A 266,919-nucleotide genomic window follows, 5' to 3' on the forward strand; every position below is an offset into this window, starting at 1 on the left:
AAGATAGTCACCCTCTGGGACCTGGCACCCGCCGGTTCCCCTGCGACCATCACCTACCCCCCCCCCCCCCCCCACCTACACCGAACACCGCCCCCGCCCCTACATGGCCAACACCCCCCCCCTCCCCCATCGCAGATCTACAGGGATGAAGCTCCAGAAGACACGCTCCCGGAGTCAACACCTGTGCCCGCAGCGACGAGTTCAACACCCGTGCCCGCAGCGAAACCAGAGCTCAGGCGATCGCAGTGAACAATCAAGGCGCCGGACAGACTCAACCTGTGAGCCCACTTCACCCCCGCTGGACTTCAATTTTTAACAGGGGGTAAATGTGGTGAATGTATTACTGCTACCATTCACCATTGTATTACATTACATTACATTGTATTATGTTGGTGCCCTTGTGGGCTCCGCCCCCTCGGGGGAGGTATATAGATCTGCAGCCTGTAGGCGGCACTCAGTACAGAGCAGTCGCAGGCAGGCACAGTTCTAGCTGATTAAAAGCACTGTTCACTTCAACTCTCCGTCTCGTGTGAATTGATGGTTGCATCACCCTCCCTCTGGCCATCACCTTCTTCACTGGCGGGGTTTTACCTGCCCACACAAAACTGTATTTTCCCGCTTGAAAAAGGCCTTTAGCACGGTAGGGATTCGATAATTCAATACCGCTTAAATAACCAAGTCTGGGAAAACATCCTCTTCCTGGTTCAGCGAAGGCACAAAATTGTGTCTTTTAGCCTTTTAGAGGAGAATATCTGCAATCCATTGTGGCTCTAAATGTTGGCTGGAACAGTCCTCCATGTATCGGATCACAGATGGAACTGGCTTGCCTGGCTGTTGGATGGGGAACTAGCCTGTTTCCCCAATGAGGGTAGTAGCAGTTATACTGATCAGTCTCTTTGATATTCCCCTCTGTGGATTCTGTTGTCCACCTCTCTCAAATTCCTTGCCTTTAGAAGTTACCATTTGTATAGCCCCACTGATCTCTGGTAAATAATGTTTCTGATATGGCCATTCACACCTCAATATCTAGAGCTAATCTAGTTACTTTTCTGTTATTTTCTTTTCATCTCAAATTCACTGTTAGTCTCTTTAACTTCCTACATTCCTGACAGTACCAATACTTATTCCAAAACAAGTCCGTCCGAAAACTAGTTTGAATCCAAGTCAGAGTCAGACAGATAAGTTTGATAAAGTGAAAAATTCAATTGCATGTCAAGGTCAAAATCAAGCCTTACTGGAGGAAACAGAGAACATGGAACATTACAGCGCAGTACAGGCCCTTCGGCCCTCGATGTTGCGCCGACCTGTGAAACCACTCTAAAGCCCATCTACACTATTCCCTTATCGTCCATATGTCTATCCAATGACCATTTGAATGCCCTTAATGTTGGCGAGTCCACTACTGTTGCAGGCAGGGCATTCCACGCCCTTACTACTCTCTGAGAAAAGAACCTACCTCTGGCATCTGTCCTATATCTATCTCCCCTCAATTTAAAGCTACATCCCCTCGTGCTAAACATCACCATCTGAGGAAAAAGGCTCTCACTGTCCACCCTATCCAATCCTCTGACCATCTTGTATGCCTCAATTAAGTCACCTCTTAACCTTCTTCTCTCTAACGAAAACAGCCTCAAGTCCCTCAGCCTTTATCATAAGATCTTCCCTCCATACCAAGCAACATTATGGTAAATCTCCTCTGCACCCTTTCCAATGCTTCCACATCCTTCCGATAATGCGGCGACCAGAATTGCACGCAATACTCCAAATGCGGCCGCACCAGAGTTTTGTACAGCTGCAACATGACCTCATGGCTCCAAAACTCAATCCCTCTACCAATAAAAGCTAACACACTGGACGCCTACTTAACAACCCTCTCAACCTGGGTGGCAACTTTCAGGGATCTATGTATATGGGCACCGAGATCTCTCTGCTCATCCACACTGCCAAGAATCTTACCATTAGTCCAGTACTCGGTCTTCCTGTTATTCCTTCCAAAATGAATCACCTCACACTTTTCTGCATTAAACTCCATTTGCCACCTCTCAGCCCAGCGCTGCAGCTTATCTATGTCCCTCTGTAACTTGTAACATCCTTCTGCACTGTCCACAACTCCACCGACTTTAGTGTCATCTGCAAATTTACTTACCCATCCTTCTACACCCTCCTCCAGGTCATTTATAAAAATGACAAACAGCAGTGGCCCCAAAACAGATCCTTGTGGTACACCACTAGTAACTGGACTCCAGTCTGAACATTTCCCATCAACCAAAACCCTTTGTCTTCTTCCAGCTAGCCAATTTCTGATCCAAACTGCTAAATCACCTTGAATCCCATGCCTCTGTACTTTCTGCAGTAGCCTACCGTGGGGAACCTTATCAAACGCTTTACTGAAATCCATATACACACCAACTGCTTTACCCTCATCCACCTGTTTGGTCACCTTCTCAAAGAACTCAATAAGGTTTGTGAGGCACGACCTACCCTTCACAAAACCGTGTTGACCATCTGTAATCTGTAATATCTGAAACGTCTTTCTCCTCAGTCTCAGTTCAAGATGGAGCGGGATCTTTTCACCAAGTTCTGAAGGAATCTTAAGATTAGCAAACCTGTGGTTAAGTCTGACTTTTGAATGAAGGAACAAAGAAAGGTATTAAGATTGTTTGGAAATCAAACATCTTGTATCTTTTTCATGAAGGAGGGAGTGCAATCATAGAAGCCACTCATCCCTTCACATCTGCATAGACCTCCGAAAGAGCACCCCACCTAGGCCCAATCCCCTGCCCTATCCCTGTAACCCCATAGCCCCACCTAGCTTTTGAACACTAAGGGGCAATTTACCACGGCCAATCCATCTAACCTGCACTCTTTGGACTGTGGGAGGAAACCGGAGCACCCGGAGAAAATCCACACAAATCTACACCCTCTTGTCACCATTGTGTGTTTTCATATAAACGAAAAACCAGAACAAACAACTCCTTGTTACCCAACTCCATGTTGCACACAGGAGTGATTGTGTCGGGAAAGCTACGCCGAAGACCTCTCTTAACCCTGTGGTCACATCTGACCTAATATCTCTCCATATGGCTCAGCGTCACATCCTGGATGAGGACTGCTCCTTGGCACTTGTTTCCCAACTAGGGCGAGGGCGCTATATAAATGCAAGTGTCGGAATGTGCTCGTTTCCATGACAAAGATTTCGCCTCCTCCCCCTCACGCGGCGGAAGTGAGATCTATTCACGATGACGTAATTTCCGGGGACTGGGCGCACGCGCGCGTGTTTGTGTGAGAGAGAGAGAGAGAGAGAGAGAGAGAAGGAAGGAAGGAAGGAAGGGGGCGGGGAGGGAAGGGAAGCGAAGCTGATGATGTGGGAGAAGCCGGTTCAGGATTGAAGCCGAACCCTCCTCGCCGAGCGGCCTGGAAAGTAATTCAGCAGCGAGTACCGGGAAGACGGACGGTGTCGCTATGTCTCTCTCCCACCGCCGCTGGCGGCCTACGGGAACCACCATGATCCGCTGGATACGGCAGCAGTTGGTAGGTGAAATGCCGCCGGTGTTTAGTGAAGCTGCGGGGAGGGCGGCTGCAGGTTCGCGGGTTAAGCTGCTCGCTCTGTGTGGGGTGGGTGGGGGTATATGTGTGGTCGTTGTTGGGGGGGGGGGGGTGTATGGGGATTGGGGGGGGGTTGTATGGGGATTGGGGGGGGGTTGTATGGGGATTGGGGGGGGGAGGGGGAGGTGTGTATGGGGATTGGGGGGGGGAGGGGGAGGTGTGTATGGGGATGTGGGGGGAGGGGAAGGTGTGTATGGCGATTGGGGGGAGGGGAAGGTGTGTATGGGGATGTGGGGGGGGGAGGTGTGTATGGGGATGTGGGGGGGAGGAAGTGTGTATGGGGATGTGGGGGGGGGAGGAGGTGTGTATGGGGATGTGGGGGGGGAGGAGGTGTGTATGGGGATGTGGGGGGGGAGGAGGTGTGTATGGGGATGTGGGGGGGAGGAGGTGTGTATGGGGATGTGGGGGGGAGGAGGTGTGTATGGGGATGTGGGGGGGAGGAGGTGTGTATGGGGATGTGGGGGGGGGAGGAGGTGTGTATGGGGATGTGGGGGGGGGAGGAGGTGTGTATGGGGATGTGGGGGGGGGAGGAGGTGTGTATGGGGATGTGGGGGGGGAGGAGGTGTGTATGGGGATGAGGGGAGGAGGTGTGTATGGGGAGGGGGGAGGTGTGTATGGGGAGCGGGGAGGAGGTGTGTATGGGGGGGGAGGAGGTGTGTATGGGGGGGAAGAGGTGTGTATGGGGGGGCGGAGGAGGTGTGTATGGGGGGGGCGGAGGAGGTGTGTATGGGGATGGGGGAGGAGGTGTGTGGGGGGGATGGGGGATGGGGTGTGGATGGGGGGGTGTGTGGATGGGGATGAGGTACGGGGGTGGTGGTGTATGGAGGGGGCGGTGGTGTATGGATGGGGATGGAGTTGGGGGTGTATGGAGGGGGGGCGGTGTATGGATGGGGATGGAGGGGGGTGTATGGAGGGCGTGGGGGAGGGGGTGTAGGAAAGGTGGAGGATAGGGGGGTGTATGGAGAGTGGGGGTGTATGGAGGGTGAGGGGGGAATGTCTATGGAGGAGGATGGGGGGCTGTGAATGTCTGTGTGGGCGTGGCCGGGAAGTTGGTAGAGCAGCTGTTTTGTCAAGGCGGTGTGGTGGGTGGCACTGGAATGGCTTCTGAGCCCCCGGTGTCGGCAGTTTCAGCAACAACCGGTGTGGTTTTAAAAAAAAAAAAATTATTAACTTGGAATAGGAAATAAATCCCGATCTGATGTGGGAATTGTTTGAGCCCTATCACCACCGTCGCGACTCGACTTGGTTTTCCACTCTCCTAAGTTAGCTGCCGATAACACCTGTTGATCGGTCCGTCACTGGGGTTATTTTTTCTTTTAAGGGATTGGGGAAAAGACACGTTTCACGGGGGCTCTTGATTAGTTTCAGTAAGTCCCCTCGGTACCATTGTCTTGTACACACCATCCTCACCAGTTCACACTCGGACACTGCTGCTGTCACTTCAGTGTCGCAGGCTCAGCACTTGAATATATCAAAGCCGCGCCCAGCAGACATGGAATGAACACGGTGCACGTGACCCTATAAGTGATTCATTAGGTGTGGGAATCAAAATGACTTCGCTGGTGTGTTGTAACTTTCCAAGTAACTAGATGTTGCATCTCCTGCAGGAAGTCGCCCAAGAAACTTCCCAGCTAATGCATGTTTTTTGAAGACTCGTCAGTAAGTAAAAGCAGCAAATACTACACCGGGCAAGATCTCCAGAAGGTGCAATGAAGCCCCCCCCCAAAAAAAACAGGAAAAGACTCTTGAGACCATTCATTTAGATCATAGCTGATCTATATCTCCACTCCATTTATTTGCCTAACTTGATCTTGTATCTTTTAATATCGTAAAATGACAAAAATCGTTTCCATCTAAGTTTTGCAATTGTCAGTTGGCCCATCTCAACAGTACTTTTAGGGAGCATTCTGCATTTCCACTCCCCTTTTTGTGCTTCCTGATAGCACCCCTGAATGTGAATTTTAAGGTTATGCTTCCTTGTTCGGGACTTGCACAACAGATGCAATAGCTATTCTCAGCCCTCTTAAAATCTTTAATCACCTAAAAGCACCTTCATTCAATCACCACTAAATCTTCCATACTCTGGGGAATACAAATCAATCCTCTCATGTTTAACCCTTTTGGCCCATGTATCTTTCTGACTAATGAGATAAGTGACTAATCTGTGATATTTATGCTGGTACTTGAAATAAATGTTGTCTAGGACCCTGATCTTTAAGTAGTAGCATGGGATCTATTATGTCTCTTCAACAAGCTGATAACCTTAGTTTAATATGTCTTCTGAAAATTAGCATCTTGGGTAATGTAACACTACTTCAGTACAGCACTGAAGCACCATCTTAGATTATGTGCTCAAATGATTGAAGTGGGACTTGAATTCATGACAACCTGATGCAGAGGTCCGAATGCTGCCACTGGACTGTGCTGGCACCAGGAAGTGTGGTTATTTTATCCATGCTAGTGCATGCTCTTAATTTTAATCTTTCACCACAAATCATTTAGAAATATTTGTAAGAAAATTGAACAACTTGCTGTTGTGTAACATATTTAATTAAGGAAACATCTAGAGATACTCCACAAGAGCATAATCAGACTGGATACTGAACCAAAGAAGAAGTTGGGGTGTATGATGAAAAGCTTGGTTAAGGAAGCAGATTGTAAGAAGGGTGAAATGAGTAGAGTGGTTTAGGGAAAGAATTTGTGCTGAAGACCTAGAGTGGCTGAAGTCCCAGCTGTTAATTGTGGGGTGAAGGGAGTGAGTTGAAGTGGTTAGAGTTCTTGAGAGTTGTAGGGTTGGTGAAAGTTACAGATCTAAAAGGCAGAGTCATGGGGTGATTTGACCATGAGGATTTAAAAAAATCAATGCATTGGTAAAAAGGGGGTTGATGTAGGTCAGCATGCACAAGGTTGATGGCTAAGTGGGACTTGGTGTGGCTTAAGAATTGGGCAGCAGACATTTGCATGAGTTCACATTTGTGGACGGATGAAGACGAATAGCCAGCTGTGTCAACAACAGAATAGTTGAGTTTGAAGGTACCAAAATCGTGGTATATTCCGACAGCAGACTGAAGCAGGACTGCTGGTGGGTGATAGAATGGAAGGAGTGGCCTTTGTGATTCTGGAGAGAATGAGATTGGAAGCTTGGCTCACAGTTAAATAGATGTCAAGTTTGAAGCAGGTATTGAAAACTATGGTTTTGGACTTGATGTCTAGTTAGTGGAAATTGTGGTTATTCAGAACCGGATATCAAACAAGCAACCTGCGAAAGGGCAGTGAAAAGATTGAGAGAGATGGTGCTTAAGTAAGTTATCTGCATGCTTGTGGAATCTGGCATTCATATTGGAGAAGAAATGTTAGCAATTCCATAATTAAAGGTAAATTAGATCAAGATTGAGTAGTCTGCTTATTAGATATTGTATAAATGTGCAAAATACTAGAGCTAAAGTATGTACTTTGAAATATTCTGATTCGAAAGGATGCAACGTCCTATTAAGGCAATCATTCTTGTGCTACTTAAAGGTCATGGCTTCATGGGTTGTGGTTGTAGTTTGTATTTGGGCTGTTTTTCTCTATTTAAATGTGCCAAATACGTGCAAGTTATAGTAGTAAAGCAAGAAGCAATGAGAAGCATGATCATTTACAGCACAAGAGGCCAATCGGCCCATTGAGTCTATGCTAGTTCTAAATGGAACAATCCATTCCGTTTCATCCCCCCACTTTATCCCCAAAGCCCTACACGTTTATTTATTTCCTATCCAATTTCCTTGAAACCACTGATCATCTCTACTTCCACTCTTTATAGGCCATTATCACTCACTAGGTAAGAAAAGTATTTCACATTCCCCTTGTATTTATTACTAAAACCTTAAATTTGTGCCCCCATGTCATACAGACCAGGAGCGAGAGTAGACTATTTGGCCCCTTGAGCCTGCTTTGCCATTCAATATGATCATGGCTGATTTGATTGTAATCCCAACTCCACATTCCAGCCTACCCCCAATAATCTTTCACCCCCTTGCTTATCAAGAGTCTATTCACCTCTACCTTAAAAATATTGAAAGACTCTGCTTCCACAACCTTTTGTGGCAGTTTTCTGAGAGAAAAAATTCTCATCCACTTGAGTTGACCCCTTAATTTTAAACAGTGACAGTTTGTTCCTCATTCTCCTGCAAGAGAAAATATAATTTCGACATCCATCCTGTTAATACCGCTCAGGATCTTATAATAATAATCTTTATTGTCACATGTAGGCTTAAAATGTTTTTTTTCTTTATAAATTTAGAGTGCCCAATTAATTTTTCCAATTAAGGGGCAATTCAGCGTGTTCAATTGAAAATGAAATGAAAATCGCTTATTGTCACAAGTAGGCTTCAATGAAGTTACTGTGAAAAGCCCCTAGTCGCCACATTCCAGCGCCTGTTCGGGGAGGCTGGTACGGGAATTGAAACGTGCTGCTGGCCTGCTTGGTCTGCTTTAAAAGCCAGCGATTTAGCCCAGTGTGCTAAACCAGCCCCTACCTTGCACATCTTTGGGTTGTGGGGGCGAAACTCACGCAAACACGGGGAGAATGTGCAAACTCCACACGGACAGTGACCCAGAGCCGGGATCGAACCTGGGACGTCAGCACCGTGAGACTGCAGTGCTACCACTGCGCCACCATGCTGCCCCTTGTAGGCTTAAATTAACACTACAATGAAGCTACTGTGAAAAGCCCCGAGTCGCCACATTCCGCGTCTGTTCAGGTACACAGAGGGAGAGTTCAGAATGTCCAATTCGCCTGACCAGCACGTCTTTCGGGACTTGTGGGAGGAAACAGGAGCACTCGGAGGAAACCCACGTAGACACGGAGATAACATGCAGAGTCCGCATCGACAAGTGACCCAAGCCAGAATCGAACCTGGTACCCTGGCGCTGTGGAGCAATAGTGCTAACCACTGTGCTAATATGCCACACTTGTATATTTCAATAAGTTGCCTCTTACTCTTCTAATCTCCAGTAGATGCAAGCCTAGCCTGTCCAACTGTTCCTCATAAGATAGCTTGCCCCTTCATAGTATTAGTTGAGTAAATTTTCCGTGCAGTGTTTCCAGTGCATTTTGTAATAAGGAGACTACTTTTATATTCAATTCCCCTCACAATAAACAATAACATTCAATAGCTTTCCTAATTACTTGCTTAACCTGCATACTAACCTTTTCCAATTCATGAACTAGGACACCCAGATCCCTCTGCTCCTCTGAGCACTGCAATCTCTCACCATCTAGATGATGAACTTTTTTTATTCTTCCTGCCAAAATGGACAAATTCACATTTTTCCTCATACTCCAGATCTTTGGCCACTCACTAAAGCTACCTATATTCTTTGTAGTTTTCATATGTCCTTTTCACAACCTACTTTCCCACCTATCTTTGTGTCATTGACAAATTTAGCAACATACCTTTGGTCCCTTCATCTGAGTCATTTATGTAAATTGTAAAAGATTAAGGCCCCAGCACTGATCCCTGTGGTGCACTACCCATTTGCATCCTGCCAACCAGAAAGTGACTTGACTTATGCCTGCTCTTTGTTTCCTGTTAACTTACCAGTCTTCAATCCATGCCAATATATTACCTTCTATGCCATGAGCTTTTATTTTCCGCAATAACCTTTATGGCACCTTATTAAATGCCTTCTGGAAACCTAAATAGTGTTCATCCACCGGTTCCCCTTTGTCCACAGCACATGTTACTTTAAAGAACTGCGGTAAATTGGGTAAGCATGATTTCCTTTTTGCAAAGCCATGTTGATTCAGCCTGGTTAACTTGTAGTACCCTACTATAATGCCTTTCGTAATAGCTACTAACATTTTCCCTGACATGTTAAGCTAACTGGCCTGTAGTTCCCTGCTTTTTGTGAACTTTTTCAGAATAAATAGTCCTTGTACCATTTTCTAATGAGAACAGTTTGTCGATCTTATCTAATCCTATCATAACCCTATACACCTTTATCAAATCTCCCCTTCACCTTGTTTGCTGCAAGGAGAAAAACCTACACTTTCTCCCCTGTCCCTGCAACCGTTCCCCTGCAGCCTCACAAGAGCCTTCACATCCTTCCTAATGCGTGGTGAGCAGAACAGGATCTGATACTCTAGTTATGGCCTAACCAGAGATTTATAAAGGTTCAGCTTAACTTCCGTGCTTTTTGAATTCAAAGCCTCTGTTTTTAAAGCCCAAGATCCCACACCACTCGCATATGCAGCCCCAGGTTCTCTGTTCCTGCATGCTTTTGATATTGTTAAGTCCATTAAGTCTATATTGCCTCTCTGCATCGATTCTGTCAAAATGCATCAACTCTCTCTTTTGTTTCATGCATTCTATCTGCCATTTAATCTGCCCATGTTGCTGGCACAGGCACAAATGCAATCATGATTAAGTAGATTTCAGTCTGCCGTAAATATTTGCATTGAGTTATTAAAAGCATTCAACTCTCCATATACTAATTTTGTGTTTGTTTGACTATTATAAAGTGTAATTTATGACCTGGCCATCAGTTAGAATTTTAAAATTCTGTACTGCCTCAATTAAGCTAAGCTTCGTTTATTGTGCATAAATTATTTTCTTCAAGTTTATGTAGCTGAAATCTGCCCAAAACTCCTGTAGCTCAGAGGGTTCACCTTTCTTGCAGGCCATATAATTGGGGGCAAAACTTGCCAGATTCTGTAACATATCTGCCACATTTCCCCTCTATCTCTGTACCAGCAGTGACTGTGCCTCTATACTTTGTCTCTCCTGAGTTCTAAAATATACCATCATGCATGATCTTTCTTCTCCCTGTATTTACATTGTTGCTAATAGTCATGATTTGTTTTATAATGCTGCATTTATATAGGAAACATAAATGTATAAAAGACTACATCTCAAGATCCCATTTGAATCTTGAGCATTAAAGCACACTTCTGTTGATCTTCAGAGCATTACTGTGGAACTTCTCACTTTGTGTTTCATTTCTTCTCCATTCGAAAGACTATTAAACAGTGATAGCAATTTTAGGCTTTGACACTGTGATCACTAGTTATTTTGTATTGGTAAAGTTCTGTCTTACTACTTAACCTTTTATGCTGCTTCTGAAATGTAATAATTAAGTTGACCTAACCACCACACTTTTCACTGACCACCTGAGCTCAATCCTACCACAACTCAAAATCTGCTATCTGCTTACCTATGTACTGTCCCACTCATCCATCCAGTTGTATATACACTTGTTGACCTTCGTTGGCTCTTCCAATTTTGCTCTACCAAGCATTCTCCTTTTTGCACTTGAACCATCTCAACCTCACACTTGTGCTGCAACTTAAATACCTCTACCCTTGCTCTAGATCTCCCCAACTTCAAAATGTGCCCTATCAACAGGATCTTGGAGCCACCTGCTCTATTCTTCCATCCTACTCAGGATATCTTATTGAATCTGTTTTGTTGTTTCAGCTGCAATATTACACACTTTAGATGTGGTCAGCTGTTTCCACTTGCTTTTATTCTAAGATTCTAACCTTTTATCAGGTATGGTTTGCTATTTTTCCTACAATTTTAAAGTGCCCTAGGTCAGGAAGATTTGGTTGCGAATACTATATATTCAGTAAAACATGGTGAAATTTCTAGTTCTTATTGACAGATAAAATCCATCTAGCAACAAATTTCTTTTCTTTTACAGGGATTTGACCCACCTCATCAGAGTCCCACGAGGACAATTTATGTTGCCAATCATTTTCCCCCTCATAGTGATTATATTCAACAGAAGTTTCCAGACAATAGGATGATATCATCTAAGGTATGGAGGGATTTAATGCAGCTGATTTGTTTCATAATGTCTGCTTTTTCAAATACCTATCTGCATTGTGATAGTAACCCTTGAAATTTACCTTGTGATTAACTTGGAGAAGATTACAGCAGCAGTCAGACTTTTGCTGTTATTACTTATTCAGTGTTACAAAGCCAGAGCTCAGTGTGGACAGGGGCGAACCCCTAATCCAGCTCCTTGCCTGCTTCAAAAAACAATTCAAATTGAATCCAATTCATGGTCCCCACAAGAGAGACAGATGTATTCTGTTGCAGCTTTGCTGTGGTAATTAAGCAATTTACGTTTATACAGTGCCCTTTAACATCGTAAAACATCCCAAGGCAATTCACAGGACTAATTATCAAACAGTAAAACACTGGGCAGGTGCCAAAAGTTAAATGCAAAGTTTAAAGAGTATCTGGGAGAAAGGTGGGGTGGTTTAGAAAGTCAAGCCAAGAGCTTTGGAACCTAGGCAGCTGAAGGTACAGCCACCAGTCCTGGAGCAATAAACATTCAGATTGTGCGATAGACCAGATTTATAGTAGCACAGAGACCTCGGAAGGTTGTAGGAGTACAGGAGCTTGCCGAAATGGCGGGTGTGGGATGCGGTAGGAACGAGGCCATGAACAGATTGGAAAACAACGATGGAGATTTGAAAATCAAGACGCTGCTGGACCAGGATTGGAGGAGATCACAGCGGTAGGGAGGAACAAGGTTACGGTAATTATGTTGTAAAAATGATTAAACATACAGAAAGTGAGGATATATGCAGGGCTACTTCAGTTAATCTCTGACCCATGACACAAGTACAGCATTTACAGGGTTAAAGTGGTGAGCAGTAGGTTTCTCTTCTGCTTTCCCTATTCGCCTGGTTTCTTTTCTTCGTCCTCATCTCCTAAAGTGCATAAGTACTATTTTTGTCATTGTTGCTGAATAAGTTGATTGGTTTCTTTTAAAATTAGGTATATGGTCACCTGGCCAAAGGAAATATGCTACATGAAAGCTACTATAAAACCAAATGATAAATACGTTTTTAAAATAGATTGTAATTTTTGATAGTTTAAATCTTTTGTTGATTGATTTCGGACATCAATGGTGATGCGGATTTTGTGTTTTCTCTTGGAAAATTTTACCAGAGATGATTATCTCCCATTATAAGATTAAATAGGGCAGAATCCACGATAACACAAAATTGCATGTAGTTTCTTCTAAAGAGGCATTTTATGCCCATACTGGCATTAATAATAAGGTTGTTGCCTTTTTTGTTACCCAGTTGGTGGATAGGTTCCCAATTTCTTCTTTTGATCCCGCCGGGGGCATCTCCACCGCTGCAAAACATAGCACGGGAGGTGGTGGGGGTGCGGAATCCCACTCTTAATGCATCTACTTCAAAAAAAGTTCAGAAGTAATGGGGAAGCAAAGGTTGACCAATGCAGGTCGAGTAAGAGTATTGGAGAAATTAGTGGGCTGAGGTGGCAACAAAGCCTATGGACCTGATGTCTTACATCCTCGGATTTTAAAATAGGTAGCTGGGCAGATTGTGGATGTACATGGTTTGATCTTCCAGGATTCCATAGATTCTAGACCAGTTCCCTCGGATTCAGATGGTCGCAACCCTGTTATTTAAAAAAGGGAGAGAGGAAACTGGGAATTAAAGGCCAGTTAGCTGAACATCCGTTGTAGGCAAAGTGATAGAATCTATTATTAAGGATCGAGTAACAAGGCACTTAATCGATCATGATCTGGTTCACCACCAGCGTGGTTTTATGCAAAAATAATGATAAATCTGTTAGAGCTTTTTGAGGATGACTTTTTAACCATTTACCATAACCAGGTAGCCACTTTAAGACCATAAGACATAGGAGCAGAATTAGGCCACTCGGCCCATCGAGTCTGCTCCGCCATTCAATCATGGCTGATATTTTTCTCATCCCCATTCTCCTGCCTTCTCCCCATAACCCCTGACCCCCTTAATAATCAAAAACCTATCTATCTCTGTCTTAAAGACACTCAGTGCTTTGGCCTCCAGAGCCTTCTGTGGCATAGAGTTCCACAGATTCACCACCCTCTGGCTGAAGAAATTCCACCTCATCTCTGTTTTAAAGGATCATCCCTTTGGTCTGAGATGGTGTCCTCTGGTTCCAGTTTTTCCTCCAAGTGGAAACATCCTCTTCACGTCCACTCTACCCAGGCCTAGCAGTATCCTGTAAGTTTCAATAATATCCCCCCTCATCCTTCTAAACTCCCAACGAGTACAGACCCAGAGTCCTCAACCGTTCCTCATACGACAAGCTGTTCGTTCCAGGCATCATTCTTGTCCACCTCTTCTGGACCCTCTCCAAGGCCAGCACATCCTTCTTTAGATACGGGGCCCAAAATTGTTCACAATACTCCACATGGGGTCTGACCAGAGCCTTGTACAGCCTCAGAAGTACATCCCTGGTCTTGTATTCTAGCCCTCTTGACATTAATGCTAACATTGCATTTGCCGCCTTATATGCCGACTGAACCTGCACGTTAACCTGAAGAGAATCGTGAACAAGGACTCCCAAGTCCCTTTGTCCTTCTGATTTCCTGAGCATTTCCCATTTAGAAAATGATCTATGCCTATATTCATCCTTCCAAAGTGCATAATCTCACACTTTTCCACATTGTATTTCATTTGCCACTTCATTGCCATCATGTCCTATCATATCCACTTCATTTGCCACTTCATTGCCATCATGTCCAAACCCTCTGCAGCCCCCTTGCTTCCTCAATACTACCTGCCCCTCTACAGATCTTTGTATCATCTGCAAACTTAGCAACAGTGCCTTCTTCCTTCTTCCAGATCATTAATGTATATTGTGGAGGGCAGCACAGTGGGTTAGCCCTGCTGCCTCACGGCGCTGAGGTCCCAGGTTCAATCCCGGCTCTGGGTCACTGTCCGTGTGGAGTTTGCACGTTCTCCCTGTGTTTGCGTGCGTTTCACCCCCACAACCCAAAGATGTGCAGACTAGGTGGATTAGCTACGCTAAATTGTCCCTTAATTGGAAAAAATGAATTGGATACACTTTTAAAAATTAATAAATAAAAAGATTAATGTATATTGTGAAAAGTTGTGGTCCCAGCACAGACCCCTGAGGCACACCACTAGTCACCGGCTGCTATCCTGAAAAAGACCACTTTATCCCCACACTCTGCCTTCTGCCAGTCAGCCAATCCTCCATCCATGCCAGGATCTTACCCTTATCACCATGGTCTCTTAATCTATTTAACAATCACCTAGGCAGCACCTTGTCATAGGCCTTCTGGAAATCTAAATAAATCATGTCCACTGTTGCTCCTTTGTCTAACTTCCTTGTTACTTCCTCAAAGAACTCTTAACAGATTTGTCAGATATGACCTCTCTTTGACAAAGCCGTGTTGACTCAGTCCTATTTTACCATGCACTTCCAAGTTCTCCGCAATCTCTTCTTTAATAACAGACTCCAAAATCTTACCAATGACCAAAGTCAGGCTAACTAGCCTATAATTTCCCGTCTTCTGCCTCTCTCCCTTCTTAAATAGTTTTGTTACATTAGCCACTTTCCAGTCCTCTGGGACCCTTCCTGCCTCCAGTGAATCCTGAAAGATCACCACCAATGCCTCCATAATCTCCTCAGCTATCTCTTTTAGGACCTTGGGGTGTAGTCCATCAGGTCCAGGTGATTTATCCACCTTCCGACCTTTCAGTTTCCCCAGAACCTTCTCCTTAATGATGGCCACTGCACTCACCTCTGCCCCCTGATTCTCCTGGAACACTGGCATCCCACTGGTGTCTTCCACCATGAAGACTGATGCAAAGTAACTATTCAGTTTGTCTGCCATTTCTTTGTTTCCTGTTATTACTTCTCCAGCCACGTTTTCCAGTGGTCCAATGTCTATTTTTGCCTCTCTCTTTGAAAGAAACTCTTCCTATCTTTTATATTACTAGCTAGCTTGCACTCATAGTTCATTTTCTCTCCCCTTATTGCTTTTTTAGTTGTCCTCTGCTCGCTTTTAAAGGATTCCCAATCCTCTGGCTTCCCACTAATTCTTGCCACTTTGTATGCTTTTTCTTTTTCTTTTATGCTGTCCTTGATTTCCTTCGTCAACCATGGATGCCTTGTCCTACCCTTAGCATGTTTCCTCCTCCTTGGGCTGAGTTTCTGCTGTGCCTCTCAAATAATCCCCCAAAACTCCTGCCATTGCTGTTCCACTGTCTTCCCTGCTAGTCTCCACATCATGGCTTCCCTGCTAGTGTCCTTTCCCAGTCAACTCTGGCTAACTCCTCCCTCATGTCTTTGTAGTTAATACTTTGCTCATTTTAAAGGAACCAATCAAATATTTTGAGGATATAATCAGTAGAATGCATGCAGGGGCAGTGTATATGGAGGTATTGGGATTTTCAAGAGGCTTTCGATAGGATGCCACTTGAGATTGTGCAATGAAATTAGGACTGGTGGAATTCAACATTTTCATTGATTATGAAAACCGAGAATAGGCATAAACAGGACCCTTTCAGTGGCAGGCTTTTAATTATTTCAAGATCAGTGCTTGGCCATTTAGCTATTTATGGTCTTTATTTAATGACTTGGACATAAGCATAACTTATCTAAGTTTGCAGATGATACAAGTTTCGATGGGAAAATAGGCAGAGAGGAGGACACTAAGAGATTATGTAAAGATAAAGACAGGTTTGACAAGAGTATGGCAGATGGAATACATTGATATGGACTGGGTGTCCTTGTACATGAATCACAAAGTTAAAATGCAGGTACAGCCAACAATCAGTAAGGGTATGTTAACCTTGTTGCAAAAGGATTGACACAAGTGTACTGAAGTCTTATCACCATTATACAGGGCATTTTTGAGGCCACATGTGAGTAGTGTGAATAGTTTTTATTTTATTTTCTAAGGAGGAATATACTTGTCCTAAGGGGAGGTGCAACAAAGGTTCACTTGACAAAGATTTGGAAGAATGAGAAATTATCTTATAGAATCACATAAAATTGGAAGAGGTTTGATCGAGTAGATGCTGAGAAAATATTTTCTCTGGTTGGGAATCTAGAATTTGGGGGTCACAGCCTCTGGGACAGAGGTCACAGCCTCTGGGCCAGGGGATCCTAGAAACATAGAAAAATAGGAGCAGGTCATTTGGTCCATGGAGTCTGCTCCACCATTCGATATGATCATGGCTGGTCATCCAACTCATTAACCTAGTCCTGCTTTCTCTCCCATATCTTTTGATCCCGTTAGCCCCAAGAGCTATTTGTAATTCCTCTTGAAAACATACACTGTTTTGGCCTCAACTGATTGTGGCACATACTTTCACTCTCTGGGTGAAAGAAAGTCCTAAAAGGTTTCCCCGGTATCCTTTGACTATGACCCCCTATGTGTGGACACCCCCACCATCAGGAACCCTTCTTGCATATACCCTGTCTAGTCCAGTTAGAATTTTCTAGATATTATGCGATTCCCACCTCGTTCTTCTAAACTCCAGTGAGTATAATCCTAACCGACTCAATCTCTCCTCAAAAGTCAGTCCAGCCATCCCAGAAATCAGGCTGCTAAACCTTCTCTGCACTCCCTTTATAACAAGAAAATCCTTCCTCCGATAAGGAAAACAAAACTGCACACAATATTCCGGGTGTGGCCTCACCAAGGCCCTGTATAATTGCAGCAAGACATCCCTGCCCTTGTTCTTGAATCCTCTAGTCATGAAGGCCAACATACCATTAGCTTTCCTTGCTGCATGCTGCACCTGCATGTTTACCGTCAGTAGACGAGGACACCCAGGTCTCACTGCACATTCCCCTCTTAATTTATAATCATTCAGATAATCTGCCATCCTGTTTTTGCTATCAATGTGGATAACTTCGCATTTATTCATATTATACTGCATCTGCCATGCATTTGCCCATCCACTCAGCCTGTCCAAATCATACTGAAGCATTCCTACATTCTCCTCACAGCTCACCCTTCCACCCAGCTTTGTGTCACCTGCAAATTTGGAGATCTAATGTTTAGTTCCCTCATCTAAATCATTAATATATATTGGTAATAGCTGGGATCTTAGCACCGATCCCTGCCATCTCCCAATAATTACCCATTCGGGAAAAGACCGTTTATTCCTACTCTTTGTTTCCTGCCTGCCAACCAGTTTTCTATCCATCTCAATACACTACGCCCAATCCCATGCACATTATGTGGGACTTTGTCGAAAGTCCAAATAAAGCAATTCCACTGGGTCCCCTTCATCAACTCTACTAGTTACATCCTCGTTGAATTCCAGTAGATTTGTCAGGCATGATTTTCCTTTTGTGAATCCATGCTGATTCTGCCTGATTATACCACTGTTTTCAAGTGCTGTGCTATAAAATCTTTGATAATAGATTCTAGAATTTTCCCCACTACTGACGTCAGGCTGACTCGTTTATAATTTTCTTTTTGCCTCCCTCCCTTATTAAATAATGGGGGTACATCAACTACCTATCAATCTGTAGGAGCTAGACTCTCTAGAATTCTGGAGAATGACCACCAATGCATTCACTATTTTTCTGACCACTTCCTTAAGTACTCTGGGATGTAGATTATCAGGCCCTGCAGATTTATCGGCCTTCAATCCATCAATTTCCCCAACACCATTTCTCTACTAATACTGATTTACTTCAGTTCCTCCCTTTCACTAAACCCAGCCTCGGGACTATGGTTCAGCCATTTAGAAATGAGATGAGAAATTTCTTCATTGTGATGTGAATCTTTAAAATTCTCTTGTTGTTGTCAGTTGTTGAGAAGACAGGTTGATATATTTTCTTTTGGAACAAAGGGAATTAAGGAATATGGGAATAGTGCGGAAAAGTAGAGTTGAGGTCGAAGATTAGCCATGATTTTGTTGAATTGCTTACTCTATTTTCTATTTCTTTGTTTCCAGGCCTAGGTCTCACAGTTAAAACATTTAGAATTTTAGTTGCTTTTTGAGTGACATGTAATGATAGATTATAATTTAAACCAAAATAAATGTGTCTTGTATTTAAGGCTGCGATAGATAAGATTCTGGATCAGTAAGGGAATCCAGGGTTACAAGAAAAGGCAGGAAAGTGGATGTGAAGAATGTCTGATCAGCCATGATCTTATTGAATGACGGAGCAGGCTCGAGGGGCCGAGCGGCCTACTCCTGTTTCTATTTATAATGATCTCATAAGCAAGACTCAACAGGCCTCCTAATTTGGTTCAACCAATGAATTTTGCATTTGAAACCACTTGTAATGCACTTTTTTTATAATGAATGTATAAATACTTTCCTTTACAGTACACAATATGGAATTTTATCCCAAAGAATTTATTTGAACAATTCCGAAGAATAGCCAACTTCTACTTTCTTGTAATATTTCTTGTACAAGTAAGTGTGCTTAGTAACTAATGAAAATTATTGTTATCACTGGTTGAACATGCCCCCCCCCACCTCCCCATTCAATTATGATTCTCGATTCAGACTTGGGACCCTAAGGTCATGTGTTATAACCATCACATTACTCCAAATAGCTTTGTGACTATTTGGTTTCTCTGTAGGTGATGTAGCTCTCCACCTGAAAAGCACATTCCTTTTTTGCATATAAATGAAGTCAAATAACACATTAGTCAGCTTTTGGTTTCAGCTTACAAACAATATTATGATAAGAGGACATTTTAGGCTGTTGGAATATATTGATGTTGCTGTTCTTTCTACAGATTGTTTCTTTGTCCTAAGTGCTGAGCGCAAAATTCACAAACCATTGATAATGGGCGTCACAGTGGTTAACACTGTTACCTCACAGCCGCAGAGACCCAGTCTCAATTACAATCTTGGGTGACCGTCTGTGTGAAGTTTGCATGTTCTCCCCATGTCTGCGTGGGTTTCCTCCTAGTGCTCCAATTTCTTCCCATAGTCCAAAGATGTGCAGATTGGCATGATAAAATGCCCCCTGGAGTCCAAAGGTTAGTTGGGGTTCCCGGTTGCAGGAATAGGGTGTGGGAGTGGGCATAGGTAGGGTGTTCTTTCAGAGGGTTGATGGGCTGAAATATATTCTGCACTATAGGGATTCTGTGATAAATTCTGCAAAGATACCAAATGTGTACATTGTTGCATCCATAGTAGTTATGAAATTTTAAGTAGAGTTCATATTGGTTACTTTCATCTTTTCCAGCTGATGATAGATACTCCTACCAGCCCTTACACCAGTGGACTGCCATTGTTTTTTGTAATTATAGTAACAGCAATCAAACAGGTGAGATACGAAACTAATATTCATTATTAACCCTGAAATCCTTACATATTTTGAACTTTTTTTTTTTTACTTTGGTTGAATCTATTACTGAAACCATTTCGGACTAGAAAGCGGATGGACATCTTGCTATGAAATTAGCCTTTGAGATATTTCTGAGAAACTGAGGTTGATTTTGGTTAATTTTATTCTTCCTTGTGATAAACTAGCGAAGGATAAAGTGTACCCTTTAATTTGTGGAGGGAAATCCATACCGCAACGTCTCTGGAATAACACCCAAGGCTGGGGCAGTTGGCGAGAAATACCAAATATTTCCAGCTTTTTGAGGACATTATTCCTGAATGAAGATATCTTGGGCTCATAAATAATTGTTAGATTTCCTTTTGATGTGGCACATTTGAATCCTGACATCATAGGCTGTTGTGTTTAACAAAGCATTTGCCACTGCCTCAAATACCTAAATGCACTGTTGTCAGCAACTCCATTAAGTGGTTAATTTGCCTAACTTTTTATAGAGGTTGACTCCCAAAGCTCCATTTCTGCTACCATGATAGCAGGATTACAGTAACTTCCTTGTGATCCGGATCATGGGCGGGATTCGCCATAGCCCGATGCCAAAATAGTGATCGGCAATTGGGTGAAGAATGGATTTCCTCGCCGAAATCGGGGCCGGTGCTGGTTTGACGCCGGTCCGCCATGTTGTATGGCGCGACTGGTGCAGATCATCAGCTGTGCACATGCGTGGCCTGGAACCTGGGCATTCTCTGGCCGTTTTCGGCCCAGACATTGGGAGTTTCAGTCGGCGCCGGTGCTAGCCCCTCACCGGAATCGGTAAGGGTTTCACGCCGATTTTCTGGTCGTGAAAGACCACACATGCTCCGCTGGCATCAGCACTTCGTCTCCAAAACGGAGAATCCAGCTCCATATCTTTGTTCTTTTTTTAAAATAACTTTATTGAGGCATTTTGGCATAGTAAACAACAGCAATACAAAACAGTGTGCGAAGAACAATCAACATAGTGCAAACACTAGCTCCCTCCTACAAAGACCCGCCTAACTACCCACCTAACCTACGTTGCCCTAAACCCCCCCCCCGCTGACGGTTAATTTTCCGCGAAGAAGTCGATAAATGGTTGCCATCTCTGGGCGAACCTTGACAGTGACCCTCTCAAAGCGAACTTAATTTTCTCCATCCCGAGAAAGCTCGCCATATCCGATAGCCAGGCCACTGACTTCGAGGGCTTTGAGTCCCTCCATGCCAGCAGAATTCGTCACCGGGCTACCAGGGAAGCAAAGGCCAAAACGTCAGTCTCTCTCCTCCTGGTCTCCCGGGTCCTCCGAAACCCCAAAAATTGCCACCTCTGGACTCATCACCATCCTTGTTTTCAGTACCCGGGACATTCCATCCACGAGTCACTGCCAGTACCCCCTGAGTTTTGGACATGCCCAGAACATGTGGACATGGCTAGCTGGTCCTTCCGGACATCTGGTGCACCTGTCCTCTAATCCAAAGAATTTACTCTTCCGGGCCACTGTCATGTTAAATTGAATCAGGCTGAGCCTGGCGCATGTTGCGGTCGCGTTTACCCTGCTCAACACCTCCGCACATAAGCCGTCTTCTATCTCCCCTCCGAGCTTCTCTTCCCACTTAAGCTTCAGCTCCTCGGTCTGCGACTCCTCTGCCCCCATAAGTTCTTTGTATATATTTGAGACCCTCCCCTCCCCTACCCATCCACTGGACACTACCCTGTCCTTGATCCCCCTAAGTGGCAGACTTGGGAAGGATGGAATCTGTCTGCGTAGAAAGTCCCGCACCTGCAAGTACCTGAAATCCTTCCCTCTCGCCAGCCCAAATTTCTCCTCTAACGTCCTCATGCTCGGGATGCTCCCTTCCAAGAACAGATCCCCATCCTCTCAATCCCAGCCCTCCGCAATACTCGGAAACCACTGTCCATATTCCCTGGAGCAAACCGGTGATTGCTGCAAATTGGGGACCAAACTGATGCTCTCACTTCCCCCACATGCCATCTCCATTGGCCCCAAATCCGCAAGGTCGCCACCACTATAGGGCTGGTGGAGTACCGTGCCAGCGGCAGGGGCGCCGTAACCAGGGCTGCCAAACTGTTGCCCCTGCACGAAGCGGCCTCCATCCGCCCCCAAACTGACCCCGCACCCACCATCCACTTCCTTAGCATAGCTATGTTGGCCGCCCAGTAGTAATTACTAAAGTTTGGCAGCGCTTCCCCTCGGTTCCTCTCGAGCATCAATCTCCTCCCCCGCGGGGACGTTCCGCCCACACAAATCCCATAATCATTTTATTGACCTTCTTGAAAAAAGACCGCGGAATGAAAATGGAGAGACACTGGAATACGAACAGGAATCTCGGGAGGATCATCATTTAAACAGTCTACACTCTCCCCGCTAGTGTCAGTGGGAATGCATCCCACCTCCGGAACTCGACCCTCATTTGCTCCACCAACCGAGATAGGTTCAACTTGTGCAACTGGCCCCAGTCCCGCGCTACCTGTATCCTTAAGTATCTAAAACTGTCCCCTACTAACCTAAACGGCAGCCCCCTCAGCCGACCCTCCTGGCCCCTTGTCTGGACTGCAAACAACTCACTTTTTGCCATGTTCAGTTTATACCCTGAGAACCGGCTGAATTCCCTCAGCATTCCCATGATTTCATCCATCCCAGCCAATGGATCCGTGATGTATAAGAGCAGGTCATCGGTGTACAACGAAACTCTGCGTGTTCTCCCCCTCCCCCTCTCCCTCTCCCTCTTTCCCCCCCCCCCCGGTACCAGCCCCTTCCAAGCCCTAGAAGCTCTCAGGGCAATTGCCTGCAGCTCTATTGCTAGCGCAAACAGCAGTGGGGAGAGAGGGCACCCCTGCCTCGTCCCTCGGTACAGTCTAAAATAATCCAGACGTCGTCCTAACACTAGCCTCCGGAGCCTGGTACAGCAGTCTAATCCAGTCGGTAAAGCCCTCCCCGAATCCAAATCGTCCCAGCACCTCCCATTAGTAGTCCCACTCAACCCGGTCAAAAGCCTTCTCGGCATCAATTGCCACAACTACCTCTGCCTCCCTACTCTCCGGGGCATCAAGATCACATTCAGCAGCCTTCTTGGGTTGGCCACCAGCTGCCTGCCCTTGACGAACCCGGTTTGATCTTCCATAATAACATCCGGCACACAGTCCTCAATCCTAGACGCCAAAAGCTTGGCCAGAATTTTAGCATCTACATTGAGCAGAGCGATCGTCCTATAGGACCCACATGCCTCCGGGTCTTTGTCCCGTTTCAATATCCGGGAGATGGTGGCCTGTGACATCGTCAGGGATAAAACCTCTCTGTCTCTTGCCTCGTTAAAACCCCTAACCAGCACCGGGTCCACTATCTCGGAGAACTTTTTATAAAACTCCACTGGATACCCATCTGGCCCCGGGGCTTTACCCGATTGCATGGCCCTCAAGCCCCCCAATATTTCTTCGGTCGTAATCGGGGCCCCCAGCCCGTCCACCAACCCCCTACCCACTTTTGGGAAGGTCAGTCCATCCAGAAAGCGCCTCATCCCCTTCGCCCCCACAGGGGGCTCCGAGGTGTAAAGCTTGCTATAGAAGTCCCTGAACACCTTGTTCAGCCCTGCCGGATCTCCTACCAGGTTCCCCCCGTTCTCTCCTCTTTCCCCCCCCCCCCCCCCCCCCGATTACCTTCCCTATTTCCCTGCCCGTCTCCCTCTTCCTCAGTTGCTGTGCCAGCATTCTGCTGCCTTTCTCCCCATGCTCCTGGATCGCACCCCTCTCCTTCCTCAGCTGCTCCACAGCCTTACCTGTGGACAACACCCCAAACTCAGCCTGTAGCCTTCGTCGTTCCCTTAATAGCTCTGCCACTGGGTCTCTGCATATCTCCTGTCCACCTGTAAGATCTCCTTTACCAGTCAGTCCGTTTCTGCCCTGTCCGTCGATTCCCTATGTGCTCGAATCGAGATCAGCTCCCCTCTCACCACTGCCTTCAGTGCCCCCCAGTGCTCCGCAGCTGAGACTTCCCCTGTGTCATTGACCTGCAGGTAGTTTTGCATACATTTCCTCACCCTCTCACACACCGCTTCGTCTGCCAACAAACCGACCTCTGGCCTCCATTGAGGGTGCTAAAAACTTTCCTTGCAGACCTGCAGATCAGCCCAGTGTGGAGCGCGGTCCAAAATAGCGATCAGCGATCGCCGAATATTCTATGTCTGTCACCCCTGCCAGCAAATCCCTGCTCATGATGAAAAAAATCGATTCAGGAATACACCTTATGAACATGTGAATAGAACGAAAACTCCTTTCCCGTTGGCCGACCAGCCCTCCATGGATCAGCCCCCCCCCCCATTTGCTCCTTAAACCCCCTCAGTTCTTTTGCCATTGCCTGCACCTTACCCGTTTTTGAACATGACCGGTCTAGGCCGCGGTCAACGACTGTGTTAAAATCACCTCCCATAATCTGCCTGTGCGAGTCCAGGTCAGATATCTTCCCCAGCAGCCTCTTAATAAAATCCACAGCATCCCAATTTGGGGCATATACATTGACCAAAACTACCCTCATTCCCTCGAGCTTACCACTCACCATGACAAATCTGCCTCCCCCATCTGAGATTGTACTATCCACCTCGAATTGCACCCGTTGGTTAACCAAAATCGCAACCCCACTGGTTTTAGTGTCCAGCCCTGAATGGAAGACCTGACTAATCCAGCCCTTCCTTAATCTGACCTAGTCCGCTACCTTCAGATGAGTCTCCTGAAGCATTATTACGTCCACCTTCAGCGCCCTCAGATGCGCAAACACACGTGCCCTTTTTACCGGCCCGTTCAACCCTCTAACGTTCCAGGTGATCAGCCTGATTGAGGGGCACCGTGCCCCCCCCCTCGCCGATCAGCCATCTCCTTGGGGCCTCCCCTAGCCTGTGTGTCGCACTTCCCCTGGCAGTCACCACCTCCAACCTCCTCCATATTAACAAACCCAAAACCCTCCCTCATCAGCAGATCAACCCCCCCCCCCCCCCAAAGCAACAGCACCCTGTAACCTAACCCCTGCCACAAACTAGCTATATACACACTCCCTACCTGGCTTCCGTAGACCAACTCACCCAGCTAGCCTGGCGACTCTCTACTCCGGCGCCAACAAGTCTCCCACCTATTGTTCCCTTTGACCCATCCCCCTGCCCATCAACGCCATTTCCCAAAACCAGCCATCCTCGGGCAAATGCTCTGAAGAAAAAAACACCCAAGGAACAAAGAAAACCCAGACGCTAGTTCAAATTGAATAAAACAAAATAAATAATAAGCACTTCCAACCACCCCAATCAGAACGCCAAAAGCCCCCAGCACCAAATACCTTTATTACCCTCTTTTTCCAGTGCAAACTCGAGTACAGAAGAGAAAAGAAACACAACACAAGAAAAACGTGTAAACATCGCTTAGTAACTTTTTAACTTAAGTCCAAAAAGTCCTCAGTTCAGCACCAGCCCTTCTCTCTTGGCGAAGTCCATCGCGTCCTCGGGCTCCTCAAAGTAATGGTGCCGTCCCTCGTTCGTGACCCAAAGGCGCGCTGGGTACAGCAGCCCAAGCTTCACCTTCTTAAACAGAATCTCTTTGACTTGCCTGTAGCTTGCCCTCCTTCTGGCCACCTCCACGCTCAGGTCCTGGTAGATGCGCAAGACACTATTGTTCCAATGGCAGCACAGTGTGCGCTTGGCCGACTGTAGCACCCGCTCCTTGTCCAGGAACCTGTGGAACCTCACCACCATCGCTCGGGGGGGGGGGGCAGCTCGCGGCTGCCTCGCCAGCGCTCTGTGTGCCCTGTCCACCTCCAACGGGTGAGGGAAGACATCATTTCCCACCTGCTTCTGGAACATGTCTGCCACATACGCTGCGGCATCCTCTCCCTCAGCCCCCTCCGGGAGACCAACGATTCTCAAATTCTGCCGACGGGACCTATTTTCCAGGTCCTCCATCTTTTCCAGAAGCCTTTTTTGCCGGTCTTTCAGCCTCTCCATCTCCACCACCACCATTTGGTGATCCTCCTGCTCCTCCAGTGCCTTTTCCAGCTTCTGGATCGTCCGATCCTGGGCATCCAGCCTGTACTCCAGGCGCTCGATTGATTTCTGAATCGGGTCTAAACTGTCCCGTTTCAGCGCGGTGAAGCCTTCGTGGATGACCTTCAACAAATGCTCCGTTGTTGGCTGTGCTGTCTGCACCGAGGTCCGGACATCGGCCATATTGTCTTCAGCAGCAGCTTCTACACTGCCCTTGTTTGCCCACTTCCATATCTTTGTTCTTGAGCATGTTATACACCTTTAATCACTCCAAAGACAAATCAAGTTAACATGAGGCAAAGTATTGTTTGGTTTTTAAATTGCTCTAATCCATATTAGGTAAAACTTGTAGAACACTGCTAGGTGACTTATCATAACCAGTTCAACCTCTGTTCATTTACTGTTACAAAACTCTAACTCACATTATTAGACTGTTTTGATGATGTGAAAATAGAAGGATTTTTTTATGTCTCAAGCTTTTCAAAATTCACATAAACCATGTCACTATTTACACGCCTTAATTTATCCTGTTATTTTGTCAGATAATTAACTCAAGCACAGTAGAAATTATGTGCCGATAGTTGAGATTAATCATTTCTTCAAACTTATAGATGGTTCACTCCATATTCTAAACTTTAAAAGTTTACCAACCATTGTATATGACTTATTTCATCCCTTTTTTTGTTGGAGCATCACATTTGTCACCTTCCAGTTCTAAAACGTAGGAAATGAGAGCATAAGCTCATCAAAACATTCCATTAAGCTTGCTCTACCATCAGATGTCTGATCTTGGGCTTCAACTCCATGTTCCTGCCCACTCCCCACATCAGTTAATTGACTAAGAGGCCAAAAGTCTTTCCATCACAGCCTTAATATATTCACTGATGCTGCATTTACAACCCTCTGGGTTAGAGAATTCCAAATTCAAACCCTTTGAATTGAGACATTTCTTCTCATTTCAGTCCCTTATCCTGGAAATTAGCCTTCAAAAGAACAAAGAACAAAGAAATGTACAGCCCGGGAACAGGCCCTTCGGCCCTCCAAGCCCGTGCCGACCATGCTGCCCGACTAAACTACAATCTTCTACACTTCCTGGGTCCGTATCCCTCTATTTCCATCCTACTCATGTATTTGTCAAGATGCCCCTTAAATGTCACTATCGTCCCTGCTTCCACCACCTCCTCTGGTAACGAGTTCCAGGCACCCACTACCCTCTGTGTATTAAAAAAAAAACCTGCCTCGTACATCTACTCTAAACCTTGCCCCTCTCACCTTAAACCTATGCCCCCTAGTATTTGACTCCTCTACCCCGGGGAAAAGCCTCTGACTATCCACTCTGTCTATGCCCCTCATAATTTTGTAGACCTCTATCAGGTCGCCCCTCAACCTCCTTCGTTCCAGTGAGAACAAACCCGAGTTTATTCAACCGCTCCTCATAGCTAATGCCCTCCATACCAGTCAACATTCTGGTAAATCTCTTCTGCACCCTCTCTAAAGCCTCCACATCCTTCTGGTAGTGTGGCGACCAGAATTGAACACTATACTCCAAGTGTGGCCTAACTAAGGTTCTATACAGCTGCAACATGACTTGCCAATACTTATACTCAATGCCCCGGCCAATGAAGGCAAGCATGCCGTATGCCTTCTTGACTACCTTCTCCACCTGTGTTGCCCCTTTCAGTGACCTGTGGACATGTACTCCTAGATCTCTTTGACTTTCAATACTCTTGAGGGTTCTACCATTCACTGTATATTCCCTACCTGCATTAGACCTTCCAAAATGCATTACCTCAACATTTGTCCGGATTAAACTCCATCTGCCATCTCTCCGCCCAAGTCTCCAAACAATCTAAATCCTGCTGTATCCTCTGACAGTCCTCATCGCTATCCGCAATTCCACCAACCTTTGTGTCGTCTGCAAACTTACTAATCAGACCAGTTACATTTTCCTCAATCATTTATATATACTACAAACAGCAAAGGTCCCAGCACTGATCCCTGTGGAACACCACTGGTCTACTCTCTGCCTTCTATGACCTAGCCAGTTCTGTATCCACCTTGCCAGCTCACCCCTGATCCTGTGTGACTGCACCTTTTGTACTAGTCTACCATGAGGGACCTTGTCAAAGGCCTTACTGAAGTCCATATAGACAACATCCACTGCCCTACCTGCATCAATCATCTTAGTGACCTCCTCGAAAAATTCTATCAAGTTAGTGAGACACGACCTCCCCTTCACAAAACCATGCTGCCCCTCTCAAATACGTCCATTTGCTTCCAAATGGGAGTAGATCCTGTCTCGAAGAATTCTCTCCAGTAATTTCCCTACCACTGAAGTAAGGCTCACCGGCCTGTAGTTCCCTGGATTATCCTTGCTACCCTTCTTAAACAGAGGAACAACATTGGCTATTCTCCAGTCCTCCGGGACATCACCTGAAGACAGTGAGGATCCAAAGATTTCTGTCAAGGCCTCAGCAATTTCCTCTCCAGCCTCCTTCAGTTTCTGGGGTAGATCCCATCAGGCCCTGGGGACTTATCTACCTTAATATTTTTTTAAGACACCCAACACCTCGTCTTTTTGGATCTCAATGTGACCCAGGCTATCTACACACCCTTCTCCAGACTCAACATCTCCCAATTTCTTCTCTTTGGTGAATACTGATGCAAAGTATTCATTTAGTACCTCGCCCATTTCCTCTGGCTCCACACATAGATTCCCTTGCCTATCCTTCAGTGGGCCAACCCTTTCCCTGGCTACCCTCTTGCTTTTTATGTACGTGTAAAAAGCCTTGGGATTTTCCTTAACCCTATTTGCCAATGACTTTTCGTGACCCCTTCTAGCCCTCCTGACTCCTTGCTTAAGTTCCTTCCTACTTTCCTTATATTCCACACAGGCTTCGTCTGTTCCCAGCCTTTTAGCCCTGACAAATGCATCCGTTTTCTTTTTGACGAGACCTACAATATCTCTCGTTATCCAAGGTTGCCGAAAATTGCCGTATTTATCCTTCTTCCTGACAGGAACATGCCGGTCCTGAATTCCTTTCAACTGACACTTGAAAGCCTCCCACATGTCAGATGTTGATTTGCCCTCAAACATCCGCCCCCAATCTAGGTTCTTCAGTTCCCGCCTAATATTGTTATAATTAGCCTTCCCCCAATTTAGCACATTCATCCTAGGACCACTCTTATCCTTGTCCACCAGCACTTAAAAACTTACTGAATTCTGGTCACTGTTCCCAAAATGCTCCCCTACTGAAACATCTACCACCTGGCCGGGCTCATTCTCCAATACCAGGTCCAGTACCGCCCCTTCCCTAGTTGGACTGTCCACATATTGTTTTAAGAAGCCCTCCTGGATGCTCCTTACAAACTCCGTCCCGTCTAAGCCCCTGGCACTAAGTGAGTCCCAGTCAATATTGGGGAAGTTGAAGTCTCCCATCACCACAACCCTGTTGTTTTTACTCTTTTCCAAAATCTGTCTACCTATCTGCTCCTCTATCTCCCGCTGGCTGTTGGGAGGCCTGTAGTAAACCCCCAACATTGTGACTGCACCCTTCTTATTCCTGATCTCTACCCATATAGCCTCACTGCCCTCTGAGATGTCCTCCCGCAGTGCAGCTGTGATATTCTCCCTAACCAGTAGCGCAACTCCGCCACCCCTTTTACATCCCCCTCTATCCCACCTGAAACATCTAAATCCTGGAACGTTTAGCTGCCAATCCTGCCCTTCCCTCAACCAGGTCTCTGTAATGGCAACAACATCATAGTTCCAAGTACTAATCCAAGCTCTAAGTTCATCTGCCTTACCCGTAATACTTCTTGCATTAAAACATATGCACTTCAGGCCACCAGACCTGCTGTGTCAGCAACTTCTCCCTGTCTGCTCTGCCTCAGAGCCCCACTGTCCCTATTCCCTAGTTCTCCCTCAATGCTCTCACCTTCTGACCTATTGCTCCCGTGCCCACCCCCCTGTTCCAGATTCCCCAGCCAGTCATAACAACCTCTTAGTTCCTACCATGTCAAGCCCCTCATCCAGGAAATGAACCTTCCTGTTCCAGATTCCCCAGCCAGGCTTAACAACCACTTAGTTCCTACCCTGTCAAGCCCCTTCAGAATCCTGACTGTTTCAATGAGATCACCTTTCATTATTCAGAGCTCCAGAGAATATAGACCCAATTTCCTCAGCCTCTCGTGGAATAACCCTCATCCCTGAGACCAATCTAGTGTGCCTTCACCGTACTACTTCCAATGCAAGTATATCCATCCTTAAATATGGAGCCTGAAATTGTATTCTACAAGTGTGGTCTCCCCAAAGACTTCTTAATTCTTGTGCTCCAATCCCCCTGCAAGAAAAGCCTACAAGTCATTTGCTTTGATAATTGCCCGTTGTACCTGCATGCTAACTTTTTGTGATTCTTGTATGGGACACCCAAGTCGTTCTGAACATCAACATTTAAATGTTTCTCTCCTTTATAAAAAAAAAAAAAAAAATTGTCTTGGGGGGGGGGGGGGGGGGGGGGTTACCTGATGTGAGCACGGGAATGGTTGTGTTTTCATGAGCTCTGACTCAGCTCATCTTTTAATCCTTTATTTTATCCTAGCACCCCTGCTTTCTCTTGGTTACATTTGGGTTTTCTCTTGAGGTGGCATGGTGGCATAATGGTTAGCACTGCTGCCTCATAGCGGCAGGCACCCGGGTTCGATTCTGAACTTGGGCGACTGTCTGTGTGGAGTTTGCACAGGTTAGGTGGATTGGCCATGCTAAATTGTCCCCAAGTGGGTAGGGTGGGCAATTGGGCCTAGGTAGGGTGCTCTTTCAGAAGGTTGGTGCAGACTCTGGGTGGGCTGAAAGGCCTCCTGCATGTAGGAATTGCATGATTTTCTATAGCTTGTGCTTTGTGCCTAGAGGTTCCTGTTTGGTATTTTGCGAAGAAGAGCTGAGATAACTTGTCAAAATCCTTGTTTGTTTGTAGCGGCCGGAGTGTGCTGGGGTGGGGACAAGCCTTCAGTGCGGTACTTACTGTTGAGTGAGCTCTCTTCGGCGGTGTGCGGTGCTGTGTGCATCTGGATAATGGCTGCATTGAAAATGTTGTCCTGGTTGAAGGTCTATGATTTATGGTGTGGTTATTAGAGATAACTTTGGAAGAATTGTGGGCTACCTTTGGGAGAATAGTGGATGCGCATGAGAGAGTTGGTGAGGGCCTGAATTTGTGTTGGCAAGTGACATGTTTGGGAGTTACGTGGCCAGGCATGTGCCCATGGGCCCAGTCCCTGGTGATTATTGGGAGGCGAGTTCCGACTGAGTTCAAAAATTGACATGTTTTGCTAATCTTGTTTTGGAGGCTGGGTGCATCAGATTTGATGGAGAACAAAAATCTGATCTTCGAAGCCAGAGATCGGTTGATGCCACTGATGGTTGGTCCTAAATCGTCCTATTCTCAATGCTTGTTGTGAGGATTTGGAGGTGTGGCCGAGCGGGTTGAGTAGTCCAGAACTCAATTTTGGGCAGGATAAGAACACGTGATGACCCCCTTCGGCAACGTTTGCACCTATCCTCCATCCCGGGGAAGAACCCGCTCATGCATGCCCTAGTCAGATGCCCCCTATGTAACACCTTAAGTTGTATCAGGCTCAACCTGATGCAAGAAGAGGTGGAATTCACTCTTTACAAAATCTCACTCCAGAGCTCTCCCTCAAACTGGAGTCCTAATTTCACCCACTTCCTCTTTCTTTCATCCAACAGGGCCCTTACCGTATCCAGCAACCACCAATTATATTTGATATCCTCCCTGCTCCCAATTCATCCTGAGAACATCTCGTCCAGTATTGTAGGTTTCTGCAGCCGGGGGAAACGCAGAGAGCCCCCCTGCGAAGGAACTCCCGTGTCTGCAGGTATCTGAATGCTCTCCCTCTCGGGAATTGAAATTTCTCCATCAATTCCTCCAGCCCCGCAAACCTACTGCCCACATACAGGTTCCTGAGCCCCTCGACGGATGCCATATAGGTTCCTGAACCTCTCGTCTGCCCACATGCAGGTTCCTGAGCCCCTCGACGGACGCCATATAGGTTCCTGAACCTCTCGCCGGTCCACATACAGGTTCGTGAACCCCTCGACGGACCACATACAGGTTCCTGAACCCCTCGACGGACCACATACAGGTTCCTGAACCCCTCGACGGACCACATATAGGTTCCTGAACCGCTCGACGGCCCACATACAGGTTCCTGAACCGCTCAACGGCCCACATACAGGTTTCTTAACCGCTCAACGGCCCACATACAGGTTTCTGAACCGCTCGACGGCCCACATATAGGTTCCTGAACCGCTCGACGGCCCACATACAGGTTTCTGAACCGCTCGACGGCCCACATACAGGTTTCTGAACCGCTCGACGGCCCACATACAGGTTCCTGAACCGCTCGACGGCCCACATGCAGGTTTCTGAACCGCTCGACGGCCCACATGCAGGTTTCTGAACCGCTCGACGGCCCACATGCAGGTTTCTGAACCGCTCGACGGCCCACATACAGGTTTCTGAACCGCTCAACGGCCCACATACAGGTTTCTGAACCGCTCGATGGCCCACATACAGGTTTCTGAACCGCTCGACGGCCCGCATGCAGGTTTCTGAACCGCTCGACGGCCCACATGCAGGTTTCTGAACCGCACAACGGCCCACATACAGGTTTCTGAACCACTCGACGGCCCACATACAGGTTTCGGAACCCCTCGACCTCCTTCCTCATCCACTATTTGTATGTTATATCCATCCCCAACGGAATGAATTATGATTACTGCACATTGGCTGCAATATGGACATGCCTCCAATTTTGAAATCTAACTTGAATTGGTTCCACATTCTCAGTGATGCCATCACCACTCGGCTCATCGTGAACGTGCCAGCGAGAACAGAAGAGGGGCAGTTGCCAGGGCCTGCAAGGCGACCCTACACATGAGGCGCCCTCCATCTGAACCCACTCCGACCCTGGTTCCCCAAGCTTTCCCCACACCATTTCCATGTTCACCGCCCAGTCGTGCTAGACTTCCCAATTACCGTCATCTCTGCAGGATCCTCTCTGAATCCTGGGTGTCTTCTCTGTCTATACAAAGGCCGAAATTAATTTGGCCACTTTAGCGAAGAAGGACCTGAGGAGGTAGATCAGAAGCAATCAAAACACAAATCTTGGCAAGATATTCATTTTGATCGTCTGCACTCTCACAAGGGAGAGCGGGAGTCCATCCCATCTCCTTGGGTCATCCCTCACCCCCTCCACCAAGCTGGCCAAGTTCAATTTGTGTACCTGGGCCCAGACATGTGCAACCCGATCCCTAGGTATCTAAACTGTTTGTGCCAGCATGAATGGCAGTGCCCCTAACTCTGCCTCCCTCCCCTTGGGGTTTACCGGGAGTACCTCACTCTTGCTGAGGTTCAGCTTGTAACCTGAAGTTTCCAAACTCCCTCAGAAGTTGGATTATCTTTCCCATGCTTGCTAGGGGTCAGACATGTAGAGCAACAGATCATCTGCATTCTCTATGCTCTCTGCTTCCCCTTTTAATGTCTCTCTACCCCTTTGATGATCTAAGTGCGATGGTCAGAGGTTTAATTGTCAGTGTGAACAGCAATGGGCTCCAGGGGCATCACTGCCTAGTGCCCCTGTGCAGCCAGAAGTAGTGTGAGCTCACCACATTTGTCTGGACATTTGCCATGGGAATATTGCATAGCAATTTCACCCATGAGTGGAACACTGGCCATAACCCAAATCTTTCCAGGACCTCTAAGCGGTATCTCCGTCCCCACCCGATCAAAGGCCTTCTCTGCGTCCATGGATATGACCACTTTGGAGATCTCCCTGGATGGGGCCATGACCACAAATAACAGCTGCCTGATATTGGCTGACAGGTGCCTGGTCCTCTAGAATCGCCTTTAGCAAGGAGCCTTCCAGCTGCTTCGCCAGAACCTTGGTCAGCACTTTCGCATCGGTGTTCGGTGGGGAGATGGACCTGTATGACCACACGGCACCGGGTATTTGTCTTTTTTTAGGATCAGTGAAATTGATGCATATGCCAACATGGGCGAAAAATCCCCCGGCACAGTGAGTCTTTGACAGTAAATGAGGCGCTAACACTGCTGTAAATTGCTTGTGGAAGTCTACCGGGAAATCATTCGGACCTACATGTTCACTAGCACCACTGGCACATCCTCCAGAACCCCATTCTCCATTCCATATCGTCTCCCTGGGTTTGTTACCATGTTGGCCTCGTCTGATCCCTGGTCCTCAAATGTTTTTCTTGTAGAAAGACTACTTCAGCTTTCAAGTGGGCAAACATCTGGGATCTCTTGACCGGCCCATTTAGACCCCTCAACGTTCCAGGTGATTTTTACAGGGAGTCTCTGAACCCCCCCTCCATTAGGGTCAGCTATATCCACCTCGTGGATAGGCCTCCGCTTGCCCAGGCCTGTCTCTTTTCCTGGCCCATCTAAGAAGGCCACCACCCTTATTCAGCTCCTTAAATGCAAATACCTGTATGGCCAGCATTCTTCCCCATCTCCCTTCCTCTTCTCCTGCCCCCTTTGATGCGTCCACAGACCCCCACCCATCCCCCAACAGCAACATGTGCCCAGCAAACTTTGACATGTTGCCGTACCACCCCAACCCAGCCAATCCAACCCTGCCAGATGCTGCCTCCACCTCGGGCAGCCTATCGCGGCCCCTCCCTTCGCTTGACCTCCGTTTACCAGCATAGCTGCTGGTACGGTAGCCCTCACTTGAAAGAAAAATGCCAAGAAATGAACCTGAAAGGGCCCTAACAGCTCCTACCCCTGTACTCCCTGCCTAACGTGACCGGTACTGGAGGGGACAAGCAGGGGAGAAAGGAATAAAAGAAAAGGTCCAAAATGAATCCGCACCCCCCTTGAACCAGATGAATTATCCCAGGCACCTCTATGGTTCAACCCTGGAACCAGAAACAGCAAAACCTTCAAGCACTGTATCTAACAACAAAATCTACATGTAACAGTACACCGTCACAGAATTTCCATAACTTTTTGTGCACCCGCACTCAACTCGCTCCCAGCCCATTGTTATGTATTTGCCTCTAGAGTTCTCCTGCAATGAAGGCCATTAGCTTCTCTGGAGGACAGGATGGGCATCGTTTACTCAGCAAGGTCCGCCGTTTATTTTTCCGTGTTGCCACGTGGCTCCTCCGACAACGGAGCGGGATTTTCTTGGGGTTTTTGTCTTTTGCTTTTTACTGCCAGCTGGCATTCGAAAGCGGCAGAGCTGTTGAAGAGATTCGATTTAATCTACCTCTTTCCAGCAACAGTGCCCGTGGGGGAGAAAAAAAGGCGGCTGAAATTGGATTTTTAAGTCACCCTGTGTGCAACTGCTTAGTCCATGACCACCACCGGAAGTCCAGGAGGTCAGGTTTTGCTTCTTCAGTGCACAGAGGCCTGGGAATGAGCCGAGTCCAATGTTTGGTGGGTATCCTGTCACCCCCTAGATGGCGGGGCATCTTTTTGGTTGACTGAGCAGCCTGTTCTCCTCTTCATTGGTGGCTGCTTGGCGTGCACTAGGGAAATACGGGCCCTGGGTCGGGTCTTGATCCCTTGTTATCCTGTGGGTTAGTTCTGGTAATTTTAGCTTTTCCTTTTTTGCAAGGCTCTGAAGGTTTGATCATAATCCGAACATGTTGCTCCCAGTCCTCTGCATAATAGTATGGAATGTTGTTGGTTCTGCACCGTGCTTTTGTTTGGGGTTAAGTTGAGTTGTGTGTTATATATGCAACTCCCCTTAGAACTGGGGTTTTGTGTATTTTATTTGCTTTTGTAAGGGTGAGTATGAAGAATCAGCACTTGACTCCTGACCCCGCCACAATAGTGTTGGGAGCATTTTACTTAACAGTATGGACCTAGTTTTCTCCATACTAAAATGGCTGTTTATAATTGGGCATGGCAAGAAGTGAAAATTCTTGTTTACATTAGATTATAAATGAAAATGTTGTTTATATATTTAGGGTTATGAAGATTGGTTGCGGCACAAAGCAGACAATGAAGTAAATAACACTGCTGTGTATGTGATCCGAAGTGGTGGTCTTGTCCAAACAAGATCACAAAACATAAGAGTAAGTCTTTTTTTTTTCTCCAGTTTTTGTAGCACATTAATTGTTTTATTCATTCTTAAAATGAGTGCATTGCTGGTAGGACCAGCATTTATTGCCCATCCCTAATTGTCCTCGAGTTGCCATTGACTCATTGGAGCACAGAACAAATCCATGCTGACTCTGCAGAGCAATTCATTCGGTTTCATTTCCCTGTTTTATTGTTGTAGCCCATGCAAGTTTAGTTTCTTTAAGTGTTCTTCCAATTTCTTTTTCAATCATTGTCTCCATTCCCACTGCCCTTCGAAGCAGCAAGTTCCCAGCCTTTAACATTCAGTGTTTTAAAAAAAAAAAAACATTTCTTCCTTCAATCCCCCATTTTCCCCAGACCCAGCTTCTCCAACACAACCTTGTAGCTAAAATTCCCAATCCCTGGAATCATTCTGGTAAATCTCATTTGCACCCTGACAAGGACCCTCCTGTCCTTCCTAACGTGTGCTGACCAGAATCCTAGTTGTGACCTAACCGGAGCCTTCTAAAGATTCAGTGTAACTTAGCTGCTTTTGTACCCTGCCCCTGCATTTATGAAGCCCAGGGCCCCATATACTTTGCTCCACTCTCTCGATATGTCTTGCCAATTCAAAAGATCAGTGTCTTTGTCCCTTCACCTTCGTCAGAAACGTGCCATTCAGTCTATTTTGCCTCTCCCTATCCTTTCTATCAAAATGCATCCCTTCACAATGCTCTATTAAATTCCACTTGCCTGCCTATTCTACTGGCCCATCTAGGTCCCAGTGCATCAATTTGTATTATTCTCTGTTTATAATCAGAAAATTTTGAAATTTTACAAATGTAACATTCTGCGCATGTTGGAAGTCTGAAATTAAAACAGAAAATGCTGGGAACACTCAGCAGGTCAGGTAGCATCTGTGGAGAGAGGGACAAGAGTTAATGTTTCTGGTCAATAACCTTTCATGATCACCTGATAAAAAGGTTAAGTTTGAAATGTTACTGTCTTCCAATGTGCAAGACGTATCGATTTTTTAAAAAGCAGCGATCCCAGCACACCCATGGCAAACATCAATGTCTGTCATCCAGCAGTCTGAAAAGCAACTATTTACCATAACTCGTTGATTTCTGTCTTTACGCCAAACTTTGCTCCAATTGACCCTCCTGTTTTGTGAATCATCTTTCTTGATAGTTTGTCAACCGTTTCTTAAAATCCACATAGAAAGCATATGTTTTATTCCCTTCAAAGGCCTACTTTATTACTTCAGCAAATTTCCGGTTAGATCAGGCTTATACAATTTGTCATTCACAAATTCTCTCCTTCCAATGCCTGTTGATTGATTTTTCCTAAGTCATGTTCAGTCTGACTGTGCAACAGTCCATCAAGTGCAACTTGATTATTACAGCCACATGTATCCTGATAGTTGAGGTTTACTGTCACTCTCGACCACAAGCAAGAATTGGTAGACTCCCCCATGACATTAACAGATGTGAGCCAAGCCTGATGTGATTAGTCAACCAGATGAAATTAATAGTTGAAATTCACTCGTGTTAGTTCTTGAGTATGAAGCTATGCCAACATTTGTCTTTCCTGCAGGTGGCCCAGTGACCCTCACATGCGTTGCTTCCCTTCCTTTTAAAAAAAAAAAAATATATATATAATTCAGACTACCCATTTCTTTTCTTTTTTCTCCAATTAAGGGGCAATTTAGCATGGCCAATTCACCTGCCCTGCACATTTTTTTGGGTTGTGGGGGTGAGACGCACACAGACACAGGGAGAATGTGCAAACTCTACATAGACAGTGACGCGGGGCCGGGATCGAATCCAAGTCCCTGGCACCAAGAGGCAGCAGTACTAACCACTGCGCCAATGTACTGCCCCGCTGCTTCCCTTCCTGACCCTCCCTCTTGCCACCTCACTTCCTCCCACTCACTACCTCTCTCCTGACCCCATGTTCACAGCCAGCTTTTGGGTGAGGTAAAATGTCAATCAGGAGGGACGAGAGGTGACCAGTGGAAGGGAGGTGGCAAGCTGAGAGAGATGGGGTGATCAGGAAGAGATGGCGAGTTGGTTGTGGAGGGGTAGGTTTCTCTCTCTACTTGGAGGCCTGAAGGATGTCTCCAGTAAAGTGATCATACCCTGTTTGCTTCTCCACTCTAACCAAATGGATCATGCCTCTGTCTCATCAATGACACCCTCTCTTTTTCCAACACTTCAATGTCTTCCCGAACTAACATTGCCGTCCCGTCTCTTTTCTACTGCCCTATCTTATCTGAACACTTGAATATTAAAACACCATTATTGAAGTATAAAGTCACAATTCTGTTATAGCAGCATATCATATTCCCAATAGGCTATTTATGCATGTAGCTCACCAACCTTATTCGCCACACTTGAGTTCACATGCATGCATTCTGAACCTGTCTTTTGTGTTCTTTGTTGTCCTTAAAATGCTCCTATCTAATATGGTATTATAGAATCGTAGAATTTACAGTGCAGAAGGAGGCCATTTGGCCCATTGAGTCTGCACCAGCCCTTGGAAAGAGCACTGTATTTAAGTCCACGCTTCCACCCTATCCCCGTACCATGGGCAGCACCGTAGCATAGAGGTTAGCACAGTTGTTTCACAGCTCTAGGGTCCCAGGTTCGGTTACCAGCTTGGGTCACTGTCTGTGCCATGACTGCGTAGATTTCCTCCGGGTGCTCCGGTTTCCTCCCACAGTCCAAAGATGTGCAAGTTAGGTGGATTGGCCATGCTAAATTGCCCTTGGTGTCCAAAGAAAAAGGCTAGGTGGGGTTACTGAGTTACGGGGATATGGTAGAGACCTGGGCTTGAGTAGGGTGCTCTTTGTAAGGGCCAGTGCAGACTCGATGGGCCGAATGGCCTCCTTCTGCACTGTAAAGTCTATGATTCTATGAACCCAGTAACCCAACCTAACCTTTTGGACACGTAAGGGGCAATTTAGTGTAGCCAATCCACCTAACCTGCACATCTTTGGACTGTGGAAGGAAACCGGAGCTCCCGGAGGGAACCCATGCAGACACGGAGGAAGTGCAAGCTCCACAGACAGTGACCCGAGGCCAGAATTAAACCTAGGAGCCTGGAGCTGTTGCCGCCCACTGCAACCATGCTGTCTAGAACTATGCAACACCCTCATTTCCTTATGTACCTTATTCCTCTTTTCTACTTCTACACCTTCCGTGCCAATTTTGGTTTATAGCCTCTCCATTCACACTTGCAAACCTTTAGAACCATAGAAAAGTTACAGGACAGAAGGCCATTTGGCCCATCTTGTCCATACCAGCCTGGGTACACCCAGGTGCCCTTTCTAATCCCATCGTATTGCACCCAGTCCATAGCCCTGTAGCTTACAGCACTTGCAATGCAGATACAGGTACTTTTTCAAAGAGTTTAGGGTCTCTGCTTCCACCACCAACTCGGGCGGCGAATTTCAGACTCCCACTGCCCTCTGCGTAAAAAAAGTTCTTCCAGTCTCCTCGACTTCTGCCACTTATCTTGAATATATGTCCCCCGGTTCTAGAATTCCCCACCAAGGGAAACCATTTTATCCTGTCACTATTTCTTCTCCTTTATAATTTTGTACACCTCAATTAAGTCACCGCTTGGCCGTCTTTGTTCCAAGGAAAATAACCCCAACCTATCCAATCTCTCCTCGTAGCTACAATTTTCTATCCCTGGCAGCATTCTTGTAAACCTCTTCTGCACTGTCTCCAGAGCAATTACGTCCATCCTGTAATGTGTTGACCAGAACTGCGCACACTACTTCAGCTGTGGCCTCACCAGTGTTTTATACAATTCCTACATTATATCCTTACTTTTATATTCTATACCTTTGCCAATGAAGGAGAGCATTCCATATGCTTCCTTTACAACCGTGTCTACTTGAACCTCTGCCTATAGGGACCTGTGTACTTGTACACCAAGATCTCTCACTTCATCTACCCCTCTTAATATATTCCCATTTATTGTGCAGTCCCTGTAACTATTCGTCCTTCTTAAATGCATGACATCACACTTCTGTGTTAAATTCCATCTGTCACTTTATCACCCACTCCACCATATCATTTTGGAGATTATAGCTATCCTCTACACTGTCCACCACTCGGCCAATCTTTGTGTCATCTGCAAATTTCCCATCATGCTCCCACGTTCACATCCAAATCGTTAATATATAACAAACAGTAAGGGTCCCAACACTGAGCCCTGTGGAACACCACTTGAAGCAACTTTCCATTTGCAAGGGCAGCCATCGACCATTACCTTTTGTTTCCTGTTACTAAGCCAACCGTTTATCCAGTTTTACACATTGCCTTGTATCCCATGGGCTTTTACTTTTTTGTCCAATCTGCCACATGAGACCTTGTCAAATGCCTTGCTAAAATTTCTGTGTTCAACATCCACTGCACTACCTTCATCAACCCTTCTTGTCACTTCTTCAAATAATTCAATCAAATTTGTGAGGCAAGATCTTCCTTTAACAAATCCATGCTGACTATCCCTGACCAGTCCATGCCTTTCTATATGACAGTTAATCCTATCTCTCAGGATAGATTCTACTAATTTGCCCACCAATGACTTGAGACTAACTGGCTTATAATTGTTTGACATTTCCTTTGATCCCTTTTCAAACGATGGAACTGTGTTTGCATTTCTCCAGTCCTCCGGTACCTCCCCTGTATCTAGTAAGGATAGGAAACCCGAGAATCTGTTATCTCCTCCCTGACCTCCTTCAGTAGCCTCAGAAACAATCCATCTAGCTCTGGCAACTTATCAACTTTCAAGGATCCTGACTTCCGGTGGCGGCTATGAAGGAGTAAGTCGCACATTTGGTGGCTCCCGCTCGGGTCAGACTTTTGGACCTTTCCCCCTGATTTTCTACCTGACTTGAATTGTAAAACTGGTGACAGAGGCAATTGTGTACTGAATTCCCACATTGGTGCATGGAGAGAAGGACTAGAAGTGCTTGTAAAGGCAGAAACAGAAAGACAGAGAAGGCTTGGGCAGAAGCTGCAGCAGGAGACAGCATGGCGGAGGACCAGACCTCTGGTTTGACGACCCAGTGGTCAATGGAGCAGCTGATGCAAGTTATTCAGGAAGGCTTTGCTAAGCAGAAACGGGACTGCTTGGACCCGATTAAAATAGTCAGTTGAGCGGCTGGAGGATTTGGGTGGGGCTTCATTGACTGGGTCAGGTTGCTGTATCAGGCTCCTGTGGCAAGCATACAGATGAATAGGACAACATCGGACTATTTTAGACTGCACCGGGGACGAGACAGAGATACCGCCTCTCCCCACTGTTGTTCGCGCTAGCTATAGAGCCGTTGGCAATTGCTCTGAGAGCCTCAAGGGGCTGATCCGGGGGTGGGGTGGAGCGCAGAGTCTCGCTCTATGCAGACGTCCTGCTTCTGTACATATCGGACCCAATAGAGGGGATGGAAGAAATCATGAGGATTCTAGGGGAATTTGGCCGGTTTTCGGGGTATAAGCTAAATATGGGGAAAAGTGAGATGTTTGCGGTCCAGGCGAGGGGACAGGAGAGGCAATTGGTGGAGCTGCCGTTTAGATTAGTAGAGGGAAGCTTTAGGTACCTAGGCATTCAAGTAGTGCGGGAATGGGACCGGCTGCATAATTTAAACCTGGCCTGACTAGTAGACCAAATGAAGGACTATTTTCGGCGGTGGGACGCGCTTCCATTGTCACTGGCTGGGAGGGTGCAGACGGTGAAGATGACTGTTCTCCCAAGATTCCTGTTCGTGTTTCAATGTCTCCCCATCTTTATTCCGCGGTCCTTTTTCAAACGGGGCAACAAAGTGATCACTGGTTTTGTTTGGACGGGCGAGTAAGCAATGTGATGCTTGAGCAGAGTCGGGGAGAGGGCGGGCTGGCGCTGCCAAATTTTAGTAACTTACTGGGCAGCGAATATAGCCATGATCAGGAAGTGGGTGATGGGGGAGGGGTCGGCATGGGAGCGTATGGAGGCGGCTTCATGCAAGGGCACCAGTCTGGGGGAGTTGGTAACTGCGCCTCTGCCTTTCCTGGCGGCATGGTACTCCACCAGCCCCGTGGTGGTGGCGGCCCTGAGAGTTTGGGGGCAATGGAGGAGACATGTGGGAGCAGGGGGAGCATCGGTCTGGTCCCCAATCTGTAATAATCACAGGTTTGCCCCGGGAAGTATGGAATGGGGGTTCCGGATATGGCTGAGAGCAGGGATTGAGGAGATGGGGGATATGTTTATAGAGGGGAGCTTTCAGAGTATGAGGGCGCTGGAGGAGATGTTTGGGTTGGCGAGGGGAAACAAATTCAGGTATCTGCAGGTGCGGGACTTCCTACGTAAACAGATGTCAACCTTCCTGCCCCTATCGCTAAGGGGGATTCAGGACAGGGTAGTTTTCAGAGGGTGGGTAGGAGAAGGGAGCATCTCTTATATTTCCAAAGAATTTATGGGGTCAGAGGAGACGCAGACTTAGGAGCTGAAGCGCAAGTGGGAGCAGGAGCTGGGAGAAGAGGTAAAGGATGGTCTATGGGCAGACGCGTTGAGTAGAGTCAACGCGTCCGCAACATGTGCCAGGCTCAGCCTGATACAATTCAAGGTCGTTCATCGGGCTCGCATGACAGTGGCCCAGATGAGCAGATTATTTGGGGTGGAAGCCGGGTGTGCAAAATGTGCGGGAGGACCAGCGAACCATGTCCACATGTTTTGGACATGCCCAAAACCCAGGGGATTCTGGCAGGGGTTTGCAGATGTCATGTCCACGGTGTTAAAAACAAGGGTGGCACTGAGTCCAGAAGTGGCGATTTTCGGGGTGTCGGAAGACCCGGGAATTCAGGAGGAGAAAGAAGCAGATGTTCTGGCCTTTGCTTCCCTGGTAGCCCGGAGACGGATACTATTAGCTTGGAGGGATTCCCCCGAAGTCGGAGACCTGGCTATCGGACATGGCTAGCTTTCTCTGTTTGGAGAAAATCAAGTTCGCCGTTAGGGTTCGCCCGGAGGTGGCAACCGTTCGTCGACTTCTTCGCGGAAAATTTATCGTCAGCAGAAGGGTGGGGGGGGTAGTTTAGCTTGGAGTAGGGGGTTAATAAAGGTGGGACCTGTAAGAGAGGGAGATGGCTTTTGCATTATGTTTATAGTTTCATGTACATTGTTTATTTTGTTGTTATAATCGCTCAATGCCTCAAAAATGCCTCAATGAAATGTGTATTTAAAAAAAAAAACTTTCAAGGATCCTTCAAGTATGCCTCTCTCTTTATGATTAGCCCATCCAATATATCCATGTTCCCCCTGAACTACTACATCTGCATCACCCATTTCCTTTGTAAACAGAGACCAAATATAATTTTAAACCGTTCCCACAGCCGAAGTTCCCTTTATTTCTGATTGGTCTAACTTTTTCCTTAACTAACCTTTTACTATTAATATATTGGTAAAACGGCTTACGCGAATCTTCCTGCGAGTTCATTGGTACCAGTCCTGTTGGAAGTGCAATTTGCCCGTTTTGAATAGTTGTCAATGCCCTAAGGATCTCGAGCCTTCCTTCCTGCTTCAAGCCAAGCATTCATCTTGCTATTTCCACTATCACTAACGAGTGGCACTGACAGTAATCCAGATATTAATGTCTTCGAGATTCTCCTTGCTAATTTCCTCCCTAGCTCCTAAACGTTTGATCATAGTATTATGGGCCAGAGTTTAGAGAACACCAAAGTATATTGTGGCGTTCACCTGACCCACAACTTTGAATTGATTTTGGTTATGGGGAGCACAAGGGCCCACTTTACAGGTGTGATGCAACAGAGATCTAAAAGTATTTTTAAAAACAAAACAATGTTTATCCTATGAATCCAGTTAACATTTTATAAATGCACAGTAAACATCGTACCGTACCAACACTGATAATCCAGATACAATAGTCTATAGGTAACCCTTAATAACATTCCTTACAACATCCATAAGTCAAAAAAACCTTTTTAACAAAGACAGTAGGTTTGCATTCCTTACAGAAACAAGTATTACTTTGAAATCATCAAGTGATCTGGAGACATTCCTTTTCATGCAGAGAGAGAGAGATCAAACTTACATCTGCTTGGTTGAAATGCAGCTCTTCAACTGAAAGCGAAGCTAAACATCGAGCCAAAACAGCTTTCAGCACAAAACGAAAGTAAAAAGCAGAGCCCAGCTCCACCCACACAATGACATCACTGCAGCCATTTGATAAAGCACACTTTTCTTAAAGGGACATTCACATGACACATAGGATCTCAATACCAATATGTCATTGGTACTTGTACCACGGGTCCTTGCAGAATATTCCCCCTGATACCTGTTATCCTAGCACCAGCGAGGCAGCTCACCATGCCAAATTAATGATGATGGTTACAGGAATGCCAGTCCGTCCCTTTAATGAAGGAATCTTATTGAACCACTGAAGTTAATGTATAGGTACTGTTGGGGAGGGTGTTCCAGGATTTTGATCCGGTGAAATTGAAGGAGTGCTGATTACCATTGTTCTAAGTGATGGAGGTCTTAGATTTGAAAAGTGCGCAGTGCATTTTGTTGATGATAAACATAGATTTTCTTTTGTTTGAGATGGTCATCATCTGACACTTGTGTGACAAGAATGTCATTTCCACTTGCCAGGGGAAATGGTGGCATAGTGGTAATGTTGTTGGGACTTATGATGGTCTAGGGACATGGGTTCAGATCCCGCCAGGGCATGGAATTTAAATTCAACCAATAAATCTGGAATATAAAGCTAATCTCCGTAACAGTGACCATGAAACTATTATTTTTGTTTTGATAAACAATTTTATTAAGACATTTTGGCACAATAAACAACAATAATATAAAACAGTGTGCAAAAAACAATCGTTATAGTGCAAGAAACCCAGCTCCCCTCCCACAAGGATCAGGGAAGTAAAGGACGAAACGTCCGCCTCTCCCTCCCCCTGGACTCCCGGGTTCTCCGAAATCCCCAAAATAGCCACCTCTGCACTCATCACCACCCCTCTTTTCAGTACCTGGGAGATAACATCCGCGAACCCCTGCCAGTACCCCCTGAGTTTTGGGCATGCCCAAAACATGTGGACATGATTCGCCGGCCCTCCCGAATATCTGGCGCACCTGTCCTCCAATCCGAAAAATTTACTCATCCGGGCCACTATCATGTGGGCCCGGTGGACGACCTTAAATTGAATCGGGCAGAGCCCGGCGCATGTTGCGGTCGCGTTTACCCTGCTCAATGCCTCCACCCACAAGCCCTCTTCTATCTCGCCTCCGAGCTCCTCTTCCCACTTAAGCTTCAGCTCCTCTGACTGTTACACCTCCGCTCCCATCAGTTCTTTATGTATATCCGAGACACTCCCCTCCCCCACCCATCCACTGGTCACTACCCTGTCCAGGATTCCCTTAATTGGCAGGCGTGGGAAGGATGGAATCTGTCTGCGTAGAAAGTCCCGCACCTGCAGGTACCTGAACTCATTCCCTCTCGCCAGCCCAAATTTCTCCTCTAACGCCCTCATGCTCGGGAAGCTCCCTTCCAAGAACAAATTCCCCATCCTCTCAATCTCTGCCATGCTCGGAACCCACCGTCCATGTTCCCCGGGGCAAACCGGTGATTGTAATTATTAAAGTTTGGCAGCACCAGCCCCTCTTCCCCTCGGCTCCTCTCGAGCATCACCCTCTTCACCCGTGGGGACTTTTCCGCCCACACAAATCCCATAATCATTTTATTAACCTTCTTGAAAAAAGACCACGGAATGAAAATGGGGAGACACTGGAAAACGAACCGGAATCTCGGGCGATCATCATTTTAACTGTCTGCACTCTCCCCGCTGGTGTGAGTGGGAGCACATGCCACCTCTGGAACTCAGCCCTCATTTGCTCCACCAGCCGAGACAAGTTCAACTTGTGCAGACGGCCCACATCTCGCGCCACCTGTATCCCTAAGTAGCTAAAACTGTCCCCCACTAACCAGAACGGCAGCCCCCTCAACCTACCCTCCTGGCCCCTCGCCTGGACTACAAACAACTCTTTGCCATGTTCAGTTTGTACCCCAAGAACCGGCTGAATTCCTTCAGGATTCCCATGTTTTCATCCATCCCAGCCACTGGATCCGTAATGTATAAGAGCAGGGCGTCGGCGTACAACAAAACTCTATGCTTTCCCCCCCTCCCGTTCCAGCCCCTAGAAGCTCTTCGGGCAATTGCCAGCAGTGGGGAGAGGGGATACCCCTGCCTTGTCCCACGGTACAATCTGAAATAGTCAGATGTCATCCTGTTCGTCCTCTCTCACTCCTCTGGAGCCTGGTGCAGCAGTCTGACCCAGACGATAAAGCCCTCCCCGAACCCAAAACATCCCAGCACCTCCCATTGATAGTCCCACGCAACCCGGTCGAAAACATTCTCAGCATCCGTTGCCACAACTACCTCTACCTCCTTACTATCCGGGGGCATCATAATCACATTCAGCAGCCTTCTTAGGTTGGCCACCAGCTACCCCCCCCCCCCCCCCCCCCCCCCCCCCCCCCCCCCCCCCCCCCCCGTCGGCTACCTTCCCTATTTCCCTGGCCTCTTCCTCAGTTGCTGTGCCAGCATTTTACTGGCTTTCTCCCCATGCTCGTAAATCGCACCCCTCGCCTTCCTAAGCTTCTCCACAGCCTTACCAGTGGACAACACCCCAAACTCAGTCTGTAGTCTTCGTCGTTCCCTTAATAGCTCTGCCCTCGGGGTCTCCGCGTATCTCCTGTCTGTCTGTATGATCTCGCTTACCAGTCGGTCCATTTCTGCCCTGTCCGTCCTGTCCCTATGTGCTCTTGATCGAAATCAGCGCCTCTCACCACCGCCTTCAGCGCTTCCCAGAGCACCGCCGCTGAGACTTCCCGTGTCATTGACCTGCAGGTAGTTTTGCATACACTTCCTCACCCTCTCACACACCGCCTCGTCTGCCAACAAACCAACCTCCAGCCTCCATTGAGGGCGCTGAAAACTTTCCTTGCAGACCTGCAGATGAACCCAGTGCGGGGCATGGTCCGAAATAGTGATCGCCGAATATTCTACGTCCGTCACCCCCCGCTAACAAATCCCTGCTCATGATGAAAAAATCAATTCGGGAATACACCTTACGGACATGTGAGTAGAACGAAAACTCCCTCCCCGTCGGCCGATTAGCCCTCCTTGGATCAGCCCCCCCTCCCCATTTGCTCCATGAACCCCCTCAGTTCTTTCGCCATTGCCTGCATCTTACCCATTTCTGAGCACGACCTGTCTAGGCCGGGGTCAAGGACTGTGTTAAAATCCCCTCCCATAAACCACCTGTGCAAGTCCAGGTCAGGTATCTTCCCCAGCAGTCTCTTGATAAGAATCATAGAATTTTCATAGAATTTACAGTGCAGAAGGAGGCCATTCGGCCCATCGAATCTGCACCTACTCTTTGAAAGAGCACCCTACCCAAGCCCACACATCCACCCTATCCCCGTAACCCCACCCAACACCAAGGGCAATTTTGGACACTAGTGCAATTTAGCATGGCCAATCCACCTAACCTGCACATCTTTGGACTGTGGGAGGAAACCGGAGCACCCGGAGGAAACGCACGCGCACACGGGGCAAATGTTGCAGACTCCGCACAGACAGTGACCCAAGCCGGGAAAGACCTGACTAATCCAGCCCATCCCCAATCTGACCTGTTCAGCTACTTTCAGATGAGTCTCCTGAAGCATTATCACGTCCGCTTTTCAGCGCCCTCTTTACGAACACGTGCGCCCTCTTTACCAGCCCGTTTAACCCTCTAACGTTCCAGGTGATCAGCCTGGTTGAGGGGCACCGTGCCTACCCCCCCCTGCCCCCAGCCCCTGTGTTGCGCTTCCCCTGGCAGCCCCCCACCTCCGATCTCCTCCATGATCCCTCCCTCATCAGCAGAATAACTACCCCCCTTTTCCCCCCCCCCACCCCAAACAACAACACCCTGTAACCTACCCTGCCCTAAACTAACTAAATACGCCCCTCACCTGGCTTCTGTTGTCCAGCTCTCCCAGCTAGCCTGGTGACTCTCTACTCCGGCGCCAACAAGTCTCCCACCTATTGTTCCCTCTGACCCATCCCCCCACCCATCAACACCACTTCCCCAAACCAGCCATTCTCTGAGAGCCTGGTGACTCTCGACTCCGGCGCCAACAAGTCTCCCACCTATTGTTCCCTCTGACCCATCCCCCCACCCATCAACACCACTTCCCCAAACCAGCCATTCTCGAGCAATTGCTCTGAAAAGAAACAAACAAAACGAGAAACAAAGAGAACCCCAACGCTAGTGCAAATCAAATAAAACAGAATAAGTAATAGGCACTTCCAACCTCCCCGATCCGAACACACAAAGCCCCCAGCACCACACACCTTAACCTCCCTCTTGTATTCGAACAAAAACTCAAGTACAGGAGGGAAACAGAAAGACCAGGAAGAGAAAAAGAAAAACACAGCACCAGAAAAATGTGTAAGCATCGCTCCATGTCTTAATAACCCAAGTCCAAAAAGTCCTCAGTTTGGCACCAGCCCTTCTCGGCGAAGTCCATCGTGTCCTCTCCCTCAGCCCCCTCCGGGATATCAACAATTCTCAAATTCTGCCGACGAGACCTATTTTCCAGGTCCTCCACCTTTTCCTGGAGCCTCCTTCAGCCTCTCCACCTCTGCCTCCACCACCATTTGGTGCTCCTCCAGCGCCTTTTCCAGCTTCTGGATCGTACGATCCTGGGCATCCAGCATATGCTTAAGGCGCTCAATAGATTTCTGAATCGGGTCTATACTGTCCCGCTTTAACGCGGTAAAGCCCTCTTGGCTGACCTTCAACAGATGCTCCGTTGTTGGCTGGGCTGTCTGCACCGGGGTCTGCACATCGGCCATATTGTCCTCAGCAGCAGCTTCTACACTGCCCTTGCTTGCCCACTTCTTCAGCTGTTTGCGATTTTTTTTTTTTATTTTTTTTTTTATTTATTTTTTCTGCTTCTTAATTCCATACACCTGTGTCTGGAGTCAGTGCCTGAGTGCCTATGCCTTCCGATCCAGCACTCAAAAGTACAAAAAAGTCGGGGGAAAAGGTCCAAAAGTCCGACCAGATCGAGAGCCACCAAATATGCGACTTACTCCTCCATAGCCGCCATCGGAAGTCCCATGAAACTATTATTGATTGTCAGAAAAACCCATCTGATTCAATAATGTCCATTAGGGCAGGAAATTTACCATCCTTACCTGGTCTTGCCAGTGACCTCCACACCCAGTAAAGAATAAAGAGACAAAAGCCCAAGCCTGAATTTGGTCCAGGTCTTGTTAACGTGCAGACATGGACTGCTTTACTATTTGAAGATTTCTGACTGATACTGCCACTGTACAATCATGAACAAACATCCCTACTTCTGACCTTATGGCGAGTCGTTAATGAAGCAGATGGTTGGTAATCTTTGGCACACTACCCTATGAAACATCTGTAACAGAGCTGGGGTGATTGGCCTCCAACCACAGCCATCTTCCATTGTGCTTGGTATAACTCCAACCAGTGCAGCACTTTCTTCCTTCGCGAGGAGGATGTTGCTAGGTACGTGTCATTTGATAACACTGTCAATGATACCATCCATCACTTTTGAGAGCAGTTGAGATTTGTGCACTGTTTTCCAAAGATGACTTTAAATCCTAGCCAGAGGTATAGTTAAGTTTTCCTCACTTATTCACACCAATATTGCAAAGCTTATTTACTCCTGTTAAAACTTGTACCCAAGTACAATTTTAATTATATTGAATTTACTTATCAATCACATTCTCTTATTTACTTGGATCCTGGTGCAGATTAGCATCAGATGGACAGACATGGACTCAAGCTGTGAATGAAAATGAGGTCAGTGAGCAAGCTGGAGGTGGTCAGGATCGTTAAATTGTAACTCATCGTGGTGAGATTGCACTGTGTATCCCTAACACATAAGGAAGCTGAACCTGTAATTGTGGATTATGTCTCCAACGGGCTGCACTTTGATAAGGAAGAGAAAGTTACCAAGGATAAGCAGTTGAGGGAATCTGGAGATCATGGTGCAGGAGAAGCTATTGCTGGAGATGTGCTGGCTTTGTCAAGACAAATCAGAAGTGAGTCATGTAAGGGTCCATATCTGGAAATGAAGAGAGCTGCAGTGCATTTGATTCTGTTATTTGCTGATGCATGCACTTCCAGTTGAGGACTAGATAGCATTTAATAGCAGGGACATGTTTCTTCCCTCATTTCTTAAACCCAGTTGTTACACTTTGCTCAACTGTCTGGCTGAAACAGTGTCCCCAGTCTTGTAAGTTTGGTGTGTATGTTTCATGCACCTTATATAAGCTAATATGTGGAATTGCTTAGTCAAGTCATTTAGTTTAACGTCATAAAATTGGAGCTAGGCCATTCAGGAGGATACTGAGAACTATTTGACGAAGGGGCAGCACAGTGGTTGGCACTGCTGCCTCACAGCGCCAGGGACTCGGATTCGATCCTGACCTTGGGTGACTGTGTGGAGTCTGTACATTCTCTCCGTGCCTGCATGGGTTTCCTCCGGTGTCCGGTTCTCCCACAGTCCAAAAATGTGCAGGTTGGATGGATTGGGCATGTTAAATTGCAAAGTGTCCAAAGGTTGGGTGGGGTTATGGGGATAGGGCCAGGGGAGTAGGCCTAGCTAGGGTGCTCTTTCAGAGGGTTGATGCAAACTCGATGGGCCAATGGCCTCTTTCTGCACTGAAGGGATTCTATGGGCGAAATTCTCCACCAACGGCACGATGTCCGCCAACTGGCGCCAAAAACGGCGGCAATTAGACGGGCATCGCGCCGGCCCAAAGGTGCGGAATGCTCCGCATCTTTGGCGGCCTAGCCCCAACATTGAGGGGCTAGGCCGACGCCGGAGGGATTTCCGCCCCGCCAGCTGGCGGAAATGGCGTTTGTTGCCCCGCCAGCTGGCGCGGAAATGCGGCGCATGCGCGGGAGCGTCAGCGGCCGCTGACAGTTTCGCGGGAGCGTCAGCGGGCGCCAACAGTTTCCCGCGCATGCGCAGTGGGGAGAGTCTCTTCCGCCTCCGCCATGGTGGAGGCCGTAGTGGAGGCGGAAGGGAAAGAGTGCCCCCACGGCACAGGCTCGCCCGCGGATCGGTGGGCCCCGATTGCGGGCCAGGCCACCGTGGGGGCACCCCCCGGGGTCAGATCGCCCCGCCCCCCCCAGGACCCTGGAGCCCGCCTACGCCGCCTGGTCCTGCCGATAAATACCAGGTTTGATTTACGCCGGCGGGACAGGCAATTTCTGGGCGGGACTTCGGCCCATCCGTGCCGGAGAATTGAGCGGGGGGTCCCGCCAACCGGCGCGGCCCGATTCCCGCCCCCGCCCAATCTCCGGTACCGGAGACTTCGGCGGGGGCGGGATTCACGGCGGCCAACGCCCATTCTCCGACCCGGCGGGGGGTCGGAGAATGACGCCCAGAATTTCTATAGAAATCTAGAACGCTCCCAAAAGGTCTCCCAAAAAACCTCAAGACTTGAGTGGATTTTAAAATTAAGTATGGGTATTGAGTGATATGGAGAAATTCTGGGACAAATTGACTTGAGGTGCAGATCAGCCATGATCTAATTGAATAGGGGAGGATTTTGACTATAGCTGGGTACAGGAGTCTAGCAATTATGGTATTCTATTTAGAAATTAGAGGTGAAAGCTGAAGCTCCACTGTGTTGTGATATTAGGTTAAACAAATATGATTTGAAAGCATGAAAGCTGCTCATATAAACAGAACTGATGTACTAGTGTCCTAAAGGGAAGGAAGCATGCCACCTCTTCCAATCTAGCCTCTGCATGACTCGTTGCACTGCACGGTTGACTGTTTATGCCCCTAAAATGGCTCACCAAGCTACTTAGTTGCAAAATAAATGACTGAAAATGAAGTATGTGATCCATCATTTTCTCTGGGTAACTGGTGATGAACATTAAATGTAGACTTTGTGTTGCCCACAGACTGAGAAATCCCCAAAGCACTGCAATTAGACAAAAAAATGATGGTCAAATACTTAAATTGTTTTCTTTGAAAAACGTAGCCTTTTATTTCTACTTGTAGGTTGGTGACATTGTCAAGATAGAAAAGGATCAGACATTTCCCACAGATTTAGTGCTGCTGTCAACTGACCGAGAGGACGGGACATGTTATGTCACTACAGCAAGTTTGGATGGAGAAACCAATCTGAAGGTTACCATTTTTGCTTGTATAATTTCTTTTTAATGTTTTGAAAATATGAGATGTCACATTTTATTTTAAAGGCGTGGTGTAAAGGATTTAGAAATACAAAACTATATCTGACATACAGCAGGGAAATGTTACTTTTCAAATTGGTCCTTTGTAAATCTAAGCAAACAAAATACAAGTAGTTGGGTATTTTTCAGGGTACAAGTGGTTGGCGTTGGAAGCCAAATTACTTGGTGTACACTTCTTTAAAAAATAGATAAATACATTTGGTCTTCTCACTTGCCTTATTTTATCCAGAAGATATTAAATTGATGCTTTAGATGTTTTATTTTTTTTAGAAAGTGAGTTCCATGGGAAAGTGAGTTCCATGGGAAAGTATGTGCAAGGTTTTGAATTTGAAATGTTGATTCTTTTAATGAACTAGATTTTTATCAATGTAGGAATACCTTTCTGGAAGGAAGGCCTAATCTGAGTGATGTGAATTAAGCTGTTTACTTTTAAATACCTGCACTATGCAATAGATGTAGGAAAGCAGAATCCAGGCGCACATTCTTCGACTACCTTCGAGTAATTCAATCCCTTGAAGCTTTGGATGAACAGACCAAATGAGAGCAAGGAAGTTATTTTCTTGTTTAGGTTCCCTCGGCACCTGCTGATGCATGCCCAGCCAGACAGCTGATTCAGAATTTATCCAGCTTTGATAATACTGACATGACCAAACCAATTTTGGGAGTGGATGTTAATATCACCCACTCAAAATTTATATTCTTGCTTTCCTCAATGCTGTTTTCATATACTGTTGAATATAAAAAATGACTGATTTCTCAGTTGGAGGGAACCGAGGAAGTTTCCTTAAACATTCTGTTGTGAAGTGGTGAGATCTCGTGAGATCTGGAGTTAATATTGAAGATTGTGCTCCATCTCTACTAGGTCTGTATTTGTGGGTCAGGGCTTCTGCAGGATTTGAAACATTAGTTGATAGGTACGACTGTAGCTAGTATGACCAAACAGTCTCCCAACTTGGGCACCAGCCTCCAGATGCTGATGAGGACTGTGCAAGATTGGCTGTACTGTGTTTCAAATTGGCTCCTGGACAGTCAGCTCCCTAGGGAGGCTTTCCTTGCTATGCAGGTCGATTCATGGCCATCTGCTATTCATTGGTCTTTCTACCCCAAATTCACACTCCTGTCTTAACAGTGATTCTGAGTCCAATATTTTAGCCCAGACTTGAGGGGCGAACAAGACCAGCAGCGCGGGTTCAATTCCAGTTCCAGCCTCCCCGAACAGGTGCTGGAATGTGGCGACTAGGGGCTTTTCACAGTAACTTCATTGAAGCCTACATGTGAAAATAAGTGATTATTATTAAGTCGACTGTTAATTTAAATGCCCTCTGTCTGTAAGTTCAAACCCCATCCCCTCAATCTTGTGAGCTCTGGTAAACAGCTGGAAAAGACCTGGATGTAGATTTCCTCAATTCCTGGATTTCTCTAGCCATCGAGGGCACAATTTTTCACTGACCACATTGGAATAAATTGAAAGACTCCACTTTTATCCCAAATGTGCTACTTTTATTTGACCTGGGAGCTTTGAAGATTCCTGGACTCCCTCTCAAGAAGGGAATTCTGCCCTGGACTCTTTGACCCCCACCTCCCCGGTGCTATGACTAAGTTACTTGAGATGAAATTTCCCCCCAAAAATGGCAGTGTCCGGTTCTGACTGAAAACTGGTGCGCGTCTCCCCTGAACAGCCAGGTTTTCACTCGATCGTCTGTGGTCACTGGTGGGGCGGGGTCTGATAAAGCCAGCAATCCCAGTAAGACTGGTGCACCCGCTAACAGCCCAATGACCATGACGTACCTCCCATTCGGGTCAGTCAGAATCCTCCACACTGCAAAGGCTACCCTCTGTTGATCACTGAATGAAACACTTGCCCCACCCAGCCCCTCCGTAACTTTATCAGGTGTCTAACTTGTAAATGGGTCTCCCAAAAAGGGTGTTAACCTGATAGTGTCATCGGGGAGAGCTGGGAATATCTCACTCTGAAATCTCCCTGGCGTAAATCCTATTATGGCCCTCTCGCAAGAGTTCATAGCCATAACTGGACTTGTGCCTGCGATTCTCGCCTGTAGCTTCCTGCTGAGCCTATGTTTGGCCACTGGTTATATGTGTTTTTCAGCTTCTGTCTGTTCTAGGCCAGAAAGTCATTTGCCATGACTGCAGCGCGTGCTTCTGGATTTTAAAGTTTCCTCCAATTATTGCCATCTTCTTTCTCCCTGCAACCCTGTTATCCCAATACTCTCCCCTCCTGGATCCACAGCCTCTCCTCAAGTAGATGCTGGACTTCACTTCACTAGTCTCTGAAATCGTACAACAGCTCAATGTAATATGCTGACTCCCCTCTTCTTAATTTCTTGTTTATCCACGCCGGAAGCTCTTTCTTTAATGCTGGATGCCTTTCTACTATCTCCTATGTATTTCTTATTTCCCATTTGCTATCAGCTTTTTATGTATCTTAATTATTATGTAACCAGACCATTGTAATTTTAACTCTTTCTTTCGTCTATTTGCATTTTGGCTGTTGCTCTTGGCTCAAGCGCATCACTCTTTCCACTTGCTTTTTAAAATTGCTATTCTCTGGACTGCCCTTTTCTATTGCCATTACTCTCCACTTTCATGCTCTCCTCCCAATACCGCATCCCAACCATTCCGTACTCCTCAACCTTCCTGCTCTTTTGTCTGCACTGTCCCAGACTTAACCCCTCCTGGGTAAGCCTACAGTTTCCCTCCGTGACTCTTTTGGCATCCTCTGACTGGTTCATGGAGGCACTTGGGATTGGCTTATTATGAGCAATTCCATTTGCCCCATCCCACTTTCTGTCCAACACTCCCACTGCTGACCCTATGGACTCTGCTAATTAATCAGCCCTCACCACCCCTCCACACATCTTCATCCAAAATGTCTGTTCACTTGAAAACAAAGCCATGCCATTGAATAACTGTGGATAATTCCATCAACAACATAGCTGAGAGATGATGACAGTTTGTCCCTTATTGAGCATCCCCTCCCTACCTGGCTATATCGTCTACCTGGTGCTTATCACCAAATCATACCTTGGCATGATGCTCTACTTCTCTGGTATTTATTACTCCTTTAGGCATCTTGCGTTCCAGTCCATTCACCTCTTTCGAAATGATTGCTCTCTACTCCCAAATCTGATTGAAAATTTTCAGTGACATCTTCACTGCTTTCTTCCACAGTCTCTGCACTGAATGACTTCTCGTCCACAGTGATTTTTAAGTCCATTTAAACTCATTGTGTGCTTGCTCTCTTCAGTCCCTTGTCCTCCATTAGAATCATAAAATTTACAGTGCAGAAGGAGGCCATTCAGCCCATCGAGTCTGCACCGTCCCTTGGAAACAAACCCTACCTAAGCCCATGTCTCTATCCCCGTAACCCAGTAACTGCACCTAACCTTTTTGGACACCAAGGGCAATTTATGATGGCCAGTCCATCTAACCTGCACATCTTTGGACTGTGGGAGGAAACCGGAGCACCCGGAGGAAACCCATGCAGACACTGGGAGAACATGCACACTGAGCACAGACCGTGACCCATGCCGGGAATCGAACTGGGAACCCTGGAGCTGTGAAGCAACAGTGCTAACCACTGCTACCGTGTCGCCCTCCCTCAGTAAACTTCCAAACCCACTTTCATGGCTACTGCCATGACCTTGCCATCCCTTTGTATCAGCCAGAGATAAGACCATCTATAAATACCACTGCCCTGCCTGCTGCCTACCATCTCCTATAACCATGCCTGGAAAGAGGTATTCTGCCATTTCTAACAGCACATTCAAAATCCCAGACTTTGGCCCTTTGTTTGCCACAATGTTCCCCATCCACACAGTCCTCTCAACTTTGGTGCCCTAGAAAACCATTACTTTCTCTCCTTGGTTTTTCGTCTAGTATATCCCTTATTTCCACTCCCTTATGTCCAAAGGATGCAGAACTGAAAGGTTATGGCGGAGAACTGGTTTAGCCATGCAGCTCAACGAACCACATAAAACACTATTGGATCCTACTCATTTCTGCTAAAATTGCTCACTATTGTGGGATCATCCTGAAATACAAATAAAACCCCTTGCTGCTTTCCTGTAGTGCAAGCTACCATCTTAAACCCTTCTCCCCGTTTCTTCCACCGTTGCACCCAAGAATAAGTGTGAGGAGCTCACCGACTTCTTGTCATAAACATCGAAACCATCCGACCAGCTGTCTCTACCGAGCCCTTCCCTTATCTTAGCTCACTAGGCCAAACGTTCTCTAATGTTCCCTCTGCTTCAGCTCCGGACTCTCATATTTCTCTAGTTTATCTTCTGAGTCCTCTCGTTCCCTGTTTGAGCTCAGCTTGTCTGTGAGATCCACCTCTAACTCCATCGACCCTCTTCCCACCCAGGTTTCCATCCTAATCCCAATAGCTGTTAACTTGTTGGGTGTTTGCCCATTTCTTCTGTAAATAGTTGTCAGTACCCGTCACCTCAAAAGCTAACCCGTAACTCTACAGTCCCTGCAAACTATTGTCCGTACTCCAACCTTTTACTCCTTTCCAAAGTCCTTGAGCATGTTGTTGCCTCCCAAATTCTTTCCCAGAACTCCATGTTGAATCCCACTTATCAGGTTTCTGCCATTGCAACTGGTCAAAAACTGCACTTATCAAAGTCACAAAAAGCATCCTATGTGACTGTGACAAAGGTAAATTTTCTCTCCCGTCTTTCTTTACCTGTCTGCAATGGATACAGCTGACCACACCATCCTACAATGCTCTCCCCACTGTTTACAGCTGAGTAGGACTGGTGTAATCTGGATGTATCTAATCTTAGCCTGCGAGTCACTTACAATGCCTTCTCTTTTTACACTGCTACTGCAGGTGTTCCTTAAGGATCTATCATTGCCCACCCCTCACCACCACCTATTTTTCATCAACATATTGCCCCTCAGTGACATCATCTAAAGCAGAGTTAGTTTTCACATGTACCTTGATGTTCCACAGTTCTGCTCCACTGTTGTTAAATTTATCAGATTGCTTTTTCAACATCCAGTAATAGCTTGAGCAGCAATTGCCTCCAGTTAAATATCGGGAAGACTGAAGCCATTGTTTGTGGTCAAAACTCTTCTCTGTCTGTCAACTTCATCCTTCTCCCTGGCAATTGCTTTCTGTGATTAAAACCGGTCAATTGCAACTTTGGTATCACATTTGACCCCAAGTTGAGCTTCGGACTTAATTTTCACACCATCACTAAATCTGGCAATTTCTACCTTCCAGATGGCCTCGTTGTTAAATTTTGTCCAGTCTCTGCTCATCTGCTGCTGAAGCCCTGATTCACACCTCATTAGTTCTAAACTTGACTATTCCAACATACCTCTGCCTGCTCTCCCACATTTTACACTCTGTCGTCTTGAGGTCATCAAAAGGAATTTGTTCCAGCGGCTGTGAAGGAACAGAAATATATTTCCATGTCAGGGTGGTGATTGACTTGGAGGGGATTTTCCAGATGGTATTACCATATCCCTGCTGCCCTTGTTCTTCTAGATGGTAGTGGTCGAGGGTTTAGAAGGTGCTGCCTGAGTGACCTCACTTGTCAAATGCAGTGCATTTTGTAGATGGCACATACTGCTGCTACCATGCTTTGCTGGTGGAGAGAGTAAATGCTTGTAGAAGGGTCAGCATGCTGCTTGCTCCTGGATAGTGTCAAGCTGCTTGTGTTGTTGGAGCAGCATTCAAGTGGTGAGTATTCTGCCATACTCCTGACTTGTGCCTTGTCGTGGCTTGTGGATGGTGGACAAGCTTTTTGAGTCGGGAGGTGAGCTGCTTGCTGCAGGATTCCTAGCCTCGGGCTTGTTCCCGTACCAGCCACCCGAACAGGTGCCGGAATGTGGCGACCAGGGGCTTTTCACAGTAACTTCATTGAAGCCTACTCGTGACAATAAGCGATTTTCATTTCATTTCATTTCATATTGTAGCCACAGTATTTATTTGTTTAGTCCAGTTTAGTTTCTGGTCAGTGGTAACATCCAGGAAGTTGATTGTGGGAGATTCCACAATGGTATTTATCAGCTAAAGTTTGACATTGAACTGCTCAAGAAGATATTAGACCAGGTCAAGACAAAACCGTATCTTGAAGGAGAAGCGAGTGAGGTGGACAGCTGGGCAAATATAGGAAGACCATTCCAGAGTTTGGAGCTTAGACAGCTGAAGATACAGTCAACAGTGGAGGGATGAAGGAAATTGGGAGTGCACGAGAGGTCAGAAATGCAAAGATCTTAGAGTTGTCGGGCAGAAGGAGGTTACAGAGATGGGGACGGACAGGGCTAGGGGTTTGAATACAAGGATGAGAATTTTAATTGAGACACGTTGTTGGACCTGCAAACTAATGGAGGTATCTGTGATTGATATTGAGGCTGCTCGTTATCATGACAATGCGTACCCTTGTCTGATGTTTCAATCGATATATATTTATTGTCAATGAACAGTACACCTGTGGCATATGATATTGAGGTTGTCTAAGAGACAATCGACTCTATTGCTTACCTCTTGAACCATTGCAGGACACTCAGCAGAATTTCAGACCACCTGAGTTAGTCTTTCAATCCAGTCCATGGTCCTCTTGCATGGCTGAGATCCAAGACATGTGAAGACCTTGAACAAAAGCTATCCTCTGACTTTGTCCCTGTTTTAAGCCCTTAAAAATATTTATATTTTAAATTACCACTGTAGAAACCTTAATTTGTGATCTCTAGTGCAGGGGTTTTCAAACTCAGGGTTGCGACCCGTGGGTGGGTCAGGGGCAGGTTTTGGGAGGGTCACGGCATTCCCGATCATGGGAGGAATGCTCAACGGTCGCAACCGTCTTGTGACAGACTTTTGAGACTACCGGCCATCCCACGCATGCGTGACGGATCAAGCAGTGCACAGGCCTGGAGCCCATCGGGGTTTACAGCCTCTTCGTCACGTCAGCGCGCTGTACAGGGCCAGTCTTTTTCAGCAAACGACGGCGTCCTCCCACCGGAAGCAATGGCAGAGAGCAGGTCACATGCCCCATATGCTGATGTCATGTGTTCTGGGCGTGAGAGAGATTCCTTCATTTTGCAGCTGCCGACAGTGCTGGTGTGAACTCCTGGGCCTTTGTTAGCAGCATAAAGAGATAATTACTTGAGGTATGAGTTATTCATTGTGCCACAGAAAATCCGGTTTCAAAGTTCATATATGTTCTATGCAGGAAAGCGGGATGTTCATGTATGTTACATGCAAGGAAGCGCTGGCAAATGAAAGTTTAAAACCCTCAACTTCAAACAATTTGAAGACTAAACATTGCGGTTTCGAGGACAAACCACTTTATTTTTTTTCGATGGAAGCAGTGAAATGTAACATTGAATAACAAAGCAAATGTGATCATGAGGACCAAGCAGGTGCTTCCCATATCCCTTGGTTCCCTGTGATCCGAAATCTGTCTATCCCAGCCTAGAATGTACTGAATAGTGGAGTACAGACAACTTTCTGGGGTAGGGAATTCCAAAGATTCACAACCCCCTGAGTGAAAGAAATTTCTCCTTAACTCCATCCTAAATGATTGCCCCTCTGCTGATTCTGTGCCCCTGTGTTCTAGGCTCTCCAGTCAGTGGACTCAGCCTCTGTGTCTATGCTGTCAAGTTCCTTTATAATCTTGTCTGTTTCGATCAGATCACCTCATTTTTTAAAACTCCAATTACAGGCCCAATTTACTCACCCTTTCATTATAGGACAACTTCTGAACCAGGGAGCAATCCAGTGAACCTTTACTGTATCATCTCCAAGTCAACTATATTCTACTGGAGGAAGACAAGGAGAATAAAATTGCACTCGGTGTTCCAAGTGTGGTCTCACCAAAGCACTGTGCAATTGTAGCAAAGCACCATGCAACGGGTGGCACGGTAGCTCAGTGGTTAGCACCATTGCTTCACAGCTCCAGAGTTCTGGGTGGGTCCTGCTTGGGTCACTGCCTGTGCGGAGTCTGTACGTTCTCCCTGTGTGGTCGTGGGTTTCCTCCGGGTGCTGTGGTTTCCTTTCACAAGTCCCAAAAGACGTGCTTGCGAGGTGAATTGGATATTATGAATTCTCCCTCCGTGGACCCAAACAGGCGCCGGAGCGTGGCGACTAGGGGATTTTCACAGTAACTTCATTGCAGTGTGTAAGCCTACTTGTGACAATAATAAAGATTATTATTAGTAGTAGTAAGATTTCCTTGTTTTTGTACTCCAGTCCTTTTGTAATAAGGGCCACATGCCACTTGCCATCTTAATTGCTTGCGGCAGCTGCTTGCCACCTTTTGTATTCTTTGCATGACTACTTACAGGTCCCTCTGGACATTGATGTTTAAAAATGTTATGCTTTAAAAATTATTTTGTTTTCTGCTGTTGCAACCTCACACTTGCCCACATTACTCCAAGTTCCCCCTTGTTGCCAACTCTAATCTGCCTACATCTCTTTGTAGAGTCTTTTATATCCTCCTCAGCTTACAATGCAAAGTTAGGTGGAAATGTCAGCAAACCTGTATACATTGCTCTGGGACAGCATGGCGGCACAGTGGTTGGCACTGCTGCCTCACAGTGCCAGGGACCAGGGTTCAATTCTGGCCTTGCGTGACGGCACTTTCTCCCTGCTTCTGCATGGGTTTCCCCCGGGTTCTCCAGTTCCTCCCACAGTCCAAAGATGTGCAGTTTAGGTAGGGGTACAGGATAGGGTGGGTAGTGGGTCTAGGTAGGGTTGCTCTCTGAGGGTCAGTGCAGACTCGATGGCAGCCTTCTGCACTGTGGGAACTCTATAGTTCTATAATTGGCCAGGTATGCCGAGCCAGGAAAATACAGTTGCATGGTTCTCTTTGTCTAATTCAATATTATCGATTGTGATAGCTGTGGCTCCTGCACTAATTCCTATGGCACTCCAGTTTCTGATGGTGCAACACTAAATGGGTGGACGTTTGCATTCAATGAGGAAGAGGTAAAGTTGATTTGTGGGTTAGGGTTGACTGACAGAAACATTTGGAAAAAGGAAAAGGGTGAAGGGGACTGTTTCGGCCAGCAGTGGCACTTGATCTTTTTGTTAAAAAGTATTTTTATTCCACAATTTTATTTCTGCAATGAAGCACGAACCCACCCAATCCACCCCCCCCCCACCCAAAGAAGCAAATTTCACTTTTTCCAGGGTCAGAAACATCCAACAGGTTCCCCCTGCCACGCTGAGGCACAGGTGGTGAAGCTGACCACCTGCCCAACAAGACCCACCAAACGCAATCAGTGAGGCGAAGGTTGAAGCATCTGCTCCCGCCTGCAGCACTGGCTGTTCCGACACCCCGAATATGGCTTTGGGGGGACTGGGCTCCACGTCCACATGTAAAACCTCTGAACTGGTGCTAAATACCGTCCTCCAAAACGTTTCCAGCTTCGGGCAAGTGGTCATGGTTCGCAAGGCCTCACTCACAAGGCTCACAGATATCCTCCACCCTTTGAACAGCTAGGTTATTGTAGATTTTGTAAGGTGCGCCCTATACCCTACCTCCAGCTGTATCAGCCCCTGCCTTTCACACAAAGTCAAGGCATTTACCCTCCGCAGCAACTCGCACCATAGTCCCGCCTACAGAACCACCCCCCAACCTTTCCTCCCATTTCGCCATAGCTCCTGACGTGACACCCCATCCGCCTCCAGAATCCTTCTGTAAATCACCAAGACGACCCTCCGCTGACTGCAGCGTCTCCAGCAACGAGGAGGCCGGCGCTATTGAAGTCCCTCACCTGCATGTACCTGAAACTCTCACAGTGCCAGCCCAAACTTCTTGCCCAGCTCCTCCAGACTCTTAAATCACCCTCCCAGAAACAGATCCTTAATTTCCTTGAATCCCCCCTCTCTTCCCAGAACCTAGCGTCCATCCGCCCCGGCTCGAACACATAATTTCCCCTAATCGGCATCTCCCTGACCCAGCTCCCGACTTAAAATGCTGCCTAAACTGCCTCCAGACCTTCAGTGTGGCCACCATCACTGGACTCACCGAATACTGCCCTGGGCCAACCCCCTGCAAGAGCCTGCCTCTATAGTCACCCGCAAAACCTCTGCAGTGTCACCTTGTGGGACTCCTGTTTTACCTTCTAATATGAATTGGTAGTCTGGTTGGTGGGAGGTGTCAAAAATACTACTTTATTATTGTTAATTACTCAAATGCACTTGGATAAGAACTGAATAAAAACTTAGAAACAAAGTATCAACAACATAAAGATGTCAAGCATGTGGCAAGAAGCATAAAGCACAAACTTAAATCACTTTAACACAAACAAACAAAGATGATTCAAGAATTCAGGAACAAAGACCTCTACCACAAGGTCCTACTTTTAAGGGAATTCTTATAGAACATAGAACGATACAGCGCAGTACAGGCCCTTCGGCCCACGATGTTGCACCGAAACAAAAGCCGTCTAACCTACACTATGCCATTATCATCCATATGCTTATCCAATAAACTTTTAAATGCCCTCAATGTTGGCGAGTTCACTACTGTTGCAGGTAGGGTATTCCACGGCCTCATCACTCTTTGCGTAAAGAACCTACCTCTGACCTCTGTCCTATATCTATTACCCCTCAGTTTAAAGCTATGTCCCCTCGTGCCAGCCATTTCCATCCGCGGGAGAAGGCTCTCACTGTCCACCCTATCTAACCCCCTGATCATTTTGTATGCCTCTATTAAGTCTCCTCTTAACCTTCTTCTCTCCAACCAAATCAACCTCAAGTCCATCAGCCTTTCCTCATAAGATTTTCCCTCCATACCAGGCAACATCCTGGTAAATCTCCTCTGCACCCGCTCCAAAGCCTCCACGTCCTTCCTATAATACGGTGACCAGAACTGTACGCAATACTCCAAATGCGGCCGTACCAGAGTTTTGTACAGCTGCAACATGACCTCCTGACTCCGGAACTCAATCCCTCTACCAATAAAGGCCAACACTCCATAGGCCTTCTTCACAACCCTATCAACCTGGGTGGCAACTTTCAGGGATCTATGTACATGGACACCTAGATCCCTCTGCTCATCCACACTTCCAAGAACTTTACCATTAGCCAAATATTCCGCATTCCTGTTATTCCTTCCAAAGTGAATCACCTCACACTTCTTTACATTAAACTCCATTTGCCACCTCTCAGCCCAGCTCTGCAGCTTATCTATGTCCCTCTGTAACCTGCTACATCCTTCCTCACTGTCGACAACACCACCGACTTTAGTGTCGTCTGCAAATTTACTCACCCACCCTTCTGCGCCCTCCTCTAGGTCATTGATAAAAATGACAAACAGCAACGGCCCCAGAACAGATCCTTGTGGTACGCCACTTGTAACTGAACTCCATTCTGAACATTTCCCATCAACCACCACCCTCTGTCTTCTTTCAGCTAGCCAATTTCTGATCCACATCTCTAAATCACCCTCTATCCCCAGCCTCCGTATTTTCTGCAATAGCCTACCGTGGGGAACCTTATCAAACGCTTTGCTGAAATCCATATACACCACATCAACTGCTCTACCCTCGTCTACCTGTTCAGTCACCTTTTCAAAGAACTCGATAAGGTTTGTGAGGCATGACCTACCCTTCACAAAGCCATGCTGACTATCCCTGATCATATTATTCCTATCTAGATGATTATAAATCTTGTCTCTTATAATCCCCTCCAAGACTTTACCCACTACAGACGTGAGGCTCACCGGTCTATAGTTGCCGGGGTTGTCTCTGCTCCCCTTTTTGAACAAAGGGACCACATTTGCTATCCTCCAGTCCTTTGGCACTATTCCTGTAGCCAATGATGTCATAAAAATCAAAGCCAAAGGTCCAGCAATCTCTTCCCTGGCCTCCCAGAGAATCCTAGGATAAATCCCATCAGGCCCCAGGGACTTATCTATTTTCAGCCTGTCCAGAATTGCCAACACCTCTTCCCTACGTACCTCAATGCCATCTATTCTAATAGCCTGGGTCTCAGCATTCTCCTCCACAACATTATCTTTTTCCTGAGTGAATACTGACAAAAAATATTCATTTAGTATCTCGCCTATCTCTTCAGACTCCACACACAACTTCCCATCCCTGTCCTTGACTGGTCCTACTCTTACCCTAGTCATTCGTTTATTCCTGACATACCTATAGAAAGCTTTTGGGTTTTCCTTGATCCTACCTGCCAAATACTTCTCATGTCCCCTCCTTGCGAGGATGATTTGTTAGTCTAGCATTGGACATTACTTAAGATTGACAGGTGCCTATTAAACCTAGCTTAGTGTCTGCGTGCTCAGTCTTAGGAAAAGTACTGCATATGTTTTACACCTTTTGCTATGTCTCATAGCTTGGCAGAGACCTTAAGAATTGATTAGATAGCAAACAATACATTCTCAGTGCTGAATACAATGGTTAATTCATTATATGAGACAATGAGTTCCCACCGTCAAGATAGTTTTAATATTTATCATCAGTTACAAGCATTCACTAGCCCCTATATGAATAATACGAGACCCTATCAGTCCTCCCTTTGATTCTTCTAAACCTAATAGAATGAATCGCATTAAAGTAAAGTGAAGATGAAAATAAAAGCTAAAGGGAACATACTCGCAGTTGACTTTTATCATAGAATTTACAGTGCAGAAGGAGGCCATTCGGCCCATCGAGTCTGCACCGGCTCTTGGAAAGAGCACCCTACCCAAGGTCCACATCTCCACCCTATCCCCATAACCCAGTAACCCCACCCAACACTAAGGGCAATTTTGGACACTATGGGCAATTTAACATGGCCAATCCACCTAACCCGCACATCTTTGGACTGTGGGAGGAAACCGGAGCACCCTGAGGAAACCCACACACACACGGGGAGAATGTGCAGACTCCGCACAGACAGTGACCCAAGCCAGGAATTGAACCTGGGACCCTGGAGCTGTGAAGCAATTGTGCTATCCACAATGCTACCGTGCTGCCCTTATGGTCCCTTTGTTTAGGAACAGCCTTCAATGCTAGAATGGGCAATCCCTGAAAGAGTTACAAGCACTTTGGGCTAATAGTAAGAACGCTTATACCTCGTGGAGGTATTTGTTGAGGTGAATATAGAGGCACCAGGCGGGATTCTCCCAGCCCGGGGCTGGGCCGGAGAATCCCCGCAACCGGGCCCCGACGCCGGCACGCGATTCTCTGCAGATTCATGGGCCGAGTGGCCAATCTAAAAGGCAGAATCCCGCCGGCGCCGTCCACACCTGGTCGCAGCCGGGGGGGGGGGGCCTCCGATGGGGCCTGTCCCGCAATCGGGGTCCACCGATCGGCAGGCTGGCCTCTCGCTCCCTGGGCCTATTTTCATCTGTGTCGGCCCCTGAACACCTGCGCCATGTTGCGCCAGGGCTGGCGCGTTGAGGGAGGTCACCACGCATGTGCGGGTCCTGCGGTGCACAGTTCGTGCCGGGATGGGAAGCTGGAACAGCGTGAACTGCTCCAGTGCCGTGCTGGCCCCCTGTAGGGGCCAGAAACGGTACTCCCAGTGGCCCCTTCACGCTGTCGTGAAAGGCGGTGGCGTTTCCGAAGGCGTGGACTCTCTGCCATCGAATGGGAGAATCCCGCCCACCATTTTAGGGCTTCTTGCCATTCTCTCGCAGATGCATTTGATTATCAGAAACAAAACGTACGTAGCAAAAATGACTATAAAGAACATGACCAAGCCTTGCACCACTGAGGCTCCCAAGGACCCTAGCCACACAGCAGCCCAACCCTTAAAGGGTGCTGGACTCTGATTGCTTGATTTTTTTCAACCTCCTTATGGTTGTGTTTTACCAAATTAGTGATCTCTTCGGAGCTATCTGGAATGTAAGTTCAACATTCTAACCCAATCAGGGCACATGTCCCACCTCTCTCGGCGAGAATGTAATCAAGAGCCATTCGGTTTTGCAAGGCCATTGCAGATGGGTAGCATTTCGGTGGAAATCTTGATTAGACTGCGGAGGTATCACGAGCTACCTCTTCTATGGTGACTGCCATTTTATTAAATTCTTTAGCTACCTTGGCATCACCATAAAAAGGAACAAACAAAGTGAGCAACTTGTCATGTGCACAGTAATGTCACATTTACTTCTTCCCCCCGCTACCTCTAATAGAGAAGTGGAATGACAAATAGAGGTTATCACGTTCCCCAGATAACATGATCTTGACCAAAAACGTGGAAGCTGAGGATAGGCTCTGTCATCACAAACAAAATAAGTACAATTGTAGGAAGTAAAGTGAGCAACATCCTCTGGATACCAGCGGTCTGAGAAATTCCCACCGGCAGTAGAATTGTATAGGCCGGTCAGTGAGGAGGAACCGAGCGCAACCCTATTTGCCTTAAAATAGTGGAGTATATTTGTTAGCCCAACTTACATTAAAATAGTGGGTGCAGTTACTATATCCCATCTCCAGTCCCTTAGGGTGATGACTTGTCAAGCATACGGACCCCTTCTGAATGAAGGTGGTTGAGAGGTTTATATAGGGAGGATTCTGGTCCTTGTCTTCGTTGGGCTGGTACCAATTTGAAAAGGTAGTCAGCGGGTAACCTGCAGATCTCCACAATTGAACCCTCTTTCTCAGGAAGACCCAGGAGTTGGTTCCCCTACATGCGCCGGCTCCTTCATGAGCTTGGGAAGAACGGACGATGCTTTGGAAAATTTCTGATGTTTCAGAAATATTAAAAAGAATAGACAAAAAGGGAATACCTTCCTCTGAGTGGGTGGGAGTAACAATGCATACCCAACTATTGGAGACATTGAAATCTTTGGCATACACCTTCGACACATAAAGAAAATTGTTATTATTTCACTCCTTGCGAGCCTTTGTGGGTTGGCCATAGTCTGTTAAACTGAAAAGAGAACCAGAAATCAAAATGGCGTCAAACAGTTTTGCAGAAATTGGATTCGATCATAATGAGCTCTTTTAACGTGAGGCATGGATCCTGGACTTCTTTCCTTGGACCTTAGGTTGCGAGAAGCACCTGGTTAGGAAATGTGGAGTGTGGGAGGGGTCGACATGGGGGGCGGATGGAGCCGGCTTCTTATAGGGGGAGGGCATAAGGGCATTGTTAACGGCACCTCTGCCGTTCTCGCTGGCCAGGTACTCCGTGAGCCCAGTAGTGGTGTCGGCCTTGAGGGTATGGGGGCAGTGGAGGCAGCATTTCGGACTGGACGGTGCCTTGGCATGAGCACCGATCTGTGATAATCATAGTTTTTCACCTGGGGGGGGCTGGATGCGAGGTTTCGGGTGTGGCGGCAGGCAGGGATTGAGCGATTCGGTGACCTGTTTGGTGAGACAGTTTTGTGAAATTAGAGGACCGGGCTCTATTAGCTATCCAGGGGGAATGGTTTTGGGTACCTGCAATTCAGAATTTTGTGAAGAGAGGTGCCGTCCTTTCCTGGGTTACAGCCCTTGGGGTTGCAAGATGATGTGCTGTTGAAGGGAGAGATAAGGGAGGGGAACGTGTCTGAGGTCTACAAGAAACTAATTGGGAGGGGGCCACACTGGGGGATATAAAGCAGAAGTGGGAGGAGGAGCTGGGTGGGAGATGGATCTTTACTGCCTATACCCAGCCCGCCAACAACAGAGGGAGATTGTCCCACCTCAGCAAGTCAGCCTTCACCCTCCCCACCAAGCTAGTGAAATTAAACTTCTGAAGCCTGCCTAATCCCGGGCCACCTGACCCTTGGATACCTAAAATGAGATGCTGTCAAACAAAATGGCAGCCCCCCCCCCCCCCCCCAACCCTTGTTCCCACTCTTGAAGGGAGACTATAAAATACTCACTTTTCCCGAAGCTCAATTTGTATCCTGAAAGCGTCGCAAATCTCTGAAGCAACCCCATTATGCGTCCCTCCGAAATATACAACTTCATCTGCATATAAGGACACCCTATGTTCCACCTCCCCTCTCGCCTTCCACAGCCCCGAGCTCCCAGCGCATTGGCCAAGGGCTCTATAGCCAATGCAAACAGAAGAGGGGACATGGGGCATACCGGCCTCATACCCTGGTGCAATGCAAAATACCCTGAATTCATACCATTTGCTCCTTGTATAACATCTGCACCCACGCAACAAACTTCGGCCCAATCCAAAATTTCTCCAATACCGCCATCAAATAATTTTGCCCAATCAAACGCTTTCTCCGCAGCCAATGCCACCACCACCTCCGTCTCCCTTCCCTCTGTGGGAAAAAGCACTACATTCAACAGTCTCCACACATTCGATTACAACTGTCTTCCCTTTACGACCTGTTTTATTCTCCCCAATTACCTTCGGAAGGCAGCCCTTCAACCTTAATGCCAGCACCTTTGTCAATACCTTGGCATCTACATTCAGCAGAGGTATGGGTCTGTACGACCAACACTCCAAGGGATCCTTATCCTTCTTAAGCAACAATGAGTTGGAGGCCTGCCCCATCATTTGCGCCAAGACATCCCTATCCATCGCTTCCAAGAATATTCCCACCATCAACGGCGCCAGCCTTACTTAAACTTTTTATAAAGTTTGACTGGGAGCCCGTCCGGCTCCACTGCCTTCCCTGCCTGCATCCTCCCAATCGCCACCTTCCCCATCCTCCATCCCATCGGCTCCTCCCACCCTGCCCTCTTCACCTCCCCGAACCTTGGACACTCTAGCCCACCCAGAAACACCATCATTTCCCCTCATCCTCCGGTGGCTCCAACTTATACAGGTTCCTAATAATAATCTTTTTGTCACAAGTAGGCTATAATAACACTGCAATGAAGGTACTGTGAAAAACTCCTGGTCGCCACATTCCGACGTCTGTTTGGGTACACAGTAAGAGAATTCAGAATGTCCAATTCACCTAACAGCACGTCTTTCGGGACTTGTGGGAGGAAACCGGAGCACCCGGAGGAAACCCACGCAGACACGTTAGAACGTGTAGATTCTGCACAGACAGTGACCCAAGCTGGGAATCGAACCTGGGACCCTGGCGCTGTGAAGCAACAGTGCTAACCACTGCTACTGTGCCGCTGCTTGTTAAATGGTCATTAAATTTGTGAATGCAGGCTGCGACAAATGTGATTTTATTGGCATGTAGTTCGCTTGAATAGCAAGGTTTTAACTGAAATGGGAGTTGTGAGGTGGATGGATTATTCGTCAGGTGTTGAATTGTTTCCATGACTTGATCAGAATGTGGATGGCAGCGGTCTGAAGCGTTGTTCAAAATATTCCTGTATCTAGGAGGGAGCGCGGTCAAGGAAGAACAATACTATTGTTAGACCTGAACTATTGGACAACAAAGTTATTGGAAAAGTTTAGAAAACCTTTGGTTAAAGATGTGGTTTTAAAAAGCGCCTTTTGAAAGGTGAATGGATTTGAGGAGTGAATTCCACAATGGAATTTTATTGCCTAAACCAGTCAACACATTTAAAGAAGTAATTGGATTCTGAAATGGGGCTCACCCTCTGACCTATGGGTGGATGTGTTAATATGGATAGAACAGTCTTTATCAGTAATCATCTTGCGATTCGATTAAATGTTATTTGAGGAAAATAATTGGATGAATGAAAGTCACCATAGTCCCTGAGGACCAAAGGCTGCTCTCTCCTTTTGACAGAGCAGACTGGTGGTGATTTAACGAGGGTCACCACACCTCAGGTGGGGGAAAGGTTGAGAAGAGGTAGGGCTTCATGGGTAACCTCAGTTGGTTAGGGAACTGAACCTGTGCTGTTGGCGTCACTCATCACAAACCAGCCATCCAGCCAACTGAGCTAATCTGACCCCAGATAGGGGAAAGAATGCATATTCTCAAATTTAGTTCTGTGACACTTGCTTATGTGGTTTATTGAGGAGTAGACTTCATGCACATTTTTAAAATTTTGAGTTTTGTTATACTTTTCCTAGACACATCGTGCTGTTCCAGAAGTAGCTAAAATGCAGAATGTTCTTCAGCTAGACACACTGAGAGCTGTCATAACCTGCCTCCAGCCAGAACCAGACCTGTATAGGTGAGATCAAAGCATAGAATTGTACTGTACTAAATTTGATTTGGTGTCTGTGAATCTGTTTTTCTGTTAGCTTCAACTTTATTTTCTCTAAAACTATTTTTGCAGCATCAATATTTCATAACTATTTGTTTACAGATTTGTCGGTCAAATTACGATAAGAGGAAAGTCAAACGACATAGTAAGGTATGAGAATTTATACATTCTGGTTTGTAATAAAACTATAAAAAGACATAGAGTTAAAAATATTTCCCTATAAATTCTCCACAGCTTTGACGATAAGAAAATTATAAAACACTTAATTTGCCAAACATGGCAAGTCTGGGAATATTTTAGGATAAAAAGATCAACAATTAGTCAGAGCACATTAAGGGAAAAATGCTTAAAGGATTCCCCTGATTCACCACCAATCATTTACCAAACTACTGGATCCAGCAAACACCAGAAAAGCAGCCAATCAAAATGCTTAAGACTTTTTTGAACGTGACTTTAGCATGCTGTCTTGATTTGTGGCCCTGTCCTGTTTATACCTGTACAAAATACCTACACCACATAGTCTGCAGCAGTTCAAGAAGGCAGCTCACCACCAACTTCTCAGCAATTGGGAATGGGCAATAAATGCCTACCTGGTCAGCGATGCCCGCACCCCATGACTGCTCCCACCAAAGTAATTTATCCTGCCTATATGGTTTTAACCATAATGTTTCAAATCTGCAATAACGTATTCTTCCTGATCCTGCCACTCTTTCACAAGTTTAAGGTTTGAGTTCTGCTGCTTTAATATGCTATACCTTTAGTAGCATACTGCTTGCACCAGATCTGTTTTATCTTTTATTCCCCCACACAGCCTAGCTCAGATTCCTGCTTTTCCCTTCCCAAGGATGTGGCTACCATGTCAAATTTGGTAATTTCTCTCAATTGGTTGCAGCCTATTTCAATCACAGGAAAGCATATTCCCTTTGGAAGCTGCAATGCATTAACCCTATGCTTCTGGTGTGTATCAGGATCCTGAATAATCTCTGATATGTGCACATGCATTGTTATTGCCCGGGAAGTTTAAACCTCTGGGCTGATTTGCGCTGCCCATGAATGTCTCTTAGATTGATCCAGACTGAGCAACTCGACTCATTGACCCCTTCCCATGCACCCGACTGCGCGCAAGCCAGGGCTGTCCCGCACCTGCTCCAGCCTGAATGCCCATTCCCACCCCACCACTCACTTGCTCAAACCACACTGAAGGACATTTCCAAAGTCCGCTGAATACAGCAACTGATGCCCTTAAAGAGGGCATGTCCTCTGCACTTCCCCTTTTTGTCAGCCTTCTCCAGGATCGCTGCACCCAAACGGTAGCACAGTGGTTAGCACAGTTGCTTCACAGCTCCAGTGTCCCAGGTTCGATTCCCAGCTTGGGTCACTGTCTGTGCGGAGTCTGCACATTCTCCCCGTGTGTTTCCTCCGGGTGCTCCGGTTTCCTCCCACAGTCCAAAGATGTGCAGATTAGGTGGATTGGCCATGATAAATTGCCCTTGATGTCCAAATAAAAAAGTTTGGGTGGTGTTACAGGGTTACGGGGATAGGGTGGAGGCCTGGGCTTAACTGGGGTGCTCTTTCCAAGGGACGGTGCAGACCCGATGGGCCGAATGGCCTCCTTCTGCACTGTAAATGCATGCATTGACCTCTGCAGTCAGCAACAATGCAGCATTGCCACCGATTGGAAAATCTGGCCCATGATGTCTGCTTCTTCAAAATGTTCCTTGTACCAAATAGCAAAAGTAATGTAGGCTCAAGTGCCATATGCTAATATAATTTAAAAGCCCTGTAATAGTCCTCTATTTCTCATGCACGAGTGAAAGAGCAAGCCTATTTTATATGACGAGCAGTTTGCATTTACAAATTGCTCCTAAGCTGCTTTGGATCTCTTTTGGTCCCATTTAAAAAGGCGCCACACGATTTAGTACTGATCCAGAAACCAGCAATCTGTATTTAATTTCCTTTCTTTGGTGTTAACTGATCCCAACTAGAGCATCAATTGGGATACCAACATGGAACTCCGTACCTATGTGGTAGAGAGGAGAGAAAACTGTCCATGACATTTCATCTTCCAGTTTACCATATTATGTTCCACCTGTTAGGTTTTTGGCCACTCCGTTATCCTATTTATATCCCTTTTATAAACTCCTTGTATCCTCTTCACAACTTGCTTTTCTACCGATTTTTGTTTTATCGCCAAATTTTGCTGCAATACCCTCAGTTCATTCATTCAAGTCAGTAACATAGATCAGAAATAGTTGAGACCCCATCATTGATCCATGTGGCACAGCTTGCCAGCCTGAAATGACCCATTTATCCCAACTCCGATTCCAGTTAAGTAAACCAGTCTCCTATCCATTCTTATATAATACCCCAACACCAAGAGCTCTTATCTTGTACAGCAACTTTGTATGTGGGACCTTATCAAATGCCTTTTGGAAATAAAATTCATTGTCTGTACTGGTTCCTTTTTATGCACCTTGCTTGTTACACCCTCAAAGAACTCTAATAAATTTGTCGACTATGTTTTCCATTTTCATAAAACCATGTTGACTCTGCCTAATTGTAATTGTATATGATTTTCTAAATGGCCTGCACTTGGGTTGTAAAGACCTAATTCATGAGGAGTTAAAATGAGGCTGGAAGATTAGCTTAGTTGGAGCTGCAGGAATAATCTCCAGGGGAAATACCTTGTAATGAAAGACAGTTCTGAAATTGTCAGGCTGAGAGGAAAAAAGCTAAAGTAACCCTCGAGCTAAGATCCTTTTGGATTGGGGCCAGGAAAATTGAATGTCTACTTAATGAACAGTGGTCACACGAAAATATCTGTGAAGTGTATTTCAGTTGTTGCTAAAAGAAAGAAAACACATTTTCTATTTCAAAGTATAAGTTGCCTCCAAAGATGCTGTTTAGTTAATCATACTTGTAGTCTTTTGTTATAGTAAAAGTCATAAAATGTGAAATCTTGTGTCAGAAACTGCAGACATTGCTTATATGTGTCTGCCAATAGCATGTAGACTACCTGTCATTTTGTATTTGGTGTTGGGTGAGCTGATCTCTAGTCTATCTGTACCAGTCAGTATATGCTGTTCTCCATTGCTGAAATTCCATATTTCTTTCCCCAATATTGAAGAATATCCTGACTAAGCTGTCAAAATTACCACTTCAGAGCAGCTACACCTGTGGAAATTTGGCCCGCAGGCAGTTATCCTTTGTTAGTTGTGCCTTTTGGTAGAAATGGGGCATATTCTACAACAAGGGTTTCCTTTCAGAACTGTTGCACGAGAAGACCAGAAATCACCTGCTTTTAAGACTATAATGGTTAATGCATTTTGTCTAGAAAAAGTTACTTAATTTCTATCCTTCTCGACAGACTATAAAGTTTAAATTGAAGCCTTGTTGAAGTATAACCTGAATACTTTGTGTTTCTTCAGACCTCTGGGACCAGAAAACCTTCTACTGAGAGGAGCAAGTTTGAAAAATAGCAGCAAAGTTTTTGGTACCAAAAGATTTGTTTCTGTTATTTTGTATCCACTTAACTGAATAAAATTAATTTTGACTAGACTACATTAAATTTTCAGTTTAAAAAAAAAAAAAAAAAAAATCTTGTCGCGTAACAAGTTTATATTTCAGTCAAATTAAAAAGTCATTTAAAATTCGAAAATATATCAATATATTCATTTGTCTGAAATGTATTGTAAGGTTGTTCTTGTTTAATATCTTTTTAATACTGTGAAACTAATATATTCAATGTTCGAAAAAGATATTCAATGAAATTGAGCATTGAGTTGAGCACCATTTCTGCTTCAAACGAACCTGGTAATTTGATTGTAAGTAAACTTCCAAATCTTAATAATTTGTTGCATTTCCATGTACAAATTTTAATATTTCATTGGGGAGAGTGGAAAGGGTTTACCAGGAGACAATTTTCAGTGGAAGTGTGTTGCATTCTGCAGGGTTGTTTCTTTGGTTTAACATTCTGCTATTGTCACCAGAGGTTGTGTTCTTACCACCTACCCTAAGCAGTTGAAGGGAAATCTGTAGGTGATGGTATGTCCATGCACTTGCTGCCCTGTGCTTCTAGGTGGTAGAGGTCACTGGTTTGAAAGGCGTTGTTAAAGAACTCTTGGTAAGTTGCTGCACTGTACTTTGTAGATGGTACATACTAGTGTCCCAATGGTGGAGGGGGTGAATACAAAGAAATGTACAGCACAGGAACAGGCCCTTCGGCCCCCCAAGCCCGTGCCGACCATGCAGCCCGACTAAACTACAATCTTTTCCACTTCCTGGGTCCGTATCCCTCTATTCCCATCCTATTCATGTATTTGTCAAGATGCCCCTTAAATGTCACTATCGTCCCTGCTTCCACCACCACCTCCGGTAACGAGTTCCAGGCACCCACTACCCTCTGTGTAAAAAAAAAAAACCTGCCTCGTACATCTACTCTAAACCTTGCCCCTCTCACCTTAAACCTATGCCCCCTAGTAATTGACCCCTCTACCCTGGGGAAAAGCCTCTGACTATCCACTCTGTCTATGCCCCTCATAATTTTGTAGGCCTCTATCAAGTCGCCCCTCAACCTCCGATGTTCCAGTGAGAACAAACCGAGTTTATTCAACCGCTCCTCATAGCTAATGCCCTCCATACTAGGCAACATTCTGGTAAATCTCTTCTGCACCCTCTCTAAAGGCTCCACATCCTTCTGGTAGTGTGGCGACCAGAATTGAACAATATACGCCAAGTGTGGCCTAACTAAGGTTCTATACAGCTGCAACATGACTTGCCAATTCTTATACTCAATGCCCCGGCCAATGAAGGCAAGCATGCCGTATGCCTTCTTGACTACCTTCTCCACCTGTGTTGCTCCTTTCAGTGACCTGTGGACTTTTACATCTAGATCTCTCTGACTTTCAATACTCTTGAGGGTTCTACCATTCACTGTATATTCCCTACCTGCGTTAGACCTTCCAAAATGCATTACCTCACATTTGTCCGGATTAAACTCCATCTGCCATCTCTCCGCCCAAGTCTCCAGAGGTGGTTTAGCACCGGGCTAAATCGCTGGCTTTGAAAGCAGACCAAGGCAGGCCAGCAGCACTGTTCAATTCCCGTAACAGCCTCCCTGAACAGGCGCCGGAATGTGGCGACTAGGGGCTATTCACAGTAACTTCATTTGAAGCCTACTTGTGACAATAAGCGATTTTCATTTCTTTCATTTTTCATTTCAAACAATCTAAATCCTGCTGTATCCTCTGACAGTCCTCATCGCTATCCGCAATTCCACTAACCTTTGTGTCGTCTGCAAACTTACTAATCAGACCAGTTACATTTTCCTCCAAATCATTTATATATACTACAAACAGCAAAGGTCCCAGCACTGATCCCTGCGGTACACCACTGGTCACAACCTTCCAATTAGAAAAGCATCCTTCCATTGCTACTCTCTGCCTTCTATGACCTAGCCAGTTCTGTATCCACCTTGCCAGCTCACCCCTGATCCTGTGTGACTTCACCTTTTGTACTAGTCTACCATGAGGGACCTTGTCAAATGCCTTACTGAAGTCCATATAGACAACATCCACTGCCCTACCTGCATCAATCATCTTAGTGACCTCCTCGAAAAACTCTATCAAGTTAGTGAGACACGACCTCCCCTTCACAAAACCATGCTGCCCCTCTCAAATACGTCCATTTGCTTCCAAATGGGAGTAGATCCTGTCTCGAAGAATTCTCTCCAGTAATTTCCCTACCACTGAAGTAAGGCTCACCGGCCTGTAGTTCCCTGGATTATCCTTGCTACCCTTCTTAAACAGAGGAACAACATTGGCTATTCTCCAGTCCTCCGGGACATCACCTGAAGACAGTGAGGATCCAAAGATTTCTGTCAAGGCCTCAGCCATTTCCTCTCCAGCCTCCTTCAGTATTCTGGGGTAGATCCCATCAGGCCCTGGGGACTTATCTACCTTAATATTTTTTAAGACACCCAACACCTCGTCTTTTTGGATCTCAATGTGACCCAGGCTATCTACACACCCTTCTCCAGACTCAACATCTACCAATTTCTTCTCTTTGGTGAATACTGATGCAAAGTATTCATTTAGTACCTCGCCCATTTCCTCTGGCTCCACACATAGATTCCCTTGCCTATCCTTCAGTGGGCCAACCCTTTCCCTGGCTACCCTCTTGCTTTTTATGTACGTGTAAAAAGCCTTGGGATTTTCCTTAACCCTATTTGCCAATGACTTTTCGTGACCCCTTCTAGCCCTCCTGACTCCTTGCTTAAGTTCCTTCCTACTTTCCTTATATTCCACACAGGCTTCGTCTGTTCCCAGCCTTTTAGCCCTGACAAATGCATCCGTTTTCTTTTTGACGAGGCCTACAATATCTCTCGTTATCCAAGGTTGCCGAAAATTGCCGTATTTATCCTTCTTCCTGACAGGAACATGCCGGTCCTGAATTCCTTTCAACTGACACTTGAAAGCCTCCCACATGTCAGATGTTGATTTGCCCTCAAACATCCGCCCCCAATCTAGGTTCTTCAGTTCCCGCCTAATATTGTTATAATTAGCCTTCCCCCAATTTAGCACATTCATCCTAGGACCACTCTTATCCTTGTCCACCAGCACTTAAAAACTTACTGAATTCTGGTCACTGTTCCCCAAATGCTCCCCTACTGAAACATCTACCACCTGGCCGGGCTCATTCTCCAATACCAGGTCCAGTACCGCCCCTTCCCTAGTTGGACTGTCCACATATTGTTTTAAGAAGCCCTCCTGGATGCTCCTTACAAACTCCGTCCCGTCTAAGCCCCTGGCACTAAGTGAGTCCCAGTCAATATTGGGGAAGTTGAAGTCTCCCATCACCACAACCCTGTTGTTTTTACTCTTTTCCAAAATCTGTCTACCTATCTGCTCCTCTATCTCCCCGCTGGCTGTTGGGAGGCCTGTAGTAAACCCCCAACATTGTGACTGCACCCTTCTTATTCCTGATCTCTACCCATATAGCCTCACTGCCCCCTGAGGTGTCCTCCCGCAGTGCAGCTGTGATATTCTCCCTAACCAGTAGCGCAACTCCGCCACCCCTTTTACATCCCCCTCTATCCCACCTGAAACATCTAAATCCTGGAACGTTTAGCTGCCAATCCTGCCCTTCCCTCAACCAGGTCTCTGTAATGGCAACAACATCATAGTTCCAAGTACTAATCCAAGCTCTAAGTTCATCTGCCTTACCCGTAATACTTCTTGCATTAAAACATATGCACTTCAGGCCACCAGACCTGCTGTGTCAGCAACTTCTCCCTGTCTGCTCTGCCTCAGAGCCCCACTGTCCCTATTTCCTAGTTCTCCCTCAATGCTCTCACCTTCTGACCTATTGCTCCCGTGGCCATCCCCCTGCCATACTAGTTTAAACCCTCCCGTGTGACACTAGCAAACCTCGCGGCCAGGATATTTATGCCTCTCCAGTTTAGATGCAATCCGTCCTTATATAGGTCACACCTGCCCTGGAAGAGCTCCCAGTGGTCCAGATAACGGAAACCCTCCCTCCTACACCAGCTGTTTAGCCACGTGTTTAGCTGCTCCATCTTCCTATTTCTAGCCTCACTGGCACGTGGCACAGGGAGTAATCCCGAGATTACAACCCTAGAGGTCCTGTCTTTTAACTTTCTGCCTAGCTCCCTGAACTCCTGCTGCAGGACCTCACGCCACGTCCTGCCTATGTCGTTAGTACCAATATGTACAGCGACCTCTGTCTGTTTGCCCTCCTCCTTCAGGATGCCCTCTACCCATTCGGAGACATCCTGGACCCTGGCACCAGGGAGGCAACATACCATCCTGGAGTCTCTTTCACATCCACAGAAACGCCTATCTGTGCCCCTGACTATAGAGTCCCCTATCACTAGTGCTCTTCTGCGCTTTGACCCTCCCTTCTGAACATCAGAGCCAGCCGTGGTGCCACTGCTCTGGCTGCTGCTGTTTTCCCCTGATAGGCTATCCCCCCCGACAGTATCCAAAGGGGTATACCTGTTCGAGAGGGGGACAACCACAGGGGATTCCTGCACTGACTGCCTGCCCTTTCTGGTGGTCACCCATTTCTCTGCCTGCACCTTGGGTGTGACCACATTTATACAACTGCTATCTATGACGCTTTCCGCCACCTGCATGCTCCTAAGTGCATCCAATTGCTGCTCCGACCGAACCATGCGGTCTGTGAAGAGCTCCAGTTGGGTACACTTTCTGCAGATGAAGCCATCCGGGACGCGAGAAGCCTCCCGGATCTGCCACATCCCACAGTCGGAGCACTGCACCCCTCTAACTGACATTGCGCCAATTAAGTAGTAAATTAAAGTTAAAAGTTTAAAAAAAAATTTTTTTTTTAAGGTTACTGTTAACTGTCTGTTTCCTAGCACTAGATTTCTACTATAAATGTGAAAGCTAAATATAGTACTCTCTGATCTCTGGCTTAGATACCCCTCTAAATTATAATTAAGTAATTATGTTTAATTAGTTACCAATGCTTAATTTTTTTAATTTTGTGTAGATTCCCAACGAACCACTCAGGCCACAGCTTTTCTGTGATGTCACTTCAGCCCCCCCCCCCCCCACACACACACGCAATTTGAAAAAGTAATAAAAGTAAAAATAAGTAAAAATCACTTTCTTACCTTCTGAGGGTCTCCGATGTTCTCCGGTTCTCTCCCTGCTGATTAAAAGTTACAGGCCAGAAGAAAGAGAGAGAACAAAACAGTAGGGAAAAAGCACCTTCTCCCACTCTTCACCGAATTACCTCACTGCACCAAATTACCAAGTTTCAAATTCTCACTCTGTCTGTGTCTCACTCACTCAGGCTGTGTCTCCTTGACCTGCGCAATGCTCAACATTTGTGAAGGGGATGCTAATTTACTGGGCTGCTTTGTCCTGGATGGTGTCAACCTTCTTGAATATTGTTGGAGCTAAATTCCTTCTGTTAAGTGGGAAGCATTCCATCGCACTCTGGGGGGATGGTGCATAGTGATAATGTTACTGGACTTTTTAAAAATAATCGTTATTGTCACAAGTAAGCTTACATTAACACTGCAATGAAGTTACTGCGAAAAGCCCCCAGTCACCACATTCCGGTGCCTGTTCGGGTACTGTTGCTCTTTTTAGCTTTAGTCTATTTGCTCTGTTTACGTCACCTTTGCTCATGAGTCACCAGGTATCTTTATGATACCGCCACGTGGTTCAAGTTCAGGTTATGATTAATAATATAGCACACCGCTTAGTAAGGATTAAAACAACAGTCATTTATATACAACAAGCAATATTAATACCCTAATACTACTATTTATATAATAAACCTATCACTACTGGCCAATACATAACTTAGGAAAGCCCACCAGGTCAGGGAAACGAATGGCTTGTCCAATCAGATCTGGCCCACGGGATTCAAAAGGCTGCTACAGGTCGGTGGCTAGGTGTCTCTACTGGATAGCGATCGCTGGATTCAAACTTACTATTACCGGTGGTTGGTCTTGCGAAGGTCTCGAGCAGGCGAAGAGGAGAGAGAGAGAGATCTGAACTTGGACCTTCACTTTTATAGGGCCCAGGGGCTTCCCGCCTCCCGGGGCGGCCCTTGACCCTGAGTCCCAAGTGATTGGGTTCTGTCCCCAATCTCTGGGGTCGATGTGTCCAATGGTGAGGCGATTCCTCGATCGGGGGGTGGTCGCTCACCTGTCTTTGTTTCGGCCACTGCAGGCGCCGACAGGTCTGGCCCGGTATTCAATTGCTAATATGTTGCAATTGTTCCCGGGGATAGCCGATTTAACTGTGGATGTCTGAATAGATTGGCTGCAAACAGTCCTGAATGCAACTGTGAATACCTGGGTTGATGGGCTGTTGATAACCCGGAGTATCGATCTTGGCTACCTTCCCAGAGCCGAATATGCAAAACTGTCTGCAGCAGCCTGCTTGTGTCTTCTTGGCTGCTTTTCCCAGCAGTCTTTCGGGTTAGCCGTTTTAAACTGGGTTTTGGCCAGATTAATCGGAACGCAGCCATTTTACATGGCTACAGTACACAGGGACAATTCGGAATGTCCAAATTACCTAACGGCACGTCTTTCGGGATTTGTGCGAGGAAACTGGAGCACTTGTTATCCAGAGCTCCAGACTAATTGGGGCACTAGTTGGAATCCCATCATGGCAGCTAGTGGAGTTTAACTTCAATTGATAAATTTGGAAATTAAAGTTAATTTCCGTAATAGTGATTGTCATAAAGATCCTTCTGGTTTACTGATATCCTTTTAGAGAAGAAAATCTGGTGTCCTTGCATGGCGTGGCCTACATGAGACTCCAGACCCATAGCAATATGTTTAACTCTTCCATTCAAGAACATTTGGGCATGAAATATTGGCCTTGCTCAGTGACACCCACATCCCATGAAAGACTTTTTAAAAGAACTCCAGACTTGTACCGTGTAGATGGTGGCCTGGTTCTGCGGAGTCAGGAAGTGATTTACTCACTATAGAATGCCCAGCCACTGACCTGCCATGTTGCCACATTATTTATATGACTGGCCCAGCTAAGTTTCTGATCAATGATATGGTGCAGGATTCAAAAATAGTCATGCCATTTAACTAAAGGGGAGGTGATTAGTCTCTCATTGAAGATGGTTATTGCTTGACAGTTGTGTGGTATGAATGTTACTTGTCATTTCTCAGCCCAAGCCTGAATATTTTCTGGTTCTTGCTGCACCTGGACAGGGTGCATTATTCTTCATTATTCTGAAGAGTTGCGAATGAAATTGAAGATTCTACAGTCCTCAACGGACCTCCTCCTATCTGACCTTATAATGGAGGGAAGATCATTGATGAAGCAGCTGAAGATGGTTGGCTTCAGACACTACCCTAGTGCTAAGAATAAAGCTTTTGGAACCTTTTCACATTTCTGCCTTCTGGAAAAATAATTAACGTCCTCCTTTTTCCTATTCCAAGGAAGAACCCAAACAACTCTATCCACTCTATCATAGTGGCCTTGAGGCAAATGCTATCTACTGACAGTACCTGTTGTCTTCTTACTATTGGGCAGCACGGTAGCATAGCGGTTAGCGCAATTGCTTCACCGCTCCAGGGTCCCAGGTTCGATTCCCGGCTGGGTCACTGTGCGGAGTCTGCATGTTCTCCCAGTGTGTGCGTGGGTTTCCTCCGGGTGCTCCGGTTTCCTCCCACAGTCCAAAGATGTGCAGGTTAGGTGGATTGGCCATGCTAAATTGCCCTTAGTGTCCAAAATTGCCCTTAGTGTTGGTTGAGTGGGGTTACTGGGTTATGGGGATAGGGTGGTGTGGGCTTGGGTAGGGTGCGCTTTCCAGGAGCCGGTGCAGACTCGATGGGCCGAATGGCCTCCTTCTGCACTGTAAGTTCTATGAAATTTCTTGCTGTAGTTAATTATAGAATCAGAGAATCTCTACAGTGCAGAAGGAGACCCTTCAGCCCATCAAGTTGCGCCGACCCTCTGAAAGGGCACTCCACCTAAGCCCACTCCCCAATCCTATCCCCATAACTCCACCTAATCTACAGATCTTTGGACACTACGGGGCAATTTAGCATGGACAGTCTACCTAACTTGCACACCTTTGGACAGTGGGAGGAAACTGGTGCACCTGGAGGAAACTCAAGCATACCCTGGGAGAAAGTGCAAACTCCACATAGACAGTCACTCAAGGCTGGGTCCCCGCTGCTGTGAGGCAGCAGTAGTTGCCATGCCGCGTGCTGATGCTCGTTCGCTCTCTTGTTTGTTCTCTCTTTCAAATACCACAGTAATGGTACTTAACAAATATGTAGGGAAGATTCTTATAAAACAGTCACCAACACCCAGATCTGTCCACTTGATACCTCTGGGAATGTACAGTACAGCCGTGCTGTTTTTAACATTTCCTTGGATATAAAGTATTAATCTCAAATCCGTTCATTCCATTTTGAAGAATTAGAATTTTCAGAAGGACAGCTCGTGACTATCTTCCAAAACAAATTATTACTACGGTTTGTCTACTGTAGGGCAAGTGTGATTCTAGTCCTCAATATCGTGTCAATCTCCTGAAATCGCAAATCTACACCATAAGATATATGAACAGAATTAGGCTATTCGCTCATCAATTCTTCTCCGCCATTCGATCGTGGCTGATATGTTTCTCATCCCCATTTTCCTGCTTTCTCCCCATAACTCCGATTCCCTTAGTAATCAAGAACCTATCTATCTCTGTCTTAAAGACACTCTGTGATTGGCCTCTACTGCCTTCTGCGGCTATGAGCTCCACAGATGCACCACCCTCTGGCTGAAAGAATTCCTTCTCATTTCCGTTTTAAAGGATCGTCCCTTCAGTCTGAGGCTGTGCCCTCGGGTTCTAGTCTCTCCTACGAGTGAAAACATCTTCTCAATGTCTACACCAGCTCTCTGAACCCCATTTCACTTATTGCAAAGACCATTCACAAAATCCCATTGGAGTCAACTCTCCAAACGCTTGTGACTAAAGTTTCTCGGTATTGACTCAACTGGACTTCCTGATATGACACAGTTCCTTAGAGCCTTCAGTTGATGATAAAGCTTTTATTTATATGGCACCTTTAACAGGAATCCGAAGTGATAATTATCTTTGAATTCAGAAGAGCTTCAATCTTTATAATGCTGAGTGGAAAATGTTTATTGGTGCTGAAACTGTCTAAAACCTTATGGAACACACTATTTCAATGATTTGACTTAGTCCGAAATACTGTTTGACCAAGAGCAATTTCAGGCTCATGGTGTTTATGGTCAATTAACCTTGGCTTGTAATTTGCCTTTCATAAAAATGTTATTAAAGAAGAAAATCACCTGGCCAAAATAAGCCAGTGGTGCATGTTATTTAATGGGGTTAAGTCCCTACGTGATTAATTCATGTAGGATTACAGAAATTCCTATTTGTACATGGAAATGTATTTTTGTCTTAAACATATTTATCTTGGGTAACCACTCAATACCAAATATCACAACCAGAAGTAACTAGGTATTTGTAATCTCAAAAGTTATGGTGACTTTTTGTGAAAAGGGATTCTATACTAATCATGTTTTCGAGAAACAAGTTGAGGTATTTTACTTGAGCAGATTGACATCAAACAAGACTTCAGTTTCTGTCTGGTTTTGCCATGTCAATTTAAGTTACGTAAATATCAGTTATTGGGTTAAATAAACTCCATACAATATGTTCTTGAGGCACATTTCATATTATTGATGAACAAAACCATTTTGAATCAGCATTATAAATAAAGCTTTTGATTTCCAGGTGTGGCTGTTTACACAGGAATGGATGCTAAGATTGCTTTGAATTACAAGAGCAAATCACAGAAACGTTCCATTGTAGAAAAGTAAGTTTTCACTGAAATTTCAAGAGGAAAAATTACGATTTTTCATTAAATGTGGAAACAGAAAACTTTAAGTTGAGAATAGAAATAAGATTACTATCCAACCTGTCATGTTTGCCATTATTTCCACACACCCAATCTAGCAACTAATCATATTTTAAACTCTCATAACAACATGTGCTTGTATATAGTGGCCAAATCATAAGAAACATTCCAGCATTTTTAAACTCCGCCCAGTAACTTTGACCAGGTTTTGATTGGGTGGTTTTTCTAAGTTTATTTATCATAGAGTTAAATTTAAGTAGCCTGGGTAAAACTAATCAAATTAATACTAAGTGTGGATGAGCTTCTTCCAGGAACAATTCATTGTGAACTTCTCTAATTTTGAGGAAGCTTGGAATAGGAGCATTCTGATGGAAACTTTATCTCCCATCCTCTTTTGAAAGCTGTGTTCTGTACATTCCACCAAAAGGCCTCTACAATTTTGACCAAAGGTTAGAGTTTGAAAACAGCTGTTGAATCTGCAGTTTAATGTTCCAACTCTTTGTTGAAGAACTACATGAGAATGGAGCTTTTTGTAGATTTTATAATAACTTAAGACATGACCTCATCTGTCTTCCCACTCTCCTACCTTCAATTTTTTTTCTTGCACCTCCCCATATTCTTCCTAGCCCTGCAGTCACTCGCCTTGCCCTTAATCCTCCATCCACTCCTTGATTTCCACTCCCTTCCAGATTGTGAGAGATCAGCAATCACTTTCAGTTGGTTTCCTTTAGCAGATTTCCGTGCTTTCAAAATTCAGCATTAAAGCAACAGCAAAGAACACATGCACATGCTCTCTCATCCATTTTCTGTTACCCGCTTGCTCCCATTCCCTCCTGCGCGCTCATTCTCTCTGAGACATGTTTTGGGAATTAAAATAGCTCGCAGGGAATAGGCTTTTCACATTTAGCTTTTATTGTCAAAAGAGCACAAGTGTATAATCGGATGGGATCAAAATTGATTTTCTTTTGTACATACAAGTTGCAGTAACATGCAGGAAAATACCCCGCTAACTTTTCTGCCCTTTCGCATCCTCAGCGTTCCTACTCGTCCTGATCTCAGTCTATTGTCTTTTTTGTTATCTAAAATTAATTGAAAATACATCAGTGAATGTAATTAGAAGATATCTACTGTTTTATGAGAAGCAATACGAATTTGACCTTGAGGTTTTTGAACTTTGTCCCATGGCTGAACGGAAGCTAAAGAAAAACTTTCCTCGGTATTGTTGACTCTGGTCTAGCATCGTGGGCATTTAAGTACACTGCACATATCTGGATTAGATAATCCAAATTTCACCCACACCGTCCCTGCTCTGGACAGAAATATTGACACATGAAATGTGATAAAAGCACAGCGACAGGAAGTGGATTGAGCATAGGGTGGAAAAGTGAAATTGATGTAGATGATCAGCCATAATACTGAATGGCTCAGCCATTTCTACTGCTCCTATTTCCTGTGCTCTTACGAAAATATGATGTGGAGATGCCGGCATTGGACTGGGGTGAGCACAGTAAGAAGTCTTACAACACCAGGTTAAAGTCCAACAGGTTTCTTTCGATGTCACTAGCTTTCGGAGCACTGCTCCTTCCTCAGGTGAATGAAGAGGTATGTTCCAGAAACACATATATAGACAGATTCAAAGATGCCAGACAATGCTTGGAATGCGAGCATTAGCAGGTGATTAACTCTTTACAGATCCAGAGATGGGGTAACCCCAGGTTAAAGAGGTGTGAATTGTGTCAAGCCAGGACAGTTGGTAGGATTTTGCAGGCCAGATGGTGGGGGATGAATGTAATGCGACATGAATCCCAGGTCCCGGTTGAGGCCGCACTCGTGTGCGGAACTTGGCTATAAGCTTCTGCTCGGCGATTCTGCGTTGTTGCGCGGCCTGAAGGCCGCCTTGGAGAACGCTTACCCGGAGATCAGAGGCTGAATGCCCTTGACTGCTGAAGTGTTCCCCGACTGGAAGGGAACATTCCTGCCTGGTGATTGTCGCGCGATGTCCGTTCATTCGTTGTCGCAGCGTCTGCATGGTCTTGCCAATGTATCACGCTTCGGGACACCCTTTCCTGCAGCGTATGAGGTAGACAACATTGGCCGAGTCGCACGAGTATGTACCGCGTATCTGGTGGGTGGTGTTCTCACGTTAATGGTGGTATCCATGTCGATGATCTGGCACGTCTTGCAGAGATTGCCATGGCAGGGTTGTGTGGTGTCGTGGTCACTGTTCTGAAGGCTGGGTAGTTTGCTGCAAACAATGGTTTGTTTGAGGTTGCGCGGTTGTTTGAAGGCAAGTAGTGGGGGTGTGGGGATGACCTTGGCAAGATGTTCATCTTCATCGATGACGTGTTGAAGGCTGTGAAGAAGATGTTGTAGTTTCTCCGCTCCGGGAAAGTACTGGACGACGAAGGGTATTCTGTCGGTTGTGTCCCATGTTTGTCTTCTGAGGAGGTCGGTGCGGTTTTTTGCTGTGGCGCGTTGGAACTGTCGATCGATGAGTCGAGCGCCATATCCCGTTCGTACGAGGGCATCTTTCAACGTCTGTAGATGTCTGTTACGCTCCTCCTCGTCTGAGCAGACCGTGAATACGGAGAGCTTGTCCATAGGGGATGGCTTCTTTAATGTGTTTAGGGTGGAAGCTGGAGAAGTGGAGCATTGTGAGGTTATCCGTGGGTTTGCGGTAAAGCAAAGTGTTGAGGTGACCGTCCTTGATGGAGACGAGTGTGTCCAAGAATGCAACTGATACACAATTCACACCTCTTTAACCTGGGGTTACCCCATCTCTGGACCTGTAAAGATTTAATCACCTGCTAATGCTCACATTCCAAGCATTGTCTGGCACCTTTGAATCTGTCTATGTATATGTTTCTGGAACATAACTCTTCATTCACCTGAGGAAGGAGCAGCGCTCCGAAAGCTAGTGACATCGAAACAAACCTGTTGGACTTTAACCTGGTGTTGTAAGACTTCTTACTGTGCTCACCCCAGTCCAACGCCGGCATCTCCACATCATGGCTACCATCGACACCGCAAACTGCCGGCTCAAAGTGGAGAGGATCTCCAGGAAGATCACACATATAGACACTGACATTATGTTTCTACAAAGATGCAAGAAAGCAGACAAGATCCCGAAAGGGCTACAGATCACAAACCCACTTAAGTCGACCTACAACACTGACTACGCTGAGAGACTCTGCCGTCGCACCTCTCTCACACTCCTCAACCACCTCGTACGCCAGCTCTACAGCAGACGACGCAACCTGGAAACCAAGATAGAGGCCGTATTCTCAACTTGCGATCAGGACGCAGCAGACCAGCTGCGGAACACCGCCAAACAGATGAGACAACAATACTATGCCACCTATCTGCATACCAAGAACAGGAAGCTTGAGAAACTCTGCATCACCACCAGCAGCAACCAAGCCACCCCGGTACCACAGTAGAAAACAATACAGGGAAATCTATTGTCAACTTGTCAGACTACACCCTTCAACCAGACGAAATCGAAGTCCTCAGCAGAGGGCTCAATTTCTGCACCACCACCAAAATGGACCCCATCAGTCTCGCGGCAGACACGGAGGAATTCATCAGGCGAATGAGGCTCCGGGAATTCTTCCACAGACCCCAAGAGGCCAACAGCGAACCCAAGCAGACTATCAATGAACCGGAACAGCAGACCGAGAGATCTGCGGTACGGCAACCGAAGAGGAAAGAGTCGAATTGGACCCCTCCGGAAGGCCGCTGCCCTAGACTCGACATGTATGCTCAAGCCGTCAGGAGTCGCGTCAATGCCAGATTCATCAGTCGCATTCACAAGACAGCCCCGAACGTCACCCAAGCACAACGCAATGCCATCCGCGCTCTCAAGACCAACCGCAGCATCGTCATCAAACCAGCAGACAAAGGAGGGGCCACTGTCATACTGAACAGGACGGACTACTGCAAAGAAGTATACCGACAACTGAACAACCAAGAACACTACAGACAGTTACCCGCAGATGCGACCAAGGAACACACCCGCCAACTTAACAGACTGATTAAGACCTTGGATCCAGGTCTTCAGAGCACCCTACGTGCTCTCATCCCACGTACTCCCCGCATTGGAGATCTCTACTGCCTCCCGAAAATACACAAGGCCAACACACCAGGCCGTCCTATCGTTTCAGGCAATGGGACCCTGTGTGAGAACCTCTCTGGCTACATAGAGGGCATCTTGAAACCCATCGTACAAGGTACGCCCAGCTTCTGTCGCGACACGGCGGACTTCCTACAGAAACTCCGCTCCCATGGACCAGTTGAACTAGGAACATTCCTCGTCACAATGGACATCTCGGCACTCTATACCAGCATCCCCCATGACGACGGCATTCGATCGGCTTCCACCCTAAACACATTAAAGAAGCCATCCCCTATGGACAAGCTCTCCGTATACACAGGATCTGCTCAGACGAGGAGGAGCATAACAGACATCTACAGACGTTGAAAGATGCCCTCGTACGAACGGGATATGGCGCTCAACTCATCGATCGACAGTTCCAACGCGCACAGCAAAAAACCGCACCGACCTCCTCCGAAGACAAACATGGGACACAACCGACAGAATACCCTTCGTCGTCCAGTACTTTCCCGGAGCGGAGAAACTACGACGACATCTTCACAGCCTTCAACACGTCACCGATGAAGATGAACATCTTGCCAAGGTCATCCCCACATCCCCACTACTTGCCTTCAAACAACCGCGCAACCTCAAACAAACCATTGTTTGCAGCAAGCTACCCAGCCTTCAGAACAGTGACCACGACACCACGCAACCCTGCCATGGCAATCTCTGCAAGACGTGCCAGATCATCGACATGGATACCAGCATTACACGTAAGAACACCACCCACCAGGTACGCAGTACATACTCGTGCGACTCGGCCAATGTTGTCTACCTCATACGCTGCAGGAAAGGGTGTCCCGAAGCGTGATACATTGGCGAGACCATGCAGACGCTGCAACAACGAATGAACGGACATCGCACGACAATCACCAGGCAGGAATGTTCCCTTCCAGTCGGGGAACACTTCAGCAGTCAAGAGCATTCAGCCTCTGATCTCCGGGTAAGCGTTCTCCAAGGCGGCCTTCAGGCCGCGCAACAACGCAGAATCGCCGAGCAGAAACTTATAGCCAAGTTCCGCACACATGAGTGCGGCCTCAACCGGGACCTGGGATTCATGTCGCATTACATTCATCCCCCACCATCTGGCCTGCAAAATCCTACCAACTGTCCTGGCTTGACACAATTCACACCTCTTTAACCTGGGGTTACCCCATCTCTGGATCTGTAAAGATTTAATCACCTGCTAATGCTCGCATTCCAAGCATTGTCTGGTATCTTTGAATCTGTCTATGTATATGTTTCTGGAACATACCTCTTCATTCACCTGAGGAAGGAGCAGCGCTCCGAAAGCTAGTGACATCGAAACAAACCTGTTGGACTTTAACCTGGTGTTGTAAGACTACTTACGAAAATAGGAAGTAATTAAGGATATAACGTTATCAATATGTAAATTTAATAGGAAGCATGCAGAATTCAGAGGTGAGGTGAAGTGAATCTCAGGAAGCAAAAGAAAATAATAAAGCATAATTGTGATTTTTTTTTTCTTTTTTTTTTCTGTGCCCCCCCTCCCCCTGGCTAGGTCTATGAACACTTTTCTCATAGTCTTCCTGGAAATTCTTGTGGTTGAAGCAGTTATTAGTACCATCATGAAATATGCTTGGCAATATGAACCATCATACAATCAAAGAACTACACAGGAGAAGAATAGCAGCAAAGTGAGTATGGACAGACTTTAACTTCATATAAGGTAACCTTAAAAGTTTGTAACATTTTATGCATGAACGATGCTGTTTTCAATTTTAAATGTTTAATTATATGCACATTTGCATTGAACATAACCATTCTGCGATTGTTCTCATTTTTAAAGTGAAAAGTTATATTTTTATTATCTGTAGCAGTGAGTTTTGTAAGAAGCTTCCACTGATAGGAAATATTGCTCCTTGGAAATTCTCAAATTTTGGATCTTGTGCATTCATTGTAACTGCCGTACACATTCAAATTTAGTAATGTGCAGTGAAATCTAATCTGTAACTTGTGTTCATGAATTTGACTGTCTACATCAAAAAGTAGTCATGGGGAATTGATTGGGAGGTGGGGAGAGAGAATCAGCATTGTTTTTCTGACTGTTTCCTAGTACAGTATGACGCGGAACCAACAAAGCTATTTTGGATCTAATATTGTACAATGAGGCTGCTTTCATTTGTAATTTCACAGTAAAGGATCTGCTGGGAATAGGCGATCATAATATTGAATTCCATTATAAGTTTAGAAATGTCGGGCTTCCAGCAACGTCATGCAGGAGCAAGACGTGTGGAAAGTGGCTCCTGGCAGGGTCTTTGTTTTGGATCCTGTTTGCCTATTGTTTTTTTTCTGGGTGGGAGGGTTGATGACCAAAGGCCCCTAGTGGATTTAGAGAACTCTTTCTCAACAGAGGCATGTTGAAATTATCGCCCAAATCGAAGCTCAGTTCGAGAGACTCGGGAGTCTTTCCTTATATAAAGCCCACCGAAAGCAGTTGTAGGAGGAACAATGGCTGCTGTCCCCTTTCCATTAGACACGTTGGCCATTGTGCGCCCTGCAGGAGCTGTAGAAATTTGGTAAACCGGTGGATTGACAGTTCGAGCAGTAGGGCAAAGAGATAAAGGAAACCTTTAAAGCCACTGTTGAGGAGGCTTTGTGTCCGATTTGTGAACAATTGGTGAAGACCTTGAATGTGGTAAAAACGCAAGGCGAGATGCTGAAGGGGATGGAGGAGGCCTTGTCATTGAATCAGGGTACCAAAGGTTGACTAGGGGAGGAAGGGAGGGGTGACAGAGACCCCCAACAAGGTTACCACCTGGCATGTGCAGGGCTTAGGGAGATCTGTGAAGAAGGCAAGGGTTTTTCTCATCTGAAAGGTTTGGGGCTGATGTGGTGTTTCTGCAGGAGACTCGCCTGCAGGTGCAGGACCAGATCAGATTGCGGAAGGCTTGAGTGAGCCACGTTTTTCACTCTGGGTTCGATAGTAGGGCAAGAGGGGTGGCGATTCTGGTCAGCAAGAAAGTTCGTTTTCAGACGGGGACAGTGGTGACCGATGAGGGGGGGCTTTACGTGATGGTTATAGGTACACTGGAGGGGAAAACGTGGTGTTGGTGAATGTGTATGCCCCAAATTAGGATGATAGGTTTATGAAATAGATGTTGGCTGTCATTCCAGAGTTAGATACGCACCAGCTGATTTTGGGGGGAGATTTCAATTGCATTCTGGACTCAAAGTTGGATTGCTGCAGGCTGACGTCACCGTCCCTTTCGGGGATGGCGAAGGTGTTTGCCGTTTTCATGGAGGAAATGGGAGGGGTTGATGCGTGGTGGTTTGTACAATGGGGGGGTAAAGGGGTTTTCATTTTGTTCGCCGGCACACAAGGTATACTCCAGGATTGACTTCTTTGTTATAGGTACGACTCTGTTCCCCAGGGTAAAAAATGTGGAGTATTCTGTGGTGGTTATTTCGGACCACCTGCCGCATTATGGAGGCAGTGGCGTAGTGGTATAGTAATCCAGAGATCCAGGATAATGATCTGGTGACCTGGGTTCAAATCCCACTATGGCAGGTGGTGGAATTTAAACTCAAAGTTATTTGGAGTTAAAAGTCTAAGGGTGACCATGAAACTATTATCGTAAAAACCCATCTGGTTCACTAATGTCCTTCAGGGAACGAAATCTGCCATCCTTACCTGGTCTGACCTACATGTGACTTCAGACCCACATCAATATGGTTGCCTCTTAAATGCCCACTGAAATGCCCTAGCAGTTGTATTCAACCGCTACAAAACAGAAAAAAGAAATGAAACTGGACAGACTACCAGGCACCGGAAACGTCAACAGCAGACCCAGCCTTGTCGACCCTGCAAAGTCCTCCATCCTAACACCTGGGGCCTTGTGCCAAAGTTGTGAGCGCTGCCTCACAGACTTGTTTTTAAAAAAAATATATATTTATTAAAAATTTTTACCAACACAATTTTTCCCCCTTACAAACAATAACCCCCCCCCCCCGTAACACAAAATCGCACTGAGCAAGATATATACATGGCAAAATGGTATATTTACATAGCTTTATACACTGGCTCTCTCCCGCACGTGCCAGTTTCCCCCCCCCCGCCCTTCATGTTATCTCCTGCTCATCCATCCCCCCAAGCAATTCCCCACTCCCCTCCCCTCCCCCAGGGTTGCTGCTGCTGCTGACCGATCTTCCTCAAACGTTCCGCGAGATAGTCTGGGAAACGGTTGCCACCGCCTGTAGAACCCCCGCGCAGACCCTCTCAAGGCAAACTTAATCCTCTCCAGCTTTATGAACCCAGCCATATCATTTATCCAGGCCTCCAGGCAAGGGGGCTTCGCCTCCTTCCACATTAGCAAGATCCTTCGCCGGGCTACTCGGGACGCAAAGGCCAGAATGCCGGCCTCTTTCGCCTCCTGCACTCCCGGCTCGTCCACTACTCCAAATATTGCTAGCTCCCAGCTTGGCTTGACCCGGACTTTCACCACCTGAGATATTGCTCCCGCCACTCCTCTCCAGAACCCCTCCAGTGCCGGGCATGACCAAAACATATGGACATGGTTCGCCGGACTCCCTGAACACCTTCCACATCTGTCCTCTACCCCAAAGAACCTACTCAACCTCGCCCCTGTCAAGTGCGCTCTGTGAACCACCTTAAATTGTATCAGGCTGAGCCTGGCACATGAGGAGGAGGAATTAACTCTACCCAGGGCATCAGCCCACAAACCTTCCTCGATCTCCTCCCCCAGCTCCTCCTCCCATTTACCCTTCAACTCTTCTGTTAGCGCTTCCCCCTCTTCTTTCATCTCTTGGTGTATTGCCGAAACCGTGCCCTCCCCGACCCATACACCCGGGATCACCCTGTCTTGAATTTCTTGTGCCGGGAGCAACGGGAATTCCCTGACCTGTCGCCTCACAAAAGCCCTCACCTGCATATATCTGAATGCATTTCCCGGGGGTAGCTCAAACTTCTCCTCCAGTGCCCCTAGGCTCGCAAATGTCCCATCGATGAACAGGTCCCCCATTCTTCTAATCCCCGCCCGATGCCAGCCCTGGAACCCCCCGTCCATCTTCCCCGGGACAAACTGGTGGTTACCCCTGATCGGGGACCACACCGAGGCTCCCACTGCACCCCTGTGCCGTCTCCACTGGCCCCAGATCCTTAACATTGCCGCCACCACCGGGCTCGTGGTATATTTTGATGGCGAGAACGGCAGCGGTGCCGTCACCAACTTTGTGCTCGTTCCTTTACAGGACGCCATCTCCATTCTCTTCCATGCCGCCCCCTCTCTCTCCATAACCCACTTGCGGATCATCGCCACGTTTGCTGCCCAGTAGTAGCTCCCTACGTTTGGCAGCGCCAACCCTCCTCGGCCCCTACTGCGTTCCAGGAACCCTCTCCTTACCCTCGGGGTCTTATTCGCCCACACAAACCCTATAATACTCCTACCTACTCTCTTGAAAAAGCCCTTGGTGATCACGATGGGAAGGCACTGAAACACAAAGAAAAACCTCGGAAGGACCACCATTTTGACCGACTGCACTCTACCCGCCAGCGAGAGCGGTAACATGTCCCATCTTTTGAAGTCCTCCTCCATTTGGTCCACCAACCTCGTCAGATTCAGTTTATGTAGGGCCCCCCAACTCCTGGCTATCTGGATTCCCAGATACTAAAAACTCCCCACCGCCCTCCTCAGCGGTAGGTCCCCTATCCCTCTTTCTTGGTCCCCTGCCTGTAATACAAAAAGCTCACTCTTCCCTACGTTGAGCTTATAGCCCGAGAACTCTCCAAACTCCTTCAGAGTCTGCATGACCTCCACCATCCCCTCCATTGGGTCCGCCACGTACAGCAACAGGTCATAAGATATAGTGACACCCGATGCTCTTCTCCCCCTCGGACCACCCCCCTCCATTTATTAGACTCCCTCAGTGATATGGCCAAGGGTTCGATCGCCAATGCAAACAACAGGGGGGGGACAGAGGGCACCCCTGCCTCGTTCCTCGGTACAGCCGAAAGTACTCCGACCTCCGCCGGTTCGTCACTACACTCGCCACCGGGGCTCTGTAAAGGAGCTTAACCCAGCTGATAAACCCGAACCCAAACCTACGCAGCACCTCCCAGAGGTACTCCCACTCTACTCGGTCAAAGGCCTTTTCCGCGTCCATAGCTGCCACTACGCCTCTCCCTCCTCCGATGGCGTCATTATCACGTTTAAGAGCTGCCGCACATTTGTGTTTAATTGCCTGCTCTTTACGAATCCCATCTGGTCCTCGTGTGTCACCCCCGGGACACAGTCCTCAATCCTCGTGGCCAGCACTTTTGCCAATAACGTGGCGTCCACATTGAGGAGCGAAATCGGCCTGTACGATCCACATTGCAGTGGGTCCTTGTCTCGCTTTAGAATCAAGGAAATTGTCGCCTCCGACATTGTCAGGGGCAGGGTCCCCTCCTCTCTTGCCTCGTTAAAGGTCCTCACTAGTAGCGGGGCCAACAGGTCTACGTACTTTCTGTAGAACTCCACCGGGAACCCGTCCGGCCCCGGGTCCTTCCCTGCCTGCATACTCCCCAAACCCTTGCGAGCTTCTCCAACCCGATTGGTGCCCCCAAACCAGCCACCTCTTGCTCCTCCACCCTCGGGAACCTCAGTTGGTCTAGGAATCGTCTCATCCCCTCTTTTCCCCCCCCTGGGGGCTGGGATCTGTACAGCTCTCCATAGAAGGCCTTGAATACCTTGTTTATTTTTGTTGCTCTCCGAACCGTGGCTCCCCTTCCATCTTTGATTCCCCCTATTTCCCTCGCTGCCGTCCTCTTACGGAGCTGGTGTGCCAGCATCTGACTAGCCTTTTCCCCGTACTCGTAGGTCGCCCCCTGCGCCTTCCTCCACTGTGCCTCCACCTTCCCCGTGGTCAACAGGTCAAACTCCGTCTGGAGCCGTCGTCTTTCCCCAAGTAATCTTTCCTCCGGGGCCTCTGCGTATCTCCTGTCCACTCTCAAAATCTCCTCCACTAACCTCTCCCTTTCCATGCCATCTGTCTGCTCCCTATGAACCCTGATGGAGATTAGCTCTCCCCTGATCACCGCCTTCAATGCCTCCCATACCACTCCCACTCGCACCTCCCCGTTGTCGTTGGCCTCCAAGTACCTTTCTATACACCCCCTCACCGTCCCACACACCACCTCATCTGCCAGCAGTCCCACATCCAGCCGCCACAGCAGGCGTTGGTCCCTCTCCTCTCCCAGCCCCATTTCCACCCAGTGCGGGGCGTGGTCCGAAACGGCAATGGCCGAATACTCCGTCCCCTCTACCCTCGGGATGACCCCGACTAGCCATCTCCTTTTCTGGGCCAGTCCCGTGTCCGCGTCTCCCTCACCCTCCAGTCCCCCAGCCAGGGGACCTCCGTCCCGACCACCTCTTCTGTGTCCCATTCCCTTTCGGCCAGTGCAGCAGCAACCCCCCCCCCCTCCGCTAGACCCCTGTCTAGCTTTTTTGCTCCCCCATATCACTCCAGTAAGTCTGCTGACCCTGGCTTCCCCCGCCGTCCCTTTGACCCCTCCGTGTGGGAGTCTCCCAATCCATATACGTTCCTTCGTTCCCCTTCCCGCGTGCGGGGGAAAAAAAAAACCCGCGCTTTCCAAAGCCTGCCCCGCCCCCTCTGGCGCAGCTCCTGTCGCGGCCTTGTCTCTCTCCCCCAGCCCATATAACATTTCCTGCGCGTGATTGACCCCCTATATACAACAACCATCATACTTCAACCCTCGAACACCCCCCATCCTCTCAAACCCTCAGTTCGAGTCCAACTTTTCAGTTTGTATAAAGGTCCACGCCTCTTCAGGCGTTTCGAAGTAGTGGTGTTGGTCCTTGTATGTAACCCACAGTCGCGCTGGCTGCAGCATTCCGAATTTCACTCCTTTCCGATGCAGCACCGCTTTGGCCCGGTTGAAACCCGCTCTCCGCTTAGCGACCTCCGTACTCCAGTCTGGGTATATTCTGATCTCTGCATTGTCCCACTTGCTGCTCCTCTCCTTCTTGGCCCATTTCAGGACCCTCTCTCTGTCCGTAAACCGGTGAAATCTCACCACCATCGCCCTTGGCGGCTCATTTGCCTTGGGCTTCCTCGCCAGCACCCGGTGCGCCCCGTCCAGCTCCAGCGACCTCTAAGGGGCCTCCGTGCCCATCATCGCCCCGATCATCGTGCCCGCGTATGCCGCGGCATCGGCCCCCTCTTCTCCTTCTGGGAGACCCAGGATCCTCAGATTATTTCTCCTCGACCTGTTCTCCAGGTCTTTGAGTCTTCCCGCCCACGTCTTGTGTAGCGCCTCGTGCCGCTCCACTCTCACCGCCAGGCCCAAGAGCTCGTCCTCATTCTCACTCACTCTTTTCTGGGCCTCCTGGATCTTCACCTCGTGGGCCTTCTGGGTTATCCCTAGTCCTTCAATTACCGCCAGTATAGGCGCCAGCATCTCCTTATGCAGCTCCTCGAAGCAGCGCTTGATGAATTCCTGCATCTCCTCTTTGTCCCCGGCCGTCGCCATTTTGCTTTTTTTCCCTCCTTCTCCCGCTGCTCCAGTGCCGCTTTTTTGGCCGTTGCACTTCGGGTCCGGTCCATAAAAGTTGGGAGGGGATCTCTCTCTTCTCTTCCCCACGGGTTGTCTGTGAAAAAAATTCCGTTGGGGCTCCTCTAGCAAGCCCGAAAGTCCGTGATCGCGGGAGCTGCCGAATCGTGCGGCTTAGCTCCGCATAGCCGCAACCGGAAGTGCCTCACAGACTAGTTAAGCAACAGCCTGACATAGTCATACTCATAGAATCATTCCTTACAAACCGTATCCCAGACAGATCACCATTCCTGGGTATGTCCTGTCTTACTGGCAGTACAAACCAAGCAGAGGTGGCGGCACATTGGCATACAGTCGGGAGGGAGCTGCCCTGGGAGTCCTCAACATCAACTCTGGACCACATAAAGTCTCATGACTTCAGGTTAAACTTGTGCAACAAAACCTCTTGCTGATTACTATGTACCGGCCACCATCAGCTGATGAATCCGTGCTCCTCCATGTTGAACACCACTTGGAGGAAGCGCTGAGTGTGGCAAGAGCTCAGAATATGCTCTGGGTGGAGGCCTTCGATGTCCATCACCAAGAGTGGCTTGGTAGTACCATCATAGACCGAGCTCTGGACGGATCTTTTGTTTCTTTACTTGTCCCATTACCATTTCCTTTGGCCCTGCACACTTTTGTCATTTTACCCAGCCCCACCTCCTTTCAATTGCTCAAAACCTATTATGTTTCTAACTTTTCCCAATTCTGATTAAAGATCATAGACCTGAAATGTTAACTCTGTTTCTCTCGCCAAAGATGTTGCCAGACTGCTGAGTTTTTCAGCATTTTATGTTTTCATTTTGGATTTTCTATAATACTTTTCTGGTGATAGTACTCATACCTAACATAAAACTAAGGGCGACAAAACCAAGGCGAAAATGAGACTGATCAACCACGATCTAACTTGATGGCAAAACGGGCTGGAAAGACTGGAAAGTTCTCCATTGTGATCTCCAAGTTCAAGAGTTAGAAGGGACAGCCCTGGGTAGCAGAATTATATCCATGGCACACTTGGGGCATATGAAAGGATTACTTGTTAATGTAAGACTGTGTCTGATACTTAGCTGACTGGCTGTTAAAAATATTTTGCCTCAGCGTTCCCAGCGTCAGCTTCCTTTGCTGCACACTACTTCCATCGTCTTTTGTCCTGATAATCTTTCCTAAGGATTCTTGAACATGAGAAAAATGCTCCCACTTCCACTCGCCAGCTATCTTTGAATTGCAATCAGACAGTAAATCTCCTCTAAGTGGAACATGTTCATCCTTATGAAAGGAAGTTGAAACAACTGGACATCAACACCAGTTTCATTTTCAAAAGCACTTGGTGAGAGGTCCAACACTTTCTAACAATGCTGGACTCATCTGGATTTGTGATTAAAATACATTTTTGTTGTGCCTCACATAAAGAGCCTGCTTTTACAGGGGTGAGTTTCCAGACAGGAGAAAACAGCTTTTCTTTACCACCTGTCTAAGATCACCTCTACCCACCCATCTAATGCAGACTTCCATCAAATACTGTCCCGTGCCAAGCTTTGGATATTTAATATGCTATCAGTACATAGGTTTGAGAGTCAAACGATGCAATAAATTCAATACTTAATGTTTTGAAAACTGCAAAGTACATTTTCAAAATGTTTCATGTTCATACAGCTGTTGTATCAATTTTATTTTAATTGTGTATACTTGTTTTGTTTGTAGATTCTGACCGGTATATCTGATTTCTTGGCTTTCTTGGTGCTGTACAATTATATCATTCCAATTTCACTCTATGTTACCGTTGAGATGCAGAAGTTCTTGGGATCCTTTTTTATTGTGTGGGATCTTGACTTGTACCATGACGATTCAGGTCAGCGTGCACAGGTTAACACCTCGGACCTCAATGAAGAACTCGGGCAGGTGAGAATTAATTTGTATAGTTGGGCTGTTTGCAGCAGAAGTAATCATAGGAAATTACAGCACAGGAGAAAGTAATTTGGCCTGCCATGCCTATATATTCCACCCCACCTCGCGCGATAGAAACATCATTCGAGCTTTCACTTCCAACCTCACATTAACCAATTATAGGTGATAGGTTTGATTGTTTGGTTGGAGCCCTCAAAATATTGTGTTATTGTGAAAAGTCCGTCAGGGCCAGGCACTGAGCAGTTCCTGGGGCCTGTGAGATCATTCTGGCCCAGGGATATTGAAAGGTATTGTAAGTTATTTTTTGCAAGTTTTCTAATTTGTTTATTGCCTTTTCAGTTGAAGTGTTGTCTTGTTTCATCTTGAGGTGTTTCTGGAAGTCGTACTGCTACTTTCCACGATGGACCTCGAGTTAAGTGAAAGGGGTGGAATCGGGTGCCCAATTTGTACCTCTGCTTCTAGGCATTGTAGGGCAATGTTCACTCGTACTTGGGTTCATTTGAATTCTTGTAGGAACGGGAACTTCCATTTTAAATGACTTGAAAATAAAAGGCTGGCTACATGACCTAATCTCCTAAGCATAGCTGTACAAGCCTTTTGACATTTCAGTGACTGATTGGTTTCCATTTCTAACATTCTTGAACTGTCATGGGTATGAGTTACTACTAACCATTCTTGGGCCTTCTGTTATCACAGGGCAATATCTTACTCATCCCTTCCCTCATACCACCTTACTTTCATTAGCCCATGAGAGGGGTGATCCAGTTTAAAATAGTTTTCAGAGTTCAGTTTCCTCTTTCCACAAACCCGGATTATCATGGGTGGCATGATATACGGAATTTATATCAAATACCCATTATACATTTTATTCTGTAAAAGAAAATGCCCATGAAATGTTAACAGTAATTATTATTGACTTGGATTGGTACTTCATACCTGTAGACTACCTCACTCAGCAACATGTTGTTCTTTTTCAAGAATGCTGCTAATTACTTGCATGTTGTAAATTCATATCAAAATGGATCAAGCTTAGACTTAAGATTCTCCAGCATTCTCGTTGCCTTTTTCCATTTGGTGAATGGTTCCTGCCATGTATTATTACTCCCTACCCTTAATTGTCCAATCCAAATTTTGTTTCTCTCTTACCTTAATTTTACTTCCTCTCAATTCTATTCCAATTCTTGTAAAGTCAGTTTTGCTATTGTGTCAAGACCTTGATGACTTAACATGTTGAATCACCCTACAAGCTACATTAACCATGAATGTTGTGCTATTGTCATGTAACTGAGCATGTCTCAGACCCATTCTTCAGTGCAAAATCACCACGCAATTGTGCATATTTGTTGCTGCACCTATAACAAATCACATTTGTATATTAGCTACAGCAGTATTCCAATAACATGCCATACACACCATGTGATAAAACCATTCTTGATTTTCAGGTAATCTTATCAGAAGATCAGCGACTGCCAGAATCTGTATTAAGATCTTTGCTTTTCTACCCTCTACGGTCCTGATGCTTCGGGGAGTAGCTAAACTATTAATTGCAATACTCTAGAGACTGGTTCACAGGCAAGGACACAAATATCTCAAAGAGAACATTACTGCAATGTTCTCACATTTTTAAAGCAAGCATCAAACATTCAAAGTGGTCCCATTTATTAACACACTTTCCAATTTCTTCTTTATTCTAGAGAGCCTTTGATTTGCTTTTTTAAAAAAAACATATTACTGAGCATTTAGTTTGGTTCCTTTTCATATTCTTTTTTGAGCACTTGTTGCTCAAGGTAACCAAGGGACTGAATGAGTTAAGTCAAATCTTTAAATGAGTTAAGTCAAATCTTTGAAAGGCACAGTCGTAGTCAAAATTATGACAATGGTGTGATATTTAATATTTGCACAAGTTCTTAAATTCTTGAAACTTCTAGATCTCTTTCTGCGATATCAGGGCTCATGTGGCCGGGAAACCATTGTCACCTGTTTTTAAAAAAAAAAACCCAAAGACTCTATTGCAGCTCTGTTTAAGAGTCAAATGTCTTTCCCAATCGAAGAGGAACATCATTTGACTCTGTTTTCCAACTCCGTGGTAACTTTTGCGAATCTTTTTAATCCATAGAAATAGAAAACAACGCATCATTTGTAATATTATAATTTCAAAGGAAACAATTCTCATCTCGGAAGGCAGCGAATTTAGGTCAGGCTTCAGTCATTCCCAAACTTTATCCCATTTATTTCTATTCCAAGATTTCTTGGTGCAACCACATGATTTTGTCGCTATTAAATGAGCAAGCTATGCATCCGGAATTAAAGATTCCCTCATAACTTGACATAATGACTCAAGTTCATTGAGGCCACCAATGAGATTTAAATATTCACACCAGCTTCTTTTCACTTAAAATGTAATTCAGGTTTCATATTTTTCTAATTCTGAATACCTGAACTTGACTCAACAGTGACAGTCATACTTTCGTAATTCCCTGCAATGGTTTATGAAAGGAGTGCCAAAAATCTGTTGCATTCGCATTCCGAAGTCCAAGGAACTCCGCTTCAACCAATTCACAACCAAAATATGACTCCAATTTCCAACAAACAATACACTTGGGTGAAGAAACATAGAGATGGCAAACAAAAAGCTTATTAAATAGTAAAATACAAAGGGTTAATGGTTGTTAGCTCTGTTGAAAAGGGCACAGGCATGCATAGATATGAACAGGTTTTAATTCACAGGAAGGGTCCAATGTTTACAAACACTAGTACTGAAAACTAAATCCTGTTGCTTTTCTCTTAATAACAGAACCTGACACACTCCTTTCTCGCAGCAATTTTAAATTTTGCTGTGGGCTTTTTAACTTGTCTCTTTTTTCCTTAACCTTTTTCCCTAACACAGGGTTTTCTTTCATGTCACTCAACATTTTAATGCTTTAAGGTCACTTCCTCCTGTACAATCTTAAATCTATATACAGTTTTCTTGGCATAGAAACTGGCAGCATTTACTAAAACCTGTGATGGTACCAATTGCTTTCCCCTTTTGAACTGTCCTCTCAGCAGCATGTTGTTGATTCCCTAATTCTCTGTTGTTTCCCTTCATCTAATTCCTAGAGCTTATTGCAGCTTAAAATGCCATTGCTGTTTCTAGCATTTGGCATACTTTTGCTTTGTGATAGTTAACTTTTGTATTGCCATACAGAACCTGTATTCAACAGTGGGTTGCATAAACCATTTTATCCAATTTCCTTGCATTTCTTCACCGTGCCAGGGACCTGGGTTCGATTCCCGGCTTGGGTCACTGTCTACAGAGTCGCCGCGTTCTCCCCGTGTCTTCGTGGGTTACCTCCCGGTACTCCGGTTTCCTTCCACAAATCTTGAAAGATGTGCTTGTTAGGTGAATAGGACATTCTGAATTCTGCCTCTGTGTACACGAATAGGCGCCAGAGTGTGGCGACTAGGGGATTTCCACAGTAACTTGATTGCAGTATTAATGGGAGCCTACTTGTAACACTAATGAGGATTATTATTATTTTGCATATGCCTGGGGCACTCCCATCACCCCAGATCTCAAAACGTTTCAGGTTACTCTGTCTCAATCAATCCAATTAAACTTTTGGGGGGTGTTCGGCTCCCAGGACCGACCTCTAACTTCTCCCTGAGTGTTTGTGACTTCTTCCCTTCGCCTGCCGTCTTATTTTTAGTGTCATTGATAAAACAGGTCCGGGATGGTGGCAGAGGTGTCCGAAGACGGCGGTTGAGACAGAGGGTCTTCCAAACTATAACCCGCTAAGAACCCAAGAAGCATGGGGTTATCGCTGACCCCCTCCCCTGAGAAATTGAACAAGTCCGAGGTGCTAAATTGTACTGGATGGAACACGCCCTCCAGGGTCCCACCCGAACCCGGAGCACCCTGCTCCGGGGACAGCGGCGGCTTCTTCACTATCCCCCCCGCCTCTTTTCTTTCGGGGACTGGGCGTGACATCTATGGAAAAGAACCTGGATTGAAGACGTTTGAGGGGGAGAGGGTCACACACCGGGGAGACCTCTATCTCTGGAGGCCTTCCAGGCTGACTCCTTGCCCCTCAATGCTTCTCATGCTAAATTGCCCCTCAAGTGTCCAAAGGTTGGGTGGCGAGGAAGTGGGCCTAGGTAGGGTGCTCCGGTAAGTGTCGGTGCAAACCGAGATGGGTTGACTGGCCGCCTCCTGCACGGTAGGGAATTCTATAAGCAAAATAAAACAATACACTTAATAAAATAAAACAAAAATATATTTATCAATTAAACACTGCAAACTTGACGAGTAACTGTCTAAAAGATGGTGAAAACCTTGCCTTCGTCCATGAATGCTGTTAATGTCTAATTGGTCAATAATGTTGTGCGGGTTAATTTAATTGGTTCTAACTATTTGAGCACATTTGCCTAAAACATAAGACAATGGACAGCCTCAAGATGTGTTCTTTATCTTAACACCTACAAGTATTTCATTCATTAGACCAATACTGGGACAGTCCAGGTCAGTGTGTTCTTGACCAGCTATTACTGGATAGTGCAGATTTATTTCGCACTGCTTCTGTTATAGCACTTTAAGTTTGAAATTTGAAGTTCTAACTTAGGAATATTAGTAGAAAATACAGAAATAATATAATCTGACCTTTATTAACTATGATTATTATTTACTTATCCTTCAATTGCAGGTAATTAAGGTACTTTTAATACAATCATCTGTTGCTTGTCAGTGACCGCTATAGTCGTTTGAGGTAAAAGGTTAGCAACATCAACATGGTCTCTTTTTGTTCACATGTTAGTATAAAAGAGCGACTTGACTCAATTAGTTCTTGGTAGGATACATGTTTATAAAAAGCTTTTACTAATAAAAATGGTCAAGTTAAGCAAGCCTACGAAAATAAAATTAAAACTTTCTAGGCCAGCTTATATTGTTGAGCCTTTGGATGCACCCTCTGGCCTATTTAGTCATTCTTAGGAATGATCTCTCCAGTCTACTTTCCATGGAAGTTAAACCTTGAGCAATTTCTGGTCTTAAAAAAAAAAGAACTTACAAAGATAACACCTGAACCTTTACCTATTTCAAACTATTTATTGATATACTATGTATGTAGCTAATTTCTAACATATGCTGGCTTTTTGAATGAATATTCGTACTTAAATCTACAACTTCGCTTCTTGTCTGGGAACCTGGATGTTTTCTTCATCTTCAAGTACCTGCACAACTCCCTTTTTCAAAAAAATTTTATGCAATCAGCTTCCACCACCTTTTTCAAGTAGAGCTTCTGAATGACAACTCTCTCAATAATTTTGAATCTATGACCTTTAGTTCGTGAGCTGTTCACCTGATGGAATATTTTTTCCATCTTTACTCTATCAAAATGCTCTTCATTGCACAAAGCTCTGTTAGGTAAACTTTTAATCTTCTCTGTTTCAACGGAGACGATCCTATCTTTTCCAATCTCTCCTCAACTGAAATCCCTGATAGCATTGTGATAAACCTCCTAAACATCCTCTGTACCTTTACTGATGTGTGGTCCTCAATTGGCCACAATACTCCAGCTGAGTAATTTATGAAGTTCTCGTCTGGTCTTTGTTTTTATGTTCTATTCCTCTATCTGTAAACCCAAGTAATCAATTTTTTAAAACCATCCCATCAACTTGTCCTGCCACCTTTTAAGAATTTGTATCTGGACACCAAGGTCTCACTGGTCTACACTTCACAAAATTGTGCCTTTTTATAGCAAGTACACTGTCTTTCCATTTGCATCCTTCCAAATTGCATCACTTCATGTTGCTCTGCGCATTTGTCATGCTTCCTCCCATTTGACCATCCTGAAGCCTATCACCATCCTCATTAAGTTTACTAGAATGGGAAGGTTGTTTTATGAAGAACGGTTGGACAAGCTAGGCTTGTATCTGCTGGAATTTAGAAGATTAAGAGGCAACTTGATTGAAAGATATAAGATCCTGAGAGATCTAGACAGGGGGCATACGGAGAGGATGTTTCCCCGTGTGGGAGAATCTAGAATTAGGGGTCACTATTTAAAATTAAGGAGTCACCCATTTAAGACCGAGCTGAGAGTTTTTCTGAGGCTGGCAATCTTTGGAACTCACTTCTGTAGAGTCGTTGAATATTTTTGTGCCAGAGTTAGGTAGATCCTTGTTAAGCAAGAGGATTGTTGAGGTTACAATCAAATCAGCCATGATCTTATTGAATGACACAGCAGGCACAAGGCGCTGGTCGTCTTACTCTTGCTCCTAGTTCATATGTTGATCATTTACTATTTTGACAAGTTTTATAGCTTCTGCAGACTTTGATTCTGCCCCCTACACCTGAGTTTAGGTTCATAAAAATTGCAGACTTATGGACCCAAATTGATCCTTGGGAAACAGCAATGAAATGAACAAGGAAAGCACTGGAAATACTCAACAGGTCTAGCAGCACCCGTGGAGAGAGAAAAGCAAAGTAAATATTTTGGGTCTGTAACCTTGAATCAGAGCTACTGAAACATCTATCCCTTTGCTTTCTGTGAATGCACCAATTGTGTGTCTCTATTGTCACTTTCCCCTTCATAACATAAGCTTCCATCTTCTCAATGAACCTCCTATGTCGCACTTGGTTGAATGCCTGCTAAAAGTTCACATATACATCTTACATGCATTGCTTATTTAACCTTCAATAAATAATTAAATCAAGTTGGTCAGACATGATTTATGTGTGTTGACTCTCCTTGACTAACCTATGTCTTTCCAAATTAAAGTTTATTTTGTCCCTGAAAATGGTTTCAATAGATTCACCACTATCGATATTGGGTTGACTGGCCTGTGGTTTCCTGATTTATCCCACTCCCCTTCTTTAAATAGCACTCCAACATTTCCGGCCCTTCAGGCCTTTATCCGGTGAGATTTGAAAGATTGTGACCAATGCTTCTGCCATTTCTACCTTTACTTCTTTCAGCACCTGGGATGCATTCCATCTGGACCAGGTGACATATCAACCTTTGGTAATGCTAATCTTTTCAATACATCTCTATTATTATCATGTCAACAACCCCCATTTCCTCTTTTTTTTTTTTTTTATAACTGCTTCCCCTGTGTGCAGTCAAATATCTTGTGGTTCCAGGAGTTTGATTCTTTCTTGTTCTTCCAAGAAATAGTGACTCTCCCGTATTTGAAACTGAAAACTATGTAATGAGTGCCATTGGCATGGAGAATTCCTACACTTGCTGTGTTCTCCTACCATATATGGTGATCTGCCTCCTGCAGCTTCTGTAGTTGTGGGGTCACCACTTCCTGAAATGCGCATTTGGAGAAACCTTGACTTAATGCACAACAGTGACTCTTTGCGTTTTGCTACGTTTCGAACTTAAGCAACTGCTGTCACTGCCTGCACAAGTGGACATTTAGCATGCATTAAATGCCGTGGAGTTCCCACATTGAAGAGGATACATATACATCAGGTGTCAAGTGCCATGCCATGGTAATCAATACACTGATTTATAAATCACGGAGACCGTGACCAGTAAAACCCATAACTTTAAAAATCTAAAACTGGCATCTATGACACTGATGTATAAAATTCTTTAATAAAAAAAACATTAACCACTGTGACTGTATTGCTGAATTAGTAAAAAGGTACTGGAAATTATGGCCTCGATTTAACCACTGCATTGAGTCTGCCGTGGATTTAAGCAGATAGGTCTGAGTGTCCCTAAGCTTGGTGGGTTTGGGGGGGGGGGGTGGGGGAGAAGAGAGAGAGAGGGTCTGTCTGTGTCTCTTCGGGGCCTATAAGCCAATATTGTGTATGCATGTAACAGGCAAGTACTGCCTGCCTATCCTACCAAATACACCCAGGACAGAGCCCTGCTCTTGGTTATATGCTGCAGTTCATTTTAACTCCCTCTGACTCTAGCTTCACAACTGATGGCAATTGCGAATAAGGAATTGGCATAGTTAGTTATATGATCACTTCACAGCTCAAGTGCATTCTCGTGGGCATATGCGCCGTGTCTCAGACGAATGTTATTGCCTAGCATTCCAACCAACCGAGAGGCCAGGACACTTTGCCTGGACCATGGAGGCATCACAGAGGCAATGGCTAACAATTGAACACTCGGGCTGGGCTTCAGCACTGGGAATATCTTTACGACCATAGGATGTGTGTAGATCAGGGGAAGACACTGAGCACGGTCTCCCTGATGTTCCCAGCAGGGGTCTGCTGTGGTCGGGTGAGTGTGCAGAGCGAGGTTCCCCAGCACAACCGACTTGGTGAATGGCACTCTGAGAGAAGGCGGAGAACGCAAGGATGGGGAAGGCTTGGGGGATTTGAGGGTTTCCAGGGTAGAAATCCTAATTGATTGATTGTCAGTCTCTTGCCTCCTCGAATTCCTTGCAGGTGCCACAATAGATGGGTCATTGGCCCTGCAGAGGCTTCCCTCGCTGTGCTAGTGGCAGCCAGACACCGTAGAAGGCAGCAGCATTGACGGAGACAGGTGGTGGCACCCCATGTGCAGGGAGCCGCCGCACACCCTGAAGACCTGGCCCATCAAACCATGGAGGAGCCCAGAGGGGGACGTCGGCAATGGCCCAAGGTGTACAGGCATCGTTTGTCATTCAAGGAGATGATGGACAGCGTTGTGCCGCAGGAGGCTCCGTCTCACCAAAGAGACAGTGTGGCACCCGTGCCATGTTCTCATGGACTTGGCACCCCATGGAGGAAGAGGACACCTGCTCCCGATAAGGTAATCGCCGCCCTGAACCTTTATGCCACCGGATCATTCCAGGGCTAGAGTGGGGACTTGTGCAGCATATCTCAATCTACAACCCACAGGTGCATTCGTGATCCATGGTTCCGATGCCTGGAGGGTTCTGATGGCGCACAGCACGTCCCAGAGCGTCTCCCGCTTTGTGGTGGTCTGCTGCGCCCTCCACAACCTGGCACAGTAGCAAGGCGATGTGCTGGAGCAGGAGGAGGGATGTGCGGCCTCATCCGAAGAGGAGGAGTTGGACAAGAAGAGGATGGAGGACGAGCCTGAGGAGGACCCGTGGAAGCGGATGGAGGACAGGTGGCAGCGAGGGTTCGGAGTGCTCATCCCCAGCTGCTTCTCATAGGTCGAGGCCTGGTCCATCAGCTCATCACCCCCCCCCCCCCCCAATTCACCCAACCCTCCCCGATTACCTTGTTCCACCCTCCTAGGGTCTGTAACATCATGGGCCTGTGTCGGCACTTTCAGCAGGTCAAGGTACCCATGAGGATGATGATATCACCAAGGAGGGTGATGATAACTTGCTGTGTTGTTAGCTCTGGTGCTCCTCCAGTTTATGCCAAAAGTCTAACTCTTAGGCGCTCACACCCATCCTCTGTTTTTTCTTTCATTATTGTTCATGTGATGCATGCGTTGCTGGCTGAACCACCAGTTATTGCCCATCCCTGAGGGCATTTAAGAGTCAACCACATTGCTGTGGGTCTGGAGTCACATGTAGGCAGACCAGGTAAGGATGACAGAATCCCTAAAGGACATTAGTGAGCCAGATGGGTTTTTACGACAGCTGAAAATGGTTTCATGGTCATCATTAGACTTTTAATTCCAGATTTTTATGGAATTCAAATTTCACCAATAGCCCTGGTGAATCCAGTTACCAAGGACATTACCCTGGGTCTCTGGATTACTAGCCCAGTGGTAATACCATTAAGCCACTGCCTCCCCTGTGCCCAGGGGGTGGGGAAATAGAGGGCAACAGGGGGTGGGGGTGCAAGCAGGCCCGCAGTGTGGAATAATGTGACGCAGGCTTCACATGTATCAGGTGTCACATGATTTATTGGTGAACATTTGACATTTCCATTCCCCCAAGCTACGAATTGTTCCCCCCCCCCCAACCCCCTGCAGTTTGCAATCTGTGATCCTCAATCATCATAATCTTTAGTGCTCTACTGCTATGTCTAGGTGTGCCCAGGATGCACATCAGAGACCCTGTGGCCTTCAAAGTCCTTGGCATGTGTCCTCTGGATGGCCTGTAGCCGGAGTGTCCCAGCCGAGTTACCAGTGTCACGGGCGTCGCTGCGCCACCCTGCTCTGCCCGTTATTCTGGATACGTGCCGGTGTCAGGAGGGGGGAATCGGAGCAACTGGAGATGGCCATCGTGAGTTCGGGAGGCCTCTGAGTCAATCGGCTTTGCCAGCCCTGGCAGCTCCCCATTGTCTGCATTGTGGTGTTGATGTCCTCCGTTATTCGGCCATGCTCTGCAGAGCCCCGGCAATGTTCACTTGTGTCTGGGACACATTCCTCAGCAACTGGAATATGATGTCAAGGCCCTTAGCCATGGTTGTCACAGACTGAGGCACTCCTTGGCACCACCACTCAGGACAGATCGTACTCCAGGTCTTAAAACTGCGGTCGCCACCCTAGCGGCCTCAGCTACGCATTGCTGGCGCCATCTTCTGCACCAGTAGCCTTTCTGAACCTCACGGCTGCCGTGCCCTAGTGTCTGCATCAGCTCCGGAGTAATCTTGCCCAGAGATTCAGCATTTGACTGGACCCAGCTAAGTCCTGGGATCCAGCAGACCTCCGACTGCTGCCCCCCCCCCCTTGGAGGTTCCTGCCTCCACCTGATGCGCATCAACAACTGTGTGGTGCTCACCAGATTGTGCTCCAGACGTCTGTCCAGAGGTGTGTCTCTGCAATGGTGGACGGTGGTAGCTATGACTCCTTGATGGTTGTCTCCCCTGAGCTCTCCTGTAAGATGTTTTCTTGGGTGGTGCGGATGGCCTGGCCCTATCGGGTGGAGATCCTGTGAGAGAAACATGTGGTCAGTGAGAGGGAAGGATCATTTTGCCTGACATGAACAACTCACTTGAGACAAGTCATCTGGGTGAAAGGCAGTGGATCCTCACCTCTGCAGCACAAGCCAACCTCGATGTCTGTGGCTGCTCACTCCTTGGTCAACTCCATGATCACCATAGCCCATTCCTCATAGTGGGTGAGAACTGATTCCTGGAACTCCGCTACCCGTCTGGGCCCTTTCAAGCCTGTTATATGCTAACTTCTCTTGTGGGGACAGGAAAGGTACATTTTGAACCACGTGCTTGGTGATTTGGGGGAGGTCTATATGGGTGGCATTTGGGGCTGCACCTGGACAGGGAGGGGTTGTGCTGGTGGGTGCCAGGGCCTACTAGGGCACATGCATTGATCGGGAAGGAGAGGGGTTGCCAGCTGCTGACTTGGTGGGGGGGCAGGCAGAACTGATTCCAAGGGGCAAGTGTTAACTTAACTTTGCGGCTCAGTGGAGATCGTAGGTTGTCTTCCTGCATTGTACGGCATTCCTGGTCATGCTGCCAGAGCTGACGCCCGCTGCAAATGTCTCTTGGGCGGTATTGGTGGCCCTGCTACTGGCCCTCCCACCCCGTTGGGGGAACAGAATGTCCCATCACGCATCCATTGTATCCAGAAGCCTAAGCGGAGAGCAGATCTGTTTGGTATCATGCTTTGTGTGCTGGCTGGCAGTGAGTTGTGAGGGGGCATTTCCAAGCAGATCCCAGCTTGTTAGCGAAGAGCTGCTGAGGTACGAGTTTGGCGAATCAGATGGCAAGGGTGCCATTAATGGCGTGAAACTCACGGGTGCTTATTTTTGGAACTAAGTGCCATTGAATACGGGCCTGATCTCGCCAATGCGGACGTCCGGGAACACCCAGCCAATCGCGCCTGGAATGACATTAGAACCTTTCCGTTAAATCGCGTCCTGTATCTAATAAACTAAAGCACAGTAGAAACTAACATTAAATTCATTTCAACACTGAGAAATTAGTAAAAGACAAAGGCTTGAGCAGGACGATAGCACCGTGATTAGCACTGTTGCTTCACAGTGCCAGGGTCCCAGGTTCGATTCCCGGCTTGGGTCATCTGACATGGGTCATGCGGAGTCTGCATGCTCGCCTCGTGTCTGCGTGGATTTCCTCCGGCTGCTCCGGTTTCCTCCCATAAGTCGCGAAAGATGTGTTGTTAGGTAATTTAGACATTCTGAACGCTCCCTCTGTGTACCCGAACAGGCGCCGGAGTGTGGCGACTCAGGGCTTTTCACACTAACTTCATTGCAGTGTTAATTTAACCCTACTTGTGATGATAATAAAGATTATTATTATTATTGTAGCTTTTGCCTGCCGTGTGTGTGGTAGCAATGTCACTTGAATTTCTTTGTCAGAATTGAAGTGGCAGCTTAGCCCAGTTCATATTTACCTCTTGAGTCAGAAATAATGAGTTTGTAATGGTTTGCTTAATATGCATTTACAATGCATATTTGTGCAATGAAAATTTTTACGGGTTAAACTGTGGATCATTTCATTTTTTAGCCGTTTGTCTAATGCAGCATGCCAGTAATTTTGTTTTCTCCACGGAAATTAAATGATTTGATTTTTTATTATTCAATTACAGATTACATGTCTGTTCTCTACTTTGGTCATATTATTAATTTGAATCACGTGCATTCCTGCAATCTTGTTCCAGCTCTCCTGTTCCTAGTCCAGGGTAGCTAAACTAATTGTAGCTTAGTTGAGATTGAACAACTTGGGAGACACCATTGAAAATGGGGTCTTCTTGGCTCCTGAGTACCCCAATAAGTGGTGCACTTACCCCAAACCCCATTGAGTGATTAGGGAGCTGTGTTTTAAATAAAATGTGCAAATGTCACAATAAATATGTTTAATGAATGTATGTACTTTGTACAAATAGGTGGAGTATGTGTTAACAGACAAAACTGGAACACTGACTGAAAATGAAATGAAATTCAGGGAATGCTCTATTAATGGCGTTAAATACAAATACAGCAACGGCAATTTGGTCCATGAAGGAATGACCGGGATGTTTGAAAGGAGGAACCCAACTTTTGTAAGTTTCTATCATATTTATTCATTTGCAGAGTTAGTGTAGGCATGATGGGCCAAATGGCCTCCTGCACTGTAACAATTCTGTGATTTCCCACTTTCCCACATTGTACTCCATTTGCCAGGACTTTGACTATTCTTCCAATCTATCTGTATCCCTTTGAAGCCTCCGTGTCCTCTTCACATCTTACCATCCTACTTATCTTTGTGTTTTCAGTAAATTTAACAGCAATACCATTGGTCCCTTCGTCCAAGTCATTTATAGAAATTATAAAGAGTTGAGGCCCCAGCACTGATGCCTATAGTACATCATTTGTTTCGCCTTTGCCATCCAGAAAAAGACACATTTAGGCCGAACCCCTTCCCGTTAGCTAGTTAATCTTCTATCCACGCTAATATGTTACCACCCACATCGTGAGCTTATGTTTTTTGCAATAGCCTTCAATTGGCACCTTATCAAATGCCTTCTGAAAATTGAAGTAAAGCACATCCATTAGTTCTCTGTTACCCACAGCACACTTTACTACCTCCATAGAACCCCAATAAATTAGTTAAACATGATTTAACCATGTTAACTCTTCCTGGTGATGTAGAATTTTCCCAAGTGCCCTACTATAAAATTTTAAACAATGACTTCTAACATTTTTCCTATGATAGATGTTAGGCAAACTGGCCTGCTTTCTGTCTCCCTCCCTTTTTGAATAAAGGAATTGCATTCACTATTTTCAAATCAAATGGAACTTTCTCACAATCTAAGGAGTTTTGGAAAATTAAAGCCAGTGCGAGAGCCATCTCACTAGTCCATTTTCTTAAGACCCTAGGATAAAGCCCACCAGAACGCAATGATTTGTCAGCTGCAGCTCCAACAATTTTCTCAATACCATTTCCATGTAATTTTCCCGAGTTCCTCCCTTCTACCTGATTTACAGAAATTTCTGGGTTCTTTGTGTCCTCTATAGTGAAGACAGATGCAAAATATCAATTCGGTGAATTTGCCATCTCCTTATTTTCCATTATTAGTTCCCCAGACTCACTTTCTATCGGACCAACCTCTTTTCATTTTTAAATATCTATAGAAACACTTCCTATATGCCTTTATATTTCCAGCTAGTATGCCCTCATACTCTAATTTATCCTTTCTTATCAACCTTGTGTTCATTCTGTGCTGTATTTTCAAGATGTTGGGTCCTCCCCTTAGAATTCTTATTTTGAAATATCTACACCTGATGTGTCATGCTGTCTCAATGACTCTGAGCTGAAGCTGCTCAAGCACAAAGACTTACTGCAGAAATGTTTGCACTCAATTGCACTAGCAAACAGAAGCTCCACATGCTGCAGCTTTGACACATCACCTGTCCTATCATCCTTAATGTGTTTTCATTACATAATTATATTATTTACTTTATTTTCCTGTTTCATATGTTATTGATTTTATCACCAGTTCATATACTATTTTAAATCCTCAGGACCAGAATGGATTTAGCCATTTACTAGATATCACCAAACCGCTCCTTTTCATGTAGTAGAGTAAAAACCAATTCCTACCAGGTGAAAAAGGTCGAGAAAGCAAAAGGAAAGGGTACTTACACTCTCCCCCACCCCCCTCCCTCCCCTTTAACTCGCCCACTCATCAATAGATACTTGTTTTATTTTCACATGTAGTATCAGTATTACATTGTCTCAGGTGAGACAGTCCATCTGCAAAGTATAAAGTAGTGTCTCAAAATCGGCAACCTCAGGACATAGTCCGTGCCAGATTTTGGATTGTGCCGTTTTTTGGCCCAGATTGGGTAGGGCAGGTGGATTGTTGAGGGTATGTTTCTCGAGGGTTGAAGGGGCAGTTTAAAAATAAATAAAGATAATGCTGCAAGATAAGCCAGGAACTCTTTGGAACTGCTTCAGATCCATCAGAGTTATTGCTGGAAACATGGCAGAAGCTCTGTTGTGCATGTAAATAGGATTCCAACTGCACTTCATTGTAGAGTGGGAGCAACTCCCAAGAATTTCCCAGCCATCCAGTTAGACCAAAGATGTTGGTGAGGAGGCAAAAAGTCACGTGATGGTTGCTTTAAAGAAAAAGTCTGCTTTTTGGATAGCTGGATTTGACACACTGTACCCATATTCTCTTGCCTAACAAACATCAATATATCCCCTGTTGTGTGCAAGTGTCAACTTTTTCATTTCTCAAATCAAGTATTCTTCTGAGCTATCTGTGAGATGGCCTATTCATGTTATTACCTTTTTTATGCTGCAGGTCATTATCTGCAGGGAATTAGGTTGAGGCTTATTCCACTGATCGCAGTTAGCAGACTATACGTCTACTGATCTGACTGAGTTTGGACTCTTATCTCAGAAGGGAAAGGGATGTATCCTCTCTCAGCCCTCGTGCTTCCCCACAGGTTTAAAATTAATACTCAGGAACTGAAGCAGACCCAAAAGTGAATTACAATGAATGTTCACAATTCCGTTGCAAAACAGCTGATGCAATACCAATGCCCACGTAGGTTTTTCTGTTTTTAAAAAAAATATATGGCAGAAATTGCTGATAGAACTAGCATCCTAACTTGAGCATCTTCACAGAAACACAGATTTGCATCACAAGACATGTGGATTTTGTTACCCTTTTCAAAACTGACATTGCCATTTCGCTGGCATACAGTTAAGCCAGTGTAAATCTTCCTCCAGTGTTTCACTCAAGATCTCATTCTTCCTGCATAGACCTAGACAGTAACTATTGGCAGTCATGCCAGGGGCTGATACTGTCATCACAGAGTCACTTTCAGATTTTCTGGATGGTCAGGAACAGGTGTCTGGCTTGATGTTATCTGTTCCTAATCAAAGGTGCTGAAGATAATATAATGTCATTGACTGAGATCTGCTTAACTTATGTTGAAATGATGGCGCAGTGGTGAGCACTGCTCCCTCACGGTGCGGTGAGCACTGCTCCCTCACGGTGCTGAGGACCGCGGTTCGATCCCAGCCCCAGATCGCTGTCCGGGTGAAGTTTGCACATTCTCCCCGTGTCTGCGTGGGTCTCACCCCCACAACCCAAAGATGCGCAGCGTACATTGGCCACACTAACTTGCCCCTTAATTGGGAAAAAGAAATTAGGTACTCTAAATTTTTTTTTTTTAAACTTACGATGAAATGCTTGAATTAACAGTTGAGCTGGATTGACTATTTCATTAGCATAGAACTTACGATCAATGACAATGCTGGGTGCAGTGCTGCTGCCTGCGAGTTCTTACCAACCCAATGAGACTGCCCATTTATTCGGGATCATCTGGGAAGTGGGCAACACAGCATCCCTCTGGCAAGTCCAGTGAGTGTAGTACAGTCAGGGGTAGGAGAGTCACGCCCCTATTTTTTAAGCGCTGCTGTATTCAGCAAAGTTTTAAAGTTTCAAGTCTTTTGATGAATGAAGGAATAGTGGGGTTAAGTTGGGTCGGGTGTAGGGGGAATGTGGGAAGCTGTTTTGGAAGAGTCAGTTGTAGCATTACCCAACCGTTAGACCAGGTATCAAACTAATGTTTCCTAGGTAAGTATCCAGATAAAGCCTGTATATCTGGCTCAAGACTTGAACTCCCAACGTCCTAGATGTTCATGGAGGGCACTGGACAGCTCGGAATCAGTCCAATGGGGAAATTCCCATGTATGTCTGTATGTCAGAGCTTCCACATGATCCTGACATCTTCTGGCACATGTCCCATCTTCAACCGCTTTGAAGCAGCAATATTGAGGCTATTATTTCTGGCACTAATACAAATCAGCCTTGGTTACACAAAATAACATAACCCAAGAAATGTCAATACTTAAAAGATCTGCTCCTTATTTGCCAAAAGGTAGAGTTTGCCTGAATGAAGATTATTGATGTTCTGACATTTTCACGTTTTAATTCCTAGACTGATGAGGAGACAATGTTCTTGAAGGCAATTTCCCTCTGTCATACAGTGCGTATTAGTGACCAGGTAGAGACCCATACACATCATTCGAAGAATATCGTTCATGATCCATCCACTATGGAATACTATGCTGCCTCCCCAGATGAGAAGGCTTTGGTAGAAGCAACCAGAAAGTAAGGATTTTTTTTTCTACAATAAACTGTTAATATCATCTTTTGATTTGGACAGTTTTGTTTTGTTAAATCTGAGCTTTGAAATTATTCTCAGCAACTCACGGGAACGTTTGTGCAAGGTAGCAGTAACTTGGATTGGATTGGATTTGGATGTTGTTTGTTGTCACGTGTTCCGAGGTACAGTGAAAAGTATTTTCCTGCGAGCAGCTCAACAGATCATTAAGTACATGAAAAGAAAAGGAAATAAAAGAAGATACACAATGTAACTACATAAATCACCAGCATCGGGTGAAGCATACAGGGGCGTTGTGTTAATGAGGTCAGTCCATAAGAGGGTCGTTTAGGAGTCTGGTAACAGCGGGGAAGAAGTTGTTTTTGAGTCTGTTCGTGCATGTTCTCAGACTTTTGTATCTGCTGCCTGATGAAAGAAGTTGGAAGAGTGAGTAAGCTGGGTGGGAGGGGTCTTTGATTATGCTGCCCACTTTCCCCAGGCAGCGGGAGGTGTAAATGGAGTCAGTGGATAGGAGGCAGGTTTGCGTGATGGACTGGGCTGTATTCACGACTCTCTGAAGTTTCTTGCGATCTTGGGCCGAGCAGTTACCATACCAGGCTGTGCTGCATCTGTAAAAGTTGGTAAGAGTTAATGTGGACATGCCGAATTTCCTTAATTTCCTGAGGAAGTATAGGCGCTGTTGTGCTTTCTTGGTAGCGTTGACATGAGTGGACCAGGACAGATTTTTGGAGATGTGTACCCCTAGGAATTTAAAACTGCTAACCATCTACACCTCGGCCCCGTGGACCACTTTAGACTTACATCACAAATATTTTGCTAGACTGTTCTTGTGGGTAGATGACGGTTAGTTAAATAAAGGCCAATGAAAATACAATACTTCATGTGAATTGACAGCTAGGTGAAACATTGGTGTAATGGTAACGTCACTGGACTCGTAATCCAGAAGCTCAGGCAAAATCTCTGGGGAAATGGGTTCAATTCCACCACGCAGCTGGTGGAATTTAAATTCAATTCATAAATCTGAAATCTCCAGAATGGTCGATTGTCATAGTAAAAAGACAGCTGGTTTGTAATGCAGAACAAGGTCAGCAGCACGGGTTCAATTTGCGTACCAGCTTATCCAAACAGGCGCTGGAATGTGGCGGCTAGGGGCTTTTCACAGTAACGTCATACTTGTGACAATAAAAGATTATTATGCGCTTTAAGAAAGGAAATCTGTCATCCTTACCTTGTCTGGCCTACATGTGACTCCAGACTCACAGCAATGTTGTTAACTCTTAACTGCTCCCTGAAATGGCAGAGCAAGCCCCCTCTGTTCCAAGGGCAATTGGGGATGGACAACAAATCCCATGAAAGAATAAGCAAACAAAAGGTTAGTGTGGATCTGATACCAATACAGTTGTGTCTGAGCGACTCTATAGATGTATATAGATTACTATGACGCTTCTTCTCAATTATGTAATTCCATCAGCGCGGTATGTTGATCTACACCAAGGGTTAATTGTGCATATTGCAGTATACATTCATGAAGTGAAATCGTTAGTTTTAATCTTGCATATTACCCTGTGTTGACACTAGATGCCTGAATAAAATTTCTGCAAGTCACTATTGGGATTCTTGTTTTACTTTCTAAGAGTCTATAGTCCGGTTGATTGGAGGTGTCAAACATACAACTTTATTGCTAATTATTCACTTGAATAAGAACTGAATCAAAACTTAGAAATGAAATGTCAAACCATGCCTAAAAGGATCAAACAAGTTGCAAAAAGCATTACACATAAAAGCATAAAGAAATCACTTTAAACACAAGCAAATGGATAGATGATTCAGGAACAAGACCTCGGCCACTATGTCCTACTTTTAAGGGAATCCTTATCATAGGTCTAATCCCTCATTTACTCTCATTGGTTTCTAATTCTCAACTGCGACCTCCTGATTTGTTCAAATGGATGTATGTTACTCAGGATGATTTAGTAATAAAACATAGGTCTTTAGATTGACTGGTGTCTAGCTCAGCTTCTGTGTGCGCAGTTTCAGGATAATTACTGAATAGATTTCTCGCGCCACAGCTCTGCCGGAGACCTTGCTGTAACTGATTAGTTGATACATTCTTATTACTGAATACACTGAAGTACAATAGTTAATTCATTATCTGAAACAATGACTGGATTCTCACAGTCAAGACACTTTTTAATAATTTCACTTAGCAATGCATTCAATTAACACCTAAATCCATGAATAAATCAATATTCTATCAGTTACACAAAAGGTTGCTGCATAAACTAAAGATGCATGGCATTGAGGGTAAAGTGGTAGCATGGGTAGAGGATTGGTTAAATAACAGAAAGCAGAGAGTGGGGATAAATGGGTGTTTCTCTGGTTGGCAACCTGTATCTAGTGGGGTCCCTCAAGGATCAATGTTGGGCCCGCAGTTGTTCACAATTTACATAGATGATTTGGACTTGGGGACCAAGTGCAATGTGTCAAAGTTTGCAGACGACACTAAGATGAATGGTAAAGCAAAAAGTGCAGAGGATACCGGAAGTCTGCAGAAGGATTTGGATAGGTTAGGTGAATGGGCTAGGATCTGGCAGATGGAATTCAATGTTGCCAAGTGTGAGGCTATCCATTTTGGGAGGAATAACAGCAGAATGGATTATTATTTAAACGGTAAGATGTTAAAACATGCTGCTGTGCAGAGGGACCTGGGTGTGCTGGTGCACGAGTCTCAAAAAGTTGGTGTGCAGGTGAAACAGGTGATTAAGAAGGCTAATCGAGTTTTGTCTTTCGTTGCTAGAGGGATGGAGTTCAAGACTAGGGAGGTTATGCTGCAATTGTATAGGGTGTTGGTGAGGCCGCATCTGGAGTATTGTGTTCAGTTTTGGTCTCCTTACCTGAGAAAGGACATATTGGCACTGGAGGGAGTGCAGAGGAGATTCACTAGGTTGATCTCAGAGTTGAGGGGATTAGATTATGACGAGAGGTTGAGTAGACTGGGACTGTACTCATTGGAGTTTAGAAGGATGCGGGGGGATCTTATTGAAACATATAAAATTATGAAGGGAATAGATAGGATAGATGCGGGCAGGTTGTTTCCACCGGTCGGGGAAAGCAGAACTAGGGGGCATAGCCTCAAAATAAGGGGAAGTAGATTTAGGACCGAGTTTAGGAGGAACTTCTTCACCCAAAGGGTTGTGAATCTCTGGAATTCCTTGCCCAGTGAAGCAGTTGAGGCTCCTTCTTTAAACGTTTTTAAGAAAAAGATAGATACCTTTCTAAAGAATAAAGGGATTCGGGGATATGGTGTACGGGCCGGAGAGTGGAGCTGAGTCCACAAAGATCAGCCATGATCTCATTAAATGGCGGAGCAGGCTCGAGGGGCCAGATGGCCTACTCCTGTTCCTAGTTCTTATGTTCTTATGTAGTTACCAAGGCTGGTTAGTGAGAAAAGCTGGTAAATAGGTCAACGCTCGGTGGTAGCAGTCACACTTCTGAGTTGAAGATTTGAGTTCAGGCCTCTTTCTAGAAACATAGGCACATAATCTCAGCTGACATTTCTGTACAGTACTTTAGTGATTGTCGAGCGATTTGCAACAACCTATGTTTGTGAAAGTCACTATAAATGCAAGTTCATAATCTCTATTCTTCCTCTCTTCCTTTTCTTTCTTATTTTTCGCTCCCCTCTATTTTGCACGTTTTCTGATTTGCTCACACTGCCCCTTCATCTTTTGGGTTGTTTTTCTGCATATTCTGTGAAATTCACTGGCACTGTGGATAAAGCAGATTACATAGTACCAGAGCTGTGGCATATTGCAAACTGCACATGGCAAAATCAAAAAAGTCAGTTTGGTAGCATAAGTATGATGAGTGATCTTTTCAGCTGCTTTGAATCTTACTATTATCATTAGTTGTGGTCTCTAAATTGCTAGACTCCTTACCTGGCATCTTGTATTCAAGCAGGATCTCCTGCTGAAACCCTCAGCCAGGTCTTTTTTCAATCTCGTGACTTGATTATTTTAACGCCAGCTTCCCAGATTCCAACTTGAATCATGCAGTTATTCGAAACTCAGCTGCTGCCTCCCAACTTGCACAGAGCTCTACACATCCACCTCACCACTTCTCACTGATCTAACCTTGATTCCTGGTCAAGCAGTAACTTAATTTTAAAGTTCTCTCTTTTCAGATCTCGCCCCTTCCTTTCTCTAATTCCCATCATTCCAACAACTTCCCCTAGATCTCAGATTGTGCCTATTCCACCTGATTGTAATTGATCGACCATTGGTGGCTGTGTCTTCAGCTGTCTAAGGCCTGAGCTCTGGAATTCCCTCCCGAAAATCTCTCGACTTGTCTTTCCTCCTTTTAAGATGCACTTTAAAATCTGCCTATTTGACCAAGCCTCTGATCATCTGACTTAATATTTCCTTATGGTGTCAAATTTTACTCTAACACTTGGAGAAAACAACTTAAAGTTGCTATATAAATGTCATTGTTGTTGCTTGATGAAGCCATGAAATGCAAAATCTGTTTTTAAAGTCACCCTCTATTCTGAAATATGTTGCTCACTGAAGCAGTTGCCATTATATTTTTAAATCAGTCAATTTTTTTGTTTTACCCCAGAATTTTCCATTTTGCTGAAAATGGTCATTCAGGTTACAGTATAGTCGCATGGGCACTGCCAATCCTGTTGCACCAAATGCTTACTTATCAAGTGTAAACCTAGACCACCGTGTTGGTGTTCCACTTTGCGTGCAAGTTATTTCAGTCAAGTCAAAGTTTCTCCTAACCTCCACATATGGAGGATATTTTACCCCCTAACATTACACCTGTCTTCCTTAATTGACAGCAGACTCCTACAAGACCATTATTACAGAGGTGCTATTACCTCTTGGAGGTAATAATTCCTCATGTATTCAGCAGCAGTCAGGTATATTTGACTATGGGGAATTATTATAGAGCCCAACTCTCTCTTCATCCAGTGAAAAACTTTGGAACTTTCCAGTAGAGAATAAGAATACTAACCCGCCATGTTAAATACTAATTATTTGCTGATTTATTCGCTAGCAGGCTCCGGTTTGTTGATGCGAATTGTATTATTTGTACTGTCATCCTGGTCAAAGTGAATTGGTGCAACACAGATGGTGTCAGAACTGGATCCTTCATGGTATCTTGCATTGAATACTGGAAGAGTTAAATTTCTTAAATGTGAAAGTTGAAAGCATTTTGCCACTGGATCAAATTTGGGAAGATGTGATTAAAGAGTAGAGACCAGGCAAGAACTATGGAAAATGACAAACTGACCATGACAGGATGGGATAGAGAATACAAATCTAGCAGATAAGGCTAGAGGTTATTAAAATAGTAAAAGGACAAAACTGTAGGGCTCTGTACCTGACTACATAGCATTCAAAACAAAACAGATGAAACAATAGCGCAAGAAGAAATAAGTAGTCTTCGAGGCTGCAGGATAACCATAGATTGGGACATGAATATTGAAGGGTACATGGCATTTGGGAAAGGTAGGAATGGTGGAGGGGTGGATCTGTCAAGTAATTATGGCATTCTTACAATAGAGAGTGGTGATCAAAGTCGGGAAACTAGGATTTAGAAGCAAATTGGGTAGAGATGAAAAATGATAAAGGCAAAAGTCACTTGTGAGAATGGTGTACAGACCCCTTAAACATGGTAGGGTGAAAAACAAAGAAGGGAATAATGGGAGCTTGTCAGAAAGTTCGACAATAATAATGGGATTTTTAAATTACACAGACTGGAAAAATCAAATGGGAGTAGGAAGCCAAATGGGGAACTCAGAGAATATTTTCAGGATAGTTTCTTGGAACAACACATTCTCGAGCCAACCAGAGCAGACTGCACTAAAGCTGGTGTTCTGCAATGAGATGGGATTAATTCATGACTTATTAAAGGTGCCCCAGGTAACAGCGATCACAATATGATTGGATTTTACATTCAGTTTTGGGGCATGAAGCGATCAAGCCTGGTATTTTAAGCTTAAATAAAGGTAATTTTGAGGGCATGAAGCACAGCTTGTTAAAGTGTACTGGCATTTGACAACGGGGCATAGTTGGCAGCAGGTTGCCTTCATCTCTGCTGTGGATGTTGAGAATAATCTTTATTATTGTCACAAGTAGGCTTACATTAACACTGCAATGAAGTTACTGTGAAAATCCCCGAGTTGCCACACTCTGGCACCTGTTCAGATACACCAAGGGAGAATTCAGAATGTCCAACTCACCGAACAAGCAAGTCCTTCGGGACTTGTGGGAAGAAACCGGAGTCTGCACGTTCTCCCCGTGTCTGCGTAGGTTTCCTCCGGGTGCTCCGGTTTCCTCCCACAGTCCAAAGATGTGCAGGTTAGGCGGATTGGCCATGTAAAATTGCCCTTAGTGTCCAAGAAGGTTAGCTGGGTAACGGGGATAGGGTGGAGGTGTGGGCTTAAGTACAGTGCTCTTTCCAAGTGCAGACTTGATGGGTTGAATGGCCTCCTTCTGCAATGTAAATTCTATGATTCTATGCCCATAGCCCCTTTATTGCAGGAGGATGATGGCAGCTTGCATTGCGGACAGTACATTGTGGCTGGCCAAGTATCTGATAATTTACAAGACCAACAGCATAATTCCTCCGAGTTCCAGTGAATGTCTGACTTCTGTATGGCTGATGGCAGCTTTGTAGCTCTCAATGACTGGGGTCATTTCATGGTGATGAAACAGGGAAAGCTTAGCCTCTCTATATCCTATGGCTTCCTTCATAAGACCATAAGACATAGGAGCAGAATTAGGCCACTCGGCCCATCGAGTCTGCTCCGCCATTCAATCATGGCGATATTTTTCTTATCCCCATTCTCCTGCCTTCTACACACAACCCCTGATCCCCTTATTAATCAAGAACCTATCTATCTTTGTCTGAAAGACTGTGATTTCGCCTCCACCACCTTCTGCGGCAAAGTGTTTCGCAGATTCACCACCCTCTGGTTGAAAACATTCCTCCTCATCTATGTTTTAAAGGATCGTCCCTTTAGTCTGAGATGGTGTGGTCTGCTTCCAGGTTTTCCGACAAGTGGAAACATCCTCTCCACGTCCACTCTATCCAGGCCTTTGCAGTATCCTGCATGTATCAATAACATCCCCACCCCCCCTCATCCTTCTAAACTCACAATGAGTACAGACCCAGAGTCCTCAACTGTTCCTCATACGACAAGCTCTTCATTCGAGGGATCATTCTTGTGAACCTCCTCTGGACCATTTCCAAGGCCAGCACATCCTTCCTTAGATAAGGGGGCCCAAAACTGCTCTCAGTACTCCAAATGGGGTCTGACCAGAGCCTTATATTGCCTCAGAAGTACATACCTGGTCTTGTATGCTAGCTTTCTGACATGAATGCGAACATTGCCTTTGCCTTCCTAACTGCCGATGAACCTGCACGTTAACCTTGAGAATTGTGAACAGGGACACCCAAGATCCTTTGTGCTTCTGATTTCCTAAGCATTTCCCCATTTAGAAAATAGTCTATGCCTCCGTTCTTTCTACTGTTTCTAACTTTTGGTTGGTTCAATTGGCTCTGTTTTATAACCCTTGCTCTCGAGTCGCCAGGTATCTTTATGATAACGCCACGAGGTTCAAGTTCAAGTAATGATCAATAACTCAATACACCGATTAGTAAGATTCAAATCAAAGCACATTTATTATACACCGTAATCGCTACTCATGCATAAATTCTACTTCTAAGCTACTTCTACAACTAACAGGCCTATACTTGGCTTCGGACTGGCCCACCAGGTCAGGGGAACAAATGGCCTTTCGTTCGGGTTCTGAGTCTGCGGGATTCAAAGTTGGTACGGACTGGTAGCTAGGAGCGCCTATCTCGTAGCGAGCGTTGACTTAAGACTTATTGGATATCGGCGGCAGCTGCACCGGTCACTGTCAAGGGTTGGTTCGCAATGCTGAGTGACCCGGTCAAGAAGAACGATTTGAACTTGGGGGCTTAACTTTATAGTCCCCGGGACTTCCCGCCTTTCGGGGCGGACCCTGTACCTGGTTCCATGTGATTGGACTTTGTTCCAATCGCTTGGTTCGATTTCTCCAATACTGGAGCGGTTCCCTGATCGATGGGCGGTCTTGAGGTGTCCGTTAACCTCTTTTGTGTTGGCTCCTGCTGGCGCCGGGGAGTCTGGCTTGGCTTTGTTTATCCCAAATGTTGCGATTGTTCCCGGGGATCGCTTATTAGTATGTAGATGGCTGCTTGTATCAATGCTGTCTGGGCTTTTGCAGAGTTTAATACACAGTAACTTGCACCTGCTAGTTTCTGCCTGTGTTGGCTGAATTTCCCTTCAGCCTTTGCTGTTCTCCATTTTAAATCGGGACTTGGCCAACCCAGGTGGCTACACTTCCAAAGTGCATAACCTCACTTTTCCACATTGTATTCCATCTGCCACTTCTTTGCTCACTTTCCTAGCCTGTCCAAGTCCTTCTGCATTCCACCTGCTTCCTCAATACTACCTGTCCCTCTACAGATCTTTGTATCATCTGCAAACTTAGCAACAGTGCCTTCAGTTCCTTCTTCCAGATTATTAATGTATATTGTGAAAAGTTGTGGTCCCAGCTCCCATCCCTGAGTCACCGCTAGTCACTAGCTGCAATCCTGAAAAAGACCTCTTTATCCCCACTGTCTGCCTTATGCCAGTCAGCCAATCCTCTATCCATACCAGGATCTTATCCTTCATACTATGGTCTCTTAACTTATTTATCAGTCTCCTGTGCAGCACCTCGTTAAAGGCCTCTGGAAATCTAAATAAATCACATCGACTGGTTCTCCTTTGTCTAACTTCCTTGTTACTTCCTCAAAGAACTCGAACAGATTTGTCAGACATGACCTCACCTTGACAAAGTCGTGCTGACTCAGTCCTATTTTACCATGCACTTCCAAGTACTCTGTGATTTCATCTTTAACAATGGACTCTAAAATCTTACCAATGATTGAAGTCCGGCTGACCGGCCTATAATTTTCCTTCTTCTGCCTCCCTCCCTTCTTAAACGTGGTGTTACATTAGCCACTTTCCAATCCTCTGGGATCCTTCCTGCCTCCAGTAATTCCTGAAAGATCATCACCAATACCTCCACAATCTCCTCAGCTATCTCTTTTAGGACTCCGGGGTGTAGTCCATCAGGTCCAGGTGGCTTATCCACCGTCAGACCTTTCAGTTTCCCCAGAAACTTCTTAATGATGATCACTGCACTCACCTCTGTCCCCTGATTTTCCTGGAGCTCTGGCATCCCACTGATGTCTCCCACTGTGAAGACTTGATGTAAAGTAACTATTCAGTTCCGCTGCCATTTCTTTGTTTCCTATTACTACTTCTCCAGCCGCATATTCCAGTGGTCTAATGTCTATTTTTGCCACTCTTACCTTTTATATATTGAAAAAAACACTTCCATTCTTCCTTTATATTACTAGCTAGCTTGCACTCATATTTCATCTTCTTACCCCTTATTGCTTTTTTTAGTTGTCCTCTGCTTGCTTTTAAAGGCTTCCCAATCCTCTGGCTTCCCACTAATACTCGCCACTTTGTATGCTTTTCCTTTTTTGTTCTTGATTTCCCTCGTCAGCCATGGATGCCTTGTCCTCCCCTTAGCGTGTTTCCTCCTCCTTGGGATGAATTTCTGTTGTGCCTCCCAAATAACCCCCCAATACTCCTGCCATTGCTGTTCCACTGTCTTCTGTGGATTTTCCAATCAACTCTGGCCCACATGTGTTTGTAGTTACCCTTATTTAATTGTAATACTATTACATCTGATTGCAGCTTCTCTCTGTCAAACTGCAATGTAAATTCTATCAAATTGTGGTCACTGCTCCCTCAGGGTTCCTTCACCTTAAGTTCCCTAATCAAGTCTGCCACATTACACATCACCAAATCCAGAATTGCCTGTTCCCTAGTAGGCTCTGTCACAAGCTGCTCCAAAAAAACATCTCTTAAACACTCCACAAATTCCTTTTCTTGGGATCTACTACCAACCTGATTTTCCCAGTCTACCTGCATATTGAAGTCCCCCATGATTATTGTAATATTGCCTTTTTTTACATGCCTTTTCTATCTCGATTTATTTTCTGCCTCCCATCCCGACTACTGGTAGGGGGCCTGTACATAACTCCCATCAGGATCTTTTTACCTTTGAGATTCCTCAACTCTACCCACACAGATTCTATGTCTTCTGATAGCAAGGACAAGGATTGAGAGCAAGGAGCGATATAGGATTCAGATACAAAGTGATCCAACACAGAGTCACGCAAACATGCAGTTACATTCTTTGAGAAATCCTGTTCAGAGCACAAAGTATCATGGTTCCAGCACTGATGCATTTTATTTAAATGGCTGTTTTGTATAACTTCTGTGTGGTTGGATGTTTTTCTGATCAATTAATTACACAAAATATGAGAACAAATGCATGCAACACTGGCAATAAAAAACATTTGGAAAGCACTGTCCCAGTGCATCAAACGCAGAAGACTAGTATGCAAGTATAGCAAGTCATTTGGAAATCCAATAGAATGTTATTCTTTATTGTGAGGGGAATTGAATACAAAGGAGGTTATGCTTCAGTTATACAGGCAATTGAAGGGTCAGTTACGAGGGGAAACGTTCAAATTGAGAAATGGGAGGTTTAGGGGGGGATTTGAGGAAAAACGTTTTTACCCAGAGTGTGGTGACGGTCTGGAATGTCACTGCCTGGGAGGTGGTAGAAGCGGGATGCCTCACATTGTTTAAAAAGTATCTGGATGAGTACTTGGCACGCCATAACATGCAAGTCTGTGGGCCAAGTGCTGGGAAATTGGATTAGGTGGGCGGGTCAGGGCTTTTCATGTGTTAGTGCAGACTCAATGGGCCGAAGGGCCTCTTCTGCACTGTAGTATTCTGTGATATCAGGAGTACTGTGTACAGTATTATTTTCTTTACTGGAGGATGTTAATGCATTAGAAGTAGTTCAGATGAAGTTTACCAGACTAATACCTGGACTAGTAGGTTGTCTTTTGAGGCATGGTTGGACAGGCTAGACTTGTATCTGCTACAGTTTGGAAGACTAAGAGATGACTTGATTAAAATATACAAGATCCTGAATCTAGAACTAGGGAGACGTTGTTTAGAAATAAAAGGTTGCCTATTTAAGGCGGAAATTAAGAGAATTTCTTTCTCAGGGTTGTGAGCCTTTGGGACTCTCTTCCTCCAAAGGCAGTAGAAACAGAGTCTTAAATAGTTTAAAGGCAAAGCTAGGTAGATTCTTAATTAACAAGGCGGTGAAAGGTTATTGGGGGTAGATGGGAATGGGGAGTTGATGTTGCAATCGGATCAGCCATGATCCTATTGAATAGCAGGGCAGGTTTGTGGATCCAAGTGGCCTATTCCTCTTAATTGGTACATTGGATGTGGTGGAATATGGAATAATTGGAATAATGTAGAATTCAGTTCGTCTATCATCACCTGTTATGAATGGGAGATCTTTAGATACTTATTTGTATTTAATTCATCAGCTATTCCCATAGGCAGGCCTGAAATTTCCTTTGAACCTACAAATGATCTAGTGCAGCACATATTTAGAATATTAGACCTTCTTTGGCTGAGCATAAATCTTGTGTGGCTCTTTTTCTATAATTTCATGGTAAAGCTTCTCATGACCTATTTCTTGCATTCTGTCGTAATGCTGTCTGTTTTAACAATTTATTTCGGATATGTTTTCCTTCATGCAGGATTGGGGTTACGTTTCTAGGATCCACTGAGAACGAGATCATTCTCAACACCTTTGGAAAAGATGAAAGGTAACAATACGGTGTACCTGGCCTTGATATGCTTTCTTGAACTGCAGAGGGAAATAATTACAAAAACTTCAACTTCGGTCCTTTAAAAGATAGCTAGAGATGTGTTTTTTTTTCTCTTTCTCATGGATTTTCCTTTCTCCCTTGGGCCCTGAATATGCAAACATGCATTGAGCTATGGCTCCACTGAAGTCACCTGTTTCCTGCTGTCTTGTTCAGTTGGTCATTCTTCATATGTCAGCCAGGATAGTGAGCCTCGGTCGGGAGGCTTTTGGGGGAGATCATAGATATTCTGCCACCCTGTACCCATCCAGCATTCGCACACAGACGGACCTTCCCAGAGGGTTACTCTTTAGCACTTCGACACCGGCCACAGTTTATTTTAATCATCTCAGCTAAGAATCCCGAGACCAATTGCATTTCTTCTATCCCTGTCATGAATGACATTGTCTTTCTCACCATAGAACGGAATAAAACTTCTGAACCTTTATTCTATGTTGGACTGTGTATTAAAGATGCCGTTTTTATTTCAATTTCATCTAACCGCCACTGCTATTTGATGTATTTAAGTGCACATTTACTCTGCAGCTGTAGTGTTGGTGCTAAGCAGTTTCACTTGCATCAGTGCTGCACCTGCAGCTTCTTGGCCTTTTGGCTAAGATCAAGCATAGCGCTTCTTGGCCTTTTGGCTAAACTGAGCGTGGGATCAAGTGTAATGCCTGGATCTGGTATGTCTCTTGTGGAGACCATGAATTGGATTCAATTTGAATTGGTTTTTGGAGCAGGCAAGGAGCTGGATTGGGGTTTGCCCATGTCCACAGTCTGAGCTCTGGCTTTGTAACTCTAATAAAGTAATGGATACTAAAGGGGTTCATGGAGCAGATGGGTGGGGCAGACACATGGAGGTTTGGACGGCCAAGAGCGAAGAATTTCTCCTTCTTCTCGCATGTACATAAAGTATACTCCCGAATCTACTTTTTTATTTTGAACAGGGCTTTACTGGCGGGGGTGGTTGACACCGAGTATTCAGCTATTGCGGTGTTGGACCATGCCCCACATTGGGTTGACCTACAGGTGGGCAAGGAGGGTGGTCACCACCCGCAATGGAGATTGGATGCAGGACTGTTAGAGGACGAGAGGGTGTGCGGGCGGGCGAGGGAATCCATCCAGAACTACCTGGAGATTAACGATACGGGAGAGGTCTCGCCAGCAATGGTTTGGGACGCACTGAAGGCAGTGGTCAGAGGGGAGCTGATTTCGATTCACGCCCATAGGGAGAAGGAAGAGAGGGCAGAGGTGGATAGGTTGATCGGGGAAATACTTCAGGTAGATAGGAGGTATGCAGAGGCCCTGGAGGTAGGATTACTGGAGGAGTGACTGAGGCTAAAGGTGGAATTTGGCTTGTTATCTACGGGAAGGTGGTGGAGCAGATGAGGAAAGTGAGGGGGGCGATATTTAAGTTTGGAGAGAAGGCGAGAAGAATGCTGGCGCACCAGTTCAGGAAAAGGGAGGCAGGTAGGGAGAGTGAAGGACAGAGGTGGAACACAATCTTGGACCCAGCAGGGGTATTTAAGGAGTTTTACAGCAGGCTATACGAGTCGGAACCCCCAGCTGGAGTGGGAGGAATGAGGCAATTTCTGGGAGGGCTGGAGTTCCCGAAGGTGGACGAAGGGTTGGTAGAAGGACTGGCAGCCCCGATAGGGATTGAAGAAATAGCAGATGGACTGGAGGCCATGCAAGGCCCCAGGACCAGATGGTTACCCAGTGGAATTTTATAAAATGTTCTCTGTGCTGGGCCCACTGTTGGTGAGGATGTTTAATGAGGCAAGGGAGCACAGTGTTCTTCCCCCGACAATGTCACAGGCCTCGATCTCACTGATCCTGAAGCGGGAGAAGGACCTTGAGCTATGCGGGTCTTACAGGCCGATCTCCCTGTTGAATGTTGATGCCAAACTGCTCGCTAAAATCTTGTCCTCCAGGATAGAAGACTGTCTACAACAAATGTATTATGAAAATCATCATTAAGTAGATTAACAGACACCCGGTGGTGATCGGGGAAGACCAGACGGGGTTCGTTGAGGGTAGGCAGCTAACAGCCAACGTTAGAAGGCTCTTGAATGTAATCATGATGCCCCCAGAGGGAAAGGAAGTGGAGGTAGTGGTTGCAATGGACGGAGAGAAGACCTTTGACTGTGTGGAATGGAACTCTCTGGGAGGTAGAACATAGAACATTACAGCGCAGTACAGGCCCTTCGGCCCTCGCTGTTGCGCCGACCTGTGAAACCACGCTAAAGCCCATCTACACTATTCCCTTATCATCCATATGTCTATCCAATGACCATTTGAATGCCCTTACTGTTGGCGAGTCCACTACTGTTGCAGGCAGGGCATTCCACGCCCTGACTACTCTCTGAGTAAAGAACCTACCTCTGACATCTGTCTTATATCTATCTCCCCTCAATTTAAAGCTATGTCCCCTCGTGCTAGACATCACCATCCGAGGAAAAAGGCTCTCACTGTCCACCCTATCCAATCCTCTGATCATCTTGTATGCCTCAATTAAGGTGTTGGTTTGGTCGGGGTTTCATGAAGTCACTCATGATTGCTGTGTGCCCTATGGTTTCTGCTGCCTTCCATGTTCGTGCTGCAGCATCTGGGGCATGTTATTTAGTCTCCATTACTGAAATGAAGTTAATGTACTGGGTATATGGCACTTGATTGACCTAAGATAAAGACAGCACTGATACTGAAAAATGCAGGTCTCAGATATAATTGTAACACTGTGGTTATCAGTTTAAAAGTTAGGATGCATATAAATTTACTTTTGTCTTCTGTTCCTACAGATACAAGCTTCTGGAGATTTTAGAATTCGATGCAGATCGCAGGCGAATGAGCGTAATTGTACAAACACCAGAAGGTACGTTAATAAACACATCCTCAATACACGTGAGAATTTACAATATCAAGATTCACATTTGTAATGTATAACAAATGTGAACATGTAAAGGAAAGTTTAAAACATAAAATTAACTTGATATTAGTTAGCATGTAAGTAGAAGGGACAATCTAATATAAGTGATGGACTGCACATATAAGAGTAAAAGTTTGACTGATGGAACTGGGCCCGCCACTTAACTATGAAATCACATATGCATTAGACAATTGGTGTTGGTGAATTTCTGTCTGTTAATCTACTTAATGATTTTCATAACATATTTGTTGTAGCAGAAACTATGTTTTGCTACTGTTAGTTACTGGCCAGAATTTTACATTGCTCGGGCAGGGGCGTGCCTGACCAGAAGCTCATGAAATCATGTGTGTAGACATGAGGCATGACTCCAAATGTTGTCACACACTTGAGCAATTTTGGACGTGAGCACATGAGAGTTAGAAGCATGCCCGCTGACGATCAATCAAGTAAGCAATATAGCCCATTAAGGGGTTAATGGAACACGATTTTACATGGCCTGTCCGCTTTTACAGTTGGCAGGCGGGCCAGTGGTCAGCGGCCTTTTTGCATTTTAGCTTCAGCCTCGATCCAGGGCCAAATGAACTGTATAAGCTGAAATCAGCTGAAATATAAATTAAAAGCTGTCTGGGGACTGCGGTTTGTGTTGGGAATCTGCTCCCTAGACACATTTTGTATAGTTTGTCCGTCGCTATTTATTTTTCACAGCTCCCCGAGGCAGCTCCACAGCGGCTATCCCCCTGAGGAAGCACGCTAGGTGCACCAGCCTGTGCCGTCTCTTTTAATAATAATAATCGGTAGCAGTGGTTAGCACTGTTGCTTCACAGCGCTAGGTCCCCAGGTTCGATTCCCGGCTTGGGTCACTGTCTGTACATAGTCTGCACGTTCTCCCTCTGACCATGTGGGTTTCCTCCCACAAGTCCTGAATGACGTGCTGTTAGGTAATTTGGACTTTCCGAATTCTCCCTCTGTGTACCCGAACAGGTACCGGAGTGTAGTGACTAGGGGATTTACACAGTAACTTCATTGCAGTGTTAATGTGAGCCTACTTGTGACAATTATATAGATTATTATAATCTTTATTAGTGTCGCAAGTAGGCTTACATTAACACTGCAATGAAGTTGGGAGGAAACCCACACAGACACGGGGAAAACGTGTAGACTCCGCACTGCCCTCCCTGGCAGCGCTGAACTTTTCTCAGAGCACATTTCATGCTGGATGATGGTTAATTGACCAGCCAGCCTGAAATTGTGCTCTGAGGTCGACTGCAGCCTGGAACACATTTCAAGCCAGCTTCCAGGCCTGCTGGGTGTGTGTGTGCACCTGGTGGTCGGAAAATCCAGGTCATAAAGTTGTTTCTTGAGCATAAGTTCTTTGAAACAAGTTACATGCGTTGAATATTGTAATGAATGAGAAAATATGACAAACTTTGATGTAAATAATGTTTATCTAATCATTGAGGATTCGAACATTTTCAGGAAAGATATTGATGTTCACTAAAGGGGCAGAATCTTCCATCCTCCCATTAACCACAAGTGGGGAAATACCTACAATTCGTACACATGTGGATGAACTTGCTATGGTGAGTGATACACCTTTTGTGAAACACCTGCGGAACGCGTGGAAAACGGTTGGAGAATCGCTGGATCTGCGCAGGGCTGACGAGCTACAGCCGCGTGTACACGGCAGAAAAGATGGACTGCGTACCCCACCGCAAACCCCCCCTCCCCGTGTGTGCTCTGTGCGCGTGTGTGCTGAGAAAGACAAACAGGTATACATCCAAAAGTGTACAGATATGGTGGCCCTATATTTGTGGCCCTGGTGATCGATTGCCGCAACAGCACTATTTTAATTATGTACACGCTGCCTCCTGGCATTAGAGTATATCATGGGTAGGGTTTGGTGTAAACGAGGTGTGCCTTTGCGTTGCTGTTGTGGTCGCACCCTGTGTGTCCTCTGCATTTGTCTCTTCTGGCTACTTTGCCCTGTGTTTTGCTTGATTTCCGCCCCCCCCCCCCCGCCAGGAATCCTTTCTATTCTCCTTCCGTTGTCCATTTTGGTCCTTCCGCCCCTTTTCCCCCTTCCCCTATTGTGTTCTGGTCACAGACTGGTCTTGGAACAGGCAGGTGAATGCTTCCACGTGTTGTGGAAGCCTTCCGCCAATCCCCAAATGGAGAATTTTATTTTTTTCCAATTTAAGGAATTCTCTCAAGTCGGACAGCCAGCCTTCGGTCTTTGGTGACGCTGCTGATCTCCAGCTGAGCAGGAGTCTTCAGCGGGCGATAAGGGAGATAAAGGCTGGGGTGTCTGTCTGCCCGACCCTGTAAAGAATTCTTGCTGCTCCAATACCCAAAGACTGCCACAAATGGGCATGATCTACCCTCACACACCCAACCTTGGACATGGCCTCGAAAAAGGTGGGTCAGTATCCGACAGTCTGGGACAAGATCAGAACATGTGGGTGTGGCTGGCAAGGACTCCCGGCACCATTCACATTTGTCCTCCGCATCCGAGTAGAACCTGCTCACGAGTGTACGGTACACCCTGTGCACTACCTTTAGCTGCGTTACCTTTAGCAGCCTTCTGCATTCGATGATAGAGTTTGCCCTGTGCAGTGCTTCGATCCAGAGTGCTCCCCCCATCTCGATGCCTAGCTATTCCTCCCACTTCTGTGTATCGTCCAGCGATGACCCTTCCTGCTCTAATAGTTGTCCATACATGTCTGCGCAGCTGCCATCCCCCAATTCGCCCGTGGTCAAGTCAGTCCAATAGGGAGTGTCCCGGTAGCCGGGGGAGCGTTGCTGGCTCCTTGTGGAGGAAGTTCCTTATTTGTATGTACCGGAGATCATTCCCTTTTGGAAGCTGGAGCATGTCTGAGTTCCCCCAGGATAGCTACTCTGCCCTGTCTCCACCTTTTCAAAAGGAGGCGCCCATTGTTGCAGGGGTAAATCTATGGTTCTTGCAGATGGGACATTGTGACCAGACTAAAGTGACTTCTAAGTTGGTTATTGATGAGTTGTTTTTTTCAATGGAATGTATGTTGAACATTTTGAATTTAAAAAAAAAATACTCCTCACTATTAATTTGCCTCCATTCCGTTTAATCTGTTACACAATTAACCTTGGCCAGTTCACCCCTCCTACCTTGCAATTGGCTTTGTCTAAGTTTCTAAGATTGTTGCTTGCAGTTAGAATATGTCACTTTCAAGCTTTAACATGGAATTCAATGGTCATGTTATTATGATCATTATTTCCCAGTGGATCTTTTACTATGATATTACTATAATTAACACTGCGTCATTACACAATAATAGATCTAAGACAGCTTTATCGATGCAGGTCCACTACGAAACTGCCTCGTGCCAGTTTGATTGTCTGAGTCTATATGAAGATTATAAAGTCCCCAAAATGATTACATTTCCTTTGTTACAAACTCCAATAATTTAGGGGATGTATAAACTACACCCACCAGTGTTTCCTGACTCTTGCTGTTCCTAATTTCCGTTCACACTGATTCGACTTTCTCACTAATGACCTTATGCCATCCTTTGCTATTTGGGTTATGCCTCCTTCTTTGCGATTCTGTCTGTTTTTCTGAAATATTGTGTACCCTGGAATAATTACCGACCTTGATCACCTTGTAGCCATGTCTCTAATGGCGATTAGATCTAAATCACTTACCTCTATTGTGCCAACAATTTATCTATCTTATTGCAGGTGGTTTGTGCATTCAGATAAAGAACCCTTAATTTCATTATTTTACTTCTGTTCCTTGCAGTGACCTTAATGGCAATGTACAATCCGCTCTGCTTGTCTATATCCCCATTGCAACAGTGTTCAGATGCCTCGCTCCTTCTCTCCTTTTACCTGAATTTTTTATTCCCCCCCCCCCCCCCCCCCCCCCACTGTTAGTTTAAAGCCTTGTCCACAGCTCTAGTTATATGATTGGCTAGGACAGTGGTTCCAGCGAAGGGAAGCCCATCCTCTGAAATAGTTGCTCTTCCCTGAGTACTTTGTTTGTATGAGTCAGCAGTCGCTGGCTAGACCATCATTTATTTCCCATTCCTACTTAACCTTGAAATGGTGAGCTGCTTCCCTGAACCACTGTGGACCATGTGCTTCACAACTTCAATGCGTTTGACTGTTTGCAGGCATCACTGCTGCACACAAAGAAATCCCTTTAATAGAGCACCAGATTTAAACTGGTCATTGGATTTTTATGGGCAACATTTTGAAGTTAGCGGCGAGCACTGTTGCTTTGCTATTGTTCGCAACATCCAGCCGATTACTAAATATGGGATTTAACTGTGCATAGTGGATGTCACTGCTCCCTACAAGCAATGACTGCAATCCAATAAGTAAGTAAAATGTCACCACAGTCCCAGAGGATCATGGGCCACTCTCCCCTTTGGGGGAGAGCTGATTGGTGTTTATTTAACCTGAGGATCACCACAACTCGAGCAAGGGACAAGGTTGAGAAGGCAGGGTCTTCATGGATTAAATATGGGGATAAGGCAGGGGAGTGTGCCTAGCTAGGGTGCTCTTTCAGAGGTTCGGTGCAGACTTGATGGGTCAAATGACCTCCTTCTGCACTGTAGGAATTCTGTGGTTCTAATCTCAGACGGTATGGGAATTGAACTCGCGCTGTTGGCAGCATTCTAGATCACAAACCAGCTGTTCAGCACAAAAATTAAGTACCTCATCGGTTATGTAGGGTTTTAGAATACACAAGATGTTATAACAATTACAGATTTTACATATTCTTTCCAGAAAGGACTGCGAACGCTCTGTATAGGATGCAAATATTTATCCAAGAAAGAATATCTTGAAGTCTCATCTCAGCTTCTTCAAGCCAGGACATCGCTACAGAACCGAGAACAAGTAGTAGCAAATGTTTTCCATTTTATTGAGAGAGACCTGCACTTGCTGGGAGCTTCTGGCGTTGAAGATAAGTATGTTAATGCTTTGACGTCATTGTTACTCCAGTTAGATATCTATGAATTCTCTTACTTTGTTCATGAAGTTATAAATTATGTAAATTAATATGAAAGGTCTAATTTGTTTTGTAAAATATTTTATTAAGGCATTTGTGATTTTATAACAGTAACAGTAAATCATATACAAACACTATAAGCATAGTGCAAAGACTATCTACCTCCCTCACAGGTCCCACCTTCCTTGAATAGTAATCTAGACTAAACCCTCTGCTGACAGTTAATTTGCTCTAAAAAAAGTCGACAAACAGCTTCCACCTCCGGACGAACCCTAGCATTGACCCTCTCAGGGCAAACTTGATTTTCTCAGGACTGAGGAAGCCAACCATGTCATTGACCCAGGTCTCTGATTTGGGGGGCTTCGAGTCCCTCCATGCTAACAGTATCCGTCTCCGGGCTACCAAGGAGGCAAAGGCCAAGACGTCGGCCTCTCTCGTCCCTTGGACTCCCGGGTCCTCCGAAACTCCGAAAATCGCTACCTCTGGACTTGGTGCCACCCTGGTTTTTAACACCGTGGACATGACATCTGCAAACCCCTGCCAGAATCCCCTAAGCTTCGAACATGCCCAAAACATGTGAACATGGTTCGCTGGCCCTCCCGCACACCTTGCACACCTGTCTTCTATCCCAAAAAACTTGCTCATCCGGGCCACCGTCATGTGTGCCCAGTGAACGACCTTAAATTGTATCAGGCTGAGCCTGGCGCATGATGTGGACTTGTTGATCCTGCTTAATGCATCTGCCCAGAGACCAGCCTCTATCTCTCTCCCTAACCCATCCTCCCATTTGTGCTTTAGCTCCTCTGTCTGCGTTTCCTCTGACTCCATGAGTTCTTTATAGATATCTAAGACTTTCCCCTCTCCCAACCATACTCTAGAAATTATCCCATCTTGTATCCCCTGTGGCAGTGGAAGCGGGAAGATTGCAACCTGCCTTCGCAAGAAGTCCCGAATCTGCAGATACCTAAACCCATACCCTCCTGTCAACTCAAACTCCTCCTCTAACTCCCTCAAACCGGGAAGCTCCCATCTATAAACAAATCTCCCACACTCCCGATCCCTGCTCTCTGCCATCCCCAAAACCCTCCATCTAGTCTCCCTGGGGCAATCCGATGGTTGCTGCAGATTGGAGCCCAAACCGATGCTGCCTCACCGGGCTTGTGGAGTACCGGGCCGGCGAGAACGGCAGAGTGCCATGACCAATGCCCCTAAACTCGTGTCCTTACAGATGCTGCATGAAAGGTCTAATTTAATGAAATCATTATTCTGAGATCAAATTCTGTAGATTAAGTTTTTATGCTGGATTTTTCTGAAATGCCACTGATTAATTGAGAAGTTACTTTGTTTCTTCTGTTTTGAAGATGTCAACCATCTCTCACTTCATGCAATTTGTAATTTATCATGACAATCTCGTTACTTTAAGTGCCAGTTTCAGTGTAACCGCCAAAATGTACTGGAATTAATAATTGCTTAATGCATTTTCATCAAATCGATGATTTGTTTTCAATTTAAGAATGCACAATGGGTGTCTTGTTCTTATGGTGTATTTAATCTTATCCTGGAAATTAACGCCGTTCTGCTGTACTCAAATTGCAATAACAAATTCAGAGAGTTAATAAAATAGTAGGATATTTGGGTTATTGTTGAATTGAAATTCAAGTTTGTATGTTATGTTTTCCTTATCAACCATGCTGCATGTGCAAATGTGAAGGTAAGGAACACCTGAGGAAGTGGTGGCTTTCAGAGTTGCACATGACACATTGCTAGAGAAATGCGTGGCATATTTTGTTCATCACCAGTTCCAAATGTGGATTCTGCTTTTTAAAACTCACTCAGCCTCCATGCATAAGCAGGAATTGCTGTTAAGAATATTGTACCCTTTGGGTGAGATACCTTTTCCCATCCTATAACACAGCATTACTGAAAAGGGAAGTGTTGTTTTCCTTTCCTTTTTGAGACAATAGATAACTTCCCATGTTTTCCTGTATTTTTAGTTGCTGAATATAATTTAGTCTCTTTCTAATCTTTAAGAACACAGCAATGATCCTTTAAGGTTTTGATGAACTATTTTTCAACAAACATGCAAGGCTCTGTTGACTAACCTAACTCTGGATTATGCAATGCTGCTAATCAGTGGTTTCAAATTTTTTGTTAGATGCTATAAATTTTCCTTGTGAGAGACGCCCATGATTAAGGGGCTGGTTTAGCACAGGGCTAAATCGCTGGCTTTGAAAGCAGACCAAGGCACGCCAGCATCACGGTTCAATTCCCGTACCAGCCTTCCTGAACAGGTGCCAGAATGTGGCGACTAGGGGCTTTTCACAGTAACTTCATTTGAAGCCTACTTGTGACAATAAGCAATTTCCATTCCATTATTTCAGATTTATTTCAAGAGTAGAACATAATTGGCTTAATAACTGAAAGTAGTTTCTGTCATCCAGATAGTCCAAGTTTAACTTGCGCAAGAGGATGTTCCGTAGAATGAAGAATCTCCTGTCCCCAGGTTCAAGTGAAATGAGAATTTACAGGATTGTTCCTATAAAGTTGCATCATTTTAATTGAGTTGTTTATTTCCATGACTGAAGAAAAGGTCCAACATTCCTCAAAAATGCCTTCATTCATGCTGCAAATTATCTTTAGATTTAGGTGCTTTGCCTTCTGCTGGCAGTGATAGAATGACCAAAACATCCTGGTCGCTGACAGACAAAGCATCACTGATGCAGTCATTGGTCCCACTGAGAATACTGGTGAGTCATCCACATTGACCTCGCCACTAATTCTGCACTGCCTGGGCTTTGACTCTGGTACCAGCCTGATACTAACAATTGTTGACAAAGCATATGTCAATGTCATTGGCCAAGGCGCTGATAAGAAATTTGTTACACTTTGTTTCTTTCATCATTGCGGTTCTTTTGGAAGAAAATTGATTTTTTTTTTTTTTTGTAAAAACCTGTCGAGCCCACAATACCTGTAGTCTGAAATCTAAACAAAGATTTGGAGTTTGAATGGACATTGGTATCTCCAGGATGTAATGTGCATGGGGTGACAAAGGTGGACTCGCCCCCAAGTAGACTTGTTGAGATTGTGGTCTGTTCAGTGAGGATGGAGCATTTCAAATTTCTCTTTGCAAGTCATACAGAGAAAATGTAGTTGTCAGCACGATTCTACAAATGCATAACTTTTACCTGTTGGGTATCTAACAATCATTCATAATAACATTGCTGGTCCCATGAATCATTCCACCTGGGAAACTTTGCTTACTACTTGAATTCCTTCACACATTCATCAGATGATCAGTATAAATATGCAGCGTCTTGTACCAATATTTCTTTTGAGTTGCTGGAGTTTCTCCTACTTAATTTCTTGCTCTCTCAGCTGTCATTTCTGACTGGGATTTACATCTTGCAGGTACAGTATTAGTACAGCTTTTCACTTTGATCCAGTTTATGAAGTACATTTGATAAATTCTGCCATTTCCTCCTTTTGACCCTGGATGGCACTATAACTTGTTGGGATCAAAGCTAGAGTCCAAGTTTTTATCAACCCCTGAGCTCTTGTGAAATCTCTTAAGGACTATTACTTTGTCAGCCTTCATAATAAACACCAAAGTCTAACGATTGGTAGACCTGCCTTGTTTGCTAGATGGATTAAGGTTACATTTCCATCTCCGTTTCAAATCATTTTTTGTTTACCAATTTCTGAAAAACTGATCAAATTTTGTCAATCATTTAACATTTCCTTTCATAAAAGAAAGCACTGCTTGGCTTTTGTGGCCAGGTGAACAGTTAGTATGAAAGACCTTGGACAATTCTGAAATATTTAAAATATTTATTATATTATATTTAATTAGCAAGTTAATTAATAAATAAGTCAGCAAACTAGATCATTGACAGTATTGCTTTATATTGTGTGCCAAAGCAGAACCAACTGGAATGAAGCTCACTTAGTTTGTGTGCTAGTCCCTTGATGAGCCAACTTGTGCAGAGTTCCTTCAAGGTCTCTCTTATTGCTACAGTGTCTACTCTTCAAAAGTACCTCGGTGGCTGTGGTGCGACTTCTAGTGGTCGTGAAAAGTGCAGTATGAATGCGAGCCTGTCTTTTATTTCTAAGATGGTTGCCTGGAGCAGCTTGTATGCTGTCACAAATCACTTTTGTCCAAACAAAAAGTGCTCAGTTAGCTTCCAAGGTGACCTGAAAATTGTTTCTCAGGATGGTACTGCTTTGAAAAATTACTATGTGCAGGATGAACAAATAAAAGGAAATTATAGCTGCTTACTGTATATGAAGGCTTCTTCATTCTTTTAGCTTTAGCTCCACATGTAAAGCATCCTCCTGGCCAACCTCCATTTTCCTTTTAACAGTTATTTATAACTGTAAAATGTTAGTGCTCTTGGTGGCCCTAATTGCTACCTTTGCCAGACACTGGAGTCAAAGCGTGTTTCAAATTGATGCTGTGGTATATATGGGTTGGAGACGAGGTTACAAGACTCCCAGAACAATGAAGTTCAACCGACAATTTTCTAATAACTTCCCTTGTGAGATAACAGCAATTCCTGATTGTGTCTAGATTTTTAACTTTGATCATACAATGATGATTACATTGTAAGTAATCTCCTCTTGTGTTTCATTTATAAATTGATTTTAGTTGTACCAAACATTTGAGGAAGTAACGTGATAATGATACTATGTGATTTGAGTAACACTGCACCTAAATGTTTGGATGTTGGTACTATTGTGAGCTGATATTTTGATTCCCTTAAAGTGAAACATTTTATTGAGGCATTTCTGAGCAGTATTATAGAACATTGCAGTACAGGCCCTTCGGCCCACGATGTTGCACCGAAACAAAAGCCATCTAACCTACACTATGCCATTATCATCCATATGTTTATCCAATAAAGTTTTATTGTTTAGCTGCCTGGTGATTTGGACATAACATCAACATATTTAAATACTTTCGTCCCATTTATTGAAACCTCGAGTGCATTGTAGGTATCTGCTGGTCACCTACCACAGGTTTTGCATTTACACTACTATATAAAGTATCGTGTTATTTTGAGAAGAGCTGTTCACCTGAATTTGAGTTTGTGTCCTTTTGTAATATAGAATTTCTTAAACTTTGACTGTGGAGGATCAGAGCTGAACCCATATCTGAACTGCTGTCCACCTAGTTGCATAATGTTTGACAATGTTACTGAATGTCTGTCAGAAATGGTAATTAGACATATAAAGTGTTGCTTGCAGTAAGTATCTTAACCGCTTTATTTCTTGTTCTAGGTTGCAAGAAAAAGTTCCAGAGACAATAGAAGCTCTTAAATTGGCAGGAATCAAAGTATGGGTTCTTACAGGAGATAAACAGGAAACTGCAATTAGTGTGAGTTTATCAAGTGGACATTTTCACAGGGCAATGAATATTTTGGAACTCACCAATCAGAAATCAGACACTGAATGTGCTGCGCAGCTTGAAAGACTTGATAGAAGGTAATCATGTTTACTTTCTGTGGTCCATTTAATTAATGCCACACAATTCTTCTGTATTTTATGATTGTGCAGTAAGTTGATTCTAGTAAAACCATTCCTCTATAATTAAGGCGGTGGCACAGTGGTATTGTCATAGGTCTAGTAATGATCTGGGAACCCAGGTTCAAATCCCACCATGGCAGGTGGTGGAATTTAAACTCAGTAAAATACCTGGAATTAAAAGTCTACTGATGACCATGAAATCATTGTCTATTATTGTAAAAACCCATCTGGTCCTTTTAGGGAAGGAAAGCTGCTGTCCTCATCTGGTCTGGCCTACATGTGACTCCAGACCCACAGCAGTGTGGTTGACTCTTGAATGCCCTCTGAAATAGCCTAGCAAGCCACCCTGTTGTATTCAACTGCTACAAAAGAGATGAAACCTACACCTCGGGGACTGCAGTGGTTCAAGAAGGCAACTAGGGGTGGGCAATAAATGCTGGCCATAAATGCTGCATAATCAGCGACGCCCAGATCCCGTAAATGACTCTTTTTAAAAAAATTGTTTCAGAAAGCATTGCATTTACAATTGATATCTATGGTTCATTTTTTTTTAAAAATCCTCGGCCCTTCGGTAATTGCATTTATATAACACCTTTAACGTGGAACGTTTTCCCAAGGCACTTCACAGAATTATAATTGCGCAAATATCACCCCAAGCCAAAGAAAGAAATCTTAAACAAGATGGCAAAGATCACTTTGAAGAAGAGAAATTAAGAAATTTCAATCTGTGGTACTAAGTGACAGATTTGATTTAGGTCAGCGGGAAAAGGTGAGGATGGTGAAGGATGGGATACAGGCTGTACATTTTGGACCAGGCTGCAGAACTTGGGATCAGATTTTGGAAAATCACATTCTGACCTGGAGAAATTGTAGGTGTCAACGGTATGGATTCATCAGCAGATGGTTTGAATGACATATGTTATGGGCCAGGGATAGAGAATCCCAAAGTGTATCATGGAGTTCACCTGACCCACAACTTTTAATAGATTGTGATATGGGGAGCACACAGTTCACTCTACAGGCATGGTGTGGCAGAAAATGGACCAGTGGTTTTAAAACAAAACAATGTTTATTCTATGAACTCCAGTTAATCTTTTTAGAACAAACAGTGAATATCTTAGCAACCAGTAAATCAAATACACCCCCCCAAAGAATTCTACACTAAGTAATCTGTATGCCATCCGTTTAACATCCAAAAGACTTAACAAACCTTCAAACAGGAGCACATTCGGGTTTACATTTATAATTCTTATGAATTCACCAAATGATTAAGAGATAGTTCTTCATGGCAGAGATCAACAGCAGTGCAGCTCACAGACACACCCAAGCTTTTCTGAAACTGAAACTAAAAAAAGCAGAAGTAGAGCACACTCTGACATCACTCCAGTAACATGAGCAGCTCCATTTCTTAAAGGTACATTTCTTAAACACCCATTACTCTCACATGACACCCCCCCCCTCAAAAAAAACAAACCCATCATCTTCAAGATGGTTTCATTTTTCACCATCCTTTAAGAAATGCACACAGTAAAGATATTTTTTGTTTCAAAAAACAACACGCGCAAACAGGTACAATAACATAGTCCATTTTTTCTGATCTTCTTCCTCCAACTGAAATACTTAATGATTGACAGTCTCGTTGAACAAGAAGGTCTCTGCACGATCCGTCCAATTCTCTACGCCTCAGCATGTTTCTTTAAAGTCAGATACATTAGTTCAATCTGATCACAGAGTCCCTCGTAATTCTCCAACACAGGAGCATTGGTTATCACAGCTTTCAGGCTTTCAAATGCCTGTTGAAATCCGCTGTCCATTCAAATTTTCGACGTTTCTTAAGCAAGTCCATCAGTGGAACAATTACGCTACAAAACTTTTGCACAAATGTTCGATCAAATCCACTCGTGCCAAGAAATCGCATTATTTCCCTTTGTCTTGAGGGTATCGAAAACCCGTCCAGGAAAGTGATTCGGGCTTTTCCAAATTCACTTTGGCGAGGTTTCTCACCAAACCCGCCTCCAAAAGTCGATCAAATAACTCCATCAGATGTTTTAAATGGTATTTCCATGTCTGGCTGAAAATTACCAGATCGTCTATGTATACCGCTCAATTGGGTAATCCTGAAAAGACTTTGTTAGTTAACTGTTGAAATGTGGCTGGTGTGTTTTCCATGCCAAATGGCATAACTTTGAATTGGTATATACCATCTGGAGTCACAAAAGCTGAAATCTCCTTCGCCCTTTCAGAGAAAGGTACCTGCCAGTAACCTTTTAAGTAAATCCAATTTGGAATTAAAAACTAATTGTCCCACTTTCTCAATGCAATCCTCCAAACGTGGGATAGGATACAAGTCCGTTCTTGTAACTGCATTAACCTTTCTATAGTCCACACACAGCAATTGGGTACCGTCTGGTTTAGGCACCATCACTATGGGTGAGCTCCATTTGCTACAACCCACTTCAATTATGCCATTTGTAAGCATACTCTCAATCTCTGTTAACCTGTGCCAATTTTAACGGGTTAAGTCTATATGGATGCTGTTTGATTGAAACACCATTTCCCACATCTACATCATGTATAGCCATTTTAGTACTTCCCAATTTATCTCTACAAACCTGCCCATGTGATATCAATAACTCTTTCAGATCAGTTTGTTTTTCCTCTGGAAGGTAACTCAACAATGTATCCCAATTTTTAAGAACATCCTCATTTTCCAATTTAATTTGAGGTATGTCAAATTCACAGTCATCTGGATTTGGTTTGTCACTTTGAGTTAGAATCATTAAAACCTCCTCCTTTTTCTCTCCTTCCCTTTCAAAGTACCTTTTAAGCATATTCACATGACACACTCGGTGAGTCTTCCTTCTATCTGGTGTTTTTACAACATAATTCACCTCACTTAATTTCCTTTCAATCTGATAAGGTCCACATAACCTTGCTTTTAAAGGTTCACCTACCACTGGTAACAATACTAAAACTTTATCTCCACTGGCAAAACTACGAACATTGGATTTCTTGTCCGCTACCCGTTTCATCACATTTTGTGCAACTTTTAAATATTGTCCAGCCAATTCACCTCTATTTAATCGTTCCCTAAAATTTGACACTTAATCCAATAATGTAATTTCCGATTTCTCACTCACCAATTTTTCCTTAATCAATTTAAGTGGTCCTCTTACCTCATGACCAAAACTAGTTCAAAAGGACTAAATTTGGTTGACTCATTAGGTACATCCATAATTGCAAACAGTACGAATGGAATTCCTTTATCCCAATCCTCTGGATAATCTTGCCAATACGCCCTCAACATTATTTTTAATGTCTGATGCCACCCTTCTAACGCTCCCTGCGATTCTGGATGGTACGCAGTTGATTTAAATTGTTGTATTCCTAAGCTATTCATTACTACTTTGAATAACCTGGAGGTAAAATTTGAACTGATTATAATTCTGTGGGTAGTCCATATCTAGTAAAGAATTTAGGTAACTCCTCCACAATCTTTTTAGCTGTAATATTACGTACTGGAATTGTCTCTGGAAACCTAGTAGACACATCCATTATAGTCAAAAGATATTGATGCCCACTTTTTGTTTTAGGAAGCGGTCCTACGCAATCAATTAGGACCCTTGTAAAAGGTTCCTCAAATGCTGGAATGGGTATTAATGGCGCTGGTTTCATCACTGCTTGAGATTTCCCTATCACTTGACATGTATGACATGATGGACAAAATGTAACTGCATCTTTATGTAGTCCAGGCCAATAAAAATGTTTCTGGATTTTAGCTTGAGTTTTCCTTATTCCCAAATGACCTCCCACTGGTACCTCATGTGCAACTCGCAACACCTCCTTTCTATACCCTACCGGCAATACTACTTGATGAACGTCTGCCCACTTTTCATCCGCCTGCATATGTAAAGGTCTCCATTTTCTCATCAAGACATCACTATTACGGTAATAACACTCTGGTATACACTCCGATTCCTCTTCCGTGTATGCTTTCTGATACACCCGTTTTATTTCTATATCTTTCTGTTGTAACTCCGCCAATTTTCCTGAACTAAAAATATCCGCCTCATCCTCCACCTGTTCTTGTTCTTTTTCAACCATCTGATGAAAAACAGTTTCTGATAATTGCACTTCAGCTTCATCTTCACTCTTTGATTTCTCCTCTTGTCTTAACCTGTGACTGTGACCTTGTTACCACACAATCCGGAAAATCCCAGGATGTTCGTCCTTCAAAACTTCAGTTGTCTGATTTTCTACTAGCTTATCAACCACAGTAGGCATCACTCCCACTTTCGATCCAGCTATATCATTACCCAAGATAAACTGTATTCCTGGACAAGATAGTTTCTCTATTACTCCTACTACCACTTCGACTCTTCACTGGACTTTCCAACCTTACCTTATATAATTGAACACTATTCCTCGCACCCTTAATTCCACATATTACCACCTTTTCTGGCAACATTCTTCCCAACCTACATAACTCCTCATCTCTTACCATTAATGATTGACTAGCTCCCGTATCTCTTAAAATTGTGACTTCTTTACCTAGTCCTCCTGATACACATGTGTAAACTTTACCCACACAAGTAAATTCTTTAAAGAGATCTGGCACCTTATCAATCACCTCTTGATCAGGCTGTACAATGTTACGCACCTCCTTCGCTTCACTTGGGCTTTCCTTTACCACTTTAACAAACCCCACTGTCTTATCCTGTTTTACCACATCAGCCTTCCCACTGCTTTTCTTCAACCACTGAGGTACACACTCCTTATTATCTCCCATCAGATCACCTTTACCTTTACCACTTGAGTATATCTCATGTCCCCAGTTTCTATCCCTCACAGGCTAAAACTGATGTCAGAAACCAAGCTTTGATTTATGAACTAATTCACAATCCTCTGCCATTTCTGCTGCTAACCTCGTAGTTTTAACCCTCTGCTCTTCCACATGAATTCTCACTACATAAGGAATTGAATTTTTAAGCTCCTCCAAAATGATAATTTCTCTGAGAGCTTCATACATTTGGTCTATTTTCAAAGCTCTTATCCACCTATCAAAATTACTCGGTTTGATCCTTTCAAACTCCATGTATGTCTGACCAAATTCTTTCCTTAAATTTCTAAACCTTTGTCTGTAAGCTTCAGGCACTAGTTCATATGCACCCAAGATGGATTTTTTCACCTCCTCATACGTCCCCGATGCCTCCTCCGGTAGTGATGCAAACACTTCACTAGCTCTACCTACCAGCTTTGTTTGAATCAGCTTTGTTTGAATCAGTAATACCCACATGTCCGATGGCTATTTCGTTTGTTTAGCTACCTTCTCAAATGAAATGAAAAAGGCTTCGACCTCCTTCTCGTCAAACCTTGGCAATGCTTGACATATTTAAATAGATTCCCACCAAGCCTTCGACTATGACGCTCTGTCTCATTATCCTCATCACTATCATCCAACTGTACGTTTCCCTTTACGTCTGCCAATTTTAACTGACTGTCATGTTTCATGGCCATTTTCTGAAGTTCAAACTCTCTCTCTTTATCTTTTTCCCTGATCTGTATCTCCCTTTCTCTTTCTCTTTGTTCTGCCATGGCTATTCTTTCTTTTCTCCTTTCTTCTCTCTCCTTTTTCCTCTCTTTCTTTTTCCTCTCTATCGCTTTCATATTCAAGCTGCTTTAATTCTTTTTCATGTTCAAGCTGCTTAACTTGCAACTGAATTTTTGCCATTTCCAATGAGTCAAACTCTTATCTCAGGCAACTTTAAATGCTTAACCACCGCCATAATTACCTCATCTTTTCGCATTTTGTCAGGTAATGTTAACTGCAATGTTTTTGCCAAATCTAACAGTCTGCTTTTAGTCTCTGTCCGTAAGGTACTGCGTGTGACAGTCTCCACCCCCAAAAACCTCAGCCTCTGAAAGAGCCATTGTCCACAACACACTCCCCACTTAAACTAAAATACCACACCTGAAAAGCAACCAGAATATGCTCACCCCTCACTGTCTTTAAGTTCGCTAAGCCAATCCAATAGATAGACTTGTATCCCCCTCGAGCCCCCAATTGTTATGGGCCAGGGTTTAGAGAATCCCAAAGTGTATCATGGAGTTCACCTGACCCACAACTTTTAATAGATTGTGGTATGGGGAGCACACGGCTCACTCTACAGGCATGGTGTAGCAGAAAATGGACCAGTGGTTTTTAAAACAAAACAATGTTTATTCTATGAACTCCAGTTAATCTTTTTAGAACAAACAGTGAATATCTTAGCAACCAGTAAATCAAATACACCCCCCCCCAAAGAATTCTACACTAAGTAATCTGTATGCCATCCGTTTAACATCCAAAAGACTTAACAAACCTTCAAACAGGAGCACATTCGGGTTTACATTCAAGACTGAAAACATTTATAATTCTTATGAATTCACCAAATGATTAAGAGATAGTTCTTCATGGCAGAGATCAACAGCAGTGCAGCTCACAGACACACTCAAGCTTTTCTCAAACTGAAACTAAAAAAGCAGAAGTAGAGCTCAGCTCCACCCACTATCTGACATCACTCCAGTAACATGAGCATTTCCATTTCTTAAAGGTACATTTCTTAAACACCCATTTCTTAAAGGGTACGCTCACATGATACATTAGTCGTAGAAGTAGGCAATCTTTGGAGAGTATTTAGGATCCAACTCTAGCACGGCTCAAATAGGACAAAAATGCACACATGGTTTGCTTCAATGTGCGCCGATGGCAAGGAAGGAAAATGCAAGTAGCAAGAGTAGAGTTTGTAGCAGCCCTAAAGACAGTGGCTTAATTCTACACACTGTTTGACCTGAAGAAATTGTCGCTCATCAGGATGGATGCCAAACAAGCAAGTTGATAACACAAGTAGAGGAAGGATCTTGAGATATAAAGCTGGGCTTGTCAGTGCATAAGTGAAGTTTGAACCTAATTCTTCAGATGCTATCACCAAGGATAATTTGTAGATAGGGAATGGATGGTGGAAGAGGATGGGGGCTAGGGATGGCCTCATTGGCCATAGCTTCTGAGCTCCCCAGCGTTGGATTAGAAGTGTGCCCCAAGGATGGCTCTTAGAATGTCACAGGTAAGGCTTTGCATGGCAATTGCCCAGAAGTGCAAACTTTCTCTGGGCAATTGCCCTGCACTGGGAACCATTCAAAAATGTGCTTTTTATATTGCATGGTTCCCACTTTGTTACACAAATAATTACCCAGCAAATGTTAGATGCATTAAAACCTCTTGTAACTGCTGGGTAACTATTGTAAAAGACCCACACTGACTACTTCCACCCAACGTACACCCCCCTCCCCCCCCCCCCCGACCCACTCCTCTTTTCCCCAACCCGCCCCTCCCCCCCAAGCTATTTGCATCCCCACTCACCACCCATTGGGGTTTCCCCCACTGCCATGGGGCTCCTCCCCCATCCCCTGCCCTAGAGGTCTGACCGACCCCCAAATCCTATCCACTTGCCTGAAACATTTATCTTCTCCTGTCAATTTCAGTGGAACCTTTAGCTTACGTGGCAGCTAGTGCCAATAAAAATGGGTCATGTCCTTCAATCCGATGGAGCTGGACTACGACACTGGACGTTGAGGCAGTTGTGCTGCCTGGATCTCACTCAGTCCGAGTCGGAAGATTAGGCGAGATGGGCATGGAAGAAAATCCACGGTAGTTGGGCACGGAGTGGCAATTACTCCTCCCATTGTCCATCTGAATGGAAGGGGATGTTGTGATTAACAATGGCAACAACTGCAGGGAGGTCAATTAAGGGTAAAGAAGACTGATGTACCGTGATCACCGTCATAAAGATTGTCATTTGTGATTTCAAAGCAGTTTTGGTGCTGTGTGGGGGCAGAAATCTGATTGCGGAGGTTCCAACAAGTATTTGCAAGAAAGCTGGACATGAAATTGTAGAAGGAGCAGCATGTTGCAAGTAGTCTGGAGAAGGCAGGAAGGTTCGAGGTTAGGTTTGTAAGGAGAGGGGCCGAGGGTGATTTTTCTTTTGGGGGGGGGGGTGATAACTTTGAAAAGGCGAGCAATATCTGAGGAAAAGGAACTCTTTTGCAATATTGGCAAGCAGGGTGAGCCAAGAAGGGAAGTTGGATTGGCAGTAGTTTAGTGGGAGTGCATTCAAGAGGAGTGGTGGACCTTGTGGAAATCATAGTTCAGAGAAATGGTTGGTCTCAAGGTCCCCTTACATTTGGTTGTTGGAGGTGAGGGCAATGGGAGATTAGACAAAGTGTTTTAACGCAGTCGTTGGTGATGGAAAATAGAGGCCAGGGATTATCTTTCCTATTTTGGGTGAGCCTGGGGCTTACTAAGGCTAACGCTTGACAGTGCTTGTTATGATTCAGCCAGATCTGATGAATAATAGCTAAACTGACTTGGTGCCAGACAGGCTCAAGTGCTTCTTGAACTTCAGGAAGCAAAAATTGGTACAGTACTAGAGGGCTTGCCTAGGGTTAGGGCAAGTAGGAATTTTACTGTAAACAAGGACATCACAGATAAAGAGTGGTTGAGCTGCATTGTAGCACATGATGGTCCAAAAGTGAAACACTTAAGAATTTAAAAGTACAGTTGTGAGTGACTTGGATGAGAATTGATCCTAAAGCCAGGGGAATGGCCTCACCTATAATTCAAGTGATGGACGTAGGGGAGCAGGTTAAAGGGGTGACTATGAATCTACAGAGTTTATATAGAGGAAGAGGTTTAGTGTTGTCAGAATAGCAGTGAAGTCAGAGGATCGAGGGTAAAGTGACTTGGTGATTGAAATCAAAGGGAATGAGGAGTCAGTCATGCATTGAGGCTAAGTGAGAATAGCTCAATTTGTATTTAAATGGTATGGGCTCAGCAGGAACTGACAAACAGATTTTAAAGGATAGGCAAGAGGGTTTGAACAACTGGAGGTGCTCTAAGCTGGAGAAAGCACCAGAGGAGTAGACAGAGTGTCAAAGGTGTGCTTTGGTAATAAGGACTACACTATTACTGTGATTATTGGAATGGGCAGATGGTACAGATAGACAAAGAGGCTTCAGTCAGGGCTATGCTGCCACCAATGAGAGAGATTTGTCAGTGCAACCACCTATAATAAGGTATGGATAGTAGGGAAGATCCTTTTTAATAAAACTGGTGGTAAGTCGGCAAAACAGATTACCAGCATGGGCGGAAACAAAAAAAATTGATGCGCTTCAAAAAGGAACTGGAAAAGTCTTTGTTAACAGATGGAACTTAGGGTTACCAGAAATGCACCAAGGGGTGGACAAGATGGATCATAGGTTTTCCACCTGAAACAGTTCATATTTTTAGAAAAGCTGGTAATGTAAGTAAAAACAAGCATGGTCTCCAGTCATTTTCCATATTTAATTTCTTCTAGTCTAAGAATCGAATAACGATCAAAATCTGAGTGTACATAAAAAAGGAGCTTCCTGTTAAAACAGCAGCGATTACTATAGTAAATTAATTCTCTACAGCACGTAATGGGATAAGTTGGCTGAGGCAAGGCCTACACTATACTATAAATAGATTTCCCTATGCATATGAGTGGGAGGTGTACAATAAATACAATCGTATGGATTCATCATATTTAAGATAAGGTTTTATGGAGAGGGTAAATTTTGCTTGCTAATAAATTTTTAAAAATTTGTTCTTGGGATGTGGGCGTCACTGGCTGGGCCAGCATTAGTTGCTCATCCCTATTTGCCCTTGGACTAAGTGACTTGCTAGGCCATTTCAGTGGGGAGGGGCCAGTTAATAGTCAACCGCATTGAGTATTCAAATCTTTCTGAAATAGATTGGTGCAGGCAGTGTTTTATCTTGTGTACATACACAGATTAACTATGCAAAGAAAATTCAGAATCTTGAATTATAAACTTTAACAAATGGTTTATGATTACAGAATAAAACAGGATCATGTGATTCAGCATGGCTTGGTTGTGGATGGAACCAGCCTTTCAGTTGCACTCCGGGGGCATGAAAAAATGTTCATGGAAATCAGCAAAAACTGCAGTGCTGTGCTGTTTTGCCGAATGGCACCTCTGCAAAAAGCAAAAGTAAGTAAGTTATGTATTCAAAAGTACAGTTGGACAAAGAAATCATACTTACTCATGCAATTTTTTATGTTGTTTGTGTTAATTTGGGAAAGCCGAACTGTATTAAAAGTCCCATGCTTCCCTTATCCTTCAGTATATTGGTATAGAAGTAGATATTTTGTACCTGAATGAAAATAACCGTCTTTAAAATTCAACTAACATGTTGGCTAAGTGCAGCAAATGTATTTCTCAATTTGATCAGATGAGGATGTTTATAGACTTGATCCCAATTCTTATCTCCAATGACAATTCATCTTGGTCTCCCCAGGCGAGTGAAAAATCAATCAGCTTGCATCTGATGGGAGATCCCTGCTGGAACCTTTTGTACATCAGTGAAGGGCTATTGATTACAAGTTTAGTCGGGTACATATGTAACACAATCCCTTCCTCACGGGCATTGTTCCATAATTGGGGAGATAGTTTTCTTGAGAAAGGTCTGAGAACATCGCACCTTTTAACAGTGTGCCATGGAATCTGTTGCTGGCTGTGATCACTATGGTTTTGCAAGACCAGTGAACAGTTTTTGTTTTAAAGTCTTTGTTGGTTCCTGCACTATATAGATAGAAGCATATAGCACAAGAGCCTATGTAAACCACTAATGTATTTCCCATCTAGATCAGATTCGGAAGTTTATAGACTTAATCCCAATTCCTATCCAGTGACAATTAATCTCGGTCTTCCCAGACGAGTAAAAAGGAAAGCGTTTGCATCTGACAGGAGATCTCTGCTGGAAGCTTTGTGCATCAGTCTAGGGCTTCCTCATCTCTAATAATATGTTCTATTCTAGGCGCTGCGAACTTTTGCAGCTATTACTGGGCAGCGAATATATCCATGATTGGGAAATGGGTAATGGAGGGAGAGTGGGCGGCGTGGAAACGGTTGGAAGCGGCGTCTTGTAAAGATACTAGCTTGGGGGCACTGATAACGGCACCGTTGCCGCTTCGGCCGACGCGGTATACCACGGGCCCGGTGGTGGCGGCGACATTGGGGATCTGGGGGCAGTGGAGACGGCACCGGGGCGAGGCAAGGGCTTCAGTCTGGGCCCCGATACGGAACAATCACAGGTTCGTTCCGGGTATAATTGACGGGGGGTTCCTAAGTTGGCACAGGGCGGGTATCAAAAGGATGGGGGACTTGTTCATTGATGGGACTTTTGCTAGTCTGAGGGCGCTGGAGGAGAAATTTGGGCTATCCCCAGGGAATACCTTTAGGTACATGCAGGTTCGGGCGTTCGTGAAAAAGCAGGTGGGAGAATTCCCGCTGCTGCCTGCCCAGAGGATGCAGGACAGGGTGGTCTCAGGCGTGTGGGTAGGGGATGGCAAGATATCGGAAATATATCAGGAGGTGGAGGAGGCCTCGGTGGAGGAGCTGAAGGGCAAGTGGGAGGAGGAGCTGGACGAAGGCCTGTGGGCTGACTCCCTGGGCAGGGTCAATTCCTCCTCATCTGCGCCAGGCTTAGCCTGATTCAGTTTAAGGTGGTGCACTGGGTGCATATGACAGTGGCGAGAATGAGTAAGTTCTTTGGGGTGGAGGACAGGTGTGTGAGGTGCTCAGGGAGCCCAGCAAATCATGTCCATATGTTCTGGGCATGCCCGGCACTTACAAGATTTTGGAAAGGCTTCGCAAAGGCTATGTCCAAGGTCTTGGATACTCGGGTAAAACCGAGTTGGGGGATAGCAATATTTGGGGTATCAAGATGATCCGGGAGTGCAGGAGTCGAAAGAGGCCGGAGTTCTGTCCTTTGCCTCCTTGGTAGCCCGGAGAATGCTCTTGTTAATGTGGAGGGTCGTGAAACCCCCAAGCGTAGAGGCTTGGGGCAGTGACATGGTGGGATTTCTCAGGTTGGAGAGGATAAAGTTTGCCTTGCGAGGGTCCTTGCAGGGGTTCTCCAGGTGGTGGCAACCGTTCCTTGACTTTCTCGCGGAACGTTAGGTGGAGGTCAGCAGCAGCAAACCGGGGGGGGGGGGGGGGTTTGGGCGGTGGATGGATTTCATTTGTAAAGGGCAGATATCCCACCTTGTTTTGTTAAATGGTTAAGTTGTTTTCTGTTTTATTGCTATGTTTTCTTTTCGTTGTTTTTCTTTTTGTACTGGTTCGTAAAAATTATTGAAAAATTTTGAATAAAAACACATTTAAAAAAAAAAAAAGATAAAGGACTGAACATCAGATTTTACCCATTATTCTTTTTGAAAACTTGCTTTCGTGAGTGTAGTTCTTTGTGGACCATGTCATATGTCTTGCATTTTGTGACTTAAAATTGATATTTGCTTTTGTATATTTTCAGGTAGTCAGACTCTTGAAGACATCGCCAACCAAGCCTATTACCTTAGCAATTGGTGATGGTGCAAATGATGTCAGCATGATAATGGAAGCAAATATTGGCATAGGTGTGTAAACAGAAAATTGCCAGATATTTGTTTGTTACAACTTTATATGTAACATGAAAGTGGGATTGTAATAGACTTCACAATCTGGCTGAAAGTGAATCTGATGCACCAAATAACAAAACGACATCAGTCAGTAAATTAATTGGAATGTTCCTGATCAATGGTCTTTCATTTTTCACGGATATTTGTTGCAAAATAGGTTTTCAGCTCATTTTTCAACCATTTTGGTTTTTGACATGGGCGCTTGATGAAAACTATTTTCAAGTGCTTAGCTTCAGGGTTTGTATTTTTTATATATCTGGCTGCACAGAATCATCCCATTCTTTGGTGAATGAGCCAGTAATTGGTCCTGTACAATGTAAATAATTTCTTACTATGTTTGAGCTGCCCTGCCAAATCCAAACAGTCGTGAGTTCAGAGGAAACTGGATCGAGATATTCCCCAATAATCCATGTGAACTTTCCAATTAATGAACTGGTGTCAAAAATTAAATGACAGCGTTATTGTGTTAACGGTTAGTTCAGGTGGCTGGTTTGTTATGCAGAGCGATTGCCAACAGCTGAGGTTATTTGTGAAGGCCCCGCCATCTCTTTTTATAGAAATATTTTTATTCAAGGCCTTTTACATTTATAAACAAAAATATCAGAAGACCAAAACATCAACATGAATAAAAACAACAAAGCCCCAGCCTCCGCTGATACCAGCACCCAATGCACCCCGTTTCCTACTTTTACCACCTTATCCCTAACCCCCCCCCCCCCCCCCCCAGCTGACCCCTTAATTCACCTTGAAGAAATCCATGATCGGTTTGCATCTCCGGGTGAACCCCTCTGCCAACCCATACTTTCGCCTTCGGTGGCTCCGAGTCCCGCCAACACAATCCAGGCTAGTGACCCCTTAATTCACCTTGAAGAAATCAATGATCGGTTTGCATCTCCGGGTGAACCCATCTGCCAACCCATACTTTCGCCTTCGGTGGCTCTGAGTCCCGCCAACACAATCCAGGCTATCAGGGGGCAAATGGCAATATATAGGCCTCTCTTCCCCCACCTGGATTTCCAGATCTTCCGACACACCAAATATCGGCACCTCCGGACCCGGGGGCCACCCCCACACCCAGAATCTCGGACATAATATTCAAGAACCCCTGCCAGAAGCCCCTCAGCTTTGGAATTGGTGCCCCCCCCCTCCAATACATCGGCCACACCTATCCTCCACCCCTGCAAAGAAGCAGCTCATCCTCGCAACCGTCATGTAGGCCTTATGTACCTCCTTAAACTGGAAGAAGCTTAATCTCGCACAAGATGAGGACACGTTTACCCTCCTTCCACATCCCGGCCTGTACCTCCCTTCCCAACTCCTCCCATTTGCGCTTAATCCTCCTCCACCGGAGTGCCCGGCACACAGTCCTCCCTCTCCAACAATTCAATATAGCTATTCGACACCCTCCCTTCCCTGTATCATCCTCCGACAACAACTTGTCCTGCAGCATGGAGACAGCACCCAGGAAGGACGGCACCTCTCTCCTCACAATCTGTCACCTGCAGGTACCTAAAGCCAGTCCCGTTTGGCAACTCCTCCAGTCCTGCAAACTTGCCTCCAGCACCCCCTCCCGCTCCAGCTTGGGGAACTTCAGGAACTGTCTCATTTCCTCCTCCCCAGATGGAGGCTCTGACTCGTACAGCTTCCTGTAGAAGGCCTCAAATACCCCATTTACCCCCTCTGGGTCCGTCACCACCTTACCCCCTTGTACCAACTCCCTCGCTGCTGACTGCTTCCTCAGCTGGTGGGCCAGCATCCTACTCTCCTTTTCCCCATGTACATTGCCCATCTGGCCCTCCGCAGCTGTCTTACCACCTTCCCCGTGAACACTAACCCAAACTCCATTTGAAGCCTCTGCCTCTCCTTCAACAACCCCTCTTCCAGCGCCACAGAGTACCTCCGATCCGCCTACAGAATTTCCTCCACCAGCCTTGCTCTCTCCTCTCGCTCCGCCTCTCCCTATGGGTCTGGATCGAAATACATGCAACCCTAACTTACTGCCTTAAGTGCCCTCCCACAGTGTATGGCCGTGACCTCCCCCATGTCATTCAACTCTACATACCCTGGATGGCAGCCCTCACCCACTCATATATTCCCTCATGTAGCCTCACATCTAACCGCTACTGCGGCCATTGGGCCCCCCCGCACCACCCGCAAATCCACATAGTGCAGCGCACGGTCGGAAACCACAATCGTCGAGTGCTCCGAGTCGGCCAGCAGCGCCTTGTCCATTACAAAAATCCCCACCTCAAAAGCAACTGCCACCCCTTTTGTCTTCATGCCTAACCCTGAGTGGAACACCTGCCCCACCCACCCCTTCCTCCGCCTCGGCTGATCCCCCAACTTCAGGTGCATCTCCTGCAAGAACACAATGTCCACTTTGTCCTGGTAGATCCGCAGCTCACTCCCCTCCCGGATACATTTGTTGGTCTGTGTCGCCCACCTCAAGATCTTCTGTTTATCCAGGAACCGATGCAGCCTCATCACCATTGCCCATGGCGGCTCCCCCACTAAGTGCTGGAAAATGGGATGAGAATCGATGGATGCTTGATGGCCGACGTAGAGACGATGGGCCGAAAGGCCTCCTGCTGTGCTCTAAAATCTGTGACTTTCTCCATATGTACACTGGGTATGTGAATGATATTGTGTTATGTTCTTTTTACATTTAACTTGTATTAACATTTTTCCCACAGGAATTATGGGCAAAGAAGGAAGACAAGCAGTGAGAAATAGTGATTATGCGATAGCAAGGTTCAGATTCCTCGCTAAGTTACTATTTGTACATGGCCACTTGTATTATGTCAGAATATCAAATCTTGTACAGTACTTTTTTTATAAGGTATGTCGTTTTGATTAATCTTTAATCTTACAAGTGTTATCGGTCACATTTTTAACATTGTCCTGCGTGTTAACAAAACTCTTTTTCACTTGACTTTTCTTTTCTTTTCCTGACTTCTGTGGTACAGTGTTGATGTGACCACAGTTTTATATAAAGCTTGCATTCCTATAGCACCTTTCATGACCACAGGACATCGCAAAGTACTTTAAAGCCCAGGAGTGGCCAAACTTTCTGAACTTATAATCGTCAGACATTCAAAACCTGCAAGACATGGACAACTTCTACAGACGCACTGCTTAACTGACCTTAGCAGCCTTGCTCTTCCAATGTGGGAAATCAGTCCAGAGGTTTTTTAAAAAAAGGATTGATTATACTTGGAAAAACATTGTAAACACCTACTGAACAAAAAATTTGATTCGGAGTACCTGTATCCCAATCCAGTAGATGCTTACATTTCTATCTTTTGTAGTAAACTGTCTCCTCTCAATTCAGTCAGCAGCTGCAGGCTGATAGGTCAGCAGTGAATGGATGGGTTAGGGAGATCAGGGGGTCACTCCAAAATGGCGTTGTTTGGGCCACATGGTCCTACGAAAGACTGTTGGGAAACTGAAAGGAATTTTGCGACAGCCTTGTATGGAGACTGAATCAATCATGGATTTGCGGAGCAGTGGACCAAATTCAGGAATGGCTGAAATGAATAATCTTGTTTGTATCCCTCCCTCCCTCCCTCCCAGTGTTGCTGCCTACTGTCCAGTTCTTTCCCTGTGTGAAACTGTTACCTCCCTCCAATGTGCAACGTAATGATTTCACAACACGAGGAATGAGCCACACTATTTTACAGCCAATATGTTGTTGTGAAGTGTAGTCACTGTTGAATGACACAATGAAAACGGCAGGTTTTGACACTGACAACTGGATGACAGTCACTGATGGCCATGACCTCTGGAGCCACACTGTTTGGATGAGATTTGGAAGAGACAAGTAGAAATGAAAAGCTCAGCTGGCCGAGAAGAGGGCCCAGGCAAAACAGAGCCCAGTGAAACATGCTGCATCTTGGCCCACTGTCTTCCTCTGCAGCAAATGTGGTAGAGACTATCATGTCACAGTGGGGCTCCTGAACTACACCAGGCGATGCTTAAAAGTTGACAATGGCAAAAAAACATTCTCTTATGAGACAGAAGGCTGCAACCAGCCGTAGAAAACACGGCAGTCAATTTGCACACAGCAATAAACAGCAATGTAATAATGAGCATATAATCTGTTCTCATGATGTTGATTGAATGATAAATATTGGCCAGGGCACCATGAATAACTGCTACTCTTTAAAATAGCACATAGGATCTTTCATGCCCTGCTGAGAGTTTACCTTCCTCATCCAAACAATTTAGCACACTCTCAGTACCACACTGGAGTGTCACCAATTGCTCAAGTCTCTGGAGTGGTATTTGAAACCACAAGCTTCTGACTCTGAGCCATGACTTAGTGCCCTGACCAAATGCCTACTTTATGAACCACGATATCAGGCTGTTTGAGAGTGAATGGTTCCCCACACAAGCTTAACCATCTTGCCCATTTATACACTTTTCAAACAAAATTACAATAGGAAATGCAAAGCATAACCTTTCTTCCTTGCATTAAAAAACTGCTTAGTCCTGTCTGCGTTGAATTTGCTGATATCGGTAATCAAACCTGTAAACTGTAGTTTAGTAGGCAATGTCATTGAAGGAGTATTTTAAAACAAACTCTGCAGAATGTTAAATTAAGTTCTCAGGCAAACTCACAGAATCAAAGTGGAAATATGTGGATTTTGTAGCCATTTCATAACTGGCTGCAGTAAATTTAATATTATGCATTCTTTTTCAAAGGCACCTGATACCATGTTCAAATCTAACTAAACCTGTTATATTTTTCTCTCCCCAGAATGTCTGTTTTATTACACCTCAATTTTTATATCAGTTCTTCTGTTTGTTTTCACAACAGGTAAGTATTTTTAATATAAATTCTTGACTTGAGACCAAAATGTATTAACTTTTTCTGCATACAATAGTTGCTATTTCCCTTCATTTTTATTTAGTGGCATTACACGCTTCTGAAAGGAGAAGCAATTATCAAAAGCGTAGAATTTATTTTCTGTGGGAGGATTACTCTGGGCATCACTTGCATTGTATTAATTTTTTCACATCAGGGCATTTTCCAGCATTCCTGCAATTCTGCCCTCCTGTGCATCACCAATACCCTTCACCCCACCATTAGCCAACTTGTAACTTCAGCTGCTTAGACCTGCAGGTTCTGCAATTTGCTGCCTAAATCACTTCAGTAAAGATGGCTGTGATGTATTTTGGAGCATCCCAATGTTGTGAACAGTATGTTTGCATGTATTTAGGGGAGGCAGTGGTTTGGTTGTATTGTCATTGGACTAGTAATCCAGAGACCCCGGGTAATGCTCTGAGGACCTAGGTTTGTATCCCACCACGGCAGATGGTCAAATTAGCATTCAATAAACAGTCTTGAATTAAAAGTCTAATGATGACCATGAAACCATTGTCAATTGCCATATAAACCCATCTGGTTCACTAGTACCTTTTGGGAAGCGTCCTTCTCCTATCTGACTACATGTGACTCCATGCATAGCAATGGGGTTGACTCGCAAGTGCCCTCTGAAATAACGTAGCAAGCCACTTGGTTCAAAGGCAATTAGGGATGGGCAATAAATGCCGGGCCAGCCAGCAACACCTACATCCCATGAATGAGTTAGCAAAAAAGGTTTTTCATTTCTGAGGAAATATTGAGATCCCTAAATGACATATTTTTAAGCATGTAAGCCAGCTATACCTTCCTCCAATTTTTTCTGGAGACTATGCTTTCCTCAAGTTGAGTCTATGTGTGTATATCTGTTCAACTGTAATATAAATTTTATATAAATGTTTGAAAGTCAGCGAAGTGGAAGCACTGGTATTGCTGCTGGACTAGTAGTACTCCAGTGGCTGAGGATGTTGCTTTGGGAACCCTGGTTTGAATTCCCATTATGACAGATCGTGGAATTTGATTAAAATCTGAAATAATCTGCAATGATGGCCATGAGCCCTTTGTCGATTTGCTGGAAAAACCCATCTGGTTCACTTTAGCAAGAATCCTGCTGTCGTTACATGATCTGGCCTACATATGACCCCAGATCCACAACAATGCAGTTGACACTTAAATGCCCCCTGAAATGGCCTAGCAAGCCACTCCGTTGTATCCAAATGCTACAAAGGCAACAAAAAGGAATGAAACCAATGGACCACCAGGCATCGACCTATGCACCAGAAACAGCAATGGCAAACCCAGCCTTGTTCACCCTTCAAAGTCCTCCTTACTAACATCTGGGGGCTTGTGCCTAAATTGGGACAGCTGTCTCAGAGTCGTCAAGCAACAGCCTCACACAGGTAATGTCCCAGACGCCACCACCATCATTCGTGGGTAAGCCCTGTCCCCACCAGTAGGACAGATCCTGCAGAGGTGACAGCACATTGCTATACAGTTGGGAGGGAGTTGCCCTGGGACTCATCAACATTGACTCTGGACCCAATGAAGTCTCATGACACCTGGTCAAGCATAGGCAAGGAAACCTCCTGTTGATTACCACACAACGTCCTCCCTCAGCTGATGAATCTGTACTGTCATGTGAGAGTACCTTTAAGAAATGGGTGTGTATATAAATATCTGTAGTGAGAGTACCTTTAAGAAATGGGTGTTTATTACTGCAGTGATGTCAGAGTGGGTGGAGCTGGGCTGTCTGTCAGCTTTTTACTTTTAGGCTGTTTGCTGCAGGGTGTGTATTAGTTTCGTTTTCAGAGCTGGATAGCTGCAGTCACAGCCAGAAAGTGTATTAGAGTCTCTCTCTCTGTAACCTAAAGACTGTAAATGGATCCTGGTGATTTAAAACTAATAACAGTAGTGACTTTAACCTGATGTGCTTCTGGTAAAAGGTGTTAAGTTTTATGGATGTTAAAAGGAAAGCTTAACAGATTACTGAGTGTTATATTCTTTGAGGTTGTATTTGAATTAATGGTTGCTAAGATGTTCACTATGTTTTAAAATGGTTAACTTGAGTTCATAGAATAAACATGGTTTTGCTTTTAAAAAATACTTTTACATTTCTGCTGTACCACACCTGTAGAGTGGGCCATGTGCTCCCCATACCACAATCTATTAAAAGATGTGGGTCAGGTGAACTCCATGATACACTTTGGGGTTCTCTAAATCCTGGCCCATAACTGTACTCTGCCCTATTGAACACCACTTGGAGGACGCACTGCATGTGGCAAGGGTGAAAAATGTTTTCTGGGTGGGGGCTTTAATGTCCATTACCAAGAGTGCCTCAGAGCACCGCTATTGACCAAGCTGACCAATTCCTAATGGACATGGCTGCTGGACTGACTCTGCGGCAGGTGATGGGGGAACCAACAAGAAGCAAAAAAAGAGACAAAGGGGTGTTTTCCAGTATGGCAGCCAGTGACTAGTGGTGTCTGCTGGCACCACAACCTTTTACAATATACATTAATGATCTGGAAGAAGGTTCTGAAGGCACTGTTGCTAAGTTTGCAGATGATACAAAGATCTGTAGAGGGACAGGTAGTATTGAGGAAGCAAGGGGGCTGCAGAAGGACTTAGACAAGCTAGGAGAGTGGGCAATGAAGTGGCAAATGAAATATAATGTGGAAAAGTGAGAGTTTGGAAGGAGGAATATAGGCACAGACTATTTTCTAACTGGGGAAATGCTTAGGAAAGCAGAAGCACAAAGGTACTTAGGTTCACAAGAATGATCCCTGGAATGAAGAACTTGTCATATGAGGAACATTTGAGGACTCTGGGTCTGTACTCATAGAACATTACAGCGCAGTACAGGCCCTTCGGCCCTCGATGTTGCGCCGACCTATGAAACCACTCTAAAGCCCATCTACACTATTCCCTTATCGTCCATATGTCTATCCAATGACCATTTGAATGCCCTTAGTGTTGGCGAGTCCACTACTGTTGCAGGCAGGGCATTCCACGCCACGCCCTTACTACTCTTTGAGTAAAGAACCTACCTCTGACATCTGTCCTATATCTATCTCCCCTCAATTTAAAGCTATGTCCCCTCATGCTAGACATCACCATCCAAGTTAAAAGGCTCTCACTGTCCACCCTATCCAAACCTCTGATCATCTTTATGCCTCAATTAAGTCACCTCTCAACCTTCTTCTCTCTAACGAAAACAGCCTCAAGTCCCTCAGTCTTTCCTCATAAGATCTTCCCTCCATACCAGCCAACATTCTGGTAAATCTCCTTTGCACCCTTTCCAATGCTTCCACATCCTTCCTATGATGCGGCGACCAGAATTGCACGCAATACTCCAAATGCGGCCGCACCAGAGTTTTGTACAGCTGCAACATGACCTCATGGCTCCGAAACTCAATCCCTCTACTCTTTGGAGTTTAGAAGGATGAGGGGATCTTATTGAAACTTACAAGATACTGTGAGGCCTGGATAGAGTGGATGTGGAGAGGATGTTTCCACTTGTAGGAAAAACTAGAAGCCGAGGACACCATCTCAGACTAAAGGAACGATCCTTTAAAACCGAGATGAGGAATTTCTTCAGCCAGAGGGTGGTGAATCTGTGGAACTCTGCCGCAGAAGGCTATGGAGGCCAATTCACAATGTCTTTAAGACCGAGATAGATAGGTTCTTGATTAATAAGAGGATCAGGGGTTATGGCGAAAAGGCAGGAGAATGGGGATGAGAAAATATCAGCCATGATTGAATAGCGGAGCAGACTCGATGGGCTGAGTGGCCTAATTCTGCTCCTATGTCTTTTGGTCTGTGGTCTTATAAAACATACTTGACCTCATCCTTCCCAACCTGCCCACGCAGATACACCTGTCCATGACACTATCAATAGAGGTGACCATCGCACAGTCCTTGTGGAGACCAGGTCCTGTCTTGGGGGACAAGGAGGATACCTTCCTTTATGTTGTGTGGCACTCCACCATGCTAAATGGGATAGATTTTGAATACATCCAGCAACTCAAGACTGGACATCCATGAGGCACTGTGAGCCATCAGCACCAACAGAATTTTACTGAACCACATTCTGTAACCTCGTGGCCTGGCATATCCCCCATTCTAACATTACCACCAACCAGCCAGAGGATGAATCCTGGTTCAAGGAAAAGAGTCGGAAGGCATATCAGGAGCAACACCAGGCAGACCTAAATATAAGGTGTCAACTTGATGAAGCTACAACACAGGATTATTTGAGTGCCAAACAGATTTAGCGGTAAGTAATGAACAGGGATGAGTATTTCCACAATCAAAAAGTCCGATCCAAGCTCCACAGTCCTGATGATAGCAATGCCCTGCACAATTCGCAATGATTTGTACTGAAGTAGTTCATGTCCAAATGCAGCAACACCTGGACAATATCCAGCTTGGACTGACAAGTGGCAGGTAGAATCTGTGGATGTACCAGGCAATGCCCATTTCCAGCAAGATGGAATCTCATCATCGCCCCTTGACATTCAATGGCAGTACCATCACTAAATGCCTGACTGTCAATATCCTGGGGATTACCATTGACCAGAAACTGAACTAGCTATGTAAATAGCAGGTCAGAGGCTAGGAATCCTGTGGTGAGTAACTCGCCTCCTGATTCCCCAAAGTCAGTGTACCATTTGCAAGACATAAGGCAGGAGTGTGATGAAATGTTCCTTCCTTGCATGGATGAGTGCAGCCCATTTGATACCACTTTCACAAACATTCACGCCCTCCGCCACCAACGAAAAGTGGCAGCAGCTTGTACCATCTATAAGTTGCACTGCAGGAACTCCCTATTTCTCCTTCAACAGCACCTCCCAAACCCACGATCACTACCATCTTGAAGCACATGGGTAGCAGATATCTTGGAACAGCATCACCTAGATGTTCCTCAATTGCTCACTCACTATCCTGACTTTGAAATCTATTGAAGTTCCTTCACTGTTGCTGGCTATTACGATCCCGGACCGGGCCCCAACGTTTGCTGGGTTAACAGACAGAAATTTATGAAAGGTGAGGGAAGGATACTTCGCTCCAGGATTGATTCCAAAAACAGGGATATGGTACATTAAAACCATCTTTATTATTAACACCGTATTATACTATCTTAACGTCACAAAAATATAGCTTACAATTTAAACAATGCTTAACAATAAGTGAGACACTAACTCCTGTCTGCTTCCTTCTTTATCCAATCAGGCAAAACACATCACCGGTCAAAACCCACTTTTAAATAAAGTTAGCAAACACAGGATTACATGCCAGCTGGACACAACCTTTAAATAAAGAATTCCTCCAAAAGACTGCGTGGAGAGAGAGATCTTATCAGGAAACAGTCTGCAGATTCAAGAAACAGTCTGCAGATTCAGGAGTCCGTCAGCAGATTCTTGTCTGCATCAGACTACTGCTCAACCTGACAGCCTTTTGCACAAGCTGTTCTGTTCACAGCCAAATCTAAACTGATTGCTAGAGACCTAGTACAGATTTAGCTCCTCCCATTGCTACACCATCTTTACCTCCATAAATTCCATGATCTAATTATTTAACTACTCCCCAGAAATCAGAACAAAAACCCATTAGCCTCTCCTTTTAAACATGAGCATGGTTTGAAATAACGATAATCCCACACGTACAACTACCCAACGGAATTTTATAAGGAATTTGCAACGGACCTGGCACCACATCTGTTGGGGGCGTTTAATGAAGCACTGGAGAAGGGGGAGTTCCGAAGATGATGACGCATGCAGTAATCACACTAATCCCGAAAAAGAGGAAGGACCCAGTGGAATGTGGGTCGTATAGGCCCATATCACTATTGAACACGGATGTGAAAGTATTGGCTAAGTTGTTGGCGGGGAGGATGGAGGAGTGTGTCTCCGGTGTGGTGGCAGATGATCAAACAGGCTTCGTGAAGGGCAGGCAGCTGGCGAGTAATATAAGACTGTTGAATGTGGTGATGAATCCGTCGGGGACTCTGGTACCAGAGGTGGTGGTGTCCATGGACGCGGAGAAGGCATTTGATCGGGTGGAGTGGCAGTACTTGTTCGAGGTTTTGGGAAGGTTTGGGTTTGGGCCGAGATTTGTGGCATGGGTACGGTTGCTGTATGTGACTCCAAGGGTGAGGACGAATGATATGAGCTCACAAAGCTTGGACTTATACAGTGGTACGAGGCAGGGGTGCCCGCTGCCACCACTGCTGTTTGCGCTGGCCATAGAGCCATTGGCGATGGCTCTCAGAGCGCCGGCAGAGTGGCAAAGGATTATGAGGGGACAGAGGGAGCATGGGGTATCGCTCCGATGCCCTCTGGCTGTATGTTTCTGATTCGTTGGAGAGTATGGGAAGGATTACGGGCCTGCTGGGGAGGTTTGGAGGGTTCTCGGTACAAGCTGAATGTAGAGAAAAGTGAGGTATTCCCTGGCACGGCGGGCTAATTTAGGGGGGGTTGCCATTTACGGTAGCGAGGGATAGATTTAGGTATTTGGGGATTCGGGTAGCGAGGGAATGGACGGGGCTCCATAAGTGGAACTTAACGAAGCTGATAAAGGAGGCTAGGGAGGATCCTAGGAGATGGGATACACTGCATTTAACGCGGGGAGGGTCCAAGTGGTGAAAATGAATATTCTGTCAAGGTTCTTGTTTATCTTTCAAGCTCTCCCGATCTTTATGCCAAAGGACTTTTTTTTTTCGGAAAGTGGACACAATCATTTCTGACTTTGTATGGCCGAGGACGGTGCCGAGGGTGGGGAGGACCCTGCTGCAGAGGCAGCAGGAGGATTGGCGTTGCCGAACCTGCTTCATTATTATTGGGCGGCGAATGTGGACAAGGTGCAGCGGTGGTGGGTAGAGTGGGTTAGGATGGTGGAGGAATCTTGTAAGGGGTCTAGTTTGAGGGCTATGGTGACGGCACCGTTGCCAATGGCTCAGAGTAGGTATTCAAGGAGCCCTGTGGTACAGTCCAGAGTGAAGATATGGAATCTGTTGAGGCATTTTAAGGTGGAAGGCATGTCAGTGCTAACGTCGCTGTGCGAGAATCATGGATTTGAGCCGGGGATGGTTAGTGTATACAGGAGGTGGAGGGAAATGGGGCTGGTCAAGGTGAGGGATCTGTATTTGGAGGAAGGGTTCGCCAGTCTGGAGGAACTAAGGGAGAGGGTAGAGCTGCTGAGGGGGAGTGAGTTCAGGTGTCTGCAGGTTAGGGACTTTGCACGAAAGGTCTGGAGAGGGTTCCCTAGGTTTCCAGGATATATCCTGCTGGAGCGACTGCTGCTTCCGGATGTGGAAGGGGAGGGAAGAATTGGGGATATATACAAGTGGCTGGGGGAGCAGGGAGGTGAGCGGGTGGTGAAGATCAAGGAGAAATGGGAAGCAGAGTTGGGAATGGAGATCAATTGGGGAGTATGGAGTGAGGCACTGCGAAGGGTAAAGGGACCTCCTCTTGTGCAAGGATGAGTCTGATACAGTTTAAGGTGGTGCACAGGGTGCATATGACTCGGGTGAGAACCAGTGGGTTATTTCAGGGGATAGCAGATGAGTGTGAGAGGTGAGGGCGGGGGCCAGCGAATCACGCGCACATGTTTTGCGGTTGCGAAAAATTGGGAAGATTCTGGGCGGGAATGTTCGCAGTCTTAACCAGGATAGTGGCGGAGGAGGTGGACCCGGACCTTTTGGTGGCGATTATTATGGGTTTCAGGGAAGCCGGAGCTCGTGGAGAGGAGGAAGGTCGATGTCTTGGCCTTCGCCTCTCTGATTGCATGCTGGCGAATTTTGCGGCGTGGCGGTCGGCATCGCCACCGGCGATAGCGGCATGGTTGGGTGATCTGTACGACTTCCTGCGGTTAGAGAAGATAAAGTATGAGTTAAGGGACTCTTTAGGGGGGTTTGAGGAAAGGTGGAGGATATTTGTGACCGTGATTGAGGGGCTGTTCGTCGTGGGGAAGGAGGGAGCATGTGAAAAAGGAGAAAAGTCTGTACAGACTGTATAGTTGATTGCTGGGAAGTATGTTCCCTGGGGTGTTTATTTGCTGTAACCTGTTTTGATACATGTTTGTAATAAAATACATGTTTTTTTAAAAATCTCGCGTGTACAACTTAATTGTACCCTTTTGTAGCAAGTGTCTGTTTTTCTTTTAAATATTAAAAAATATTACTACAGCAGGCATATACACACCCAACCCAGACATTTAAAAACCCATCACTACACACTCATCACATGGGTCAGAATTGTGGAACTCCCTCCCTAACAGCACTGTGGGAGTACCTGCACTTCTGGACAGCAGTGGTTCAAGAATGCAACTCACCACCACCTTCTCAAGGGTAACCAAGGATAAGCAATAAATGTTGGCTTAGCCAGCGACTCCCATACCCGATAAATTATTTTTTTTAAATGGCGTGTGGATAATGCATGTACATACAAGTTAATAACTAGAGAGATATTTAAGCTTCAATTACCACCACAATAATGTATTTTTCTTACAGACATTGTATGATGGTGCTTACCTGACATTGTACAACATTTGCTTCACTTCTTTACCCATCCTCATGTACAGTTTGCTTGAACAGGATGTGCACAATCATGTACTTAAGAGCAAGCCAGCGTTGTACAGGTAAGTTGAATGCCTTATTGCATTCTTTGTATCTTTTCCACATGCTAAATTAAAAGTTTTTTATTCTTTTATTTAAAATTGTGGCAATGAAGTATTCAGAAAGGTTGATTTTAACCTGTGAACCAGAATGGTGGAGTCCTACTGAAGCAGCAGTATTGGTCCTATAGGGTGTGAATAAGTTTACAGATCAGCATAAAATAAGTTTCAAATCTTTACAAAATGCTGTATTTAGGCAGTTAAGGGTAGACTGGTATAGTGGTATTGTTACTGGAAGAGTAGTCCAAAGACCGAGGGACTCCGGTTTGAATCCCACTCCGGCAGATGGCAAAATTTGTATTAAAAGTCTAATAATCAACATGAAACCATTGTCAATAGTCTTGAAAACCCATCTGGTTCACTAATTAGGGAAGGAAATCTGCCATGCACTGAAAGAAATCTATACATGACCATGCGGTCGACTCTTGGCCTAGCAAACTACTCAGTTCAGGGGCAATTAGGGATGGGCAATAGGTGCTGATCCAGCCAATGCCGCCACATCCCATGAATGAATTTTTAAAAATTAACCAAAATCATTTGTGTCATTTTGTATAAGCTCATTAATATTTTGTATTTTTACAGAGAAATTAGCAGAAATGAAGTCTTGTCTCTCAAAAGATTTCTGTATTGGACACTGCTTGGATTTTGTCATGCCTTTATATTTTTCTTCGGTTCTTACTTTCTGAGGCGAGATGATGCATCCATGATGGGGAATGGACAGGTAGGACCTACTATTCCTAAAATAAAGTACAATTCTTGAAAAGGAATCGGGTGGTGAAATCCCAACCTCTCACTTCTTGTATTTGTATAGTTGGTCCAGCTCAGTTTGTGGTCACTGGTAACCCAGTTGATAGTGGGGGTTTCTGCGATGGTAAAGCCATTGAATGTCATGGGGAGATGGTTAGATACTCTTGTAGGAGATGGGATTGGATTTGTTTATTGTTACATGTACTGAGGTATAATGAAAAATATTGTTCTGCCTACAGCTCGGACAGATCATTCCGTACATGAAAAGAAAATACCTAGGACAAACATAAAATACACAATGTAAATACATAGACACAGGCTTAAGGTGAAGCATTCGGGAGTGTAGTACTATTCAGTAGAAAAGATGTGTGAAGAGATCAGATCAGTCCATAAGAGGATTGTTTAGGAGTCTGGTAACCGCAACGAAGAAGCTGTTTATGATTCAGTTAGTGCGTGTTCTCAGACTTTTGTATCTCCTGCCTGATTGGAAAAAGGCGGTTTAGACAGAGTCAATGGATGGGAGGTGGGTTTGTGTGATGGACTAGGCGGTGTTCACGACTCTGTATTTTTTTTACGGCCTTGGGCCGAGCAGTTGCCATACCAGGCTGTTATGCAGCCAGATAGGATGCTTTCTATGGTGCTTCTGTAAAATTGGTAAGTCTATGTGGACATGCCGAATTTCCTTAGTTTCTGTGGACATGCCGAATTTCCTTAGTTTCCTGAGAAAGTATAGCTGCTGTAGTGCTTTCTTGGTCATAGCATTGACGTGGGTGGACCAGAACAGAGTTTTGCTGATGTGCACACCTGGGGAATTGAAACTGTCAACCATCTCCACCCCGTTGATGCAGACAAAGGTGTGTACGATACTTTGCTTATTGAAGTCAATGACCAGCTCTTTAGTTTTGCTGACTCTGAGGGAGAGATTGTTGTTGTTACGTCACTCCACTTGGTTCTCTATCTACATCCTGTATTCTAACTCATCGTTGTTCAAGATCCGATCCACTACAGTTGTATCTTCAGCAAACTTGTAAATGGAGTTGGAGCCAGATTTTGGCACGCGTGTGTACAGGGAGTATAGTAGGGGGTTAAGTAAGCAGCCTTGTGGGGCCTCGGTATTGAGGACTATCATGGACGAGGCGTTGTTCATCCTTACTGATTGTGGTCTATGGATCATGTTGTTGAAAACTCACCACTATTCTTAGAATTCCCCCTATACCAAAAAGGGCCGACATTCTAAATGGTGAACAGGGATTCTCACTCCCTGACTCCTATGCAGGCTTTGGTGGGTGCTATTCAGGTCAAACTATGTTTTCAAGTTATCCCCCGGTATAACCCATACCTTCACAGAAGATTTCATCTACTTACTACTTAGTAGCGTCGATCCTGGGTCCCGCATTGCTAAGTAAGTAAAGTAGACTTAGGAATAACCACTATTTCAGGTTAAAACTTTTAAGTTGTTTTATTATTATATTTTTTCTTTTAAAAGCTGCAATCACTGTCTTTACAGAAAGGTAAAAAGATCTTGCTTCTGGATCCTTCTGGTTGGTTGAAGGGACCTTCAGGCCCAACTTGACAATCAATCTTTTTAAAATCTGGTCTTCTTTAGATGTATTCGCTGTTCTGCTCGGTTGCTATGTCTTATCTTTCCCATGTACCGAGCTGTGAGAGCTGGCTCTGCTGGCTGTCTCTGAGCTGACTCTGCCTCCTCTTTAAATTCTGATCTTAGATGTATTAGCTGTTTTAGCTCGGCTGCTTTGCTCTGTCCCATGGCCGAGCTGACTGTAAGCTGACTCTGCTTGCTTCTCTTGTTCTTTCTCTGCTTCTCTCTCGGGGTTTATATATTTTTCTAACAGTTAAGTTTTTATGACTTTATTGTAAAGTAACTTTTTTTTCACTTGGATTGTAAAAGGTACCTTTAATCTAAATTTTTCTAACACGACTAAGTATTCATTTTGGGCATGGCCTCAGCCCATAGATCTGGTTACATTGTGTACTTTGTGATGTTCAAAATGCTTTGATTTCAAGAGGGGTGTGAATTTTGATTCCTGTCATTTCTATAGTTTTATTATCGAATTGTGTCCCCAGCTCAATTTTGACTTTGATTTGGGTCTAATTTGTGTTCTTGTAGGTTGTCTCCAGTTTTCTTTAATTTACCTGATTTCAGCAAAGCTTCACACCTATATATTTGGCGTTCCTGATGATATTGCAGAGGTCGTACCTGGATTTCTTGTATAGTTCAGAGTCGCCTGACTAGAACACCTCAGACCTGGCCTTCAGTCGGGAGCCAATCTCCCGATTAAGCGATGGTTTCCGGTTGGGGAATGTACGTACTGCTTTCTTTGGCACGCAGTCATCTACACATTTGCTGCTAAATTCTGTGACGGTGGTGGCATACTCATTTAGGTTGGTCGCTGAGTTCTTAAATATGGACTACTCTACTGACTCCAAGCAGTCAAGTAGGAGCTCTTCTGTTGCCTTGGACCAACACTGCACAACCTTTTTGACCGGAATCTCCCACTTATGTTTCTGCTTGTATGCCAGGAGAAGGCGCACCATATGAACACCAGAACTAGGAGCAGAAGTAGGCCATCTGGCCCCTCGAGCCTGCTCCGCCATTCAATGAGATCATGGCTGATCTTTTTTGGACTCAGCTCCACTTTCCTCCCCAAACACCATAACCCTTAATCCCTTTATTCTTCAAAAAACTATCTATCTTTATCTTAAAAACATTTAATGAAGGAGTCTCAACTGCTTCACTGGTCAAGGAATTCCATAGATTCACAACCCTTTGGGTGAAGAAGTTCCTCCTAAGCTCAGTCCTAAACTACTGTACCACCATCTTATGGTTCGATTTTCCGAAGTGCGGTCGGGGGATGGATAGGTAGGCGCCCTTGATTTTTGTGTAGCAGCGGTCGAGGGTGTTGTCCCTGGTTGGACAGGCGATCTGTTGGTGGAATTTTGGCAGTACACTCTTGAGGTTGGCCTTGCTGAAGTCCCTGGCCACGATGAACAAGGCCTCCGGGTGTTCCATTTCATTGTTATTTATAACTGTGTACAATTCGTCCAGTGCCGCCTTCCCTTCTTCCTGGGGTGGGACGTAGACCACTGTGATGATGGCTGAGTGGATTCCCCTGGAAGGTAGTACGGGCGGCACTTCACAGTCAGATATTCCAGGTTCAGGGAGCAGTAGGTCACCAGGGTCGCCACATCCGAGCACCAGCAGGAGTTGAATAGGAGGCAAAACCCTGCCACACTTTTCTTTGCCTGATGACGCCTTGTGGTCCATCCAGTGGATTAAGAAGCTTTCAGGTTGCATGGCACAGTCTGGTGAGGCTGGGGTGAGCCACGCCTCTGTGAAGCAGAGCACACAGCAGTCTCTTGCTTCCCTCCGATAAGTCTAGCGTTAGGTTCGTCCAGCTTGTTTTCAATCGCTGTGATGTTTGCTAGGAGTATGCTGGGGAGAGGAGTCTTGAAACCGCGTTGCTTTAGTCTTACCTGCAAACCAACGCGTTTCCCTCACTTCCTCGGTCAGTGGCTGCTTCTGGATGACCCAGGGATCCGATGGGAGACGTTTGACTGTGTGGAAGGTAGGTGGTTGTGTCTGGCGGGGGCCGGAGCGCTGGCTTTGTTTTTGGGGCCTCGTCTGACAGGGTCCCAGACGCTGGTTGCGATTTTGGGATTACCGGGGGAGGGGCAAGTTTGCGATCCAGTCGGGCCCTGGCGTTCTGAGAGGACGGGTCTACCTTGCGGGGGTCACTGCCGTGTCGGGGGTCTTTAATCCGGGTTTGAGTCGCAGGCAGGGGCTTTCTGGGTCAGATTTGGGCCGTGTCCCGTGTTGTGTTCCAGCGTTAGTGGTCTGGTCAGGTGCTTCTGGAGCCGGGCCTTGGAGTAGGCCTGGTCGGGCCTCCACGTGGATTCTTCTTTCCATCCTCCGATAAGTCGGGTCGCTGGGTGGGCTTTTCCGGGCCGGGTTGGGTGCGACAGTGGCTGGATCGGGCGGTCCCAGGGCTGGCATCGGTTCTCAGACCAGATCGAGCGCTCAGAGGGCTGTGCCGGGTCCAACTCGAGCTCGGGGTGGAACTTCCGGTTTGAAAGATAGCTATTGCCTGGTACTTTGTGTGGCGTGAATATTTGCCACTTAGCAGTCCAAGCCTGCATGATGTCCAGGTCTGGCTACATATGGGCATGGGACTGCTTCAGTATCTGAGGAAGCGCAAAAGGTGCTGAAAATTGTTCAGCAAACACTTTGGACCTTACTATGGAGGGAGGTCATTGATGAAACAGCTGAAGGTGGCTCTGCCTGGGACACTACCTTGAGGAATTCCTGCAACAATGTTCCGGGACTGAGATTGAATTCCTACCACCACAACCATCTTCCTTTGTGCCGGGTATGACTCCAATCAGTGGGGATTACCATTGACGTCCATTTTGCTAGGGCTCCTTGATGCCATACTCGGTCAGATGCTGTCTTGATGTATTGAGCCATTCGGACCAGGTAGGTATAAAATCTGTGCTTTCTGAGCTCTGCAGTCACAACGGTTGGGATGCTTCACATAACCGAACCTCCCAGATCCAGTGTGCAATGTTGAAGCAGGGTTCCTGCATTTGATTGCTGTCTCCTGATCTAATTGTAAAACTGATGGAGAGAAAAAATAAATTCAAAATCCCAGTTATTTACTAAAATAATGAAGCGCACAACCAATCTGCGTTCCACGGGCACAGTCTTCACCAAAAATGACCAATGTCTGCAGAACATCCTCAACCAGAAATGGATGGTGTAGATCCACAATTAGCTCAGCATCTGTATTTGTTGATTCTTAGCTTCTAGATTTAGCCTCTGTTATCTTCAACTTGCCTGTACTGCACTACTATGTTGTTGAAAACTCACCACTATTCTTAGAATTCCCCCTATACCAAAAAAGGGTCGACATTCTAAATGGTGAACAGGGATTCTCACTCCCCGACTCCGATGCAGGCTTCAGTGGGTGCTATTCAGGTCAAACTATGTTTTAAAGTTATTCCCCGGTATAACCCATACCTTCACAGAAGATTTCATCCACTTACCACTTAGTAGCATCGATCCTGGGTCCCGCATTGCTAAGTAAGTAAAGTAGACTTTGGAATAACCACTATTTCAGGTTAAAACTTTTCAGTTGTTTTATTATTATATTTTTTCTTTTAAAAGCTGCAATCACTGTCTTTACAGAAAGGTAAAAAGATCTTGCTTCTGGATCCTTCTGGTTGGTTGAAGGGACCTTCAGGCCCACCTTGGCAATCAATCTTCTTTAAAGTCTGGTCTTCTTTAGATGTATTCGCTGGTTAGCTCGGTTGCTATGTCCTATCTTTCCCATGTACCGAGCTGTGAGAACTGGCTGTCTCTGAGCTGACTCTGCCTACTCTTTAAATTCTAGTCTTCCTTAGGTGTATTAGCTGTTTTAGCTCGGCTATTTTGTCTTATCTTTCCCATGACCGAGCTGACTGTAATCTGACTCTGAGCTGCTTCTCTTCCTTCTCTGATTCTCTGAGTTCTGGTTCTGCCTGCTGTCCCCTTTCTTCGGGTTTATATATTTTTCTAACACTTATCTAGTTTTTATGACTTTATTGTAAAGTAACTTTTATTTTCTTTGATAGTAAAAAGTATCTTTGATCTAAACATTCTAATACAATATAGACCTGATTACATTTTCTCCTTTGTGATGTTCAAAGTTCCTTTGTGATATTCAAAAATGCTTTGGTTTCAAGAGGTGTGAATTTTGGTTTGGTTCCTGTCATTTCTATAGTTTTATTTTCCAATTGTGTCCTCAGCTCATAATTTTGACTTTGATTTTGGCTTTGGGTTATGTTTCTCTTAGTCTGATAGTCTCCAGTTTTCTTTAATTTACCTGGTATTAGCAAAATTTCACACCTAGAATTGTCACCAAATTCAACTGAACCTCATGCTTTCCTTTCCAGCTGCTTACTAAGATAGTTAATTTCAATGAAGGTGTGAAACATTGCTTTTAGCTGTATGCTAAAAATCCACTTGGGTTATAACTTCAAAGGTTTACATTTATCACCTAGCTCAACTGAAACCATCCATGCTTTCCCAGATGCTTACTAGGATAGTTACTTTCAATGAAGGTGTGAGCCATTGTTTTTGGCCTCATTCAAAATCCTGTGTGTTTGCTAAGCCTGCTTGACCAAGGATACCTGCATTTTACAATCCTGCTCTTTGCAGCTGCTGTTAACCCTTTGTGGGATCTTTCATTGTATCCTCTCATGTTTCTCTCAGACCAGATATTGCCAGACTTCCATATTTCAAATGACACATCTTTCCATATTTTCAATAACAACTACTAGGCTGATCCAGCTGTACTGTGCAAGGATCGACCTGTGTTCTTTTATAAGCTTTTGACCAGTTCAACCTTCCTAGTTTTGGTTTCTAATCTCTGTTTCCTTAGAATTCCTTATAGTATTTGTTTCCATAGAAACTGGGGGGGGGGGTGGGGGGGGGGTTAGTTTCCTTTCTCTATTTCTCTTTTTCAGTTTCCCTTTTTAGTTATGGTCAATCTAAAAATAAAAAAACGCCAATTTAATCATTGTAGGGACTTCCATAATTTGACACTGACAATTAGGAGTTCTGCTTTAATTCCAGACTCTAGATGCTGTGTGACCTGATGAATTTGCAGTTAATGATGTTCCCACTGACGATGCTGAATGGAGTTAGGCATTGATAATCCTATGTTAGCTTTGTTTTTTTCAAATTCCTGACGGGATGCGAGCATAGCTGAAAAGGCCAGCATCTATTTCCCACCTCTAATTGCCCTTGAGAAGGTGATGGTGACCCAACATGAACTGCTGCTGTCTAACTGTTGTAGATATACCCACAGAGCTGTTAGAAAGTTTGACCCAACAATAGTGCAGAAAGGGTGTTATAGTTCCAAGTCAGGATGGTGAGGCCTGGAGGGGAACTTGGGGGCGAGACCCGCGGGTGGGTCGCGGAGCCGTCTGTCGCAGCGCTCCCGATCGAGCAAATCCACCCTCAACAGCCGCAGCAGCCAGCTTTTAATAGTGCCGGCTGCAAGCGACCTTCAAAATGGCCAGGAACAGATTTTTTTAAAAAACCATTTGTCCGCACTGCGCATGCATGCCCGATGATTGGTGCGCACGCACCGATGATTGGGCACGCTTGCGCAGTGCGGCCGCATATTTTTTTATATGGTCGCAGCCTTTTTTTCAAGTTCGGGGGGCCAAAGGGACCATTGGGGCCAAAGGGACCCAAAACCATTTCTTCCATTTTTGTCAGCAACAAACAAGGTAAGAGAAAATGGTCGGTCGGTCGCACAGGTCGGCCGGCGTGGGTCACAAAGGTCGGCCAGGTTGGGTCCCGAAGGTTGGCAGGTTGGTAAAAATGTGTCCCCGGAAAAAAAGTTTGAAAAACACTGTTCTAGGTGATAGAGATAAGAGCCTTGGAATGTGGTGGTGATGGAGGCTTGGCGAGTTGCTTGATGACAGACATTTCAGACTAAGTTAGGAATGTCAAGTTCTTTATTCATGTGATCTAATAGAATCATATTAACTTGCATCTGCTTTTCCAACGCATTCTGTGATGGGATTCACTAATGCACCAGCCACACTCCAGACTTTACATAGAACATAGAACGATACAGTGCAGTACAGGCCCTTCGGCCCACGATGTTGCACCGAAACAAAAGCCATCTAACCTACACTATGCCATTATCATCCATATGTTTATCCAATAAACTTTTAAATGCCCTCAATGTTGGCGAGTTCACTACTGTAGCAGGTAGGGCATTCCACGGCCTCACCACTCTTTGCGTAAAGAACCTACCTCTGACCTCTGTCCTATATCTATTACCCCTCAGTTTAAAGCTATGTCCCCTCGTGCCAGCCATTTCCATCCGCGGGAGAAGGCTCTCACTGTCCACCCTATCCAACCCCCTGATCATTTTGTATGCCTCCATTAAGTCTCCTCTTAACCTTCTTCTCTCCAACGAAAACAACCTCAAGTCCATCAGCCTTTCCTCATAAGATTTTCCCTCCATACCAGGCAACATCCTGGTAAATCTCCTCTGCACCCGCTCCAAAGCCTCCACGTCCTTCCTATAATGCGGTGACCAGAACTGTATGCAATACTCCAAATGCGGCCGTACCAGAGTTCTGTACAGCTGCAACATGACCTCCTGACTCCGGAACTCAATCCCTCTACCAATAAAGGCCAACACTCCATAGGCCTTGTTCACAATCCTATCAACCTGGGTGGCAACTTTCAGGGATCTATGTACATGGGAACCTAGATCCCTCTGCTCATCCACACTTCCAAGAACTTTACCATTAGCCAAATATTCCGCATTCCTGTTATTCCTTCCAAAGTGAATCACCTCACACTTCTCTACATTAAACTCCATTTGCCACCTCTCAGCCCAGCTCTGCAGCTTATCTATATCCCTCTGTAGCCTGCTACATCCTTCCACACTATCGACAACACCACCGACTTTAGTATCGTCTGCAAATTTACTCACCCACCCTTCTGCGCCTTCCTCTAGGTCATTGATAAAAATGACAAACAGCAACGGCCCCAGAACAGATCCTTGTGGTACTCCACTTGTAACTGAACTCCATTCTGAACATTTCCCATCAACCACCACCCTCTGTCTTCTTTCAGCTAGCCAATTTCTGATCCACATCTCTAAATCACCCTCAATCCCCAGCCTCCGTATTTTCTGCAATAGCCTACCGTGGGGAACCTTATCAAACGCTTTGCTGAAATCCATATACACCACATCAACTGCTCTACCCTCGTCTACCTGTTCAGTCACCTTCTCAAAGAACTCGATAAGGTTTGTGAGGCATGACCTACCCTTCACAAAGCCATGCTGACTATCCCTGATCATATTATTCCTATCTAGATGATTATAAATCTTGTCTCTTATAATCCCCTCCAAGACTTTACCCACTACAGACGTGAGGCTCACCGGTCTATAGTTGCCGGGGTTGTCTCTGCTCCCCTTTTTGAACAAAGGGACCACATTTGCTATCCTCCAGTCCTCTGGCACTATTCCTGTAGCCAATGATGACATAAAAATCAAAGCCAAAGGTCCAGCAATCTCTTCCCTGGCCTCCCAGAGAATCCTAGGATAAATCCCATCAGGACCCGGGGACTTATCTATTTTCAGCCTGTCCAGAATTGCCAACACCTCTTCCCTACGTACCTCAATGCCATCTATTCTATTAGCCTGGGTCTCCGCATTCTCCTCCACAACATTATCTTTTTCCTGAGTGAATACTGACAAAATATTCATTTAGTATCTCGCCTATCTCTTCAGACTCCACACACAACTTCCCATCCCTGTCCTTGACTGCTCCTACTCTTTCCCTAGTCATTCGCTTATTCCTGACATACCTATAGAAAGCTTTTGGGTTTTCCTTGATCCTACCTGCCTTTGGTCAGTTTGTGCTCGGAACAGATTACTTCACATCCCCAATCACTTACTCTGAAGTAATATAAAACAATCTTGAAGAGGTTATCTTGCTTTGATTAAACATTTTGTTTGCATTTAATTGCAAACCAAGCTAATAATTTCAGTTGTGTTTCAGGTTTAAGAAACATTGAGTGGACTTAATTTAAGATTCAAAAGTTGAAATGATTTAATTTGCCCATTTGTTCTGTAATATGAAACATTGGCACTTGGATAAGGGTGAGCAGAATCATGTGTATATATATTTAAACACACAAGTTCTGTTTTCCCTGTGCAGCATGCAGTGTGAACTGGGTCATAAAACTTGATGCTGCTGATTTAGCTAATCTCCATGCAGACTTTGGGTTCAGCCTATATTATAAGATAGTATTCAGTCTCAACATGCTATTAGGGTTTAATTTCATGAGAACTTACTATTATCTACAAAAGTAGATTTGGTTTACTTTATCAATTGAGTAATTTGGGCTACATGGATTGCTATTCCATTTGTTTATTATAATTGTTGAAATTTACAGAGAGGCTATTTCTTGCTTTTTAGCTAAGGTAACACTTGGAGATTGATCAACTTTCCATTTTCTTTGTCATTAATATGCATTATTTGTGAGAATTCTGGAGGATTTGGATTTGAATTTTAACTTGCTTCTTTTTACATTTAGAAATTTGGAAACTGGACGTTTGGCTTTCTGGTCTTCACTGTTATGTTTATTACTGTTACATTAAAGGTAGGTGTATTATTAAGGCTGAGGACCGAAGAAATAAGGGCATTTTATTGAATTATGTTTGTGCTAATATGCATTCTCCTGTGCCGATTTCATTGAATCACATGTATTTCTATAAATGTCATCATAAAATTAAGAATTATTACTGATTCTGAAGGCTAACTTGTCAGCTCTGCATTATATGAAATATAAAATTTGTATCAGAGTCAAAACTCATTCAAACAAAAGTGTTACTTGGAATATACAACATAAGGACAGGTAATTTAACTCCATTAGTCTATGTTGGTCTTATAGTGCACATAGGTTTCCTTGCAACCATCCACCTTATCTCCCCCCCCCCCCCCCCCCCCCCCCCCCCCGCCCTTTATGAGATTCCATCATTTTTAAATGTATCCCAACCTCTGCATCCTCATGGTCCGATCAAGGATTTGAAAGTGCAAGCTTTCAAAAGGGTGGCATGGTAACACAGTGGTTCGCACTGTTGCTTAACAGCGCCAGGGTCCCAGGTTCGATTCCCGGCTTGGGTCACTGTCTGTGTGGCGTCTGCACGTTCTCTCCATGTCTGCATGGTTTCCTCAGGTGCTCCGGTTTCCTTCCACAAGTCCTGAAAGACGTGCTGTTAGGTCATTTGGACATTCTGAATCCTCCCTCCATGTACCCAAACAAGCGCTGGAATGTAGCAACTAGGAGCTTTTCACAAACTTCATTGCAGTGTTAATGTAAGCACACTTGTGACAATAAAGATTATTATTGAAAGTGGGTCAATAATGTGGCACAGTGGTTAATAGCGCTGCCTCATGGCGCCAGGGACCTGGGTTCGATTCTGACCTTGGGTGACTGTGTGGAGTTTGCACGTTCTCCCCGTGTCTGTGTGGGTTTCCTCCCAAAGTCCAAAGATTTGTTGTATCGGTGGTTTAGCCATGCTGAATTGCCCCTTGGGGTGGAGTTGCTGGGATTGGGCGACCTTTTGAAGGGTCGGTGCAGTTTTGATGGGCCAAATGGCGGCCTCCTGCACTGTAGAAATATGATTCTATTAATGCAGAGCTTTGATCAGAGGAACAGCAAGCATGGGAGAGACAGAATCTTGAGGCTTTGCTCCTCCATTTACAGATTCTGTCTCTCCCATGTCCTAGTTTCCTAAACATATGTCCTCCCCCACCCAGCTCTGTGCTCCTTCAGAGACCGAAGCTACGATTCGGAGGAGCAGCAAGGGTGGGAGCGAAGTGTTATGCTTTTTTTTTATAGCTGCAAAGAGAGAGAATAAGAGGTGATGCACGTCAAGTTTACATAACATAGTGCAAGGGGTTTATTACAAGATGCTGCTGAAACGGTACAATAGTGATCTCCGCAAAAGCCTCTGAAACGCTCCAATGATGTAATTGTGTAAAACATGACATTACACCAGCCAATTGTATTACTTTAATACATAACGCCCCTCCCTCTTTACTTTGTTATCCCTGGATTTTTAACTTGAATACTTTAACACAGATCCCACACATTATGCGAGTAATAACAATATTATGTTGCTGATGCATATGTATGTTAATCTCTTGGGTAGATATGTATCTCGTTTTGGTCGAACACAATGTTCACTAATTTGGTTCTTGGGGTACTAGGGATGTCTTCCTGTACATTGGTCAGTGTCGCAACTTGCGAAACCAACTCCGGAACTGTCTCTGGTTGAGTGGATGATTCTGTCATAACAGATTCAGCAGTTCTGGTCTTCCAGTCTGGTATGCCACTGTCCATGCTCTCTGTGATAACATCTGGTACAGATTCTATACTCCCAATACGTGCAGTCAGCAATTCAATGCCAAATTAGTTCATCGTCACTTTGCACAGTAAATGAAATCGGTCCCGTTTTGGCTAATACAATTGCTGGAGTCCATTTTTTGCCCGAGGTATAATATCTCGACAAGAACACATTACCCATGGTCAAAGACTGTACTTTTGGAATGTAGTCCCCTTCTAGCCTCTTGCATCTGATGTTGTTGCCTGACTATCTCTGAAGTTGAAAGGGGAGTCAAAGGTTAAACTGTGTGCATAGTTTCTGTATGTCAGTAGAAAGCCATTGACACGTCGAGGTAGAGACTTTATCCCTTGAAACCTTCACGGCATGCTTGAGCTGTTGTACGAAACGTTCAGCTAAGCTGTTGGTAGCTGGATGGTAGCAGGCAGATCTGATATGGCAATTGCCACACCCCTTCGGCCGATGTGAACTGTGTACCATTATCGCTCACGAGTTGTTCGGATCAACAGAATCTTGCAAACACCTCGTCAAGCCTTTCTATGGTCTGTTCCGTAATTGTTAATTTCATGATGGCAACCTCCGACCACTTCGAATGCCCATCAACCATGACCAAAAACATGTGTCCTTTGACTGGTCCCACATAATCAACATAGATACTTTACCATTGCCTGGTAGGCCGTTCCCATTGATGTAAAGGTTATAGTGGAGGTTTCTTGATGCAGCGCAGATTTGGCATGACCCCACTTTCTCCTCTATTTGGGCATCCAACCCAGGCCACCAGATGGAGCTTCTCGCCAACTCCTTCATTCTAACTGCACCGGGATGGCCCTCGTGCAGCTAATCCAGGATTCTACTCTTTCTGATTGCTTTTATTCCTTTTTGAAAACATTTTTACTTGCACTAGTGGCTGTTACAATCAAGCAAATGATTCGCCGACGCCCCGCTGAAACCTGTACAATGTCCAGATATTTACTTACGTTCTTACTTGCCACAATGATGATCTTGCCTTGGAAGTCAGTGATATTTCTCTCAAACTCGCTCCCAATGGTGCATGGTCCTGAATCTCCATCGATGATTCCTTCTTCTGGCTCACAAAATCATGGTTGAAAATTGTTTTTCTCCCTTTTTTTTGTACGGCCCAGATTTCATCGGCAGTTTCACTTTTGTTATGTTTTTTGTTGTAGCCGCAAAGAGAGAATCAGAGGTGGCATAATTTGGTTTTGTATAACATAATGCAAGCGGTTTATTCACAAAAAGGTGTTTGTACTCCACAAAAGCCAGCAAAATACTCTGTTGATGTCACTGTGTAACATGTGACATTACACCAGCCAATGGTGTTACTCTGATACATAACAGGAAGGAACCTGTGATTTTTGGTGCTGGGGCAGTTCATCTGGATGGTCTTGCTGCAGCCATGCAGGAGACCAATTGCTTTGATCAGATGCTTGATGACCAGCCTGACACACACTGTCATGTTGAAGGCAAGAAACTGAATACGAAAGAAGAGGTGTTTCAATATCGAAGGTGGAGGCTGGGATCAGGATACAGGGCAGCTCCTTGGTGGCTGCTGCTGCCTCCAATGCATCCAAATCTGGAAGAGGAGAGCCTTGGGAAAGCTGGAAGATCCTCACCAGTAATGAAGCCAGTGGCAGACTCAAAATAGCCATTTGTACCAAGAATGTCTTTAGCCGAGAGAAGTCCTGACTTTCTGGCCCACAGTTCTGCCCCCCCCCCTCCCCCCCCCCCAAATTAACGTTTAAACTGCTACCAGGAGGCTGATTGTGAGCTTGGCTTCATTGTGCAAAACCCGAGCTGTAAAGAGGGCAGGCAGAGGACTGGCTTTCCAAGGTGTCTTGGACATAATAACAAGGAAAACAAATGTAGCTCAGGATTTAATTTCTATCAAACATCAACAAGCAGCATCTGTGCAGCATTCTGTGATGTCCGCAGTTTGTGGACTGTGGTTGGATTGGGAGTTTTGTGCCGAGTTGCGGTGCAAGGCCATTGTCGGGCGGGTCATTGCTCTCGATTCGCAAGGCTCTGTGTTCGAGAGTGGAAATGCAGCCTAAGTTTGTTGTGGCAACCCCCAGCGACCGCAAGATTGTCATGGCAACCCCCAGCAACCCTTCTCTCAGTTTTGAGAGGATTCCGTGCAACATCTTTCGAGCATGCGACCATGACCAGCCTTGTGAAATTTTAAATTGTAAATGAGAGATGATGTATGAGTATGGTTATCCTCATTACCACTATTGATTTTTGGTTGCAGCATGGTTCCACTGAATAAGATCAGTCGAGCAGAAATGGAAACTTTTTGACTAGGGTCCAGTGGATTGTTAGGCCTTTGGACTCGTGACTGCTACTTGTGATAGTCATAGAATTTTACAGCTTGTCCATGCTGATGGGTGTGATGGGTGGGAGGTGAGGACAAATGCGAAGAGAAGTGATCAACCATGCAAAAATTACTAACTAAGGAAGAATGGTTTATATATCATTTGGACCTGTTATATTTTGAAATATAGAAACTATTCATTGTACTGAAACTATAGATAATGCATAATGATTTCCTGACCACTTGATGCTACAATTACACCACATTCATTAATCTGTCTGAGGATTTCGTTCATGCTTTTCTCCACTACTGCTAAAAATGGTATCAAAGCAGCATAAAATGAAGTCCAGTAATTCCACACTGTGAATGTGTTTTTGTGCATGAGAGAGCGCTATATGCATATATCTCTCTTTGCGTTGCTAGACGTGCTTTGTTACACATTGTTCTAACAATGCACTGATAATGTGACACTGTGTCCTTGAGATCACAAAATTAAATTGTTGAGTAAGCATACCCTTGAGTCATGATTATGATTGCTCTTTGCTTAAGGAACTTTGCAAACTGGAATTTGCTCGTCAGGGTCACATGTCTTGGTGCTTATTTTGAACCTCTAGTGTTTTGAATCCAATAGTGAGCTTAATAAATATACTTTCTAAAAGCAAGAAATACCTTGGTGAGCAAGGATTGTGTGCACCAAAAATAAAGACAACTTCTTTCTCACTGGTAAACGTTTTCTCCCAAAGCACTGAAACTCGGTATCTTGAATTATTTCCAGCTGAGAACTTGGACCTGACTCTAGAATTAAGTGCTTTTATAAACAGCTTAGTTCCTTAGCAGTATGCCACAAACTAGAACATGTAGCAGAAATCGAAGAGCATTTTCAGAAAACAAAATTTCAATATGCGCTTGGTCATACAGGATTTAGGTTTTGCTGAGAAAAGAGATATGCAGTCAACTTTTCATCTTGCGCTCATCAGGGCAAACCCAATGCCACGTGTCAAAAAGAGCAACATTTCATATTTCTTGAGAATAGGGAGCTAACTGGTTGGTAAGTTGGCTCTGATGGGTTGAGACATTGCCATAGAGAATGGTTGGTAAGTTGGCTCTGATGGGTTGAGACATTGCCATGGAGAATGCATCAGGGAACTATTGTCTCCCATGATTTTGTTTGATCAAACATTCTTGACACACTCTGGATTGTTCACCAAATGCTGCCCAATTGTGAAATCACATTGAATGTTAGACTTTATGTTCTGAATTTTGGAAGGACCAATTGGTTGAGTATGATCAGTACTCTACCCATTGTGAGCAGTCGAAGGGACTTGCTGTATGACACGATCTACCCAGTGTTTGGGATGACTTGCGTACCTGGCTTTGCATCGTCACATAAATTAACTCATTGGCAGTGAATTATATTGACAACCAATTTATAATTATCCGTAGGGCTCGAGGTCCAGCTCACTTATGATTCATATGCTGAGACCTGTCCTCTGCGGGCAAAAGAAATATGTCCAGATATTGCACCTTCATTTCACAAATGTATGGTTATGAGGGCAATTAAGTTTATTCCTGTTCATTGAACTTTCTTGTCAATATTATATAAATGAAGGTTTTCTTGTTAGCTCAATGGACCAAAGAAATTAGGATGCCTCTTTCCCATTCTGATATAATTCATGTGAGGTACTCCAAAAATGTGTTTGCCTTTGATGTGCAGGATGATTATCCCTTGGCTGTATGACCCTGCCATTGAAATTTCTCAGGGTACATTTCTAGATCATCAGCTATCATTGGAAGGTGCTCTCATTTACTCTGTCTCGGACTCTTATTGCTTTGTTAAATGCATGGTACTTTACACGTACCTCTCTCTTCACAACTATCTACTCAGTAACAATTTTAAAAGCCCTCAGGCTGTTTGCACTAGTGAATCCTTGACATGAAATGTAACTGTACATTGTAAATGTAACCTGTAATGACAAGTGTAGTGAAGCACCTCATGTACTGTATTGAAATAAACTGATATGTATGTACTTTATATAATCTCAAATTTGAGCTGTTATATAATGTACCGTCAGTTAATTTGAGTAAAGTATATTTTTGGAAACAGAATTTCCTCACTGCCGTCCATGTGTTGTCGGAACACCTTCAGTGCTGTTAGGAAGGGAGTTCCAGGATTTCAACCCCGGCGACAGTGAAGGAACTAAGGAATTTAGTTATGTTACCACTGTCACTGAACAAGTTGACTGGCTGTCCTGGCTTGACACAATTCACACCTCTTTAACCTGGGGTTACCCCATCTCGGGATCTGTAAAGATTTAATCACCTGCTAATGCTCGCATTCCAAGCATTGTCTGGCATCTTTGAATCTGTCTATATATATATATATATATATCTGTTTCTGGAACATACCTCTTCATTCACCTGAGGAAGGAGCAGCGCTCCGAAAGCTAGTGACATCGAAACAAACCTGTGTTGTAAAACCTGGTGTTGTAAAACTTCTTACTGTGCTCACCCCAGTCCAACGCCGACATCTCCACATCATGACTGAACAAGTTGCCCTTGGTAAAGTGCTTGAGATTCCTGATATATCACCTTTTGCACACAGAGGAAATCTCATAATTTATTTAAAAACTATTGAAAAACCCATTTTGTTTCCCATTGTTAACTGGTTCAGAATATTAACTCCTTGAAATTTACTAATGTGAAAATGGAAATTCTGATTTAAATAATGCTGTTCGTTTAATTGGAATATCTTAAAATTTGGTTGTGGTGGCGTTTTGTTTCATGCCGACTCGTCTGGTGCCTTTGCTTTTGTCTCAGCAACTCACTCTCTTTTTTTTTTTCCTTGCCAACCTCCCTCTCCAAAAACCACAAGCTTGGGATTGAGACGCACTACTGGACCTGGATAAATCACTTTGTTACCTGGGGATCAATAGTGTTTTACTTTGCATTCTCTTTGCTTTATGGAGCAATACTTTGGTAAGTAGTGATTTGTAGAATTTTTTTTTTTAAATACAATTTTGGAAATGTAATTTAAATGTTTTTCGTTAGAAAGCTCCACTAATCTGTAGCTTTAGATGTGGATCTTGTATGTGGACCTCAGTTCTTGGTTGCAGCCACTCAATAGCTTTTTTCCCCATAGTTGCATATAATAGCCATGAAAATGAACTAGCGTGTGTACATTTTCTTTTGTAGGAATGAACATTTTAACATCCAAGCTCTAGCAATACTATAAAATAAAACTGAAGTCAAAATTTGAAAATGGTGAAAGATGGTGTGTGTCCTGAATATAAAATATAATCTCTAATGAAGAATAGTGCAGTGAATCATATCCGAGACTTAAATTAATAATCAGCTCAGGAGTGAAGAAAGTCTTCGCCCCTATGTTGTTTGTAATTGTTTTCTGGAAAAATAACCGTCTCAACCCAATTGTAGTGACATTCAAGTCCATTATAAAAATAGGACCAGCTGTCCATAAGAACTGGGACTACATTGTCACACAGCAGCTGTAAGGATGGATTCTGTAGGAGATGGAAAATTTGTATTGTAGCAACAGAGTGCTATTCTAAAGTTGGAATTAAAGCATATTACGGAGAAGAATGAGGAAGCTCTGCACCCAAAGTGGCCAACTGTTTTATATAATGCTGGACACTAAAGCAAGGAAAATGCTATATTTGCTGTCCTTCAACTACTAATAATCTGCCCAAGTGCAAAATTCCACTTAAACTGTAAAAGTGGAATATGCTACATGCAGTTATACAGTTTGTTCATTTGCATAACTATTTTGAGCTCAGAAGCCAACATGTGTGCGGATTTAAGGTACTGGAGCCATTGCTTTTAGGTTGAACCTAAATGTGGAGGCAGTGACATAGTGGTATTGTCAGTGGGCTCTGGGGACCTGGGTTTGAATCTCACCACAGCAGATGGTGAAATTTGAATTCAAAAAAAGAAATCTGGAAACATAAGTCTGATGATCACAATTGTTGATGTTTGCAAAGAAAAAAAACCTATCTGGTTTCACGAATATACTTTAGGGAAGGAAATTTTAGGGTGGCACAGTGGTTAGCATTGCTGCCTACGGCGCTGAAGACCCGGGTTCGAATCCCGACCCTGAGTCACTGTCTGAGAAGTCTGCACATTCTCCCCATGTCTGCGTGGGTTTCACCCCCACAACCCAAAGATGTGCAGGATAGGTGGATTGGCCACGTTAAATTGCCCCTTAATTGGAAAACATAATTGGGTACTCTAAATTTATTTTAAAAAGGGAAGGAAATTTTGCCATCCTTACCTGGTCTGGTCTATATGTAACTCCAGATCCATAGCAATATGGTTGACTCAACTGGGTATACACTATCTCATTCTGGACATTTGTTAGAATGAATGTCCATTTGGAAATTAATTCTGTTTACTAATTCTATACACTGGTAGTGCAATACAGAAATAACTGATTAATTTGGACATTGAATTGCAGTGGCTAGCATAAAGGTTATTTTAATATGCTAGTTCATGTGTGTCGGAAGAGAAATGTAAATGATACAAAAATACTGAGAATCCTATGGTTAAAAATAGAGAACTTGGGTTGGATTGTCAAGCCATTGGAAACTACGATCAACATGTTTTTATGGATACATATTCGATTTTTGGATGTGTTGTATGGCATGCCATTACATGAAAGCTTTTTAAATTTGTCTTTAATTCTGAAGTCATCTAAGGTATTGTCAATGTAAATTTAGATATTGGAATTTATTGCATTGGGAGGTTTTAAAACCATGGGCTGGGATTAAAGAGGAGCTTCATAGGATTTTGCAGCAAAATTTACTTAGTGTGTACAATCTCCAATTTCATTCTTTATAGGCCATTTTTGAAGGAACAAGACATGTACTTTGTCTTCGCTCAGTTGCTGTCCAGTGCTTCAGCCTGGCTTGGCATTATGGTTATAGTAGTTGCTTGCTTGTTCCCGGATGTCCTAAGGAAAGTATTCTGGAGACATACACGACCTACCTTGCTACAAAGATCACAGGTAAGTGTCCTTCTGTATCAACACCAGCACATTCAGATGCATTGTAATTTATCTTTTGAGTTAAAATTTGTATACAGGTTGCCAGAAAGAAAAACATCCAGTTGAATAACATTTGGTATTTTGGTTTGATTTTTGTGTGAAGTTTAGATGTAAAATTATATAAATCTGTTGCTCATATCAGATGGATACCATACAGTGATCATGGTCTGTATGTTCTTAGCTGCAGTCTAAGCGTACAATACAATAGTTGTTTCCAATTAATTTTTAAATCAGCATTAGAAAGTTGATACTATAATCTGCTATACATGTGCTTTTGTACTAAATGTTAGGCAAAAGTTGTAGTCAAAGTGGGTTAATATTGAGTAATAATTTGCTCTTTCACCGCATGCATGTGTAACTCTATTTTCGTAATCATTACAATATGCCGGTTTTGTGATGGGTTGATGACAGAAGATGTATCCTATTAATTTGTGCATAGGATAAGAAAAATAACATGGCAACAGTATAAATATTCTGGCATAATATGAAAGTTGCAGTGTTATCCTCAAAATAAATGTTGTTACTGATTTGTCCATGTGTGTGTGACATGTGTCAGGAGTCATAGCATAAGCATCTTAAAGGTGCAAGCATGCTTAACTTGCCATGATAGGTTTATGGGGTGATTGTTATAACGAGAACTATAATGTAATATGCAGCAAATACAATTGGTTAACTATCAACTAATTCCTAATCCCCCACTTTAACTTGCCCCCACCCTCTGCGCACACACACAAGACAGACAAACAGAGGGGTGAAAATAATAAGTGAAAGGCAAAGTAATCACCATGCTATCCATCAAGTAAACATGAAAGCAAAGCATTTTTTATTAATATTTCCTACAAGCATGCATATCTTCATTTTGGGTGATGTAGTGGTTAGCACTACTGCCTACGGCGCTGAGGGCCCGGGTTCAATCCCGGCCCTGGGTCACTGTCTGTGTGGAGTTTGCAAATTCTCCCTGTATCTGTGTGGGTTTCACCCCCACAACCCAAAGATGTGAAGGTTCGGTGGTTTGGCCATTCTAAATTTCCCCTTTGGGGGGGGGGGGGGGGGGGAATAATTGGGCACTCTTTATAAAAAATAAATGTTTTTATATCTTAAATTTAATTTCATGTTTACATGCTAGTATGGTAGATGATATTGGTTTATCTACAACTTTAATCAAAGAATGCTTCTTCATATATTTTTGTTTGTGAAGCAAGGTTGCTGTTTGCTGCTTTTTGGTTACAGTCAGCACTGATATACTTACTGATAAACCTACCTCTTAATACAGAATAATGTTAAATATTTGCAAGTTTCAAATCCGACTTTATGAATCTTTCTTTTGCCACACATTTTAGCAGGAACTTAAAAGTAATTAAAATGTACAGGAAAGATTACACAAAATGTGGACAAAGCTTGTAATATGCACCGCGGAATTGTTCTTCAACTTTGTCTGGATTGAACAATGATTAAACACATGATCATATTGAATCCATAAAAATAAGTCTGCTCGTTGCCTTGGAGTAAGGGTCAACCTAAATGAGGATTTAAGCATTTGATGGATGCACGATATTTGCTGAACTGAAGCACTTGGTATGTTACATCAAAGGCTGATTTTTGATACGCTGATCTTTGTTGAACAGTTCCTAAGCTGGAAAATATATTTCTGCTGCGAAGCAACATTTAGAAATGAAGGATGTTCAGTATCTTGACTGCTTGTTGCCGTCAACTGAATGGGACTTGTTGCACCCATGAAAATTCTTCAAAATTCATGACACTCTATATTTAAATTAAAACCTCTGCCCACAGCCTTATTTTAAAAATAAATGTTTTATGAATTCTTTGTTATGAAAACAGTTCAGAAATGCTCTCTACACTTCTGGTAACTAGCAAATACTAAGATGAAAGTTGGATACATTGTTTGCTTTTTGCCTTTTTTTTTTGCCTTTAGTTTCGAACAAACACAATTTCCATGGTGTATTTAACTTGATTTTCAGATCATAATCTTAGAATTCAATTGTCCAGCTAGATGGTCTAATTTGTTAGATCAGGGCCTCTCTTGGAGTGAAGTTAGAAAACCCTGTTTGATGCAAGAGTGGTTAAAATTTTGGAACTTTCTTATACAAAGGTCAGTTTATGCTGGAAAAAATCTTGCTTTTAACTCTGAGATTGATGGATGTTTGTTTCCCAAAGGTGTTGAGGGATATGAGGTAGACATATGGAGTTACTTCACAGGTCAGCCACGATTTCATTGAATGGCGAAGAGGCACAGGAGATTATTTAGACTACTCCTGTTCCTATCTCTATGTCCCTATCTTGTTTCATATAATGAAAAAATGCTCGGATTCCAAACCCCTTTACCATGACTTCAACACTGAAGCAAGCTGAAAGTGACATAACATTACGGAGTCAAAGAATTACAGCACAGAAAGGAGCCATTTGACCGGTCATGTCTGTGCTAACTCTTAGAACAATTCAATTTAGTACCACATACCAGTTGTACTCCCATTACCCTGAAAAATAAATCATTCGGCATACCCAACTGCTTTTTGCTTAACTTGGTGTGGGAAATGGGCAGCGCGGTGGCGCAGTGGTTAGCACTCTGCACCAAAGTCCCAGGTTCAAACCTGGCTCTGGGTCACTGTCTGTGTGGAGTTTGCACCTTCACCCCGTGTTTGTCTGCGTTTCGCCCCCACAACCCAAAGATGTGCAGGTTAGATGGATTGGCCATTGTGTACTCTTTATATAAAAATGTTTTTTTCAAATTCTGTGTGGGAAACATTTCATCTTATTTCTAGTACAGTTCTTTTGGCAACCATTTTAAATCTATTATCTCCTGGTTATCGACCCCCTTGCCAAATAAATATTTCTCCCAACTGCTCTTATCAAAACCCTTCAATCTCTATTAAATCTCCCCATAACCTTCTCTGCTTAAGGAAAACAAACTTAATTTCCCTCAAGTCTTCCCTCATAACCCTCGTGCCACTATTATAGAACCGCTATGTACTCTCTCCATGACCTTGACATCCTTCCTAAAGTATGGTACCCTGAATTGAATACAGTACTCCAGCTGAGGCCTAGCCAGTGACTTGTAAAGGATTAGCAGAACATTTTTTTTTGTTGATTTTTGTATTCCCTGTTCCTGTTTACAAAGCCAAGTATCCCATACATTTTCTTAATCCCTTTGCCAATTTTCCCTGCCACCATCAATGCATAGTCCCAAAGCTCTGCTGCATTTGCACTCCCCCACAAAATAGTGCCATTTAGATTATACTGATCAAGGTTTCTTGGTCAGTACCTCACAAGCCCACAACCCCTATCATGCAGAAGGACAAGTGTAGCAACCACAAGGGAGCACCAGCACCTCTAAATTCACTCCCAAGTCACACCATCCTGACCTAGAAAGATATCACCGTGTTTTTACTGTCACTGTGTTCAAAAGCTTGAACTCCCTTCCTTCCTAACAGGACTGTGGGTGTGCTTCCATCGCACAAACTGCAGCACGTTAAGAAAGTGGCTCATCACCACTTTCTTTTTAAAAAAAAAAAATATTTATTAAAGTTTTTTAACAAAACAATTTTTCCCCCTTACAAACAATAACCCCCCCCCCGTAACAAAATAACACAATCACCCTGAGCAAGCTATATATATATATATATATATACACGGTAAGATGATATATTTACATGGCTTTATACACCGTCTCTCGCCCATTCGTGCCAGTTTCCCCCACCCTCCATGTTATCCCCCGCTCATCCGTCCCCTCAAGCAATCTCTCATTCCCCCCCCCCTTGCTCCTGCTGCTGACCGACCTTCCTCTAACGCTCCGCGAGGTAGTCTAGGAATGGTTGCCACTGCCTGTAGAACCCCTGCGCAGACCCCCTTAGGGCCAACTTAATCCTCTCCAACTTTATGAACCCAGCCATGTCGTTTGTCCAGGCCTCCACGCTAGGGGGCTTCGCCTCCTTCCACATTAGCAAGATCCTTCGCCGGGCTACCAGGGACGCAAAGGCCAGAATGCCGGCCTCTTTCGCCTCCTGCACTCCCGGCTCGTCCACTACTCCAAATATTGCTAGCCCCCAGCTTGGCTTGATCCGGACTTTCACCACCTGAGATATTGCTCCCGCCACTCCTCTCCAGAACCCCTCCAGTGCCGGACATGTCCAGAACATGTGGACATGGTTCGCCGGGCTCCCTGAACATCTTCCGCATCTGTCCTCTACCCCAAAGAACCTACTCAACCTCGCCCCTGTCAGGTGCGTTCTGTGAACCACCTTAAATTGTATCAGGCTGAGCCTGGCACATGAGGAGGAATTAACCCTACCCAGGGCGTCAGCCCACAAACCTTCCTCGATCTCCTGCCCCAGCTCCTCCTCCCATTTACCCTTCAACTCTTCTGCTAGTGCTTCTCCCTCTTCTTTCATCTCTCGGTGTATTGCCGAAACCTTGCCCTCCCCGACCCATACACCCGAGATCACCCTGTCTTGAATTTCTTGTGTCGGGAGCAGCGGGAATTCCCTGACCTGTCGCCTCACAAAAGCCCTCACCTGCATATATCTGAATGCATTTCCCGGGGGTAGCTCAAACTTCTCCTCCAGTGCCCCTAGGCTCGCAAATGCCCCGTCGATGAACAGGTCCCCCATTCTTCTAATCCCCGCCCGGTGCCAGCCCTGGAACCCCCCCGTCCATCTTCCCCGGGACAAACCGGTGGTTACCCCTGATCGGGGACCACACCGAGGCTCCCACTGCACCCCTATGCCGTCTTCACTGGCCCCAGATCCTTAACGTTGCCGCCACCACCGTGCTCGTGGTGTACTTTGATGGCGAGAGCGGCAGCAGTGCCGTCACCAGCGCCCCCAAGCTCGTTCCTTTGCAGGACGCCATCTCCATCTTCTTCCATGCCGCCCCCTCTCCCTCCATAACCCACTTACGGATCATCGCCACGTTTGCTGCCCAGAAGTAGCTCCCTAGGTTTGGCAGCGCCAGCCCTCCTCGGTCCCTACTGCGTTCCAGGAACCCTCTCTTTACCCTCGGGGTCTTGTTCGCCCACACAAACCCCATAATACTCCTACCTACTCTCTTGAAAAAGCCCTTGGTAATCACGATGGGGAGGCACTGGAACACAAACAAAAACCTCGGAAGGACCACCATTTTGACCGACTGCACTCTACCCGCCAACGAGAGCGGCAACATGTCCCATCTTTTCAAGTCCACCTCCATTTGGTCCACCAACCTCGTCAGATTCAATTTGTGTAGGGCCCCCCCCAGCTCCTGGCTATCTGGATCCCAAGATACCGAAAACTCCCCTCCGCCCTCCTCAGCGGTAGGCCCCCTATCCCTCTTTCTTGGTCCCCTGCCTGTAGTACAAAAAGCTCGCTCTTCCCTACATTGAGCTTATAGCCCGCGAACTCCCCAAACTCCCTCAAAGTCTGCATGACCTCCACCATCCCCTCCATTGGGTCCGCCACGTACAGCAGCAGGTCGTCCGCGTATAGCGAAACCCGATGCTCTTCTCCCCCGCGGACCACCCCCCTCCATTTATTAGACTCCCTCAGTAATATGGCCCCGGGTTCGATCGCCAATACAAACAAGAGGGGGGACAGAGGGCACCCCTGCCTCGTTCCTCGGTACAGCCGAAAGTACTCCGACCTCCGCCGGTTCGTCACCACACTTGCCACCGGAGCGCTGTACAGGAGCTTAACCCAGCTAATAAACCCTCCCCCGAACCCAAACCTACGCAACACCTCCCAGAGGTACTCCCACTCCACTCGGTCAAAGGCCTTTTCCGCGTCCATGGCTGCCACTATCTCCACCTCTCCCTCCTCCGATGGCATCATTATCACGTTTAAGAGCCGCCGCACATTCGTATTTAATTGCCTGCCCTTTACAAATCCCGTCTGGTCCTCGTGTATCACCCCCGGGACACAGTCCTCAATCCTCGTGGCCAGCACTTTTGCCAATAGCTTAGTGTCCACATTAAGGAGCGAAATTGGCCTGTATGATCTACATTGCAGTGGGTCCTTGTTTCGCTTCAGAATCAAGGAAATTGTCGCCTCCGACATTGTCGGGGGCAGGGTCCCCTCCTCTCTTGCCTCGTTAAAGGTCCTCACTAGTAGCGGGGCCAACAGGTCCGGATACTTTCTATAGAACTCCACCGGGAACCCGTCCGGCCCTGGAGCCTTCCCTGCTTGCATGCTCCCCAAACCCTTACTTAACTCCTCCAACCCGATTGGTGCCCCCAAACCAGCCACCTCTTGCTCCTCCACCCTCGGGAACCGCAGTTGGTCCAGGAATCTTCTCACCCCCTCTTCCCCCCCCTGGGGGCTGGGATCTGTACCACTCTTCATAGAAGGCCTTGAATACCTTGTTTATTTCCATTGCACTCTGGGCCATGGCTCCCCCACCATCTTTGACTCCTCCTATTTCCCTCGCTGCCGCCCTCTTACGGAGCTGGTGTGCCAGCATCCGACTGGCCTTTTTCCCTGTACTCGTAGGTCGCCCCCTGCGCCTTCCTCCACTGTGCCTCCGCCTTCCCCGTGGTCAACAGGTCAAACTCCGTCTGGAGCCGTCGCCTTTCCCCAAGTAATCTTTCCTCCAGGGCCTCTGTGTATCTCTTGTCCACTCGCAAAATCTCCCCCACTAACCTCTCCCTTTCCCTGCCCTCTGTCTTCTCCCTATGAGCCCTGATGGAGATTAGCTCTCCCCTGATCACTGCCTTCAACGCCTCCCATACCACCCCCACTCGCACCTCCCCGTTGTCGTTGGCCTCCAGGTACCTTTCAATATACCCCCCTTACCTTCCCACACACCACCTCATCTGCCAGCAGTCCCACATCCAACCGCCACAGCGGGCATTGGCCCCTCTCCTCTCCCAGCCCCACTTCCACCCAGTGCGGGGCATGGTCCGAATCGGCTATGGCCGAATACTCCGTCCCCTCCACCCTCGGGATGAGCGCCCTGCCCAGCACAAAGAAATCTATCCAGGAGTATGCCTTGTGCACGTGGGAGAATAAAGAAAATTCCCTGGCCTGCGGTCTTGCAAACCTCCATGGGTCCACTCCCCCCATCTGATCCATAAACCCCCTGAGCACCCTGGCCGCCGCCAGCCTCTTTCCCGTCCTTGATCTGGAGCGGTCTAGTGCTGGATCCAGCACCGTATTGAAGTCCCCTCCCATTATCAGTCCTCCTACCTCCAGGTCCGGGATGCGCCACAACATGCGCGTCATGAATCCAGCATCATCCCAGTTCGGGGCGTGTACATTTACCAACACCACCCACGTCCCTTGCAACCTACCACTCACCATCACGTATCTCCCTCCATTGTCCGCTATGATAGTCCTGGCCTCAAATGACACATGTTTTCCCACCATAATTGCCACCACTCTATTTTTCGCATCCAGTCCCGAGTGAAATACCTGTCCTACCCATCCTCTTCTTATCCTAACCTGGTCTGCCACCTTCAGGTGTGTCTCTTGGAGCATAGCCACGTCTGCCTTCAGTCCCTTCAAGTGCGCGAACACTTGAGCACTCTTCACCGGTCCGTTCAGGCCCCTCACGTTCCACGTTATCAGCCGAATTGGAGGGGCTCTCACCCCTCCCCCCGCCGACTAGCCATCTCCTTTTCTGGGCCAGTCCCGTGTCTGCATCTCCCTCACCCTCCAGGCCCCCAACCGGGGGACCTCCGTCCCGGCCACCTCTTCTGTGTCCCATTCCCTTTCGGCCAGTGCAGCAGCAACCCTGGTCTCCCCCCCTCCCCCCTCCCCCCTTCCATCCCCCCCCGCTAGATCCCTGTCTAGCTTTTTTGCCTCCCCCATAACAGTCCCGTAAGTCAGCTGACGCCTGCTGACCCCGGCTTCCCCCGCCATCCCTTTGACCCCCCCGTGTGGGAATCTTCCCATCAGTAGACGTTCCTACGTTCCCCCTTCCACCTTTCTTCCCGCGCGCGGGAGAAAACCCCCGCGCTTTCCAGAGCCTGCCCCGCCCCCCCTGACGCAGCTTCTTTTGCAGCCTTGTCTCTCGTCCCCAGCCCATATAACATTCCCTGCGCGTGCTTGCCCCCCTATATACAACCGCCATCATACTTCAACCCTCAAATACCCCCCACCCTATAAAGGTCCATGCCTCTTCGTGCATTTCGAAGTAGTGGTGTTGGCCGTTATATGTGACCCACAGTCGCGCTGGCTGCAACATTCCAAATTTCACTCCTTTCCGATGCAGCACCGCTTTGGCCCGGTTGAAACCCGCTCTCCGCTTAGCGACCTCCGTGCTCCAGTCCAGGTATATTCTGATCTCCACATTGTCCCACTTGCTGCTCCGCTCCTTCTTGGCCCATTTCAGGACCCTCTCTCTGTCTGTGCACCGGTGAAATCTCACCACCATCGCCCTTGGCGGCTCATTTGCTTTGGGCTTCCTCGCCAGCACCCGGTGCACCCCTTCCAGCTCCAGCAACCCCGGGGGGGCCTCAGCGCCCCGATCATTGTGCCCGCATATGCCGCGGCGTCGGCCCCCTCCACTCCTTCTGGGAGACCCAGGATCCTCAGATTGTTTCTCCTCGACCTGTTCTCCAGGTCTTCGAGTCTTCCCGCCCACGTCTTGTGTAGCGCCTCGTGCCGCTCCACTCTCACCGCCAGGCCCAAGAGCTTGTCCTCATTCTCACTCACTTTGTCCTGGATCTTCACCTCGTGGGCTTTCTGGGTTGCCCCAAGTCCTTCAATTATTGCCAGCATAGGCGCCACCATCTCCTTGCGCAGCTCCTCGAAGCAGCGCTTGATGAATTCTTGCATTTCCTCTTTGTCCCCAGCCTCCGCCATTTTGTTTGTTTTCCCCTCTTCTCCCGCTGCTCCAGTGCCGTTTTCTTGGCCGTTTCGCTGCGGGTCCGGTCCATACAGGTTAGTGGGGGACCTCTCCTCTTCCCCACGGGTTGGCTATGTGAAAAGTTCCGTTGGGGCTCTTCTATCGAGCCCGAATGTCCGTCTTTGCGGGAGCTGCCGAATCGTGCGGCTTAGCTCCGCATAGCCGCAACCGGAAGTTCCCATCATCACCACTTTCTTGAGGGCAAATAAGAATGGACAATAATTGATAACCTTGCCATCAATGCCCACATTCTATAAATTATTATTTTTAAGTTCCTTTCTGTTTCCCCCAAATGTGCATCACTTCACAGTTATGACCCAGTCATGGTTCGTTGTGCCCACAATGGACAGTATGTTTAACAACAGTTCACACTCTGGCTGTGAGTCTGGTCCTTTTTTTTGCCTTTTTTGTATCGCATGGATCTTTATTCCTCTATTCGGTTTTCCCTTTGATACTCTTAATTCTTGTTTTTTTTATACTTCTTGTTTGGAATTTGTTGTTTCTTTCTCCAACATGCACTTTCGATGTGCTCCTTTTTACCAGAATTCCTGAATTTTGCACCAGCAGTTTGCTGTGACGTGACCAGTTTTTGCACAACGGTGGCAATTTCTATGTACGAGTCTCATCCAACGTTTTATGGAGTTTAGTGCATGAACTTATTTGTTGGGTTTCCTTAGCTGCTAATGTAGAGATTGCAACTTCTGAAGCCTGAAGTTTAAATTGCTTTCTGATAACAGCCTTTTTTGGATAGCTTCACGTTTTAACACGCACACTCTAATGGTGTTGCTCAAGACATCTCCAAATTCACAGTATTCAGCTACTTTCTTCAAAGCTGCGAACTGTGTGATTGATTTACCACCTTGTTGGTTATATTTATGGAACCTGAACCTCTGAGATGACTAAAGGGTTAAGTGAGAAGTGGCCCTGTAATATCGCCACAATCTCCTCATAGGTTTTTGAGCCCTTTTTCTATAACTGTACCAGACATCGCAGTTGGTTGAATATTTTCCCCTCCATTGTATTCAGATAAGTTGGGGCTATAATATTTGCTGCAATTTTATTCACTTGGATAATTGAATCTTTTAGTATATGAACTCCAATACTCGGTGCCCTCATCATACAGTCCCACGGTGCCAGAAATTCTGCCATTTTTACAAGTTACATCTGTTGACATGGTTCTTGTTAATTTCAGATGTTATCCAATTGCATCAACATGGACCAGACTTAAGCTCCCGAGCTTTGAATCTTGTTTCCTGATTATCCGAGATGGAAGCATTACCCAAATTTGCGGAAAGAGCTTGCGTGAGCACGATGTGCCACTGAATTCTTTTAGCACTCAGCCTCACTTTTTTTTTCTGAACAAGGTACCCCCTGAGCTCGGCCTGTTTCTTTACAAGTTTTGGAACACCTCAGCGCTAAACTATTGTTACAGGGTACTTGCTACTTGAGGTGCTCCCTGCACTGTTCCAGATCGTTCCGGGCAGCTTCTTTTCTCTGTTGTTTCCTCCAAAATCGATGTTTACATTTTTGTTCCTAATGATGCCTGCTACCAATAATCAGCACCCTCAGTGTAGCGAAGTTTTTAGCTTCTTAATCCTTTTCGGATTTCTGTGTAGAGATCGACAATTTTTCTATATTTTCTTCGGAAGTCTGACAGCATGGTTTTCTTTGTGGTAATTTTAAAGGATAGGCTTACAGACCACGAAGGTACAAACAAAGGTGTTTACTCTATAGACTCTGAAGATAGTCTGCCTATTTGCACATGGCCTATGATGTCATCAGGACATCACGTGATCAGACTCTAAGTGCAGTTGTTCCAACTAGGAACAAACATGAAGAATAATAATAATCTATAATATTTACTAGTGTCACAAATAGGCTTGCATTAACACTGCAATGAAGTTACAGTGAAAATCCCCTAGTCGCCACACTCCGGCGCCTGTACGGGTACACTGAGGGAGAATTTGGAATGTCCAATTCACCTAACAAGCACGTCATTCGGGATTTGTGGGAGGAAACCCACGCAGACACGGGGAGAACTTGCAGACTCCGCATAGACAGTGACCCAAACTGGGAATCCAACCCAGGTCCCTGGCGCTATGAGTTATCTACTTTGCTTCTTTCAGATTCTTTACCGCATCTTTAGTTGTCCTTTTAATTCTTCCACACACTTTCCCCATGATTTTATTCAGATGTGTTAACCTTAGTTCCATAAATATTCCATTTGGATTTCAGTTCAGTATTGGTATCATTTCTGTATAAAGCTATCCTTTGATGCACTTCTTATGGAGGGAAGTTAATTGATGAAACAGTTGAAGATGGGGTTTGGACTAGGACACTTCCTTGCGGAACCCCTGCAGCAGTGTTCTGGGAGTGAGATGATTGATTTCCAAAAACTACAACCATTTTCCATCCTGCTAGGTATGACTCTGACGGGGGCAGCATGGTGATGCAGTGGTTAGCACTGCTGGATTGGATTGGATTTGTTTATTGTCATGTGTGCCGAGGTACAGTGAAAAGTATTTTTCTGCGAGCAGCTCAACGGATCATTAAGTACATGGGGGAAAAAAGGGAATAAAAGAAAAGACATAATAGGGAAACACAAGGTACCTCACTGCCTCACGTTGCCTAGGACCCCGGTTCGATCCCGGCCCCGTGTCACTGTCCGTGTGGAGCTTGCACATTCTCCCTGGGGTCTTACCCCCACAACCTAAAGATGTGCAGTATAGGTGGATTAGTCACGCTAAATTGCCCCTTAATTGGTATGACTCTGACCATTGGACAGTTTTCCCCATGATTCCCATTGCCTTCAGTTTCGATTGGGCTTCTTGATGCCGCACTTGGTCAAATGCTGTGTTGATGTCTAGGGCAGTCACGGTCACCTCGCCTCTTGAGCTCTGCTCTTTTTTCCATGTTTGGACCAAGGTGGTAATGAGACCAGGAGCTGAATGGCCTTGGTGAAACCTAAACTGAGCATCAGTGAGTAGATTATTGCTGAGTAAGTGTGCTTAATTAGGCAGTCAATGACACTTCTGAAGATCAAGAGTCGATTGGGGCGGTAGTTAGCTGGGTTGGATTTGTTCTTTTTGTGGGCAAGACATACCACATTGCTGGGTAGATTCCAGTGCTGTAGCTGTACTGGAAAAGTTTGTGATGCAGAGTGAAGCCAATATCACAGGTTCAATTCCTGTGCTGGCTGAGGTTATTCATGAAGGCCCTGCCTTCTCAACCTTGCGCCTCGCCTGAGATGTGGTGATCCTCCAGTTAAACCACCACCACTCAGCTGTCCCCTCAAAAGGGAAAGCATCCTATGGTCATCTGGGACTATGGCGACTAGAACTTGAAAACTTGACATGGGGTATAGCAAGTTTTGGAACATAAGTACTATTGCTGAATGTTGTCTAGGCCCATGGCCTTTGTAGTATCCAGTGCCTTTAACCATTTCTTGATGTCACATGGAATGAATCAAATTGGCTGAAGACTTAGCATGATGCTGAGACCTCGGGAGGAGGCCGAAATAGATCATGCACTCAATATTTCTGGCTAAAGTTGGTTGCAAATGCTTTCAATCTTGCGTTTTGCATTGACATGCTAGTCTCTTTAGGATGGTGATATTTGTGGAGCCGCCTCTTCCAATCGTTAGTTTAATTATCCATTACCATTCAAGATCCGTGACCTGACTTGATCATGCTTCAAAAGTTCTGACAAAGGGTCACCGTAACTCTGTTTCTACCCCCACAGATACCACCAGATCTCCTTGAGTATTTCCAGCATTTTCTGTGTATATTTCACACATAATTAAATAGCTGTATTGCACCTAGAGATATCTTGAGGATTTGAAGGGTGCTACATAATGCAAGTTCCCTTGTTGAATATATTTTCTACAAGTCAGCTAACATGAAGCAACTGAAAATAGAATATTTTTCTTAACCCTGACAGTTTGTATTGTCGAGAACTGAAAATGGCAATATTACTGCATTCTGCTGCTATGCTTAAGGTCTGGATCTTTTGTTACCCTTCTTAAGATAACAGAATATGTATTCCCGAAAATTGACCAACGATAATCAGCAACATTTCTACATTGGCTAGGGATTTAAAATGCATGAACATGATGCTGACAGTTCTAGCTAGATAATGATCAGATTGAAAATATTAAAATATCGGTCAATGTTTATGGTCAGTGCATTTTGTCAACACCTCTTTCTAATCTGTACAGATGATTCTCATACACAGAGCAGTCATTGTGTTAATTATACTAGATCAGTGGCCATCATTAGCCACCAAGATAATTAAACCTCCTTTATTGCTTGCGCTCATAGAATGTCATACAATTAGTGTGGGGAAGAGGATCTGTTGAGTGAATGAATGAATGAGTAGTTGGAGGAGTGTTGGGAAGACGGTTGCTGACTGAGGGAAGGGTGATCAGGACAGATGTATTTCTATCAACTTTCAATTTCTTATGTTCCAGTAAACTACTTCATCACATGAATGTTGATTTTTAAAAAGATTATAGATATATCTTTTCCTGTAATGTGTAATTAGAATGATTTACGAAACATGTGGTCATTAGAGGGGTAGTTTTTTTTTTTAAATCTGCCTGTGGGATTACACACAAGTTGATAATGCTGAATTGAGGTGCATGATCAAAATAGTTTTGATATAACTGTCGTAAGCAAAAGGTTGGGAATCCTCAAAGTAGGAAAATTATACCCAGTTTGGGTGAGATGCATTCTCGTGTAAGAGTGGAAATTACAGAGGCTCTGGGTGCAGTATTCCGATCCTCCTTCAGACTGATTTGTTGCAGGCAAATTGTGTTTGACCAAACTGATGGAGATCTTTGGAGTAAAGAAGAGGTTGTTTGGGGATAGTGCAACTGATGAACTGGATATTGACCATTAAAAAGGAGCTTAGACCATATAATAGACGAGTTAGCAAAATTGGCACAGTTGGTATTAAAGGGATGGTGGTAAAGGGGCAGACAGTGGAGAGTAGAGGTAAATAGTTGTTTAACAGTCTGGAAGGAAGTATGCAGTGCATTAGGGTTGTCATTAGAACCCTTGCATTTTTTAATACATTTTAATGACCTAGATTTGGTTATACAGGGCAAAATACGAAGTTTTAAGACAATACAAAACTCAAATGTCTTAAATAATAAGGAAATAGTAATATACTTGGAGAGGGCATGGACTGGTGAAATGGACAGACACTTGACAGGTGAAATTCAGAACAGAGAAGTTCAAAGTGATATATTTTAGAAGAACTAGGGGAGGAATGCAAACTGGATGGTACAGTTTAAATGGACTGTAGAAATGGAAGACTCTTGGGAGTATATGTGCACAAATCCTTTAAGGTGGCAGGACAAATTGAGATGGATGTCTTTAGTTTTATTAATAGAGACCCAGAGTACAGGAACAACTGCATTATGATGAACCTTTACAAAACACTGGTTAGGGCTCAGCTGGAGCACTGTGATCAGAGGTGGTAGGGGACCAGGACTCGCTATAAGTTAAGACATGGGCAGCAGAGGTTTGGGTGACCTCAAGTTTAGGGAGTGTAGAATGTTGGAGAGAGACTTTGGGGGAAAAAGTATAGAATTTTGGAGAAAAACTTTGAAGGAGTGTAGAATGTTGGAGGAAAACTTTTCAAACTTACAGGTAAGAAAGTCACAAAGGAGGGTATTTCAGTAGGAGATGAGCTGATACAGGGGGAAATCAAGTGATGTTGCAGAGGTGGAAATAGGTGGTCTTAATAATGTATGTGGTTGGAAATTCATCTAGAGTCCAATTAAAGGAATTTCTTCTCACCCTGTACTGGATGTCAGATAAACAGTTTTGATAATGTACCAACAGTAGAGATGTCAGGAGAGGTAATGGTGAGTTGGGTGTCGAGAGGTAATGGTTTAGTGGGAAAGTTTACCTTTGGCACAGTCACATAATGTCACAATCATTTGTGACTTTGAGCTGTTTTGATACTGGCAGAGGTGTGGAGAGATTCAAGCATGGCCCCAACTCCGATTATTGTAGGATACGACTAGCCATATTCAACCAATCCGAGTCACTGTTGGTTATCTTTGTTGTCTGTCATCTGCCATTCACACATTTTTCAATAGCTCTACCAAAGAACCGCAGTGGGCTGCATGCCCACCATCTGCACTGCAATGTGTAATGGAAGCTTTTCAGAAATTATGCAACTTATTTGTATCCTACTATAAAATGAAGAATCATATTTACTTCTGTGAATTGAGTTGAGTAATTTTTGTTAGTTTACTATTCTGCTGGATTAGTAAACTTGTCAGTGATGGTGCTTGAAGTGGTGACTACTTAAATGAAAGATGGTTGAGCTGAATATTGATGTTATTTTCAAAGTATTATTTAGTGTATCTGATTTCAAAAAAGATAAGAATGTCTTGGGATGTTTACGTTTACAATTGCATCTCCACAATGCACTTATATTTATTGCATCTAGGTTGATTTTGTATGAATTTCAAAATTACTTCAATTTCAGCTCACTTTTTGTGTATGGTATATATCACAACTGCACTTGGTTACAGAATTACAAGTTGAAAATCAAATTAAGGACCATCTGCCAAGAATTAGATAGTTAAACTTAATTTGGAGTGGTCTTTTATGGTGAGCTATGGAAATGGTCAGACCCCATTTGTAGAATTGTTAAAACTGCATCAATACTCACCAAGCACCTTTGTGCATTAAATTTAACTATGGTTCCACTGGTATTAGCTTCGGAGAGAATTAATCAGGTCAAGGAAACCATCTGTAGTTTGATCTGGTTTCCACGCACTGATTTAATTGAAGAAGCTTAATATTGTTAACCAAGTAGAGCTGAAGTCATTGAACAGTCTGAGTTGAATTGGATAGATCAACTGTCAACTAATGTAGTTCATAAAGATTTCTTTATAACATTGTACATTGAGGTCTGCAAATTCTTTAAAATAGATGTATATTTAGTAACACTTATAGTGAACACGCTTAGCCATTTTGTTATGAAGGTAAGTTTAAAATTTCTTATCTCTACATAATCCCACAATTAATTCTTGAAACATTAAATGAGTATGGAAATTAGAAATATGCAATCTGCATGTCAACACTTTTCAAATGTCAGACATCAAATAATTTTGCATCTGTAGTGTAGAGCAATTCTGAACAAATCAATTCTTCAACTTCCTTTCCTCTGGCCTGAAAGAGTGATTTATTTTCTGTTTGGTTAAAAGAGCAGTGGCAGCCCTCTGGTACCTTGGCCAAGCAGCCAACTGTCTTGGGAATCCAGCCAGTGAGACCTACCCTCTCCCCAAAAGAAAACGAAAGCCAATCTAGATTATTGTACTGCCCAGCTTAGATGAGCAAATCTCAGGAATCAAACCTCTGCTTGCCTGAGACTATATGACCCTCATGTGATGTCACATTGTGAATTTAGCTGCCATGGCATTGAGAGCAGATTCAGCTTTTTCTTTTACCCCTAATAATTAAAGAAAGTGTTTTTTTTTTTAAATTATTATTCTTTTCAAAAATAGAATTTGCATTAGAATATTATCTTCGTCTGAAATGACTTGTCTTTAATGGTCATCTCAGAAAAGGTACTAAAAGTATTCTGTTTAGTTACTTATATATTATGTGTTCCATCCCTTTTCTGTTCCTCTATAGATGCACATCAACAGAGTTACTTTAGAGGAGGCCAACATCGCTCTACAGCCACTGGCCAGATTCAGGGTCAGGAATCCACTGAGCAAGAATAGGTAGAGTGGAAGGAACAGCTGCTCAGTTATTTGCATGGCAACTATGATTGGACAATAACATGCTTAGGCAAGGACAAAAAGGCATGAATGTTGGGATAGGGTGGAGAAGCAAACCTAGCTACCTGCATGCAGGATAATGGCTTAACAAGCACCTGCTTTAGGGCCTTCCTGCTTCCTGGGTAAGACATTGGAAAACCAGCATGAATCAGTACGTGTCAAATAATATAACTAGTTTAAGAAACGACTTCAGTTTTATTATAAATAAAACACTTATACCACCATGCATCTTTTGGTATCTATTTGAAAACTTGATTTTTATTTAAAAATATCCTAAATTTTGCACTTTTTAAATTTTGTAATGTATATTGCAAATTGGTAGGTTATTGCAGCTGAAGTAATAATATGTAGCATTTGAAGAGGTTTTACACTTAATAGAGTTTGAAATATTTGATTTTAATCAGGGAAGGATTTTGCATGAGTTTCTAAATAAGAAAAATCTATATCCTCACAGGTTAAGATTAACAGTATGGGGGGGCGGCACGGTGGTGCAGTGGTTAGCACTGCTGCCTCATGACGCCGAGGACCCAGGTTCGATCCCGCCTCGGGTCACTGCCCGTGTGGAGTTTGTGCGTTCTCCGCGTGTCTGTGAAGATCAACAGTATGAGACTGTTTTAATAAGCAGCTGTCTACACTTTTGAAAGAGAACTTGCTCTCGGTTTTTAGCACTCTAAATTCAAACAAGCTTGTTCAATGTCACATGCTCTTAAAACTTTCATACAGTTACTCAGAACCGTCTTATTTGGCAAGCAGCATAAATTCTTGCACCACAGAGGGAAGCCATTTGGCCTGTTGTTCCTGTTCTGGCTCTTTTTTTTAAAAAAAGTAATCCGTTTAGTCCCATTCCTCTATCAAATCTCTCTTTATCTTCTACTCTATGGGGAGCAGGTTCTCGAGTCTCTCCACAGAACTGAAGTTTGTCATGCCTCGTGCCATTTTAGTAAAAGCCAAGACAAAATACTCCATCCTGGAAACAAATAAAAGAAAATTCTGGAAATACTCAGCTGCTTGGGTAGCATTTGTGAAGAGAAACAGAATAACCTTTCGTCAGGACAGCCTGTTTTGCATCCACGGATGTTGCCTAGCATTCTGGCAAATCTGACGAGTCACGTGGACTTGAAACATTAACTCTGTTTCACTCTCCACAGTTGCTGCCAGAGCTGCTGGGTTTTTCCAGCATTTTCTGTTCCTATTTCAGATTTCTAGTATTCGCAGTATTTTGTGAAATGGCCACAAAAGTACAGTTGTGGCCTCACCAGTGCCTTCTAAACGTTTGGCATAATTTCCTTGCTTTTGTACTCTTTGCCCCTATTTATAAAGTCAAGGATCATATGTTTTTTAACAACTTTCTCAACTTCAACTACTATCTTCAAAGATCTTTTGTGCATACACAACTTCACCCCTTTTGAATTTGTACCATTTGATTTATATTGCCTCCCCTCATTCTTCCTCCAATAATGTATCACTTTACAGTTTCCCGTGCTAAATTTCATCTCATTTCACATCTCTGTCTATGTCCTGATTGTTTGTCACCATGCTCCTTTTTAATACATTTTCAATTTGTCATTCTGAAGGCAGGTCTGACCCACACAACCATGACCTTCATCACAGGAAGGGCAAGGAGGTCCCAAATCCATGTAAGCCGGAGTAGGAATCAGACCCTGTGCAGTTGGCACCAATCTGATCCACACCGGCTGTCCAACTAAATGAGCTAACCCAAGGAGTCCGCGTTTTGTGGCAGCACACGTTTTTAGATGCATGTTCTTTCCATCACATGGTTGACAAGAATTTCACCCACTCTTGGCGCCTATCATTGGTGTATGTGCAAAGATTTACAATCGATCTATTTGGCCGTTTGATCTGTTTGAACGCACCTTGGCCATCAAGTCCCGGGGTCAGACTTGAACCTGGAGTTTCTGGCCATCCACTGCGTCACAAGGCCTTCTTCATGAGTCACCTACATACTTTGAAATTATACCCTAGTTCCTAAATTGTCAAAAAGAGCAATGACTCCCAACACTGACACCCCAGAAGACACTGGTGCAAATGTTCATCACTATTCTCTACTTTGTTCCTGAACCAATTTAATAGCTGTGCTGTTCGCAATCCCATGATCTTCAAATTTGCTAACTGGTCTAATAGACCGTACTTTTTCAAGCTCATTTTCATTGCGCCATGAAATAATCTCACTACCTTCATCCACACTCTTCATTATTTCTTCAAAGACCTCCATCAAGCTCGCCAAATATGGCTTGCCTTTAACAAATCCACATTGACTTTCATTTGTTTGCCCATCCTTGTCCAAATGACATTAATTTTGTCCCAGATTCATGTCTCACCTGTCCAGCCTGAAATTCTCAGTTTATCGCCCTCCCCTCTTTGTGAGAAGGAGTGTAATCTCCCAGTTCTCTGGAACTACCTCCAAATCTTAAGGAGGTTTAGTAGATTGTTGCCAGAGCCTCTGAAATTTCCACCCTTGCATTACCCTTGCATCCCTCAGTACCTGAGGATGAATCCCAGTTTTTCTGGATTTGTTTAATACTTTGAATAGTCACAACCTAAATGTCTTCTCGAATAATATGTACACTTTGGCACAAAAGTTGGGAGTGCAAAATGTGTTGAATTCGCTATTAGAGCACATGTATTTAATTAATTGGTGAAAATGAAATTGGCGATCAAATTGCTACATAATCCCTATATGTCTTGAAACTGAAGAATCTTGAAAATTAATAATTGTGTAATTGTGATTGCATCCAGTGGTAGGTTTTGATTAATTTTCTCCATCATTTCTTTATAATTGGTGCACTTTATAGTACAGCAACAGTATCTACCATTAAAATACAGCATGTTTTTGTGAAATTTGGTAATCCATTTAGCCATTTGAGGCAATTATGAAGTTTACATATGGTGTAAATAGGATTTTTATGTGAATTCAGGTTACATTTTTGGTATATGTCGAAGCGTTAATTGTAACACAAAAGTACGTTCATATATTATCAACAAAGTAATGTTTTAAAGATTTAACATTTTTGTGCCTTAAATTCTTTGAACTCCATTCACATTCTGACTTTAGTAAAATGATTAGAAGCCCAAGTGCAATTTGCCCCTCTGCTTGGCATGTATTGTACTAAAACTGAGTGCGTGCTTAAAATGTCCTGAATATTAGCTGCAGCACAGTTTTTTTGTTTGCATTGCATGGACCTAACAAATATTTCTGCTCCGAACTGAATGTGGCTGCTCTTCTAAACAGCTTGCAAAATAGAAGTATCAAAGCAGAGATGAAACTGCTTGGGCTGTTTTGGAAATCAATGTCATTTATATGTTTGTGCCAGCAAGTGCCTTGTATCCATATTTGTCTTTTGGGAGTATGCAATAACATTATTTTTACAGAAAGGTCTGTATGTGATCCTGTGTAGAATGTTTCTTTTTGAAAACTATAAATGAACCTTTTTCCATAATGACTAGTTTATACTTTTCTCCTATTAGTCAGATAGATTTATTGCAAGTACATTTTATTCTAAAAGGAAAGTTCAGATATTTTTGAGAAAAGATTGGAAATTATTTATGTGTTTTTATTAAATTCAGAAATGCAATAAAACCAAATACCGTTATGTTGATGCATTTTATATTTATGTAACTGTGTCTTAGGAAAGAAAGTACCCACATTTGGAAAACCGTTTACTAGTTTGCCGTCCATTCAGCTTCTACATTAAATAAAATATTTTAACAAACCCATAGGGGGAATCGCACCTCGGCAATGGCCCTTCTAAGAAATTTATAACACATTCACTCAGGTTTTTTTACCAGGACAGTCTTTTAATTTTTTTTCCCATCAACAGATTGCTCCATTTTCTAGTCAAGAGTATAAATCATTTCCAGTGGCTTCTGGATTAAAGCAGGATAGGTTCCTTTAACTCTTGATTATGGCAAAAGTATAAAATAAACACCGTTCTAGTGCACATTTTCATTGACATCAGTATCAGCCCATTTCAGCCACATTTGGGTACACTGATTGTGAAATCAAGTTTGATAATGTATCTTGTGTTACTTGTTAGCAGAGTATGGTGAAGTGGAGGAAAGTTACAATTGCTTTACTGGAATAATGGCCACTTTTGGATACAACAGCACAAAGGATTCTCCTGAGGCCCTTTGAAAGACTAATGCATGAAGCTGGATAAAGTTTCCACTAAACATTACCGTCTTACCTCAGGGCGATGAGTATTTTGGTAGAATGTGTCAAAAGTTTCAGACTGCTCAGAATACAAAGGGACAGTATCCCAAACTATTTCTGCTTTGGCATGACAGCAGTGCAAAATTTGTTTGTGAAGGTTTATCTTTTTTTTTTAAAATTAAGCTGGTCATACACCCAGAGCAGGTAATGTAATTTTTCGTTTTTGTTTGTCATGCATTGACATTTGTGGTAAAGGTTTGCCATTGAAAACAAGTAGTAGTGTTCCTGTCCAAGTTTTAAAATGAACATTCAACTTAATAAAGTGGTGCACTATAAAGGAAAAGACAGAAACTTTGGTAATTGAAGAAAATAGGAGGTGAATGTGAATAGGTATAATCAGGTTTTAAGCAAATTGATGAATAACAGATGAGAAATATTGGGGGGGGCACAGTGGTTAACACTGCTGCCTCAGCGTCAGGGACCCAGATTTAATTCCAGTCCTGGGTGACTGTCGGTGTGGAATTTTTACTTTCTCCCCCTGTCTGTGGTTTTCCTCGGCTGCTCTGGTTTCCTCCCACAGTCCAAAGATGTGCCTGTTGGATGGATTTGCCATGATAAAATTGCCCCTTAGTGTCCAGGGATGTACAGGTTAGATGGAATTATGGGAGTGGGCCTGGGTGCTTTTTCAGAGGGTCAGTGTCAACTCGGTGGGCCAAATGGCTTCCTTCTGCACTGTAGAGATTTTATATTGGAAAAAATATTGGCGCGATTCAACCAAAAAAAATCTATGTCTGGTTTTGGGCGCTTTTAGCACAGTGTTTCTCGGTGACTGCCCTGCCAAGAAACACCCGCTATTCAATGGCAATTGCCCGTTTTCTTTCTGGGCCTCGAGAGCTTGCGAGCAGGAAATGCTCTTCGCAGATCAGGGCACCATTTTGGAAGGCTGCCCAATCTTTTCTCCCCCTCATTTCCTCCCCCCTCCCTGTTTTTGACGCCCACCCCCAACCTCGTGGAGGCCCCTAGGCACAGCCCCGCAACCCCCCCCCCCCCCCCCCCCCCAAACCTGCTACGGCCTACGTGGCACTGCCAGATGCCAGGCTGGTAGTACCATGGTGCCCGGGTTCCAGAAAGAGTGCCATGGTGCCACCCTGCCTTTCCCCGACCACCCGGAGATCTCTAATGGTCTAGGAGACCCCCCGCCCCGGTGCCATTATGGCTGGTCCATCTCTGTGCAAATCAGTATAAACGGCATTCTGGCGAGGTCATCAGGCCCCGGGTGCCTGGAGATTTCGATTACGCCCAGTGGGGGAAAAATCCAGATTGCGACGTCTTGTGAGATTTCTTTAAATCTCGCGAGGCATTTTGAGCCTTGCAAATCCTGCATGAGGCCTCTCGTGGAATTTAACGGGCTCGCCCCGATGCCAAGCCTGGCACAGTGATGCCATTAAATCGCACCCTATATATCTGTACTTTGTAATTATATATGCATTAGTAATTGATGCTGATTGTTGGGGTCTTTCACATGCAATGTGTGGAATGGTCAGTTTGATTCTGAGGTACTTTACAATAGCCAACAATATTAATATCACGAGAGTCTGTGTTAGTGCCATACTAAACCAAATTATGTATCTGGGAGAGTAGCACATCATCCATGGCACAGGGAGTTTCTTCCAATTGAAGGAAAGTTAAATGATGCATTTGGAAATAACCATTTTTAGTAAATGAAACATGGATATTGCAGTAGCTGAACTTCCCAAGGCATTTTCGTCTTCTCACCCTTAAATAGTATTGCATTCTTTTTGGGGCCTGTACCTAGGTGGTAGTTCTGTAACAGCACTGTTTTTTTCAAAAGTGGTACTGGCCTCACAAATGTAGTGTAATTGTAATGGAGGAGCTATTAAGACAGAACTATTTTCCTTCCTTGGACCAGACTCCTCACAACCTAGGCTCAGAGCTGAAGTTCCAACCACATTCTCTGTCCACCATAAAAGACCGACTAATTTCGACTCCATCGGCTGCTGAAGCCTTCATTCTTGCTTTTGCAATTCCAATATTCTCCTGAACGGCCTCCCATTATTCTGCTTTAGTCTTAAGCTTATAGTCTTGTCCTTCCCAATCTCTCTAACACCCTCCAGCTCACAACGCTCTGAAAACATGTTCCTCCTATACTGACCCCATGAATCCTTCAATCCCTTCATTTCACCACTGGTAATTGTGCCTTCAAGCATCTTGGCCTGGAGCTATACAATTATCCTCTCTGCCTCCATCTTTCTCCTCCCCTTTTAAACCCTGCTTTAAACCTACCTCTTTGATCAAGCTTTCATTAACTTTCCTAAATAACATTGACTGGTGTTAATTTTTCTCTGATTATACTTCTGCACAGTGGTTTGGAGCATTTTCCCCATTAATGGTGCTCTTTAAATGCAAGTTATTCATACATGAAAAACCAAGATACCCTCGGTCGAAGACTACCTCAACTTTACCTATTGCACATAACGATGTTCTACAATGTCAGCAACCCAAATAGAAGAGAAGAAGATTAAGTTAACACTTACTATAACACTCGAGTCTTTTTAAATGGGTTACAAATGATGGGAAAATATATTTTTTTTAATTATTCTTTCAGAACTGTTTTAATTTCTGTGTACCCTTCGAGCATTGGACCAAATTGAACTTCTAATATGTGATGTACACGTGTTTTCACAATGACTGCAGACAGAGTGGTACAGATGTTTGCCTGATTAACAGGTCCATAGTTACCAGCTACCCTCCGGAATGGAGCTAAATGACCATTCTCTATGTGCTTATTCAAACAATGAGTGTAATTGGGTCCCAGGTTCAATTCCCACTTGGGTCACTGCGGAGTGACATTCTCCCCGTGTCTGCATGGGTTTCCTCCGGGTGTTTCTTCACCAGTCGGGTTCGCAATATTGCTCGCACTCGCTAGAAGTTACATATATTCATATACAGGGACCTGTCTTCTGCAGGCAAAAGTAATTTGTCCAGGCGCTGCAGCTTTTTTGAACAAAGACCTGGGTAAAGTTCCCTGGTGCCTATGGCATGGCAACATCTCGATCAATTAGCTGACATGCCAACTAATTTCAACCTTTTTCTCATGCAGTATAAATATTACTTGTTGAATATTGTATTGAAATCTATTTGATCATCCATAGAATGCTTGACTAATTGTTCGTATTTTACATAGTTTACATTTTGCACAGATAGAACAGCATATTACAGTCGTATTTGTGCAGCAAATAAGCTTGTAACAATGCATGTGATGTGTAAAAAATAGAACAATAATAATCAGATGTGAAAATCACTGGAAGGTTTGCCCAGCACTTCAGAGCTTCTGCACACGTTAATAGCTTTCTTGGGAACAAGTTTCCCTTATCTCAACAGACATGACAGGACCTCTTGTTTCTAAGGCAATCCTCTGATCAGATCATCCTTCAACTGCTCAAAAAGATTCAGCTCGCTACCTCGGTGCAGGCACATACTGATCAATATTCTCCCCCTCTTCCTGAATGCTGGTGTTGAACATGTAGACTGGCTTTTCTGCTCTTCAGTGAGGTCTATGGTACAATACAGCTTATGGATTTCTTTCACCACAGAGAAAACAGAGTTATTGTTATTTGTTCAGATTTCTTGTTTAACTCTGGCAATTTCATTATTCTGCTATTGAGACTGAAAGAGTTTCTAATTATTTCTCAAATCTGCCTTTATAGGAGCCATTACTGGAATATTCTCTACCTTAGCAAGCTGTGGAAGCCGAGTGCGTGAACATTTTCAAGGTTGAAATTGATAGGTTTTTAATCAGTAGGAGAATTGATGATTATGGAGAGGAGGCAGCAAAGTGGACTTATTGAGTGTTAGACCAGCCATGATCTTATTAAATGGTGGAATAGGCTCAAAGAGCTGAATGACTTACTCCTGTTCTATTTCTTATGGTCTGGCTCAACCGGCCCTCAATGTTCCATGCAAAATTGCAGACTGAAGTTTTAATTACTCTGCTGTTACAGTGGCTGGCTCTCTCCCTGTTATCAAAGTCCACTTAATTTCAGCTGCATGTCTGACACCTTGTTCAAGTGGTGGGCAAAATGGCTTCTGCCTCAATCCTTTACTTTCATAGGAATGACATCTGAGGTCACATGATAATGGTAAGCCACAGTACACAACAGGCAACTGTGACAGAGGCATTTCTCCAAACAACAATAAACCGCAACCAATTTTTGTATCATCTGCAAACATCTTAATCATGCCCCCTTCACGTAGATTAAAGTCATTGACATTAACTATAAAAAGCAAGAGACCTAGTACTGAGAGATTTTTCTTTTCTTTTCCAATTAAGGGGCAATTTAGCGTGACCAATCCGCCTACCGTGCGCATTTGGTTTGTGGGGGTGAGACCCACGCAGACACGGGGAGAATGTGCAAACTTGATGCAGACAGTCACCCGGGGACAGATAGTCAGTGCCATGAGACAGCAGTGCTACCACTGCACCACCATGCCACCCCTAGTACTGAGACCTGCAGAACTCCACTGGCAGTAGCCTTCGACCTTTATTTTCGATCCAACTTGTCACTTTCTCCTGGATCCCATGGACTCTTATTTTTCTGACCAGTCTGCCATGTGGGACCTTGTTAAGCCTTGTTAAATTCCTTATAAGCAACTTCAAATGCACTGCCCTCACCACCCCTACTTGTAATTTATTCAAAAAATTCACGTTAGTCAGACCCGGTGGCACAGTGGTTAGCACTGCTGCCTCACAGCATCAGGGACCTAGTCAGACACGGTGGCACAATGGTTAGCACTGCTGCCTCATCACCAGGGACCTGGGTTCAATTCCGACCTCGGGTGTCTGCGTGGATTTCCTCCGGGTGCTCCGGTTTCCTCCCACAATCCAAAAGAAGTGGAGGTTAGGTGGATTGGCCATGCTAAATTGGCCCTAGGTGGAGCTGTGGGGATGGTGCGAGGTGCTCTTTCAGAGGGTCGGTGCAGACGCGATGGACCGAATACCGTCCTTCTGCATTAGGGATTCTATGACATTACATTCTCTTAGCAAATCCTTGCTAATTGTCCTTGATTAATCGGTTCCTCTCTAAATGTAAATGTAATACTGTTTTTCAGAAAGTTTGCCCACTATTTAGGCTGACTGCTCTATATTCCTCCCTTTTATAAAATAGTACAATGTTAGCAGACCTTCAACATCATACCTGTGGCCAGGGATAGTCAGCATGGCTTTGTGAAGGGTAGGTCATGCCTCACAAACCTTATTGAGTTCTTTGAGAAGGTGACTGAACAGGTAGACGAGGGTAGAGCAGTTGATGTGGTGTATATGGATTTCAGCAAAGCGTTTGATAAGGTTCCCCACGGTAGGCTATTGCAAAAAATACGGAGGTTGGGGATTGAGGGTGATTTAGAGATGTGGATCAGAAATTGGCTAGCTGAAAGAAGACAGAGGGTGGTGGTTGATGGGAAATGTTCAGAATGGAGTACAGTCACAAGTGGAGTACCACAAGGATCTGTTCTGGGGCCGTTGCTATTTGTCATTTTTATCAATGACCTAGAGGAAGGCGCAGAAGGGTGGGTGAGTAAATTTGCAGACGATACTAAAGTCGGTGGTGTTGTCGATAGTGTGGAAGGATGTAGCAGGTTACAGAGGGATATAGATAAGCTGCAGAGCTGGGCTGAGAGGTGGCAAATGGAGTTTAATGTAGAGAAGTGTGAAGTGATTCACTTTGGAAGGAATAACAGGAATGCGGAATATTTGGCTAATGGTAAAGTTCTTGAAAGTGTGGATGAGCAGAGGGATCTAGGTGTCCATGTACATAGATCCCTGAAAGTTGCCACCCAGGTTGATAGGGTTGTGAAGAAGGCCTATGGAGTGTTGGCCTTTATTGGTAGAGGGATTGAGTTCCGGAGTCGGGAGGTCATGTTGCAGCTGTACAGAACTCTGGTACGGCCGCATTTGGAGTATTGCGTACAGTTCTGGTCACCGCATTATAGGAAGGACGTGGAGGCTTTGGAGCGGGTGCAGAGGAGATTTACCAGGATATTGCCTGGTATGGAGGGAAAATCTTATGAGGAAAGGCTGATGGACTTGAGGTTGTTTTCGTTGGAGAGAAGAAGGTTAAGAGGAGACTTAATAGAGGCATACAAAATGATCAGGGGGTTGGATAGGGTGGACAGTGAGAGCCTTCTCCCGCGGATGGATATGGCTGGCACGAGGGGACATAACTTTAAACTGAGGGGTAATAGATATAGGACAGAGGTCGGTTCTTTACGCAAAGAGTAGTGAGGCCGTGGAATGCCCTACCTGCTACAGTAGTGAACTCGCCAACATTGAGGGCATTTAAAAGTTTATTGGATAAACATATGGATGATAATGGCATAGTGTAGGTTAGATGGCTTTTGTTTCGGTGCAACATCGTGGGCCGAAGGGCCTGTACTGCGCTGTATTGTTCTATGTTCTATGGCATTGGAAATGATGGTCAGAGCCTCTGCTATTTTCTTCCTTGTTTCTCTCAACAGGCTGGGATACATTTCTCCTGAGCTTGTCAATTTATCACTTTCAAGATGTTAAACTTCTTTAATATTTCTCCTTTCTACTGAAAATTTCAATAGTCCAACCTCGCTGCGTGTTTAACCAACTGGACAAGATTTGTATTGTAAATAGAGTGACCAAATCTGGGTAGCTGATCACCAAAATGTTCCTTCATTAGGTTTAATTAAAAAAGGTAAACAAATACCAGTAATACCACTTGGTATTGTAAAAATTTCACACAAATTGGCAATCTCATTTAAAACAAAAATATACCCCTAAATACCTTTTGGCAATTTATCTTCATACTTAAATCAGATGTTGCTAACATTGTTGTATGAGGAACGGTTGAGGACTCTGGGTCTGTACTCGTTGGAGTTTAGAAGAATGAGGGGGGAATCTTATTGAAACTAGGATACTGCGAGACCTGGATAGAGTGGACATGGAGAGGATGTTTCCATTTGTTGGAAAAACTAGAACCCCAAGACACAATCTCAGACTAAAGTGACGATCCTTTAAAACGGATGAGGAGGAATTTCTTCAGCCAGAGGGTGGTGAATCTGTGGAACTCTTTGTCACAGAAGGCTGTGGAGGCCAAAGCACTGAGTGTCTTTAAGACAGAGATAGATAGGTTCTTGATTAATAAGGGAATCAGGAGTTATGGGGAGAAGGCAGGAGAATGGAGATGAGAAAAATATCAGCCATGATTGAATGGCGGAGCAGACTCGATGGGCCGAGTGGCCAAATTCTGCTCCTATGTCTTATGGTCTTATTTTATATCATGTATTATTCCAACTGTAAGTATGGTGGTGTTTGATTTCTCTTGACACAAATCCTTTTTGGTTCAGCTTATGGCACCTGAGAAGTTTATAATCCCAGATTGGATATAGTATCCAACATTGCATTGACCACATGCCTACTGTACATGCAACGTACACACTCTTGGTTTCTCTCTTCAACAGCCCCAACTCACTCACTCAATCTCAAAGCTGGTCTGCAGTTTATTTCATGCTTTGCTTCATTCGATGCAATAACATTTTATTTTCCTTTCAGGTATGAAGGGTTGCAACCTCCAACAACTCTTGGGTAGAAGATCTTTCTTCCCCTTCATTTCCCTCTAACCACAATCCTCCTCCTTCTAACCGTGGGCAGGATTCTCCAATAATGGGGCTATGTCCCCATTCCAGCGTCAAAACGTGGGCGTTTCTCTCTGCATATTCTTGAAGAAAGTCCAGAGTGATTCTCCTACCTGAAGGGGGCTAGCCGGGCCCTGGAGTACTCCACGCAGCTCTGTCTGCCGATAGGGGGCCCTGCACTTCCGTTCGGGAGTCTGCGCATTCGCACAGCGGCTGCCTATGGCGGCCGCCGGGCGCGACATGGCGGACTTACAACATGGAGCAGCCCCGACAATATAGGCCGCTCCACCCCCCCCCCCCCCCCCCCCCCCAAGATCGCCCGCGTATCGGTGGCCACCGATCGCTAGCCTGGCAGTCCCTGAGGCCCCCCTCCCCGGGGGGACCCCTGCCCACCCCCCCCCCCCCTCCACCAGGGCGGCCACGGACTGAGTCCGCAGCTGCCGACGACCGTTACCGACGGGCAAAACATGGTTAGAACCATGCTGGCGGGAACTCAGCCAGTTTTCTTCGGTGAATCGTGGGGGGGGGCTCTGTCAATGACCCCCTACCCGTGCCGCGTTGACCGCACGCTTGCGATTCGCAGTGATTCTCCGGGGACCAGAGGGCCACAGTTTTTGGCGTCAACACTCATTCTCCGCCCCCCTGCCGATCGCAATTTCGCCGCAGAGGGTCGGAGAATCCCGCCCCTTGTCTCATATTGTGCATTCACAATAACCTATGACTTGCCACCCTCTGCCTTTGCAAAGGTCTCAGCTCCATCCACTTATGCCCCCAACTCAAGTAATTTCAAGTTTGGCATGATGCTGACCTCTTATTCTATTGCCTTCTTCCCCCATGGCCATTTCTTTGGCCAGAAGTCTTCCACTGCACAGTGACCCTTTTGCCTATCTCCAGTATTCACTGTCCACCTGCATCCCTCCCTCTGACCTCTCAGCCTTCATTGATCTGTTGAGAACTGCCAGCTGTGCACCAGTTGTCTCAAATTCTCTGTTTCCCTTGTTCACTCTAACATGTCTTCCTTTGACCTAGCTGCACTCTGTTCTCTTGTGCCCAACCCTAATACCACTATCATACCTGCCAATGAGGGTGGTGCAGTTGTTTGGTGTACTGACCTCTACCTAGCAGAGTCTGAATGCCAATATCTGACTCTTTGTCCCTTTGGGCCAAGACCCCACCACCAAACGTCAAGACGATGTCTTCAGAAATGTCACTGACCTTGTCTCCTCTGAAGATCTTCTCTTCACAGCCTCCAAATGTATAGTCCTCCAATCCCAAGTAGTCCACGTGTACCTCCTTCGCAAGAACACAAACAGGACTGTTCAGTAGACCAATCATTTCAACCGGCTCCTATGCCACTGAACTGATTACTTTCTATCTTCTCCCCTCATCCAACCTTTTCTCATCTATGTCAGTGACTCTTCCCATTCTCACTGTCGCTTTTAACAGTTTCCAATTTCCAGGATCTAACCATCTCTTCATTGGCATCCAATTCCGATACACCTCCAGCATGATGCTACCACCAAATAGCTCTTCCCCCTCCCCCTTCAGCATTTTGAATACATCATTCCTTCCATGCTACCCTGGTGTGCTCTTCAATCATCCCAACATCCCGCTCCTTTCTTAGGTCACCTTTCCATCCAAGCTTAGGAAATGCAACTCCTCTCTCCCAACCATCTAAGATTCCAAAGACTCCTTCCGGGTGAAATTGTAATAGGTGTGTTTCTTTCAATTTAGTACTCTACAGTGTTTGAGTTGCCTGCTCTTTGGGGGTACCAAATGCAGACTGTGTGACTGCTTTGAGTCTGCAACCATGATCCCCAAACTACAGGACACTTGTCATTATAACCCTTCACCACCTTCTCTCATTGACCTCTCTGTCCTCGGCCTACTGCAGTGTTCCAGTGAAACTTAATGTAAGATTGAGGAACGGTACCGTACATTTAGATTAGGCACTTTAAAGCCTTCCAGATCCAACATTGAGTTCAAACATTTCAGACTGTAATCTCTTGCCTCTATTTTGTATCTTTTACATATTTCCGTGTTACACTTGTTTTTGCTTTTAGACAGCAGCTGTTCATCATCTGCTGTAGGCGCATCTTTTGTTTATTTGGTTTTTATTTTTGGCCCATTACCACTCCCTTTGGCCCAGCATGACTAACTCTCTTGTCATTTAATCTCTCCTGTCTTCCACCTTATCCTTGACCTTCCATTTTGTTATTTTTATAGTCATTATGGCACAGGAGGCCATTTGGCCCATCAGGCCCATGCCAGCTCCCTGTAGAGCAATTCATTAATTTCCTCTCTTTCAGCCCTGTAGCCTGTAAGTTTATTTAAGTGCTCATCCAAAACATTCATAGTCCCATGACCTCCGGATTTCGCAGCATCTCATTAAGGGGGTACGCCAATGATGCGCTGGGAATCCCTCTTGGAAGTTCACATGTAAGGATTTACCCAGCAATTGTCCAGAAGTGCTAACTTCCTCAAAATACTTGCGATGTGCTGGGAACCATTCAACAGAAGATATTTAAATCTCAAGCTTCGGGTGGTTCTGCTAGTTTTGCCCTGATAGTTACTCTGGAAAAAGTTAGGGGGAAAAACCCTCTAAATCCAACATAACAATTTAAACACCCAGACTCAGCCTCTCACAGGAGACCCCACACAAACCCACCACCCCAGCCTGACACCCCCTTCGGGGTAACCGGGACCGAGCCCCCCAACCACTTGTCTGCCCTGACCGCCCCCCATTCCCTAAATTTTATAACTTGCCTGCTCCCTGTAACCTGACCCTTTAAACCGCTCCTTTACAGCAGTGGCTTACCTCTCTGCACCTCAGATACTTCACTCTGATGCTGGTGGGGGTGCGCTTCACAGGTCCTGCCTCACCCAGCCTGAGTGAGGAGGGTTGGGCGAGACGGAGGCTCAGAAATCCTGGTGTGGGTAAGTCTGGCGGGAGTGACAATCCGCTCGAGATTCCCATTCTGCGGAAGTTACGGGCTAGCATTTCATTCATTTTCATCCACATTATAGGCAGTGAATTCCATGCGCTGTGTAAAACAAAAAATCTTCCTCACCTTTCTGGAATTTCTTGCCTAATGCCTTAAAGGTGTTCCCCCTGGTCTTGTACCATTAGCTACTGGAAACTGTTTCTCTTCATCCAACTTATACCTGTCATAATCTTGTACACCTCTATGAAAGCTCTTCTCGATCTCCTTTACTTCAAGGAAAATAGTTTCAGCCTAATCTTGTAGCTAAAATCTCTCGTCCCTGGAACCATTCTGGCAAATCTCTTCTCCACCCTCCTCAGGACCCTCACACCTTCCTAAAGTGTTATGACCACCAGAACTGGATGCAATATTCTAGTGTGGCCTAAGCAGAGCTTTATTCAGGTTCAGCATATCTTTTCTGCTTTTGTACTCAATATCTATACTTATGATACCCAAGAACACATCTGCTCTGCTGAAATGCATCACCCCACAACTTCTCCATTTATTAAATTCCATCTGCCACTTGTTTGTCCATTCAGCTAACCTACCTATATCCTGCATCCACCATTTTGAAAAGCAGCTATTTCCCAAAACTTACTGTTTTCTGTCGCAAGTCAATTTTTAAAATCCAAAATGGCAATTACCCTCCCATTTCCCGAGTCTTAATTCTATTTACCAACTTTAGACAGACGTGAGGTGAGAATAACTGCCCTTTACATCAGGGCAGCATTTGCCCGGGTGTGGCATCAAGGACTCCAAGAAAAACTGGGAGTTAATGGAAATCGTGGCGATAACTCTGCTAGTTGGACTTGGACCTGGGTTGTTAGAGGTCAATCTGCTCAGTTGCAGCACATCACTGCAAGAGTTCCTCAGGGGAGTGTCCTCGGCCCATCCATCTTCAGCTGCTTTATCAATGACTTCCCTTTCGAAGTGGGAATGTTCACTAATGACTGCACAATGTTCAGTCATGTTTTAAGGCTTGTATGCTGATACAGACAACTAGAGAATAGAATTATAGAATCCCTACAGTGCACCGACCTGCCGAAGCAGCACCCCACATAGGCCCACACCCCTGCCCTATCCCCGTAACCCCACCTTACCTTTTGGACGCTAAGGGCAATTTAACATGCCCAATCCACTAACCAGCACGTTCTTGGACTGCGGGAGAAACCGGGGCACCCGGAGGAAACCGACGCAGACACTGGGAGAACGTGCAATCTCCACACAGTCACCCAAGGTCAGAATTGAACCTGGGTCCCCGGTGCTGTGAGGCAGCAGTGATAACCACTGTGCGGCCGTGCCACCCCGAAAAAAGTATTTTATTCTAATATCTTTATTGTCACAAGTAGGCATACATTAACACTGCTTTGAAGTCTGAAGGCTGAAAAGCATGAATATTCATTCAGTAGTTTCAATATCAAACACCGGTCAGAGCTCTTGATCCAATTTAAGAATTGCTATACCATTAAAAGGGCAATTACATGGAATAAGGAAATCCAATATTTTTCTGACAAGTTTAGTGTCTTACATGTCAGGTAAGTGACACATCTTCATTTTGATTCATATATTTCTATGGACACGGGGCATTTTGGATAGCAACTTCCTGCTTTACTCTTTTATTCTTTCACTGGATGTGGGCGTCATTGGCTACACCAGCATTTATTGCCCATCCCTAACTGCCTTTGAATAGGTGGTGGTGAGCCGCGCCTTGGAACTGCTACAGTCCTTGTGTAGGTACGCCCACAGTGTTGTTTGGGAGAGAATTCCAGGATTTTGACCCAATGACAGTGAAGGAATGGCAATTATATTTCTAAGTCAGGATGACATCATATCAGATCAGTCATGATCTCATTGAATGGTGGAGCAGACGTAATGAGCCGGATGACCTGCTCTTGCGTTTTATGGTCTTTTGAAGGGGAACTTGCAGTTGGTCATGTTCCCATGCATCTGCTGCTCTTATCATACGTGAGGTCGTAGGTTTGGGAATATTTTAATTCCTTCAACTCAGCACTTCACAGAGGCGAAAACTGTTGTATGTTTTGAGCAGAGCCCAAGCAAATATTGCCAAATTGACACACTACTCAAACTGTTTAGTTTATACCATAATTGGTCTTTATAATCTTTTAGTACAAGAGAATCCTGAGGCTTGCTGTAGAGTTAGCATAATCCTATGATGGGCTCTCAGCTTCAAGATGGATCTCTGTATACTGACCTGGAATTTCTTCCTACACTGATTGAATTGAAGGAGACAATAGCATTTTACATGAGACATTTTAATGTCATAAAATGTCAAGACTAGACTGTTGGACACGATTTAGCATCAAACCTTAGAGGTGTTTAACCAGGTGACCAAAAAATAAGTGGGTCATAGAGAGGTCATATAAAAATAGAAACTACCGGCACTGCAGGGGTTCTGGGTGGGGGTGGCAAAGGTGCTTTCGAAGGTGGTGGGGGTCCGGGTCGAGCCAAGCTGGGGGTTGGCTATATTTGGGGTTGCAGAAGAGCCGGGAGTGCAGGCGGCGAGAGAGGCTGATGTTTTGGCCTTTGCGTCCCTAGTAGCCCGGCGAAGGATATTGCTTATGTGGAAGGAAGCCAAACCCCCGGGCGTGGAGACCTGGATAAACGACATGGCAGGGTTTATAAAACTAGAACGGATAAAGTTTGTACTAAGGGGTTCGGCTCAGGGGTTCACCAGGCGGTGGCAACCGTTCATTAACTACCTCGCAGAACGATAAAGGAAATGGGAAGGCAGCAGCAGCAACCCAGGGGAGGGGGGGGGGGCGGGGAGGGCTCAAGTGGGTCCTCGGGGGTGTTTTTGTATAGATATTTGTACTTGGTTATGTATACTGGATTGTTTGATTTTATTATTTAGGAGAGTTATTATTTTTGCTATGGCAGTTGCCATTTAGTTTATATATTATTTATCTATTTGTTAAAAAAACGGTCACTGTTATTTATATTGTTTTATTGTTGTAAAAAGGAAAAACCTTTGTATGGTTTTATTTGGCCGAAAAATTTGAATAAAATATATATTTTTTTAAAATAGAAAGTAAACAAAAATACCTGCCAACACTTTAAACCTGAAATGTAAATGACAAGAGCCGAACTGACGGGTCTGTGTTGCACAATAATTTCAGCATTTGATCATCTTTTTCGGAATGGCAACCGGTGACGAGTGGTGTCCCGCAGGGTTCAGTGTTGGGGCCACAGCTGTTCTCTTTATATATTAACGATCTAGATGACTGGACTGAGGGCATTCTGGCTAAGTTTTCCGATGATACAAAGATAGGTGGAGGGGCAGGTAGTATGGAGGAGGTGGGGAGGCTTCAGAAAGATTTAGACAGTTTAGGAGAGTGGTCCAAGAAATGGCTGATGAAATTCAACGTGGGCAAGTGCGAGGTCTTGCACTTTAGAAAAAAGAATAGAGGCGTGGACTATTTTCTAAACGGTGACAAAATTCATAATGCTGAAGTGCAAAGGGACTTGGGAGTCCTAGTCCAGGATTCTCTAAAGGTAAACTTGCAGGTTGAGTCCGTAATTAAGAAAGCAAATGCAATGTTGTCATTCATCTCAAGAGGCTTGGAATATAAAAGCAGGGATGTACTTCTGAAGCTTTATAAAGCATTAGTTAGGCCCCATTTAGAATACTGTGAGCAATTTTGGGCCCCACACCTCAGGAAGGACATACTGGCACTGGAGCGGGTCCAGTGGAGATTCACACGGATGATCCCAGGAATGGTAGGCCTAACATACGATGAACGTCTGAGGATCCTGGGATTATATTCATTGGAGTTTAGGAGGTTGAGGGGAGATCTAATAGAAACTTACAAGATAATGAATGGCTTAGATAGGGTGGATGTAGGGAAGTTGTTTCCATTAACAGGGGAGACTAGGACCCGGGGGCACAGCCTTAGAATAAAAGGGAGTCACTTTAGAACAGAGATGAGGAGAAATTTCTTCAGCCAGAGAGTGGTGGGTCTGTGGAATTCATTGCCACAGAGGGCGGTGGAGGCCGGGACGTTGAGTGTCTTTAAGACAAGTTTATAAATTCTTGATTTCTCGAGGAATTAAGGGCTATGGAGAGAGAGCGGGTAAATGGAGTTGAAATCAGCCATGATTGAATGGTGGAGTGGACTCAGTGGGCCGAGTGGCCTTACTTCCACTCCTATGTCTTATGGACTTATCTTATTGGAGTTTCTTTTACTTTATTTTTTTCACAGATGTGGGATTAAAGAAAATAACCTGGGGCAAAATTAATTTGTGTTTTTAATTATTTGGTCATGGGGTGTGGACACCCTAGTTAGGCCAGCATTCGATAAAAGCAAATTACTGCGGAAGCTGGAATCTAAAACCTGCACTCTGTTACCTTGGTTTCTGTGGCTATGATTCATCTTTCATTCTCTCACTCCACAGTATAAATATTTCCCAATTTCTATGTCTTTTACCTTTGACAAAGGGTCATTGGGACTCGAAACGTCAGCTCTTTTCTCTCCTTACAGATGCTGCCAGACCTGCTGAGATTTTCCAGCATTTTCTCTTTGGGTTCTAGGCCAGAATTCGTTGCCCGTACCTAATTGTGCTTAATACGGCAGTGGTGAGCCACCTTTTGAATTGGTGCAATCCATTTGGTGTAGGTACACCCACAGTGCTCTTTAGGAAAAGAAGTCCAGGATTGTCGTCCAGCGACAGTGAAGGATAGGCAATACAGTGTGTGGCTTGGAGAGGAACTTACAGGAGTGATGGTATTCCCATGTATCTGCTGCCTTGTTCTTCTATGTGGTTGAGGTTGCCAGGTTTGGAAGATCATGTCGAAGGAGGCTTGATCTTGTACACCTTGCACACTGCTGCCACTGTGCATTGGTGGTGGAGGGAGTGAATGTTTGTGGATGGGGTAGCATTCAAACAAACTGCTTTGTCATGAATTGTGTTGAGCTCCTTGAGTGTTGTTAGTGCTGCATTCATCCAGGCAAATGGAGAGTATTCTATTACACTCCTGACTCATATCTTGTAGAAAGTGGACAGGCTTTGGGGAGTCGGGAAATGAGTTACGCACCACGTTCACAGACTTTCACTTCTTTATTTATAGCTAGTCCAGTTATTTTTCTGGTCAATGATAACCACCCAGAGTATTGATAGCACGGGATTATGCAATGAGAATGCCATTGAATGTCATGGAGAGTTGGTATATTCGCTTGTTGGAGATGGTTATTGTGTGGCACGGTGCTTCTTGCCACTTAGCCCATGTTAATGTTGTCCAGGTTTTTGGCATTCGACCATGGGCGCTTCACTATCTGAGGAGTTGCTAATGGTGCTGAACATTTTGTAAACATCAGCAAACATCCCCACATCTGACCTGATGGAGGGGAAGGTCATTGGTGTAGCAGCTGTGGACAGTTTGAATTAGGACACTACCCTGAGGAGCTCCTGCGGTGATGCCCTAGAACCGAGATGATTAACCGCCAACAACCATAACCATCTTCCTTTGTGCCCAATATGACTCCAACCAGAGTTTTCCCCCTGATCCCATTGACTCCAGTTTTGCTAGGGCTCTTCGATGCCACACTCGGGTCAAATGTTGTCTTGATGTCAAGGGCGGCCATTGTCAACTCATCTCTTATGTTCAGCTCTTTGAGCCAAGGCTGTAATGAGGTCAGGAGCCAAGTGGCCTGACAGAACACAAACTGAATATCTATCACAGGATGTTTCCACTGTTTGGCATGCAATTAGTTCTATATTGTAGCTTCACTAGGTTTATACTACATCTTACTGCTGGTTACATTTTTATACAGTTTGATGTATTTGAAAGCAAACTGGAAAAATGCTTAATATTGTCAGTGAGAACCGCGTTCATTATCTGGGTTCAGCGATTGCTTCTACTGTTCTCAATTCAAACATTTGAACGGTGACTTTTTGAGTTGTGACAGCATTTGTATCTCCTTTTTATTTAGTGCGCAAGATGAGGGTTAATGGAGTTCTGGGTAATATATTAGTAATAGGATTAGTTAATAGACTGGAAGTAAACGGGTGGGATAAATTGACAATTTTCAAGTTGGCAGGCATTGACTAGTGAAGTTGCCCCTATTTCTTTATTATATGCTCAGTAGAAACTTTGATGGTGTTTGTTTACTTAAATCTAAGTTGGGGTGAGGAGGATCATTCATTCCATTTCCCAGAAACTGTCAGATTGATTTTTAAAGTCCTCAAGCACAGAATCCAATTGGTTCTCATTATTTGTAGTCATAGATGTTTACAGCATGGAAACAGGCCCTTCGGCCCAGCTTCTCCATGCTGCCCAGTTTCTATTACTAAGCTAGTCCCACTTGCCTGCATTTGGCCCATATCCCCCTATACCCACCCTACACATGTAACTGTCTAACTGCTTTTTAAAAGACAAAATCATACCTGCCTCTACCACTGCCTCTGGCAGCCCGTTCCAGATGCTCACCACTGTGTGTGAAGAAATTTCCCCTCTGGTCTCTTTTGTATCTCTCTCCTTTTACCTTAAAACTATGCTCTCTAGTTCTAGACTCCTCTACCTTTGGAAAAGATGTCAACTTCTACTTTATCTATGCTGCTCATTATTTATAGACCTCTATAAAATCACCCCTAAGCCTCCAAGCTCCAGGGAGCCTATCCAGCCTCCTTATAACTCAGACCATCAAGTTCTGGTAACATCCTCATAATTCTCTTTTGCACTCTGTCTAGTTTAACAATTTCCTTCCTATAATAGGGTGACCAGAACTGAACACAGTATTCCAGAGTGGCCTTACCAATGTCTTGTACAACTTCAACAAGACGTCCCAACTCCTGTATTCAATATTCTGACCAATAAAACCTAGCATGCTGAATGCCTTCTTCACCACCCTGTCCACCTGCAACTCCGCCTTCAAGGAGCTATGAACCTGTACTCCTAGATCTCTTTGTTCTGTAACTCTCCCCAACTCCCTACCACTGTAGTAATTTTTCTGGGAGTGTCTGTGTGCTGGTCACTGTATTTAAAAAGCACATTCAGAAATCTAATGAACATTTTGTCTGTTTAAACCTATGACCCTCTTGTTCGATTCTTTCAATTTAATTTAAAAGAGTTTTCTGGATTTAATGCTTGCAAAATGTTTATAGCTTTGCATGCCTCTGTGAAGCATTGTCTTTTCAAAGTTGAAGAGTCCAAATCTCTCCAGTGCTGCCTCATAACTAAGACCTTGGATCATCCTTGTGGTTCCCCTGATTATCTCCATTGTGCTTCTTTGTGTTAACCGAATAAACTAAATCAACAAACTGGGATAAATTAAATATGCAGTTCTCTAAAGGGATGCTGCATCAAAGTAAACAAAACCTCAAAGGAGACTTAAAACATAAATCAAGGTGTCAATAAAACACCGCAGTCCCTGCGGTACCCACCAGGCACTGAAGGCCCCGATCGTGCTGGCAAACACTGCGTGCTCCATTTCCAGGGACACCCAGCAGCGAACATAACTGTGGAAGAGGAGCAAACCGTCTCTGAGCAGAACTTTAAACGGTAAAAAGGTGTGATCTGATTAGGTAGCTACAGTGATCACGACTGAGTTGTATTCAGCCGTGAATCACTGGTAGCACTCACCTGACCTAGAAGCTGGAGTCCAGGTCCCACTCTAGAGTCTTGAATGCAAAATCCAGGCTGGCACAACAGCGCTGTACTGAAGGAGTGCTACACGATTTGAGATTTTGTCTTTTCGATCAAATTTAAAGCGAGATCTCATCTGCCACCTTGTCAGAAGTAAAAGATTCCATGGCATTAGTTTGTAAAGTGATTTATTTCCTTCAGTCAACATCCCAAAAACAGACTGTGGGTATTGTATTACTAATTGTGGAAACTCGCCATTTGCAACTGGGCTGCCGTGGCTGATACGTTGCCACAGTAATGTCTATGATTTGGCTGTAAAATGCTTTGGGATGTCCTGAGGCTGTGATAAGTGCTATGTAATTTCAAGTTTGTTGCCATTTTAGCTGTAGAATTAAACTTTGTTTTAGTTCACTTGACTTCTGCTTTGCAGTGATTGGATAGTTTGACCATCTAGTCAAATAAAATTCCCAAGTATTTTTTAGTGTGATTTTTACACATTCAACACCATCCCTGATGTGTTACCAAATGTCCTTCCTATGACTGGTACTTTATTGTGACCAATTGAATGTTATCTACCATTGTTTTGCCCTATTATCTAAATTTGACCAATTCATTTTGCAATTTCTAATCTTCCTCCATTCCACTGACTCTGCTAGTTTGACATTTTCTGCAAATTTGACTAACTTACATTGGGTTCCAGTCCAAGTCACAGCTGTAAACAAGAAACATAACTGGTTTGGGATCCCTACTTGTATTTTTCCCAACCTTCACCCCAGAGTAACTCATTTAGCAAGTACCTTTTTAAAAAATTAATCCTTAAGATTTACTCTGAACCCCCGCATCTTAGAACTTAAGGGTGACACAGTGGTTAGCCCTGCTGTCTCTCAGCGCCAGGGTTCAATTCCTGCCTTGGGTGACCATGTGCAGGTTAGGTGGATTGGGCATGATAAATTGTGCCATAGTGTCCAAAAGATGTGCAGGTTAGGTGGGGTTACAGGGTAAGGGTGGGGTAATGGGCCCTTCAGAGGGTTGGTGCTGACTCAATGGGCCGAATGGCCGCCTCCTGCTCTGTAGTAATTCTATAGTTCTAACTTGACTAATAACCTTTCATGAGAAGCGTTCTCAGATGTGTTATGGAAGTCTGCATGTTTTACAACAATCCACTTGTGGAAAATCAAGGAGGTTGGTCAAGCAAGTTATTTATTTCTGAATTCCTGCTGACTGCTGTTAATTAAGTTAATATTCGGCAAATGACCTTTGAGTCTGCACCCGAATTGTTTCCAATATGTTTTTTTCATGAGATTGAATTTGAACTAATTTCTCTGTCATAGTCTTAATATAATGTCCTTTTCAATATGACTGACGCTGAACAATTTAAAGGCCCCAATTCTGAATGTGCTGGATTTAATCCAGGAGTTGCACATGGGTAGGATTTAGTAAGAAATGTGTTTACATTCAGTCAATTACTTTTGAAGTGCTGTCATAAATGCAGGCAGGTGTGGCTGCCCATTTACACACAAGACGGCAAGCCAAGATCACCTGTTTTTGATAGTTTTGACAAAGTCACCATCACGTGTATGTTTAGGATAATGCACAAGTTGCAATAAAATACAATAAAGCACTAAGGAAATGGGACATTTTTGGAAGTGATTTTCTTTGAAATTTCAGGTTTATGAGGGTCCTGGTGGGAAATGTCATGGTAAAAAGAATTGTCTTCAATGATCTCACGATCTGATTGTCATTTTTTTCGCTGATCATTGTGGCACTGAATAAATCCAGGGCTAACAACAAGCAGCCGCAAAAACCAAGTTGTTTCCCCAACATTAATGAATAAGCACAGTTCAGCAAGAGCCATGGGTGTGTTTTTATTAGAGCATTTTTAAGTAAATCTACACTACCCAAACAATTTTATCCAAATTATAAATTTTTATTTATAGCGACTGTAAACAAGAGAAAGTTTTCCAAGCACTTTGGATATGTAGCAGAATGTCAACAGAGCCAGCAAAGGAAATACTAGGAGACTGCCCAGAAGGTTAAGAAATATGTTTAAAGGATGGTATCCGATATGGTGAACACTGATCTAAAATCATACTGATAAATCTATTTTTTAGTTCAGAGTCCTAATTGCTGCAATCTCTATCCAGTACCTGCCTCTGATGGGGTAGATTGAAATTGCCCTATCTGGATTTATGAAAATTGGTAGGAAAATGAAATCCTTTATTCCTTAACTTGGCCTGCGTTGGGTCTGTGAAAGTTAACATATTGAACTTTTTTTGTGTGTGTGACCTTAATTTTTCAATTCAGAACAAGTGTTCCGATCTTGTCCAACTTTCGCCTGCAGCACATATGAGGCAATGTCAGTCAAATTCAACATCCAGTGACTGCCTTTGGGAAGTAGATAACGGGTGAGATAAAACTGAACTCAAATAGCCTGTTAACTCTCACCTCCAAGATGCTCAAATAAATAATGGCCTCTTGAATAAGAATCCAAATAGCAACTGGCAGCAGTGGAGCAGAACTGCACTGAGTGCTTTCTAGAAGGAGGGAGGGTTCTGTTTCAATAACTTTATTAACTTCATTGAAATCACAGGTGGTTTGGCATTTGGTGCAGAGGTGAGGCAAAGAATTGTCCCATCTTGTCTCAGCAAATTAACTTTGCATTCATCAATTAGATGTTTTTCTTTTGAAATGAAATATTTGTTAGTTGATTTGAGCAGGAATTTGGCTTTTTCTGTACACGGTGGTATATTTTCATAAATATATTTTCCCTTTGGGAGAATGGTTCTTGGGGAAATAATTACCAAATGCAGATTAGAAAATGTTAGAGTGGAATGGATTTATTTGCACCCTCCTGTCCGTTCTGGAGTCACCAAGTAAAGTTGGAGCCCATTGTATCTGTGCAGTGGCCATATCATGGGCCAAATTTCAGTGTGTTATCCAACATGAGAATAATAAATCACAGAAGAAGAAGTAGGCCATCATGGCCCATCGAACCTGTTCCAAATTTCAATATGACTAAACTTCTACACCAGCTTCACTTTCCTGCCCTGCCCCATATCCCTTGATTTCCCTTAGTACCCCAAAAGGTATTGATCGCTACTTGAATATCTGTTCTTCAAGCATTCACAGCTCTCTGGGGTAGAGAATTCCAAAGATCCACGTGCCTTTGAATGAAGACATTTCTCCTCACCTCAGTCATAAATGACTGACCCATTATCCTGAGACTATGGTCTCTAGTTTCAGACTCTGTCAGGGAAACAACCTTTCAACATCAACCCTGTCATGCCCTGTTGTACATTTCACCGAGATCACCTCTTATTCTTCTCGCGAATACACATCCATTCTACTCCATTCGTCCCAGGAATCGATTTGTTGAAACTTTGCACACTTTTTATAAAGAAAGTATATCCTTCTTTAGATGAAGCTAGGACTTAACACGATAAACCAACTGAGGTCTCCTCAAAACTCAAGGCTTCCTTACCTTCTACTCCAACCTAATTCCAAAAAAGGAACGTATCATTTGTCTTGCTGATTACCTGCATGTTAACATTGTGATTCATGTGTCGGGACACTTAGATTCCTCTAACATCAACAATTAATTGTCACTCACATTTTAAACAAAACTATCCAACTCCGCAATGGCCTAGATAGTTTGCATGCTTTCATTGAATGTCCATGCCTTGACAGATCAGAGCATTAAACTTTATGGTTGATCCAGCTTCAAGTCATCCTCTGAAACAGGCAGTGTTTCCTGTATTCATTTGGTGTTCTATGTGAAATTGACTAAATATGTATACCGGATTACTCATTGTACCTACGATATTCTTTACGCTTTAAAGCCGGCTCATTTTCTACAGGTAAATTGCCCCCCCTTAATCCCTGTTTTTCAGCTTTACCCTTGCAATGCTGCTCCTTCTGATCTTAGAACTGAGGGTACAGCTGGCGGATGAGATCTTGCACACACGAATGTAGGAATCATCACTTGGACTACATGGGGCTCAAATTTCTTTCATGGCACAATGTTTTCCGTTGTTTCTGCAAAGGATAAGAATAATCTATTTGCATGTGATGTGTGAGGAAGACCATATCTTGTTGATTTCATTATTGCATTTGGTTGTCTCCGACGCACCGTAGAATATGGTTTGTGTTATAAGTGGTATTACATTCCTTTCGAGACTTTTGTACTAATCCCTCCACTTTTTGCATTGTATATACCAGACAGTGACTTTCAGTTAATTTCCTCTCCTCCCCCAATTAACAGGTAAAATGCAGCTTATGAGTAAAGACCATGCAAGCTGTTTTGAATTATTGGATGCTTTGTTTATAAAATGTTAGTGCTTCAAGTTGATATCCGATTTGGCAAGATCACAGTAGCTGATGATTGAGTTATTCAAATTTTTTAGAAACATTAATTTTTTTCCCTGCCTATCTCCCTTCTGTATAATGCATTGTGAATGGATGGTGTGCATATGTAAATATTATAGGTCCCTGTATTAACCAAATGTTTTTATTCCAATTGCATCGATTTTCATTTCCTTCACATGAGCCATTCTGGGCAGAGCCCTTTGTTAATACAACGCCATATGAGATACCTATTTCTAAGGTTAAATGTACCATCCTGTAGATGGTTCCTCATCTTCAGCCCTTTAAGAGAAGGTTATCATAGAATTTGCAGTGCAGAAGGAGGCCATTCGACCCTTTGAGTCTGCACCAGCCCTTGGAAAGAGCACCCTACTTAAGCCCAAACTTCCACCCTATCCCAGTAACCCCACCTAACCTTTTTGGATACTAAGGGCAATTTAGCAAGGCCAATCCACCTAATCTGCACATCTTTGGACTGTGGGAGGAAACTGGAAACCCATGCAGACACGGAGAACATGCAGACTCCGCACAGACAGTGACCCAAGGCGGGAATTGAACCCAGGTCCCTGGCACTGTGAAGCTAAACTCTGTCACCATGTCACCCCCATTATAGGGAGATTTAATAGAGTTTGAGGGGTTTTGATCGAGCATGTTGGGAAAAATTTTCCTCTGGCATGTGGGTCGATAAACAGGAGATAATGGATTTAAATAGTTGACAAAAGAACTATACTAGAAATAAGATAACATTTGTCCCACAGAGTTGAGCAAAAAAGCAATTGGGCATGCTTAATGTCTTATTTTTCAGGGTAATGGGAGTACGACTAGTGTGGTGTAGAAAATTGAATTGTTCTAAGAGTTAGCACAGACATGACCAGCCACATGGCTCCTTTCTGTGCTGTAATTATTTGATTCTGTAATGTTATGTCATTTTCAGCTTGTTTCAGTGTTGAAGTCCTGGAAAAGGGGTTTGGAATCCGAACATGTTTTCATTATACAGAAACAAGATAGGAACATAGAGAAAGGAACATAGGAACAGGAATAGGCTAAATAGTCTCCTGAGCCTCTTCTGCCATTCAATTAAATCGTGGCTGACCTGTGAAGTAACTCCATTTGTCAACCTCATATCCCTCAACACCTTTGGGAAACAAACCTCTATCAATCTCAGATTTAAAAGCAAGATTTTTTTTCCAGCATAAACTGACCTTTGTATAAGAAAGTTCCAAATTTTTAACCACTCTTTGCATAGAAGAATATTTCCTAACTTCACTCCGAGAGGCCCTAATTCAACAAATTGGACCATCTATCTGGACAATTGAATTCTAAGATTGTGATGATCTGAAAATCAAGTTAAATACACAATGGAAATTTTGTTTGTTCGAGACTAAAGACAAAAAAGGCAAAATGCAAACAATGTTTCCAGCTCTCATCTTAGTATTTGGTAGTTACCAGAAGCATGGCGAGCAGTTCTGAAGTTTGCAGATGGCACAAAATTTAGCAACATTGTTGTTGCGAGAAAGGCAGCAAATGTCCGGAGGAGTTGGATAGGATGAAGAAATGGGCAGACACCAGCGGATGCAAATTAATGTAGATAAGCAATATACTTTGGGAGGAACATGGAGACACTTTGTTATTCACTCACAGGAGGTGGGCATTGTTGGCAAGGTTAACATTTATTGCCTATTCATAATTGCTCCCGAGAAACTGGTGATGAACTGCGTTAAACTGTCGCAGTTCGTGTGGTGGAGGCACAAGGAAATGTTCATTTTCCATTATGTTTCTTCCATCGCTAACCATCGAGATATGAAGTCTTGTGCGGGGCACCACAGGGATCAGTGCTAGGACCTCAGATATTCACAACATATTAATGACTTAGATGACGGAACTAAGTGTAATATCTCCAAATTTGCAGATGAATCAAAGCTGGGTGCGAGGGTGAGCTGTGTGGAGGACATAGAGATGCTTCAGTGTGATTTGGACAAGTTGAGAGGGCAAATGCATGGCATATGCAGTATAATGTGGATAAATGTGAGGTTATCCACTCTAGTAGCAAAAATAGGAAGGCAGATTATTATCTGAATGGCTATAGCTTGAGAGAGGGAAATGTGCAGTGAGACCTGGGTGTCCATGTAGACCAGTCACCAAAAGCAAGCATGTAGGTGCAGCAGGTGGTGAAGAAGGCAAATGGTATGTTGGCTTTCATGGGGCAGCATGGTGGCGTAGTGGGTTAGCCCTGCTGCCTCAAGGCGCCGAGATCCCAGGTTTGATCCCGGCTCTGGGTCACCGTCCGTGTGGAGTTTGCACATTCTCCCTGTGTTTGCGTGGGTTTCGCCCCCACAACCCAAAGATGTGCAAGGTAGATGGATCGGCCATGCTACATTGCCCCTTAATTGGAAAAAATGAATTGGGTATACTAAATTTTTTTTTTAATGTTGGCTTTCATAGTGAGAGGATTCGAGAGCAGGATTGGGATGATGTGCAGCAATTATACAGTGACCTTGGTGAGACCACACCTGGAATATTGTGTGCAGTTTTGGTCTTATTATCTGAGGAAGGGGGGGCAGCAAGGCACAGTGGTTAGCGCTGCTGTCTCAAGCTACCGCAGATCAGGATTTGATCCCGGCCCCGGGTCACATTCTCTCATTTCTGCATGGGTCTCACCCCCACAACCCAAAAAGATGTGCAGGATAGGTGGATTGGGCGTGCTAAATTTCCCATTAATTGGGGGGGTGGGGGAGGGGAAGGAATTGGATACCCTAAATTTATAAAAATAAAAACATTATCTGAGGGAGGATGTTATTCCTATGGAGGAACTGCAGCGAAGGTTTACCGGAATGATTCCTCGGATGGTGGGACTGACAAATGAGAAGAGATTGAGTCGGTTAGGATTATAATCGCTGGAGTTTAGAAGAATGAGGGGGAGACCTCATAGAAACTTAAAATTCTAACAGGACTAGACAGGGTAGATGCCGGAAGGATGTTCCTGCTGGCAGGGAAGTCCAGAACCAGGGGTCACAGTCTAAGAATACAGGGTAAACCATTTAGGCGTGAAATGAGGAGAACTTTCTTTACTCAAGAGTAGAATTCTCTACCAGAGAAATCAATTGAGGCCAAAAACATTGTTTTTCGAGAAGAGTTAGATATAGTCCTTGGGGCTAAAGAGGTCAAAGATATGGGGTGGGGGGGGTAAAGCAGAATAGATTACTGAGTTGGATGATCAGCCATGATCGTAATGAACGGCAGAGCAGGCTTCAAGGGCAGAATGGCCTACTCCTATTGTCTGTTTCTATCACATAGCCCAGCTCAAAAGTAGGAGATTGGCCTAAATGATCATCAGAATTTGAATAATCGTTAAAGCTGAGATTTGAAGAGTCTAATTCTTGAAAGATTCTAGCTTTTTTGTCCATTCTATTAACTTGCATGTCAGTACAAATTCAAATGATTATATGCAAATACCCCAACCATTAGGTCCGGAGTAAATATGCAGAACTAAAATTAAACCTGCCATTGCATCATTGCATACTAGATTCCTTGCTAATAATGCTTTTTTCCTTCTTATGCCCTGCAGCTCATGGAGGCTAATTCTGGCATCACCTGTATGGAATCGATTTGTTGCTACTCAAGCGGAGAAACAGCATGTTCGCCTCTTAGAAGAATGCTCAATCAAATGATGGGAAGGTGCAACCCCTTGCGAGTCAACAGGTGTGGAATTTCTCTAAACAGACTGTGCTGCAAGCATTTCTCTTACAAACTCGAACATGAGGGCCCTGCAGCTGTTGATGTGTAGAACAGCTGTGTACGTGTGCTGATAAAACTAAAGACTGTTCCTCTTTTCAAAGTCATAAAAAAAAAAATAGCAGGCAAACTGTAAGTTTGCATTGGGATTTGGGAGGGGGAGGTTGATCCCAGCAGTAAGGTAAAAAAAATTGAAATTTTGTTTTATCAAAATTCTTTGTAGTATCTGTTCTTTTGCGTCAGGTGTAAGTGGGAATTTCCTGTCATTATTTTTTCCGAAGTGATCAGAGGTTTTTTTTTTTGTTTTTTTTTTTTTTGTCGAATTGGGAACTTTTCAAACTGTGTTCTTTGCAATGTCGTGAACCTTCAGATTTATGTTGAGCTTGCTTTCCTCTGCTAATTAGTTATTAACAGCTAATAACTTTGTGGGTATTTTCCCACTCTATCTCTCCTAATTTCTGAAGCATTCTCGCGCTCTATTTTTGTGTGGTAAAATTCTGTCAAGAATTTATCTGTGCTGTCTGTGCGTTTGTTTACTCTTTCACTTTTCCTGAGTTGCTGGTTACAAATCATCCAAACACTTTTGAAAGGCTCCTCAATTACTATGCATATGGTTATCCAACAAAGTGATGAGATGGCCACTCGCAATCTTAAGTACCACGTTGTTCTTTTCTTAAACAATCAGCACTGAATGACCTTTCGTGGGGGGGGGGATAAAATTCAGGACCAACCAGTTACTGAACTGAATCGACATGCGAATAAACTGATTTTGCCCTGCCCTTACACTAAAAAGAATATCTCACTATGCTTCAGCAACTATTCAAAAGCAGTCCGATATTCTTACTGGTTAAGTTTGGGCTAAAGAAACATTGTAGGTCATGCAGTGTTTGCTGGTACTGTAATTGTGATTCGCCATTTTCATTATCTTATTTTTTATGAATTGAGAGTAGCCAATTATTTTTTGTTTCCAATTAAGGGGCAATTTAGTGTGGGCAATCCACCTAACCAGCATATCTTTGGGTTGCGGGGGTGAAACCCACGCAGACATGGGGAGAATGTGCAAACTCCACATGGACAGTGACCCAGGGCTGGGATTCGAAGTCCCAGTGCTAACCACTGCGCCGCATGTTGCCCCGCCATTTTCATTATCACAGCAATTTAGAATTAAATCTGTTAATGACATCTATTTTTAATTAAGCATCCACCCATTCCTTTCATGTTCTCATCACAAATATGTAACCTATAACAATTTTCTATAATCTATTCGACTGCTTAAATCATCATTCTACCATATATTGCATATTATGGAGTTTTGTTTCACTTTCTGAGGATTGACGCTTTTATGCAGAATGTTATCTCAGCAGATTGAAATAGCCAGATTAATGTGGACATGTTGGCTCAGGTGATCTTTTTCAGTCATGCTCTATATTAATATTTCTTTAATAAGTATGGTTTCTCTGAATTTGCTGTTCTTCCATACTTCCTTTCTGTATTGAAATCAAGAGGTCCTGTAATGCAATTCATTCTATTCTACTGCTTAAATCATCATTCTACCATGGATTTTCAAAGTAAGCAGACTTTGTCCTTAAAAGTACATTTACAAATGTAAAAACATTAGATTTTTGACAGGAATTACTTTTTAAAGCAGTCAAAAAATTTTAATTTTCTGGTATCCTTTTTCTATTTTGTAAATTAGCTGTGGTTTGTCCCACTAGAATGTTTGGAGACTGAAAATACACAGCAAAAGGAAAATGTTGGCTTTTTTATGGCAGTACTTTGATTACATTTCTCAATGCAGGGACCAATGACCAATATAGGGGCTGGTTTAGCACAGTGGGCTAAACAGCTGGCTTGTAATGCAAAACAAAGCCAGCAGCGCGGGTTCAATTCCTCTACCAGCCTCCCCGAGCAGGCGCCGGAATGTGGCGACTAGGGGCTTTTCACAGTAACTTCATTGAAGCCTACTTGTGACAATAAGCGATTATTATTAATGAACATTCCACATTATTTTGACAGTATAAATTGTTTTTTAATTTTTGTCAATCTAAATGAACTTTCATAGTCAGCTTGGGATGAGAGGTACTGGGATAGATGCAGATGGAATTGATTAAATGAGGAAGCGAAGGGCTGGCATTTTTATACAAACTTTTTTACATCCTCAAGTTAATGCGAAGCAGTTCAAACCAATGAAACACTTCAGGAAACGTGGAAGCCAATTTGCATTCAGCAAAGTTGCACAGATCGCAGTGAGGTGGTTTTGGGGCATATTCCCCTGCCCCTCTTCAAAGGTGTCGAGGGATTTTTTTTTTTTTGCACCCATCTAAGATGGCAGGCAGGATCCTCCAGTTTCACACCTCATTTGTGGCAGTGCGATGCAGCAGTCCCTCAACACTGCCCTGATGTGTCAGTCTCGTTTATGGGTTCAGGCTACCATTGAGCCAAGACTCCATAAGATGTTTTGACCCGTGAGTTGTAGGGGGTAATGGAATGCTTCAGCCTGGGCTTAGTAGAATAGAATATTATGGAGTTTTGTTTCACTTTCGGAGGATTGATGCTTTTATGCAGAATGTTATCTCAGCAGATTGAAATAGCCAGGTTAATGTGGACTTGTTGGCTCAGGTAATCTTTTTCAGTTATGCTCTATATTAATATTTCTTTAGTAAGTATGGTTTCTCTGAATTTGCTGTTCTTCCCAAGCATTCCATACTTCCTTTCTGTATTGAAATCAAGAGGTCCTGTAATGCAATTCATTCTTTCTTTGCACCTCAAAACTTTGGAAGGCCTTACCTCCTTACCTCTTTTGGCTTTCCCTAATTCCTGAAAGTTTTAAATCCTACCTTTAGCATCTCCTAACTTGATTAATCTCATCTTCTTTCCTCTTTTCAATCTTGATGGTGTCTTGACCTATGGGCCTTCGTCGAGGTTCCTCCATTTTAAAAAAGGTTAGCCTATCTGATGAATTCCGTTATCTATTTAACAATCGAAATAGCCACTTGAGTTGCGCGGTTGAATTTAAGCTCTTACACTTCACTTAATGTTTCAAAAGTGTTCATGCAGGAATTGAGAGGCTTTTCAGGCAGTTTCAACCTCACTCGAGGGGTATGTCTGCTGTGATAATTGTGCTTTAGACTGGTGAATTAGTTTGTAATCATTTCTAATATCTTGAAATAAAATATTTTTCTTTTCAAAAATGTTCAAAAAAAATTGGTCTACCAGTAAAAGCGTCATAAGTTGAGTGCATTTGAACAGCACTGTATCTGATAACCATTGTTGTATTAACATTTTAATAGCTAATAGGAATTTCATGCAAATTTTAACAAAGTTAATGCTAAAATTAAAGAATTTGTATGTATTTTGGCTACTTTAAATATTATTGGTTTATTAGGAACTTTGACGTGTGGAAATAAGGATAGAGGTTAAGTGTTAACCAACTACGCTCTTAGCCCAAGTTTAAATTAGCAAAGTTTCCACATTACAACGCACTCTCAATACAAGGTTGTCAAATATATTTTCTTTTTCTTTTTCTTTAGATTTTGGAGTGACCTGGATCCCTACTACACAAATGACAGAAGCATTTTAACTCTGTCGTCAATGGATGGTTCCTCAAATGCTTCAGGCGTTTAACAATTGAGTGAAGACATAGTGGATGCTGTGTCTTTATTTTCTGCTGTTATTTTTTTCAATTCGCTATTTAATTCCGAGTCATGGAGGTATATGGAAATATTTATAAAGGTCTGCCCTTGGCTATCTGTCTTATTTTTGCATGCACATCCAAACACACCTCAAAGATGTTAATTCATTGTCTGAGAAGCAGGAGTAGAGAGTGACAGTTAAGATTGTAATTTATTTGTAAATAGTTGTAACTTACCATATTTTCCTCTTTTTACAAAATGTCATATTTCTGGAGCTATATTTTTCTATTTTTTTTGTTCTTGGATGGGAGAGGATAGGGTGTGGGATAGTGGAAACTTCCCTTTGGTGCATCCCTTTTTTAGATCTGCATGATTGCTGAATCCATTTTTTTTTTTTTAACATTTAAAGTAGCTGTTCAGTCAAAAAGTGACTTTATGGAAGTGGAATTTCTGGCATCTAACTCATTCCTGTAAACTTCAAAAGGCTGGTGATGGTATCAGTACCATTCTAATTGCTTCCATTGCGAGACTGCTAGTTGACTAATGCAGTGGACCTGTGGGTAGAAGCAGTCCGCAGTTAATACTGGAGCTGCATTATAAACGAGTATAGCAAATGTAGTAAAGGAATATGCCAAATTATGATCTTGTATCTTTCCAAAAGATTTTTATTAACAATTTCAATTTGGTACACACTGGCTGTTTTGATCAGAAACTTGCTTTGTGCTGTTTTCCAAAACCAATCACTAAAAGCAATGGGTGGGGTCTTTTGATTTGAGTTCATTAGCCTGTAATTTTCTGGCAATTAAACTGGATGGACCTAAAATTGCAAGCTGGTGAATGCAGAAGTGGCAAACTCTGCCTAATATTTTGGCAACTTGCCTTGGCATCCAGCATCTGCCAACTACTTACTTGTAGCAGATATCAAAAATGCCAAAAAGCTGAGCTGCTTATCAGGATCCCAAGATTAGATTCAGATCTATTTTTTAAAAGTGCTTAAAATTGTTAATGGGGTAAGGGATGCATCTTGCCAGTTAAGACCATTGCTGGCCATCATACTGGAGTATTCCTTTAAGACTCATTTGTACCTGTACGTTCACCGAGAAAAATGTTGGAATCTATAACTCAACCACAAAAATTGGTTCTACTGTTCCATCACATTTGGTTTCCATGATTTCTAGGCAAAAAACACACTGCCTGTATTGTCAACACAAGTTCATGTTAATAAATTGCAATTTAGCAAGTGCAACTGCACGTCAAAAACTGCAAGTTGCACTGTTACGGTAACTTGCGTTTTCAACATATATCCACTTTTTTTTGGCGAATATTGTTCAGTATTAGTGAACTACAGAAACCACTCCCAACATTGACATATTAACACTCGGTTGACTAAGAATTGAAGAGAAGCAAAAAGCCACAATGTGCTGCTTTTTCAAAGAAGATTGATTAATATTGTCAAAATTCGATCACTTGTCAATTTAATTTATCAACTTGGAAATTATTTCTCGGCAGAGGTTCAAAGTTTATTCCAGTGGAAGAAGGGAAATTCATAATTCCTGAATTTCCCATTTACCTATTTCTAGCATGTGCCAGTTTTATTGAAATTGGTTTAGTAAAAGTGTAATCAAACACTTAGATTTTAATATATTCTCCCTGAATAGGCAGGCACTGTTATCTACCCCATTGTCAGTGCAGTATTAAAAAATAAGGTTTTGATTAGTCACCGTACGATCGTTTTGTTTTTGAACTGGCCAACCTGTGCTGCAGATGTTGACTGCGTGAATTATCTTTTCTTCTCTCTACTTCCATAGTAACAGGTTTTATCAGATCAATGGCTCAAGGTGTAATGTATTACCCAGAGCAGAAAGGTGCAAGATCTTGGTGGTCAAGTACTTTGCATTTTGCATCCTGTTTGGTACTATTTTCAGTGGCAATGTTTGTCTGTGAATATGGCAGGCAAGTATTAAAGAGAAAAGAAAATCACGTCACCTGTTAGTGACTGATTAGTGTTTGTGTGCAAGGGCACAACAAAATACACAGCACAGACAATCGTGTTTGTGAGTAAACTATTGAAATGTCACTCTTAGCTGCACGCCTATTTAAGAAATCATTAGGTGATTTAAAAATTAACCATTTGATAATGGTCATTTTACTAAATCTACCAATTAATTAGGAAGAGCAAAGTTCTATCATTGGGGAGAAAATATATTTTGTAATACAGTAAATTAATTTATTCATTCATATATTCAGTTCAAAATCATGGACACGGACCCAATGCAGGAAAAGGGAAAGTTGCAGATTCCACTTTAAAAGTGTTAGATTTGTAACAGTTGCTGGCTTTGCATGGATATCTATTAAGTCGAATACTAAATTTAATGACTGTTGCAAAATTTTGAAATGTTTACAAAATACTTTTTCATGTGTTTTGAGACTTAATTCTGATTAAATCTGAATGAAACGTGCCTTGCAAATGTGGTTTAATGAGTAGGAAAAAAATGGGTTTATTAAAATATAACATTTGAAAGCTTGAATCACTTTGTAAATCTGCTCCAGTTTTTGTGTGATATGGTCCTATTTTGTTAGTGTTTCTGAAATTCCTTTCCATGATGGAAATAGCTGTGGTACAGTTTTTGGCTTGAAAGAAAAATGACTGACAGTCATGTGGCAAATAATGATACAGAATCTGAAGACAATGAGGACCACTCTCTCTCTCTCTCTCTCTCTCTCTCTCTCTCTCTCTCTCTCTCTCTCTCTCTCTCTCTCCTCTTCCCCCCCCCCCCCCCCCCCCCCCCAACCACCGCAAAGCCTTGTTTGTGTCCAGTGATACTTTCACCGGAAAGATGCATTGGTACAGATGCTTTTGGGATGTTTACATTAGTAGCAATAAAACCTGAGAATCTTGGGCCTCAGACGCAGGTTCTTACTGTTTTGTGTGTTTGCATTATGGTTTCATTAAGCTTTGTCTTCTGTTGATTTTCACATTCCTAAGCCACTCTGTTGATAAAACTTTTATGTTCATATTGATCAATAAACCACTGGAGAAAATAAAGTGAAATTAAAGTTGCTTGTGTTTTTCATTATTTTAATGTGATCTTAACTGTAATTAAGTTAATTATGGAAGACAAATGGCAGAGCTTCAATGAAAACTTTCGCAATTTCATTGCCCCTAGTGAATACGATCAGCTATTTTTGTGATTTAACCCAGCCCTTTGATCATAGAAATCATAGAATTAACAGTGCAGAAGGAGGCCATTCGGTTCATTGAGTCTGCACCGGCTCTTGGAAAGAGCTTAAGCCCACGCCTCCATCCTATGCCCATAACCCAGTAGCCCCACCTCACCTTTTTGGACACTCGGGCAACTTAGCATAGCCAATCGACCTAACCCGCACATCTTTGGACTGTGGGAGGAAACCGGAGCACCCAGAGGAAACCCACGCAGACACAGGGAAAACGTGCAGACTCTGCACAGACAGTGACCCAAGCCGGGAATCGAAACTGGGACCCTGGAGCTGTGAAACAACTGTGCTAACCACAAACAGGATTATGTCTATAGTATTGTATGGATTTTCATTTGAATGTAGAGAATATACTTAATCAATTTAAGGACCAAAGACTAACATCATCTGGGACAAATGACACCTATCCTGGTGAAGACCAATGATTCTGGTCATAAAATAATAATTGAGCACTGAATTTGGTTCTGCAGAACTGGAATCTACTTGTACACAGGTCTAAAGGAGGCACAAATTCAGCCAAGTGCACACCCTTTGGATTAACATTAATCATGGAAACCATTATAAGAACTTCCATGGAAACCATTATAAGAACATGCATGAATTTTGTGTGACTAATCTTTTTGAGCATCTTGCATAAAAATGATAGAACCCCTCTGATGTATTTATTTAATGTTCAAAAGTTTTTGACAAGATCCCACATGAATAGCTTTTAATATTCCGCCTTTTCAAACAACTGTTTAATCCTGTTTTTAAAGGATCTAGACTTCCGGTGGCGTCTTGTAGGTGGAAGTTGCACGTTGTGTGGCTCCTGCTCGATTATTTGAGACTTAATGCCCAGTCCCAGTGTCAATTTTTAAATGAACAGATGCAGGAAGACATAAGGAAGGAGGTGGATGTCTAAAAAGGGGGCAAGTGAAGGTTCACCATCGAGCAAAAGGATCAGCCCGGCAGCGGGAAAGATGGTGGAGGCTGGATCGCTGGGTGGGGCCGCACCCTTAGATGACCAAGGGGATGGCCTTGGAATTTGTAAAACTGTTTACTAAATACACAGGTGATGAGGAGGGAAATGATGGCGGCAATGAAGATACTGTTGGAGGAGGCGATTGCCCCGCGGTGAAGGCGGCAATGTCATAGACATTAGCCGAGTGCGGGAGCAAGGTGAGAAGCTGAAGGGGGTGGAGGAGGCTTTGTCGCAACAGTGACCAGCTCACCTCGATGGGTGAGGAGCTCCAGAGGGTGGTGGAGGCCAACAAAGGTCTGAGAGCGAAGGTGGAGGAGCTGGAAAATAGATCTAGGTGGCAGAACTTAAGAATTGTGGGTCTGCCCGAAGGGATGGAGGGTCCGCGGCTGACTGAGTACTTTGCCAAGATGTTGGGGGAGCTGCTGGGGGAAGGGGAAGATCGCACCCGGTGTGAACTGGATTAGGCTCATCTGTCGTTGAGGCATAGACCGAAGGCGAATGAACCGCTAAGGATGGTAATAATTTGTTTTCACAGACACCATGTGAAGGAGAAGGTCCTGAGTTGGGCGAAACAAGTGTGAGGTGCAATGGGCAGGACCTGGTATATGCATATACCAAGACTTAACCATGGAGCTGGTGAGAAAGAGGGCGGCCTTCGGCCGTGTGAAGGCGACACTACAACAGTGGTGTGCGGTTTGGCGTGGTGTATCCAGCGAAGTTGAGGATGATCTACAACTCCAAGGATTTCTACTGGGGAGGCGGTGGAGGCTTTTGTGAAGGCAGAAGGACTGAGGCTAAAATGGGACTGGGGTCTGGTCTTGGACGGAGGGTAAGGTGGTGGAAGGTTGTTTCTAGCACTATTTCTAGTTCTGTTTCAAGTTATTTGTGATTTAAGGGTGTGAAGTTGCCTGTATGTGAACGGTAGGAGTTGGGATTTTTTGCGATGATGGTTTTCTGGGGTTTGTGTGTTTTCACTGAGTTGTTTATTTGAAGGGAATTTCTTTGTTTCTGGGATTGAGCGTGAGGGAGGGGACTGGAAGGAGGGGGGGCCTGGTCAGGGGTATCCACACGAGCAAGCTTAAGCCGGCTAGTGAATGGGAGTGTGGCGGGGAGAGGGGCCGCGGTCATCGGAACCTGGTCGAACACCTTTAAAAACACTTGTCTTTGCAGGGGCAGGCCAGTCGATTTCGGCGGGAGAACAGCTGGTGAGTCAGTTTCAGCGGGAGCAGTGCGGAAGTGGCTGCTGGGAGGTAAGTCTGTCCTTTAAAAGCACTTGTCTTTGCAGGGGCAGGCCAGTCGATTTCGGCGGGAGAACAGCTGGTTAGTCAGTTTCAGCGGGAGCTGTGTGGAAGTGGCTGCTGGGAGGTAAGTCTGTCCTTTAAAAGCACTTGTCTTTGCAGGGGCAGGCCAGTTGATTTCGGCGGGAGAACAGCTGGTGAGTCAGTTTCAGCGGGAGCAGTGCGGAAGTGGCTGCTGGGAGGTAAGTCTGTCCTTTAAAAACACTTGTCTTTGCAGGGGCAGGCCAGTCGATTTCGGCGGGAGTGGAGCTGGCTGGTTAGTCAGTTTCAGCGGGAGCTGTGCGGAAGTGGCTGCTGGGAGGTAAGTCTCTCCTTTAGTCGACCCACGGACTTCTGGGAAGACCCTCACCAATAAATTCTGATGGAGAGGAAACCCGAGACACTACACGTGTAGTGTCTCCCACCCGCCCTCCTCCTCTAACCTAATAATAAAATCCTTTGGTGTGAGGTAAGTACCATATTTTATTATTAGTAATTTTTTTTTATATAAAAAATTTAATTTAGTTGTTAGCCAGATCTTGGTAGAAAGTTAGAGGGAAGGGAGTGCAATGTTCCTCCTGCAGGATGTTTGAGGTGAGGGATGCAGTTAGTGTCCCTGCTGATCTTACCTGCAGGAAGTGCTGCCATTTCCAGCTCCTCCAAGACCGAGTTAGGGAACTGGAGCTGGAGTTGGAAGAACTTTGGATCATTCGGGAGGCAGAGGGGGTCATAGATAGCAGCTTCAGGGAATTAGTTACACCAAAGATTGGAGATAGGTGGGTAACTGTAAGAGGGACTGGGAAAAAGCAGTCAGTGCAGGGACCCCCTGCGGTCGTTCCCCTGAGAAACAAGTATACCGCTTTGGATACTTGTGGGGGGACGACTTACCAGGGGTAAGCCATGGGGTACGGGCCTCTGGCACGGAGTCTGTCCCTGTTGCTCAGAAGGGAAGGGGGGAGAGGAGCAGAGCATTAGTAATTGGGGACTCTATAGTCAGGGGCACAGATAGGAGATTTTGTGGGAGCGTGAGAGACTCACGTTTGGTATGTTGCCTCCCAGGTGCAAGGGTACGTGATGTCTCGGATCGTGTTTTCCGGGTCCTTAGGGGGAGGGGGAGCAGCCCCAAGTCGTGGTCCACATTGGCACTAACGACATAGGAAGGAAAGGGGACAAGGATGTCAGGCAGGCTTTCAGGTAGCTAGGATGGAAGCTCAGAACTAGAACAAACAGAGTTGTTATCTCTGGGTTGTTGCCCGTGCCACGTGATAGCGAGATGAGGAATAGGGAGAGCGAGCATTTAAACACGTGGCTACAGGGATGGTGCAGGCGGGAGGGATTCAGATTTCTGGATAACTGGGGCTCTTTCTGGGGAAGGTGGGACCTCTACAGACAGGATGGTCTACATCTGAACCTGAGGGGCACAAATATCCTGGGGGGGAGATTTGTTAGTGCTCTTTGGGGGGTTTAAACTAATGCAGCAGGGGCATGGGAACCTGGATTGTAGTTTTAGGGTAAGGGAGAATGAGAGTACAGAGGTCAGGAGCACAGATTTGACGTCGCAGGAGGGGGCCAGTGTTCAGGTAGGTGGTTTGAAGTGTGTCTACTTCAATGCCAGGAACGAAACAAGGTAGGGGAACTGGCAGCATGGATTGGTACCTGGGACTTCGATGTTGTGGCCATTTCGGAGACATGGATAGAGCAGGGACAGGAATGGATGTTGCAGGTTCCGGGGTTTAGGTGTTTTAGTAAGCTCCGAGAAGGAGGAAAAAGAGGGGGAGGTGTAGCGCTGCTAGTCAAGAGCAGTATTACGGTGGTGGAGAGGATGCTAGATGGGGACTCTTCTTCCGAGGTAGTATGGGCTGAAGTTAGAAACAGGAAAGGAGAGGTCACCCTGTTGGGAGTTTTTTATAGGCCTCCTAATAGTTCTAGGGATGTAGAGGAAAGGATGGCGAAGATGATTCTAGATAAGAGCGAAAGTAACAGGGTAGTTATTATGGGCGACTTTAACTTTCCAAATATTGACTGGAAAAGATATAGTTTGAGTACAATAGATGGGTCGTTTTTTGTACAGTGTGTGCAGGAGGGTTTCCTGAAACAATATGTTGATAGGCCAACAAGAGGCGAGGCCACGTTGCATTTGGTTTTGGGTAATGAACCAGGCCAGGTGTTGGATTTGGAGGTAGGAGAGCACTTTGGGGACAGTGACCACAATTCGGTGACGTTTACATTAATGATGGAAAGGGATAAGTATACACCGCAGGGCAAGAGTTATAGCTGGGGGAAGGGCAATTATGATGCCATTAGACGTGACTTGGGGGGGATAAGGTGGAGAAGTAGGCTGCAAGTGTTGGGCACACTGGATAAGTGGGGCTTGTTCAAGGATCAGCTACTGCGTGTTCTTGATAAGTATGTACCGGTCAGGCAGGGAGGAAGGCATAGAGCGAGGGAACCGTGGTTTACCAAGGAAGTGGAATCTCTTGTTAAGAGGAAGAAGGAGGCCTATGTGAAGATGAGGTGTGAAGTTTCAGTTGGGACGATGGATAGTTACAAGGTAGCGAGGAAAGATCTAAAGAGAGAGCTAAGACGAGCAAGGAGGGGACATGAGAAGTATTTGGCAGGAAGGATCAAGGAAAACCCAAAAGCTTTCTATATGTATGTCAGGAATAAGCGAATGACTAGGGAAAGAGTAGGACCAGTCAAGGACAGGGATGGGAAATTGTGTGTGGTGTCTGAAGAGATAGGCGAAATACTAAATGAATATGTTTCGTCAGTATTCACTCAGGAAAAAGATAATGTTGTGGAGGAGAATGCTGAGCCCCAGGCTAATAGAATAGATGGCATTAAGATACGTAGGCAAGAGGTGTTGGCAATTCTGGACAGGCTGAAAATAGATAAGTCCCCGGGACCTGATGGGATTTATCCTAGGATTCTCTGGGAGGCCAGGGAAGAGATTGCTGGACCTTTGGCTTTGATTTTTATGTCATCATTGGCTACAGGAATAGTGCCAGAGGACTGGAGGATAGCAAATGTGGTCCCTTTGTTCAAAAAGGGGAGCAGAGACAACCCCGGCAACTATAGACAGGTGAGCCTCACATCTGTAGTGGGTAAAGTCTTGGAGGGGATTATAAGAGACAAGATTTATAATCATCTAGATAGGAATAATATGATCAGGGATAGTCAGCATGGCTTTGTGAAGGGTAGGTCATGCCTCACAAACCTTATTGAGTTCTTTGAGAAGGTGACTGAACAGGTAGATGAGGGTAGAGCAGTTGATGTGGTGTATATGGATTTCAGCAAAGCGTTTGATAAGGTTCCCCACGGTAGGCTATTGCAGAAAATACGGAGGCTGGGGATTGAGGGTGATTTAGAGATGTGGATCAGAAATTGGCTAGCTGAAAGAAGACAGGGTGGTGGTTGATGGGAAATGATCAGAATGGAGTTCAGTCACAAGTGGAGTACCACAAGGATCTGTTCTGGGGCTGTTGCTGTTTGTCATTTTTATCAATGACCTAGAGGAAGGGGCAGAAGGGTGGGTGAGTAAATTTGCAGACGATACTAAAGTCGGTGGTGTTGTCGATAGTGTGGAAGGATGTAGCAGGTTACAGAGGGATATAGATAAGCTGCAGAGCTGGGCTGAGAGGTGGCAAATGGAGTTTAATGTAGAGAAGTGTGAGGTGATTCACTTCGGAAGGAATAACAGGAATGCGGAATATTTGGCTAATGGTAAAGTTCTTGAAAGTGTGGATGAGCAGAGGGATCTAGGTGTCCATGTACATAGATCCCTGAAAGTTGCCACCCAGGTTGATAGGGCTGTGAAGAAGGCCTATGGAGTGTTGGCCTTTATTGGTAGAGGGATTGAGTTCCGGAGTCAGGAGGTCATGTTGCAGCTGTACAGAACTCTGGTTCGGCCGCATTTGGAGTATTGCGTACAGTTCTGGTCACCGTATTATAGGAAGGACGTGGAGGCTTTGGAGCGGGTGCAGAGGAGATTTACCAGGATGTTGCCTGGTATGGAGGGAAAATCTTATGAGGAAAGGCTGATGGACTTGAGGTTGTTTTCGTTGGAGAGAAGGTTGAGAGGAGACTTAATAGAGGCATACAAAATGATCAGGGGGTTGGATAGGGTGGACAGTGAGAGCCTTCTCCCGCGGATGGAAATGGCTGGCACGAGGGGACATAGCTTTAAACTGAGGGGTAATAGATATAGGACAGAGGTCAGAGGTAGGTTCTTTACGCAAAGAGTAGTGAGGCCGTGGAATGCCCTACCTGCTACAGTAGTGAACTCGCCAACATTGAGGGCATTTAAAAGTTTATTGGATAAACATATGGATGATAATGGCATAGTGTAGGTTAGATGGCTTTTGTTTCGGTGCAACGTCGTGGGCCGAAGGGCCTGTACTGCGCTGTATTGTTCTATGTTTCAATGGGCCTGAGAGGTGTGAAAAGGGATCAATACTGGGAGAGATGTTTGAGAGGAAGTGGATGGGAGGATTCGGGGAGGGGGAGGGGTTTTATGGTAACAAAGGGCTGGGGTGGGCCAGGCCCAGTGGGCAGGGCCCAGATTTATGATGATGGCGGATAGGAGTGGCCGGGGGTGCCCCCCGGGGTCAGAATAGTAACGTGGAACGCGAGGGGTTTGGGGGGGGTGGCATTGAAGAGATCAAGGGTGTTTGTGCACCTAATAAGCTTAAAGGCCGATGTTGCCATGTTACAAGAGACCCACCTCCCACCTGAAGGTAAAGAACCAGATGAGATTCAGGAAGAGTTGGGTGAGCCAGGTATTTAATTCAGGGTTCGATAATAGACTTTGGGACTGTGGAGCGGGGGATGGAATATAGGGTATCTCTGTCCTCTGACGATTTATTGGATATTTCAGAGCCGGATATGTTGGTGGGGTACATAATAGGACTTCTCCAAAAATGTCATACAATCATAGAATTTACAGTGCAAAAGGAGGCCATTCGGCCCATTAAGTCTGCACCGGCCCCTGAAAGATCACCTTACTCAAACCCACATCTCCACCCTATCCCCGTAATCCCACCTAACATTTTGGACACTAAGGGACAACTCAGGACCTTCTCCTTCACATGGCCTCTGTGAAAACAAATTATTATCGCCCACCTAACCTGCACATATTTGTGACTGTGGGAGGAAACCGGAGCACCCGGAGGAAACCTATGCTGACACGGGGCGAAAGTGCAAACTCCGCACAGACTCCTGGTGGGAGGGTGAAGGCCAGCTTGGCAAGGTGGGACAATCTCTCATTGGCAGGTCGGGTGCAGGTGATTAAAATGTATGTGTTGACATGATTTTTGTTTTATTTCGGTGCCTGCCAGTCTTTTTACCCAAGGCATTTTTCAAGGAGATGGATGACTTGGTCACCTAGTTCATCTGAGGAGGAAAGGTAGCCAGGGGCAGGAAGGTCATTATTGGGCGACGAACACGGAAAAAGTGAGGAATTCAGTCGTGGTGGGGGAGTGTCCCGGTGGGTTAGGTTGGAGGAGGAGGTGGTGTTTCGGGGTTGAGGGCATTGGTAACAGCGCCACTTCTGATGGCCCCGGGCAAGTACTCTGGGAGTTCAGTGGCGGTGGTAAAGCTGAAGATTTGGAGGCAGTTGAGGCAGCAGTTTACGTTGTGGGCTGGGTCAGGGGAGTTGCCGATCAGGGGGAATCACAGTTTGAGCTGGGGAGGCTGAATGAAAGATTTCGGAGATGGGAGAAGAGGGGGATCAGGGTATTAAAAGTCCTGTTCCTGGAGGGACGTTTTACAAGGCTGGGGGAGAAGTATGGACTGTTTCACTGTTTTGTTAACTTTATTTTTTTTTAAATTTAGGAGCACCCAATTAATTCTTCCAATTAAGGGACAATTTAGTGTGGCCAATCCACCTAACCTGCACATCTTTGGGTTGTGGGGGCGAAATCCACGTAAACACCGGGAGAATGTGCAAACTCCACACGGACAGTGACCCGGAGCCAGGATCGAACCTGGGACCGCGAGGCAGCAATGCTAGCCACTGTACTCTATTTTGTTAACTTTTACCTGCAATCATGAATGGATGTATCAGACTGTATATTGAGGAGGCTGTTGTTTTTTAGGGATTGTTATTTTGTTTGTTTTTCTTGTTTGTTTGATGAAAATGTGGAGAATAAAAAGATTTTATTTTAAAATAAAAGTATCTGGAGGCTCTGCTTCAAGTTTGTGGTAAAGAATTCAGTGTGAAGTTTTTTTTTCTAGCTTCCCTTTTAGTTTTTATGAGCACACTATCATTGTGGCAAGAACTGTATTCCTGGTCCACTTGTTGCCATCTAGTGGTTGAAATATTTGTTATCCTACTGATAATTAGCATCAAACATGCCAGTTGTAGATCAACTAATCTAGCTCTCCAGCAGCACTCTGACAAATGATCAGAAACCTTTCATACTCTGCATATTTCCCAGTACATTAGATACCCAGGACAAAAGCTCATGAATTGCTGATCCAAGAATGTTGAACGAAGGAAGACCGCAAATAACCTCATGTTTTGCTGGATTGTTTTCCCCTCTGTGAAGCAATGCAAACTATTCCCCAATCCTCCCAATAGGTTTACATATCTTTACAGAGCTTCAACCATTTTTTATAATTAATCATTTCTTTATGCTCCACAGGGTGAGGACTGTCAGTCTAAGAAATATTGCACAATCCTTTTTAGCTGAAGGATCACGATTAACCATTTCCTGGTCAGGCATCTTTAAATATTTGCATAGCCCAATGCAAAATAAGGCTCCTCTGACTTTGGAAGAAGAGCACGCTAAATGGCACCAGCTGAATTATTTTCCATTTCTCGTATCGGACTTTCCAAATAAGGTGTCAACTGTCCATCTCTTCACGTATAATCCTCGCAACCATCCCAAAGGACATTCATGGGACAGGCCCAAATAACTTGAGGTGAATGGAGAGAGTCTCAGCACATTTCTGGGTTTCCATGATAGTTTTTAAGACTACCAAATCTCATTTGCACATCTATAGATGTTCACCAATCTTCAATATGCATTTACAAAATAATCAAAGCAATTGAAATGCTGTTTTTCAAGACAAAATATTTGTCTGTCCTTCAAAACTTTGGGCTTGTATCATTTAATCAAAACATTTGAAGGAATTAATTTGGAATGGTAAATATTATTTACAGTGAAGTTGTGTTTTGAAAGTCTTTTATCAATGTGTTCTATATGTTATGGGCCAGAGTTTAGAAAACTCCAAATTATATCATAGAGTTCACCTGACCTACAACTGTTTATTAATTTACGAGGAGCACAAGGGCCTACCTTTCAGGTGTTATTCAACAGAGGCTTTAAGCACTTTTATTCTAAAACAAAGTTTATTCAACAAATTCCGTTAACATTTTTATAAACACAGAGCATTTTTATCAACAACAAGCATAAATACCCCACACAGCTACAGTACTCTCTATATAACCCTTAATAACTTCCCTTAACTGCTTCAATTTGATAACATCCAATAAAAGGGACAGCATGGTAGCATAGTGGTTAGCACAATTGTTTCACAGCTCCAGGTTCGATTCCCAGCTTGGGTCACTGCCTGGGCGGAGTCTGCACGTTCTCCTTGTGTGTGCGTGGGTTTCCTCTGGGTGCTCGGGTTTCCTCACACAGTCCAAAGATGTGCAGGTTAGGTGGATTGGCCATACTAAATTGCCCTTAGTGTTGGGTGGGGTTACTGGGTTATGGGGATAGGGTGAAGGTGTGGGCTTGGGTAGGGATGCTCTTTCCAAGAGCTGGTACAGACCCGATGGGCCGAATGGCTTCCTTCTGCACTGTAAATTCTATGAAAAACCAGAAAACACTTTTCAAAGATGTGGCCGAGCACACAACACTCAAGACCTGGTATCTTTAAGACTGCAGTATGGATACTTCTTTAAGACTATGGTACTTTTCAAAACCACAGGTTTGATTCCTTCCAGAAAACAGTTATCACTTTTAAATTATCAAGTGATCTGGAGACACCTTTTAACATGCAGAGAGAGAGAGAGACTTCTCTGTCTGAATCCAGCTTCCAAATGTGTAAATGAAAGTAAAGTTCAGAGCCACAGCCAGCTCCCAGCTCAAAAACAAAATTAAAACCCAAGATCCACAGCCCCAGCTTCACCCACACAATGACATCACTGAAGCCATTTGAGAAGACAAAACATTTCTTAAAGGGACACTCCAATGACATTTGTTCATTTTTTTAAAGCATCTTTATTAGTGTCACAAGTCGGCTTACATTAACACTGCAATGAAGTTACTGTGAAAATCCCCTCGTCTCCTCTCCAGCACCTGTCCGGGTACACTGAGGGAAAATTCAGAATGTCCAATTCACCTGACAGCACGTCTTTTGGGACTTGTGGGAGGAAATGGGAGCACCCGGAGGAAACCCACGCAGACACGGGGAGAAGGTGCAGATTCCGCACAGACAGTGACCCAAGCCGGGAATCGAACCTGGAACCCTGGCGCTTTGAAGCAACAGTGGTAACTACTGTGCTACCGTGCCGCCCATTCATCAAATGGATTATGTTGGTGTTTGAATTTCAGCTGTTGTGTTTTCTGAATCATTTTGTTTTCAACCAACCACTAGCTCCAAACAGTGTGGTTTCAAAAGGTGACTAATTAAAGACTCCACCAGCAGCAGCCCCCACCCCCCCCCCCCCCCCCATTTTGCTTGCTCAGACCCCAACATATTGCTTCCCTTCTGATGAATGGTCATTAACCTAAACTAGTAATTTTGTTTCTTGCCACTAGATGGTGCCTGATCTGCTGAGTTTTGAGATTTCCAGCATCTGCAGTATTTTGCTTTTGGATTAAAATATCTTTCCCTCTGGGCTGCAGAATAACCGCACTAAATTCAGCTAGAAAGTGGATTGAATGTGCGAGGAGCAGCCCATTTAGCATCCACAGCACCATTTACTCCGACTCCTATTTGATTAAACATTTCAAGACATTAATTAAATCACCGTGCAACCCGAGTGCACAGCATTAAGATCCCAAGTTAAATAGCTTATTTACTATAATTGTCCATATTGTAGATACGGCTGCTGCATCCTTTGGTGTGCACTTGAGACGCTGAAGCTTTTTGTATCACCATTATACATTTTTTTTATTTCTTAAAATACATGCATTTGAACGGGGTCTCACAGTGTCCTAAAGTATTTGTCAGCTACTGAAGCACTTTGAAGATTAGTTGATGATGTATTGTATTAAAATACGTAAAAATAACCACTTCAAAATCTTTAACAACATCAACTGCAATAATGTCATTCTTGTCTCGAAGTTTGATTCGACCCCACTTGTTGGGTGGATCTTTTGGTAATTCCTCAATTCCTGCCTCTCTCTCTCACACACACGCACCTATTAAGAACTCGTTGCCACTGGGATAGTGAAACAAAAACAAAATGCTGGAAAAATTCAGCAGGTCTGGCAGCATCTGTGGAGAGAGAAACTGCATTATTGTTTCAAGTCAATGACTATTTTTTTGAACTGGAAAAGGTAGAAAACATAGAATTCCTACAGAAAGAGGCCATTCAGCCCATCGAGTCTGCACCGACCCTCTGAAAGAATACCTTACCTAGACGCCCTATCCCATAACCCACCTAACCTGCATACCTTTGGACAGTGGGAGGAAACTCCGGAGCAACTGGAGGAAATCCACACAGACACGGGGAGAAAGTGCAAACTCCACACAAGTCACCCAAGGCTGGAATTGAACTTGGGTTTCTGGTGCTGTGAGGCAGCAGTGTTAACCACTGTACCACAATGTCGCCCAGAGGATAACATTAACTGCACAGTAAAGCCTGTAAATTACACACTGCTCCAGGATTGGTGTTCAATGTCTTTTTCTTGTGTTGATTTCAAAATGGCCTTTGTACAGGAAAGTATTCAATAAAATGGGAAGTTCTTTTTCCATCATCAATACAGGACTAGAAATGAAATGAATGAAATGAAAATCGCTTATTGTCACAAGTAGTCTTCAAATGAAGTTACTGTGAAAAGCCCCTAGTCGCCACATTCCGGCGCCTATTTGGGGAGGCTGGTACAGGAATTGAACCGTGCTGCTGGCCTGCCTTGGTCTGCTTTCAAAGCCAGCGATTTAGCCTTGTGCTAAACCAGCCCCTTATTTCTGGAATTTAACCAGACGAACACTCAGTCCCAGAGTTTGAGTTCTGCTCAGTTGTCTCCCACTGATTGGCGTCTCTGTATTTTAAATTGTAGAAAGGCTTGATAAAGTGAAAGCTGGCTAGTCCATAATTTACAGTGGCATGTTATTTACGGTCTTCTTTTGGTTTTTTGGCAGAGTTGGTTTAAATTTCATTATACATCCCAAACAGCTATTAGTGCTCAACCTTGAACTGTGCTCGTGTCCCTATGAACTCTCCATTACCACTTTCCACCTGGGCAGTGGCGGACCTACATTTTTGGGGCCCTGAAGCTTGAACTGTTATGGGGGCCCCTTCGCAACCAGCAACAAGGTCTGGGTAACCACTGTTATCTTCTTCAATGGGGTAATTCCACGACAGATCACCACAAATATTTTTAAAATGTAACCACTACATCTCAGATTTTGATTAAAATTGCTGTACTGGATTATCTCACATGTCAAAGTCACTGGTGTGAATAAAAAATTCCTATGCCTTATAGTTTTCGAGTTATAGGGGGATGAAAATTAGGGAAATGTTATATACATGCTTGATACATCATAGAATGATGAAATAAAACATAGAAAAGACCACAGTCAATATAATCTTTTATTTTAGACACCTATGAGAATAAATACTACATGAAGCACATTTTATAAAATACTCTTTTTTTCTGTTTTTTCTAGCAACATAGTCACATACAGTTTTGTCATATGAGAGCTTCCTTGCAATGTCATTTTCTAGAGATGTTCATGCAATAAGTTTAATGGCCCCCATGAAATTTCCATTATTTGGTGAGCCCACTTCTCCTCATGACCTCTAAATGCCAAACCTTTTTCACTTAAAAACTTTATAACAGCTACAACTCTTTTCAGTACTTCAAATATGGTTTTTCTCATCTGTTCTTCAAGTTGCTGATCCACAGTATTTTTATTTGACTTTCTTGTTATCTAACACAACATCGCCCTCTTATGTTCCATGCTGTCTTCATGATTCTCCAGAGTTCTGAGTACATTCATCCAGTCAGAAAACCCACCTGGTTGTAAGTGATGTTTGGCATTTAGAAAAGAGTTTGCAAACAAAACAGTATATACAGCCTTTGCTCTTTGAATAAACTAACCAGGATCTCATCACAGTCTGGCCATTTTTCAATCTTTTTTCAAAATATTTGTTTGAGAAACTTTTGTTTTGCTCCTTGTAAACCCTGCTTGATTCGGTATATACATCATCTGTTTTTTTATTTTGAAAAAACCTATGTCTTGCATTAAACAATTCTGTATGAAATCATTATCAACTGTTATGGGCCAGTTTTCAAGGTCACTGTATTCTTTTGAAATCACGGAATTTGCTTCCTGTTTCATGTCTCTGTTTGTTCTGCTGTACTTTCATGTTGACCACTGTGATCATCATCTGTATCAAAAGCATCAACAGTGGGTTGAATATTGCTAGAAAGAGCTCCCATGGTTTGTGCACTATCACTGGCTTCAATGGTGTTTTCTTGGCTTGTTTCAACTGTAGGTGTTGACAAACTTGACATTGCAAAATAGTTTGTTAGTTTTTGCCATTTAGAGATTTTGTCAGATCGCTTTTCATTGAGTTTGCGTTTTTGGTATCCACTTAAGTACTTTTGTGAACTCATCGTTATTCCTCTGGGGTCTTGACCTCTGTTAAAAAGGGAAAAAAATTACATTAGCCACAGCAGAACAGCCAACTTACCGCGACACTCCGCCTTTACAACATCTGTGCTACTGACTCTCAAACTTTGGGATTGTTGAAATATATACAACAAAAAATTAATCAATTGAGTCGTGCGACTATTGTCGCGTGCTTGGAAAGGAAAAAATTTTAGGTCTACTTTCTGAGAAAGGTTTTTTTAAAAAAACCCTTCTCAGAAAGTAAAGCGCCATTTTTAAAGATTTATAATAAATAAGCTAAATAGGCTAAACTGGGCTATGTTCAAGCTAGCCTACGCTGTTAGGCAAGACTAGGCCACCAAAACTCATAAGCTAAGGTAATGTAACACAATTTTACCATTATTTGAACACTTTTCATAATAAACCCCTGTAATTTAACACAAATTCACCCTTTTATTACTTTTTCATAAGTACTTGTAATATAGTATTAGCCTAGGTTATGCGGTCGTAGCCTACCTTCCGTTCACCTCTTCATAAAAACAATAGGCTTAGGCTAATCTAACACTATTTCACCTTTATCACTTGCGTTACTTTTCTAAATATAACATTTATTTCTGAGTAGGGGTAATTAAAATATTGTATCCTTATGAACACTTTATTGAAAAAAATTCTTGTCTGGATCGCTATCACGAGTGCTATCACGTTAGCATTGTGATTGCCTTTTCAACGGCTCCCCTTTTTTGTGATGACACGTCATCTACTGTTTGTATTTCTGTCAAAAATGTTAATAGTGTTTTAAATTATTGATAATTTTTATATTAAATATATTTAGAATGAAACATCCTTAATTTGAACGTTTTTTTCGTTTATGGCTAGCCTACATGATACTTTAATAACCTTTTAATTTTTATTTTAACTATTATTTTGTATTGAATTACACTATATTATTAATATTATTCATTTTTAAAAACCCCTTCTCATACAGTAGACCCAAAAATTTTTAGCAGTGTAGACTAAAGTCGCTTCTGGGGCCCCTCCGGGATTAGGGGCCCTGAAGCTTAAGCTTCATTAGTTTCATAGTAGATCCGCCCCTGCACCTGGGTAGGATTCCCTGCCTTCCCTCCTATCCAACCCAATCTTCTACTGAAACCCACATTCATGCTCTCACACATGCAGAATTAATTATTCTTATGTTTCTAGCCAGTCTCTACTTTTAATAATAATTTCGTTATATCGTCCTATTCCTACAACTGATTCCCTCGCGTACTTATGATTCAGTTCCCTCAATCCTATACACTTAAGCTTTATCTGCCTTTCAAATCTATGTTTTTCTTTCCCTCGTGCCTCCACACAAATTTCTGTTCCTTCCCATCTAGACTTTTGTCGAGCCTCTCTTCCTCTTCACCCTTGTATTAATGGCCATGCCTTTATCTGTCCCATTGCCTTCTCTTACAACCCTTTGTCTTCCTCCTCCTTTAAGATCTTGACTAAAACCCACCTCTGACTCAGCTAGCATTCCTCTGGATATCTTACACTCCATCTCCATTTACCGTTCACCTGAGGCATCTTGGATTGTACTTTTCTATGTTAAAAGTGCTGAATAAATGCAAATAGCTACATTTATGATCATTTCAATCCAAATATAATACATAAAGTAATAGCTTGTAACTGATTCAAACGCTGTACTTATTGAATTTGCCATTTAGTACAATGCCCTGCCTGTGTGTCTAATCAATGCTTGATAGGCCAAAAAATATTTGCAATATTGAAGAGCACATTCAGCTTTGTCTTGCTCTTGCTATGAGCACAATTCTTCAGTTGTCACCAGGTATGGATGGGACGAGTGATTAAAGTAACTCGTGCAGATACAATCTGTGCTTTTCTTCAGCCCAGGTAGGGACACCCTCCCTTGGTGCATCATCTTAAGTAGTAACTCCCTAACACTCAGTAGCAAAGGGAATATTGTCTGCTTGTCAAATGGGCTGTTGTGGGCAGGTCAATGTCTTTCCTAACACCAGAACTTCACTTTTTTGTAATAAGCTTTTTTAAGATGCACTGCCTAATCAGCCAAGTAATGTTCAGAACAAGCACTATACAAACCTATCTGATGAAGAAATTTGAGCGTTTTCATGTCTATTTTAAGGAGGACTAAAGTAACGCCTATGGAGCAGGAGTTGTCAGGGGAATGTTCACTTGGGAGTACGGACTTGAAACCCTAGATTCAAAGGGTGAATACTTCTTTTTTTTAAGCACATCTTTACACCCACACATCTTTGGGGAATAGTGGGGGTGGTGGGCGGAGGGAGTGATGGAAGGATTCTTGAGCTGATTGTCTGCCCGGTGAATCATGTTGAATACTTGGTAAGGTTGCATTCAAAGCATTTGTTGTCGATTGAAAGATAATCCTATCAATCTCCCAAAATAAGGAACTGATCTCTGTTCCATTGACTTTACAGTGCAGAAGGATGCCATTCGGCCCATCGAGTTTCAGGCTACTCTCCTGCGGCATCATAGTTTGGAAAACTTGAGTTTAATGCTTAAGAATGTTTAAAATCATTCTAAAATGTTTCATAAGATATAGAACAATGAACAAAGAAAAGTACAGCACAGGAACAGGCCCTTCGGCCCTCCAAGCCTGTGCCGAACATGATGACCTAACTAAAAAAGAACTTCTGCCCTTACTCGGTCCATATCCCTCTATTTCCTCCCTATTCACATATCCATCCAAGTGCCTCTTAAATGTTGCTAATGTGTCTGCTACCACCACATCCTCTGGCAGCGCATTCCGGGCACCCACCACTCACTGCATGAAAAACCTACCATGTACATCTCCCTTAAACTTTTCCTCTCTCACCTTGAACCTGTGCCCCCTTGTAATTAACACTTACACCCTTGGAAAAAGCCTCTGACTATCCACCCTGTCTATGCCTCCCATAATTTTGTAGACTTCTATCAGGTCTCCCCTCAGCATCCATCTTTTCAGTGAAAACAATCCTAGTTTATTCAATCTCTCCTCATAGACAACACCCCCGAGATCAGGTAACATCCTTGTGAATCTTCTTTACACTCTCTCCAAAGCTTCCACGCCCTTGTGATAATGTGCTGACAAGAAATGCATGCGATACTCCAAATGCAGCCTAACCAAGGTTTTATACAGCTGCAACATGATTTCCCAACTCTTGTACTCAATGCCCTGGCTGATGAAGGCAAGCATGCCAAATGCCTTCTTAATCACCTTGGCCATCTGTGTTGCCACTTTTAGGGAACTGTGAACCTGCATGGCCAGATGTCTCTGTGTGTTAATGTTCTTAAGGGATCTGTCATTTACAGTAGAATTCATTCCTAGATTTGATCCTCCAAAATGCATCACCTCGCATTTGTCCACATTAAACTCGATCTGCTAGTTCTATGCCCACGTCTCCAATCTATTTATATATTGTTGTATCGTCTGACAATCTTCATGTCATCCACAAACTTACCAATCAGGTCATTTATATATACTACAAACAACAGAGGTCCCAGCACTGCTCCTGGCGAAATACCACTAGGTCCAGATCTCCATTCATAAAACCACCCTTTCACCGCTAATCTGTGTGTTCCATAACCAAGCCGGTTCTGTATCCATCTAGCCAGTCCACCCTGAATCCCATGTCATTTTAGTTTTTGTACCAGTCTGCCATATGGGACCTTGTCAAATATCTCACTAAAGTCCATATAAACTACATCCACAGCCCTTTCCTCGTTAATTTTCTTTGTCACCTTCAAAAAACTCAATCAAATTGGTGAGACATGACCTTCCCCATGCTGCCTGTCACTAACTAGTCCACTTTCCTCCAAATGTGCAGACATCCTGTCCCTTTGTATTTTTTCGAAAAGCTTCCCATCACTGATGTCAGGCTCACCGGCCTATAATTTGCTGGATTGTCCCTGCTTACTTTCTTAAACAAGGGAATAACATTGACTATTCTCCAGTCCTCTGGAACCTAGACTGTGGTCAAAGAGGATGTGAAGACATCTTTTAAGGTCCTAACTATTTCTCCCCTTGCCTCCTGCAGTAACCTGGGATAGATCCCATCTGGCCCTGGGGACCTGTCTACCTTAATGCAATTTAGGATACTCAACACTTCCTCCTTTGATATATTGATGGTCTCAAGAGAGTTCACACACCTATCCCTGACCTCAACATCCGTCATGTCCTTCTCCCTGGTGAGTACCAATACAGGAGCAGAATTAAGTTATTCGGCCCATCGAGTCTGCTCTGCCATTCTATCATGGCTGATATGTTCCTCATCTGTTACCGACAATGCTACAGCCCAAGAGCTGGATTGCAAAATCAGGCAGAGCATATCCTCCGTAAACCACATGACCTAGGAGCAGGAGTAGGCAATTTAGCCTCCCAGGCCTAAACACCTTCAATGTGATCATGGCTGATCCCATCAGGGCCTCAACTCCACTGCCCTGCCCGTTCTCCATAACCCTTGAACCTATTACCAATTAACAATATGTCTAACTACTCCTTAAATTTACTCACTGTCCTTGCATCCACTGCACTCGGGTAACAAATTCCAGAGAGTCACATTCACAACCCTTTGGGAGAAGTTGCTTCCCCTCAAATCTGTTTTAAATTTGCTACCTCTTATTCTAAGATTATGACCTCTCGTTTTCGAATTCCCCACAAGAGGAAGCATCAGCTCCACATCTACTTTCTCCATACGTCTTGTGTACCTCGATTTGATCCCCACTCATTCTTCTAAACTCTAGAGAGTATGGGCGCAACTGTTCAATCTCTCCTCATACGACAAACCCCTCATCTCTGGAATCAATCTAGTGAATCTCCTCTGAACTGCCTCCAATGCAACTACATCCCTCCTCAAATAAGGGGATCAAAACTGTGCACAATACTCCAGGTGCAATCTTTCCAATGCCTTGTACAGTTGCAACAACACTTCCTTACCTTTTATACTCAATTCCTTTTGTTATAAATATCAACATTCCATTTGCTTTCCTTATTATCTGCTGCACCTGCATGCTCGTTTTCTATGACTCATGCACAAGGACACCCAGATCCCTCTGCATGGAACACCCCAAAGTCTCTCCCCATTTGGATAATAAGTTGCCTTTCCATTTTTTTTAACCAAATGGATGACGTCACACTTATCCATGTTAAACTCCATCTGCCATATTTTGGCCTACTCTCCTAACCTATCTATATCCATTTGCAATGTTCTTATTTTCTCACGAAACTTACTGTCCCACCTATTTTTGGGTCATCTGCAAATTTAGCTATAGAACCTTCGATCCCTGTATCCAAGTCATTAATATAGATTGTAAATAGCTGGGGCCCAAGGACTGAACCCTATGGCACCCCACTAACTACATCTTGCCATCCCGAAAAAGACGCATTTATCCCAACTCTGGCTCCTGTCCGTCAGCCAGTCTTCTATCCAAGCTAATAAGTTACCCCTAATCCCATGTGATCTAACCTTGTGAATTAACCTTCTGTGTGGCACCTTATCAAATGTCTTCCAGAACTCCTGATATACTACATTGACGGGATCCTCATTATCCACTTTGTTTGTTACATCTTCAAAGAACTCTAGCAAATTAGTCAAACATGAATTACCCTTCATAAAACCATGCTGACTCTGATGGATAGCGCTTTGGGTTTCCAAATATCCTGATATTACATCCTTGATAATGGATTCTAACAATTTTCCAACAACAGATGTTAAATTAGCTGGTCTGTAATTTCCCACATTCTGTCTCCCTCCCTTTTTGAATAAGGGCGCCACATTAGCATTTTCCCAATCCACTGGAACCTTTGCCGAGAGCAGGGAATTTTGGATTATTATAACCAATGGATCCACTATCTCCACTGCCACTCAACCTAGGGTGTAGGCCAACAGGTCCGGGGGACTTGTTTGCCCTTAATCCCAAGGGTTTGTTAAGTACCCTTTCCGTATTGATGCTGATTGTTCCAAGTTGCAACCTTTCTATTGCCTCTGAATTGCTCATTCCTATAGGAATGGTACTAGTGTCCTCCACCATGAAAACTGAGGCAAAGTATTCAGCATCTTTGCCATTTCTGTTGTTAAGGGCCAGGGTTTAGAGAACCCCAAAGTGTATCATGGAGTTCACCTGACCCACAACTTTTACTAGATTGTGGTATGGGAAGCACACGGCCCACTCTACAGGTGTGGTACAGCAGAAATGGAAACGTTTTTTTTAAAGCAAAACAATGTTTATTCTATGAACTCAAGTTAACCTTTTTAAAACATACAGTGAACAGCTTAGCAACCATCACTTCAAATACAACCCCCAAAGAATACAACACTAAGTATTCCTTAATAACTTCCCAAACAACATCCAGAAAACAAAATAAACACCTTTTAACAGAAGAACATTAGGTGTACATTCACTGCGGAGAACATTAATAATTCTGAATTCACCCAATGATCAAGAGATAGTCTTTTCATGGCAGAGAGAACAGCTTCAGCTCCAACACTGAAAACAAAACTAAAACACACCCTGCAGCAAACAGCCTAAAGTAAAAAGCTGACAGACAGCCCAGCTCCACCCACACTCTGACATCACTGATAAACACCCATTTCTTAAAGGTACATTTCTTAAACACCCATTTCTTAAAGGTACTCTCACATGACACTGTGTTTACCAGTTTCATCTTCCAATGGACCAACATTCACCTCAGTGACTCAATTCCCTTTTCATGTACCTGTAGAAGCTTTTGCTATTCTTTTTTGATATTCTATGCTAGTTTTTTTTCATAATTTACCTCGGCTCGTTTCACTACTTTTTTAGCATCCCTTTGCTTATGTTTGGAAGTTTCCCAATTTTCCAGCCTGCCACTGACCTTTGCAATATGATAGAACTTAATTTTTGCTTTTATAATGTCCTTGGCCTCCTTGTTTAGCCATGGATGTTTTTTACCCCTCTTCCCATTTTCTTCCTCACTGGGATATATTTTAGTTGTGCGGAATTGAGTATCTCCTTAAACAACTGCCACTGCTCACCAGCTGTCCTACCTTTTAGCCTTCCTGTCTATACGGGCCAAATCTGCCCTCATGCTTTTGTAATTTCCTTTATTTAATTCCAGAACACGAGTGTGGGACTTAATTTTCTGGCCCCCAAACTGAATCTTGAACTCTACCATACTATGGGCACGCCTCCTAAATTGATCCTTAACTATGAGGTTATTAATTAATCCCTCCTCATTGCAGAATGTCGAATCAAGAGTAGCCTCCTCCCTGGTTAGTTCCCCAACATACTGTTCCAGGAAACAATCTCTAATACATTCAATGAACTCTGCCTCCAGGTGATCCTTGCCAATTTGATTACTCCAGTCTATGTGCGTATTAAAATCACCTATTGCCGTACCTTTCTTGCAAGCCTCCAGTATTTCCTGGTTTATACTGTGCCCCACTGTAGAACTACTGTTTGGGGACCTATAGATTACTCCTACCAAAGACTTCTTCCCTCTGTTCTTTCTTATTTCTACCCAGACTGATTCCACATCTTGATTTCCAGTGCTTATGTCATTTCTCATCACAGCACTGATCCCTTTCCTCACCAGCAGAGCTATGCCACCGCCTTTTCCTTTCAGCCTATCTTTCCGAAATACTGCGTGCTCTTGGATATTCAATTCCCAGACCTGGGGCGGGATTCTCCGACCCCCCCGCCGAATTATCCGAAGGGTGAAAAGTCGGCGGGGCGTCAATCGCGCCGCCCGCCTCGGAGAATGGCAGGGGCGGGCGCGAGACAATGGACTCCGGGGCTGCCCATATTCATGACCACGGGTCATGTCGGCGGAAATCAAAACACCTGGTTAACGGCATCAACCAATGCTGACGGTTGACGCCGTCCAGCGTGGAGTTAGGTCACGGCCTGGTGGGTGGCCGCAGGAGAGGTGATGGCGTGGCCGCAGTCTGTGTGTGTGGGGGAGAGGTGTGTGTGGGTGTGCGCGCGGCGGGAGGGGGGGTTTGGGGGGCTTAGAGGGAGTGCCGGGGAAGAGGGGGGTGCCGGCGAGGGGGGTGGGGGTGAATGCCGGGGACGGGGGTGAATGCCGGGGACGGGGGGGTGAGTGCGGGGGGGGGGGGGGTCCCATGTCCTGGGCCACAGACACCGCCTGCACGGAAAGCCCCAGGCCTCGCATACTGCTCCCCATGTCTGACACCACGGACGCCACCCTTGCGGTGTCGGCCTGGGTGGCACGCATGACTGGCACCACTCCCAGCTCCTGGACGCGGGTGGACTCCTCCACCTGCGACTGCAGCCGCTGCAAGCCGACCGTCATCCTCTTCACTCGTCCCAGGTTCGGTGGTTGCATCGGGTGGGTGTGGTAACTCCAGGAACTCGGGATCCATCTGGGCGGCAGATGTTTGCTTGCGCTAGGATGTCCTCCGACCTCCCGGCCCCTCTGCTACTCCTACCTCCACTTGCTGTACCTGTACAACTGTGCTGTGCACACCAGTGAGTGTACCAGATGCCTCATCTCTAAAGTGCCCAACCGAGGTGAGTGTCTCTGCGATGGTGGAGGGTGTTGGAGACAGCAGTGGCGTTGTGTCGTGCGCATCGTCCGACTCAGAGTCCATGGTGCTTTGGGGTGGCGGTTCGCCTCCACCCATGCACTCTGTGTCACTGTCCTGTATTTTGGTTTCCTGGGTAGGGGTTGTCCTGGGTAGGGGTGCCCTGGGGAGGGGTCTCCTGGGTAGGGGTGTCCTAGGGAGTGGTGTCCTAGGGAGTGGTGTCCTGGGGAGGGGTTTCCTGGGTAGGGGTCTCCTGGGTAGGGGTTTCGTGGCTCGGCTGCGACGGGGGCCTGGGGCCTCACTCCCACATCTCAAAATGCCTCATACTCAGATGTCAGCAGGCTGGTGGATACCAGGCAGAGCTGACAATTCTGGAAGCATGTTTGCAAATAAAATGGATGCGAGAGGAAAATGCAGTTCAAGGTGTGGAACAATGTCATAATTAACACAGAACCAGGCAAAAGCTGGGCAGGAAAATAAAGTTCAGGCAGAGGCAAATATAAACAGTTCTGGCGATGGCTGGGGAAATGAAAGGCAAACTTTGCATTTATTTGCCCAATCGTAAGACTTAGATGAGCTAAAACTACTAAGCTGACATGAGAAAAACCAAGGACACTAATTGTCTTTCTATCAGTAGAAACAAGTATACACAGAAGCTGCTGACCAAATTTTCATATTATAATACCAGAGGGCTTATATTGGGTGGGAGAGCTTGTTGCAGTTGAGGCAGGAGAAAGGGCAATCCTGTTAGAGCTTAAAATACACTAACTGGAGTTTACTGTGCAAAAAGAGAAGCGATACAATTCATCTGAAATTGACCAAATAAGTGTAAATGACTACGATATTTAAATGTTACTGCAATCTTTAATGCTGGTTTAAATACTTCAGTGCAGTGTTAATGTAAGCCTACTTGTGACAATAAAGATTAAAACATTTTTAGATGCTGGCCCTGTCCACAAAATCGGCCTCGCTCCAAAAGTAAATAAAGAGAATGGCACTATGAGACCCTTGGAGGAGGGTATTTAAATTTGGCTTTGTTTGGACTGAAATGCCACCTCAAAAGCTCAGTTATTCAAGAAATTGGCTAGTATACACCAATGAAACTAGAATATATTTTCAGCTCAATTAAAGCAACTTAAAACTAAGCTATCCAAAGGTGGAGGATTGGGCACTAAAGAAAAAGCTCCTTTTGTGATAAACCCATCTCTATCTCTAATAATAATATTGGTCGTCACTCAGATTAGTTTTAATGCAGGGAAAAATATTTACAATCTATTACATTGTAAGATTATACATGGTAATGCAAAAAGGGCAAAAAACTTGAGTCACAACTTTATTTCAGGAAACCAACGCAATTGAGCTCAGAGTGTCCAACGCAATTTGAACTCAGATTGTCCAATGCAATTTGAACCCAGATTGTCCAACGCAATTTGAACTCAGATTGTCCAATGCAATTTGAACCCAGATTGTCCAATGCAATTTGATCCCAGATTGTCCAATGCAATTTGAGCCCAATGGTCAATTGGGACCAAAGCAGAAGCTGCACACCATATTTTTATTATAACTGTTATGTGCAGAACCAAGAAATAGCTGTGACATGGAAAGGCAGCAAAGGAAATGTTGGAGGAGGAATGAAGCGTATACAATTTAATGATTGGATAAAAGTACCATTAACATTGAATGCATTTAGGGGAGGGGAGGCAATGACAGCACAGTGGTCTTTGTCACTGAACTAGTAATCCAGAAGCTGGCGACCCAGGTTCAAATCACCACAGCAGCTGGTGGAATTTAAATTCAATTAATAAGATCTGGAATCTAGAATAAAGAGTGCAGGAGGGCATTGAGATTGCTGTAAACACCCGCCTGGTTCACTAAATGTCCTTTAGCCATCCGTCCGTACTTGGTCCGGCCTATATGTGATTCCAGACCCACAGAAATGTGGTTGACCCTTAACTGCCCTCTGAAATGGCCTAGCAAGCCACTGAGCTGTATCAAACAGGAATGAAACTAGAAGCAGCAATGGCAAACCCAGTCCCATCAACCCTGCAAAATCCACCTGATTAACATTTGCAGCAAAATGGAAACTGTCCCAGACATGTCAACAGCCTGGCATAGTTATAATCATGGAATTGTACCTTACAGATGCCCCACAGACCACCAGCACCGTCCCTGGGTATGTCCTGGACATTTTCTGTCAGTATGATTCCATGAGTGTGACGATGCATTTTAAACAGGGGTATACAGTCGGAAGGGAGTTATCCTGCGAGTCTTCGACATTAACTTTGGACCCCACAAAGTCTCATGGCATCAGGTCAAACATGAGCAAGAAACCCCCTGCGGATTACCACTTACCATCCTCCCTGAGCTGATGAATTAGTACTTCTCCATGTTGAACATCATTTGGAGGAAGCACTGAGGGTGACAAAGGCAACAAATATACTCTGGGTGGGGACTTCAATGTCCATCACCAAGTGTGGCTTGGTAGTACCACCACAGACTAAGTTGGCCGAGTCCTAAAGGACATAGCTGCTAAACTATGAGCGAAAAATATACTTGCCATCATCCTCACTAACCCACCTGTCTTAAGATGCATCTGTCCACAACAGTATTGGTAGGAGTGACCACCATACAGTCCTTGGAGATTAAGTTTTGCCTTCACATTGAGGATACGCTCCATTCTGTATTACCACTGCTGAAATGGAGTAGATTTTGAAGAGATCTAGCAACTCCGTGGGGCAGCACGTTAGCAGTTGCTTCACAGCTCCTGGAATCCAGGTTCGATTCCCGGCTTGGGTGACTGTCTGTGCAGTGTCTGTGTGTTCTCCCTGCGTCTGCATGGGTTTCCTCCGGTTTCCTCCCAGTCTAAAGATGTGCAGGTTAGGTGGATTGACCATGCTAAATTGCCCTTGGTGTCCAAAAAAAAAGCTTAAATGGGGCTACTAGGTTACGGGGATAGGGTGGGCTTAGATAGGGTGATCTTTCCATGGGGCAGGTGCAGACTTGGTGGGCCGAATGGCCTCCTTCTGCACTGTAAATTCAATGATCTATGATCTAAAACTGCAGATCCATGAGGCACTATGATCCATCAGCAGCAGAATTGTATACAACCACAATCTGTAACTTCATGGCCCAGCATGTCCCCCACTCTACCATTACCACCAAGTCAGGGGATCAACCCTGCTTCAATGAAGAGTGCAGGAGGGCATGCCAGGAGCAGCACCAAGCATACCAAAAAATTAGGTATCAACTTGGTGACGCTACAACACAGGATTACTTGTATGCCAAACAGCGGAAGAAGCAAGTGAGAGAGTTAAACAATCCCACAACCAATGGATCAGATGTAAGCTCTGCAGTCCTACCGCACCCGGTGATGAATGGTAGTGGGCAACTAAGCTAATTGGAGGAGGAGGCTCCACAAATATACCCATCCTCAATAATAGCAGAGCCCAGCATATCAGTGCATAAGATAAGGCTGAAGCATTTGCAACAATCTTCAACCCGAAGTGCCAAAGCTCCCCAGCATCACAGATGTCAGTCTTCAGCCAATTTGATTCACTCCATCTGACATCAAGAAACAGATGATGGTACTGGATACTGCAAGAGCTGTGGGCCCTGGCAAACACTACTGAAGATTTGTGCTCCAGAAATAGCTACGCCCCTAGCCGATCTGT

The 266,919-nt window shown here is 44.5% G+C and overlaps 1 protein-coding gene across 2 annotated transcripts; it reads left to right on the forward strand.

Annotated features, from left to right (window-relative positions):
* The first annotated feature begins 3,310 nt into the window (after positions 1-3,310).
* Positions 3,311-240,498, forward strand: atp11b (ATPase phospholipid transporting 11B). 2 transcript variants are annotated; one of them, XM_072474212.1, is made up of 31 exons: positions 3,311-3,531; positions 11,293-11,409; positions 18,731-18,820; positions 19,605-19,685; positions 35,770-35,877; positions 51,978-52,106; positions 70,047-70,150; positions 70,286-70,333; positions 73,612-73,676; positions 83,468-83,549; positions 89,270-89,405; positions 98,021-98,218; positions 110,941-111,096; positions 114,995-115,167; positions 126,932-127,000; positions 129,841-129,914; positions 131,445-131,548; positions 134,736-134,917; positions 140,236-140,439; positions 150,396-150,549; positions 152,873-152,975; positions 155,711-155,856; positions 157,777-157,836; positions 166,391-166,518; positions 167,137-167,275; positions 177,437-177,502; positions 184,451-184,554; positions 186,430-186,595; positions 203,128-203,219; positions 233,639-233,772; positions 237,336-240,498. In XM_072474212.1, exons 1-30 carry the CDS (start codon positions 3,463-3,465, stop codon positions 233,739-233,741), a joined length of 3,450 nt encoding a protein of 1,149 aa, XP_072330313.1. In that variant the 5' UTR covers positions 3,311-3,462; the 3' UTR covers positions 233,742-233,772; positions 237,336-240,498. The 2 variants fall into 2 exon arrangements, with proteins under 2 accessions (XP_072330313.1, XP_072330312.1); XM_072474211.1 differs by lacking the exon at positions 203,128-203,219.
* The last annotated feature ends 26,421 nt before the right edge of the window (positions 240,499-266,919 follow it).

The sequence above is a fragment of the Scyliorhinus torazame genome, chromosome 14 (assembly GCF_047496885.1).
Source record: "Scyliorhinus torazame isolate Kashiwa2021f chromosome 14, sScyTor2.1, whole genome shotgun sequence".
Classification (NCBI taxonomy): domain Eukaryota; kingdom Metazoa; phylum Chordata; class Chondrichthyes; order Carcharhiniformes; family Scyliorhinidae; genus Scyliorhinus; species Scyliorhinus torazame.

Coding starts and splice junctions, on each gene's coding strand:
- atp11b (XM_072474211.1), top strand. CDS start 3,463: ATGTCTCTCTCCCACCGCCGCTGGCGGCCTACGGGAACCACCATGATC. Junction 70,334..73,611: donor AAGTCAAACGACATAGTAAG/GTATGAGAATTT, acceptor GTGTTTCTTCAG/ACCTCTGGGACCAGAAAACC. Junction 98,219..110,940: donor TCAATGAAGAACTCGGGCAG/GTGAGAATTAAT, acceptor TTGTACAAATAG/GTGGAGTATGTGTTAACAGA.